The sequence below is a fragment of the Archocentrus centrarchus genome, chromosome 16 (genome assembly GCF_007364275.1).
Source record: "Archocentrus centrarchus isolate MPI-CPG fArcCen1 chromosome 16, fArcCen1, whole genome shotgun sequence".
In the NCBI taxonomy this organism is placed as follows: Eukaryota; Metazoa; Chordata; class Actinopteri; order Cichliformes; family Cichlidae; genus Archocentrus; species Archocentrus centrarchus.
Window position 1 is genome coordinate 6,993,454 of NC_044361.1, and position 235,053 is coordinate 7,228,506.

Consider the following 235,053-nt stretch of genomic DNA (forward strand, 5'->3'; position numbering starts at 1 on the left):
AAGTCACACAGAACAGCTCACTGATTAAGAGTTTCTGGACAAAAACAATAAAACTCTGTGACACAGAGAAACATGATATGCCGAGCATTGACACACACGCACACACACACACACACACACAGAAGAGTATACTTATTATTTACTGTATGCCACCATTAAATCTCCAATTAAACTCCTTTATCAAGGAAGAAAAGCAGAGTTAGGAACAGAAATAACTTTTAGAAATTAAAAAAAGCTGTTACAATTGTTTCAGTCGTTTGACTTTTAAATTATATTGCACAAACAAAGCAGCAGCATTATTCAAGTCCAGTAAAATGTTGACATCACTACATTTTTTTTTACATATTTCTGCTTGAAGTGCCATTTTTAGTACCAAGAATGGTTATTCTATTCTAGTTTTGTGATACAAATTAGAATTACATGTTATGCTGTGAAGATGCAGCAGCTGTGATGTAACACACTGTAGAAAGAAAAATAAAACAGAGGGAGCAGCTGAGGACATCTTATCAGTGTTATGATGTCAGAGTGGTACAGGTGTGTCCTTGTGTTTTGGGAATTTAAAACTCTATGCTACATTATTGTTCCTGTGTTCTGTGTGTGTGTGTGTGTGTGTGTGTGTGTGTGTGTGTGTGTGTGTGTGTGTGTGTGTGTGTGTGTGTGTGTGTGTGTGTGTGTGTGTTTTCACGTGGATGGTCCATGGGAATCTGTTCTGTTTGCTTGAATCATTCACATTTCTCCTGTGTGGATTGTGAGGGCTGTGGCAGAGTCTGCCCACCAGTAACACTGCCAAGGTCGGCGGATCTGGGCCAGTGAGTCAGGTTGAAGTGAGTGCTAACATTTGTTATTGAAAAGTAAATCATCTAGAGAGTTACAATTTGACTATAAAGAGTTCAAAACTCACACCATGCATCTTCACAGAAATTGCACAAAGATGCACAAAATGACCACATAGAGAGACACAGTTCCCAACAAGGAGCAAAACAACCTCAGTGACCCATAAACCACTGCCAAATGGCAAAAAAATAATGACAAAGACATGTAAAACGAGCACGAATGGGCATAAAACAGCCAATGGACTCACAAAGCCACACTAAAGATGCACGGAAATACAAAAAGATGGAAAACAGATGCAAAACAGTAATCCCAGGTACACAAACCAAGACAGGGAGAAACAAAGCATACCCAAAATAAATCCAAAGAGACTGAACAAAATGACAGTATAGTCACTTATCCCTTATATATTTGACAGGTTGAGTAAAATCTATCTTGTTTTTATAGAATTCTAAGTAACCAAATGTATTAAAGTTACTGAGTGCTATATTGGGCTCTGAAATGTAGTAAAAACATGTGAAGAACAACAGTCTAAAATTTCGTAAGCACTGAATAAATATACTCAGTAGCATTTCAAACCTGCAGTATTAAAAGTCATCCTACTCCTGCTGCTGTTTTGAAACTTGGAGATAAGAAAAAATACAGCAAGCAGTTGAAAAAACTACCTTAAGATATCATAAAAACCTCAAAAACAAGAGCAGGAACATCATGTGTAAATATTTAGGAATGGGTTTTAAAATATGGATGGAGGGAAAAGAGTAAAACCAAAAATTAAAAGAGACATTTCTTGGTTTCTACATATATAGTATCAGATACTCAGTACCTGCTCATACCAACTGTAAAAGGTGTGATTTTTTTTTCTTTTACAACTCATCCTTTTGGATTTTGCTGAGGCTTAAAGGTATGGATGTGGATTCTTACTTTGATTGACAGGTGTTCAGAGGCTGGGAGCTTAGCAGGTAGCTGCCCAAATTCAAATCGCTGAAGTGGACCTCTCAGTCTTATTTGTGTGTTGATGCTGTTTCAAGCATTTCTAATATAATTATCTGTTCATTATCTTACTCTGTGCTACAGCTTTGGTGGATGAAATTCCAATGTTTTATTAGTCTGTTACTTAATTACCTACTGCAAATGTGTATGTTGGTACATTTTTATAAATGTAGCTTATAGAGGTTTCTTGTGTGACATCATGTGCACGATGCTTGAGAGTTGTACATCATATTGGTCACGATATAACCACCGGTCTGTGTGTTGCCCATCTGGTTAGTTAGTGGTTGCTGGACTGACTATCACTAGCTGAAATCTGTTGCAAAGAAGTTGCTGCAAATGGTCTCCATTTCCAGTTTGTTTCACACATTTCACAGTTTCACTACAGCCTGGAGAGTAACTATTGAGTGAGAAAAGTCGGTGCATTTCATGCAAACCACAGGTGACCGCAGCAGCAGACTGCTGGTGACCAGCACAATCAAAAGGAGGTTTTTACCAACTAGCAGGGGAATACTCATTTTTCCTGATCATCACCAGTGGTTGTCAGATAGTTGCAGACTGGTCTCTAAGCCTGTGTGACTGGAGCCTTATTCCATGATTGTCCCATGTCCAAAATGGTGGACAAGTTAATGTTATGTGGTTAGTGGTCACGTGACTGCAAAACCTTAATAGGTATCATCCGGAGGGCTAAATCAATCTTTTATATGCAGCCTGTGGTTTATGCATGTCAAGTGGTCTTCTTCAACATATAAAACTCAAGTATTATGCACATTCAAAGGATCAACAATTTGTAATTATGAGCAAAACAGTTAAAATTTCCAGTCACTGTCAAACTGCCTGTAATCATTTCTGATAAAAGGGCACGTGTTTTGTTCAAATTCTATTAAACTTCAAAACTGCTCAAGCAAGTGAGTACTATACATAGCATACTTTGTGGAAGTGCACTAAAATAAATGTCACCTGCCATTAGGAGGTTAAAGGTCAACACACAACAATGGTCCTGCAGTTGTAACAAAGCTCTTTTAAAAGAAAGAATGGATAATTTATTTTAAGTTTAAAATTATTATTGCTAAAGGACTATGGAACATTTAATAACATGTTTAATTTGTTCTTTTTGCTTATTCTACAATGTTCTTTTGGCAGATTCCATCCATCCATCCATTCATCCATCCATCCATCTATCCATCCATCCATCCATCCATCCATCCATCCATTCATCCATCCATTCTCTTCTGCTTATCCTGTTCAGGGTCAGGGCTGGAGCCTATCCCAGCTGTCATAGGGCGAGGGGCAGGGTACACACTGTAAAGGTCACCAGCCTGTTGCAGGGCTAACACAGAGAGACAGACAACCATTCACACTCATCATTTTTTAAAGTTTTTTGCAATGCACTTTTTATCTCTGTATTGATGATTCTGTCCCCCTGTTTGGCATTTATGACCACTGTGATAATTTATTTCAACAATATCCTGTAGCACACTGAATCCATTAGCAGATAGGAGACAATGTTTAAATGCAGAGTATTTGTTTATGCTGCCACCTCCACTTAGTGGTGTCCACAGCAAAGAACATTAAATTACAGATACTTTAATAACCACTTATATCTTTACAGCTACATTATAGTGTGTTATAAAGCCTGCGTACATATTTATGTTCTGCTTATATGAGGGTGGAAAAAAAATTCGGACTTTGCGCACCATAACATCTTCATAAAACAACTTTATAGTTGGAGATAAAGAACAGAGAACATAATGGTGGTTTGAGATGCACAGGAGAATAACACAACACCCTGGAGGCCTTTTGTCTGGAGCTGATGGCCCTTCCTCCACACTGTGGGTCGTGTTTAGGGCAACGGGAGGATGAGATTCAAAAGAAGGGGAAGGGGTGAAGGCTGGGTTTCCTAATTCCACCCTTCCGAAAGTAGATCCTATTAAGCCCACTGCTGACCCCCCCCAAAAAAAAAAAAACTGATGTTATCGCCATCCTGTTAACATGATTTTGAAGTTGGGGCCCAGCATGCTAGTCAGCAGCTTATGAACGCTGAAAATGAAGAAGAGCTGCCGCATTTTATTTCTGTTTATTAGAAGTCATGTAAAACCTCAGCTGATTCTGATATTTTGAAGGTATGCTTTGGGAATTGTAATGGATACCTGTGACAGCTGTTCTGAAGGAGTGGCATTGATCCAGTATAAAAGATTAATATAGCATAAGTAAATTAGTTAAGAATTAACTATTAATAAAACCACTGCAACTAATGAACTAATGGCTATGAAGAGCATGTTATTAGAAAACTGATATTATGTTTATCAGGCTGCTGCTCTTTAAAAAAAAAAAAAAAAGTTAGCTTTAAAACAGAAAAATAATGCAGTGCAGGCTATTCTGAGGAAGACAAATCCAGCATATAATATGATCATTTTTTTTACACTGCAGTGTTTGTTTGCAGCTCTGTTATTAGCAAGCCTGCATTACCAGCATTACCAGTGAGCAGGCGCTCCCCTCTCCAAAGAGTCCTAAAAAGCGCTCACAGTTTGCTCTATTTATATCTAAATAATGTGACTAATGACAAATTTGTTAGAATTTTGGACATCTAAAGTAGATTATCAGTTATGAAAGATGTTCCATGTTAACTTGTATATGCCATTATAAAACATAGTGTGTTTGAACATCAGAAAGAATCTTGACATCCTCTAAGCAACTTTACAGCTGTAGAAAAAGATAAAGAGAAGTTGCCCAAGAGTATCTAGAGGCCTTTTATTTGGATAGCCCTTCCTCCACCTTGCTGGTCGGGTGCAGGGAGGGTGATGGGAGGATGAAGCGTGAAACAGGGGGGAGGGCTGCATTTTCTCATTTTGCATTTCTGAAGCCTGCTGAGCAGACCACTGACACCCCCTCCCCCAAATGATTTTATTGTCTTTGTGTGTGTTGGTAAAGTGCTGATGCAATGTTGGATCATCAAGCTTTTTTGGCTTTTGAACATTTAAATTGAGCTGTAGTTGTAGTAATTGTTTTGCTTTTTAAATTTTTAACATTTTTTTCTGCAATTTGAGGCAATGCCTTGTTATAGATACCCCTATTACTCAAATGATCACAAAAGCCCATATAGTATTCTCTATTTATGTATTAATGTTATCGCTAATGAGAAATCTGAATTTTTAACGCTAAAATGAATTTTTTTTTTTGTTCTAAAATATATTACAGTACAAATTAAATATTTGGAGCTATTTACTCAAAGTCAGTAAAGTCTCCTTTTGTGTTGCCAAATTTGATCAAACTGACAAAGAAAATTTATTTTATACATAATTTTCCTTCATTTAGTTTTTTTTTTTTAACTGATATTCAAAGTGCTGCCTGAAAGGGAGACAGCAGAAGGTGTTTTAAAAACGCCCACTTGTTTTGCTTTACTCTTTGTAAATTTAAACTTTAGTATGTGATTGTATTTTACTAAAATGTTAAACTTGTTGACTTTAACAGGGTGTGTGAACGGTTAGAAAACAGGAAACCTAGCGGCTGGACCCGGATACCAGTACGGTTATGTAACATTAGCCTGTTTTGGGGGAAAGAAGCTCACAGTTAGTCCTGCTCAGCTGAGCGCTTTGTCCAGTCATGTCCTCTTTTTTAAAAAAAATTTTCCTTCGGAGAGGGAGGAGGGAGTCACGTGGGTTAGTGACTGCAATTTTCGCGCATTTGATTGGCCCCTAGCAGCTCGTTGGCTCCTCCCCTGGAGGAGGCCGTCCTTAACGACGTCACGGCGATCAGCTGTTGAGCTCCACAACAACAACAAAAGAAGGCGCAGTCGGGGGCCCGAGGAGGAAACGGACTGAAAAACGCCGCACTGTGACTCCCGATGTGCAGTCCTTAAAGTAACGTTTTTTATATTTTATTTCTTCCGCGAAGAAACCTCAAGTTTTTCTATTTTTCGAAAAGTAACGCATCTACCTCATTTTTTAAGGATTTTAATCACGGTTTTGACCCGTTTACACCTCCTCCTCCTTCTGCCGCAGGTGAGCTCTTTGTTTTCGTCTCGGTGAAAATCACCAGCCCTGCTGCATCTTATTTTTATGTTATTTATCCGTTGCACCTACATAACAGCAGAGACATTTGATGCTTTATTAAATATACAACCATTACGAAGCTAAGCTGTGTTATTAAGCCTTAACAATGCGCTTTATTCGGTGTTCTCTGGTGGTAGCTTTAGCTGATGTAGCTCTGCAAAGTTTTCCTGCCTTTGCTCGACTTGGACTGGAGTAAGTTTATTTTTGGAAAATATTTGATAGCATATCATATGGAGATAAAAGTTTTAAGTAACTGAGCGGTCCAGCCCTGCGCGGGTAGAATTACAGCCTCCTCCTCCTCCTCCTCCTTCCCTTGTATAACCATCAGAACCGTTCAGATCACAGGCTGCTGCAGCTCCACATTATTACCGAACCATTTCAGCTTTTATCCCCCACAGACTGGATGGCAAATCACATTAGCGGTTCGATTAGCCCATTGAGAACAAACTAAATTTGGCAATTGGTCTTGAGTAAAGGTGTCAAATATTCCCTGTTTCCAGGTCTTCGGTAATGGCTTTTTGCTGCTTTTGTCCTGTAAAGTCAATAGGAGTTTTCATCATTTTTTTTTTTTTTTTTTTTGGTCTGCGAAATAGGATGTTGGCCCGAGTTTTGGAGAATTTAACATTAACAGTTTTAGCTATTTTCTTTTCACCTTTTTAGTTTAACTGTGTATCAACTCGTGTTTGCCAACTAAAACGTGCGTAATCTGTATTTCATCCCCCCTGAATCCCAGTTTATGGGTTTATTCCTAATCCTTAAACCTGCATACTATATAGACGTCCGACTTAAGGATTTAAAGCGTCCATAGCTCACTTTTCTTCCAGCCCATTTCACACCCCAACAATAAACAAATAATGCGCAACCTGATGTAATAGATGCATAAGTTGCGTTGACGTTCAGTGACCCGTTTAACAGCATTACTCAAGCATTAACCAAGCCTCGGCGAGCCTTTCTTTGTGTTTGGTGATTATTATAACAGGAATACACTCATGTAAAGAATTTATCCTGAAATGGCCTGCCGTAGGTGGAGGAGGGTGAGCAGTGGATGAGAAACAGGTGCTGCAGATTATCAGCCTGCTGTTGTCGGTGTGAGTCAGTCAGTCAGTCAGAACCGTTTTCCTGTTTTCTGTCTGTCACAGCTGTTCGATGTTTACAGAGGCGGGGTTAGATTGTTCTTGAAAAGAGGAGCTCTTTCTATTTGCGATGATGAGGAAAATGCGAGCGGCCATTAAACGCATCACAGCCAGAGGCGTTCGATTCGAAGCCTTCAAGTGTAGGGTGAAAAAACGGACATTTGGACTTGTTCGCCTGATGAGGGTTTGTTTCCGCCTCCTACCGGTGATTATAGTTATTGTAGCAACCTGTTTAAGTGTTGAAGGATAAACAGTGATTTAATGCACATTTAATTTTAGACAAAGGCTAAAAATAATTTTTTTGTCTGTTTTGAAATTTTTACATGTTTCGTAAAATGGGTCATTTTGTGTAAACAGAAACAGGTGTAAACAGATGTCACAGAAATTTCACTTATCCATTAAGGACTTGTTACTCATGATGAGGTTGTGAATGATGTAATGTTTGTTTAATATTACAACAGTTCAGCTACTAGAGCTGATAATGTCGTTTTTGTTATTGTGCAGTATTCATGTGCTGCATAACACACATATACATAAACTGATGAAATTGCTTTTCATGTTTTCCACTTTTTCTTCAGTTTACATGTACTTCCAGTAATGGAAATCTTACAGATGATGGTAAATTTGCATCTTGTACTATAGTTTATTTATTTAGCCATAATTGTGTCTATGGGGATGACCTTTGTCTCTTTATGGTTTAAACCACCCCCGCTGCTCACAATCAGAATTTGAGTGTAGCCTCAGAGACTGCATGCCCCGCGTTTACATTCTTCCCATGGGGTTTCCATTTTTAATTATTTTTTAACCCTGATCTGCACTTTGTCAACTCGACAGCCAGAGGACTTCATTTGGAGAGATTACAGGAAACTCAAGTTGTAAAATGAAGGGGGCATTGCACACTTAGCTGTAATCTACTCGTATCATGCCAATGGATTCCATTTATACAGCAGCTGTAGGGTGACAGTGACACTTGTGACTTCATTTCTGTCTAGTTTCCTCATGTGAAAGGCTGTAGTTAGTCCAACAAACAGGCTGCCAGCCAGCTGTGTCTGTATGTCCTCTCAGCACAGCAGATCCTTTATTTGTACGTGAATGAAACACAGACAGGACAGCTTTTCTTTGCTCGTTCCTTTCAGATCAATAACTGAAGAAACTGCAGCTGCTGCTCATAGCCATCAAGGCTGACAGGAAATTAATCCAACCCGGAAATTTTTGCAGCTAGAGGCGAATACTAACAGAACAGGCAGGAAAGTCGTTATTTCGTGTGTGTGTGTGTGTGTGTGTGTGTGTGTGTAGACCATGTCTCTGGGAGGTGCTGGTGTGTTTTTCAGGCTCTGTCTTAACATCTTTTATGAGGAGTGAGGATGTGATGTTTTGTGTGTAAAACAGCACCTGTAAATTTTTACAACCAGACATCAGAATTGCTTCAGTAACAGGCAGCAACAAGTAGAAACAAGTTTTTCACATTGTATTTTTAATCATTTCAGCAGACTCCTGGAAATAGAAAGGCAGCTTGATGTGTCCAGGGAGGGGGGCTCTACTGACTGAATCCTTATCTTTCTCTCCTCTCAGGGCTGTTTTTTTGTATTTTTGCACTCACTGAAGCGATCCCGACGTTGAGCGATGTCCAGCCTGTGCCTGCTGGCCCTCAGATGATCTATGACCACACCTTATTGATGCACTTTAGCACCTTTACGGAGCCTTCCCCCTGCTGTGAACCCCGCAGCTGATGACCAAAGTGACCGCAACGCCTCCCCGCCGTCGCCCCGAGCCACGCGCCTCCCTCGACCCCTCCCTCATCCTCACGCCCCTGCAGGACATCTCGGGATGTTCCAGAGGTTCTCCAGTGCTCTTTTTGGGGACAATGTGGAGGAGGTGAGTCGAGGCAGCAGACCTGGGGACGGCAAAGTGGAGGAGATAGAGGAGGAGGAAGAAGAATGGATCTTGGTCAACTACCTGAGTAAGTCTGACCCTCAGATGAACCAGTTAATGGTTGGATGATATAGTCAGAATTTCTAATCAGCCATAACCTGTCCAACAGACCTCAAATTATTTCCAACCAAAACACGGCAAGCATGCTGTAGTAACATAAAGAAGAAAGTAAATATACATTTTACCTCACAGCTGTTTTTTAGAACAACTTTGAGACTGGCCTAACTGGTTCAGCTGTCAGATAATACATTTTTTGTTCCTAAAACACTAAACCAAACTTAGAAATGAAAGTTCATTTTAGCAGGCGTGACACTGAGGAACCAAGGACTCACACAGAAATGTTTTATCCAGCATTACCTGATATGACAGCGAATAATGGATATTGTCACTCAGTTCTGAAGTTATTTTCCAAGGAGGGTATATATATTTAAGTATGCCAAAAGTATGCAATTTAATTTGTCCAGATAACAGTAACACAGCTCTTTTAGGGTATATGACAAACATGTTTGTACGTGGGGTTAAAAAAAATAAAGGGTAAATAAATGAGAAACACACACCCTTCAAATATATACATGACTTATGCTTGTAAAAAAAAAGTCAATCAGTTTAAAGAAGATTATCCACCCCCTGATGAAGATGGTGAGTTCAGAAAAGACTACTGAGCTAAGCCAACATGGAGCAACAGGCTGGAAAGACAGTGTATAACTTTTGTATGAGTTTTGTAATGGCAGGTAAAAGTCATGCCAAGTTTCCAGAGCAGTCTGAGACCAAAAAAAGATTCCAGTCAAAACAGATATGACCGAGAGAGAAGTTCAACAAGTCACCCATAAACACACTGTATGCAGAAACATGACACACTACAGTGACTCCCAAATGGCTCTGGTTGATTCTTGGCACAGCTTTGGCGCACTGTTAACCTGCCATTGGTCTTGACTTGAATTGAGCCCTCTCTCATTCCACAGCCCTATGAATATTTCTGGCAGGGGTGCAGGTGAGAAAGAGAGGCCGTCTGGCCCACTTCAGGCTGGAAGGGGGAGAGGTTGGATGCCAGGCAGTTTATGGGCAAGTCAACCTGTAAACAGGTCAAACAAAAGTGCCTGGTGCTTCCAGGAGGTAAACATGTATCGGAGGAAAGCCGCCTCAAACGTCCCTCTGCTAAAAACACCATTTTGTTTCTCCTTCATAAAGCTGCACCATGCTGTGCTCTGTTGATTTAGAGTGGATTATTCTTTTCCTTATTTTCTGTCAGATATACACTATTACAGTTATATCTGCTCTTAGATCTGTATGTCTGAAAGAACTCTCCTGTTCCAACGTCATTTAGCAAGTTTTATTATAAATAAATTATAAATAAAATTTAAATGGTCAGTCATCACTCATGCATATAATTTGTACATGCAGATGCCACACATAGGCCCAGAAGTGAGTAAGAAGAAATAATGTTATTGCAAAGTAGCAGCTTAAGGTGCCGTTTACACGAAGCCGTTTTCACTGGAAACGGTGTCGTTTTGATGCGTTTCAGCCTTTCGTTTACACGATGGCGTTTCAGAAACGATCCGCGTTTACACGAGGACATGTGAAACGATGAAAACGATGTAGTTCCCATGCCAGGCCACAAGTTGGCGTTGGTTTTCTCTTTGCAGTTTGTTTACGCAAGACGCGCATGCGTGGAGTGACACAGTAGGTAGTGCGGCAAATTGTTCATTACTTACAAAACGGCCAATGTGAGAGGTTTTGTGTGGACCGATGATGAGGTTGGATCGCTGCTGCACACAACGCTGAATTACAAAACGGTAAAAACACAGGAAAAGCATAAGAAGCACTCGTGAATCCGCGAGTACTGTTTATCAGTTTGCGCGTGCGCGAAAAACTGGCCGTCGCAACCATAGTGCGCATGTGCGAGTCGAGCGTTTTAAAATCACCCCGGTTTCAAGTGTTTACACGAAAACGCAAGCCGGTGCGTTTCTGAAACGCTCCACTCTGGACCCCGTTTCTGAAACACATCGTTTTCACTCTGTTGTCGTGTAAACAGAAGGGCGAAACGCATCAAAACGACACCGTTGTCGTGTAAACGCAAGGCCGAAACGCATCAAAACGACACCGTTTCAAAATGAAAACGGTCTCGTTGCAAATGTGACTGGATGAGGTCGGGGGCGTTGAAGAAGTCTGCTTAAAGGTGTTGCTATCTGTTTGCTCTGCTGAAATCGCATGCTCTGAACCTTTGTGGTTCATAGACAAGAGAGAGGTATGCGGAGGGTCAGCCGGTGCTTTCATAATCCGGACTGACCTCATTAACCCAATGTACAGTGAGCCAGAGTGTACAAAACACTGCTGGCACCCCACTCTAGATCTGGAGACCTGTTGTTTAGTTGACACTGCACACCTTAAGCTGCTGTGTTTGCAAATGTCTGCAGCCTCTGCAGGAGGAGATCAGCAGCTGATGGGGCTCGGACAGTGGGGGCTGTCTTGCCCCCGCTGAGAGGATAAAGTGTGAAGATCAGCTGCTGGGAACCGAGTCAGCACCCCGCAACCTCCCCGGCCTGTTGTGGATAAACAAGGACTCCCCTGTGAGCTCCTGAGAGTCAGAGCCACTGGGTGGTGTTAATGTCACGTGTGGAAAGTGAACTCTAAGCACTCCTTCACGTGCATGGAAAATAAGTTGCAGTTATACAGTAAACAGTGAGAGCACTGAGGTCAGGGGAAGTGGCTGGTGAAGATGTTGAGGTCATAAACCTCAAGTCTGGCTTCATATGTGTCTGATGAACACTAAAATATTGGATAATCTGATGATTGTGCTATTTACAAGCTCTGTTTGACCACAGGAGAAAATGCCCGTCCTTAAACAAAACTGAACTCAAGCAGACAAGTCTGTTTTGTCGGCACAAAGTTATTTTTAACATCCAGCCTGCTAGCTTGCGATCATGTTGGCCTTCCACCTTCTAACTTCCTGTTTCTCTGTGAATCATTAGAAGCTGTGGCTGGATCAAAACAAGAGCCCGACCCGCAGCTTTTGACAAGCCTCCAGTTTTGCATGCGATAGCTCGCAGTGCAGGATGTATGCATGCTCACTGCACATAATGATTTATGTGCAAAAGTCAGCAGCGGCTGTTTCTGCTGCTTCTTGTAGAGAGAGCTTAAGCTGCTCTTGTCTGTGTTTAATAGCGGAGAGAAATTCAAACAGAAACATGCGTGCAAGCTGTGGTTCGTTGGGCATGCAATGCTGAGCCGTCAGGCTGTCAGCCTGCACGCAGCTGTTTGGCTGATCGGTTTCCAGAAAATGATTGTTTACATCTGGCAGGCTCCCTTCCGCTGCACAGACGAGCCACAGCGCCGACTGCTGGCGCACAGAAGACATTACATTAGCGTTTCGCTTGAAGTCAAAACAGTAGATGGAAGAAGCAGCGTTTTCAATCTCAAAATTGTGATTTATTCAGTCAGACCTCTGAGATAATAACTCAAAATTGAGAATATAATTTGATATTTTAAGTTATTAAATTGAAATTTTGAGATAACCCAATTTTTTTCCTCCAGTGGCAGAAACAAGGTTTCATAAATTTATGATTTTCTCCATCACCATCTTAGTTTTAGAGCCAGAGGGTGGAGAGCTAAGTCATAAACTAAAACTACCTACCTTGTTTAGGGTGCATCTTTATACTGTACTGGAGCACAGACTTCTTGGAAGGCCTATTAGTACAAAACAGGCAAGCTTATTTGACAAAAAGGCACCTGGACCTCAAACACTGTCATGAGCTATAATTCGGTGAGTCAAAAATGCAGCCACCTAGCTGCTATGGCTGCTTGTGTCCTCACACACCTTTCAGTCAAAGTGGCCATGCCCTTAATAATGACTAGGTTTAAGCCTTAAAAGCTTGCAGAGGTTACTTCTTTTGTAAGACACAAAATCCAATGCCTCTCTGATGAGTTTCCCGTCAATGTTTCATTTTTCAGTCAGTGACAGAGTGATGAACCAGATTTAATTTCATTTCATTAATTTGACTTTATTCTCACTCATCAGCTGAAGCTGGCTCCAGCCAGTGTAATGATGACCACTCAGGATCCACCATCATCCAAAAGGACAAGGAAGAGGATGAGGATGAGGATGAGGATGAGGATGAGGATGATGACCTGGTGATGATCCCCTCACCCTTGGGCACCCCCCCCGTCCGCTACGCCTCCTGCACCTCCCTCAACTCCACAGCTGACACCGACCCAGATGGTGGCGCAGATGAAGATGAGGAAGATGAAGAGAGCGGGTTCCTGCGTGTGGACGCCCGCTCTCTGCAGGAGAGCTGGTTTCTTACCCCCCCACCCTGCTTCACTGCCCGCAGCATCTTTCCAATTGTCCTGGAGCCCAGCCCTCTGGAGAACCTGCTAATTGAACACCCCAGCATGTCTGTCTACACCCACCACAGCATCCCGCGACTGAACCTCAAACCCCTGCCACCAAGCTCAGATGAACCGGAACTGGGCTTTTCGTCCGATGAGATACCTGCAAGCCTGACAGCCTCAAGCGGAAAAGAGAAGGCCAGACGCACGCCAGAAGGCCCTCGTCACAGGTATAATCCAGACACCTGATAGCATTCATGATATCTGATCTTTTTTAAAAACTCTGACTAATTTTAGTGTGGAAAAGGAAATATAAAAAATATTTAGATGCAAACAAAATGAACAGACCAGGGTTGGATTATAGAGTTATTTCCAGAGGTGGGAAGTAACGAAATACAAATACTTTGTTACTGTACTTAAGTAGATTTTTCAGGTATCTGTAGTTTACTTGAGTATTTATTTTTCTGACTACTTTTTACTTTTACTCCCTACATTTTTACATGAGTATACATTTTCAAAACAGACTCGTTACTTTTTAACATGTAAGAGAGAAGTTTGCATTTCCGGTCACTGCGCCATCAAACATCAAACGATCTGAACCTAAACGGAGGAATAATAACATATAAGAGACAATCGTAGTGGCGTATCCTCCATCACTGGGGCTTATCGGGTACATAGGGATTAAATATGCAAACACATATAAATGTCTCATTTATAGTGCTATAATTAGGGGTTACAGCGGCTGGACCAAGCCCGTAAGTTGTGCTCGCAGGACATAAACAGCTTAGCTACCGCTACTGAAGACGAGGGGGACTAACTTGTGGCAGATAATTTTAAATGCAATGTTTCTGAATGCTCAACAAATATCAGCAAACACACAAAGTGTCTGCAGTTTGTCACACAGTGTGTCTGCTAGCTAAAAGCAGAGCTGCTGTATTTCCAGGGAGAGAAAAAAAGAGAGAGAAGTTCACTCAGAGAAGGAGAAAGATGTAAGAAAGAGGAGAGGAGAGGAAGAAGAGAGGTTAGATTTAAAGGTAAGGACTACAAAACAAACTGAAGTATGCTGACTTTATGTTATTCAAATATTGTATGAAAATGCTGCAGTTTAGCGTGTAATAAACAGGTCAGCTTGTTGTACTGTATTTTCAGTAAAGCTCTGTGTTGGTGCACAGAGGCTGTGTTCATGGTCAGAGTCACAGGTTACATCAGTGCAGCAGAGATGAGTTTGAATCAAAGCTGCTGATGCTGAGATTCATTCACTGAATCCAACATTTATGCAGCCTGTATGCTGTCAGTGTAGGGGATGGAGATCAGCTCAGATAGCTGTGAATTACTGGGTTACATCCACACAGAGCAGTAAACCTCAGAGCAGCAGCAGCAGGTCAGCTGATCACAGTCTGCACACCAACATCATTTACTGCAGCTCACAATAGAAAGCTGTGATTCTTCTCCCCATGCAGAGCCACTACAGCTGATCTTAGGGTTCCTCCACCTTCTGAATCAGCAGTATAGTGTTGAGCTATCTGGTTACACTTTGAGACTTAAAAAAAATAATACATAATCTACTAACTAAAACAATGCACACTGTGGCCAAAACTTCCAAAAAACCCCCCAAAAAGGTTCAGATCGTGTGTCTTTATGATCTGTATTAGGAATATTAGGTCTCTAAAGCCCCAGCTGCCATAGGGCGAGAAGCAGGCTACACCCTGAACAGGGTGTAGCCTGTGATTTATGATGGCATTAGAGGAAACCGAGGTTGTGCTATCCTGTGAAACAACATCACTAAGCATTGTTCCATTTTCTGCCCATCAGCTAATTTGCTCTTGCTTCTGCCTCCTGCAGGCCAGAGGCGGCAGTTTCCCAGCGGCGCTCCAGCCTTCACTCCTCCTGCTACGCTGCAGCCCTCTCCGCTCAGGCCGGCCTCGTGCAGCAGAGGCCGGGAAACCCTACCCAACGCACCCAGCCTGTGTCCCGCAAGGCCCTGCGACGCCTGAACCTGCTGCGCCCCCCAAAGGCCAACACCATGCACCTGCACCAGCCCAGCCAGAGGCATCTCAACTTCTGAGATGTCCTGACGCCATCTTCATCCTCATCACCATTCTTATCATCATCATCATCATCATCATCATCATCATCATCAACCTCAATACATTAAGTAGTATGGGAATGTAACACTGGCCACCCACAAGCATCCATCTCTGTTTTCTTTCTTCTCTTCAACAAACAAACACCAGCAGCAAGTTAACTATGTCATCAGCCACCACTTACACCAAATCTGTTCTGAAAGCTGATTGGATGGTGAAATTGGGAAGGTGGTTGGTGACTTTTTTATTTATATCAGTAATGTAGCCAGTGAAGACTTTCTCTCCCTCCCCCACTTCACTCCCCACGTCCTCCTCCTCTTCTTCATCCATCCATCCATCCATCCATCCTCCTTTATATTGATACTGAGAAGAAGGGATATGAAAAGGTCATAATGTCCGCCTTTTCCCTTTTTACCCAACCATTTATTCTTCTATTTTTTTTTTGGATCAGTGCATCCAATCACAGAGAGAAAGAGAGGTCACGACAACTTCCCTTTCTTTTCTTTCTTCTCCTTGTTGTTCTTTATGGTCACCTTAATGTGTAGAATCAATACTGTAGGTCACTTTACTAAGTGGCAGGTTCACGGTGTGGCAGGATGGTCCGGTAGTGCCACTTCAGGGTCTCACGGTGTGACTGCTGGTTGTCTGGCAACCTTTTGGGCTACTTGAGGAGACTAGGCGACATTTCAGATCCTAAATGACTTGAACATAAACAGTGCAGAGGGACAATGTTTCCATTTAATCATTGCGGGAATGTTTTGATGTAGTGTTGCCCAAAACTTTGCCAGTGGAGGGCTGTTCACGCTAGTGGTTGGTGTTTAGGTGGGTTTAAAGGAAAAATCTCCTGATATAATCTGATGTGGTGGTAGTCAGTGGTCTGTACCAAATGCTCTGTTTGTGTCTTGAGTGACATCCTGCATCTTAGAGGAGAACAGGGTATGCTCATAACAACTGTAGGAACAGAAGCTCGGCTTTATTAGAGCTGACTGTAATGTAATCACACCTTTCCGACAGTTTAAAGCTTTATAACAACTTTATTACAGAAGAAAAGTGCAACATTTTGAGCCTCTTTATAAGTGCAATACAAATCATCTTCCCTTTTAAAACAAAATTCTTGCTGTTATGTTTAATAATACATGTTTCACGTAGACTTAAACACGTGCATTCAAAGGTTGTCCTGTGAAACTGGAGGGTGTGTTAACTGAAAACAGAGAGTTTCAGCACAATTAGAACCACGTTGGACTCAAACCTAACTATGTACTGTAGCTGCTTTGCCTAATAGTCCATTTTCTGTTCTGTACTTTCAGGCTTAGATTTCTAGTTTCTGTGTGTTTCTCTTTGTGACTGACTTGGTTGCAGAAGGAACCCCTTCAGTTTACTCAGTCTTATACTGTGTGTGTTTGACTGATTATTAACCACAGTTGATGCCAGTAATGCAAAACACAACTGTATTAAAGCCTTTTGAGGGAATTTTTCCTTTATATCCCTTCCTTTTGAACTCTATAGCACCACCGATTTGTGAAATGCGACACTTCTGTGTTGCTCGTCCTGCAGCTCCAGCTGAACCTGCCTCTGACTTTATAATTCAGTACTTTTCACAATATTTCTTTAAAGAAAAAAAAAAAGAAAAAACATTGAAAAATTACTGGGTTAAATATCACTAAACGCCTTGTTTTAACGGTAGCTTTGAGATGAATAGAAATGTAAAAAAAAAAAAAAAAAAAAAAAAAAAAAAAAAAGTATGATTAAAAAAATCTTCCAAAATATTTTTTGAAAAGAAAAAAACAAATTACATATCAGTATGAAGTTGGTATATATACGTCTATGGTTTTTTGCTTAGGTGTGTTTGGTTATGATAGTGTGCAATCTGTTGCATGGTTGTAGAGTTTTGTTAGTGTCATAATGGTGGAAAAAAAGAAAATGGAAAATCATTCTTTTCTTTTTTGTGTGTGTATTTTGTTGTTTTGTTTTTTTTTCTTAAATGAATCTGCAGTCCACTTCTCAGGGTCACAACCAATCACCTTTACTCTTTAGGAAAATGCAGATTTACTTGACGGCTGATGATTCTTGTGTGCACTCGGACTTTTTCCAGCTCTGTCCCTGCGTGCTTTCCCTCCGCGAAAACGTTTGTGAGAAGTAATCGACTTCTAGTTTAGTGTCACAGAAAACTTCGTTTGGTCCCAGGACTGTGAAATGAACTGTGACACTGTCGGTTGACTGTTGGGAATCCATCAGGATGGAGAGAAAAGCTGTTGGTCTTTTTCAGCAGTGTTTATATATTTTGCTCAACTGTACCTAACATGGTTCTAGAAATGTACTTCATGCTATTTTTAACTGTTCTCTTTTCCATGTTAACATAGTTACATTTTGTTAAATATTTAAACCAAAAAAGTCGCAGTGATTTTTTTTTTTTAGCCTTTCACTAGTTTTATTATACCGATGTTCCTTTTTTCAAATCGTTTAAGTGTTTGATAACAGTTCTTGGCTTCGATGCTCTGAAATGGTAGACTGTTTAATGTTTTTAATGTGTCTGCTGTAGGGAGAAGTGGAGCTCGGACCGAGTCACCACACTGCAAAAGGAAAGAAATAACCGATCTTATAGAGTGACTGAAAGCTATGGAAGACCATTTCTGCCAGAAAAAGAGCTTATTAAATATAAGGAAAACAGATTTAGAGTCAAAAGTCTGGAATGTGTAGTATATTAAATTTAGTAAAAAGAAGTGAACTTGCTCACTCACTTCTTCACTTATGTCAGGATTTTGAGTCAGAATCTCAATATTTTAACTGCAGGTAAAATTTGTTCTAATTTAGCATCAATTTTTAAATTGTTTTTTTAATTCCTAATTTTTTTTTTTAATCTGTTTGTCTTTTTCTGGCACAAAATGGCAAACATTTTTGTGTTCTTAAATAATTTTAGAACAGGTGAAGGGCTCTACAATTAAAGTCACATTTTGCTTATTTTATAACTTTTTTTTTTCATTTCATTTCCTTAAATACATCAACCGAAAATTATTAAAATGAGTGAGTTTACTTATAGGTGATGTTTAGGGAATTTATCCTGTTTTGAAGATAAGCTGATGCAAAATATGAGTCTTTGCAGTATGAACACATATTATGGTTCAGAAAATATTCAGTCGCTTTTAATGGAAAGTGTGCAGTGTGGTCCTTTTAATTGCCGTGTAAACCTGACCTGAGTGTGCCTCTGGTCGGGTTTATGAGAAGGTAGCGTTATTTACAAAGCCCTAACGAGCATTCGTTAGGCATCTTTGTGGTTTGCTGTAAATAATCGTAAATGGTAGTGGGGTGGATCTCTAGTGTTTTCAAGCTTTTCTTTTTTTTTTTCTCAAATGTGTTTCTCTGTCTGTTATTGAGCTTTGCAATCATGAGCGATGTTATTTTTGTGTTATTTCTTTTTTTTTTTTAAAGACGAACTTAAAGACAGAAGGGATCGGAGGCGATGCTAAAGGCTCCTCCTGCTGTCGGGAGCCTTAAACAATTTATTTGTTTGTTTATTTTTGGGTTTGAATTTTAGTATCTGTTCTCAGCTCATCTCTCCATCATTAAACTAACAGGGATTTGTAATGCTTTTGTTCAATGCCTTGAAATTTGTGGATCACGTGCCTTCCAGGTTGAAATGTTGTAATGACAATGCATCAATGAAGAACTTGAATTCTGTTGTTTTTTGTTTTTTTTTGTTTTTTTTTCTGAGTGGACGTAATAATAAATTAAAACACACAGACATCAGAAACCAACTATGCATCACTCGGAGGAAGCTCGTATGCTCTCGTCACCACCATCCGCCCAGCCCTTGTACAGTTTTTATAAGGACTCAACAAACCAGACAGAATGATGTAGCAAAACCTTTTCTTCTCCTGTTGTTTTATTTGTAAGTGTGAAGAATATTTTGTGGCATTTTTTTTTCACTAAGTGTTAGACTTTTTTTTTCTTTTCATTTTTTGGTGTAGTTTACTGGAATAATACTGCACTTTGCCAAAAAGAAAAAAGGTGTAGGTTACCTTTTTATTTATCAACATAACTGCTTTCCTTTGTATTTGGATGTATGACAGATCAATTCACTCTGTTCTGATGTCAGAAACAAAAAAAGCTAATTAAACTTGGGGTCATCTGTTTTCAAACTGTAATAGTTAATACATGTGATCTCTTATTAGCCTATAATAAATGTTTTCATACACCATTGTCTTTGTCTGCTGCTTTAGCCTCTGTTAAAGTTGTGGTTCTTGTTGTTTTAATTTTTTTTCCATTTATTAAAACAAATGACACCTGATAGTGCAGCAGATAACTTGATATTATAGGCAGCACTAGCACTGTTGCCTCAGAGCAAGATGATTCTAGACAAATGGCTAATGACACTAGATGGACAAAATGCACAGATTTTGGTGCTTGTATACACATTTGAAAGATTGTTACAGTTATCTGCTGCACTACTATATTAGCTTCAGGTTTATTTCATCTTCACTGATGCATAGTTACTAATTCTGACTATTATAATGATCACAATCACAGGTATACATATTATAATGCAATATTCATTCTAGATTTTGAAAAACTTTCTAATAAATAAAATAATGATACATTGTTAGACCATGTATTAGGACACCCAACAGTGTGACAAAGTAACAGGTGAAGGACCAGTCAGCTTCAACATTACAAAGCTTCTTACATATTATGCTAACTTTTATTTCAAGCGTGCAGAGATTTCCTATCATGCTAGCAACATTTTTATTTCAGTAAACTGATTGGTGTAAGACCTATGCAGTAGTCATGCATATATAAACATACATACCTGGAAATGAGAGTCTTCACAGGAATCCCTGTTGTCCTATGAGGAACTAAATTCTGCCTTACTGTTTCCATAGGAATTAAGAGGGTGATTAGCATCCAGGTGCTACTAATGCAGCTGGTTAATTGATCATCAGCAAATATGACCACGTCTTTAAAAGCAGAAGTTTTGGGAGTTTACCACTCTGAAGCATTCAGGTAAACACAGATTAAACAACATTATGATCACTGATGAGTGAAGTGAATAACACTGATTATCTCCTCTTCATGTGTCAGAATACACAGTGCTTTCACAAAGTGTGCTTTCACACTTTGTGAAAGCACTGTGACCAGTCAGGGTGCCCATGCTGACCCCTGTCACCCACTAAGAGCACCAGGAATGGGCATCACACCTGGACTGTGGAGCAAAGGGAGAAGGTGAGTTGGTTTGATGAATCAAGTTTTCTTTTACATCACGTGGATGGCCGGGTGCAGGTGCGTCACTTACTGGGGGAACACTTGGCACCAGGATGCACTGTGGGAAGAAGGCAAGCCGACGGAGGCAGTGTGACGCTTTGGGCAATGTTCTGCTGGGAAATCTTGGGTCCTGCCATCCATGTGGATGTTACACTGTAACCTACCTACCTAAGCATTGTTGCAGACCATGTGCAGCCTTTCATGGAAACGGTATTCCCTGACAGCTGTGGCCTCTTTCAGCAGGATCATGCGCCCTGACAAAAAGCAAAAATGGTTCAGGAATGGTTTGCGGAGCACAGCAACGAGTTTGAGGTGTTGACTTGGTCTCCAAATTCCCCAGAACTCAGTCCAATCAAGCATCTGTGGGATTTGCTGGACAAACAAAACAAATTCATGGAGGGCCCACCTCACAACTTGAAGGACTTAAAGGGTCTGTTACTAACATCTTGTTGCAGATACTACAGCACACCTTCAGGTGCCTAGTGGAGTCCCTGCCTCGATGGGTCAGGGCTGTGTTGATTAGACAAGTGGCCATAATGCTATGCTTGATCAATATATACTAACACAAAGCCAAAATCTTTCTGAGAGAGAATGTTGTAGGAAATTCACTTCGTGCAATGCTCAGAGAAACTGCAAAAAACCCAAAGGCTACATCTCTGTTACTCTGCTACTGTTTACTGTGTTTATAATATTTGTTATACTATTAAAAAGATGTATATGAGATCAGGAAGAGACTTACCATGTGACTCTTTATACCAGTCATCTACTGCTTTACACTGTGTGCGCAATTATTAGGCAAGTGAGTATTTTGACCATATTATCATTTTTAGGCATATTTCCTAACTCCAAGCTGGATAAAATGGAATGGTTAATGGATTTAGGCATAGCAGGTGATGTGCATCTGTGTAATGAGGGAGGGTGGGGCCTAAGGAGGTCAACACCCTGTATCAAGGTGTGCATAATTATTAGGCAGCCTTTTTCCTTAGGCAAAATGGGCCAAAAAAGAGATTTAACTCACTCTGAAAAGTCAAAAATTACCAAAAGTCTCTCAGAGAGATTGAGCACTCTTGAAATTGCTAAGATATTGGGGCGTGATCACAGAACCATCAAAGGTTTTGTTGCAAATAGTCAACAGGGTCACAAGAAATGTGTTGAGAAAAAAAAAGACGCAAATTAACTGCCAAGGATTGGAGAAGAATCAAGCGTGAAGCTACCAGGAGCCCAGTATCTTCCAGTTCTGTTATATTCCAGAACTGCAACCTACCTGGAGTACCTAGAAATACAAGATGTTCAGTGCTCAGAGACATGGCCAAGGTAAGGAAGGCTGAAACCCATCCACCACTGAACAAGACACATAAGCTGAAGCGTCTAGACTGGGACAAGAAATGTCTGAAGACAGATTTTTCGAAGGATTTATGGACTGATGAAATGAGAGTGACTCTTGACGGACCAGATGGATGGGCCTGTGGCTGGATCAGTTACGGGCACAGAGCTCCACTTCAAGTCAGATGCCAGCAAGGTGGAGGTGGGGTACTGGTATGGGCTGGTATTATTAAAGATGAGCTGGTTGGACCTTTTCAGGTTGAAGATGGGCTCAAACTCAATTCCCAAGCCTACTGCCAGTTTTTAGAAGACACTTTCTTCAATCAGTGATACAGGAAGAATTCTGCATCTTTGAGAAAGACAATGATTTTCATGAAGGACAATGCTCGATCACATGCATTCAAGTACTCCTCTGCATTGCTAGCCAGTAAAGGTGTTAAAGCTGAAAAACCTATGACATGAACCCCTTCCTCACCGGACCTGAACCCAATTGAGAACTTGTGGGGAAATAAACGGGAGTTTTACAGTGAAGGAAAACAGTACTCCTCTTGGAACAGAGTCTGGGAGGCTGTGGTTGCTGCTGCACAAAAAGTTGATCGTCAACAGCTCAAGAAACTGACAGACTCCATGAATGGAAGGCATATCACTGTTATTGAGAAGAAGGGTGGCTATATTGATCACTGATTTATTCCATCCATCCGTTCACTTCTGCTTATCCGGTTCAGGGTCGCGGGGGGGCTGGAGCCTATCCCAGCTGCCATAGGGCAAGAGGCAGGGTACACCCTGTACAGGTCGCCAGCCTGTCGCTGGGCCAACACAGAGAGACACACAATATCCATTCATACCTATGGGCATTTTAGAGTTTCCAAGTAACCTAACCCCAGTAAGTACATGTCTTTGGACTGTGGGAGGAAACCAGAGTGCCTGGAGAAAACCCACACAGACACAGGGAAGAACATGCAAACTCCACACAAAGAGAGAGGGAGGGGCCTGGGCCAAGGTGGAATCCAACCCAGGCCTTCCAGATGGTATTCTAATTGTAAGGCAGCAGTGCTAACCACCACGCTGATTGATTGATGGATTTATTTTATATGTCAGAAATGTTTATTGGAAAGTTTTGAGTTTTATTTAATTTTTTTTTTTATTTTATAATTCTCACTCAAACAGATGAAAATAAAAAAGCGAGATGGGAAAATGTGTGTTTTTCATTTAGGTGTCCAAAAGTTGTGCACATATAGATATTCTCCTAAGAAAGCCAAAACCTCACTTTTACTTTCTTAACCATTTGTGTTTGAGGTTTATTAACATTTTGGATTAACCGAGAGCACTGTAGTTGGTGATTAATAAGGATAATCCTCAAGAATAGCACTTGCCTAATAATTGTGCACAGTGTATATAAATGACATGACCTCCATTTTGTTCTATGCTCTGATGAAGGTGACCAGGCTGAAACGTAGCAAGTTTGATCAGATGAAAAAAAACATTGGTAAAATTGTGGTTTGGCACCTTTTTCCCTCTTGCTGTTTTGTTGCACTGCTGTGGCTGTTAAAATGGTAGGCACAAAGTAACCACAACTTAAATCTGAGCCCATAAAATACAGTGTTATATCTGTGAGCCTTGCACTTCCCAAAGCTTACTGTGGCTCCTCCATATTGCACTAGGAACTGACTGTGCTCTGAATAACACATTTTTTTGTTGATGTTCATCTGCCTCACCATGGTTGCACTTAATAGTAACCTGTTGTGTACGTGTGATTATTGGGGCTCATGGGCCCAGAATTTGAAATATATATATATTTTTGTCTCAGTTTTATTTATATATATCCTTGTGAACAAAGTGTGCCTAAATCTCACCATTTCCCTTTTCAAACTGGTTTTTATATTTTTGCAGTCCTTTACATCACTTTATGATCTTTTATGTATATCTGCACTTCTTTGGAATCTGTTTTCAGTTATTTTCAGATATTTGTGATTCCTATATTTCTTTTTATACTAATTTGGCATCTCTCTGTAGTCATTTTTTCTAGTTAGTTCCTTCTCTTACACCTCTTTATGGTAATCTTCTAGTATTTATTTATTAATTTTCTGTGGCCTTTTTTGGAACTGTTTTTAGTATTTATGACCATTTTGAGTCTACTTATGGTTATTTTACATTTCTTCACCATTGGTGTCTCTCAGTAGTTCCTGTAAAATTGTTTTGAGTCTCTGTATTTGACTCAAATACAAGTCTCTGCAGTAGTTTGCTGTACTTTTGCAAGTGTTTTGAGGATCTCAGTGGTCTTTTTGCTTCACTTCAAGGTGATTTTACATATCAATCTCATCTTACCTCTTTGTCTCTGTGAGTTCTTTTATTTTTTAAAATAATTTAGCATCTCTATGTAGTCCTGTAGTCTCTGTAGTAGTTTGTAGTACTTTTCTAACAGTTTCTTTTCTCGTGGTTGTGTGGTGATCTTGGAAGTTATTTTATTTACTTTGTTATTAACTGCTTTAAGCAGAGACTCAGGAATTATTCTGTTGCAGTTAAAAGCTGAAACGAAGCCACACATTAGCAGCAGCTTTTCTGCTCCTCCGTTTGACAGCAGATCCACGTGCTCCTTCTGTTTACATTCTGAGGAGGAAGCACGCGGCTGACGCTGCTCGTCCTCTCATTGGCTCAACATCACGGAGCTCCCTCCCATAGGCGGGACTCGCGTGGGAAGCACTTTCGGTGCCGCGTAAAAATCCGAAAATAACTCTATGGATTTTAAAAATTACCACCAACAAGTAGTACTATAATATTTCACAGTGCCTACCGAATCGTTAAAGTTCAACCGGAATGTACAGAAAACGGTGTTTACTTCATAATTCCTTTCTGCAGCTCGGTGTCCGTTAGAAATGAACGGAGGCTCCAGATAAACTGGGCGAACATTATGTTTAACTCCGTCCCGAGGCTGTGAATAAGCTGTTTTTCCGCAGCGGATAGTATACGGACCCGGTCTGAGCGGTCCAGTTTTGCCGGTTTGTAGAAATCTCAGTTCGTATTTAAACATTTAGCGCGTTTCTATTAACCGGGAACCCGCATGCGCACTGGCAGACAGGCAGATGCGGATATAAGGATTGGCGCCGGCGCCACAGCTGATGCACTCATTCATTCTTCACTGAGGAGGTAAGACCCCGGAGCTACATTAATATTTCTAGCTTTATATCAGTGCTGCTTTGAAGCTGCTGAACTTTTTTGCCGTTTGCATCGCGAGTCTCGTCTTTAAATCCGCGTTATTGGAGCAAAAATGGATTCAAATGTGGACTAAAGGAGGGATTGCTTTCTTGCTTTCTTTCTTTCTTCTGTATTTTTAACTTATTGGACGTAGTTTCCACTTGTAATGCAGGCCGCTTTCACTCATTTTGCTCCTGCATGTTGTGCCAGATGCGTATTTAGTGAGAATCTTGGCTTTTGGTGGCGTTTCTGTTCAAATACTGAAGCACGCAGCTTTAAAAGTTGAACAATGTAACTTCCTCAGTCTGTCTTTGACTCTGCTGCCTGTTAACTATAATCAACAGTTTATTAGTGTGTTTGGACGCAGAAACTGCAGATCGCCCCCAGTTTAACTGCTGATCGGGGTTAGCTGGTTATTGTTGACCTCGTTAGGAGATATCGGGCTAAGTTTGCTAATTACAGTAGCTCCTCTCCGCAGCTTGGCCTGATGTTGGTCTCGGTTTATCCGACTTTGTAGCGCTTTAAAAAGGTTTGCGTTCAGATATGTGCTTCATAAAGGTTTATTTTAGCTGTTGCGATATGTTTAAAGTTTATATAGTTTATCTTTAGCGATCTTTTCCGCTAGTTTAACCCGGGAGACTTGGGGCAGTTTCGGGGAGGTAGGGCTCAAATCCTCCCGCTTCAACGCTGCGGAAATTGGCGCGTCTTTGAGTTTCAGTCCTCAATTAAAGTTGATATTTCGGCGATTTCACTCATTCTAAGTACACCAAAGGTGTTTTGAGATGTGTGCTCGGTTGTCGAAGAGGGTAAATTTGAGAAGAATTGTGGCATTTTTCCGCTTTTTTTGTTCAAAATCGAGGGAACAACCAGCCCCCCTCCTTTCTGGCTGCAGATACCGCACTAGCTTACAGGTTTTGCCTGGCAGTTTTAATTCTGAAATGATCATGTTTTTAATCAGTTTCATCTCTTTACTCTGAGATGAAGCGCTCCATATTCTTTACATGTAGTCTTACAGCATTGTTAATCCCCCCATTTTCGGTTTTTGTCGGAACCACTGGGACGCCTAAAATGGTGGCCATAAGCTAACACTGCGTTGCACTGCTGCGTTTTGTTATTATAAGCTAACAACATCTTAAAGCAGGTTAAAAGTGAACCTGAAATGGGATCCTCTATTATATTTGTGGACTTTGAGCCTATTAGGATCCAGCTGTGCTCATTTTGGGGTTTTTGACCCTATAGAGCATCACTAGGGTTGCATTGATTATTGGGGCCCATTTGCTCCAGAAAGAGTCCTGTTAAATTTGAAAAGTTTCCATGAAAATCTGAATTATTTGTCTCAAGTGAATTTTTCTGTCAGTGTGCAGTTTTAAAACTGTATTTCCATCTCATCTCTCTCTTTCTCCTTTACAGCTGAGCCATAAATACAGTTGGCACCATGTCCAGGCGCAGGTAAGAAGCTCTGATTGTTCTCAAACCAGTTTGGGGGGCCTTGAATTAAAGAGGAGCTGCCACCTTTGCATAGAGTTTTATCACTGGCTTTAAATGCTCTGTTAAGTATATAAGTATACAACAGACTAGTTCAAATTAATGAGCAGAAATGAGCAAGAGGAGGTGAAAACTAATAGACGTTTGTACAGTTAGATTAGATCACATTGTGTTTTAACAGCTGATTTTTAATCTTTCAATTATTGGAAAGGGTTCGTCTGTTTAAATTTAAAACCAATCAGGAATATTAGATTCCTAGAGCCCAAAGTGATGTAATATTCATTGTCAGCAGTTCAGTCATATAATGTAAGATAAAGACCATAGCCCGTTACTAAATCCATCAAGATGTAATCACTTCTTTCTTTAAAGGGCTGATAAAGATCCCTTGTTGATTGCTTTTGTCTTCAGTTGTTGCAGCTCTGGACACATGATTGGGTTAATGAACTGTTCATCAACTGTTTAATCCAATCATGTGAAACTATTTTTTTTTCTTTAAGTTGTAAATGGATTTTATTAACATGGCAGAAAGCAAGAGACTTATTTGACAATGCGCATTTATTTTTAATTTCAGTGGTCGCATCACGCTTCAAGCCAGAGATTCGAACGCACCCGAGCCAGCCATCAGAGTCCCCCTGAAGAAAAGGAAGACTGAGGTTTGTTTGGTTATTAAGTGCAGACCTATTTTCCAGATTATCAGTGTTTGTCTCAGCTTTGTTGTTCTATTTTTAGCTCAAACACACACTTAGAAGTTTTTGTTGTTCTTCTTCAGTTTTCTAAGAAGAAGCTACAACCTGCTGCCAAGAAGCAAAGCTATGAAATACAAGTTAGTACTGTCTGCATGATATTGACACTTTTTTAATGACTGTGTGTTTGTGACTGATAAGCGCTCAGCTCGGCGTGTCTGTGTTGTTTCTAGTTTATCTGTCTTTATCCATCTAACTACCCTCCTTGTGTGTCTGCCTTTTTTTTTTTTTTTTTTTTTTTTTTAATTTCTGTGGTCTTATTGTAATGTGCTTTTCATTAATTTTCACCATATACTGCATGGGTAAAGCTTTATGATCTGTGGTCTTTTCTGCATAGATAGGAACAAAATAGGTGCCCTTAACCTAGACTTTATTTGAATTTTATTTTTCTTCAAACTGTTTTCTCTCAACTTGGCTACATGGTCTTAAGTGATTTATTATGGTAATAATAAGACCATATTGGAGGGCAGGGGAAAGTTTTTCAGTAGTAAATTTCCAGTCGCAGCCATGCAGTACCTTCTGTTTAACAGAAGGTGGCACTGTTTAACTGGATTTGGAACTGAATATTACAGCTGAGGTGCTGTTTTCTTTATAAACCATATCAACAACATAGTTGGTGTGCAGTCCTGCCTTAAAGACTTATGATACAGGTCACTTGATGAAGGTGAAATCCAAAGATTCCACAGAAAATCATATACTTGAGAAAATTCGTCATTGTGTCTGGAAATGCTTAATTTTTTCAGATGTCAATTTTTTTTTTTTTTTTTTTTTTTTTTTAAACCAAAGCTATCATTTCATAATCTATAAAATTGAACAGCAGCAACATCTGGAACTAGAAGCCTGTTGAGTAACTCAGATTAACCAAATATGACGGATCAGTCCCTTTACTATGTTAATGCATCTGCTTGGGACTGTCTGTCCCAGTACTCAGCAGTCTGGCGGTTTCTGTCCTCTTCTTTTAAATTCATGTTTTGTTTGGTTTCGTTTTCCTTCCCAGACGTGTTGGTCGGAGGATGGAGCGTCTCCGTGTATTCTCATTGAAACTCCCCACAAAGAGCTGGAGCCGGCAGACCCGTCCAACTTCAAACAATACACATTCAAGAACCTCTTCATACAGGCTTCGCCCATTCCTCACCTCAAGTAAGTGTAGCTTTTACACCTCAATGGGGAGGTTGTAGTTTGACACGTCATACTCAACGGCTCTATTTTTATTGGAGCAATTGTTCCACCCCACCCCGTATTGAGGCCAGTTAAACCCCTTCTTTAATCACCAGTCTCACTTTGTAACGGGGTTAACCTAAAACTTGATTAACATACAGTTTGTCTGCAGGACTCATTTATTCCTCTCTGATTTTTCCTAGTCAGTACTCAGTTGTCCAGTATCAGTGCTGCATGCACATGAGACTGACTGACTAATCTGGAGAATTAAGAGTGCAGCATATGATTAGGATTATTATTATTAAACTTTTTAAAATTTGTACTGGCTACTCATGGAACATTAAACAAGTTTTGCTTTACTACATGTGCTACAGTTGATTGTTAAAACTTGCCTTTCGCTTCCAGCTGGGCTAATTCAGACGACGTGTGGATCAAAATGCTCAACAAGGAGCTGAAGTATGTTCATGACAAGGGGTACCTGCAGCGGCATCCTAAACTGCAGCCCAAGATGAGGGCCATTCTTCTGGACTGGGTGCTTGAGGTGAGCAGTAATACTACTTGTTTTAGAGAGATCTTTAATATGCAGAAACTCTGATTGTTCCCATTTTTGAATGAAGGCTCAGCCTTGAGGTCTAATTGTCTCTGCAGGTGAGTGAGGTGTACAGCCTCCACAGACAGACAGCATACCTTGCTCAGGACTTCTTTGACCGCTACATGCTCACTCAGGAGAACGTCAGCAAAGACTACCTGCAGCTCATCGGCATCACAGCACTCTTCATTGCCTCCAAGATAGAGGTGAGCGTCTTCATTTGTAGAGTTCAATCATTCTCATAGGTGAGCCTGTGTTTTTGCAGATCTCAATAACCAACTTTGCTCCTCACCAGGAAATCTACCCGCCTAAAATCTACGAGTTTGCCTACGTCACAGACGGCGCCTGCGACATGTGGGACATCCAGCGCACAGAGCTTCAAATACTAAAGGTGCAGCTGCAAAACTTAGTTGTAATAAACCTGATTAGGTTAATTTCCTTTCCAGTAACTGAAGCAATCTTGGTTTTCAGGACAGTGTTTAACTCCTGTGAAAATGCCCACAGTACACTTCTTCTTCTTTTTTTTTTTTTTTGTTTTTTTTTTTTTTTTGTTTTTTTTTTTATCTTTATTTTGTATTGAGTGGTAGAACTCAAAGCTCCTGTGTTGACCTCTGTGTTGTTGTCCCACAGGCACTGGACTGGAACCTGTGTCCAGAGACGCCCATCTCCTGGTTGAAGCTGTACGCTCAGGTTGAAGCCCGGAAAGATGAAGAGAACTTCCTGGAACCGCAGTTTTCCCAGGAAACCTACATCCAGATCACACAGGTACCTTCAACAGCTGTGCCACATTTATTTATGTTGGGGTGACTGTGGATCAGGAGGTAGAGCAGGTTGGCGGTTCGATCCCTGGCATGCTCCAGTGTGCATGCCAAATTATCTTTGGGCAAGATACTGAATCCCAAGTTGCCCCCAAGGCTTTCAGAGTGTGTGTGTGTGTGTGTGTGTGTGTGTGTGTGTGTGTGTGTAAGAGGATTTTTACTGACCTTTGACCTGTGTGTTGCAGCTATTGGACTTGTGTATGATGGACATCACTGTGCTCGACTATAACTACAGTGTTCTTGCTGCAGCTGCTTTCTGCCACTTTTCCACCTTTGACATTGTTCATAAAGTCTCAGGTAAGTTTACATCCTCACAGCATCTCATTTTAATTTATTTTTTCCCCCTCTACTTTTTTTTTTTTTTGGTTCTACTCTGAATTGTAAAACAGGTGTGTGTGTGTGTGTGTGTGTGTGTGTGTGTGTGTGTGTGTGTGTGTGTGTGTGTGTGTGTGTGTGTATGTCCATCAGGCCTCACTTGGGAAAGTGTATCTCACTGTTATCAGTGGATGACTCCCTTCATGGAAACGCTGCAGTCTGAACCCAAACCTCAACTCAAGAACTTCCCGAAAGTCAGAGCAGACGACAGACACAACATCCAGACACACGTGGCATACCTGGATATATTGGTGAGCAAAACCCACAGAAAATTGTTTAAGGGAAGGGGGGGGGATCTGGGCATATAGACAAAAAACTAGAGCTGAGTATTTAAAATTGTTTTAATACACAACTTGGACAAAAAGTGTAGAAAGCGTTGGTAAATAAGGTAATGGGTTTAAAAGCCTAGTCAACCATTCAGCATCTACTCTTAGCATAAATTGTCGAACAGGACTAATGGATTTGTGTTGTAGGGAATCACTTGATTCCGATTTTCACGCATTATTTACTGGTGTGAAAACTTTGAAGCTTAGTTGAACTGCTTCAAGATTTTTCTGACTGGACAGCTTTACTTCTGCTAATTGGGATTTTCATCATCACTAACGTGAAACCATCTCATCCTGCAGAGGAAAACTCAGGAGCGTCAGATGCCAGAAAGTAACACCGGTCAGCTGTCGCCTGTTGCCGCGGGAACGATTCTGACGCCGCCCAGCAGCACGGAGAAACCACCCACTCACTGAGCAGGACGAAACCAGCGAGACGTGCTACCTCTCCTCAGTCCGACAGCAGCTGCTCGCTGAATGATGCACAATTTGGGGCAAACAGACCTCCATGTAGCATTTTATTTTTTTTAAACACTAAAATCAGACTTTTAGTAGCCATTGTGATGAATTGACAAGCCCCAGTTGGGAAAGGTTGTGGGATTTGTTCCTGTTGAAAGGGTAAGACCGTCTTCTCTCTGTTACAGGCAGTAATGGTGCCGTTCACATTTCCATTCTGTCTGAAGTAATTCAGGTCCGACTCCTTTTGATATGCTGAGAAATTGCAGCTCTAGGCTACCAAACTTTTTTTTTTTTTGTTTTAGTATATTTTTAATCTATAGTGAATTTTGGTCTGAATCAGCAGCTATCATTTCATAACTGTTGAGCCCGCAGATGTGCAGTGCAGAAGCTGGCAGTGAAGCCAGCTGTCGTGGCTTTCTTTTTTTTTTTTTTTTTTTTTTTTTCCTTAAGACAGGTTTTGGTTTTTGTAAAAGAACCAATCATTTCATATCTGGGAGTCTCACTGGTGCTGTTCTGGAAAGTGAGAACTAAGTGTTTTTGAATGGTGCTTCAGTCAGATTCTCAGGAAAACCGAAAGACTTACTTCTAGTGGTGTTTTAATTTTTATAAATTGCATTGAAAGGAATCTCAGTCCGCTCTGAAGAGATGGATTTTTGACATTTAGTGTGATTTAAATTAATGTCCCCATTTCACTTCCAGTCTGAAATGTGGTGACATGCTGTAGATTGGAGCAGAGGAACAAACTGCTTGGTAATGAACTACAGTGAGTTTCAGAGCTACGTGAGCCAAAGGAACAACTTCCTGATTTGCTCTCACATCTGAAAGTGTTTGATGCACATTTGTGGCTTTTTATTCTCCACAATTGTTCCCGCGTGGTTGCAAATTCTTGTTACATTCCTGTGAAACTTGACGATTGTGCAAAAATTTTTTTTTTTTTTTTTTTTTTTTTTTTTAAATATAATTTTAAGTGCTTGTATTTATTGAGCCTTAATATGTAAAGGAAAAAAAATATGTTCATATGTAAAATCTTTCAGTGATTGAGCTCAGTTTGATCACAGCCAAAGGCAAAAGCTATTTATGATTTTTTTTTTTTTTCCTTGCTCTGATGCCTATTGAACTGTTGTACACTAGCCAGTCATTAGTGCCTTTTTAAGAAAATATTAACTATTGATACTGAATTTAGGCTGAAACAAGCCAGAAAAGGGTGAGATCGCGCAAACCTGTGACTGTAAATCTCTGCAGCGAACCATCAACCATGACAACTGTATGCAGAAGTAAAAGAATGTATGCTTTTTTTTCTTTTTTTTTGTAAATACAGCAATTCAAAAAAAAACTTTTTTTTCTTTATATTGGAATGATTTAAATAAAATGAGAAATGTGATGAGTAGTCTGTCTTGCATTAATTTAGACAAGATTCCAAGGCTTTGTTGTGAAAGCTGGAAAAAATGCCTTAAAGTCAGTTATTTAAAATCCAAGAATACTTTCTGCAGTGCTTCCCAACTGGGATTTAAGTTCCAAAACTGGCATATTGCAAGGAAGGAATAGGGGAGGAAATTTTCTTTATTTAATTTTTTTTTTTTTTTTTTTTTTTTTTTTGGCCAATCTGGGGGACATGTTTTCAAGACCAGTGTGTTAAATGCAGCCTGTGTCGAAGTGATTGTATTTCAGAGTTCTTGTATGATTACACTGTTCAGATCTTAAAACAATGTGACAAATACATCCATATAACTGAAACAAAAACTTAACATTTTAATCAATACAAACTAGCAAACCCACTCTAAATAAGAACAAAACTAATGGAAAAGACAACACGAGGGTACCATCTTTGCCTCAAAGAAGCCTTTCTAAGAATGAAGTATAATTCTACTGTAAAGTGCAGTGAAACTGCTCTCTTTCACACTGTAGTGATAAAGAAGTGTTTAAGGTGGGCAGCAGATCTCAGTTTAGTGTGACGTTTGTCCTCAAGGCAGCCTGAGAGAAAATAACGTCTGACTTTATAGCATTTAAGTGCTAATAAGAGAAAAACAAATGAGTGTTGAGTATCTTATACTTAAGGATTTCATCAGTCATACGATCAGCCTGAAAATATACTAACAAGTCACACAGATATAGTCTATGACTATATCACATCCTGGACAATTACTCCAAAATAAAGCTGCAGCAATTACACCAAAGAAAATCAACTTGCAGCTATTTTAATAATCAAATCCAATGATTAATCATGAAAATAGCAGTTTTAATGATAATTAAAATAAATGTAAACTGCAGCGCTTAACCCAAATTAAAACTAAATTTAAAGGGACGGTAAATAACTTTTTGAGGTTGTTTAATTTAAAAACTAGAATATTGTACTTATAAATATACATTGATTAGTGTGTAATTATGTCTTCCAAGGAATTGATGCATCCTCATAGACTTAGAATTAATCTATTAAAAATACACAGGAACTGGCGCCATGGTGCCTCGTCATCTTGAATCCAGCGGTCGAGATGGACATCTAATCGCATCTAATCAACTCGCATTTTATGTATGTGGCTACAAACTGGTAGTACACCTTACAAGTTACTTTTAATGTAAGGATCACAAATAGCTCTTTCAAACTATATATGACTATTTAACATTTGTACATGTATATTTTCATCCTTTTCTCATTTTGTTTTCATGGCTTTTTTCTCTACTTTAATGTTGGAAGTACGTGAAATTGTGCCAAAGCCCTGTGATAGTTAACCTAAACCGGACAACCTGCTAAACCTAAACTTAACCAGCCTAACATGACCTCAGTGTCTTCATCCTAAAATATAATGATCCCGGTGTTAATGGGACAACATTAATACACACACATCACCCCTGTACTGATGTGTGTGTGTGTGTTAGACAGAGACTATAGGGGCAGACAGAGGCCCCCCATATCTGTGCACCTCCCTTAGAGTGAGTGCATTGTTTGGGCCTGGGAAAGCGTGGCTTTAGCCTCCACACACCCGAAACCACCCCAACACACACACACACACACACGCTCGCTACGTAACATCACTGTGCTCAGCTCAACTTAAACATGAGGGGAAATTGTTATTTTCATTTCCACCATCACTTGAAACAAATAAAAAAGTCAGAGATACTAAGGAATAGACTAACACCTGATGTATAAATCTATGCTTATCTGTATAAAAGTTATAAAGATAAGCATCTAACCTGATGGGTTAGAGGTCCTTCTTTGTAAGGGAAATTATGACATTTGTTATTTTTTTTTATAATTTTATTCATGTTGAAAGTGATGAGTGCCCAGTTAAAAAAAAAAAAAAAATCTTACAAAAATGATCAATGCAAGTGTCTGCTTGCATAAAGAAACAGTGAGCACCTTCAGACAAAATGAGGTCTAAAATATCTTCACTCTCATTGGTCCTCACAGCAGCAGCTGCATCAGAGCATGATAACCTCCTTTTATTGTCTGCAACAATGCACATGCTTCATGTCACTCAATATCAGCTCTATATGTGTATCAGAGGGGGGCTGTGGAGCGAGGGGGGAGGGTCAGAGGCTATTTTCCTAACAAGACTTTATGTGTGTTTAAGGCACAAAGTAAAAGGACTAATTTCAGTAGTTTCATTAGTGCAGGAAGAAAGCAGAGCATTAAGAGCAGTCCCTCTGAAAATACACAAACTGAAACCTGAAACTGAGAAACTACAGATCTGATGTGGCGATGCAAACTAAAGAAAGCTGGATCATTTATGGTGGATGGAAACCACACAAAAACAATAATCATACAAGGGTCTATGACAGTTTAAACAGAATTACAAAAATTCTATAGTGAATTACAAAAATGTACTACATTTTTTTTCCCTCTCAATTCTTTTTCTATCAGGCCTTTTACTTTTGTGGAAGTAGAAGAGCACTTCTTTAAGATTAGTTTATTTGTTTTGCTGAGTTTATTTCAGTTTTGTTCCTCATTTCATGCTTTTATTGCAAAGTACTTTATATTTTACACTTACCAGACATGCTGTTAGGTACACCTTACTAGTACTGGGCTGAACCCCCTTTGCTTACAGAACTGCCTTAATTCGTCATGGCAAAGATTCAACGAGGTGCTGGAAATGTTCCTCAGAGATTTTGGTCCATATTGACATGATAACATCACACGGTTGCTGCAGGTTTGTGAGCTGCACATCCATAATGTGAATCTTCTATTCCACCACATCCCAAAGGTGCTCTATTGGACTCTGATCTGGTGACTGTGGAGGCCATTTGAGTACACTGAACTCATTGTCATGTTTAAGAAACCAGTTTGAGAGGATCTGATCTTTGTGACGTGACACACAATCCTGCTGGAAGCAACCATCACAAGATGGCCGCAGCGTGGTCATGAAGGGACGGACATGATTGGCAACAATACTCGGCAAAACTGTGGCGTTTAAACGATGCTTAGCTGGTACTAAAGGGTGCACAGTGTGCAAAGAAAATATTCTCCACACCACCAGCGGCAGCCTGAGCTGCTGATACAAGGCAGGCTGGAGCCATGTTTTCATGTCGTTTACGCCAAATTCTGACCACGTCTGCATGCCTAAATGCATTGAGGTGCTGCCATGTGATTGGCTGATTAGATATTTGTGCTAAACAGGTGTTCCTAATATAGTGGCCAATATGTGCTTATTCTTATTAACACACATGCTCAAATAAGACCACAATGTTCTGATCTGCTGTGGCATTTCAGAGATTTAGAATCATATTGTCCTTGTTTTAAATATTGCCTCTCCTGTCCTCATGCTTCGCTTTGTCTTAAAAGTAAATAAATGCATTATGGTGCCTTTTTGGATGTTTAAAAACCAAACAAACAAATAATAAAAAATAAAATAAAATAAACCTTGAGGTCTGCTTAAACTCTCGTCTGCTTTCAAACTTTAAAGACTTCTCTGCCTTTGGACTGTAAGTAAAAGCAGTGGAAGAATATTTAGGAATGAGGATTTTTAAAAGTGCTTTGAGTTGGTTTTTAAAGCTAAATCAAGTTAAAGAATAAAAAACAAAGCAATGACAAAATGGGGCAGCGCGGTGGTTAGCACCACTGCCTCACAGCAGGAAGGCCTGGGTTCAAATCCACCTCGGCCAGTGGAGTCTGCATGTCCTCCCTGCGTCTGCGTGACAGCCCAAAGACGTGCAGTTAGTGGGGTTAGGTTAACTGGTGATTCTAAATTACCCACAGGTGTGAATGGTTCTCTGTCTCCCTGTGACAGGCTGGTGATCTGCACAGGGTTTACCCTGTGATAGCTGGCATGTCCTGTGCAGGGTTATTTTTTTTTAATCACATGGTGGCAGTGTTGCACCATGTAAGTAAATATTAACTTTCACTGTGACCTTCCTTTCAGTTAGGCTCTTGAGCCAAGCTGGGAAAGGATAGTCTGTTAAGCCTTATAAGGAGAAAACATAAAATATGATTTCCTGCTATGTGTGTGCAAAGGTCTGGTCAACTCTTACAGACACACTTGATCTATGTAACTTATACTTGGATTACTTAAATGTGCGACTACGACTCATTAAATGAACTGAATCTCTGTGAGCCATTTCTGAAGTACTAACAACATAGTAAAAACAATGAGAATATCATTTGGAATGCATGTGTGTTTTTCTGTGATTAATTCCAAGAGTAAATGCAACAAACCACAACTTCCTAAAGCTGAATCCAGACCAAACTGGGTCACAAAGCTACAAGGACATCATCAAGGATTTTAAAAAATTTCCTATTCCTTTCATTTGTTATACTGGTTTTCTTATTTTATCCTTTTTCCTTGTATTTTTCAATATTCTTTTCACAGTAGCCATTTTATTTTGTTATTGTTTATCTTATATGTAGAGATAGTTTTATAGCAAAACCATCCTGTGCTCGACATCAACATCCAGCTCAAGTTCCCAGGAAGAAAAGCTTTTAATTAAAAGTCACATACAAAAGGAATATTCCACATTAGGTTGCTATAAAACGTCCATTTGTACATCATATTATACAGATCAAACACTGCTCTGTGCTACATGACACTTGAAACCTTCACTCTAATAAATGCATATGAATTCAATAAAAATGTTCACACGTCTGTGTTAAACAAAATTCAACAGATGTTGCACACATACAGGTCAAAAAATCAGACAACATCTGGAGCTTCACATCAGTTTATAAAAAGACACCTGTGTTATTCTATTTGGATGCATAGCTTTAAGTACAGTTCTTAAAAAGCTCTTTTTTTTTTTCTTTTAACATTTTATATTCATTTTTCCAAAAGAGAGAGGAAAAAAAAAAATAACAAAATGAAAATGTTTTATCATCTGTAGAATCTGTCTACATGGGAAAAATCCCAGAGCCTAGCAGGCAGATATATTGGCTTTTAAATTTAAAAAAAGAATTATTATTCTGATTATATCTGGGAGAAAACCATGACTTGAGTGCAAAAACTGTTAGAATGTCAGGAGATCTTTATCTATTTTGTTGGCTAAGATTGAGTTTCGCTGAGTTCTGTGATTGTACTTACTCGCTCAGACTTCCTCCACAGGTTTTGCCTCTCTCTATTTAAAAACTACATTCATCAGGCGGTGTAATGACAATATACTTAGCCGAGAGGTAGGCTGGAAAACAACCATCAGACACAACACTGATCTGAAGCCACCACCAATCAAAGTGTCTCTCTTTCTTTCTTTGTTACATTTTGGCTGCTTTAAAAGCTGCAGAAGAAAAAGCTGGTGTCCCGCTGTGCCCTCGAGAGACGTCTAAACTCCCCCTTTTTTTGGTCCTGATCTCACCATCAGTGAAATTGGGAAATTTGCTGTCAACAAAGATGGGAGCAAGAAATCCATCATTAAAGGAAGCAGAACAAAAAACTTGTGCTCGAAAACGAACAGCTCAGTTTACAGATGAAAAGACTGTTAAGTGACCACTAAATAAATACAAATCAGCGCTCATGATAAGAGATAAGAGAGCGTTTAGGTTTAGTTTGCAAGAACAGAAATAATCAGTATTGCTCACCATGAGCAGAGCTCACTGGCACAATTTTGGTCACTTTGCATTGGTTATATTCAAAGTGTTGATTTATTAGCTGCAGAGCTATCTGTCCACACACCCTTTATTTTCTGCTATAACATATATACATTTTTAATAAAAACAGGTAAAAGCTTGTTCTGTATTTACCTAAACTTTTGGATTATACTTGAATTTATTATGTCAGTAACTCCTGACATTGTCACTCATTTTCAGTCCAGCCCTTGTACCTGACCACTTTCAGAGGAAGCTTTCTTGTTTGTTAAGCCATTCAACACTGACACGTGAATCATTCAAGGATAAAAAATGCACCTAACTCAAGGGACGAAGCAGTGTTGTGTCTGTACATAACAGACAACTTAGCAAAGAAACAATTCTAAATTTTATCTTCAGACACACTTCTTAGCAAAAACATGTGATTTGTTCTCATTTCTTTAGCTGAATCTATGAGAAATGCCAAATATAACACAGTTTGACAGGGATAAACTTGCATTTCTGCACCAACAAGGTGACTCCCAAAGAGCTGTTAGCTGAAAACGTGGCATGTCTCAGCATGCTGTGCAGTATGTTCTTAAAAATTTGAAGACACTGGAGAAATGGAGGACAAAAGAATTAGTGGTCAGCCTAAAAAAAAACAAACTATCTACAGCTGATTATCGGTATTTGTAAGTCATATCCTTAAAAAATGAACCCCCCCCCCCCCCCCCCCCCCCCCCCCAGCAAAGATCTGAGAGGTGCATCTGGCCCTTCAGTTGATCCATCTACTTTTCACCAAAGTCTCATCAGAAATGGTCTCAGTGGAAGGATGGCTGTCAAGAAGCCATTGTTAAGGAAGGGAAACAGGGAAAAAAGGTTGAGGTATCCCAAATTACACAAGAACTGGACTGAAAATCAGTGGCAACAGGTCTGATGGAGTGATGTATCCAATTTTTACATTTTTTGGTTCAACTCATCATCATATGTATGAAGGAGGTCAGGAGAGAGGTACGACTGTGTGTCTACAGCCATCTGTGAAACCCAGTGGAGGCTCTGCCGTGGACTGCAGCTGCATTTCAGCCGGTGGTGTCAGTCAGATTTTGATACACTATGCAAGACCATCTGGAAAGCATCGGATTGGCAATGGCTTTATTTTTCAGCCACACTGCCAATGAAGTGAAAACATACCTAGAAAAACACACAATGGGACACTGTCAGTCATGGACTGGCCTCCCCAGAGCCCGGACCTCAACGTTATTAAAGCAGTGTGGGATCGTCTTAACAGAACAGAACAAAAGGCAGCAAACAGCCAAAGAGCTGTGAAATGTCCTTCAAGAAGCCTGGAGAACTATTTCTGAGGACTACTTAAAGAAATGACAAGAAAGCTGTCTGAGAGAGTTCAGGCTGTGTTGAAGAATCAAGGTGGTCACACCAAATATTCTCTTTCAAGCTCATTAGAATTGTACAAACTGTTTTCACTTATATGCTTCATTTCCATGTATGTTCAAACATGTTCCCATAAATCTCTGCACCTGTTTCCCCATCAAAATATAAAGAAATAAGGGGGGACTCAAGACTTTTGCACAGCACTGTACTTTAGTAGGTTTATTGTATAGCAGTTAAAAATGCATGTATTCAATGTCCTGCATTTTCAATGAAGTAAACAATGTCATACATTTTTGCTTATATCTTTACTGCCAATTTGTTAAAAGGGCTCTTCACATGAGAAATTATGTTGCATTAAAATCAAGCAGAAATTGGCCAAAATGGCTTCTTCGGGGAGGGGGTTAATTGTTTAAAAATGTCCAAATGAAGAAATGTCAACTTTCACTGATTTTCACAACAATGTCTGAGCTTGACTTAGTTTTAACTCTCCGGCTGCCACGTTTCTCTTCTCCACCTGGATTCAGTGTGTTTATACTTGACGGCAATTCAGACTTTGCAAACCCTGATCTAACTTAAGCCGACCCCAAAAAGCCGTTTCCAATGACGAGCTTTTTTTTTTTCTTTCTATAAAAAGGAAACAAACAAAAAAAAAATTAAGAGTGCACAACCAACTGCAAGTGAATAGGAGCTTCTGTGAAGTTTCTACAAGTGAGTACAAAAATAATCTCATCTGAAAACAAAGTAGCAAAGCTGATTTTAGGCTGTGGAAACGCTGTAGGGTACAAAGTATCTCACTTGGTGAACTCACAAAGCTTTAATTTCTCAACTTTTTATGTCTTTTGACTTGCAGATGGATTCATCGGCCCAGTGTGAGAATTATGAATCACATGTTAGCGCAACAAGAACAGCAAAAAGAAATTCCAAGCTGGTTATTGGAATTTTTTTTTCTGAGGTCTGTTTAATCTGCGGAAATGGAGAGCGCAGGGAAGCAAAAAAGATGTTTCTTAAGCAAATCAAAGTTTGACCTTGGGAGTGCTTCTTTATGAAGTCGAGTTTTTGTTTACGGGTTTTGAGTTGCGTGTGAGGGTCAAAACAAAAATTGTCAGGGCAGAGATAAAAAAGATTCAAATTCCACTTTAAAATGCCCTTAAAAATAACTTTGAGCTCTATTTGTTAGACTCCTACATCAAGGCCTTAATGCTGTCTGTGTTTTTAAGTGAACCAGAATATTTCTCCAAACGCTCATTCTGAACATTTCTGACATAATTTGATGGTTATATTCCTCCAGAAAACAGAAACTTTTGACCTAGAAAGTCTGCATTTTCCAAGAAACAGCGACCCACAAACTGCCCTGATAATTAAATAAACACAGCACACTGAACCGCTTTTAAAGAAAAAAAAAAAAAGGAAGCAAAATATATCAAAGCTGAGCGTCGGCTTTGTGTGTTAGGCCGGAAAACGAACCTCGTTTTTTTTTTCTGTGCTTTTTTGTTCCTTCAAGGTTCTGAAGCAAACCTCAGACCTCTAATGTCTCCATCTCGTTTTCTACATGAAGAAATGAAAGCTTTCCCAACATCACTGATCTACATGGGGGACAGAGCTGCTGCGCTCACACCCCATCTGATTTAAAGAGATTTTTACAGGTAAGATATGATAATATTCATGCCATTTGTGCCACAGGCACACTGAGAATCAATCTGGTGATAACACACTTCCTTTTAGCGGTGCATTTTATACTGCAAAAACCAAAATAGCAACATCTCAGTGGAGCTTGCACTGAAATAATTGAAAATAGAAAAAAAATGAGAACTCCAGAAGGTCAATGAGAATGAAGGAAATGCCTGCCAATTTGCCTTTTACTTAAATTGTCTCCTTTTTTTGTTCTTACAAAGTTCAAACATCAAAGTAATGTGACTACAGTGAAGTCTGCACTTACAGATGTGAATTATGACATTGGTGACATTTCTCAGTTTGATGTACTCACTTTAAAGTTTCTCTGCACAGATATCTTATTTGCTCCACATGACAGAGTGACCACAGCGTTACAGACGCACTCGATGGACCAGCCGCTGTCAGGGCAGCAGCCAATCGTGAGTGTCGGAAACAACCAATCAGATTTAATCCCATGGGCACAGCTGCACACTGGGGCTGGTTGGACATCCTTCTGGCTGTGAAATTTTTGCTTTGTGGCCCCTCAATCCGAGACAACCAAATTCTACTTAATATTGGAATGTCTTGCATATTTTTTTAATTAAACCAATCAATAGTTAAAGGAGGAAACATAACAAACCTGTTTTTTCATGCGCTGGTTGTGCTTATCTTCCTTGTTTATGCAACTTGGTGCATGTCTGAGGTACCACCTAATTTGTATTTTTAAACATAACAAATCAGAAAACTTGCAATACAAATAAATAATTGTGTTTGTGTAATTAATAAGTAGGAAAGTTTTATGTTGTTAACTATTTGTTAAAAATTGTAAGAGTAAATACTAGTTTCCAAAAAAGCAAAAACATCTCTTTGGTCAATTTCTCAGAGCTTTTTTTTCCTTCTTGTACTTACATGATCCAACCTGTCAGGTTTTACTCCTGTCTGTATTCTGAAGGTTTTATAGATGACCTTTTCATATTTTTCCTAAAAACATGTTTTGTTTTGGTTTTTTTGGCTGTTGACAGTAATTTCTGATTCATGGAGGGATAAATTCTCACATGTCAACAAAGAATTTTGAAACCAACTTTATCCATCATTCAGATTTCTGTAAAATGGCACAGAGATGCCTCATGTGCATATTGAAGCATGATGTTTGTAATGCAAATAATCATCTGGGTAAATTTCATTGGCAACCTATTAGTTTTTACCCTGTTTGCCTGGATGCATATCCACACGATGCATATCTGTCATTTATCACCTGTTTCTGTTGAATAAGTGCCGCTGAGGGCTCGTCTCTGTCAGACAACTCTAATGAGAATCCAGAGTTCTTCCAGCTTTTGCTTCTTCTGCCTCATTCATTGTTTTTCTGTTCTTAATTGCTTCTTTATGCCTCGTTATTTTTAATTAATGTGGCACACTCATCTTGCCTCACTAAACTCTGACATGAACCATAATCTGACATTTAATTAGCCAAAAGAACTGAAAATATCACTTGTTTGGACCAGTTTGTTTAGAGACCTTTTAAGAAACCACAAGCTGTAAAGGTTTGCAGCAAACAAGGCTGCAAATCAACGAAAAAGGCGATTCTGTTGACAAACAAATTCAAATTTTTATGTCTTTAGAACAATGAGTATCACTGCGGTTATTGTTCATACATATCAAGACCAGAAAATTAATATTACTATTTTAAACATATTCCCAGCCATCCTTGCTTTTTGTTTGCTTCCTGATTTGACAAGAACACAGCACTGAGTCTCTTTCCACCCTGCTATACGTTCTATGAGTGTGTAGTTTTATTTGGGTAGCGCCCCCAAATGATGATGTGGCAGGGGGTCATGGCTGTGGCTCCTCTGTATGTATGCCATTGCGTCCCTGTATGTGAGGGTCAGCTGTGGCCGGTCGTACATCTCACTCAGCGCCTGAAACTTTGGGCCCCACCGTGAGAGCCTGTCATAAACAAAACCTCCATCATCTTCCTCCTCCTCCTCCTGGTCCCCATCGCCCATGGCGATGTTTCTGCGGGATACCGCGGACCCCAGCGAGCTGAGGCTTCCTGCTGATGACCCAGAGCCCTCCACGCACCAGACATGGTAGGCGTCTGGCGGGAAAGCCTCGCTGTCATTGTCTGCCTCCCAAATGATTCGCTCCACATAGCTTCTAAAGTCCACGTGGGAGCGTGAGCCAGATGGGGCATCGGTGTAACTGCCTACATCGCTTGTCTCCACTTCTCTGTTTACATGAGCAGTGTAATTGGCATAGGTTGCATCGCTGGTGTAGTTGGCATTGGCGACATGCTGATGGTGGTGGTGATGTGGGATGCTGAGGTAGGGAGCACCTGAGCTGCACGAGGAACTGGACGGATGAACCTCCTCCTGGGAGCCCGGTGAGGATTTGATGAGTGGAGCGGTGGTGCAGGAGGACGACTGAGACAAACTGGAGCACAGCGGACGCTTCAGCTCTGTGATGTCATAACCGTTCTGAAAGGAAGCAGGAAAATATATGTGCTCTATAAATAAAATCTATTTTGGTTAATATACACCATAGAGCTCATCATTAAAACAAACTTTTAGATCATAATTTCTTCAAAGTGACATCTAGACCCTCTTCACATCTGATGCTTAATGACAAAAAGGGAACCATGTAGCGCCCCCAGTGGTCAAACAATATAATTACACATTTTGTTTCTACAACCTCAGGAAGGCCATCCACCAAGTCTGGTGACAATTTCCTAAGACCTCACTTTGTGTTTGGCAGTTTTACCAACAACACTGTCATTAAACTGATGTCATTGGGGTGCTTTGAACTTGGGTTGGTTCAAAGGTAGATCATTTTAGTGCACAAATACCTCCAGCTTTCACCCTCTGGTGGCCCTTGAATGCTTGAAGTGGAGGTTTTAAACTTGGTCAACTGTCATGTAAAAAGCAGAGCACAGTAGCCATAGCGTGTATGTGTAGGTGTTTGTGTGTACCTGGTCCTGTTCTCCTCCTCCTTCTTCATTGTAGTTGAGGATGTTTTCTCGGATGTCCTCCCAGCTCTCATGCTCAGCGGGGATGTGGTAAACTCCTCGCTTCCTGAACTTATTTCGACTGCCTTTCTGGTTCCACACCGTCACTGCCACCAGCACCGCTGCACGCACACACACACACACACAGACAGACAGAGGAGGATGATATGAATATGCATCTTTTCGTAAATGTGCTTCTGCACCACCGGGACAGACATTAGTTTCCTTCCTGTATATTTGAAGCACTGACTCATTAAAGCTGCTCTGTGGAGCCATTTAGCCTCAATAAATCAGTACCAAGTTCATTTAGAAACATTAGTATAATTACAGCAAACAGGTGAAAAATAAATGAGGCAGCCATTGGGAAGAGTATCAAATTCTAACAGCTACATTTTCACTGCAAACTACAAGGTCAAAAAACTGTTCAGGGGAAAGGGAAATGAAGTCTTCTGATTGAAAACCACACACACAGAAGGTGTGAAGCTGGGGGAAGTAACCATTCACGAGTTAGACTAAGTTCATATATCAAATGGCTAAAAAGGGCATATGGTTATTTTGTAACATTTATGTAACCAAACTCTCTTTGCGTCAACACAGCTTGTATTTTTAACGATCGTGCTAACAGAAAAAAAAAAAAATATTGATCTTCAAATGGTTCCACAAATTAGGAACAAAAGGTCTTCAGTGGAGATTTGACAGGATGTGTGTGGACACTTTTTTTTCTAGCTTCCATCTAGAGTTTAATTGAAGTTGATTCGGCTGTCAGTGTCAATCGACGATGACTCATCACATGACTCACATTCAAGTCAGACATGAGTCATACATTTGACGTACTGTGTTTCAGATTTCCTGATACCGCATGTGTCACGGTTCAGCTGTGTGGCAGGCAGGAGTAGGACGCCAATGCAGGACTTGGAAGAGAGCACTGAACTCAAAGATACTCAGCTTTATTTGCTGGTTACACACACAGACATAACTAGACACAGACAGGGCTGGACTGGAGCCAGAAGTACAAACTAAGAATCACTTAGAACTGGAGATCACATAGCAAGAGGGGACAACTTAGCAAAGAGTAAGGGGAAATAAACACAATATATGCACACCAGGTAAGAAGGGAAGAGTGGCGACGGCAGGGGAGAACAGGTGAACTGAATCTAACTAACAAGACAAGGGAAGCAAAACTGAAAAAGCACACCATACTAGGCACTGGCAAAGTAAAACGGGAAGTAAGTAAACGTGGAAATAGAAATACATACATCACAGGCAGACAGGCACACTGAGGAAATACAAAAACACAGTACACATGAATGAATATAACACAGGGAAAGCAGACACACTGAAGAGGGGAACGCAAAGGGAGAGCTAAACTCTAAAGCCACTGAAAACTAGGACAAAAACTAACACTAGAAATACACAAAGCAAATATAACTTTAAACTCAGGAATCATAAATCTCCAATCTCATTGTACATTCTGTATAACGACAATAAAGGCATTCTATTCTATCAAGAATAATTAAATAAACGAAACCACAAAGTCCAAAAACTCAAAACATGTCACATGTCATCCTTTGTATGAAGCAAGCCATTTTAGCTCCTCTCACTTTAAGGTGACTTTGTTCTGATTGGCTGCCCCTCATAAAGAGAGAGGCTTTAAAAGTGTATCTCATCTCACTCTCATTTAATTTCATTCTGACTCTTACCGAAAAAGACGAGCAGACACATGCTGATGGCCAGGATGGAGCTGGGACTCAGGGCAGGCAGCCGGTGACCTTTGACCTGCCCCAGCTCACAGTGCTGACCCCTGAAACCCTCCTGACATCGGCACCGGTAGCTATCGGGCGAAAGCGCCTGGCAGATTCCACCGTTACGGCAGGAAGAAGGTCCACAAGGTGATGGCACGCAACGCTGCCGACCTGAGTCGTCAGTCACGGTTACCTGACTGCCGGGACACCTGGGAGATGATAGAGATCAGAACGGATGACAAGATGAGTTAGATGATTCATCAAAATGGAAATAAATTCTTGGAAAACTTTATACGTGATTTCACAGGAAAGGCAACCCCCCAATTTTTTTTAAGGAACAAAATTGCTAAAAGAATAAATAAATGACCATTCAGTGGACGTTATGCATGTGTGCTGGTTTATGTTTGTGTGTCATTTACTTGCACTGGTGTTTCCTCCATAGGTCGACGCAGCGCAGTGGGCTGCGGCAGGGTTGGCTGCTGCAGGCGTTGCTAGAGCACCCTGAGGTGACACCACGCCTCTCCAGAACCGTCACCAGGTCTCGGCTCTGCCCGTCCAGAGGCAGGACCTGACCGTTAAATCGAACGTCCCGCAGACAACCTGTTTGACAAAAGGTCCAAATTAGCATTGCATCCAATACATGTTTACATAAGTTTTTTAAGATAAACTACTAAAACTAATGCACAAAACTTCATACAGAGACACGTGACATAATGAAGGACTCTTAAAGGGCTTCTACAGTGACTGAGTCAAGGGTCACGTGACTTTTGTGCTTAAAGCTGAAATGTTGTGTCCGAATAAGAACAAGATTGAAACATGGATCTGGCAAACTGGGCATTCTCCATCATTGATCGAATTTTTTCCACTATGAGATCCGGGACAGGGGAGCCTGGGTGTCCCAGTGGAACAGACCCGGTTGGATACGTCATCGACTCTTGGAGCTCGTGGAGACCTGTGTGCTTCTCGGCCCTTGGAGTGGAGGACGTGGAAGACGCCTACATATTCGGCTTTTTGGTAGCAGTATCTTCTCTGTTTGGGCTCGGTGGATACCTGCTTTACTGGCAAATTAAGAAAATCTGGACGGCGGTTCGACATCTGCAGAGGCTGCCGATCCAGGTGGAGGGGCTGAGCAGAGCCGTACAAACTGAGACTCAAAGCCTGGTGGACCTGAGCCGCAAGATTAGCGAGCTCGCAGGCGAGAGGGGTTAGATCGGGAGATGTGGTTCGGTTCTGCACGGTGAGGACGGCAATCAACTAATTTGGAATATTGGATTTTTGAATGGTTTCCCAGTAAGACTGAAGGCTGTTGGAAAAACAAGCAGCCTGTTCCAAAACAACTTCTGTTATCAGGAATTCGGCTCCCCTGCCGGCCTTGGGTTGGCAACCATATCTCTCTCCAGGGCACTGTGTGAGGCTGCTCTCCCCCCCACTCCGCGTTGTGATTTGTGAAGCTGGGTCTGGTGTATCACGGCCGCTGATGAAATTCCACCACTATCAGCAAACTGTTTTGGCTGGAACCTGGCATCTGGCTCCACAATGCCCCGACCTCTCGTCTCCTTCTGCATCCCCTCCCGCCCTGACCTCACCTACCGCTGCTGTCCTTGCTTTACATGTGCAAATGCTTTGCTAAGGTGGTTTTTTTGGACCCTGGTATAGTGCTCTTTTTGAGCTCTGTACCAGATGACTTTTTTTTTTAACCTAACTTCCCCATGATGTGTTGTTTTCTCCTCCTGCCAAAGGTAGCGCCGTAAGAAACGGCTGCATGACCCAAGGACACATATCCCCCTATGTGTGTTGTGTTTGTGTATTTGGATGGTGTTCTGTAACTGCAATTTCCAATGTGTGAACTTGTTCACCCACATGGCAATAAAACTTCATTCATTCATTCATTCATTCAATATGTGCAAAAAAAGACCAGCCAAAATGACCCATTGCAATGTTTTATCTTAAACCAACAAGACAAGAAAACTTAAGGAAAACAAAATTATGGCTACAAGAAAAAGTTTTCTTTTAAAAGAATTTAAATACCTCTTACCATGGCTGTCAGACACTTAAAAGTCAGTTTACGCCATTCAAAGCTCCCTCGTATAAACAAGAATGTTTTAAAGGATTCAGATCTCACCCTGAAAGTCGGCTTTGTCACCAGCCTTGTCTGGTCCATTACCGATCATCAGGCTGGATGGATGAACCACGATCTCCCTGCGGCTCCCCAGGCGGGCCTGCACCTCCCTTGAGCCCCCGCCGTGCTCTAGCCGCAGGGAAAACATGTTGTCATAGCGACTGAGGCTGACCAGGACCCACTGCCCGATATCCACTCGTTGGCCGGGAAGCCGCAGAGCATGAGCACCGTCACCCAGGTTGGCACGTACTGAGATGTGACCCTCTGAGATCTGAGAACGAGAAGAACATTAACCTTCCTCTTCCCCCCCACACAAGACTTTGTGTCTAGCTCCTTTTGGCTGCTGTGTCAGACTTTTAGTTAAGGTGTAAGTATCACAGTTTTGAAATACTTGTACTGATAATGTCATGCGGGGAGGTAAAAACTGCAATGCTGCCCACTGAAAGTGCATTTATTCTCTAAAAATTGTATTTAAGTGCAATTATTTGAATAAAGGTTAAAATTATATTTAAGGAAAAACAAGAGTGTCTTGATAAGTAATGCTGCTTAAAAAGTCATATAAGCCAGCTCATTACGTGATTAGATGTCATGTGAAATCAAAGGTTGGTTAGTATTGTTCATGTGGTGGACTGACCTCCAGGACGATGTACTCGTCGGCCTCCCGGGATGTCGCAGAGAGCAGGGTGCCTGAGGTGGCTCTGGTTCGGAGGAGCAGCTGAATGCTGGTGCGTCGGGAGCTGCCGCCTCCTCTGAGCTGAAAGCGCACCGCGCTTCTTGAGTCGAAGGAGAACTCTGGCATGACTGAGGAGGAGGAGGAGATATGTGTTTTGTTTCACACAAAAGGATAAACTTTTGGTGCTAGCTGTAAACTGACTCCATTAATCTTCTTTACAGACTGTGTGGAAAGCAAAACATTTGCTCAACAGGAGGCAGTTTTTTTTTTCACTGAATGTTTGGTCTGACTGTTCGTGGTCAAATATAACAGGTACAACCCTGTTAGCTTGCTGCAGATGTCACAATTATAAGGCCAACCACAGAACCCCTGAAAAGGAGCCAGACTCTCTGTGTGCGCTATTTCAGACTAACAGGCTTCGTGTGCTCCTGAGTTTCACAGCTTTTATGTCCTAAAGAAAGTTTAAAAATAAGAACCGAAACCCTCCGTCCCTCACCCCTGTCACACTTGTGTCCGGTGTATCCAGCATGGCACTCGCAGCTGAAAGAGCCCCAGTCGGCGAGGCAGGTGGCGTGAACCCCACAAGAAGGGCCCGCCGCTGTCACACACACCCCGTCTGTGAGCTTACATCCCGGGGTGCTATCCACACTCTCACCCGGAGATGCCAAATCATACACCTGAGGGACAAAGAGAAGAGAGAGAGATGATCATGTTGTTTTTTAAAAAAAAAATCTTAAAGCAAGTTTTGTTTTTGTATCCAGCATGATCACGGCAAACTCGCTTCACATGCTTCATAAAAGAGCCCAGTGCTGCCTCCGGTTATGCGATCCAGGCTGCGTTCACAGCCAAGAGAAGGGTTTTATTTTTTTTTTTTTTAATTCTACAGTTTTCCTCCTTTAAGTCTGAAATCCAAAAAGAGTGAATTTGACATGCACCAAATTTCTAAACGTGCCCATTGTTTTTGTTTGGCAGCAGTTTTTGTGGTGTGTCAGTCTACCTTAACGCATGAGCTGCAAAATCTGTTTTGAATTTTTCTGAAGGAATCAAGAAACCAGCTTTGATTACAGAACAAAGAAAAGCATGTAAGGCAGGGGCTCTGTTTCTGTCTCGTTTAAGGTTTTGAAAACCGCTTTCTACTGTCATAAAAATTTGGCTTTGAAAACTGAAACTGAAGGGGTTCCTCCTCAATGGAGCATGAATGTGCTCAGCAGACCTCACACGATTAGCCGCATAATATTCCTCCTGAATAAAAACAATTATTGCCTAATGGCAGAGCCAGAGAATCACTAAACATTGCAATTCATCACTTTTGAAAAGTAATTTCGAAATATTGGCCCTCCATCAAAGTTTAGGATGGACAGATTTTTTCATGTGGATATTGTTGCATCACACTGATGCACTGCTTTGAGGATTCAATTGTGCTAATCTTGTTTAAAGTGGACCTGCTATGGGTTTCTTATCGTCTGTCATATACAGTTGGATCCATAAGTATTTGGGCAATTATTAATTTTTTTGTAATTTTGACTCTACATACCACTGAACTGGATTTCAAGTCAACACTCAAGATGTGATCAACATATAGATGTTAAGCGTTAATCAAAGGGGGGTGGGGGGTGTGTGAGAAAAAAATATAATTAACTGATTTTTTGAGACTCAAAATTAATCAGGCAATCGACTGACAAGCAGTCTAATGAGCACTGCTCCCTGATCTTGATGATATCTGTGAGAGGGGATGTCTTTAATATGGTAATCTCAGGCACACAGCTCTGGGTGTGAACACACAACCCCCACCCACCTTATGTTCAAACCTACTGTTTGCAAGAGTAAACCAAATGGAAGAAAGTTGGCTTAAAAGAAGCACGAGGAGCTAAAATGGCTTGTTTCAGACAGAAATTCCCAGCATTAGATAAATAAAGATTCATTTGAGCTGTGAATCAAGCAAAACTAGTCTAGTCCAAGTCCAAGAATGAAAATATGTAACTCAAAATGAGCATAACAGGTCTCCATTAACATCAGAAATATTTGTGTGTATACATCTAAATGTGACTTTGACAAAGTTTTTCTCTTTTGGGTACCAAATAACAACAAGAGGACGAAAAATATGCTGATACCTTCGTGTTGGGTTGTCCCAACTTACCATATTTAGCAAGAATAAATGTAGCCAAAGCACTAATTATTCACAGGGGACTTCAGATGCGTGCTGAACGCAACAACAGGCAGGTCCTCTCACAAGCTCAGCTCTGCTTCTTCAGTCACTGCAGCAGCTCACAAGCTTGGGATCTTGTATGTATGTTTATTGATCACGAATGTATGAAAAGTTTAAATCAACCTTGGATGGTGGATAGAACATATGACCTCTATGCTCACAAGGTACGGCTCAATCAATCAGGCATTGCATACATAGTCAGGATAAAAGTAAAATCAAACCTTGGACCAGTTTGGTTAACTGACAATCCGAGTGTGGTTGTAATCAAACAAAATGCGAGAGTTTGTGAGCGTCCCTGTCATCAGTCACTGACCTATTTGGGGTGCTTCTTGACCTTTAGTGGAAGATCACTGATATTGCTCACTGAAAGAAGTCCAACGCCCCCTCTCACTCTTCAGATTCAGGATGAATTATATACTATAAGGTCAGAAAATGTAATCTTTGCTGGGAACCATATTTACCGTCCTATTTGGTACATGCAGAAAAATGCAGAAAAAACCCCTTTTATTATTATTACTATAAATCATTTTACGTGGCATTGTTTTACTAGAGCCATTATTTAAGTTTTTAGGAGCCAAAAAAATGATGTGAACTGCGCTTCAACTTTGCAGAAAAGGCGTATACGATACAAAGAAACTGGAACTGCTGTAGAGGGCCGCACCAATAAGCTAATAAGCAATCCCTTGGGAAAAATAATTGCCCACCGCTGCATTAGACCAAAAATAAATAACAGGTTCCCATATTAAGTGTGGGAGATATAAAGAGACAAGATTAGTAGATTGGAGCATTTTAGAATGCCACTTTAACACAAATGTGTACTACAATGCAAAAAACAAACAAAAACCAAAACCACTTTGCCATCCTGTGAAGGCAGAGTTCATCTCAGTCCTGTAAAATCATAGACTGCAGGAGGCAACCCCAAAACACAAGGGATTGTGGTTTGAATGAGGTACTGTAGTGACGGGCTCATGGTATCGTACTTCCAGATCTTCTTGTCAAAAAGCTGGTTGAAATCTTTCCAGGGGACTATTTTGGCATATTTAAGAGGTTACTGAGGTTTTGCAGCAGTAAACCTCAGTAACCTCTCAAAGGCTGAGATTCACAAGGATGAGGGAGGTTCTTTTCATTTATATTACATTTTGGACTGTGATGTTGGTATGTTGGCCTTGGCTGCAGAGCTGAGCCCAGATCACCATCTGTCTGACCGCCATCCCTGTGGTACTCGCAGGCACACAGATAAACACCAACACCTTCCACCAAGGACTAGTAGTGAATACATGAATGAACAAACACAAACAGGTGCAGGCCTGCAGACATTAAAGCTGCATTTAAGGGCACGAAAAAAAAAAAAACACAAAAAGCTAATGATCTCTGGGATTAAAACACACACGGAGGAGAAACCCATCACTTCAGAAGGCTTCACACTGACTCACAATCATTTCCAGGAAAATTAGCCTAAGGCTAACCACAACCCCTACCTTCCTAATCTGCATCCTTATCCTAAATCTAATGTCATCTAATCTTTAATCGAGTATGACTATTAAGATCTAATCATTTACATTAAGACTTGCTTTTTGCCCCAAATAGGGAGGAAGATTCTCACAGTGTAACAAATTTATGTTCTGCCCCCCCACCAAATAAATAAATAACTAAATAAATAAATAAGTAAACATGGTCATGTAGTAGTATTACCTGACTGTCGACCACCAGGTTGCGGATGCAGCCAGTGAAACTGCGGAAACGTCTGTGAGGGGACATTTCCTTCACCCCTCCCAGCTGAAGAGGCTGGAACACATTCAGATACCTGATGTGGAGGAGAAGAAAAGAGGAGGTCAGCAGAGGGAAGTGAAGAACAGTATCAGGAAAAAGTGGAACATGAGAGAAGAAGAAGAACAGAAGGATTTGAAACAAAATGAAAAAGAGTAGTAGCAGTCAGTGCATGGGGGGGGGATGAAAATAAAGGATGAATTTGAAGGAAAAAATAAAGGGAAGAAGAAAGCAAGAAGAAGACTAATTATATTTTTCAGATTAAAGTTTGAGTCTCTGTATTGAACTTGTAAGTATGCAGTGAAATACATCAGCAGCAGCTCTAGGCTTGTTCTTACTTCTGACTTCCAGGTGTCTCCCCTGCAGCTCTGCAGCTGGACTCATCTGTCTCTAACTCATTCGTAGCCACCCCTCCACACTGGTCCAGGATCAGCTGGACAGCCTGAACACAAACAGAATACACACCACCACCTCACATAACCTCATTTTACAAGGTTTTCTGATTTCCTGTCTTTGTTTTTTCATTATTTCCATCTATCCAGTCATCCACTCATGCATCTGCTACCTTTCCGTCACTGATGATGTCGAGGCGATGCCAGCGTCGGTCGGTGACAGTGGATTTGGGTGGAAGCTGCAGAGTGAGTGTTCCTGAACCGTGGTTGATACTCAGAGCTGGAACCCCGTTTCTCACCTCTGAATGGGGAGTTGAGAATATTATCTTTGTTTTCTATTTTCCATCTCACAGTAAAAACAAACAAACAACACACACACACACACACGCACGCATGCACGCACGCACGCACGCACGCACGCACACGCACACAAACACACACACAAAAGAGAGACCCAAATATAAAATCCCAACAGTTCTACATAAACAATAAAGTCAAGTCTGTAAATATCAACAGAACAAATGTGTAAAACAAGCTGGAAAATATGTTTTAAGCCTATAATGTGAATTTTGAATGCTTTCTTATTTAACTTTGATGACTGCGTGCAGTCCGTTAATCACCAAGTAAAATCGAACACAGCTGTGGATCAACTAAAACCCACTAAGACAAAATGTTCTTTTTTTGTGTCTTAAAAGTTGACGCATGCCTTGACATCACATCTCTTTATTGCTATGTAAGCTTCTGGATCCCATCAACAACTGCGGAAATCCACTTCATCAATTCACTCAGTGAATCCTCCAATGTGGGCTCATCTGTGTGTGACCTGATCAACCTCACAGTCACAGTATTGAACATGTAAGTGCAAAAATGCTTCAGAGAGCTCAATCCTGCAACTATCTTTGATTTTTCCCTCCCCAGAACAGCGCAGCAGCAGCCTGGGTTCAATAATTACATAACTTTAATGCCACAAGATTATGCAAGAAGTGTTTGAAAGGCCATCTGCAGGCTAATCCATCAACACCACATTAGGACCACTGGGAGCTGACATTAGAGTTTATGAAGCTCTTCGTCCACTGAGAAACTGTCTATACAGCAGTGGATTGATGAATGCTTTGTGTTTGTTGAAAGGAATGACCGGCAGCACGTTCCCATCAGCACTGTGAGATCAGTATGACTGTTATGGAGCCAGGATGTAAAAAAAAAGTTTGACATCTTTAAGCAAAAAGGTGCTGAATTTCAAGCAGAATTTTAGCATTTAGCAGAGGAGCCACTCTCAGAGCCTCTCGGAAGCATTACAGTCATCAGCTTTGCTCATCATTTTTGTAACTGTTTGTTATTCTTTTTTATTTGTCTAGATCTTTTAGACACATGAAAAACTAAAACATTTCAGCTCAGAGCCATCCAAAGGAAAAAAAAAAGAGTCTGCACACAAGAACAAGAAGAGCTATGGTTGAGTTTGACTCATGACCGCCTTTATGCTGGACTAACATTGTGATTGTTTGGTGCAAAAGTCATGGACCAAGACTTCCCACCTTGGTATGTTTATATATTTAGACAGTATAATCTAAAGATCTTTGCAATGCAAAGAGTTTGAGTTTTTGTTAAACACGCGTGCGTTTGTGTGAGACGCCATGGCCAATTTCGATTATTCATCCCCATTAAGTTCTTGCAACATAAATTAATATTGTCTAATCTACCCCCAAATCCTTTGATCTCATAAGAGTTCTGCTTTAATGCATCTACAGTACAATTCTGTTAGTTGCAGTGCCATCTAATGGCAACAGAAAGTTACAATTTTGCAAATACATGAGAAAATCCATTAGACCAAGTTGCTGCTTTATTGTGAAAATTGTGAGATCTAATCAAACAGCATCTAACGCCACCTAGTGGATACAGGAAGTGAAATAAGCCTCTTAGAAGAGTCCAGGCCTGAAGGGATTCTTGCTAAATGCTTCTATTAAAAAAACCCCTTCTAATACAGGGCTTTCAAATTGTTTTGGAGTAGCAAGGGGGATGCCAAAGTAGCAGGCACCTTGACCGAAGCCATGACGGCAGCAGACAATATGAATAGTCACATGGCAGTCGTGAACCAATCAAATGGCTCAGATTGAAAGAACGTAAATATTGCAACGTGCATCCACGTGGCGCTGAAAATGGAGACTGCGAACAGCGCAAAAAATTTTTTTTAGGTAAATTAAAAAGTAGACGGCGCAGAGTGGTGGAGTAGGTGGAAAATGCGCCTGCCGCTGGCATAATTTGAAAGCCCTGTAATGTTGCTTACCCCGGTACAATGGCTTGCTAAATAATGTTTGCAGCTTTATTTATTCTTAATGGGCTGGGAAAGTTGCTGTTCTACTGCTGCATGTAATCAGTGGTGCATTTCCTTGCAGCAGCTCATTCTTCATTGGTTTTGTCACTGGGTAAGTCTTTATCTTTCTTTCATCAGACTCAAAACTGGCTCTATTTAGAGGTACCTTTTCTGGACAGTCTTATTCGGGCTAAAATTTCTACTTCCACCCAAGTGGAAACACTTGTTCAGTGGCTAAATGTCAACTGAAATTACTACATATAGTTTTATTGTATTATTTAAAACAACACTGACTGTTTGGTATGCACACATCTTGTAAGTAGAACTCTTTGGGCTTTTAATTTAATTTGACTCCAGAACAAATTTCCAGTGATTTACTATTGATCTTACAAGTGTAATTATACAGAATCCAGCTAAATGTCTCATTAGTTGCCATCAACAAGCAAAGTCTTAAGATGTTACTTCTTTCTTAATATCTAGCACATTAAGCTTTACACACAAGTGCCTCAGCACAAGACTCACCAATGGCAATGAAGTCTTCCTGCTGTCCAGAGTGAACATTACCAAGTGGCCCATTGTAGAGGAGCAGCCCATTGGCTGACTCAGCCAAAAACTCCAAGGCGATGTGGCTCTGATAGCAAGGCTTGATGGGGGGGAACCAGGCATAACCGTGGCCGCCAAAGCTGTGTTTGGTCTGTTGGCACTCGGGGCCATCAAACATAGGAGGACACTTACATCTGAGACACAGAAAGAGTTCATCTACTTTATTATCTAATAATATTTCTAGCATCTCCTGTCCATTAGTGTGGCATTAGCAGATTTCTTTCCTGACAGGTTAAAATGAACTGAGACCAACAGACAGAAAGATAATCAGAGACATAATCCATATATAAGAAACCTTAACAGAAAAGCTTTAAAAAAATAATCTATATTTGCCAGTGTTTTCCAATTGCGACAGAAAGAAAGAGCAGAATGGAGAGTGAGCCATCTGTCAAATTTAACAGCTGGAATGTTTCATCCAGTATCTAAACCATTAAAATCATGTGACAGCTTAAAGAAAGCTAGTGTACTTTCAGGTGAAAATGAGGCTTTGCTGTTATTAATCTAAGAGAAATCTTGCACCTCTCTTTCAAATGTTTGACAGTTTTACCTAAAGTTAATCACTGAACAAATACAAAATTTCTGTGAGCTTCACAAGGTGACTTTAACAGACGACCGGCAGACTTCTAATCAGTGCTGTCAGGTGAAAACTATGTAAACACAGAGCTGTCACTGAGGGAAAAGTAAGAAAAAGGTTTCACAGTATCTCATTATAAAGAAAAACTTTTCCTTCTGTAACAAGTTTCAAAGAGAACCGCACTTTAGAGAATACTTGCTGAAATTTGATTAAAAAAAGGTAAGAGAAGTTGACGGCGCAACACTTCATCCTACAGGCAATATACTGTTTTTGGCAATACTGTCCATACACTGGAATGACATATTCATATTTAAGGTCATCCTGGATGTATTTTGATGTTAGAATTATATGGAACATGCGAAGACCCCTGTTTGACTTGCTCCTACCGGTATCCCAGTGGTCCATCCTGGCAGGTACCCCCATTGAGGCATGGATTGATGGGGTAAGCGGAGCAGGACAGGTGGACCGCCTCTCGGCCCCTGCAGCCACACTGTGCAGTTGAAGAGGCCGCCAGTGACACCAGAGAGATGTTACCAGAGTTGAGAGACACCGGGGCCTGGCTGAATGAAACCTCATTACTGCAACCTCCGGACTGACTGCAGTCTGTGTATGGGCAGTCATCTACACCCACCTGAGAGATGGACACACCCAATATGGCCTCCAACTGAAGGTGATTAAAAAAGAGAAGAGAAACATTAAAAATATGATAACCTAAAAAAAAGAGAGATAAACTGTGCAATAAAGAGAGACAAAGTAAAACAAGCATGAACCAAAGGAAAAACAGCATCAAGCAAACGGCACCTCAGCTTAATCAAAGGTAGATAACCAAATCTAAACCAAGATTGAATGTAGCTGACTGGAACTACTTTATTTAAGAAGACCTGAGAGGAGAAAAATTATTAATAAATACGTGAAAGTAAAACTGGGATAAAGGTATTAGGGACTGGGTATTTAGAGTCATGTGAAAATGTTTTCACAGGTTTACATGCTGTCCTGTGAAAAACTAAATACCACCTGTCTCAGCAATAAATTTAAATAATCGTTTTCTGTATACTTTATCAGTCTGTCACATTGTTGTGGAGGAATTTCGGCCCACTTTTCTTTACAACATTGCTTTAGTTCAGGGGTGGCCAACTCCAGGCCTCGAGAGCCCCTGTCCTGCAGGTTTTAGATGTGTCCCTGATCCAACACACCTGAGTCAAATGGTTGAATTACCTCCTCAGTATGCAGTCAAGTTCTCCAGAGTCCTGCTAATGACTTCTATATGTGATTCAGGTGTGTTGGATCAGGAACACATCTAAAACCTGCAGGACACTGGCTCTTGAGGCCTGGAGTTGGCCACCCCTGCTTTAGTCAATTGAGGTTTTTGTAGGCATTCATATTTGCACAGCTCTCTTGAGGTCTTACCTCAGCATTTCAATCATATTGAGGTCTGAACTTTGACTGGTCCATTGCAACACCTTGATTTGCTTCTTTTTCAGCCATTCTGTTGTAGATTTGCTGCAGTGTTTGGGATCATTGTCCAGTCCTGTCCTAATTTAAACCAAGCTTTAGCTGCTAGACAGATGTCCTCACTTTTCACTCCAGAATATTTTGGTATAGAGAGGAGTTCATGGTTGACTCAGACTGCAATGTGCCCAGGTCCTGTGGCTGCAGAACAAGCAAAACCCATCACCCCTCCACCACCATGCTTGACAGCTGGTATGAGGTGTTGACAGTTGGTCTCATTTGTCCAAAGGGCATTGCTCTTGTGGTCTTGTGGTTTGTTTAGATACAATTTCGCAAACCTAAGCTGTTCCACTATCTTCTTTATACTGAGAACCTGGCAACCCTTCTAAACAAGCCATACTTGTTCAGTCCTTTTTCTTTTCTTTTTCAGTCTTTTTTCTAATTACTGCCATAAACTTGAACATTTAACATGCTAACCAAGACCTTTAGAGCCTCTTGGAGTTTTTGCTGTTTCTCTGAGCATTGCACGGTCTGGCCTTGGAGTAAATTTGCTGGGATGTTGGCCCCTGGAAATGTTGTGGCATTGTGTTAACATATACCTGAATGGACTAGAAAAACATTAAGTTTCAACATTTTATAGAGGTGATCACACCTACTGTTGATCAATTAATCCAGTGAATTTGATTAGCAGCACCTGGTTGCTACTTTTCGTCTTAGTTCCTATAGAAGCAGTAAGGTGTACTTAGTTTTTCACAGGCCTACAGAGAGTAATAATAGTCATGCAAGTTCTTTTCCACATGGCTGTAGGTATCCTGATAGCTTAGCTAACCATAACTAAAACTAACATGAAACTAAAACTGAACCAAACTAGCATTTAAGCTGCAGTTTTTAGTCTTTTTGTTATGGATGAGCTGAAAAGTTTGCACCAAATGAGTTAGGCATAAAATTGACCTAAGATTAAACTTAGTGAAAGAAACTTGACTAATACTAAAATGAAGATGAAAAATTGTATGAAATTAGCATTAAGAGCTAACTGGAGATTGACACTGTTATTATACCTCAAATAAGACTAAGTACAGTGTGTGAAACAAGTGAAACTAAAACTAGCGTGGGGAAAAGCTAACTCAAACTAACAGCATTGAAGTCATGAGCTCTGTTTGAACATATTAGAGAATTTCAGAGAATGACAGGAGCCGTCTTTGATCTGATGTCTACCTGCATCAGTGAAATCTGAATTTACTCTATTTCCCTTAATGTTATTTATGCACTTTGGTGTTTCTCTGTCATTTTCCCTTCCTCTTAAAGTTTTGTTGTCATTTGCTTTCCGTTGCCAAAAATCACTTGCTTTCCAGCTTGTCATCTGTATTCTTTTCTCTTGTTTTTTTTTTTTTTTTTTTTTGGGGGGTGGGGGGGTGAGAGGTTTTCATCAGAGTCCCTCAGGGTTTCCTGTCTCTCTCCAACTGTGTGTATTTCTTTTTTTGGAGTTTAGCTATTCAGCTGACACTCTCATCCTCTGTGACTTACACTCCCCAGGCACGGCTTTAGATTTTGGCTCCAGAGCCAGTTTCAACATCATCTTTTTTTCGTGATGACTTTGTATTTCTCTGACATTTTTGTTCTAAATCAAATTTTTTTCTCTTAACCTGAGATAATTAAAGATGCACCTTTCATCTTCAGCATTTGATGCAAGTTATTTTTAATCATTCTATGTGATTTGTACTGTTATTTATATTTAACAAATTTCTATTGTTGTGGGTTTTTTGGGGGGGTGCTGGTTAGTCTTTTGAGCAAAGTTGCATTACAGCTTGAGATCTGCTAACTCTGTGTGTCTTGACACGTTGACAGGATGTATGTTAGTTTTATGATTCAAAGCAGAAGCAACGAGAAGGCTTCTCTAAACACATAATATTTAGTTTGCTTTGCAGAGTTAAGTACAAAAAATCTTTAACACTAAACACTGCTACTACTCTGCTTTATAAGGACATTATGGCTTTGATACAATCATCAGTAGTGTCACAAAAACAATAGGAACAATAAAACAGGGGTGGGATTCACAGCAGAACTCATGATATGCACTATATTGTAAGAGTATTCACTCAGCCATCCAAATCACCGAATTCAGGTGTTCCAATCACTTCCACAGCCACAGGTGTATAAAATCAAGCACCTAGGCATGCAGACTGCTTCTACAAACATTTGTGAAAGACTGGGTCGCTCTCAGAAGCTCAGTGATTTCCAGCGTGGTACCATAATAGGATGCCACCTGTGCAAGTCCAGTTGTGAAATTTCATCACTACTAAATATTCCACAATCAACTGTTAGTGGCATTATAACAAAGTGGAAGTGATTGGAAAGACAGCAACTCAGCCACAAAGTAGTAGGCCACATAAAATCACAGAGTGGGGTCAGCAGATGCTGATGGTGCACAGAGGTCACCAACTTTTTGCAGAGTCAATCACTACAGACCTCCAAACCTCATGTGACCTTCAGATTAGCTCAAGAACAGTGCGTAGAGAGCTTCATGGAATGGGTTTTCATAGCTGAGCAGCTGCATCTGAGCCTTACATCGCCAAGTGCAATGCAAAGTGTTGGCTGCAGTGGTGTAAAGCACGCTGCCACTGGACTCTACAGCAGTGGAGATGTGTTCCCTGGAGTAATGAATCACACTTTCCCATCTGGCAATGTGATGGACGAATCTGGGTTTGGTGATTGCCAGGAAAACGATACCTGTCTGACTGCATTGTGCCAAGTGTAAAGTTTGGTGGAGGGGGGATTATGGTGTGGGGGTGTTTTTCAGGGGTTCGGCTTGGTCCCTTAGTTCCAGTGAAAGGAACTCTTAATGCTTCAGCATACAAAGACATTTTGGACAATTTCATCCTCCCAACTTTGTGGAAACAGTTTGGGGATGGCCCCTTCCTGTTCCAACATGATGGCATATCAGTGCACAAAGCAGCTCCATAAAAACATGGAAGAGGGAGTTTGGTGTGGAAGAACTTGAGTGGCCTGCACAGAGTCCTGACCTCAACCTGATAGAACAGCTTTGGGATGAATTAGAGTGGCGACTGTGAGCCAGGCTTTCTCATCCAACATCAGTGTCTGACCTCACAAATACACTTCTGGAAGAATGGTCAAAAATTCCCATTAGCACACTTCTAAACATTGTGGAAAGCCTTCCCAGAATAGTTGAAGCTGTTATAGCTGCAAAGGCTGGGCCGACATCATATTAAACCCTATGGATTAAGAATGGGATGTCACTTCATATATGTGTGAATGCAGACAAGCAAATACTTTTGGTAATATAGTATAGTACTATTACAAATCCTTGCCCACAGTAACAACCGTATGGAAACTTTGCATCACACTGTAAGAAAATCATCAAGAAGACATCATGGTATCTGTGTAACCAAAGATGGAAGGAATCATTTATTTATGTATTATCAAAGCCATCTTGGTAATACCACCAGAAAGTTTTTTAAGCCCTGATCAAAATAAATTTTAATTTCAGTGGAATATAAAATGTGCATGTACTGAATAAACAGTTAAATTTTGATAAAAAAACAAAACAAAAACACCTGACTCTCAGGTTCCTTTGACTGCTGTGTTTTTATCTTATGATGGATTGTGGTGTTTCTGTGTATTTTATCAGGATTAATGTGTCTGTTCATTCAATGAATTAACGTCCTGGTTTGATTTCCTGTTTCCCTGATGTGAGTGTATGCAATAGTCATTCACTTTTCCCTAACTATTTGTCAAGAGTGGTAAGTCAGTGGAAAATCTGATTCAGGTGATTCACCTGAATATATTGATATTTGGTAATGTATTGAAAGCATATTACAATAGAAAGCAATACACATTGCTATAACCATGTTTTGTCCCACTGTAGTGTTTTAACATTAATTGGTTGTGTTTTAATAAAATAGTTTTTTTTTTGCTCATATTTTGGCCCTTGGAAGCAGATGTCAAACTAAGCGAATATGAAATTATGAATCAAAATGCCTCTGGCTTCACTGCAGCACCCCGTGATGGTACACACTGATTGTTTGCTTTTGTGCAGTTTTTGCTGGAATAATGATAATTAAACCCCTGCTGAGTACACTGAAAATGTCCGATTATATTCTACATTAACTGACTGGGGATGTTTTTTTTATACTTTAATTTGGTGCATACAGTATGTCAGTATGTAGATGTCAATGTGAATAGTTCCTGTAATTATAATATAGTATGTTACTAATATTATTTTCTCTGGATACATGTTTTCCCTGTTTCATTATTTCTTTGGCAGTTTTAAAATTTCCGCTGATGATCTGTCAACTCTTTTTACCAAAAACATCAACTGAGAGTTCAGATATTTGAATATGACCTGATCTATGACCTGAGTTATGCTCGTGTGTGTGTTTATTTAATATTCATATTTACATGATTCACAAACTGTCATCGCCCTCCTGCCTCTCACAGAACTGAGATCAGAAGCAGCTCCCATGCTTTAATGGTAAATTTTCACATGAAAGTATACAAGAGTGCATGTAAATCTCTGCATGCATATGTGGGAGTATCACAGAAGCAGCCACTTGCTGAAGCAACATGTCCACATATTAATGCATAACCCAGTTTTCACCTTTCCCAGTATGTGGGTGTGCAGAGTGTGAAATGCACATTAAATGTCTCTTCCTGTTGAACTGCACATAGGAATGTGTTAAGGTGATGTTTAATTGAGTGTAATTAATGCATTATTAACCTTGTGACTGACAATTTAAACATGATGGCTTTTTTTCCCTCTTAGTTATCCATGTTTTTACTTTCACACTTCACCTTGTTGCACTTTTCTTAGCTCTTGCACAATTCTCATGTGCTTGTTGGATTGGGACACTTCTCGAGATTTCTGGTAACAAAAGTCATGAATTAGCCTTTGAAGGTTTTGGATTAAATAACTGTTTTTAAATTGGGTACAAATGTAAAATAATGGTTCATTATTATACATCAAAAATGTGCAGAAGGGGCTTCAAGAACCTCTATAGAACTACACTGGAACTGATCTGAAACTGAAAAACTGTAATGAGTTGCCTCTTCTTGACTGAAACAATAGAGGGTGGGTAAAATGCCAAAAAGCAGAATCATTAATTAAAATATATTCCTACATTTAAATAATTTCAAGTGTATTTTTCAGGCTGTAACTGTATCCTCACCTTGGCTTTGTTTGCTGCCACGTAGCCGTGCAGTTTCTCAGCCTTGTAGTATGGCGAGCCGTGGGCAACGAACCAAACATTAAGTGCCTTCCTGCCCTGTTTGCTGGCATCGCCCACAGAGAAGATCTGGACGTTTTCCGGCAAAATCTGCAGGAGTTCAGCCAACATCCGACCCAGATGGGAAAACCGGCTCTCCTCACCTCCACTGCTACTACTGAAAAACTCCTCCACTGTCAGGTCTGGAAGAAGAAGAGGAGGAGAACAGATTTGTTTACTAGCTTCATAAACCACCATGGGAAATTAGAAGCAGCATAGAAAGCAGTGGACAGACTATATATACTGATACTACAAGTTGAACGAAAACGTGAACAAAAAGCAAGGAAGAAAGGAAGAGGCAAGAAAGTCTGAAGACATGGAACAGAAAATAAACAGAAGGGAAGACGAGATGACAGAAAAAGAAATGCGGGAAGTTATTTCCAATATTCCCTCTTTGTGTGTCGAAGCTGATGGAGCCTGATGGAGCTGACAGCCCTGAAACTGGGACCCTGAAGCACTTTAGAATATGCAACACAGTGCCTCATTGGCAGTCACAGGAGTGTGTGAATATCCAACTTATGTCAGCATGTTGAGATGTTGTTAAATCATTTTAAAGCACAACAACAGTTTTTGTTTTAGCATAACGAGCCTATTTTCATATTTTGCCAATCTGACATCATCATTTTGGGACCTACTGCTCAGGCGGATGGAGGCAGCACGCTGCAAGGCATCTTGGTGCAGCTCCGTGACGTCCACTCGAACGGTGGAGGTGACGTCTGGCCAGGTGTCATCAGACACACGAAACTGCAGGCGGTACGAGCCGGGAGGAGTTCCCTCCCTAATACTGAGCTGACCTGAGCTCTGGTCCAGACTGAACAACCTGAGAGAGAGAGAAAGATTAGGTTTACTTCTTTTCTGTTGTTGCTAAGCCTTTTTTTTTTTTTTTGTGGTTAAAATACTAGAAATTTGCTGCTTTCTTTCTTAAGATACCCGTCGTATTTTCAGTTGCAGCAAAAAGCGTCTGACCCCTTTGGAATTTTTTAGTTACGCATGTTATATAAATGCTTACGTACGGATTTCATGTGGTCTGCCAAAAATAAAATTTAGGAACATCTCAACTTTATGTAAGAAAAAGCAGAGCAGAAATAAACTTTATTAACCCCATCCACCCTGAAGGCCCCGGTGCCAGGACCAGACCACCCCAGTAGCTGCATTAAAAGTACTGTGATTAAGTTGGTTATAATTGTTGTGCTTAATTCCTGCTGCATCAAAGTCTGAAGTGTTTCATGTGGTAATTTTAGAACAGATTTAATTAATACCATTGACGTTCACTGTCTCATTGTTAGAGGGATACGTATAACAAGTACATTAACACCAAATCACAAATTGCTGGGTAGAAAATCAAACGTCAGTATCTGACAGGCAGCTGTTCCTCCTGCTTGGAAAACCAAAAACACTCATAGTTTCCAGCGAGATCTTAAATCCGAGTAAAATCTTGCTCTGATGGGATTTGTCAGATCAAACTCTGACCAGATGGAGGTCAGCTGTCGAACATGGATCCATGCGGGGAGGGGGGGGGTCTTGATCTGGAAAACTTTGGCACTCTCTCCTCTGCTGCGCTATAGAGTGGATCCCAAACCTGGTGGAGAACATGTGCTGCTGGCTCATGTTAATATTTAACCTCTTCACGCTGCAGTGACCTTCAGAGCTCAGACTGAACCGATTAATTAAGCGTTACTGAACTGAGGCCAAAATGAGCGCGCGGATTGAGCCTGCTCTGCTGCTACAAAACAAGCTTTTATGTACCATCTCCTGGAATAACGTCATGCTCGAAAGATTTCAAAACATGTCGCAGCACTTCACCGAGAGGAAACAAATGAAAACATAATGTGCTAATCAATTCCAAACAAACTGCTATCTGCTGAGGCAGGATGCTGATATCTTCTTGTTTTTGTGTATTTTGTGATTGGATCTCAGGGCAATGTCTCAAAAAAGCATTTTTTTTTTAATTTTTATAGCTTTAACATGTTATTAGCCCCCTGGGCTGCTTCACCTCACCAGAATACTTAATACTTCTCCTTATGTTCCCCTGGATTGTATCTTTTTTTATATGTAAATAACATTCAGCCTAAAGCTGATCTATACTGTGAACAAACTGCTATCTACTGCATGCACTGATGAGGGGCGGCAGTTCAGGAGTATCTATGGTAATTCTCTCTCTTGTGGTTCCTTTGTTCTCAGCCATTTCTTGTCGTCTCTTGTCGTCCCTCTTTACAGGTATCTCATTAGAAGAAAAGGTGGCAGGGAGCGCAATCAGGCTCTCCTTTCAATGCGTCCACGTGAAACCTTGCCTCATCAAACAAAATGAGTGCGCCCTCGCCGTGCTTCACTGGGAATTTTCAATACCGCTGGTTATGAAGTATTAATAGCACTGTTCCTGACAAGTCAGATCCCCTTTTCTATCTCTCTCTCCTTCCTGTCCTCTTCCCTTTCATTCTCTTTCACTCTTTCTTTGTTTCCCCCTTCAAACTGCCTGTTTCTCTGTCCCAATTTTCCTTTCTCCCCTTTGTCGCACGGCACCTTTGTACTGTCTCTCCCTCTTTATTTTATATTTGTCAGTTCCTGTGCAGCTCTTTTATTTTCTCTCTTTTTCTCGTGTGCATCTCTTGCTGCGTGTCACATGAGAGGGGACACTTTAGCAGGGAGTCTTTTCTGCATTAGTTCCAACACATCCTAAAACTGCTTTACATCTGCCATCACAATATGTTTAACAGGAGCGTGCAGATTGGTCCAAATCACATTGTGTCTTCTCTCCTCTGTACTCTTCATTCATGTTGGTCATTTCCCATTGGAGGGTGCATGCTGTACAGTTTTAGATTGTGGATATATATGTTTTTCTACTGTTATAAGAAGCTGTGTTTCACTGTTTGTTGACATCTACTTGTACAACTTCAAACAAAAAAAGAACATCAAGGTTTCATTATTTTTTAATAATGGGTGGTACATTAATTAGATGAATGTGTAAATGGATTTGAAATCCACTTCACTGCAGAACACAAAGGAATACACTGAAACGATTACCTTCTCACACTTAAATGTTTCAGATCAACAAACAAATTTTAATATTAGGCAAAGACAAATACAAAATGCAGTTTGTAAATGTTGATTTCATTTATTAAGGGGAAGTAACTATCCGAACCTACCTGACCCTGTGTGAAAAAGTAAATGCCCCCTAAACCTAAAAAGTGGTTGTGCCACCCTTGGCAGTAAAAAGTGCAATCATGCAACTGTGATAACTGCCAAAAAGAAGTGAAAGACTTTTTGGCAGTTATCACAGCTGCATGTGGAGGAATTTTGGCCCACTCTTCTTTGCAGAAAGTTTTAATTCAGGCCCCATTTACACGACGTTTCCAGTGGAAATGGTGTCATTTTGATGCATTCAGCCTCCCGTTTACATAGAGACATTTCAGAAACGTTTACACGGAAATGCTAGAAACAGTGAAAATCATGTAGTTCCCATTGCCAGACCACAAGTTGGCAGTGGTTTTTTTTTTTTTTTTGCAAATCTTGTTTACGCAACACACGCATGTGTGGAGGGACTCAGTGGGATGTGTGGCAAAGATCTGTTCATTATTTACAAAATGGCCAATGTGAGAACCTTTGTGTGGACTGATGATGAGGTTGGATTGCTGCTGCACACAACACTAAATCATAAAAACACAAAAACACAGGAAAATATTGACTGGGACTCGTGCCACTTGAAGTACACAGATAATTAAGTTTAAGTTAAGTTCAAATGACTGAGCAGCACAAGAAGCACTTGTGAATCCGCCATTGCGATTGTTGTTCATTTATTAGCGCATGCGCGGAATACTGTGGCAGTTGCAACCATAGTGCGCATGTGCGAGTGCCCCCGTTTCCAAAAAGCATTGTTTTTGTCCGTTTACACGGAGACAGAGGCCAGAGCGTTTCAGAAACGGTCCACTCTGGAGGCCGTTTCCAAAAAGTGTCGTTTTCACTCCGTTCTTGTATAAACGGGAGGCCGAAACGCATCAAAACGACACCGTTTCCACTGGAAATGTTGTCATGTAAACGGGGGCCTGAGCCACACGGTAGGGTTTCAAGCATGAACGGCCTGTTTAAGGTTATGTCAAAGCATCTTAATCAGAATTACCTTAATTTTTTTTTAGCCGTTCAGTATTGGAGGTAGAGAGCAGAATTCGTGGTTCCATCAATTACAGCAAGTTGTCCAACTTTTGTCTTGTCAGTCCACGGGATATTTTCCCAGAAATCTTGGGGATCATCAAGATGTTTTTTGGAAAATATGAGATGACCCTTTGTGTAAATTTTGGTCAGTGGTGGTTTTCACCTTGGAACTCCCCCATGACTGCCATTTTTGCAGAGTCTTTTTCTTATTGTTGAATCATGAACACTGACCTTAACCGAGACAAGGCCTGCAGATCTTTAGATGTTGTTCTGGGTTCTTTTGTGACTTCCTGAATGAACTGTTGATGCTTTGGAAATGCTTTGTAACCCTTCTCAGACTGATAGATGTCAACAACTTTGTTCCTGAGTTTCTTTAGATCGTGGCATGATGTGTTGTTTTTGGAGATCTTTTAGCCTAGTTCATTTTGTCAGACAGGTTCTATTTAAGTGATTTCATGATTCAACGGGTCTGGCCGTAATCAGGCCTGTGTATGGCTATTGAAAATGAATTCTGCTTTCAAATAATGTTGTTAATCACAGTTAATTAATGATTTAACAAAGGAGGGCAATTACTTTTTCACACAGCGCTAGCTAGTTGTTTACACCCACTATTCTCTGTGATTTAAGCCTTTTTCAAAGATGATCTCTAGACAAAGTGCAGAGAATCAAGTCAGGACATTGTCTGAATTTGAACTTCCTCACATTTAGAGCACTAAAGGAGATCATATCAGAGTTGTTTTCACTACTAGAAATTCTCAGCTTGGTTTAGGCAAGGGGCACAATGGGCATGAGGATGACCACATGAAGACTACCTGCTTACTCTGAATTTAATGGATAGTTACCTGCAAAGATGGTTGCAGTCAAACACATGGACTGTGTGATGGGGAGGTGAAGGGTTAAAAGCGGTTTAGTGTTGGATCTGACTGCTTGGGGGATTTGCAGTCCACATATGTCTCAGTCGGCAAAGCGCTAGAAACATTCAGGGTTGCAGTGCATGTGTGAAAATGCTTTTTCACATTTCCTCTAACTCTTTTATGTTTTATCTCATGTTTGTGATATTATTTTAAAAAAATCTTTCTCTACACCTTTACCTTTATCATATGTAAGACTTAATGTGCCCTTGTGCTCTATCTTTTATCTCTCTTTCTGTTGCATTGCTACCCTCCTTTCTAGCATTCCTTGTGGCCGTGTGCTGCTTCAAACCTCTTCTTCACCTTGCTTTATTTATAGTACGTGTCTAACTATAATTTATCCACCTCTGCTTTTATATCCATCACTTTCTTTTTTCAAGTCACCTTTCAGTCATCTCAGGATTTTCAGCTGATGAGATCAAAGTACCTGGTTGGTTTGCCTTGAAAACGGTACACTTTCTCACTCCAGTCATCAAGGTCAGGGGATTGAACTTGTCCGAGCACTGTCGTCGGGAGAATACCTGTCAGGAGGTGGAAAGTAAAAGACACAAAAAAGTCCAAAAATGTATTAGCTTTGAGAAGAATTAGTTTTGAGTACAAGGAATCCCTGTGGTACAACCCAAATATTCAGAGTGAAGGGAAGGAAGTTGAGGCTTCTTTAAGGAGATAAGGTGACAGGCGACGCCTCATTGGCACACATGGTCACGGTTTGACGGCACAGCAGTAATATGTGCACAAATTAGAATCGCTCACACAGTGTTTCCTCCTCTTCCAAAAAAAGCTGAACACAGAGCTGTAATCTCTTTAGCCGTGAAATCAGCTGCCTTTTAAAAATGCCTCCTGTTTAGGTGCTCGTCAAACCCGGGACTTAAGCTGATGTTAATTGTTTGCTTCATGGCATGTTGTTAAGGTACGTGATGGATTCGTATTAGCAGGTTAATGTACTTTCATGTGGAAAGGCCCGGAGAGGGACTCCACTAAAAATACATTACAGAAAACCTTGGTTTTTCCAGCAAATTACAGAAGGCCGACAGATGGTATGAAACGCTAAATAAGTGATGTGGGCTGGAGCAGGAGGCTGTGAGCAGTCGACTGTGACAAGTACAGTTTTAACAACATGAGCAGAGAGCGCTCAGAAGGTGGTGGGAGGGCAACCCGTTCTCACTCCCAACATGTTACATACTGATGCTTGGTCAGGACCTGTAGGTGTCACATGTTGGGTACTGGGTACCTCTTTAGTGTCTGATAGACTTCAAAAATTTCCTAAAGGTCAGAAATAGTCAGTCAATAATTAAAAGTGCTCTGCTGTTGGAGGATGCATCAATGTGATGACCAAAAAAATGGAGAACCTTGCTGCAAATTGGACAAGTTGCCTTGTTATGTGTGGTTAATGTTGTGAAAGATGTCAAACATTATCTGTTCCTAAACCTAACCAAACAGTGAAAGAAAACAAAAAGTCAAAAACAAAAGTTTAAAAAAGGCATCTCAGATGGTTGTAGTTCTGTGATTATGGCTTCCGCCGTTCCACCTGCCTCCTCATTTTTTTCTTCTCATCTGGCAAAATGGTATTGGATCATTACCCTAAACACTGGTAAATGATGCTAGAGGGATACTCACTACATTAAACACTTCATGTTATGAGATGAAAATTTTTGTGTTAGGGAGGGACATTAGAAGACCTTAAAAGTCAGCGAAGCCTCCCTGTGATTAGAAAGAAACCACCTTCAATCCCTCAGTCTGAACAGGGAACTTTAAACTGAGACAGTCAACATCTAGTGTAGGGGTATATTCAAGCAAGGGAGCCTATAAACACCTTTTCCAATGGAGTATAAAATACTAGACTGAATGGCTAGGCTATCGGGTATTAAATAAAAATAACCATATTACCAAGTAGGAATAAAAAGTAATAGTAAATGGACTGGTTCTTATATAGTACTTTTCTACTCTACACGAGTACTCAAAGCACTTTATACACTCAATCTAAAATTGCCCAAGGATACTTCACCATGCAGACTGGAGCAGCCAGGGATCAAACCACCAACCTTTCGATTAGTAGATGACCTGCACTAACCCCCTGAGCCACAGCCACCCCAGTAGCTGATAACGTAGCAGAAAACAATCCCAAATCAAAGTAACTCCTAAATTTTGTATCTGCAAACAGCACACATTTGTTTAAACAGTATATTTTCATCTGTTTTCAGTTTTCAGTGGTGTGCAGCTACTTTACTTTTAGTTTGCACTGGTTCACTAAATTAGAGAAAAGCTTGGGGCCAGTTTTGCAAAAGTGATTTGCAGGTACTGTTCACATCAAAAATGTTAGCAGCATTATGTTTCACAAATCATTGCAGCTCACAAATTACAGATAAATTTACAGACCCTACAGGGCTATTGCTTGCTTACTGTTTTCACAAATGAAACACATTTTCATAAACCTCAGCAAACTCCAAGAGCTTTGATAATGGACATTTGGAAACAAACAAAAAAAAATATTTAAGAGGCTAGAAAAACTTTTCTGTGGTGAAAATTTTAACTAATATCGGATTAACACTGGAGAAAAATGCAATTATATCACAAAATGCATAGGTTTTCATCGAACCAGTCTAATCTTTTGAAGTCCTCCTTAATTAAATTAGATATAAATAAACAAAAAAAACATACCTTCATAACTGTAGACAATAAAGCTGGTGTGTCCAGGTGAGTGGGGATGATCATTCCTGTCGCCGATGACAACTGTCAGCGTGCTAGTGGAGGTCATTGGAGGAGAACCACTGTCAATCATAAGAATTGGGAGGCGGTACTCCTTCTGCCTCTCACGATCAAAAACACGGAGGGCGGTGATGGCTGCGCTGCCATTCCGAAAATCAGTCAAGTTAAAATTGGTTGCATCTGAGGTAAGCATGAGAAGCCGTATGGAAAAGGGCCCGCCGTTGGTGGAGGTGTCACGATCTGTGGCGTGAAGGAGAAGGGAGGTTTCATTCATTCTTACTGCCTGGGGTGCAGCTGTGTTCTCCCAAACAACAGGCTTGTAGGGGACCTCAAACTCTGGCCCATTGTCGTTAACATCAAGTACAGTCACCACAACGATGGCAGTGCCAGTCAGGGGGGGACTCCCTGCATCTGTGGCCAGGACCATGATCCTATGCTGAGAGATTTTCTCCCTGTCCAAAGAATCAGCCACTACCACCCAACCAGACTGGTCCACCAGGAATTGACTGTAAGGGTCTGACTCTTTGGATATGCTATAAGAAAAATGTCCATTTTGGCCAGAATCTAGATCAGAAGCTGTCACTTGAGCAACAATCGTCCCCACTGGCACATCTTCAGACATAGCTGGTGACTCATAGAACTGTGGAAAGAAGATGGGAGCGTGATCATTGGAGTCTTCCACCTGAATGAAACAATAGGCCAAGCTGAAGAAATCAGCATCTTCGGCCTTTAGGGTCAGATTGAAAGTCCTTTCATTGGGCTTCTCAAAGTCAACCTTCTTCTTAAGTTTTATCACACCGCGTCGATTCACTTTGTCTGTTTCCACAAAGAATTTTCTGTCTTCATCACCACCTGCGATGCTGAAGGTTACTACAGCATTTTCACCCTCATCTCCATCTGTGGCAGAAACTACAAGAACCTCACTGTTCACTTTGAGGTCTTCCGTCACCTGATCAACAGATAGAAGTCAATGAATTATTTGCTTACTTACATCATTAATGTTTGAAAAAAGTTAATGTTTGAAAAAAGAGGAGAGGTTGACTCACCTGAGTGTTGTAGACCCTCTGAGTAAAGATAGGTGGGTGGTCATTGACATCTGAAACCATAATGGTGGCTGTCCCTGTCCCTGCCAAACCTCCTCCATCACGGGCCTCCACCACCACCAGATAGCGGTCCTCCATCTCCCTGTCCAGAGAGCGTAGGACTGTGTAGATTGTCCCTGTAGTGGCATTGATGGAGAACAGATTGAGGTTGATCTCGTTGCGAATATTCTGGATGATGCTGTACGTGAGCAAGGCATTCCGGCCCTCATTGGGGTCATCCAGGTCCATGGCACGCATCTCCATGACGGATGTGTCAGCGGGTGAATTTTCAGGCACTTGACCAACAAAACAACCATCTACTTCCAGTGCTGGGCAGGGGAAGAAGGGAGCATTGTCATTGATGTCCCTGACTTCTAATAGTACGTCAGCGAATCCTGTAAGACCTGCCCCTCCCTCATCTGTGGCAAGGACAAGGAATCTCCAGGCAGGGCGCTCCTCACGGTCCAGTCGACGTTGAGCATAGATTCTTCCAGTGTGTTCATCAATGGTAAACTCGCCACCAGCACCCTGGCCATGGAGGGAGTAGCGAAGTGCATTCTGGTCAGCTTCCTGATCCGGATCTGTGGCTGACACCTGCAAAAATTACACAGCAATGAAGTGATAAAATAAAAGCTGAAAATCTCAAAACAGTGTTTCTAGTTCAGACTAAAAATGGAAGACCAGGCTAACTGTTTACTTTACAATGTTATTGGAAATTTCTAGAAGCTATACAATACTGTGCAAAAGTCTTAGGCTACCCCTCATTTCTTCAAAGGAGCCAGGCTTTCTTGAGGAATAGTTCTCCAGGCTTTCTGAAGGTATTTCAAAGTTTTTCTTTGGAAATTGGTCGCTTTTTCACCCATTTTCAATCCCATCCTTGTACCTGATCATTTTTGGATTAATTTTTTTAAGCCTGTTAAAACTGACCTATAAATTGTTCAAGCTTAAAAAAGTAATCTAACTCAACAGATAACTTAGCAAAGAACCAATTTTAAATTGTATCTTTATGCACTTGGTTAATAGCAGCCTGTCTCAAAATCACATAATTTGTTGCAATTCTATAGTTAAAGCTATGAAAAATGCCAAGATGCCAGGTACACCAAATACAGAAAAATTGAACTGAAAATCAGAGGTAACAGTTCTTCTGATGATTAATCCGAATGAGAACTTTTTGGTTTAAAACATCATCAATATGTATGAGGAGACTGTGTACAACAGTGAGTGGTGAAGGGATCTTATCAAAATTGATTGAATTTTAAATGCAGAAAAGCACCTTCAGATTTTGATCTATGCAGTGTCTTCTATAAAGTGTCTGACTGGCAATGCTTCATTTTCAGCATGATGGAAAAACACACCGTGGAACACCAATCAGTCAATGGACTGGCCTCCCCAGAGCCCAGACCTCAACATTATTAGTGAAGCAGTGTGGGATCAACAAAAGGCAGCCAACATCCAAAGAAGATATTTGGATGTCCTTCAAGAAGCCTGGAGAACTGTTCCTGGAGACTACTTAAAAAAATTACAAGAAAGCTGAGTTCAAGAAAAAAGGTGGTCATACCAAATATTGACTTTCAAGCTTGTTACAGTTGTACAAACTCTACTTTTGCCTTGTAGATGGTGTGTTCATTTATGTTTTCATATTTCAATAAATCTCTGCACCCATTTCTCATTTTCCTAGCAAAATATAAAAAAATGAGGCATGTGCCTAAAGTCTTCTGAGTTCTTCAAGGATGCGTATTCACGTTTTGTTAAATAGTGTTAAGTGATAATAACAACACAAAAAAATCTCTATTCTCATTGTCAATCATATGCATTGTTAAATCTTCACTAAACTTTCCTATTTACTAGGATAAACACATAAATTATTATGCATGCGTATTTTTTGACAGGTGCTGTGGCATTATTATTCACTGCTATTATTTACCCTAAAAAACAGTTTTAAAAATTGATGTTTCATACAATCTTTGACAAACTGTTTCTGCGCCAGACGGCAAAATTTATGTCACACAGATTCTTCCGGACATACAGATGCATGAAGTGTATTCTGGGCTTTAAGCCAGATGCTACATTTTATAACATCAGGTCTTTATTCAAATATTTGAAGTGCTTTTGTGTATGAAATGCTGAGTAGTCTCCATTTTTAAATTGGAAAAGTGGAAAAAAACACTTAAAAAACATGTTCAAATTTACAGCACAGAACTCTTTGGAAATCGATTAATCAATGTTTCAGTGATGATGAAAATAATTTTACATCTGAAACCAACAAATATATGAAAAACAATCATCAAATAACACAAACTTAACGTCCTCTTTGGTTCATTACAGGAGGACTGCAGCAAAAGTTAATCGTGAGCTGTCACATTTGTTGTCACAAGTTGGTTCAATAACATTTTTCTTCTTTAAAGAACCTATTGCTTGTTGTTCTTTTATACATCAGGCAGTTTCCTAATAAAAAAGCTGAACTGCTTTTTCATTATGTACAAATGTCAAGCCCAACAAATAGGACATGAGGCAGGGAGCTGATTGCAGCAGCTGCCCCTGCACAGGGGGACTCGGCAACACAGGAATAAACATTTCTCTGTTGCTTTGTCCTGTTTGCTTAATTAACCAGCCTTCCTACTATCGCTCTGAATGAGGGGACAAGAGCAGCAAAAACAAGACGAGCTCTCACATCTGTCAAGGAGACACACAATGCAATTAAAAGTTAATAGACACAGACAAAAGCAAGAAAAAGTACACTTTTACCCTTCCATTTCCTCTTTTCTCACCAGAGGGTTTGTTTACAGAAGGCTTTGAAGTCACCCCCCCGCCCCTCTTCCCCAGCCACCTCCCCCATGTGGGTTCTTTGCATTTCTTGACAATGTGATGCAGGTACACAATATTGAAGATGAGCAGCCGTGGCACCGCAGAGCAGAGTGTTGTGCAGGTGAAGTAAAAAAAAAATATTCATTTCAAATTGGATTTTCCCCTCTGTTTGCTATCTGCTGAATTATATTAGAGGGCAAGGGCTGAAAGTGGCAGGCGTTGAGGGAGGCCCCAGTCGCAGTTGTACCAGAAAAAACTATCGAGAGCGTTAGAGAGGAACCAAATACGCATCAAATCAATTCCAGCAGGCGAGGGGAAGCGGGCCCAGGTTGAGGACTCAGTGACACATGCCTCTCTGACAGAGATTACTTCCCTGCCCTCCCAGTCGCGCTTCCACCTTTATAATCTGCTTTAGCTCGGCAGCACATGCATATTACTGTGAATTACCGGTGATAGGTGTGACGGAATGAAAGCCACAGGACGAGAAGGTTGACTGACTTTTCTGAAGCAACTTTTCAAATGGTAGGCGCTTCCTGTCAGGAGGTTTTGGTTGATGAAACACTGGTGCCTCTATCAGCTGACAATGTGTTAACCAATTTCATACATGTGCAATGTGTTAGTATGTGGAAACTAGATCTCTAGTAAATTGTTGCTCCAGGCTAATACACCTCAAAGTGTAACAAACACCACAAGGTTTGTTTGCAGTAAATCTGATACATTTTCACATATTGTTCATATAAACACTATCAGTTTCACAACAAGCTCCTTTATGCTGAAGGTGTGGTTGGGAGGTGATGCTTTTTCAAGTTTATATGTTAAATGGTTCAATCCGGACATCTGATCAGTGCTTAAGGCTAAAGGATATGGCTAACAGTTAAAAAGAATGAAAACATGCCATCAACCCAGCCATTCATGCGTTTTCTGTATCTGGCTATCCATCCTTGCATTGGGTTAAAAAAAGGCTGGCCACTTCAATAGTGGATAACAATACAGATTCAGCTTAGCCTGGCTGTGTTTTCGCTAACTTGCTACACTGGGCTGAGTACTGGTGATCATGGATAATGTTGTTTATGGGAGTTCCCAAACATAAGCCAATCACATTAATCTTGAACTGATCAAAAGTATTTAAAAATAAATATAAACAATAATTCCTGTGGGAGAGTGTAAATATATAATAATAGAAATATCTCATTAATCAGGCTTATTAAAGAAGCCTTAATTAGAAGCAGAGTCAGGTATGGAAAATATCAGGATTTTTATTAACATGTTGCTTTGAAATAGGTAAAAATGTGTCGTATCCAGCAAAACTAGGGAGACAAACACTGCTCAGTGCAGCTGGTGTGACTCTCTTTAGAACTTGTTGCTATGTCTCTTTTGAAAGCTCACATAAAGCATCACTAAAAAAGGAAACATCAAATCCTCAGGGGATATATTTGTTAAAAATGTGTAATATTTGCCACTTATTTTTATATGACTGGATTGCAACTTGAGAATATTGCTTCAGTGGAAAAACACATTATGTTAAATACTTGAATTGGAAACAGTGAAGAAAAGCCAATCCAAAACACCTCAAAAGAGTCCATTAAGTAGCGTTTAATACAACATAAACAGGTTCACTAACCTCCAGGATGAAAACAGGAAGCTGGGTGAGCTCCTCCATCACGGCAGCGTGATACTCGGTCTGGCTAAAAACTGGTGCCTCATCGTTGCGATTTACCACCTGAACCACCACCACCGTCTCGTTCTCCCACTTCCCGTCGGAGGCCACCAGCCGGAGCTCGTAGCGCTGCTCCATCTCATAGTCAAGAGGCTGAGCCACAAAGATGGTGCCCACCTCGGGTTCCACATCGAAAGTGCCCATGGTGTTTCCTGATGTGATCTGGTAGCGCAGCTTGGCATTGGCACCTGGATGGAGACAATCACGCACTGGTCAGTTGATTTGGTTCGGGGCGCTTTTTTTAATCTTGCTGATTTAACAGATCAGACTCTTTAGTTCTGGAGATGAAAGCAAAAGAGGAGGATGATCTTCCTGTCACTTTCAAAAAAGACTGTTTTTTCTTTTTATTAAAATAAGAAGGTTGTAGAATCCAGCACATACGACGAAGAGTTCTATTTGCTACTATGACTCAGATGAATGCAACATTGTTGTGCTGCATTTCTGAATTTGGTAGAGTAGCAGTTTAGCTTTCCAAAGCTAAGTTAGGCCTGGTAACGGGGACAGAAATAAAGACTTTTTCTGACATTTGATCAAATGTTTAGTTATCATAATTATGTATACGTGTATAGATTATCTCAATTTATAAATAACTGATACTAAAATTCCAACACCAATGACCACAGACTCATGTTATGCTAACCATTTTCCTGTGGTGCTAATCTGGTGAAAGCTGTAATGTTCAAAGATCAATCATGATCAAGTGATCATCACTGCGGTAAAAAAATCCCCCTATTTTCTTCTTATCCATAGCCCATTAAGAAAAAGCCATTAACAAAAACTGTGAATCAAAAACTGCGGTAAGACCCAAACTGTGAATTTCGAGAATCGTTATGCCTCTACTCACAAAATTATAATAAATGTGCAGTTTATTACATCCCTTTTAGCTGAATATAACTGAAATAAAACTGAGGCTTTTTAAGAAGCTACAGTACAAGATTTCTGATTGAACTGTTATTGGAGGAACACACACACACACACACACACGTACACACACACACACACACGCACACACACACACACACACACACACACACACACACACACACACACACACACACACGCACGCACACACACACACACGACCCCATGTGGACAGCAGGGAAAAGTATTGAATATTTGATAGGAAACTGGGCATTTCTCTTACCGTTGGGGTTATTAGATAGCTTGCCGTTCTCCTCACCCACGCACACACAGTCATTTTTCCATCACTTCATTAATTTTCTGGAGACCGACACTCACTATGACCTAAACTTAACCTTTCCTCAGCCTTAAACTAAGATGTGCTTTTATTCCAGTGGAAACTTGGATTATTCTGCTGTAACTATAAAAAGGATTTAGATCCACATGAATTGGAATGCACACACTTACTGGGTATTGACACCCTCATATCCTTTAATCTGCCCCGAGGGTCCAATGGAGGGTGTCCAGAATACATCCTGATCAGATGTCTGACCCACCGCTGCAGTTTTACTCAGAGACAGAGTAAGGACTTCAGATATCTGGTGGGAGCTCTGTGTACCCACATACCTAAGGAGGAAACTAATTTCACATATTTGAATATGTGACCTCATCCTATTGGTTGTACACTGACTATTTAGCCTGCAGCTTTTTTTTACTTACTGCAACAGTCTGTTATGATGTGTGGTGTACTGTAGTTATCCTCACTACTAAACAACACCCTGAGAACAGCAGCTCACCTGGGACATCCGCACACTTTCAACTCTGACAGTTGACACCATTACAAACTTTAATTTCTTCATTTCTCATCTTTTGTCTCCTTCCTGCCTTTTTTCTGCTCCTGGAGGACTGGTCACAACAGAAAGTGGCAAACTTCTGAGAACACTGTTCTTTAACTGTATCGAATGTTTTTCTTTGAGAAATTACCTGACAAGCATCACAGACACAAAAGGATTTTCCAAAAGGAAAATAACGAGAGCAAAGTAGAATACCTTTTGTGATGGGGTCACATCAGTCACAACTCCAATGACGTTCCAGATTAAACCTATGGTCTGTTTTTATTTCATTGTGTTTTAAATGCTAGTGAGCAAGCAAACAAAGTTCTTTTAAAAATGTTATAAAAGTATGTATTTAAACTGAAACTCTTGCTATATACTGCATACCCCAACCAAAAAGCTTAAGAAAGTGAAAGCAATATCACGTAATGCAAGTAAGCTCCAAAACAAAAATCTTGTATAGTATATCGAGGGTCAAGTGGATTAATCCTTGCTGCTACTCCAGCTTCCAAATGCTGAATTTTGATGTTATTCTAAGCTGGAAACACACCACTTACTAGTTATTCTGTTCAGCAGAGTGAAATGACCATCAGGTGATGGTAATAATAAAAATGTAGATTTCCATTTTCCTAATAAGTGAATTGTGGCAACTCAAATCTTTGCATTAAATGCTTTTGTGACCAGTGAAGATGAGTTTACATGAACAACAATGTTTAAATCCAACTTAACTCATTAACTCATTTTAACTCACTCCTTCTTCTCTTCTCACATTCACTTTCCTTTTGTTTCCTTTCTTTCCTGCTTTCTCTATGTGCCTCCATCCCTCTAGCCTACCGTTTCTTTCATCTTTGCTATGCAGTCCTATTTTCTTCCTTTGATTTTTTTTCTTGCCACAGTCTTTTCTTCCTTCCTTTACTCTCCTGCATGTATCTTCCTCCCAAATCTTTTATTCTCCTCCTATTTCCGTCCCCATTCTTGTTGTCAGCTTGTTTTGAAAATCTCCTTTCATTCCTCCTTCCCTCCTCTTCTTTAATTTTTTGGTCATTCGCAGTCTTTTGCTTTTCTTCCCTTCCTTGTCATTCTATGTTTTCCTTTCCATTTTCTTTCCTCTGTTGGCCTTCGCCCTTCTTTCCTTATGAACTGAAGACATGCCGGCACATACACACTCATGCATGGTAAACATGGCAAACACATATACACACACAGATGTATGTTCAGAGCCCAGAGGCAGGTCTGTCTTGGTCCAGCTAGCTCTGTGTTTACTGGCACCAAGGAGACTTTAGGAGACAAACACCATCTGTGGAGACATGGAGGACCTTCATTACGACACTGAAGAGTGTGTGTGTGTGTGTGTGAGGAAAAGCTTAAGTGCACTGGTCCGTCACAGCCTCAAAGCACGATCTGTTGTGACACTCGGTGAGCGAGTTAGTGTGTGTGTAAATGTGAGTGTGTATAAATGTGTGTAAGGGGAGTAGCTCCAGCGGTTTATGCCTCCGGCAGCCTCCCTAATGATCAGTCTGGCCATATGGTGTTGCCCTCTTAACACATACACACATACACATACGAACACACACACATGCAAACGCTAGGGGATAGGGCTGATTTAATTCACAGCCTAGCAGGAGGCCCAAAATTGAGATTAAGGTCAGATCTCTGCTCCTTGTGAGGTGGACCGGAGGGGAAAGTCGTCCCTGAGCAGTGACTGCAGGTTGACACTCTGAAGGACTAAACTCATATTTGGAGGAAGTTTCATTTCGTTTTACAACCGCATTAGAAAATATCACATGTTGTGGCCTCAGATGCCTGCAAGAGATATTGTGGGTATTTGAAATTCAGCTGGCTGCAGTAGCACTGCCATATATCTATTCCAAAGTGTCAGGAAACATTAAGCCTGATATGTTATAGGTGGTAGATTTTTGAAGTTATTTTTCCCCTATAAAATAACAAATTCTAACTCCTTTAAACACCGGATCAAACAGCTGAAAGCTAAATTGACAGTGCAAATATTTATTATTAAGGGAAGGCTGCTATATGACTATTGGAGGGTCCCAAACAGAGACACAGACATAGCTTCCGGGTCAGGAAAATGAAGTTGAGGTTGCAAAAAGACTTCCAGTCCAGTAGCAATTTTTATTTTAAATTTTTATGGGAAAACGGCTTTCTGTCTTGACCTACATAAACACTTTTATGAGTTTATGGGACTAGTCACTCATTTTGGGTCATAGTGAATAAAAAAATTATATTTTTTCTATAAAGTCTATTTTGGAAACCTTGGTCATGCCACATTTCAAAATTGAGGATTATTGGTGATATGAAACCACAAACTTACTGGCTAGCTGTCAATCACAAGTAATTAGTCAATCATGTGGTTTCACAGTTAGACCGTCGCTTCTCACATGATTTTTGTTTTGCAACCTAGATGGCAATGGCAAAAACGCAAATTTTGAGGCTTCAAAACAGGACTAGCCATGTGTTCGGCTCACAAATATTGGAATACCTTTCATTTCATAAAATGTAAACATGGGATTATGGGATTAGCCTGGAGAATATTCACTGAGAAAGAGTCACTGAACACTGTTTAATTATAGGTTGCTTGTGTGAACATGTGAATGAGGCATGTTGTATAAACTGTGTTGAGTGCTTAAGTTCAGCAGAAAAGTGCTATATAAGAACCAGTCCGTTTACCATGTATGAAAAACCCATTCAACATTAACTTTTATTCTCTGGGCTTTAAACTCATTGTCCGCCATCTCCCTGCTGAGCCAAGGTTAGGAAGCCAATATGGTTTCCTGTTGAGGAAGGGTGATACTAACTTACCACCTCAGGGGATTCAGAGCCTACATTAAAGGCAGCAAGCAGATACATTGTAGAAGAATAAGGAGGGCTTAAACACTGCCATGATTAAAGGTTTGTTGCGGCAAGAGAAGTGTGGAATCTGAATGCAGCAGCAGACTCAACTTAGCAAGCAGGCTAAGCTTCATTTAGCAGAATTGTTACACATTCTGATTGGCTTGACTTTGGACTGTAAATCAGCAACCTTTGTCTCCCAGATCCATGCATGCCTAACCATCATAATCACCGCAACAACATCACCTCCATTCAGTACAATGTAAAATTACATGACCAGTCATTCACATTTACACATACTTCATTAGTGCAACTTCACTGCAGTACTAGGTGTTTGTGCATGTGTACTAAACCCAGGGGCGACACGAGACTGAAACGCCAAACTCAGCAGAATTTTTAAAAAGCCTCTTGATCTCATTACCAGACGATCTTAGTTTGGCATTTTTTTTCACTAGGAGGGCCAAATTCACCCAGAAAACATGGCAGGTGACAAAAGCTGCTGCGCCTAATCAGCTTTATGTTGGGGAGGGGGTTAAAGAGTGGTAATCTAAACCTCCTCTTCCCCCCCGTCACCTTAAATCTGCCTTTGATTATATTCCAACAAACACCCATTCAAGCTGAAACAAATGCAGGAATTATTTAGCAAAGGAAAGAACTGTGTGAGTGTGTGTCTGTGCTTTTGTATGTGTATGTGTGTATACTTGCTTACTCCCTGGTAATTGTGTTTGCGTGACCTACAGTTTATGTCTGGACTGAAGGTCACTGGCGCTTCAACACCCGTCAGCTTCAACAACAAACTGTGGTCATAATGTACAACTCACACACACCCGCACAGCTGCAGCCAAGGTGACGGCTGCTTTTGCTGCAGTTTAGAGGATAAAACCTTCAGGTCTGTTTACAGCTCATCAAACTTCAGATTGGAGCTTTCAGGAGTTAGATTCTTTTCACCTTCAGTTACCATCACCCACACACACTTTTTAATCTGCCTAACGTGTACACACATGCTGCACACATGCATGTAAACAAATCATCTAGTCTCAAGATAACATGGTGGCTAAAACACAAAATGCATCACTGGTAAATCAGCCTGAAATGTGCAGAGCTTACAATAAGGTGACAATGAAAATGAGTACTGAGTTGCCATTTTGGAAACATGGACATGTTCACAGTAGAAGAAGGTACAGGAATGAGAGAGCAACCATTATGCACAATTTTGTATCAGGCAGCAGTGTGGACTGCAAATTAGTGCACATTAGTCACAGCATATTATTTTCCAACAAAAATAAATCAACAGTTTGGTGACAAATGAACAACAGATTTGTTACTTTGCCAGCTGCCATTTTTCAAAGGACCACTGACTGATAATTTGAACAGACCTGAAACGAAAGGTTTTGGACAGCGAGTACAAAATTGCAAAACTGGAATCAGATGAACAAAAAAAAATGTCAGAGTGTGGCAGGCCGTATGAAAATTTAATTGTTCATGAATAAATTTTTTGTATTTCACAGTAATGACTTTAGATTAGGGCTTTGAGTTCTTTGCTGTTTTTCTGTGAACATACGTGATTATTTAATCACAAACAAGCCTAATTCTTGTTTTCCAGATTTTCCATGAAATTAAAAATGAAGCACATTAAAAATATTGCAACATAACACTTTTAAAGATAACTTCGACAGCTGGTGGGAGGTAATGTTTATAGACCAATGTACTGCATTTTGCTACTGTCTCAGTAGGGGCAAAGCAATGAGAGATACTAACAGTATTCCTCGTGTTTCAGGAAACACTGGAACAAATGCCTGCGTGTCTTCTAATTACTGTAATTACTGAATTGTAACCATTGGAATTTGGTGTAACCACTGAACTGCAATGGTTACATTTCAAAACACTGAGATATCACATAAAAAAAAAAGCAAATAGCAAAACAGCAACAACAGAGCAAAGATCAAAGACAGTCTAATTAAGGTTTAATTATATCACAGCCAAATATGACTAGAACTTAACAGCTGGTTAGACTAGTTAGAGGAGTGGTTCCATGTAAGGTTGTAAAAAAAAAGATGCGCTTATTGTGGATATGTGATAAATATTTACAAACATCCCACCCTGATCTCACTCTTTTACACTCACAGCGCTGATTCAGCAAGGATCAGATCTGGGGGGTTAAGTTAATCTCACCCTCACCAACCTGCCCGTTAGGAAGGTTTAAGGGATATTTGAGCCAATGTGGCTGGTTTTCTTTATCTGAGCCTTTAGACCCCCAAGTGGAATGGGGTCGAAGGGGGTTGTGTTAATTACTACGGGAAGTCTCTAGCGAGACAAAAAAGTGGGGATAAAGCATCAGCAAGAAAAAAAGGTTTAAGATTTGTACAGCAGTTTGCTATCTTAGCATCTCTTAATCCCGTGTTCAGCGTCTTTCAGAACCTCACGGGATCAGTCTGAGGAGGGAATAAATACTAAATCTAGACATTTCCAGCAATAAGGCCACATTAGAAAAACAAAGAAAAAATAAAAAAAAATAAAAGCAAAGCAGATTTTCAGACACAAGCCTCAAAATATGGAGTGCTCCCAAAAATGAAAATTTTGAGGGTTTATGAAGTCTGCTAAAATGAAAACAAGCAGTAAATTAATCAACAAATCAAGGGACAGAAAATTAACTGAATAATGTTTTAACTATTTTCCATCCATCCATCCACCTTCTTATGCTTATCCACTTCAGAGCCGTGGGAGAGGCTGCAGTCTATCCCAGCTGCAATAGGGCAATGTTGGGAGTGCTTCCAGTCTGCTGCAGCAAAAAACTTTTGATTTTCATACTAAATATTTTTTAGTCATTAGCCTTATAATACTGTAACTTTTTGACTTCATCCAGATGTATCTTTGATTTCATTATATTGTGACAGTTCTAAGCTAAATGATAGCAAGTTTGCTAACAGACTGCTTTAACAGGCTTATTTGTGCTTTTTGTTCAATAACAAATGGAGTTTAATGGTGACTAATTAAAGTAAATATGATAATAGACATGTAGCACCTCATCTCTCTACACATTATCTAAAACCTGGTATCCCAGTGTTGACCAAACTAGGTAGGGGTGTTGGGTTTGACGTAAAGTGAACCCCACAAAGGGTCACTTGTCTACAGTGATCTGATATCAAGCTAACATTAAGCAGTTTAAATCACACACTGTTTTAAGAAAGTAATAAGTAATAAAATCAGTCTTTTAAAGCAAATTGTGACACAAATAAACCCAAACAAATCAGATGTACTCAAAACATGAGTCATACCCTTTGAAATCAGATTACATCAACAGAGGTCCCTCTGTCAGGACCTCTGTAAATACTGTGCTGCGCAATTTATGACTTCACAAACCAGCGTGCGACATTACAGCAGCGATGTCCATCTTTTGTGCTTTCTGTGCTCGTCAGACTTCTATTACCCAACAAAGTTTTCGGCAGGCTTTTGTACAGGAAACTGTAGTAATAAAAGAAGCTGATTTTGAGATGCTGAAGTTGATAGATTTCTAATTTTGTTTTCTCCTCCACATAATTTTGACCAACCTGCCTACCTGTCAGGCTGCTGAGAATTTTTGCTGAAGATCTCAACAGTCTGTGAGTATAACAATTAGTAGTTCAATAAATAATGGACAAAACCACAGAAATGAGAACCAAAACTTTGAACAATGGATGTGCATTCTGTAAATATGACACAACTGCTGGCATTTCTGCTGTCATTCTGGCTTTATGAGTCATGCAATGTGATATTTATAAACTCTCAATTACACATTTACTCTGCTGCTACCAGCCAACACGCAAAAAGTGAAGGAAAGACTTGGACTGAAATTCATCCAGATATTCTTTTAAGCACTATAGCTTGTTAGCGATGCCTTCAGTAAGTTTGGTCGAGAGCCGAGGTGTTCCTTATTTCTATTTTTAACAAATTCAGTAAATGGCTCAATTCGAAAGTCAGATGAAACTGTGGGAAAAAGTATGGAAAAAGGAGACAACGGGAGACAAGTGACTGTAAGTCTGGGGATCTCCTCAAGGAATAACAGTGAATGTAGAAGATGAATAAGAGGCAGACTGTGTCACACTGTATGAAAGGATATTGCAGTCAACAAGGAAAAAAAAGGTTAAAGATTAAAAAAGAAAAATAAATAATAAGGCATCACTCTTCTTTCCGTCACTCATGCTCTGAGTATAGAAAACCTCAGAGGCGTTGAGCTGACGCCAACAGCCGTCATTAAGAGAGAGCGAGAGACTAGAAGAGAGAGAGGCTTGTTTTTTTGTTGTTTTCTGATATTTTTTTCTTTTTTTGCCTCCTGGTGCTTATTGGTTTAGAGCGGAGGAGGAAGAGGAATGAGGGACAAACACAAACAAAGAGACAAACATCAAAACCGCCGACCTCAAGGGAGCAGCGGCACCCGCTAACGAGCTGTGACAGCAAGAGAAGAAGAGAGAAGGAGATAAAACAGAGGAGAGAAAATAAGGAGAGTGGAGAGGAGAGGAGAACGGGGGCTAATAAATTAAGAAAATTGAAGAGCATGAAAATTTTAAATCACTTTTTAAAACTACTTAAATGTACTACTGTTAGCACAAATGGATCTGCCTCACTCAGTGAAAGCAACACACAAAAATAAGCAACTACACCCCCCCCCCCCCCCCCAAAAAAAAAAAACAAGCAAACAAAAAGGAAAAAGGATAACTTGAACTTTCCATATTACCTTTATGTCAAACATGGATGGAGGCATTGTGATGTTAGGTAATTAGATAATTACCCAGTAATGACACATAGCTTAAGGTAATTTCACTCAAGGGCGTAGGAATGAGTTTACTATTGTGTGTGTGTGTGTGTGTGTGTGGGGGGGGGGGGGCACATATCAAAAACCTCACAGATCTGTAAATACTCTGAGCAAAGCATAAAAAAATGCTACTTGATCTTTTACTTTCTTCTTTTTCAAATGTTTCTTGGAAAAATAGTGTTGTGTACACCTATATTATTGCATGTATAATTTACATATCTATATGTTTTATAATTGTAAGACAGGTGTTGCCCTTGTGTTGTGTGACTGTTACTCACACTGATGTTACTCTTTTTAAAAAAAAACAAAGTGAGTCCTGCTGCTGTTCCAGCCTTTTCGTTGGTGGTGGCATTGTGCTGAAATTAGAGAACAAAACATTGTGGCTAGTGTAGCTAACTTCTAGACAAAGTTAGCAGTTAAATATTGGACGAGTGACCATCCCAGGATTAAGATGACTGAAAAAGATTTGGTTTCTATATATGAAAGTAAACTGACAACAAGACGTTATAAACAAGCCATATTCATTCATAAACAAGCCAACATTCCCAACAGACCGTTTTTTACCTCATTCAAAAGAGTTTCTAACTCCTGTCGTTGTCTCCCACCTCCCAAACACTCAGAGCGCAGTGACATGACGCTATTTTGCACCTTCACAATAAAAGCACGCGAGTTAAAGATTTCAAAATCAAGTATTTTTCTTCTCTGCAGTGTAATTTTTGGGTGAGACAAATGCTGGACAAACCCTGTCTCCAATTACTTGGGGGGGGGGGGGGGGCATTACGCCCCAGTTCCCACACCTGTGATTTCACCAACTACCACCCATGTATGTGAGATAGGTAAGCAGCGTTTCCTTAGCTAATATTATCAGTTTCATGGTATTATACTACGAAGTTGAACATATGGGCCTGACTATTGTTAAGCAAAACTTTCCATGCACAACACAATTCAGATTAAAAGAAAGGCAATGATTTGAAACATGTTTATCTCATAGATTTTAATTTATGACATCCATCTTCTGCTTATCGAATTCAGGGTCACAGGGGTGGCTGGAGCCTATCCCAGCTGCCATAGTGCAAGAGGGCAGGGTACACCCTGGACAGGTCACTAGTCTGTTGACAGGCTGACACAGGCCACACTCACACTCTATGGGCAATTTAAAATCATCAATTAACTTAACCCCACTAACTGTGGGAGGAAGCTGGAGTATCCAATAAGAACCCACTCAGACACGGGGAGAACTCTGCACAGAAAGGCCCTAACCAGAGAGTGGATATGAACCCAGTATCTTCTTGCTATGAGGCAGCAGTACTAACCACTGCACCAGCATGTGGAATGTGTTTTTCTGGAACTAAATTTGGGCCCAAACATCTCAAAAACTCTGTGTCTAAACAGATACTCTGGATGGCATTAATGTGGCCTCTAGTACCATTGCGAGGAACCTTAGTTGAGAACATGTCAATATGATAAGGATATGTCCTTCAACACACACATATATAGGAGTTGCATGTATGTATGTATGTATGTATGTTGTAGGGTCTTTACCTTACAATACAAAGCACCCTGAGGTGACTGTTTGTTGTGATTTGGTGCTATATAAATAAAACTGAATTGAATTGAATGTTTGTATGTTCCCTGTCTCCTCCTGGATGAGTGGACCAATCTTGATGAAACTTTGCATAAACATTACAAATCCCAAAATCGTTTGTATTTGTACATTTCACAGTTCAATTGAGCACTGAATGGAATGTTATAATACAGAATGGAATATAATATTATATGAAAATGTACAGTGCCTTGTTGACTTCCAGTATTTCTAATATTTGTCTAAACAATCAAGCCTCCCGCAACCAGAGGAGTCACCCATTCTTGGCAATTAGAAAAAATACAGGTTTAAGTAACTTTTGTTGCTTATATTTTTTAGACTAAATAAATGCACCATCTTTAATATACAGTCTGTGAACTTGACCAGAAACAGGAAACAGTAACAGCACTCCCACAGATCACTTACTGTCTCACATCTAAAGCCCAGTCAGCTGTCTGTAACACCACCTGTTACTCTCAGTTCATCAAAGCAGCTGATTTTCATTCATTTTGTGTATGTGAACCAAATCGTGTGTCCCACTTTCACACCAGCAACAAGAGCTGACTGAGCGATTTTCACATCTGAATGGGGTAGTACATTACACAAAATGGATAATCTCAGCCACCATATAAATCCTGTGTTACAATACTGAACAAGTTTTCATTTTTCATACCAGGTCTCATAACAACAAACTGAATAATTTCACTACTGGGAGTTTGAAACAAGTTGTAACTTGGATGACACCTGGTTTTGAATTTACACCCTTCACTTTTCAACACAGACCAAAAAAGATTTTTTTTTTTTAATTTGCCATGACTGGAGATGTGTTTGCCTGCTCTAATGTAAAATTTTACAATAAGACATGACGACCACCTACTGCAGGGACAGACTGCATCATCATTCTTCTTCTTTTTGACAGAATATTGCAATCCAAAAAAGTATGCAAAACAAATAAAAAAAAAAAGCACTGCAACCAAAACCTGTAACCTTATACAGCAAATTTTGTCTTAAAACAATCAAGACAGGAGAGTCTAAGAAAAATTTTAAAAGTAAGAATGCAGAAAATGAAAGGGTGGATTGAGACAGGAAAAGCAGAAATGGGAGAAGAAGGGGATGTAAATCAAGCAAACAGAGAAAAAGTCAAGAATAGAGAAGAAAGAGTATGAAGAAAAGGTTTGAAAAGGAAACAGAGGTGAATGGGAGAGGCGAGAATGAATAAAAAAATGAACTGAAGCGTAAAACTAAAGCAACATAACAGCCAAAAAAAACAGAAGTGAGAGACAGAGAGCGTGGAGGCAGCAGATCATTCAGTTCATGAGCCTAATTTCTTGTTCAGCACTCGTCTTTGTGACTAACTGCACACTCAGCCTGAGACTTTGATCAGTTTGACTGAAGTTCACAAAGAAACTGACTTCGCTCTGCCTCCACTGATGGCAACTACAACAGCTGCACCCCAGGCAGACAGAAAAGCTGCCAGATTCTGACTCACCTTCATCCTCGTCGTTGGCTGTGACGGTGATGAGGACGAAGCCAACCTCTTTGTCTTCCTCCACGCTCACCTCGTACACTGGCTGGGCAAACGCTGGGGCGTTGTCATTCACGTCTGTGACAAAGATTCTGACGTAGGCTGTGTCTGAGTGAAAGTGGAACAGAGACTTTCCTCAGGAACGTCGTTTCAACTTATCTAAACACAAGATTCTCTGGATTTTAGTTTAAAAAGGTCTACAAAATTATCTCTTTCATAATGATTGGGTTGGATGTCTTTAAAGCCCAGGAAAGTTTTGATGTCTGTGTGTGTGTGTGTGTGTTACCTGTGTTAGGCTGGCCCTGCTGGCCTTGTCGGGCTGACTCTGAGCCATCCTGCGACTGCACCTCTATCAGATATGAAGCTTTCTGCTCACGGTCAAAAGAGGCTCGAGTGAAGATGATCCCGCTGTGAGAGTCGATGCTGAAGAACTGCGAGTCCCCACTTTCATCCCTCAGGATCACATACTGAATCTGAAGAACACAGAGTGAGTAGCTGAAGCAGAAAAAAGAATAGGAAGAAGAATATCATTAATGATCAGTGCAGATGTCTCTCACCATCCCATGCAGACCAGAGTCCAGGTCAGTGGCTGACACCTGAGCCACAGACGTGCCCATCTGCGCTCCTTCGGGAACTGTGGCCTCATAGGTGGACGACAGAAAGAAAGGAACGTTGTCATTCACGTCTGAGGAGGAAAAAAAGAAAAAGAAACAGTAGAGCAGTAAAAAAACAATTTTTGTTGTTGAAGGTTCTGGCAGAAGAACACATACAGTCTGTCATGTCCATGAAAGCTGATTAAAGTGGATTAAAAACTGACAGAGAAAGAAAAGGCTAGAAGGAATGGAAAAGTGAGCACGAAATAAACAAAGACAGAAAGAAAGAAAAGGAAGACAGAAGGCAAAGAGACAGAAATAAGATTGGATTTTTAGAACACCAGTAAAGGAGATTAAAAAGTAAAGATGAATTACAGTGGAATAAAGCAGAAGCAGACAAGATGAAAATAAAAGATTGTGTAGTCTGAAGTCCATCAGGAAGTGAAGATGGACTTTGTCTACCCTCACTAATGAAAACTGAGTTATTAGTGAGGAATTATCCTCCAAACACCCTGAAGAGTCCACAAAGCAGCTTGTCAGCTCACTTTCAAGCTCCGCTAAGCCAATTACAGCGTCCGATGTGGGTTTGTTCAAAGCCAATCAAAGTCAGGAAGTGTTTTCTCCTCTTTCCTTCTCTCCACCCGCCTACAGATGCTGTTTGGGAAGTGAGTCACTGTTAAAGGGAGAAGGCATGGAGCTGACACCACCAGCCGCTAGTGTTTTCTTCTTTTGCTGCCAGAGACGACCAGGGATATGAACCGCGTTTCATTACTCTCTCTTTTCCCAGGCTTGTCACTCATTATACCCAAGTTTCTGCTGCTCATCAATGGCTTCTTTACCTTCAGTAGTCAGAGCTGAATGTTGACTTTCATGTGACTAACTACTACTTATTTTAAAGTCCTTCTAATGGCAATTTTAAACCACTAAAGCTGTTCATCAAAATAACATATTTAGAATTTATTATGAACAGACCTAAGAATATGCAAAAAAGTCAATATCTCGTCTGTGTGACTCATAAGTCACATGCACTTAAGGCTACAAGAACACTGTAAACCCGGATAAGTTGAATCTACTTTAAAAAACCAAGGTAACTCATTGCCTTGAATTTTTAAAGTAATGAAACAGTTTATTTAAATCAGCCTGTTAAGTAAGCACTACTCCATTTCCAGTTGAACTAAATTGCATGTTCTAATTGACCAAACTTATCTTTTATAGTTTATGAAAAAATAAAATGTCTTTTGATCAATCAATTCCTCTATCCTTTTCATGGTTGTGTGGGGGTGGTGGGGGCTGGAGCCTATCCCAGCTGACAAGGCAGTAAGATGCAGGATACACCCCATACAGGTCACCAGCCTGTTGCAGGGCTGACACAGACAACCATTCACACCTGTGGGCAATTTAGAGAGACTAATTAACCTAACCCCAGTAACTGCATGTCTTCAGATTGTGGGAGGAAATCCACACAGACACAGGGAGAACATACAAACTCCACACAGCGAGAGTCCCGGGCTAAGGTGGAATTGAACCCAGACTATCAGATAGCTATTCTAGCTGTGAACCAGCAGTGCTAACCACCACGACACCATGCTGCCCAGTAACACAAATATTTTTTACAGTGTTGAACTGTGTCTGTTTAAATTTGGTAAATAAACATGATAAAACTCAGCCCTGCTGAATGCTGGTACATTAACATTTACAAATAACATTTGTCCATGGAACAATAAAAAACTATACGAGAGAGCGTTGTGAACAAAAACACCAAATGTCTACTATTCCAAACAGCGAGAGGCCCGGGCCAAGCCAGAATTGAACCCAGACCTTCTAGATGGCATTCTACCTGTGAGGTAGCAGTGCTAACCATCATGCCACCATGCAGCTGCGCATTAATCCACTCTGTTTAACTGGTATAAACTAGATTTTTAGCAGGTGCAAAACTTGATGATATTAAGTTGTTTGAACTCAAACATATGATTACAATAAGACAGACCATCAAAAAGTACAGTCTACTCAGCATTAACAAGTAATGTTCACATTCTAGGCAATTTTAAGTAATATGAACTCAATATTTTTAAGTGGAATCAAAATCTGGGTTTACAGTGAAGGGAGACAGCGCTTGGGCACAATGAATTAGAGGAAGTATCAAACACGCTCACACTGAGCTGAAATTAAACAAGTGTATATAGACAACAGGGGCTTTGTACTATGTTATGAAATAGCTGCAAGTTGGCAGGACAGGTTTCATAGGTCGGTTACTTATATATCCCGACGGCCTGAATCCACGGTTGTGACTACAAGTTTAGCAAAAGCAGTTGAAAAGGTTCAACCAGCATACTTTTAACTCTGCTCTACTTCATTTACTTCCAGACTTACTGATCAGTAAAAAAAAAGGCACCCATACAAACTCACCTGTCACATTAACATAGACTGTGGTAAAGGAGGCGAGCGGCACAGCAGCAACATTCTGCACGCGCACTCTGAGCGTGAAGAAGCGTGTTGTCTCATAGTCGAGGTTCTCGGCTACCAGGATGGATGCTGAGCCGTCGGCCCGGTTTGGTTTGATGTAGAACCGCACTGGCATGTTGGTCTCCGGTACCTGACCCTCCTCCAGGTTGTAGGTCACCCGGGGATCACCGAGGGGAGATGTTGCCTTGATTGTCTGGTGACAGAGAGAGAAGAACAAAAGACGCGTGTTTCTGTATCCAAAAATGCAAAATCTTGAACCATCCAGCCTACTCACACATTATGACTGTGTGTGCCTGAGCTTTCTAATGTCACGGTTTCTCCTCATCACTTTGTATGTGTCTCTTTCCCACTGAGAAAGGGGCAGAGTGATTTGAAAAGCAGAAGAAAAACTTGACAGGAAATGACACTGTGAAATATACTGATGTCATGCACGCTGAGGGACAGCAAGTGTGAGGTGGCCATTGAGACTTCACAGACATGGTGGATTATACAGAACTTACCTTTGTAGTCAGGGAGAGACTGAAATTCAGATTTGAAATTCTCTCTTTTTCTCAACACGGAGCAAACATACTTCTCACATGAGAAAAGCCCTTAAAAAATATTTGATGGCACCAAAATCACTAGTAACTTGCTTTTCTACACAGCCATCTTTCCCAGGGTAAATATCTTTTGGTTTCTTATTTTTACTTGTTTTCATCTTCTGTAATGATCAACGTCAAGGGTGCAGGGCTTTTTTTTTTTTTTCAGTGCAAAGGCGCAACGTGGGAGACCACAGGGGCCTCGGGGACATCCTTTGAGGATTATGTGGTGGGTTTGAAAAATGACTGCTTCTCAGTTATTCCAGATATATTTATGAGTTAAACAGTGCTCCTGCTAATGCAAAGTATGCAGTTTGCTTTGATTATTAGAGAGGAAGATTGGTTGAAAATCACAGCTTCCAAGTTGAATTGTGTATCATTTATTAATTGCTTGTAAGTATATTTATGTTATTATTATTTTTTTAATGAGCACCACCAAAAACAAATACTAGTGAGACCAGGTGAACCACTTTCTTCTCAGGTACTTAGAAAATCTCATTCAAATTGCAAATTGCCAATTGTAACTCTACTAATATTTAAAAAAGAAAATGCATCTGTGGGTGGAAAAGTTCCAACTTATTCTCACCCCAGAGCATCAAATAATACTGTTCTGTTAGACGGAGCTGGCATCTCAGAAATATGCACAAGGTGTCCTTTATTAGTGCCCTGCAGCATAATAGGCAGTGAGTCTGCATTTGGAGCTTGGAGGGGTGACAAGTTTGTCATCCAGGAGACTGGGGTAAGTATAATTTTTTCTTTTTTTTACTTGATTGTATTTTCTCTTGCTTTTTACTATAGTTTTTTACTCACTGGTTAAGTTTAGGCACTAAAAACTACTTTTAGTTTGGGTTCAGAAAAGGATTGCACCTTCACAAAATTAATCCTGCAGTCTGCAAGAAATACTTTTACTCAGTTGGTTTAACTCTGTAACAAGTGTCAACGTGTTTCATGATTGCCATAAACGCAGTGCATCCCGACACTGATGCCAAAAGATACCTTTGGTGTTTCTGTGTGGCTTTTTCATAAACAGCAGTATTTGATGCTCTCAAGATGAGCACGTGATTGGTCAGACCTGTCTGTACAAACAGCAGTATATGGAGGACAAAATACTGTGGAAGTTGTTAGACATTTATGTTTGAGGTTTAAGGAGAACCAAACTCTGATGATTTTAGTACTCAAACAGCAGTTTTTATGTTCAGAAATCAGTGTTCAGTTTCTGATACAAGTCCTGTAGTATGGGGAAAAATATACAAATGCAAGATATATAAAATAATACTGCAAGATGGGAGATTGCAGAAGAAGAATGCAGGCTTGCTCAGATCTGATGTCATGCCTTTGGGTCTTAAAAATCTAGTTTGAAAATTTTAAAATGCTAAAAAATATGTGTATTTTTTAAACTACTATTAATATTAACTAGCACTGCAGTTTATGTAAAATTTAGCATTGTTATATGTAGTCTGGTATTTTGACTCCTTTGTACAAGTGCATCTTTTCAAAAGCAAGTGGAGTTGGTGGGTTTTGACTAGAACAGGAATAGAAATCATCACTCAGACAGATTACACGCAGTGCAGACAGAATAAAAGATATCCCATACACAGACACTGAAGGACTCATTTCCTCAAACCTCTGTTTACTCCTTTAAGGCTTCAAGTTTATAGAGACAGACTTATCTCCATTTCTGAGGCAGTTACTCCCACATTGCGTTATAATCCGTCAAAGCCAGAAGCCAAAAAAGGCTCTTTACTGGTTCATGATGACATCATGCTATCACACAGCTGCTCATGTCGACAACGAGGTCGTACATCTTTATAACAGCTCCAACGGCTTTCCAGATCTTTAAACTATAACACTCACCAGAAAAATGACACCCTAGAATACACAACTACATTTCAAAGAAAGCGACATTTTAACGGCCAGAGCTGTGTTTCAGTCCTTCTATGGAAACGAAGCACTCGTGGTGAAAACGTTCCAAAAATTCCCAAAAAGGATTCGGTTTCTGCTTTGTTGATATTTTTCCTTTGTGTGAATTTTTATAAAATATGTGTCTGGATCAGTGTGTGTGTTTTGTCCTGACCTGTTCATCTACCAGCAGCAGCAGAGCTTTTAAGACTTGTGTTATTCTCCTGGCAGTAGACTAAGCTGACCTTAGAGTGAGAGAGTGTGTGTAGGTGAATTTATCTCCCCAGGGCAGTGGGGACATAAATCTGTTTGCATGGTCACATTGTGGGGATCTATCTCCTTTTTTTGGCACAGAAATTAAATCATTAAACTTTCCTACAAACATCTTGTTTAAGTTTAAGATCAGTTCAGGTTTAGTTTAAGGTCATAGTTCGATTTAGTCACAAGGAAATGAACTAAAGTCACTACAACGTCCTCTGAAGTGATGGAAATACTGTGTGTGCCATTGTCCTTCCTGACCACACGCTCCCAACCTTGCCAAGGAAGGACTGTGTTTTCCATGGTTGAGTGATGCCACCTCATTTTACAGTAAGCTATGACCTGGATTGTTAGAGACACGCACACGTGTACACCCGCACATACACATGCGTTTCCAGTTAATTGACTCAATTTGTTTTTTTGCCACCACAGTTCTATTCGTAATTGTATTTTGTTCAATAAATTGTAAGGGGGCCTATTTATTTTGGCTCTAAATCGGCTCGCATTCCTGCGTCCACTCAGCTGTAAATAAAATATGTCAGATGGTCTAGGTAACCAGTTGTGAAAGAAGTAAACAGCAGTTAACTTGGAAGCATCTAAGACTGTTCTTCCTGTATGAGTAAAGCTGGCTTTTTGAACTGTTAGACAGTACTTGGGAAAAAAAAATGCAATATGGCTTGTCTAATTAGTAGTTTTTCTGGTATTAATGAACGCTGAAAATCAAATATGCTTTTACTGGAGGGGGTATGCATGATTTTTTTTTAATCTTCTTACAGAGAAATGACTGACAAACCAAGGAGAAAGCAAGGGCTGTCTATGCCTGCTAACACCCTGCAGGCAGATGAGTGGGAGAGAAAAGGTTGCTGATGACCACTTACAAAAAAATTTGTCTTTTCTTAATTTAACGTAACACTGCATCTGTCAGCCTGACTGCCACATCTATAAATGATTCTCCAAAATGGCCACTATAAATACTTGAAGTACAGCCAGTGCAAAATCATTTAACCCCTTTGGTTCAGGACATGTTATCCTTGCTTACAGCAAAGACTGAAAGCGAGGGAGAACCTAGCCCAGCTCCACTGTAAGAGAAATAAAATTCACTTCTGAACCACCGTCACTGTTGTCATCATTTCCACCAGAGGTAACATGTTTCCCCTGAGTGAGAAATGCTGTCTGCCACTTCAAACACCAAAACCCTTTCAGCCCTCTCATACCCAGTGACCACAGCAGCTCAAACAGCCACAATCTAATGTGTTTACCAGCCACTTAGTATGCAACACACTCACACACACAAAGAGGAAATCACTTTATTCTCACTTTTATTGCTCACTTATATATGTGCATGCATCCCTGTTCTTTAAATAATTTTCCCACTGTGCCACTCCTCCCCTACCTTCCAGACCATCTATCATGCAGTCTTCCTCCACTCTGTCTTCATCTCAAGCAGGCTGCAAAACATCTCAGCTGAAGTCTCTGCAAGCCATTAGCCAACTCTGTTTCACTACAGGGCTCAAAACTCTGGGGGAATCCACCTCTGTTTCCTACTTCCATCTCATCTGCTCAAATATGTGGATTTTCATGAGAGTTTAATATCCAAAAAAAACCTTTATTTTACGTGCCGTTTCTGTTATTAATTTTAGCTTTACTTCCAAACAATCTCTCCATATTGCATTGATTTTTAACTGATGAGTATAAAATTGACTTGGAACACATTTTGCTTTTTCCGTAGCAGTTTTAAAATGATCGTCTACACTGATTTTCTTGTTCCGTCTTAATTAGGAGTCTCTTAAAAGTGTCATACACGATGTTAATTCAAAATCTGACAAACAGCCTGAGAAGAAGCCGTCCGGTTTCAGGTGAAGAGCCGTGTGAGGACATGTTGGTGCAGCGCGGCTCAGCCTCGCAGCAGGGCGAGGCAGCAGAGTGTATGGAATCAGGACTAATGAGAAATCATCTCATTAGACATCAGTGCAGTGTGCTGAAGCTAAGCTGATCAGTGTCTGCCATCCTCTCCCACACAGATTAATGCCCGTGGAGATATCGCAGCAGAATGCTCTCAGCTGGTGCGGCTGGTGCTGAGAGTGATTCAGCAGCTGGAGTACAGATTGCCCTGTCAGCTTCAAATGCTAACAGTTAGCAGTCAGCTGAAAAGGGTAAGGTGGGGTCACTAGGGTTGGGGTAAGGGGTGGGGGGGGTCTGCTCCATTTTTTGATGCTTACATGTGATAATTACAGTTTATCTCACAAAGAACATAATTAGTATTTCTGCCTCGTGTGTTTCACGTCTTATTATCCCATTTATCTGCCCATCATGACTAATTAAACTGACATAGATCAAGAGAAAGCAGGAGATGGACAGTATAGTCCCCCCCCCCCCCCTGTTCTTTGTCATATTCTCTGTTTCTCTGGAGCTGAATTTTTAAATGTAGTTGTTCTCGTTTGCATATTTTTCTAATAAAATGAACCAAAATACCATGCTGTAATATTGCCTATGCTGACATTTAAAATGAGTGATCACAGAGAAAGTTTTCTGGGCCATCTGCCCAGCGGCGACTGGATTGTCTATCTGCAATCTTTCATAATGAAAATATGGTGATATGAAAAGGCAGACAACTGTCCATCCCTAGTGCACGCTATTTAGCCTTTACTGGAAAACGCTGTAATGCACACGGTCAGAAATTCTTCAATTTTGCATGATACTGCTACGCATCAGACATATTCTCTTTTATCAAAGGATGTAATGCCTTAATTGAACTACTTTTGAGTATCATTGGACAGCCAGAAGATATGTTTTAAGGTAATTTAAGGTCAGTCTAAAAGATTTATAGTGATTTCTTGCTATAAGAGAAAGTGTCTATATAACAAACCCTGAAAACATCAACAGGATGAGGAAGAAAACAGCTGATCAACTGATCATCAACTGATGAGGAGGCTATTATACCACAAAAGTCACACACTCACACATAAGCAGGAGATGACTTCAGCTTATTGATATGGAGATTTAATACACACATACACACACAAACACAGAGCAGCTTCTACCTCAGCAGCGTCTCCCTCCCTCTGCCTTGTTAACAATGTGATTAACAGACCTTATTAAGGCTGCTAAATTTAAAACAACAGTTCCTCCTCAGCGCAATTAACACCGCAGGGGAGATGAAGTAGGGAGGAGGACGAGGGGGAGGAGACATTTCAGCCTTGGATTATTGATTGTTTTGTATAGGTAGACAATTTTGTATAATTTTACATATTTGGCCATCAAATTTGTTGGTAACCAAACATTATGTAAATATGGTTTAAACATACAGACAGATGATTTTTAGTTGATAACAGGTTTTTTTTTTTGGTCAGCGTTTTGTCCAACAGTTGTGCATCAGGGCTTAGCCTTCAGGTAATACTTTTCGACAGGGAGAGTGTAGTGGAAAGATTCAGCCTTTTCTCATGCAATGAAAAATGAAAGAGATGAAACATTGATGAGGGGAGAAAAACCCGACTTCCAGAGTTAATTTGAACAAAACAAGACACATTTAACAAGGAACACATCCATATAAAGCGCATTCTTCCAGAGGCAAGTGGTATCACCTGCTCTTGTTATTTTATATTTGTCTTACTGTCAATATAAAAAGACCAAAACCAACAGTGTTTTTTTTTTCTATCTTTCAATACAGCAAAGCTTTCCTGTCCCTAATTTAGCTGCCCCTCCTCACTGCATCATACAGTCTCTGTCAGGTTAAAGACCGTAATCAAACGCCTGTTTTTCGGAGGTAATAAGAGTCCATTGTGATGCTCTGACAGCAGGTGTAATTTCCTTGTTCTCTCATCTCTCACAGATGGAGCTATTGGGTGGGAACCTCCAATCACCATCGCCGCCTTTTCAGCAAAAATACGGCGTCGAAAAGAAGCACAACACGCAAACATACACAGGATTACGCACACCTACCCTCCAACTATTTGAAAACTGAGTAAGTTCCATGAAATCGAGCAGCTGGAGGGTGAAAACTCCTCTGCCTCCTAAACCAGCGGCTTAGGAATGGGAAGCAAATTAGGATGGAGGGATCAAAAGAAGAAAAAAAAAATCACCAGAGGTATACAAGCAAACTGGGTGTGTGCTTGTGTGTGTGTAAGTGCGTGTGATTGTGTGCGTCGGTTGCGGTGAGTCAGGTGAGACAGACTTGGGGCGGGTTTGTTGTTTGCTCGGCAGAAAATGTTTAGAAGTGCTCGGCTAAACATGCTGACACAGAGAGAGGGGGATGGAGGAGCAGGAAAGTAAGGAGAGAGGGATGGTGAAGAAGAAAGAGTATCTCTAGCCTCCTCGGGGTGCTGTGCACAGACATGAAGCAGGATGTAAATGAAAGGGAACTCTTTTACTGCTGCAGGAGGATGACTGAGTTGAAATATTCCTCCCTTTTGACATGTCATCCACTTCTCGCACTCGTGTCACTTCCGAGCTCTTAGAGCTACTGATACTGATGAAAAGAGACATACGAGCTTAAGTTCCCAGATCAGCACCTTTTCAGTCATATAGACCTGCATTCACCAGCCACTTTGTTAGGTACACCTCATCAAATGCTCATTAAGGAACATATCTAATCAGACAATCACATGTCAGAAGAGATGGTCAAGAAGACCTGCTAAAACCAACCATCAGATAAAGGAGGGAAGGTGATTGTGAAGGTGAACATTGGTGCCAGAGTCTGATTATTTCAGAAACTGATTTTTCCCACACAATGCTTTGTTAATACCAACGGTCAGAAGAGAATGGCCAGACTGCTTTGAGCTGCTTGATAGGAAGGCAACAGTAACTCAAACAACCACTCATTACAACCACGGTATGCAGAAGAGCATCTCCGAACACACAACATGTTGAACTTTGAAACAGTTGGGGCTACAGCAGCAGAACACCATGCCAAATGCCACTCCTGTCAGCTAAGAACAGAAAAACGAAGCTACAATTACAGCTTCAAAGCAGTGCAAAGGCTCACCTACACTGGACAACAGAAGATTGGAAAAATGTTGCCTGGTTGCCTGGCAATTTCTGCTGCCAAATTCAGATAGTAGGCAATGGAAATGACTTTATTTATATAGCACATTTGCACAAGCACAACTGAATGTGCTTAACATAGATGATAAAAACCCTGTGTAGGTTTGCAATGCCTTAAGGCAGCAAAACAAAAATAAAAAGCAAATCAACAGAACCTATTAAGTGTACGCCTGGGTGAATAAAAAGGTTTGGAGTCTGTTTTTGAATATATGAAGAGTTGTAATTGGCAGCTTGAACAAGGACCACAATAACTGAAAGCACCCTCAGCACACTTGGAATTCTTGGAAGCAAATTCATCACACTTATTTGTTGAAAGAAATTCTGTTCGTATGGTTTTGGAGGGATTAAGTAGTTTGTCAATGGATGGAAACTGATCATTGTTATAATCAGTATAATAATTTGAGAAATTGCATCAGAGAAACTCTCCATCATTTCATCACATGACAATACTGGTAATGTGCACTTCAGTTCCCCAATGAACGTATCAGCAATGGCAGCTGGCATTGACATGATGCTTATTGATAAATTGGATTGCATTTGTTTTGGCAGATAAATAATACATTTCTGAAAATATGCAATAATGATCAAAGACAACAACATGTAGAACATTTGTGACTGTGACATCGAGGACTCTGGAAAAAAGTCAGATCAGGCCTGGGACCTTAAAATCAATAAACCGATGAACTGTTTGGTGTCGGAGTTGTTGCTGCTGTCAGTGTCAATCTTGAAATCACCTAAAATAACAACATGGCCAAATTTTGTTGTAATTTTGGAGAAAAGTTTGCCAATTTCTTCCAGGAAGCCATCTCTCAGTCTAGGAGGATGATATATAGTGAGGAGCAATAATACAGGAAGAGATATAGAATTAATTAGTAAATGTAAATATTCAAAACTCAGATAATTGTCAAATGACAAAAGATTTACAATTAAAAATGTTTTTATGCATAACAGCGATCCCACCACCTCTCCTGTTTGTATCGATGCAGTGTTCAAAATTATAGTTAATGGGTGATGTTTTGATCAGCTCTGTGTTACCAGTGTCATTAAGCCAGGGCCACAGTTTGGCATGAACAATGTAAGCATGGCTCCATCCTGCCTTGTATAAGCGGTTCAGGTTAGTGGTGGTAGTATAATGGTGTGCGGATATCTTCCTGGCGCGCTTTGCATCATTTAAGTGCCACAGCCTGTGTGAAAAATTAAGGTCATTCTGAAGGCAAAAGGGGCTCCAGCACATTACTAGAAAGGTGTACCTAATAAAGTTTACAGTGAGTGTAATGTTTACTTTTTGTGAAGGTTGCTTTATTGAGTGATGTCAGAACATCTGCATATCATGAAGTCTGGGAGAAATAAATGATTGGAGTACTACTTATATCATGTCGGACAGTGACTCAACTCCAGGCCTCGAGGGCCGGATGTCCTGCAGGTTTTAGATGTGTCTCTGCTTAAACACACCTGAGTCAAATATAGAAGTCATTAGCAGGACTCTGGAGAACTTGACTGCATACTGAGGAGGTAATTCAGCCATTTGATTCAGGTGTGTTGGATCAGGGACACATCTAAAAGCTGCAGGACAAGTCGAGTCCTGGATTTGAGGATCCCTGATGCAGGACATGTTTTAAGTTCCTGGAGTTTTCCGAAATACATGAAACTTGAATGTTTTCGGGGCTTACTGTTCTCATCAAAAACTCACCACTATCTTGGCATCTCGGACAGTATTTTCTGGCACAGTGACCCAGTATTCGGACTGCTCCCACTGTGGCGGCTGGTTGTGGACGTTTGTGATGATGACGGTCAGCTCCACAGAGCTGCTGCGGTTCCCTCCATCTGATGCCACAATCTGCTGGTTGATTCTGGATGTCTGTGAGAAGATGCACAGTGAAATAATCAAGATCAAGGAACTTGGGTGTTTCCTCTTTAGAAGCATTTGCCACTAAAACTTGGTCTTGTTATCTTCAAAATAAAATTTCAACGATCAAGCGGCTGTTTGACAGTTTAGAAAGGCTGTTGAACACTTGTAAAATTAGTAAATATTAGAGCAGAGAGAAAGAAAATATGGATTCTTTGGTTTGTTTGCAAAAAGTGAATCAAGAAAGTGGGTAGGGATAAATTTGCCTTTGCTAAATTATTGACTGAAGTGCTGTTAAAAAGAAAACGAGCAGCAGAAAAGAAGAACAGAGAGGGGATGGGAGTGACAGAAGAAGAACAGCAGGCATCATTCATCGCAGACTTTAGCTTAACAGACAGATTTGCTTCATTATGGATTTTCACTTTGACTTTGTAAGATTGCACTGGGAAGAAATCAGACACACACAATGATGACAGCCATTAAAGATTTAAAGCAACAGTCTGTTTGATGCAACTTTCATTCCTCACACGGTGGAAACAGCAAAGCAGCTGCTAATACTGAAAACAGCTTTGACCTGGTGACCTCATAATATCCCAGTTATGTTTTTATTTGCTTCACTTTGTTTACATGCTGATGATTTGATGTACATATCATCCAACTCATTACATGTATTTATTTATTATTAAAATAATATACTGCTTAATAATAACCTGTCTTACTGTACTTTTCTGCAGTTTGTTTTTTTGAAAGGGTGATCATAGCTGGACAGGGTATAAATAGATGAAGGGCAACATTTACTGGACTGAAGTGGCTGGGAGGCTGTTGGGGTGGACGGTGGGTGAGCAAAGTGTATAACAGCCAGTGTCTTTCCTCTGCTTAGAAACCCTCCCTCGACCCCACTGTTTCAGAGAATTACAGGCCCATTCATTTCCATTCCATTCATTTAAAAAAAATCCTCGAGAAAGCTGTTGCTTATCAGCTCCTTCAACTTGTTGATGGAAAAAACATCTTTGATAAATTCTAATCCAGTTACTGACAAAACCACAGCACTGAAACAGCATTATGGAAAATTACTAATGATATTCTTATGCACTTAGATAAAGGTGAATATTCAATTTTAGTCCTACCACACATATCTGCAGCCTTTGACACCACTGATCATGCCATTCTTATTAACAGATTACAGAACTGGGTTGGCAAACTGGCACAGCTCTCAAATGGTTTTCATCATACTTATCTGACAGACACTTAGAAAATTCATATTAACAACTGTATTTTCTCATCTGCTCTCTCATATGTGGAGTCCCCTAGGGCTCAATTCTTGAACCAATTCTGTTTTCTTTGTATATGTCACTCATCTACTGGATATATTCCTATTTCCTTCATCTCAGGGAAAACTGGCAAAACTGAATTCACTACATCGGCCCCCTCTCTTGCCTTGATTATTGTAACTTTCTTTCTTTGGCCTCTCCCAGCCTTCCCTTGCCCATCTTCCCAGCTGGGCTGCTAACAAGAACTAACCGGCATTTGCACCTCACCCCTATTCATGCTTTCCTTCATTGGCTTCAGTGAAATTTTGAATCCACTTATTCTATTATTAACATATAAAGCTCAACATGGCCAGGCTCCTGTTTATATAGCAGAGCTACTGGTACCTTATAACAGCAGTCAGCCTCTCAAATCGTCTGATCAGGGTCTCTTAAGTGCTCCACGCTCTTATTTTAAAACCAGAGGCGACCATGCTTTTGAGGTTGTATCTCCTAAACTTTGAAACAGCCCTCCGGAGCCTAGTAGGTCAGCTGAATCTGTAGTTTGTTTTAAATGACTGCTGAAAATGAATTTTTATAGGTTAGCTTTTCCTTAATCTTTTTCCCATTAATTTTGGCCATAGTTTACATCGAATGCATGTATGGGAGTGTGTATGTTGTGATGAATGTAAGCCTGTGTGGTTGACTGCGTCTCTGTATGCTGGAACATGTATATCATCAACATGTGGCTTTTATTTAAACTTTGAAGCACTTTGAAACTGTGTTTTAAAAAGTGATACACAAATTAAGTTATTATTATTATTATTATAAAACATTTCTCGTGAGGTTCCTTTTTGAAGATGATTCTCATTTTTATGATGTTTCTGATAATGAAACAAGACATTTTTGAAAAGAGAACTAACTTTTTTATCAAGTGTGGACACTTTCAGACGGTGTGTGATGCTGCTGTGTGAAGAGGCTGCTGGTGTACTGCTCACCTGTGAGATCGGGTGGTTGACATAAATCCAGCCAGTGTTCGGATTGATGTGCAGGTAAGCTGGTTTCTGTCTGGACAGTGAATAGGTGATTGCTGCGTTGCTCCCCTGGTCATCGTCATGGGCCGCTGCTCGCAGAAAACTAGTTCCAACTGGAGTGTCTTCTCTCAGAAAGTCTGAGAGGGAAAACATCAACTGTCAGAAGGGGAGTGAAGTACTGCTGGTACTAGTTACAAGAGTTACTACAACTGCTACTACTATTACAGGAATGGCTACGGTGAAACATAGTGTACGTCTAAAGCATGAATACCCAAATCATTAAATTTGACTGAAAACAGTATAACGTTATGTTCTGTGATGGTAAGCAGATATTATAATAATGGAAACACAGCATTGTGCCGCATCAGCAGCGCGTCACCTCATTTTGTCATTTCTGGGTCTCACTCTGCAAAGTCAACAGATGCATTTTTAAATTTATGAATATAACCTCCAATCCTGCTGACTGTGATGCGTGTCAGCGCTGATCAGACAACAAAAACAACGAGCAGCGACGAGATGCATTTCCCTCTGTAATACTGCATTTCAAGCATTATGTCAATAATAATGTCCTTTATTACAGTCGTGGCTCTCACTGGATACATTTCAACTGAATAATCACGTCAGATCCTGCTGAGTCTAATGTGTGTCACAGAGAAACAACGAAAGCCAGCAGGAGGAGCAAGCACAGGATTTGCCTCCCAGGGTTCACTTCTACAAACAAGGCAGCTTCCCTGAATGCTGCTCAACTATTTTTCCTTTTGTTAAAGAGATTATGTCAATTAACAGTAAGATCATTTTGCTGTGTTAGCTTCATTAAATGTGCAGGATTCTCGTTGTGTCCTGGACCTTTGACCCAGTGTTTTGATTTTATTAGTCCTGTAATTATATATATATTTTCAAGGTTTAAGTTTTTTGATAGATTATTTGACTTCTAGTTACCCTGCCTTCCCTGTGTCCGTCCATCCATTCATTCATTCTCTTCCGCTTATCCTGTTGGAGCCTATCCCAACTGACACACGACGATAGGCAGGGTGCACCCTGTACAGGTTGAGACAGGCAACCATTCACACCTGACCAATTAACCTAACCCCAGTAACTGCATGTCTTTGGGGGGAAACCCGCACAGACACAGGGAGAACATGCAAACTCCACACAGTGAGAGGTAGAACCGAACCCAGACCTTCTACGTGTCATTCTAGATATGAGGCAGTAGTGCTAACCACCACGCCACCGCGCTGCCTTCCCTGTGTCTTGTCAATTCTCTGTCTCTGTTTACTTACTTCCTGATTTATTTTGCTGGTCTCATGTCTGCATTATGTTCAGTTTTGCGTCACTTTGTCTCATTAGTTAGATTCTGTTCACCTGTGTCTTGTTTTCCCCAGCTGTGTCCTCTGCCCCTAATTACTGTACTTAAGCCTTCAGTTTTCCTCAGTTCTTTGTCATCTCCTCCCTCATATTGTGTACTCCATGGCTCCTGCTTTGTATCATTTTTGTATTCTGTTTTTGGCAAGTCTGCATTAAAGCTGCCTTCTTCTGTTCACATTTCTGTCTCACAAATCCTGCATTTGGGTCTGGAACCTGGCTGCCACACAGCAATATACACAATGATTTCATTTCATTTTTTCTTTTTCTTTATGGTACTTTAAATGAATTTAGGTGATTAATGGCTGCAGCATTGCTTTTGAAAGTCTTTTCACTTTACTCATCTAAAGCTTTTTGCACAATATTTTAATCTTCTAAATCTTTCTTCCTTACTGTCCATCTATGTCATATATATTAATCTAATATTCTTCTTGCCAGTCGTAGGATGCTAAAAGCTTCCTTGCTCAGTTACACTTAAAACTGACCAGAGCTAGAACATGTTGGGATCCAGGACCTTATTTGGTTCTCGGACCACAGAAGCAGAATTGGTGTTTTATTGTCATTTATTTAAGTTTTAGTTTGCATTTTTTTTTTGTACACAATTTGTCAAAAATTTGTGTATATCATCTTTAAGTACGGAAATATGATCTGTAAATAAGACAGCACTTAAAAGAAGAATGGTGTGAGTAGGAAATGCATTGTTTTCCTTTTGTTTGCATATTTTAACTAAAAAATAGCATCATTATAAAACAAGTTTTTAACATTCTCTAGATTTATATGAATTTCATGTTAATAGGCATATGAAAGCTGTTTGTGCTCCCAGAGGATACTGTTCACTTTCTGACAGACTGACTCTCAAATATGTTACAGCCTAAGACAAAGTAAAGCAAAAAGGAAAGAAAATACCCAAAGCTGCTGATTATGCTGTCTGCCTTTGCATCGTACCGCATGTTGGTAAAGACATATGGATAAACAAGAAGCAGTCTAAAAAAGATAAAGATTTCCAGCTCATTTCCTTAATTTGTAAAGGAACCCCCACCCATAACACACTCACTCACAAATGGTAAATATGTGCATGTCCCAGAAACATTTCAGTCTGCCTGTTAAATAGTTAATGAGACACTCTGTGTGTTTCTCTAATCGGACGAGGAGAACTTCTGACTCTACGCTTATCAAAACACATATTTGCACTGATAGTAAACAAACAGGGAGCTCTGGGAGCCGCCACCAAAGATTTCATCAGTCCTAAGGGCTTTCCAGGATTACCAGGATGCAGATTGATGCATGATGGTGACGACAAATACGCGGCTTCTACGCTTCATCCTCTCCCTCAAAACAGACAGCTACAGGAAGTCTTTGTGTTGAACATGAAGCCGACGGTCAAAGTCACTGGGAGGAGTTGTAATGATACTCACATTGGTAGCGGCTGTTTTCAAACTTGGGGTCGTTGTCGTTCTGATCTGAGATCTGCACTGTGATCTGACAGATTCCAATGAGCGGCTCTTCTGCCTGATCGGTGGCCGTCACAGACAGCGTATACTCCCTCTGACGCTCCCGGTCAAAACTCACCGCTGTGGCTATCACACCTAACACACAGTGATAACGTTATTACACTTAGAATTCTGATTTGTCATTGTTTGGATTGAATAATAAAGACTTCTTTTTATCCAACAGATACTATAAATGAGGATATGTGAAACACTGGATATATTTAATAAAGCAATAATTTAAGAAACCAACTCAAAGAAGTGTTTGTGAATGAAGATGGCAAGATTTTCGATGGGAGTAACCAGGAAGGGCAGAATTAAAAATGAACCTATCAGAGAGACAGCTCAGCTGAGCGGTTGGAAACAAAGTAAGAGAGAGAGGCCAGGCTGAGATGGTTTGGACAACATATAGAGAGGACGGATGGTGGACATGTTGAACATGGCACTGCCTGGCAGAAGGAGAAGAGGAAGAGCACAGAGAAGGTTCATGCATGTAGTGAAGAAGTGCAGGCGGTTTGTGTGACAGAAGAGGATACTAGGAATAAGGTGAGACGAAGGCAGATGATCCACTGTGGTGAACCCTAAAAGGAGCAGTTGAAAGAAGATGAGGAACTGTTTGTGAAGATGATACGAAGTGGTTCTGCAGAGCCTACCAGTATCGGGATCAATATCGAACCCAGATGCCACTCCATCTCTGTTCATGATCCCATATTTGACCTCTCCATTTACTCCCATATCAGCATCATGAGCCTGGACACGCAGGACAAATGTCCCCGGAGGCTGATTCTCCAGGACTGCTGCGTTCAGACTGTAGTTCTGACACTGACAACCAAACAGCAAAGTCAGGGGGCAGAATTTGTAATTGAATCTGTAATAATGTAATAATGCATAATAACTGCAGTCACCTCCTGGAACACTGGTTTGTTGTTGTTGATGTCATTTATTCCCACAATGACCTGTGTGGAGCTGCTGAGTGGGTATGGCCCACCAGATGCGTTGTCATCTGTAGCAGTGATGTTGAGGACATACTGCGGCCCCCTCAGGCGTGGAGGAGGGCTCCGCCGCAGCTTAATAATACCTAAACACAGGAGTATATAAGCAGTGGTACAAATCAACTAGGGCAGATTTATACACAAACTGAAATCAAGAAAATGTTTGTGGTGTTTGAACGTTTACTTCTACATTTCAATTTTCTGCTACTTAATATGTTCGCTATAGTTTAATAATTTTGACCGTTGCAGTTTCTGTGAAATAATTCTGTTTCTGTGTTCAAAGTAAAATAATGTAAACATCCAAAATAAAAAGTGTATGCTTTGAAAAGCTTTGGTTAAAAATTCTCTTTAATAGCAGTTGGGAAATGCTGAAAAAATTACATTTTCATAGGGGAGGGGGCTAATAATTCTGTCCTTATCTGTATTACAATATTTTGTCTTCATTACACATTCAAAAGGAATTTAAAACATCTTTAGATAGGACAGTACTTGACAGAGGTCTGGTGTTGGTTGACAGGGCTCATGATTTCCTTTTATTTTACAGATTTGTACCAAAAAAAAAAAAATCAACATTTTCTACAGGGAGAAATAGAAGTTGAAGCTTCTTTCATGTTTGATCCAAAAGTGGTGTCTAATGCCAGGGGACATTGTTCACTTTCCACTTTCCTCTGGAGGAGAACACAGAATGTAAGTGCTGCTGTTCATGCTTTCCCTCAAAGTCCTCATAAAAGTGAAAATGCAGGATGTTTGTGTCTCTGAAAACTACCTGAATTTCACCTCGAGTGTCTGACAATTTTACGTCAGCCTAACAAATCATCTACTTGCAAATTATAAACATTCACTGATTCTGCTATAAAGACACTGAATGGAAGTGTTTTCTGTTGGGTGTTCAGCCAAGACTGAATCTGTTCTAGGTGCCATTTACACTTAACCAGATATCAATGTCTCCATTGGTGAGATGACAAATCACTCAGATAAAAAGACTGGTGTACGCCACCCCAATGCCAAAAAAGCTGGGATACTGAGTAAAATTTAAATAAAAATAAAATACAACGATCAGCAAATCTAATAAACCCATATAAACATGGAAAACAAATCAGCTGTTTGAACTGGAAGAATATTTTGAAACTAATTAGATTAATTGGCAACAGGTCAGTAACATGATTGGCTACAAAAAAAAAGCATTTTAGAGAGTTTCTGCAAATCTACAAAGAACTGTATCCACAAATTGAGGAACAATTTCAAAATAATGTTCCTCAATGTAAAATTGCAAAGACTTTGAATATCTCATCATCTTTACATCATATCATCAAAAGATTCCAAGAATCTGGAGGAATCTCTGTGCGCAAGGGACAAGAATGAAAATCAAAATTAAATGACCATAAGCTTCGGGCCCGCAGGCACAACTGCATTGAAACCGGCATGATTTTATTATGAAAATCACTGCACGTGCTCAGGAACACTTCCAGAAATCACTGTCTGTGGACATAGTTCGCTGTGCCATCTACAAATGCAGATTAACGCTCCATCGTGCAAAGAAGAAGCCATATGTGAACATCATCCAGAACTGTTGCTGTCCTCTCTGAGCCAAGGCTACTTTAAAATAGACTGAAGTCTTTTTCAGGGAAGGCCTTGCATATCTCTGCAAGACAAAACCTCATACTGCATCTATTGCAACAGGATGTCTTCATAGTAGAAGAGTCTGGGTGCTGATCTGGCCTGCCTGCAGTCCAGATGTTTCACCAGCTGAAAACATCTGGCATATTGTGAAATGAAAAAAGATGACAAAGAAGACCTTTCGAGCAGCTAGAATCCTATATCAGAGAAGAATGGGAAAACATTCCTCTCCCAAAAATCCAGCAACTGATCCCCACAGTTTCCAGAAGTTAATGAACTGTTGTTGAAAGAAAAGGTGCTACACAGTGGTAAACATGGCTCTGTCTTAACTTTTTTGGTGTAGGAGACGCCATTTTTTTCTGCGTAGTTCACACTTTCACCTAACAGGAGAAAGATCCCTGGTTTGAGACTAGGAGGAGACACAAATCCCTTTTGGGTTTCATCACGAAGAGCATCTGGTATAAAAATCTGCCAAATCAAATATGTGACTCTACCCACTCTGGCAACCTCTTGTGAATAAGGGAGCAGCCAAAAGTAGCTTTTTTTTTTGCTGCCATTAAATTGAAAATGACCTTATTTCTTTTTTTTTCTTAAAAATTGTACATTTTCTCAGTTTAAACATTTGATATGTTTTCTATTTTCTATTGTGAATAAAATATAGATTTATATCTGCATATTATTGCATTCTGTTTTTATTTACATTTTTATTTTACACAGTGTCCCAAGTTTTCTGGAACAGTATCAATTTCCTGTCAGATTTGTTGCAGGCTATTTTCCTGATTATCCTGCTGTTGTTTGAGTTATACACATACAAGCTGACTGTGCTGATGGAGGCTCCCAGCCACTGTGTCCAAAATGGCAAAAGTGTAAGCTGGCATAAAGAAGAACTGACATGTTGAGCTTAAAAACAATGTAGATGAAACATTTTGCTGTGATGTTTTGTGCTCTGTGGGTCACCGGCAGCACAGATTGTTGGCACAAACTGCAGCCACTGAAAAACCCTGCATTAGTTTAACTCGGGCCTAAGACAAATGCCATATTTTTCTGCCCTAACAATTACTTGCACATTAACATAACAGAGGAGCAGAGCAAACAAACAAACAAATAAGCTTCTTTGGTAGAAACATGAATAGAGACACAGAGGCTGGGAGAGAGAGCGAACACATCTACATGAAAATACTTCAGAACTCTTTGAAGTGACAAAGCAGAACAGCCAAGCAAGCCAAAGGCCATCTGCTGCTGCTGCTGTGTGTGTGTGTGTGTGTGTGTGTGTGTGTGTGTGTGTGTGTGTGCGTGCGTGCGTGTGGGAATATGTGTGTGTAAGAGAGAGAGTCTTAATATATCATTTATGTGCAAATGTTCATGTTTATATCTCTTTGTGCATGGATGCATATGTGTGTGGGGCACAGAGCAGTGGAGCAGTGCATGCTGGGTGATAAGGTGACAGCGACTTAGAGAGAGCAAAAGACACACACACGCACACGCACACACACACACACACACACACACACACACACACACACACACACACACACAGATAAACATGCAAAATATGAGTGAACATCACACTGCTGCACATGAACTTTATCTTGAAAGAGTCTTTCTCTGACATACACACATATTTATACTTGTACTTTTGTGAGGACACTTATGGACATGATGCAACCCCTGGTGCCTCACTCTCAATGAATACAGATATTTTTTATTTGCACACATGCAATACTGTAAAATCCAGTTAATATGAATTAATCAGAAAAGGTAGGGGAGGTCAAGAAGCCATTATCTACATTCAATTTAAGCAAAATGGAAGTAATCAACACAACAGAAAAAGAAACATTCAAATGTGACATGATTAAAAAAAATATATAAGGATGATAAATGATGATAATAAAAAGGCTACAAGCTCGTCTTCTTCCACTTCATGACAAGTGGTCATGATCGGTAGGCGTGTGTGAAAGGTGTTCACCTTTACCTGAGCGCAGGTAATCCTCACATAACTCTGCCCCAAAATGAGGACCAATAAAAAGAACATTCTTAACTCAAACAGATCCTCACGAGGATCCACAGACAAATATGTAATTGAGTCAGTTATGCCAAATAGTTCATAGATTATATATCACTGTAGTGATTCTAAATGTGTGTGTGTTCATGTTCTTTTTATTTATGCATGTGTTTGTGTGTGTGTGTTTTCCAGGGGGTTCACTGGCCTTGTTAATGCTACCAAGCTTTATCCCAAATGCTCATCACCATGGCAACAACCACTTTATTCTGTGTGCGTGCGCGCACGTGTGTGTCTGTGTGTGTATACGTGTTGCCTGGTGGAGTGATCTGAATGCTGCTGCTGCATGTACATGTGTGTAAAGGTTATTGTCTGTGTTTGTGTGCGCGTTGCAGCTGCTTTGCTGGCTAACAAATGACATGCTCATAATCAGTTAATGAGTTTTTGTGCTATTAACAGCAGACATCAGTGCTGTTGGTCCATGGGTGAGTCCATAGCAACATATCACAACAATAACTGGTCAAATGAAGAGAAATTTTACTTCAGAACTTCCCCAAATTCATATGGTTTTAGAGATTCTTTTCAGTACCAAAGTAATATTGTGATAGCTGTTGGTACATTAACTACAGAAGCTGTCAATCAAGAGGCTGTGTGTCTCTATGTAGATATGACTGCAATGAAAGTGACCAGCCCACCCCTTGGTTTCTGTTCTAAAACTCTCAAAAGACAGATCAGTCGGTTTGAGCAGAATTCCATCTCGGAGGAAGAGCTACCTGCAAGAGCATGTATGCCCTCCAGGAATCACCACGCAGAAACTATTACCGTTTCAGATGCGTTGTTCTCTTGCTGCTTATTTCTGCACATGCTGTCAATTTGTCAATATGTGTGCAAGGGACTTAGACTGTGTGCATTCCTGCACCTGTGAAATCATTTTATTTTTGTATGAGCATGCTTTATCATGCTCCAGAAATTTGACGGCATATTTAATGCAGCTGACCTTTCCTTTAACGCTCCCTTCATGAAAAGTGTTTCAATCGCCAAATCCTTCCTCTCGTCTATTCAGACACATTAAGATAATTTGTGGGTTTTTCTTTGTGCGCTGAGAGACGCTCTAGTTGTAGGTATAAAGTAAATAAAATAACTGTTTATTATTTAGAGCATCATTGTTTTTAAAAAGTGTGATTGATGCCTTTCATTTACATTCATTTACTGACTCTCCCTTACCCTTCTGGTTATCCAACAGGAAGTTGCTGTCCTCATTGCCACCAGTGATGGCGTAGGAGACGCCATCTCCATCCGGATCGTTGGCATGAACGATGGCAACCAGCGTGTCAGGACCGGCATCCTCACTTAGGAAGGTCTTATAACTGACAGAGGGGAAGAGGGAAAGAGGTGCTTATCCTTTACTGTATATTACTGGCACTTTGCAGATGTAAAGAGTTAAAGGCAAAGGGAAAGGGAATTAATGCACAAAAAGAAAATATATAACATGAACTAGGCCAATGACAAAATATGGAAGAAGTTCAACAAAAGCAGTAGAAGAAATAAAAGTGTGAAGGAAACAGCGGAGCGAGGGGAGAGGTGAAGATGAAGTGAAAACAGATGGAAGAGAACAGCGGGATTAAAAATAGATTCTGATTTAAAAACAAACTTAATTAACAGATTGACTCTGTGGGCGAGGGACTCAGACAGCGACAGGGGTGAGGCAGAAAGAGAGAGAGAGAGCGAGAAGCTCACTGCTGATGTTCATTATTAAACAAAGTCATATTAACAATTCAAAAGGTGACAAAAAAATGAAAGGAAAAACTGCTGGAAAAAGTAGAAGAATGACAATAATTCCTACAGGCTCTGGGAAAAGATGGGTGCCTCGTCATTGCTGTTGGCGACTCGGATGCGGATTGAGGCAGTCCCGGTGCGTGGCGGTGTTCCCGCATCCACTGCGACCACCACAAACTCGTAGATGTGATTAGGCCGCTCGTAGTCCAAGCGACGGGCGGGGCTGACTACACCTCCGGATGTGATGCTGAAGTCACTGCTTGGAACGAAGTATGAGATCTCCGAATTTATGCCAGAGTCACAGTCGCGGGCAAGTACTGGGTGGGAGGGGGTGAGGTGAGGAGAAAGGTGAAAGAAGCAGAAAGAAAATTAATTGTAAAGTGGAGAAGCAGGAAGAGTGGTGATATGGTAAATAAGGAATAGAAAGAAGATGGGTGTAGAAATACAGGAGAAATAGTAGAGACAGAGGGGTAGGGAGACAGAGATGAACAGACCGGATGAGGAGGAAAAAGAGGCAGAGGGGTGAGATTTTATTAATAAATTAGTTTGTACACTGTTGTAATGTATGTATGAATGTGTGTGCTTTTATGACTATCTTTATGAGGACCAATCTGACTTTGTGGCTCAGTAACGCAGTATCTCAATGAGGGTCCTCACAAAGACAGAAGGAAAAATTTGTGTGTGTGTGTGTGTGTGTGTGTGTGTGTGTGAGAGAGAGAGAGAGAGAGAGAGAGAGAGAGAGAGGATGTGATGCTGGCTGTCCGCCTAATAAGAGCAAAGCCTCGCCGAAGTTGGAGTGTTTGATCTCCACCAGTCACCAGCAGCTATGACAGATGGCTCTGACTCACTCACTCACACACGCACACACACACACACACACACGCTTGTAAACACACACACACACACACACACGTTTGTAAACACACTCATATATATGAGCTGTACAGCCTAACCACAGGTGTAACGTCCTGGTGTTGTGTTCACATCGACCCTGCTTCACAGATCAGTGTGTGTGTTACCTTGCAGCAGTGAGGTTCCAGGTGTGATGCTCTCAGGTATGTTGTCTCTGGTGTAGATAGAGTGGAGGAACTCTGGTGTGCAGTCATTCTCATCAGTTATGTGTACAACCACCTGCAGGGAGCATCCCACTGTCATTATCTGGTACTTTGTATCAGTTTCATATTCATTTCAGTGTGAGCCAGTAGGAGTGAACAGGTGAATTATTTCATCACAGTAAGGAAAGCTTTGCAAAGTAAAAAAGGAAGAATTGGGTCACATATAATCACTGCTTCAACCACATTTTAATGACTGGTACACCAGATAAAGATGGAACAAGTTGTGACTAAACATTGAGTACATTATGCGGTGCTTTGGAAGTTTTTAACCCCTTCCTCATATCTTTCAATAAAATTTCAGAAAAAACAAAAGCAGCTCCAATAAATGGAAATTATCCCATGATCTTGTGGTGTTTCTTGGTCTCTCTCCTCTTTTAGAACTGCTTTAATGGAGCCACACTGGAGGCTTTACAAACATGACCTGATTTTTACAGGTCCCACAACAGCACATCAGTAGGACTCAGGTCTGAACGTTGACTAGCACACTCCAAAATCATGAATTAATTCCTTCTGAGGGATGCAAACACGGACCTGGCCTCACGCTTTGAATCACTGTGCTGCAAAGCCCCAACTGTGCTTGAGCTTGGTGTCTAACTGGATGGATACTCTGGATGGCATTACCTTGGCCTCCAGTAACACTGTAAGAAATCTTGGGGTCATTTTTGAGCAGGATATGTCCTTCAACGCACATATTAAACAAATATGTAGGACTGATTATTGAGCAATGTCTCTAAAATTAACAAACATCCTGTCTCAGAGTGATGCTGAAAAACTATTTAATGTATTTATTACTTCTAGGCTTCTAGGTAATTCATTATTATCAGGCTGTCCTAAAAGCTCCCTGAAAAGCCTTCAGCTGATTCAAAATAAATCTGAATTAAATTGAACTGAGTTGGATTAAACTCACAAACTGATGATCTGGCATTCAATTCAGTTCAGTTTTATGAAATCATGCCCCTCATTCTCCAAGATTTTATTTTGGAGTGCAGAATTCACGTTTCCCTCAAAGTGCAACCACCAGGCTTGACTATGTGCATTTCTTGTGAATCTCTGGTCCTCTAAACTGTTCAGTTTTTAACTCATTTGTTCAGCAAACATTCTCTTGTGGTTTGTGGGTCACCAATGTTTCACTCTTTTTTTTTTAAATGTATTTTAGCCAACTCCATGCTGCTTAAAACGGTTCTGTGATGGTTTGATCACAGCTGGTAGGAATGCAATCAGTTTTTTGATTACAAGAGTAGTATTTTGTATTTAATCAGACTGCCTTTATTTTATGCCTGAGCTTTTCTGAAGGTATCATGCAGTTTATTATGGGATGCACACAAAAAATAAGAAATCAGGGCAGATAAATTCTTTGTTGCAGCACTGCATTAAACTAATCCCAATCAAAAGGTCCAATCAACAGAAAAACACATTTTAACAGTATTTTCAGTTACCATGAAGACTTGTTGATATCTGAAAGTAGTTTTGTGGTGTTTTCAGATATTAAATTTCCCTTCTCAAGAAAAACTAGATACTCTTTTAACTAACTTAGCTTCAGTAAATTTATATACCTGTTTTCCAAAATAACTGAAGCTAACATTATGAAGGCAAATGTCCCCTGCTCGAGGACCCCCCCCCATCTTTAGCCTCTGCATCATAACCTCTTCCCCCATTCCTGTCCAGTTTCATCCACTATCCTGAGCTCCTGGAGCCCAACCAAAATGCTATTTTCCATTCTCATGAAGCCTGATTTAACTGGTAAGGCTGCAGACATGACCACTTGAGCACAGATTTTCTCTGCAGTCCTGAACCTTTGACATACCACCTGTTCAGTAATAACAGCAGGCAGAAGAGGGGTGAGCAGAGAGGATTAAGATGCATGGCTGCTTCAGCAGGAATGCTCTGAATATTTAGAAGCGTAAACAGTAACGTAATTCCTTATTATTTTCATTTCAGACTCAACAGGTAAATTTGTTTTTTTTTTATGTTGGAAGCTATTCAAAAGGCTCATACAAAAGAAAGAAGCACATAAACACCTTTTTAAATTGCAAAGACATAAAAAAGAAGCACAGACTGCAGTCAACACTGTGGTGTGAATAGTATTCACTTGATAACAGTAATTACTTGCAGGACAATTGGGTGATTTTAGCATCTGCTGGTCATGATTTGTGTGACTTCGTCTTACTGAGAGAAAACAAAGGCGGTTTTTCAATTTCTTACATGAATAAAGTCCAGAACTTAATAAAGCACATGTCACTATTAATAAGGCACCTGGAACAAGATTAGTGACCACAACCTACAGTTTAACTTGTACCAAAATTTTAATATCTGCTAAAAAAAGAAATGTAATAATGGAATGAAATAATATGCTGTTGAATCCCAACCAACACTCACATGGTTAATACCTAACTGTTTCATCATTAAATTTGAGTCACTGTTACTTGAAAGTGATAAATAAATGTTTGTTTTTTAAAAATAAAAGTACGTTTTATTTAGTAGTATGTTTTTATTTGCTTTTGTTTATGTGCAAACCCAGAAAAAAATGAAACACAAAACCAAAACAAAAACTGATTTCTTATACTCCCATGGTTTTCAACACTTCTTCTTCATGTGTATTAACCTTTTGGTTAATAAAGAGATTAAAGTTGGTAATAATTTCAAGACCTACAGTACTGTGCACAAGTCTTGAGCCACCCTTTATTTCCTTATATGTTGCTTCCAAGGAGCCAGACTTTCTTGTAATTTTTTTAAAGTGGTCTTGATCAGTAGTTCTCTAGGCTTTCTTAAGTTTTTCTTTGAACATGGGCTGCTTTTTCACCAATTTTCAGTCCAGTCCTTCTACCTGACCCTTTTCTGAGGAATTATTTTTTTGGTAAAGGTACTTAACGCTGATCTATGAATCATTCAAGCGTAAAAATCCATCTAACTCAAAGAATTAATGAGTGTTGTGTCTACACATAACAAACAACTTAGCAAAAAACCAAGAACCTGTCTCACAAAAATATAATTCCCATTTCTTGAGTTTAATCTATGAAAAATGCCAAAGATAACACAATGTGACAGGCAAAGAAGTATTTTTACACTAACGAGGTGATTCCCAAAGAGCTATTAGCTGAAAACGTGGCATATCTCAGTACGGTGTGCAGTGTGACCTTAAAAAAATCTGAGGAAACTGGACAAGTGGAGGCCTGAGCGACGCATCTGGTCCTTCAGGTGATCTATCTACTGTCTGCTGAAGCCTCACTAGAAATGGTCTCAACTGAAGGGTGGCTGTCAAGCTATTCTTAAGGAAGGGAAACAGGGAGAGAAGGCTGATGTACACCAAACTACACAAGAACTGGATTGAAAAACAGAGGCAACATCTCTTGTGGAGTGATGACTCCAAATTTGAAAAGTTTAGTTCAAATCATCATCAGTATGTAAAGAGAAGAGAGACAAAAGAGTGAGTGTCTATAGACATCTGTAAAACATGGTGGGGGCTCTTTCGTGGTTTGAGCTACATTTCAGCCGGTGGTGTTGAGGGTCGTGTCAGAATTGATGGAATTATGACTGCAGAGAAGTGCTGTCAAATTTTGATTCACTATGCAATAACAAGCAACTTGTGCGAAGGAACATGTCAAAAATATAACAATTGCCTCTGGTCTCTCCTACATAGACATACAAAGGAGTATGAATGCTACATATATAGTTACATTCTGGAGCAAAATTATGTTAGGGGGTTTCCACATATTTAATTCTATTAGACACCAATCACCCAGTTTCCATGTGCATGCTTTCTCCAGGTTAGGCAAACACAAGTGTACTTATCATCTTGTTATTATTATTTTTTGTAAAGTAAACCCATAGCCATCTTTTATACCTAAATTCACATCTCTGTTATAGAGTTACAGAAATTTTTCCTGGTAAAGATGTGCAATTTTAGGGTGTTATTGAAGATATCTCACACTCTTTGGGGTTCTTATACTGAGGAAATTGGGAAAACACATATAATCTAGTTACATATTATATTAGCTACCAGAAACAGACACCATATAATACTGTCGGACAGACTTCATCTTGATGGCTTTAAAATGTCTGATAAAGCCAGAGGCAATAAAAACTGCAAAAGCTACAGTAAGGTGCTGAAGCAGTGCTGAAGAGGCGGCTTTCTATACAACTCTCTTCTCTTCTCTCTCTCTAGCTCACACACACACACACACACACACACACACACACACACACACACACACACACACACACACACACACACACACACACACACACACACACACACACACACACACACACACACACAGGCAGGGCATTTATAGTGTATTAGCCAGCCAAGCTTATAGAGCAGCAGTGGCCTTTGGGGGACACTGGTAGTTTAGCAGCTATTCTTTCTCTGCCTCAACCATCAGCAGGTGATAATGGATTTCTCTGTGTGTGTGTATGTGTGAGTGTGTGTTAATGTGAACAGATGTGGATATCTGTTGTATTAAGCCTTTAAAGCTTACTCTGATGGTAAAAGTCAGTACTTAGCAGCCGGGCTTCTACACTTGGCACTCAGTATGTCTGTGTGTGGGTTTTACCCACATTTAATCTATTATGGTGCAAAGCCTGTAAAAAAATAAATAGAAGGCTCCTGCACCTTAAAACTGCTGATTCCAAAGTGATCAGATGTGAGCTCTGAGAATTCGGAGCTTTGAACTAGAGTTTCACTGAGTTTTCATCACAAGAGCTTCAGCAGTTTGTTTTTAGTAGAATCCTTGCAAAAATAAACACATAAACTTAATAAACAGTAAATGAAAGAGTTGCATCACAGCATCTGATTCAGCAGCAGCACTTTCTTTCTCATTTTAAATTAATGAGTTTTCATCAGAGAGTGGTATGCTGAACTGTCAAGGGTCAACACCCTTACATGTGCTCAAATATGTGTGATGATGAGCTGTGCAACTGGTGTGGATTTATTCCAGTGGAAGAGAGGCTGTGGTAACACTTACAACACTGTGTTGACCTTCCAATTCACACCATAATACTCCATGGCTGTCACGTGATCCTACTTTAAGAGTTTAATGTGCCATTGATGTGTGAACAACACTTACAGTGCCCAACATTCTCCACCAGTTGTCAGATATAATAAATTATTTGCAATCACCCTCTACAATATCTTTATTTTCAATTATCAGGATGTCTGAGTGCTATTTTTTACATTTTACAGTTATTATTTTAAGTGCTGTGCCGGGCGCCCTAACTTTGTCCCAAAGCATAACGTTAAAGCTGTTGACATGGATGTATTTAATTTTAGGGTGTTTGCATTCACATGCCACACTTGCAAAAGCATCGGTTGCTTCAGACAGACTTGTAGATACATGTAATGTGTTTGTGTGCTCGGTAGTGCAGGTGTACCTCTGCCACGCTGCTAAGGCCGGTGTCGGGTTCAGAAGCTCGGACCTGCAGGGTGTGGAGGTTGTGACCACTCTCATAGTCGACATTCCTGGTGAGGCTGAGTGCGCCGTTCTCCTGGTTGATGCTAAACAGATTCCCTGGATTGACCAGTAGCATGTATGACAGACTCTTCTTTTGGAAGGAGATCCCCTGAACAACTGCGACTCTGCATGGACACACACACACACACACACACACACACACACACACACACACACACACACACACACATACAGAAAGCCAGGAATTGAAACAACACCAGTAACAGCTTTCTAAGAAATGTTACCAGAAAGAGAAAATAAAAAAAATAAACAGTGCACTTGAGTGCTCCAAGATTTTGTGAAATCCTCCTTAGACATCCTCTCCTGAGTCAGATAAAATAATGTATCAGTTTTAATGTTTGCATCCAGCACACAGACAGATCCAAGTCGTGTTTGGCTTAGCAAAAAATACTGCAGGCTGTGGGGAACTGTTAGCTAAGCCCCATCAAATGTAGAAAATATTGAGAATTTCCATAACTTTTGTGGTTCTTTAAATGCCATTACTCATTGGTTGTGACCTTTGCTACCTATTTTAGTGCTGTTATGTTTATTGCTCATATTCCTGTTTTTATCTGTGTAAAGCCCTTTGAATTTCTCTGAATGAACGTGGCGTGCGTTGCCTAAAGTGTAAACATGACCACAGGTCTGTAGAAAGCTGCTCTGCGTTTCTGTCTCCAAACAGACTTAGAAAGTGAAGAGGAGCTATGATGTGCTGGTTGAGCTGCAGTGCTGCGTTTAAAGTCTGCAGCCTTCACAGATTATTCTAAACGCAGACACCGTCGCAACCCGATTAATCAACTTGACTTAAACTAACACACATTCACATTCAAACGCACACAGACACACATGGTCAGAGGACGTGTGTATGTGAGGACATAAAAACACATAAAAGGGACATAATGGAAGAAGAGACACACAGAAACCACATGCAGAGATATACCCACACACACACTGCTCACAGGGTGGCATGGATACTTGGATATTAATACAATGTGCTTTGCGCCAGCAGCCCTGAGGATTCACACACACACTCCCCTTCATGTTTATCCAGACCTCGCTTTTAATAAATATTTGAATTTGCCACACTTTCAAATTCTCAGCCTCAGGCCACAGTCATACATCTGGGTCCTCTTCATCCACCTCCACCCACCCCATCCTTCTCTGCATCATCCCTCTATCCTCTTCTTCATTTTCTTCTCTTCCCTCTCCTTCCTTCCTCTATCATCCCTTCATGCTCTCCTCATCCCTCCACCTCCACCTCCACCTCTCCCTCTTTCCTTTTGTCTCGCTCTACAGGGCTCATCTTTTCATGCATCACATGACATGCAGAACAAGGGAGCACACACACACACACACACACACACGCACACACACACACACACACACACACACACACACACACACACACACACACACACACACACACACACACACACACACACACGTGTGCACGAATGCCATTTTCACATTCAGCATCTGAGGCAGTGGAATGCAAATCATTTTTTTGTAAATATGGAGGCAGAATCATAAACAGACACTTGTGTTAATAAAAACTACTCACAACAACAGTACCAGATGTAAGATTAAAAGTACTACTGATATCTCTCTGTGTGCAACCCTTTTGGAGCACTTGTAATGCAGTTGCTTGATTAAAAAAACAGCATGACTTGCTGTGTTAACTGGTCAGTATATGTATCTGTACACATCTGTACATCCATACAAGGTATGGACCATTCATTGTATGGTTAGACCTCACTAAGAAAGCTTGATAGCATCAAATATGGTCACTTCTGGCTCCAAAAAATGAATTTGGTGGAGGCCAAAATGCTAAGAATGAGACTTTAGAAAAAAAGCGTTGAGTGAAGGAAGATCTGCTAGAAGTGAAAACAAGAAAAAGAAAAAGCTAACCCTGCTGCTGCGGTCATTTTTTGCTTATTGCAGTTTACATTTCAGAAGTCATAGAAGTAGCAAGAAGCTCCTCATAAGCTAGCATTGTATAAATAAATAACCCACCATATTCTTCATGAGTTTGAATGTGTCTCACACAGGGAGGAAGACAGATTCTGTAAAAAATAACAAGCTCTTCCTTGGTATATATTTTGACTGGAAAATTACTTTCTAACTGGTACACCTGTGAGGCCTCAGTACTTTGAGAGGGGCTAAAATGTATAGTCGAGGTCTGGGAGTTTGGGGGATGTGCAAGTTCTGAAACTTCTGAACCACCAGCTTCCATTTTACAGCATTTAAAAGATTTGCTACTAATATCTTGACGTGCTACTGAACTTCCAGATGTTTTAGAGTCTAAAATACTTTATGTTAATGACCAACAGCATGGGCAGGTGATTATAACATCTTTACAAATCAGCATAATTCACAGAGCATGCACACACACACGAGGGATGAGAGGCTGTCAGAGTTGATGTATGAACTCACGGTTGGCCAACAGGCATGTTCTCTGGTACATTCAGGCTGTAAGTGGAGTTGGTGAACTGCGGTGGTCGATAACCTGCGAGGATAGATACAGTGGCTGGTGGCCCCTTACGACCATATCCATCCACTGCCTGAACTCGCAGGAGGTACTCCTTACTGGGGGTCAGAGGTCGACCTGTTGTCCTAATCTCACCAGAGCGATGGTCCACCTCAAAGCACTCCTCACCACCTTTTCAGTCAGAGAGGAAAGAAAGAACGAAGGAAGCTCTTAGAAAAAAATGCCTTTAAATAACATCAGTCTAAATATAATTGTCAAATATTCCTATTAAACCAAACACAAAAAAATCCCTATTTCTCCTTATTTTCTGACAGATAGACAGATAGATAGATAGATAGATAGATAGATAGATAGATAGATAGATAGATAGATAGATAGATAGATAGATAGATAGATAGATAGATAGATAGATAGATAGATAGATAGATAGATAGATAGATAGATAGATAGATAGATAGATAGATAGATAGATAGATAGCAGCCACAGCTGTCCAATTATGAAAAACTAAATAAGGCAAATCGAGGCTGGAGGGATTCTGTGTGTGTGTGTGTGTGTGTGTGTGTGTGTGGGGTGATTAACACTCTCTGAAGAGTCCCCTCTGGGTGAGGAGACAGAAGGAGGGAAGAGAGCAGTAGAAATACGGGGGCAATTTTACAAAAGGGAAAACAGATATGGAAACTTTGGGAGGAGAAGGAGAAGAAGAAGAAGGAAAAATGTACCTGTGACCTTATTCAGAAATGTAAGCCATCCACCTGTCAATTAGACCCCCCCCTTCCTACTGTCTTGGTAAATGCCTGCTTAGCCTCTCTGCCCACCATAATAACTGACATCATGCATTTTTCCCTCACCTCTGGTATTGTTCACTCATCTCAGCCACTATAACTCCTGTACTTCCGAAACCTGGTGCAGATCCCAACAACTTCAATAACTTTTGTTCTATATTCAATCTCCCCTTTATATCTAAAATCCGACACCAAGTTTTACCTGTCTACCAAACCTACCAACACTTTCCCTTCCACCTTGCTCTGTGTTTGCCTCCAGGAAATCAAATCCTGATTCTCAAGCATCTTTCTCAAATGCTTACTGTAACTGTCTTCTCTTTGGTCTTCTTCAAGTCCATCCATAAACTTGAGCTGGTCCAGAACTCATCACCAGAGCCTGTCCTTCAGCAGCTACACTGGCTCCCAGTATAACTGTCATACTGATTTCAGGATTGTCCTCACCTTTAAGGTAATCCATGACCTCACTCTGCAGTACCTCTCAGTATGTCAACATTTGCATTCTCAGGTCTTCTTCTTCTATCCACCTCAATGCCCCTTCTCCCCTACAATGGGGTCTACAGACTTCAGTTGCTCTGCTCCTTGCTTCTGGAATTTCTTCCCACCAGACATCTGTAACAAGGACTCTTGCTCCACTTTCAATTCCCATCTCACATCAGATCTCTTTAAACTGGCATATTCACTCTAATTGCCTTCCACTTGTCATACAAACCATTTGTTATTAATAATTTTAAATATTGTAAACTTGTTTAATTGACTTGATTAATATTTTCTGGTTTATTTTTATACAGTTTTTAGCTCTTAACTCTTCTGTGAAAGGTGACCTTGAGTGTTTTGAAAGGTGTCTATAATTTCACCAAGCAACAGCCAGCAACACTCACCAATAGTGTTACTGGTTGTTGTAAATACATATTTTTCTCTAGTGACCAATGGTTGCCAACCATTCTCTAGGCCTGTGTACCTGGGGCCTAAGAGAGATGGAACATAAGGAAATGAAGACATGAATAGAGGATGGGAGGGAAGGACGTGGCATTGATAAGAGAAAGAAGAACAGATAAATCCTTATTTGGCTGGATGGATAAAAAAAGAATAGAAAAGAGGAAGAAGGGCACAGAAGAATCCCCAGCTGTTGACTGGAGGGTTTTGAACTAGCAGCTGCATCCAACCTGTCAATCATCTTCTCTTTCTTTAACTGCTAAGGGGAGAGTTTTCTGACACGTGTTTGTCAAAGTCTCACTAAATGAGTTCTGGTTTGCTTCTGGAGGAGGAATTTCAGAATTAAAGCTCCTACAGATCTCCTTTATAATTTCATATGAAATTAAAACCGACTTAAAGCAAATGTTCTTATGCTCTTTTTTTTAGGTTTGGATCAAAGATGGATATTGGTTTCTCATCCCTGATTAGCATAGCATAAAGACTATGCAGGAGAAAACAGCTGGCAGAACTGTCCAAAAACTAAATAACAGCACCTCTAAATGCTCACTGACTGACAGAATGCCTCATAACTACATCTTGTGAATATCCTATGACCTAAAATCCAAATGGCGTTTTATTTCCAACATGGACAGATATCTAATACAAGATCATTTTCGCTTCATTGGAAGTTATAATTTATTGTGGAATAACACTGCTCTGATTTTGTGAAAATAAAAATTTATATCTGATTTACAAAGGAACCATTAAAATTGAGCTGGAGTCTAATTTTTTTCATTGCATTGCAGGATTTGTGGTATTGTGTTTCTGTCTTACTGTTATTATCATCAGTTAAATTGTGTTTGATTATCATGTTTGAAAAACTTGCAGTAAATACTGCTGAACATCAACCAAAGTGAGTCTCCCATACACAGATGTGTAGATGCAGTTTGCATCTACATGTCTATAAAAACATGGCAGAAGTTAGTGCAGCGCTCCTGAGATTTATTTCAGCCTTCTATTTCCACTGTAATATACAAAAACAATGTTTTGAAACTTTTTTATAGCACAGTGAGCTCCATGGGTGCACAAGGTTTGCTTTTTTTTTGTTTTTGTTTTTTTAAAGCTGTAGAAACTGAGACTTTCCCTTCATTTTTAAGCTGCTAAAACAAAAACTGTAAATTTAGGATGCTGAAGCTGAGTAAAATAACATTAATGCCACTAATTGGCTTCACTCACTCTGTGTGAATATATTTTCACATTGGCATGATGTTAAAACCCATTTTTAATATAAATTATTGGATTATTCATTGGTACACATGTAGTCACATTACGGCAAGGGGAAGTAAGAAGCTTTTAATAAGAACGCATTAGAAATTAGCTCTCAAAATATCTCCCCTTCCCTTTCCTCCCCCCTTTTCTTCACTAAAAAAAAAAAAAAAAAATCCACAGCCACCGGCGCCCATCCGCCCACCCCATGACTCTCCCACTCGCTGCCTCTCCAGAGACTTTCCTATTATTCCTGAATCTGGGAGCTTTCTTTGCCCCAGGGAGCGATTAACAGCACAGCTCCATTCCGTTCTTGAGCATTTCTTTCTCCCTCTTCCACTTGATAGTAATTGAAATTCAACAAGTCAAATTTTATTTATAAATCACTCTTTTGAACAAAACAGGTTTGTCACACAGTGCCTGGCAGAGCTGCAGCGGACCTAATTACAGATACAAGTGGGAGATAAGAGCGGGAACAAACACATGACAGGTTTTTAGAAAAATTGACTGAAAAAAGAGGAAGGTTTGACTGTGGTAGGTAAAAGAAAAACATAAAGTAAACAATGAAATAAAAGACCTGTTCATGCATTTGAAATGTATTTTTCATCTTTGAAGGTTTCTTAACATTTTAATAGCTCTATTCCAGAGTATACAGTATGCTGCATAAAAATATTTATGTAGTCATTATGCATAATACAACAATTAAAACTAGAATTTAAACACTCACCCTCCAGTAGGAAGAACTGAGCTTGTCCAAGTGTCCCATCTCGTTGTCGTGCTGACAGCCGATACACTACGGAGCCAGGTGTGGCGTCAGGACCAATGGCACCCAGGTAAGGCGAAGGAAACATCGCCCACTGCAGGTCAGCCTGACTGGGCATGCTCAGAGTTAACCTGCACAGGTACCAGTCATCACCTGGATAATAGAAGTAAATGTGGTATTACAACCTGTAACTGACTTTGTTCTAAACTATAAACTATTACTCAAGAATTGTGTCCCACTTTCAGCTTATTTTGGATTTTATTCTTATTTTGACTAAGAAGAGCTCTGAACTGCTAACATACAGTCAGACTTGTGTGAACTCTCTGGTCACCTTTAGCCCTGTTCCTTTGGTGATCACATGCAGGTGTCTGAAATTAAGACTGTTATTAAATGAGTCAATGCTATCAACAACACATCTGAAACAAAACAGCCAAAACAACTTTTAGTTTCAGTTCAGACTGCTAGTTTAATTCTAACTGAAGGGCAGGCAATTTTGTGCACACAACACCTGTTTTCTAAACCAACATTTTAGTGTCGCACTGGTACAGCCATTATTTATCATTTTGCAAAGCTTCTGGAAAAGTTTCCTTTGGGGTGGAAAAAAGCTTTCAGAAATCCTCCTGTTCAGTTTTTGTGACACCATCCAGTTTGTGAATGCTGCTTCACAAAATCAAGAAGGAGTCTAGGGGTGCTAGAGTGGCTCAGCGGTTGAGCGGGCAACCACGCATGCCGCATGGCGGTGCGGACGGCGCAGGCTCGAGCCCCAACCTAGTCACCATTTACTGTGTCTTCCCCCATCTCGCCTCCTGCTTTCCTGTCTCTTTCCACTGCACTATCAAATAAGAATTATAATAAAAAATAATTAAAAAGAAGGAGACTAGAACTTACAGTATAGGAGACTGATCTGGCATTGAAATGTAGTATATTATATTATATATATATAAGTGAGCAAAGATGGCAAATCCAACACAATGGAATACATTAACTAAATATCTGGTTTTAAATGAGGCCTATGTTAAATGATAGAAATGCATTCACTTTTAGAATTAATGACATTTTATGTAAATACCAGTCAAAAGTTTTGATTGGCACTGTCTGCTGAGCAGGCAGTACACAGTGGGTTTAATGGATACTGTGTAGCAGCAGGCAGCTGTTAAAAATACTGATGCTGAACCAGTCATTAACTGTGACACAAAAACCAAAACATGGAAACAGAAAAAAGCTAAATTTTTCAAACTGTCGAGTTGGCAAGGAATCCGTGTTTGCTGATCAAACATCCAACTTTTATTTTGCACACAGAAACGAAATTATTTTACAAAAACTAAAAACTACCAGGCTCAAAATTATTAGCACTCCTGATGCTAACAGCCAATTGTGTGTACTTTTTGCTGGAAAACAGCCTACACTCACTTGTTGTAGTTTTCAACAAAGTTCACACACATCTCCTGAGCAATCCCAGCCCATTCTTCTTTGGTAAATATCTCAAGCTCCTCTAGATTAGACAGTCTACTGGCCTGGACCTTGGTATTCAGTTCACCTTACAGATTTTCAATGGGATTCAAGTCTGTGCAGGGCAGTCGATAACATTCACTTTGGTCTTCCGGAGGTAGTTCTTCACCAGGAACAGCGTATGTTTTGGGTCGTTGTTGTGTTGGAAGACATGGCGACAACCCACACTTAGTTTTGCTGCTAACTGTTTGAGGTTTTCTTTCGCAATCTTCACATATCCCTCTTTCATGATTCCTTCCAACTTGATGAGATTCCCTGTTCTTTTTCTCTGGGTTGTCATTAGCTTTACTTCAGAAAGGGCTGAAGGTGTTCCTTCTGCAGAAAAGGAAGTTTTCATGGTCTCCATCCTTGCTGGCCATTCCTGTGCAGGGTTCTAATGACCGTCTTCTTTCAGACTACAATTCTCAACTTGACTAAGTCACTCACTTGTGTCTTGGCAGTTGTTCTGGGATCTTTAGAAACATCCCTCACTAGTTTTCTTTCCAGAGTCTTTGAAATCTTTCACGTTACAACTCTGCCAGGCTTGTTCTGTACTGTGTGGCTCGCTTTGAATTTTTTGATGATTCTTCTCACTCCAGTTCTTTACATTTGGAAATGCTGTGATAACTTTGAATATCCATCTCCTGCTTTGCGAGCATTAACAATTCTCTTCCTCAGGTCTAAACTGATTTCTTTTGTTTTTGACAGGATGCTTTCTCAAGTGACAGCTCAAACCCTTGCTGAGGTTTTTATACTGTGTATATCGGATGCTAACCCACAGTTTTAACTTGATTTTACAAGCCTTAAGCATTACAAAGTTAAAGCACATCATTGCACAGCAGTGGTTTGTGCTATGGCTCAATAAAAAGGTCAGTTTTTCAAAGTTAATAATATTAATGAATTTTTTTCTGAAATAATTCTGTTTTTGTGTGCAAACAGAAATAATTTTTTCCTTCCTAAAGACAACTGTATGTTTAGAAATGCTATGTTGAAAATCTCTTGCTCTGTTAAAAAAGCACTTTAGAAAATTTTGACAAAAACTTTAAATTTCATAACGGGCTAATAATTTTGTCCCTCTCTGTACACATTCTGAAGTTTAACAGCAGTAATTTCATGCTTTAAATGATCATTTTGAGTCTATTTCTGTGCATCAGTGTTTTCATTATATTTATTTCAATGCGACTTAATAATCTTAAAAAAATAAGCATTTCAAACATGTATGTTGGTGTCTGTCTGAGTGCTGTAACTGCATGGGTGCTATTGTTGTCTCAGCTTTGACGTGATGATGCTTGTTAGTTAAACCAGCTGCATTTGTTCAGACTGTAGCTCAGCCAAAGGCGACGAGGTGACATTTCTCTACTTCTGTCATGTTTTCTTGTCTTTCATCACCACCTCGCTGCTCCAGAAGACAACAGTGAAGGAGTGACAGAGAGGAAGAGTGAAAAGGAAGCAGTTCCTCCAAAATAAAGCAACAAAACTTTCACAAGATCACAAAGACACACAGCAGGTGCTCCCACTCGCCCAGTCAAAAATACACGCACACACACAAACTCGTGTTTTTCCGCATCCATGAGTCAACTCCCTTTCTTTATATATTTTGTCATGTCGTCTTGTTCTGAGGAGGGATTTGTTTGGTTTGAAGGTGCTTTGGCGCTTGCTGTTGTTTTGGCTCTTGTGTCGTTTTGCAATAGCAAAGGAGACAACAGCCTGAACAAGAGAGGAAACTTCACTTCAGAGAGACCAAAGAAGGAAAACAAAAAGAGATGAGGAGGTGGCAGAAGAGGAGGTGGAGGAGGGAAGGAGGTGAAAACACAGTGGCGTCTACCTTTGTTTCTGCCTTCTCTGAAGGTCTGTCAACAAACTGAACATGAGAGGGAGAGAGAAGGAGAGAAGGACAGGAAAAAAGGAGGCAAGGTGAAGAGGAGATGAGCAAGAGGGCAAAAAGGGAGTCGGAGAAGAAATCACAGGAAAAGAGACTAAAGAAAAATGGGAGAGGAAGGAACAAGGGGGGTGGAGTCAAAATAAAGTAGGGGAAAAAATAAGGGAGAGGAGGGGAAATAAATAAAGGAAATAAAAGAAGGAGAAATAAAGGAGCATAAAAGAAGGAATGAGGGTAAAAGCAGAATCAAGAGAAAAAAACAATGTGGAAGAAGAAGGGATAGAGCATAGACTCCATGTACTCCATTTTAGAGTTATCATACGCAAACACATACTTTACACTCTGATTAGTTATCAGTACATGTAAAAATAACAATTAAAAAAAGCTGCACCTCATGCTTCTTATTGTGCTTTTGCGTATTATTATCAATACCATTTCTGAGAAGGTCAACTTAATCTGAAAATAACAATATATCCTATGCCAGGCCAACACATGCTCTGGCTATGCTAAACAGCCATAAATAACAAGAGAAAATGAGCAAAACAATAACTAGAAAAAAGTTAGGAAGACGAGGGTGAGGTGATAATGAGGATGAAATCTTCCAGCTTAGCGCTCCGCTGTCTTCTTCTGCGCAGCTGGCCTTGAGTCTTCAGTCAACGCATAAAATCCAGAATAATCACATCTATTTCTGTCTGTTGTTTTACATATGCTGTGCTGTGGGCCGTGCATGAAAGTGAAATGAAATCTGTCCCATTATCACGATAAGCATCAACACGTTCAGATGCGGTGCCAGCGGTCAGCACATGTGTCAGCCCAGGCAAAACCTATAAAACCAACCTCACTGTATGGAAATAGATCTAGGAGGGGGAGGGAAGCAGAAACAATGCCTCCTTTGTACCTTCAGGCTGATTAAAGGTCACTGACACTAGAATAATGACATTTAATTAAAACTGTGTTATGATATAATGTGTAGTCTCAGCAGGGTTACACTGCTGCTTGTTTATCTGCATCAGTAAGTGGAACACAAACAACAGACCCTCATACCTAAATGACAAAATACTGTCACAGCCCTGAATATAAGTAGTGTATTTTGCATATTATATCAGGACTCCACACTGATGTATTCACAAAAGTAGATAAGTAGATAAATGGACAGTACAAGCATTAGAGAATGTTCCTGCTAGATTAAAAGAGTGTTGCATTATGGGCATAGTGTAACATAGCTTGCTGGTAGCCTGATCAGTGAAAACAAAAGTAATAAAAGGGTCTCCAAACGTCTTTGCTGCAGACAAAGAACAGTGGACGAATCATCTGTCCAGCAGCCAAGACTATAACAGAATGTCACAACGACAAGCTCAATAAGAGCTGAAAAATACAGCTAGAGAAAGAGGCAGGAGATGAGAAAGTGGGACAAACAGAAAGAATTAGCTGCAGAGCATCTGAAGGAACACACATGCATGGAATATACTGCGTGCTTTCATAAAAACATTTGATGGTTTTGTAGACTGGACTCCAACAGTTGTGAAACAGAGATTTAATCTCAGCAGACATCCTAAAAATGTTAAGTATTAATGAAGTTGTTTTTCAAAAACACGAGTTAAAAATGCTGTTTTGCCTTATTATAAACAAGTTGGCTTGTGTGATGATTCACTGGCTGCAAACTGTGTTTATCGCAGTTCTGTTCCTCAGAGGATGGACCGTCCAAAAACTTTCTATAAAAATTAATTGCAACAACAAATGTTTTAGAGGTAAACACAGTTGTGACCACGTTATATTTTTCCTAGACAATGGGTTCTAGCTGGCATATCACATGCCACTTCTTACATATGTAAAGTATGTCTACTATTTTTCACTTGGAGGCACTACAGCATTATTACACTGATTTATGATCAGGTGCTCACAGCACTTGGTTAGGTTGGCCCACATTTTTGGTCTGTTTCAGTACAGAAGAAGTGCAAGTACACTACTTTGTCTTATTAATATTTACACAACAGTACAGACAGGAATCTGTGTGTGAAACCCAGTTCTTAGTATGTATCCACCTACACCAACTACCTCCTGCTGATTCTGACTCAGTTACATAATGGTTATGCTTGATTCATTCATTCATTGAAACATATACTATATGGATAAAAGTACTGGGTCACCTACATATCACACCTAAAGGAGTTACTTGGCCATGGAAATCCATGCTCTGAAGCTTCCGGCACAGAGTGTTTGTGCAGATGTTAATACTAGAGGACGTTTGGATCTCTGCAGTTATTGAGTCACCAGAGCATTGACAACTTTAATGCACTAAGCACCTCAGCATTCAGCAACCCCACTCTGTAACTTTACATGGTTTGCCACTTTGTGGCTGAGTTGTTGTGATTCCTCAACACTTCCACTTTGTAATAATGCCACGTACAGTTCATCGTGGAATATCTAGGAGGGGTTTCCTCCCACAGTCCAAAGACATGCAGTTAGTGGGGTTAGGTTAATTGGTCATTCTAAATTGCCCATAGGTGTAAATGTTAGTGTGAATGGTTGTCTGTCTCTTTGTGTTAGCCCTGCGACCGGCTGGCGACCTGTCCAGGGTCTACCCTGCCTCTCGCCCTATGACAGCTGGGATAGGCTAAAAACCTTAAATACAATACTTTTGTGCATAGTGAGCAATTACACTGCACCAAAATGTAATTGGGAAAATATCTAAATTCTGTAAAAAAAAAAAAAAACCTGTAAGAGAATTTTGCTGAAAGAATAGCAAAATCACTTTTGTGTTGTTTTATGCCACAGTAGCCATGAGCTACAACTGCAGCAATCAAACTTGTTTTTTTATACACTAAACTATGAAAGGAACACTTGCTGAGCATTACGGAAGTTTTGCAACAACTTGCTTTATCCTGCTGAACAGTCGGAATGAGTTTAGTAAAGTGCCGCTCTCCCTCGTATAGCTTTCCCCCTGCCTTGCCAGCACCTAAATGTGCTGAACAGTGTACTGATCCCTGATGCGAATCACTGAACTTGGGCCAGAACTCACTGAATACAAGCATGCATGCATGTAAATATGCAGAGGAATGGCCAGCTCAGGGCAGGAGTGGGCCTGGAGCAAGGAAGAGGAGTGGAAAATGAAGAAGGGCTAGGAACCTGAACACTGAGCAGCCATCTTCACACAGGAATGGATGTGTTATTTTTCTTAAAGATGACTTCCTTTTTGTAGGTTCATGGAAAGAGAGCAAAATTATGTCACTTTGTTTAAGTTTGCATTTTTGTTACTTCAGTTACTTTAGTTATGTGTTTTGCATTTAATGAGGTGATTCTGACAAGTTTAGATGTATTTGAATTTTCTTGACTGTCTAACCCGTTAAGAACACATCAAGAAATGTCTGAAAATGAGCTTCATTATGTTCTGCTGTTTCATCCATGACTTATTTCATCCCGTTGTTTCTGCCCATTACATTTTGTTTTGGGGTGATTCCCATCATTGGTAAAATTAAATTTTCATGCACAATGAACTGCACCACAGTTTTTGTGTTAATGGACTCAGTGAGTTACTTTACAGAGTCGTGCTCTGATGTGTTATATCTGTAAGAACACACTGAAGGCTTTCTTTGATGGACAGTGAAGTGAAGAAATGCAGAACAGTTTAACTAATCCTACCTTTAAAAAACAACTACAACTTCTTCATTTGAAGAACCTGCAGTTATTTAATCATTTGACACATTTGTATCTGTTGTTCAGTAGCTTGTGAGATTATTTCTTGTTCTACCTGATGGCTAAAAAGATTGGAAAACTGGAGGAGAATTCCCAAAAGCTCTTAATCCAACAGTGGACAATTTGAAAGATAGAATTATGTGATGATGTAGTACGGGATCTCAGAAAAATTATAATTTATTTCAAACAGCTGTGACCACTGGACACTGACCACTGAAATCAACCTATTACTGTAGGAGGTCAAACACGGTGGGGAATTGATGTAAACACCACTTTTCATTTGGTTTCATTTTGATTTCTGATCAGTTTTTATTTTAAAACTCCCCATTGTACTAAGTTAACTAGTTTTCTTACTTATTCATCTAGTGGCAATATCACCAAATCAATGCTGTCTGTGAACCCTCCCTACTGACTTTCACTTTCTTTGTTTACTCCAGCATTTCAGCTACCTGGGGAAAAGTTACCTATAGCTATTGCCGGGGCAAATGTTTCATTTGAGTCAGTGTGAATCTGGAGTGACAGAATACATTTTGCACCCAGTAGCTGACAGAATTGGATATTGAAAGCGAGGCTTGTCAGAAAGCAAACTAAATGCAGATGGTGTCATTATTCAATAGTGATTACAATGTGCAACCAATATTAAATTCATAAAGACAACTTAAAGCTAAAAACTTGTGTGACACTTTAATATTTTAAAGTGTTGGGGGATTGGAATCTGACAAATACAAAGAGGCATCAGCCATCATTTGCTTACAAAAACAATAACATCCCATGACACACACACACACACACACACACACACACACACACACACACACACACACACACACACACACACACACACACACACACACACACACACACAAAGGATGTTTTCCAACCAAGTGGGTAAAAAACAGTACAGTACAACAGTGCTGTCATGTCCTGGGTCCCAGCTGGACTCCACCGCTGAGAAAACAGTGAAAACTAATGTTCAGAGAGAAAAAAAAATGCTGCTTGTTTTTTTCATCCCTTTCTTTAACTCTTCTATCCTCATACTGCCAGCTCTGCTGTGTCTGTCATTTACATTTAGGTCCCTGCTGCACTTAACACAAACTGTTGTACGTTGGTGCTAGTTTTATGCAGCCTGGACATTTGCCAGAATACATCCCACCTCCAGCCCTACTTTGAAAGTCACACTTTCCAAAGAAAAGGTGACAAATCAAAGGAGCGTCGATTGCTTCAGTTGGGGGCTCCAATGGTTTTGTTATTCTGTTTTGGGGAATTCTGCAGGAATAGTTTAAATTTCTTAGAGGAAAGGGTCACTGCAAATCAATACAAGGGACCTTTATCCTTCAATTCAATTCAATTTTATTATATGTATATATATCTTGCCTTGAGGCAACAACAGTTGCCTTTAGGTGCTTAAAACATTTGAAACATGAATAAAAGATTTGATGAAACATTTCTATCCAGACAGGCGTGGTCTCTTCCTGGATGACAGTGCTCAGATCCATAGGGCACCAGGCGTAACTTAATGATCAGATGAAAATGTGTTTTTGCTCAGTCACCAGATTTCAGTTGAACACCTATGAGACATTTTGGATTAAATGGTGCTCTCCATCACCATTATCAAAACACCAAAATAAGTCAAATCTTTTGGAAGAACAGAAGATGTTTAGTTTGTCAAGTGCTGGAAGAGGTCTGAGCTCTTTGTTTCTGTTCTGTTTGTGTGTGTTGACTGTACTTGTCCTCTGCTTATCTGTTAAATCGGTTTGGCTGCAGTGATGGCCTAATTTCCTGGCAGAGATCAATAAAGTTTCATAAAGCTCTCAGCAGTTAAAAATCCCTCACCGTCTGTTGTGTTGAACACTGAATGTCCTAAACTAGTCAAACAGAAAGTGTTGAGAATGACATGTCTTTTATACAAGCGGATAAATAGTCCCAGTGAAGTGCAGCTCAGTCCATCTTAAGCTGCCACTTACTCATTTGAATCTCAATGCAGAGTGTGTCATGGCTTGTTATGCAAAAATGAGGCTAAAAAGAGAAAGGGAGCTGCGCTTTGTTTACACCAAACTCCATTCTGCTGTCTTTTAATTTAAATTCATTTATTTGTTTGGGGAGGGGATTTGTTTGTATGACACACAGCATACCGGGATCAGAACGGGAGGCAACCGAATCGGGAGGACAGAGGCACAATGAGAAGAGCTATTTTCTGTTTTTCCCTCTGAGTCTCTAACTTGAATGGCAGCTGATGCATTTAGCGTGAAGCTGAGCTGTGGCAGCCAACCAACGGCACCTCAGAAATAGCAAACCGCTTCTGTTGCTGGTGCTCGCAAGAGCTTCAATTAGAAAAAGGCTGGAAAACAAGATGCGGGGGGATTAAATTAAAACGTGGTCGCGCCCACAGGTTGTCACGCAGCCGATGATGAAAGGTGATTAAAGTGAAAGACGTGTTTATGTATAAAAAGCTTTTAACAAACCTGTTTGTTACAACCTGCTACACTGAGCAGCAGGAGAAAAAAAACTGAGATACAAAAACAGGCAAGAAACATTAAAGATGAGAAGAAAAGCGAAAAGATGTCAAATACAAGAAATACAAAACAAGCATAGACCGAGATTCAGGCAACTCACCGACCCCCAGATAACCTCCCATCACATTTAAGTTTGTTTGTGATGCTTCAAGAGAAGTTTGTAGAAAAACCAAAGACATTTGCTCTAAAGAAAATCCCCCAAAGAATCAGAAATACAGCAGAGTTTCAGAATCAACTGCACATAATGTATATGAAAGACTGTCGTGCTGTCACATCCTTTTAGTAAAGCTTTTTGGAGTAAAAAGTCAATCATAATGAGGAGAATAAACTGAATAAAAAATGAATTTGGCCTAATGTTAAAGATAAAAGGTGCACGGGATCAAAAGAGTCTGTAGAAAACAGTTATGTGATCATGTGTCTTTTTAGAAGAAAAAAAAAGCTGGTAAGCCCCAGAGTAAAACCCCTCTTGATCCCCTTTAACCCTGATGTGTGTGCAGCAGGTATGTTTAGGCACACAAACACGGCGGCTGTGTTGGGACTGCAGAAAGACTGGAGTGCTGTGCTACTTGAACAACACATATATGTACGTATGTCTTTCTATCTCTGTGAGGATTCTTGTTGACACGATGTCTTCCTGAGCCCCTTAGCATAACCTTCTCTATCATATCTAAGCATCCATCCCCAGCTCTTACACCCACAGTGTGACTTTGCAGACAAATTTATGCCCCTACACATAAGTACAATTCATGTGCACATGACTGCCATAATGCAGGTGTTTATGTGTTTGTGTGTGGGTACGTGGGTGTGACTGACAGAGTGAGATGCGTTTCCGTGGTGACTCGCTGGGTGCAGGTGTCCTCGTGGGACTGGTTGCTGGGACAACATGTTAAGTCACTGTGACATGTGAAAGCACTCCGGCTTTGTGTCACCACGTGTGTGTGTGTGTGTGTGTAGAATAGAATAGAATAGAATGCCTTTATTGTCATTATACAGGATGTACAATGAGATTGGAGGGCCACTCCTGTTCAGTGCCATGTAACAGAAAATCAAACTCTCTAAAATGAAAATAGAAGTATTATAAAAATATTATAATCTAGTATAATCAATATGATCAAGAGATATACAGAAAAAAAACAATGTGTAAAATATACAAAAAATAGAATGTATAAAAATATATACATACATACCTACATGTGTGTGTGTGTGTGTGTGTTTGTGTGTGTGTGTGAGAGAGAGAGAGTGTGTGTGTGTGTGTGTGTGTGTGTGTGAGAGAGAGAGAGAGAGAGTGTGTGTGTGTGTGTTAATGTTAATGCATGTAACGAATTTGAAGGGTTTGAGTGTATGTTGTATGCTGAGTAGTTACTGTTTGCATATTAATCAAACTCAGTATATGCATTATATTTTTGATTTATAGTTTTTACAGGAACTTAATTAATGGTGAAAATTAGAGTGAAAATGAAAAATCCATGCAATTGAATGTATAGCCATGAACTAATTTAATTATCTGTGCATACATAGGATATTGTGAATATAGTTTTTTTTTAAATAAATTTTAATATTTTGTATATTTTAAAACAATTTGGCATAAATTCTAAGTGAGAATTGCTTTTATTGCTATTATAGCAAAATAAAGTGCTAAAAATGTTTTTTAATCATAGCATAGCAACAAATTAATTAAACCTTGGGATACTGACCCGGTCAGTTAAGTAGCAGAGGGGGTTGTTAATCAGTTTCAGCAGCTTTGGTGTCAGTGAAATTAACCACAGGTGCAGCAGAGGGGCAACAATGAGTCAATCCCCAAACTGGAATGGTTTTACAGGTGGAGGCCACTGACATTTTTTTTTTCCCTCCTCATCTTTTCTGACTGTTTTTTAACTAGTTTTGGCATTTGACTAGGATCAATGTCACTACTGGTAGTATGAGGTAATACCTGGACTGCACAGCGGTTGCACAGGTAGTTCAGATCCTCCAGGATGGTATATTAATACATGCCATTTGCTCTGTCTGCCAGCACAGTCTCAAGAGCATGGAGGACATTCAGGGAGAGCTGGACAGTGCTGTAGAACGTCTTTAACCCATCAGCAGGACCAGTATCTACTCCTTTGTGTGAGGAGGAACAGGATGAGCACTGCCAGAGCCATAAAATGACTTCCAGCAGGCCCCTGGTATGAATGTCTCTGACTAAACAATCAGAAACAGACTTCATGAGGGTGGCCTGAGAACCTAACATCCTCTAGTGGGCCTTGTGCTCACTGCCTGGCACTGTGGAGCCCGATTGGCATTTGCCATAGAAGATCAGAATTGGCAGTTCCACCACTGGCGCCCTGTACTTTTCACAGATGGCACAGGTTCACCCTGAGCACATGTGACAGAAGTGAAAGGGTCTGGAGAAGCCGTGGGAAATGTTATGCTGCCTGTACATAACATCATTTAGCATAACTGGTTTGGTGACGGGTCAGTGATGGTCTGGAGAGGCATATCCATGGAGGGATGCACAGACCTCTACAGCCAGGCAATGACACCCTGATTGCCATTAGGTGTCAGGATGAAATCCTTGGACCCATGTGTGAGACCCTACGCTGGTGCAGCGGGTCCTGGGTTCCTCAGTGGGTCCTGTGAATGGCAATGACAGGCCTCATGTAGTGAGAGTATGCAGGCAGTTTCTGGAGGATGAAGGAACTGATACCATTGACTCACACTTGCGTGACCTAAATTCAATAGAAGACCTCTTGGACATTATGCTTTTGGTCAGTCTGACACTGCCAGGTTGCACCTCAGACTGTCCAGGAGCTCAGTGATACTCTGGTCCAGATCTGAGAGGAGATCCCCCAGGACACAGTCCATCATCCCATTAGAAGAATGCCCTGATGTTGTCAGGCAGGCATACAAGCATGTGGGGGCCACACAAACTACTGAGTACCATTTTGAGATGCTGCAAAAATGTGATTTTTGGGGTGTGTTTGAATTCAGCCCTCTGTAGGTTCATTTCCATCAAACAATGTGACATCCTGTCATTCCTAACACATTACCAAGCCCATTTCAGTATACACCGATCAAGCATAACATTATAACCACCAGCCTAATATTATGCTGGTCCCCCTTTTGCTGCCAAAATAGCCCTGACCCATTGAGGCATGGATTCCACGAGGCCCATGTTTTTTCTTTCAAAATAAAATATGGGCCTTAGTGCTGAAGCCAACATGTTTCAAAAGGTGAAACTTTTCCTCTGAAGATAAACAATTCCCATTTCCAGTTTGCATTGCTATTTGTCACAGTTTCACTACTACTTGGCGAGTAGTTTGCAGACAAGTCGGTGCCCTCCCTCAAAACTACTGGTGATCTCATAGTGATCTAGGCAATCACAAGGAGGGTTTCAGTGTATCATCGCACACCTCTTTGAAACCAGTTTCATGCTAGCAACCGGCAGCCACCTCCAGCAATCATTTATCAGCCAGTTGGGGAATAGATAGTTTTCTCTCACAACTGGTGGTTGTCAGATGGTTACCAACTGGTGTCTCAGCCTGTATAACTGAGGCCTTAGCCAGCAACAAAGCTCCAGTTAGCCAGCTTGCTGTAAGCTAGCAATGCTGCCCGAATGAAGTTAGAGCATTAGAAGATAAAGTAATTTAAAAAATGGGAAACTGAGTTTATATTAGTTAAGCGACTTTATCAAGACTTTTTTCTTTTTTTTTTTTTTGCTCAGTAAAATAGCCTGTAACATCAGGTAACAAGAAAGAAGGAGATAAGAAAGATAGGTCTGAACTGATCTGTAATACCAAATGAAGATAATTTAAAACCTTTGTTTGTTTGTTTCTCACTTTATTAAAAAAAAAAAAAAACATAGGCTATATCTATAAAGAATACAATACAATACAAAGATCTTTATTATCCCCTAAGGGCAATTGTTCCCACAGCCAGTAGTACAGTAATCTAAAAACAGTTATACCATGAAAACATACATAAAAACAAATATTGAATCACAACAGATCATTTAAAAACCTAATTGCTGTTGGAACAAAAGATTCCCTCAATCTATTTGTCCTACAACCTAGTACCCGGTATCTGCGTCCAGAAGGAAGCAACTTGAACTCCTGGTGCAGTGGATGGTCTAAATCTGCTAAGATAAATCTTGCCTTTTTCACTGACCTCACCTTTTGTAGGTCAGTGAGGTTGCTTAGGGCTGTGCCAGCAATTTTTCCGCACACCTTTACAACTCCTAGCAGTTTATTTCTATTCTTAACAGAAGGGCTAATTGATTGCCCTTCCACAACAGCGTTTTTTTTTTTTTTAAATCACAGCAAAGCAAAAGCCTGGACTCCAACAGATCCCAGTTTTAAGAAAAAACTTGAGCCAAATTGTTAACAGCAGTTGTTAGCGCACTCCGGCACTGTAATTCAACGAGCAGCTCTGTGATGATTTCCTGCAGCCTATTTGAGAATATTATGATTACAATTACAAATACTTTCCATTCTTTTCTACCAAAGAACATAAAAAAAATATAAGGAAAAAAAGAGTTCTAAAAAAACAAGAGGAAGAAAATTAGCAAACCCACTGCTGTGTGGAGGAGCCTCCAACACATCTGTAATCCCAGGGCCTAAAGTAATGTACAATAAAGGTGCCCTGCCAACACAATGCAAAAAGCCACCAGCTATGTTTCAAATAAGTGAAGTAGAAACGTAACCTGTGAAAAGCGGTGAATGAAGAAACTTGAGTCCGGCTTCTTGTCCTGCAATTGCGTCAAAATGAAAGTTGAAACATCATTGAACAAACCCTCTTCTGTTTGTGAACCCAGCTCTCCATCTGGTCCCTAGGAGGCAACGGACAGAGGCCTGCTGAATCCTAATTAACTACCTTATAGACTGGCCTACTTTACCTCTACACACACACACACACACACACACACACACACACACACACACACACACACACACACACACACACACACACACACACACACACACACACACACACACATATAAAGAGAAAGCTAAGGTCCTGCAGGCACACAGTTAATTAAGCCCCATTTTTCATTGCTGATGAAGAGAGGGATGAAAGAGAGAGAGAGAGGGAGAATGATGGAAAGAAGACAGAGAGAGAGTGTGTGTTTAGAGCTAAGATAGCAAGGCAGATAATGAGGAGAATAACAGATGACAAGAAAATGAAAAATCAATGCATAAATCTGCCTGTTTCATGGGCAGAATACAAACAAAATGAAGCAATGCAATAGTAAGCAAAGCTATTATAACTGGATTGACATTTGAGAAAAAAAATTTAGTGTAGCACATTAGGAGCAAAATTAGTAGGGTAAGAAAACAAATTTACAGCTATCACAAAGTCCTTCATGTAAGGTCAACTAGAACAGACATTTTTGAGTTGACCTTTCTCCGTTCCCTTTTCCATTTTTTTCCAAAACCAGTTCAGGTTTTGTGGGAATCTGGCTTATCTCACCAGCTGAAAGTGAAATGACCAAAGGCAGTTTTTATTAATTTGGTACTCAGTAGGAGGAGACACACAAATCAGAGCGAAGGAGAGACAGAAACTGAAGGCAAGATAAAACAACTTGATACAAACTGTTATCCTGTGGCTACAGTGAATGTAAAGTGTGGGCAGACCTGTGGCAGAATGCGTGTGCAGATGTGAAAATGCTGATGCAACAGTCATTTTCTACATACAGGTAACTTAATTCAAAGAACACGAACACTTCAGAAAGCATTTCTGTTTACAAAGACTGCTTTAAATAACAAAACACTTTAAATAACAACAAAAAAAAAACTGGACTTTTATTTTTACATTTGCTCTCACTCTCTGTGTATTCATTTTGACTGATTGTAGTGAAAGTGTAACATTGTAGCATCTGCCCTCCAAATGGTCTTCATGTGTTACACATTTAGTAATAAAAGTTGTGGTCTAAGATGTGGGTTTGAAAAACACGTAGCATCTTTAGTTTATTATGGTCAAGAAGTTCCTCTTCAGCTGTTTGAATATAGACTCGCATATGTTTAAGTGTTTTAGTAATAATGTGGTTGTGTACTTCTATTCACTAATAATGCAGCTATAAATGTTGCTAGACTTTTAATAAGCACTTTCCAATAAATATTTAGGTTTTGCCTTATAAATGTTTATTGTGATACTAATGATAACGATTTGTTCCTGGAGCTACTTTTCTGAGAATGAGAGGTCAGAGCTTCCAACAAGAGAGGTCTACCTAATAAATTAGATAATAATTAAGTAGTTATTGAGTAGTTATTATAAAAAATAAAATTCATGATTGTAGGTACAGTATGCAACACAAATTACCAGACTGTCTTCGAGGAAAGGAGGTGCATGCCTGTTTTATGGCTGGTTCTGCTCTTTCTGATCAATAATGTCCTTTGATGGAGACAATGGACTGTCAGCGGTTTGTAGGAGGAGCCAGAGCAACATGAAAACTCAATTAAGGTTTCATTCTGTGGTTAGGGCAGAAGGGCTGAAAGAAGGAAGGAGACAGAAGATAGAAACGATGGATGGAAGATGGGAAAATGGACACTGAAGAGAAGAAAGATATCCAAGATAGCATTTTCCTGTTGTGTTCAGCCTAAGTCCTGACTTAATATGATACAGAACATCCTGAAATGCGTCACTCTGAGTGAGAAAGATGATTCATAAGTGGAAAATATCCTGCCAAACTTCAAAAGAGTGGACATTCCAGCATAATGCACAGTGCCAAACACTGGATATCAGAATAAACACCTCATACCAACTGCCAAACACGGTGATAGAGGGTGATGATTTGGACTTGCTTTGAAATGGCAGGACCTGGGCACCTTGCAGTCTTATAATGGACCAGTCTAGTTTCAAATGTGAGGACATCTGTCCAACGCCCAAAGCACTGGTTGAAATTACTTCAAGCAACAGGACAATGATCCCAGGCACAGCAGCAAATCTACAACTGAATGACTGAAAAAGAAATGAATCAAGGTGTTGCAATGGACCATTTAAAGTTCAGACCTTAATATGTCTGAAATGCTGTGGTGAATAAATACCTGCAAACCTCAATGAACGAAAGCAATGCCGTAAAGAAGAGCCTCCACAACAATGTGAGAGACTGATTATATCACACAGAGAATTACTTTGAATTATTTCAAATTATTGCTGCTAAAAGTGGTTCTTTAAGCTACTGAATCATGGGGTTTACTTACTCTTTTCCACACACTTCTTCTGCATTTTTGCTTAATTAAAAAAAACTAGATATAGTGTTACATGTCATGTGTTGCTATTCATCTGAGGTTGTACTTACTTAATTTTAAGACCTGGTAAGGATTCAGTGATTTTTTCTTTTTTATTTACATATTTCCCAATAAGTAAAAGCTTAGAATTGAAAGAGGGTGTACATGACTATAGATGTGACTTTGGACTACTGCTGGGGGGGACAGCAGACCAAAGGAGGGTGGGAGAATGAAAGTTTCCCATCCTACTTTATGGATACTGCCAATACAGAGCCTCATGGTGCCCACATGGCACAGTCTGCTGTTAAGTTCAATATTAATGTGTTTAGCTACTTGATTTTAAAGTTATTTGGAATGTTTATTTACCTTTGTAAAGAATATATGGTGTCCACTATTATCTTTTCTGAGCCAGCAAGTATAATATTTCTTGGAAAAAAATTATACATGATACGTAAATGATACATTCTAATATGCTTAATGTGATGATGTGAGAATGTGTATACTAAAATCTAGCTGCTGCAATACCACAAACTAGAGAACTGGTGATAAATAAAAGGGATCAGATGAGACATAAATTAAATATGGCTGCTGTGTCCACAAAGCAAATGATGACATCATTGCATCAGCTGCTGTTGTTCAGTTCACAGCGAACTGAGGCAGAAACTAAGCGCTGCTTTGCTCTGGTTGGCAGCAAGGATCCTTTTTTCCCACGGAGGGAAATACATAGCCCTGGGGGGGGCCCCTGTGCTCAAGAGCCTCAGTGCCCACCCAACCCCAGGTTCAATCCAATAGAGACAAACAGTGGATCCATGGGCCTGATTTCTATTGACACAACTGCAGATAGGATCGATGATGCAGGAGGGGAAAAGGGGGGAAGAAGGAAGAAAAAAACTGGAGGAGACATACATCAAAGGAAAGACAGCAAAAGGGAGCATAGGAAAGAAAAACGACAAAAAAAGAAAAAAAATGAGGGAAAACAGGGCTGCCGGCTAAAATCAAACAGTGAAATATCTAACAGAAAATTCAGTCAACTTAATTCCTCTATCTGATCTTCCCTTGTGATTGGCCAGATGAAACAGTTATGGGAAGTGGGGCAACCGGACGGGTCAAACAGGATTTACCGATAACTCGGAGCGTTTGTTTTAATCTGCTTGGAGGAGCAGACAGGTGGAGCTCGGCTATATAGCCTCAAAAAATAACAAGAGGAGAGTTCCAGCAATCAGAGGAATGTATTTGATGTGTGTGTGTGAGAGAGAGAGTGACGGTCAGATTGGTTCTGCAAGAGTTACACCAGAAGATGAAAAGACGACAAGAGAGGCTGGAAACATGAAAGGATGGGTAAAAAGTGCTGAAAGGAAAAGAAAAAAAAATCTAGCATCTTAGTGTGTAAATCTGCTAAAATCAAGTAAAAACTGGGGGGAAAGGAAGGAGGGAGAAGAGAAAGAGAATGAAAGGGTAAAAAAAATGAGAAAAGACTGACAGCAGGCAAAAAAGAAAAAGGGGGAAAAACAAAAAAAAAAGATCAAATCACAGCTTGGACAATACTGTCCATCCATTTTATTAACCGCTCATCCAACCCTGCCAAGACATCAAATTAATTTCAATTCAATTCAAATCAATTTATATAGCACCAAATTACAAAACAAATAAAAGATCCCACAGTAGACTAAAAAATAAACAGTCCCAGATTAGGCTGAACAAGAACAAACTGGAGCAGGATAAGATATCAGTACCAAATCAGACTGGACCAATACCACATTAAGACCAGACCAAACCAGAATACGTTCGACCAGACAAGACCACTCTGGACAAGAATTTGTCTCTATATTATGTCTGTTTGTTTGAAGACACTGGAAAGGTTTGTAAAAAGCAGACTGGTGATTTTTCTGGAAGTTTGGGGGAGACGGTGTGGTTACGGCTTTGGCCGGATTTACAATAAGTCGACTTTGCACTCAGTCCGAAATACTAGATGGTCAGATAGCTTCCCTTTACCCCATTATGACACTGAAAAATTGGGATCTGTTTCCAATTATTTCTGCAACTTTCTGCAACCAACAAATATTTTATTTGTTATGCAACAATCTATGGCATAATTCATGTAAACAATTGAGTTTGAAACTGAAAATTTACACCTTTGTCACCTTATTTCAACATCATGTCATCATGCAATGATTGGGCAGCACATCAGAAAAACCAAATCTTAATTTAATAACTTTATTCTGACACCAGGAAACAAACTCCAGGCATTAAAACAGCAAAGACTTCCCCAAGAGCAACAACAGGAACAAGGTGTACTGTACTGTAAGTGGCTCTGCTTTAATTGTCTTTTTTTGAACAACAAATTCCAGCTAGACCAGCTTTCCAATCAATGTCAAAGGATACAGTACCTTTTATGAGTTCCACAACAAATTATTTGGTTTGAGGTTCAACAAAGGTCAAGGAAAGTTTTAAAAATTATTTAGAGGGGAGGTATTGATAATTCAGTTAATTTTAGCAGCCTTTATGAGTCATAGGATGTTGAAGTTCTGTCGAGGTCTTGGGCTAAGCTTTGTAAGGACTCTTGGGGCAAAGGGTAGCAGGTTGTGAGATATTTCATAGACTTAAGTCGTGTCTCTGGTAGATTTACTCAAGCTGTTCGGCATCTGTGCCGGAGCATTGTCACACTGAGTGATGAAGAAGAATCCAGTGTGATGCGAGAAACAGTGGTTGTTGTCTGAATTATGAATATCGGAGGACTTTTGTCAGCCATTAAAAAATAAAGTGGTGAACGTTTAATGCGGCACTTCATTGATTATTGATGAAGGAACTCCAACACTGACAACTGTGGCAATGTGAAGTATGTGGGTGTTCAGCTTTAAAACTATGTGAACATGCCTCTGACTCTTGCATCCACAATATTAGTGCGTAGAGGCAACATCTAAAAAAACATTATTTTTTAAATTATGTATTCCAAAAAATATGTCACTGGTAGAAGACATCTGCAGGTGGGCACAGTCTTTAAATAGCACCCACATAACCTTCAGGGACTGTAAGGAGTACAGCTGTGGAGCCACCGGCTGTACATCTGGGTAACGGTGTGTACTTTAGTGCATTTCTTTGTGCTTTTATCTGTTTTGTGTATGTGCGTCATCTCAACTCTCTCTGTGACAAACCCTCAGCAGTACTGACGAAGAGTGAGTGTGTGTGTCTGATGTTTGAGCTTTCAGCTCATGATGGGATTTCCTCACTGTGACTCAAATGTGTGTTTATGTGTGTGTGCATGTTTGCGCAAATCTGTTATCTCTCACCATCATATGGAGAGACTGAAAATAATCAACAATAGAAGAAAGCCGCAGTACGAGTATGTGTGTCGCTTGCCTAATCGACTGCACTTTTATGCTTTTGCATGCTTATGCATATGAGTGTGTGTGAAGTTGTTGGATTTTTATGCAGAGAGTCACTGTTTGATGTCTCTGATACATAACTAATTTGTATCTTACACAAACTATCTTGATATTATCAAGCTTTTTTTGTGGGGAAACCTTTACCAAATTTTGCAGCTGATCAGTGCAGACTGAATAAAGTTTAGTTAAGATTATAAGCGTTGAGTAAAAATGTAAGTTCATTGTGTGCTTTGTAAAGTTTTAGGCTGAGTGCTCCAGGAGTCTTGATTCATCATTAAGATGATGTGATATGCCAACAATTATTATTCAGACTTTTGTTAAACCTAGCTGATACATTTAAATGCAATTATACAACCAAGCAGGGGTTATGGTCCAGCAGTGGACATATGACATTGCTGGACATCTGTGTTTGATCTTTTTTGTAAATTGAGGCTTGATCTTTACCCCATTTGGAACCTTTGAGATGAATGCTAACTGTGTCAGATCTGCTAACCCAGTGCTAAGTTTCACTATTGTCCGTTATTGTTGTGCCTGAAAGGGCAAATAAATCCTAACATTTGGTGGAAAGACTGAGAACATGAAAAGTGGAGCTTATTTTATACACAATCATGCTGATACTGTATCTATGCAACTGTGGGGTCCACAAAGAGGTATAGAGGTACTAGACAAAACCCGACAGTTTACTTGTAATAAATCCCCAAACCAAGCTAAACCCCATTCTGTCAACAAGCATTGCTTAGCCACATGACTAAAAAAAAGGAGGTGGCAACCAGTGCAGTAGTCCTCTTTAGCTAACATCATATGGTAGTGTTGACTTCTCCTTTATTTCACCACAGCAGATCGAGCCATATGTTGATTTGACATAGAGCTTACACTGGATGCTCACCCTGAAACATTCCTGCCGTTTATCCAGGCTTGGGACCAGCGCTAAAGGTTCACTAGTCTCATATCGTCGTGATGCATGCTCAATCGTCCAGGTAAGGAAATCCCAGAATTTTGATTCTGTTCATCTGTTCGTCACTCTTCCAAGTGACTTAACATTTGTCCCACTGAAAACGTAAGATGAACAGAATTAACTTTCCAAGGGCGCCTGTCTCATAGTTTCTCAAAGGCAAAAGGCAAATACCAGTACACCAAAGAGCCACTAACACCACAAAATTTAAATCTCACCACCTGCTGATACAACAAATTATAAACTACAAGGGCATTTGAAGAGTGCTACCTCCACTGAGGCCAAGGCCTTATTTTGCAATTTTGCAATTAATCCCGATCAGCACCAAAATTATATTTATTCTTTCTTTACCAAGATTGCATCTGAACCAGTTTTCATCAAATTCAGCCTGGTACTTTATGAGTCACCTAGCTGATGCACAAAGAAAGCAAACTACACCAAAAATATACCTCCACATGGTGTCTTGGAGTGGTGGAGGAACAATGTGAATGATGTAACCATACTGATATGCCAGTGTGAAAGGAGCAGATTCAACATGTTACCATTAACAATACTCTTCTTGTAATCAGTTTTTTATTTCAATTAAAATGCAACTGTCCACCTACTACTGAGCTACACACACACACACACACACTGCTCACTGTTTCAAAACATAAAACCACACACAAACACACAGACACGTGTGCACATACACAACAAGAGTATTTTCGACTGAACAGAATTAATCCACTTTCATTCAGAGATAAACTTTAATGCACTTGTGATTATCTGCACACACACAAAGCTGAATTTTTATCTTTGTGAGGACCTTCACTCCCAGGCCCTTTACCCTGACTATCACAACTAAATGCATAACCACAACCCCTGAAACTAAACTAAACCTGACTCTGAACTTGAATCAGATCTTAACCCTCTAAACTCCTTTTGAAGATTAAAGACTGGCTGAAATTTCATCACTTTCCAAAAATGTCCTCACTCCCAGGGTATACAATTCTGGTCCTCACAAAGACAGACATACACGTATACACAGGCACACACTCTTCTCTGCAAATCTGGTGACTCGGCCGGGTGATCAAAGGCTTAGATTTGCTCCATTGTGTGGATAAACACCCAGCTTTTGAGACACTCAGGAACACACTCATCCAACACAACAACACAGAATAAAGGACACACATTCGGCCAATTTGGTCCAATCTTCCAAAGCTGCTACTTTGGCTAATTCGCACAGAGGAGGGCTGCTGAAATCTGTGAGACCAAAGCACTTTGTTATGGTGGTTGTGGACACCCGGCGGTGGTCCTCCTGAGCACTCTGCAACCCTCAGATCAATATAAATCCATTGCAGGCAACTGTGCAGTTCACTGCTAACCTAATTGTAACACAGCAAAGCTATTGTGAAGTCTAAAAGTGGTGAAATCTGTTGAAATACACAGTGCAAAATGAATGAGAAAAGCCTGTGTAATGCATCTAAGGGGGGCTAAAATATATTGCAAATGAAAATGGCACAATCTGCCCTTGATATGATGTTTCCTTAGAGAGTGAGTGTAGAAAGACAGAGCAACAATTTTGGCTCCAAATGCGGTTTTAATCTCTAAACTATGTGACTTTCTGTCCTTTTTGTCAACCCTGCTGAAACTATGGCTTCCTTTGCACCATCACTGATTCTGCCATTTATCCTCAGTAACTCTGAAATCTGCTATCTACTTCATCATCTGCTCCAGTGTGTGTATACCTGCCAGTTAACAGAGCTGGCAAAGGTTTAGTATTGCAGATAACAGTGAAGGTTCAAAGAGGAAAATTTTGAAAGAATTGCAAACAAGGCCTGATAATGTAAATCATGGGATTTTATAAAACTACTTTTACTATGCAGAAACACATATAGCCTACAAAGGGAATTAGAATTTGGTGAAATAATTTCATGTAAAAATGAAATGAAATTCTCCCCCAGTGTCAGCGAGGAGACACTCCAGCACCCCTGTTTCCCTAAACTGGATAAGAGGTTAGTAAAATGGAGGGATAATAATAATTTGACTATTTACCAATTTGTCACCCTTCACACAACAGTCAATTGTCATCAATGCAAACTGCAAAAATCAAACATGTTTTTAAAAAGAACAGCAAATGGCATCCTCCAAAGTTGTGCTAAAACTGCAGCACCCCTTCAAAAGTGAGTTAATCCCCTCAGACTTCCATGATTCTAAAACTGAACAACATTAAAAAGCATGTTCACAGTCTGGTTAAAAACATGTTTTTTTTTGCTTCTACTCAGTTCATTTTTTATCAGCCTCAGTTAATGCAATAACTCTGCACAGGACTGCAGATTGTAAATCCGGGTTATCAACTGTAACAAAAAGAACCATAAGGTAAGTAGATAACACACAAGTATGAGCTTGATTTCAATCCTCTCGTCTCAATCTAGGAAACAAAACACATAAGTGTAATATATTTCCAGCTGCTTATTGTAAGGAGTGGGTCATGTAAAAAAAAAAAAAAAAAAGGGTTAAGGCTTTCTTCCCAGCTGAGTTAAGAGAGACGGTGCAGGTCGGGTTAATTGTGTCGAAGTGTGCTGGTTGATGAGGCTCTCAGAGTGGAGGGCCTGTTTGACTAATGAGAGCATCTGTCGAGGCACAGCAGCCTGCAGCACACACACACACACACACACACACAAAGAGTGCCGGATGTCCCAGGAGGGAGGGAACTCTGTTCTCTCTTCACCCTCATCACAATTTCTGTCATCTTCAATCTGCCTCCAATCTCATCTCTATGACAACGCTTCCCCTTTTCCTCTACAACTGCTACAGTGGCCCACGTTAAGATCATCATCACCTGCCTCCAAGACTCTCATACACCACATTTCTTCAGGGGTCAAAGGTCAGTGGTTGGCCAGGAGGAGAAACTCCAAGTCAACAAGTTGTAATCTGTGGCGTTCAAAGTGCTGTTCAGGGACCTTTATGTTGATCCTTAACCTCCTGGACCCTGAATGTCCCTTCAGTATGCTCAAACCAGACTTTACATTTTTAAAAATCCCAGTTCTTAATTTTCACATATATTCTGTATTAGCTTGTTTCAACATTTTACAGCCACTATGTGGGACTCCTCTTAAAAGAGAACTCCACAATTAAATAAAAAAGAACACAATATGTTGTGAGCACGCAGAATACCTACATTAGAAAACATATACAAACACATTTTGCAGTCTGTATTAAAAATGCTTGTTTTCTTACAAAAACCAACTTAAGAGAATAACCTCAGTATAAAAAGGGATGCATCAATCTGATATTTCAGTCTGATACTAACTCAAATAGTTGAATTGAGTATCTATGGTAATGGGCTGATTTACAAGGCCAATTTATCCAACTGCATTTTATGTTTACAACTAAATAGCCACATGTAAACATCCATTATTGGGCAAGGTTATTTCAGCATAAACGTACCACACATTTGACTTCATACACTTCTTGGTTTACATGATTTCACATTGTTGTTGTTGAAGCATCTTTGTGATTAAACTGAAGTGATAACTTTGAAAATAACTAAAGCTGGAGTTATGAGGTTTTTCCACATGACAAATGGTGTTCTCATTATGTCTCACTTGATCTTTCTCTCTGCCCCTGTTGGACTGAACAGCAGAGTGAAGATGACTCACATCAAAGAGACAGTCAAGAAAATGTCATCTTCACTGATGGCACACGTCAGAGTTTGTGTGTGTGTGTGTGTGTTTGTAGGTAGTCTATTGCTTGCTTGCCCTGGTGCGGTCATATCTACTCACACTCATACAGAAACTTTGGATGGGTATAGTACAGGGAAAAGCTCAAAATATACCTCTTTTCTTTAAGAATGCTAATAACCAGTAGATAGTAAATAATCAAAAGAAGTACTTTATGTACACATTTATGCATGTGGCAAATTTCTAACATCGAATAAAATGCATAGCAAAACTCAACAACCACAAAAGCATGGTTCCAAGGTTGTTGGGTTCAGTGTGGGTGTGTCTTGGTCATATATAGGGGTGGGAGCACTTTTACATGTCTGTGTCCATTTTGCCTTCCCTTCCCTTGAAGAAGCTGACCGATTTATTATTTTCTTGTATCTTTTTTCATACTCTGTGCAGTATTTGTACTCTGATGTCTTTAAAGCTTCAGTAAAAATACCTCAAACTCTCACAAACAATCTAATGCATGCCATTTATATTTCAGCTTGTGCACAGAAGACCTTCTCTGTGGATTAAACTTGTGACTTAAAAACCTGCTTCTGAACTCGCTGCTCAACAGCAGTGGTGTAAAGTGACTCAGCGGCGGTGCCTCAAATGCCAGAGTTGACTGGAGACAGAAAATGCTAAAGTGACGTGATGATTTGAACACGTTTTTTTTATTTTGTCAGCAACTCCAGCGCAGCCTGTCAGTCTGTACCATGAAGCTGCATTTCATATAAGAACACAGGAAGCTGAGAGGACGGCAGGAAACCTGAATTGGTCGGCTGGGTGATGGACAGAAGCTGCTGATGTGTCTTTTAAATTCCCACCTAATGAAAAAGTTTTACCTGCTCTGACCAAACGAGCCGCATAAAAGAAAACTTAGTGTGAAAAATATACTGTTAGAATAAATATCTGATATAGACATTCACTAATAGGTATGATAACTTTTTAGTTGGTTTTTTTTTGTTTGTTTTTGTTGATTTTAAACTGATTTTTAATATAAATTGTTCAAATTAGATAAACTAGGAATGTTACAACACCAGAAATGCAGTAGTTTGTACAAATACCATTAGAAATGAGATGATTCCACAAACATAAATCAATACCAAAACCAAATGATTATTGCATGTACTCCTCAGTGACATAGTGGTAGCAGGCCATTTATCAAAAATGCTAACATTATATTTTGTTGACAGGACACAGACTGAAATGTTAATAGAGTTCCCGAATAGCCTACTAGCATTAATACAAAATATAAAGGGAGTTACATTAGCTTAAACATTTATATAACATTAGCCATTAAAAACATTTTAGCATATGGCACAAAACTGATTTCACAATAGAAATGTCAGCTGTCTCAAAAAAATTAGTACCATGCATTTCAAGATAACATAAGAAAAATAATACTTTGGATGAACTGAAACTCTAATTCTTGGATATGGATGCTGGTCTTTTTGGTGCTTCACTAAACTGGAAGTATTTCTTCCCTTGATCGGTTTGTAAATCAGTTATCACCCTTTGATCATCCACCTCAAATGAAAGTACTTCCATGCATGACCTTGCCTTTTTATTAATGAGTCAGGGTGGAGCAATCGCAGAAGCTGAACTCATCCCCATCTTCCACATGTAGTTTTTCCAGTGCTTGTGGGTATCCTTCTTCTTCTTCTTCAGCATGTAAGAATAGACTAAAACACCTGTAGGTGTATGCTGCCCCCTTCAGCTCCAAATGAATTGCATCCTTAGTACCTATGCTGCCTACAGTAGGATACTAAAAACATAAAAGTTTAAAAAATACAAGTACCGCTGCATTTTCAGAACTTTGGTATTGAAAGATGTATCTGTTCTGGTGAAGTTTTAAAATAAACAAAACTCAATTATGAGCCTTAATAAACAATGGATAGCAACTTTGTGTTCTCAGTCTTAAAAGATGTTTGGTAACCCAAAAGTATTAAGGTTTGATGCACAGCTATAATACTAGAAACTCAGACGTATCACATGTCATTGCCCAGAAACTGCTAAGTGGCCCAAGCTAATTAAAGAATGGTGTGTGAAAGAGAAAAGGAAAAAAATCTTTAGCTGCCATACTGCAAGAACGAAAAGATGAAGCACATGAGAGCAAGGAAAAGACAGAGACAGAAAGCCACTGCAGAGGAGGACAAATTGAGAAAGAGAGAAGCAGAGTGGGATCAGTCAGAGCGATAAAGATAACACCGGGATGTGACAGAGGGAGCCCAGAGGAAGAGACAGAGGGACTCAGCTGACACACAGAGCATCGTCTAATGGAGCTTGGCTCAGAGGAGAGACAGTGCTCCCGTCCATAATGAAGCCTGAAGGTCCAGAGGACTGTTGGTTAATGAGAAAACTGAAATCCCTCAGAAGAGAGCCAGTCTGTTAGAGATACCTTATCCACTGTGGCTGCAGATCTACAGTCAGCCCAGGAAACAGTCACATTACAGAAAGAAAAATCACAGATAAAAACTGAAAATATAACAGAAATTCACTTATTTGGAAAGAAACTGAACATGTTAAATATGAGCACTGATACAGAAAAGAGGAAAATATAAAGATGAGAAGACAATAGGTACACAATAGATACAGAGAAAGATGAAATGAGGAAGGGCTGGCAAAAAGTGAATGAAATGAATAATGAGAATAAGACAAGCAAAGGGGGGGGGGGGGGGGTGCAGAAATGAAGAGAAGCTGAAAGCAATAAAACGTCTAGTGGAAAAGAAAGTAAAGCAAAGAGAAATTTAGATGAGCAAGAACAGGATGATGATATGATAAGATGAAACAAGATAAAATCTGAAAAATGATAAAAGCAAAGATGACAGGATTATTAGAGAAGAAAGGGAACACAGGCAAAGATAAGTGAAAGAGGTGAGCTGAGGAAAAGAGATAATAGATGAAGGAAAAGGGGAGGAGAGGTGGGGTAGGAGAAATAGAGAAAGGATAGTGGAGGAGGAGAGGAAATGACAGAATGGTACAAACAAGAAAAAGAAAAAGAGAAGAGGTTGGAGATGGAGGTTTGGATCATGAGGATAGGAATGGAAGACAGAAAATGGGAGATGAAAAGTAGAGATGGCATATTGAGGAGAGGAATAAGGAAAAAATGGGAGTATGAGATGAGGAAAGGAGATGACAGAATGAGACCTAAAGAAGACCTAAAGAGAAAAGGGGAGAGAAAATGGGAGAGAAGGATGAAAGAAGATGGGGAAAAAAGGGGATGATGACAGGAAAAGGGGGGGTGGGGGGTGTCCAGAGGAGGAGAAGATGACAAGAAGACAAGGAGAGGAGGAGAAGAAAGGAGGAGTGGAAGTGAAGGATGTGAGAGGAGGAGGTGAAATGCTAAATGTTGTAAAACTTCCTCCGATCACAGAGGAGCAGAGAGGAGCGCCGGCAGGCGAACCACGCACACATGCACAGACACACACACACACACACAGCCCGCAGCCGCTTCCTGTGTGTGCGTGTGTGTGTGTCTGTGTGTGCGTGTGTGCACACACGTATGTGTGATGCAAGCCTGCTGGGCTCTGCTGTAATCGTGGCCGGATGGACATTGGGGCTAAAAGTTGCAGCAACCCTGCAGGCTGTGATGTAGAAAACACACACACACACACACACACACACACACACACACACACACACACACACACACACACACACACACACACACACACACACACACACACACACACCCATGGGGGACAGACAGTTGTGTTTCTCTTTTTTGTTCTGCTTCATTATATTCTCAATCTCGGTATTACTTTCTTTCCACAGATCTTTCACCATGTTGAGTCTTCGCTTTTTTCCTTCATCCTCATTTCAACTTTTCATCTCTCTACAGTTACATGCCCCTCTACCCGCTCATCCTGTCCTGCTTCTGCTCACCCCTTTCTTTAGGTCTTCTTCTATGCCCTCCCTTGAGGTCACATTTCATTAGGCGGTCATGTTTCTCTGCTAGCAGCAGAATAAAATGCTGTTTTAGTGTACTGACAAACTAAACTGAAGTCATTATCATTATTTCACAAATTAAGGTTGATGGCTTGATAATTTTTTTAAAAACAGTGTTTTAATTTTGCTTGGCTGACAGGGTGTTATTCAGGGAAAGCCCCATGCTCACAATGTCAAGTCCCTTAAGTGTGAGAATAATAAGCCTAACCCAAGCAAAAACAGACGCTACACATTTAAAGCCACTTGGGGCTGATGACAAGTCATTTGCATAGAGTTGCAGGATTTCTTTTAAAGAGGGCAGAAGCTGTGGCCACCATGAAGTATTTGTCCAAAGAAAAGCAATTGCATCCGTACTGTGGCCTGTTACCTATATCCCTGCAAATAAAATAGGTCATGCTCCTGTAGGTCAACACTGAAGTATTAAAAAGAAAAAAATGTTTATATATATATATATATATATATATATAAAGAGAGAGAGAGAGAGAGAGAGAGAGAGAGAGAGAGAGAGAGAGAGATTGATGAGGTACAACACAAATGCCACGACGTCTATTTCATGAGATGTCGTCATCCCCACACTCCGAGATTGGGTACCAAGCCCCAAGAACAACTGCTACGTTGATGCCAGAGCAGCTGACCTGAAAGAGAAGATCATGTCTAAGCTGGAAACCTGGACCCTCTGTGGCCAATTACCAAGACAACGTGAAGTACTCTCTGAAACATGTGAATGCAGCATTATGGACAATCCCTACTGTGACCATCACTGAAACCAACCAGCTGATCTATACCACAGCAACAATGATCCTTGAGATGCTTGGCTATAAGATGAACGACAGCCACAAGGAGCAGTACCCTCAAAGGAGAAGACTAGAAGCCAAGGTCAAAGCAACATGGAGGGAAGTTAGCCAGAACTACAGAATGGTGTGATAAAGAAAGGGGTGCCTAAGAAGTCCAACAAGCTGATCATACCTGAGGCCTTAGTAAAGATTCAGATAGGTATACCAAAGAGAACAAACCAGATGTTCTCCACTGAACCATCCAAGCTGTACTCTCAGTAGCAGGAGTACAATATGAGAACACTAAGGATACAAAGCAATACTTGAAGAGCATATGGGAGAAGGCTGCAACACATAACAATGCTCAGTGGCTAGTGGATCTAAGAGCAGACCACAGCAACCTCCCTGAACAGGATCCAGTAACAACAGCAGTGGTCCTTGTGGTAATTAGAATAATTGGGGCCGTGACCCCCAAACTGGGTGAGTGGCTCTTGCAGATTCCAGGAACGTCATCCGAGATTTCTGTCTAGAAGAGCACAGTCCTAACAGCTAAGCTACTGTGCAGGGCGAGTGGAGAAGCACCAGCCACCTTGGTTTAAAATGTCACAGAGTCTACTTTGGGGAGTAGAGAATCACCTATTACAAGCATCCGTTTCTTCTCGACCCAGCGGGCATGGACCTTTCACAGACCTCTTTTTACTCTTTATACTTGGAGAACTGGACATGTTTGTGAGGAACCTCTATTCCTCAACCCCTTCGTACAGAGCAGGATACTTAGCTTGGCTAGAGTCCATAGGATCCTCACAACTACTGGGTTAACGAAGCTGGCAGGTCTGAGATCAGCAAGACGGTGGAAAACTATTGCCAGACTGGGTCAGGAAACTGGGGTGAAGTTTCTGTGACTTCTGGAGAAATTGCAAGAAGAGTCCATGAGTGGGCTTCCTGATCGCTTTAGAAGGAATTACATTTGTGCTGCAGTGGAGGAGCAAGATGAGGAAGAAGGATCGCTGTTATCTTTTAAGATACCTAAACTGTTTGAATTCTCAAAAACAGGGGCTCTATATACAGTAGCTATGAAAGTCTTCAACAAAGCATCATTGGCCGATGTCCAGGAGTCGAGGTGGTTTGGTGTGTTGGCACTGGGGTCGTCCCCTAGGGGAAGCTGGAGGTCACTGTATAAACCCACCCAAGAAACGCAGTGCAGATCTCCAGTGGAGACTGGTGCATGGCGCTATGGCTACAAACAGACATGTGGCACATATGGATTCAAGGGCAGGAAGTCACTCTTTTCTGTAAGGCTGAGGAGACACTACAATACCTTTGGCTTAGCTGTCCCAGACTAGCTTTCCTTTTTTTTTTTCTTTGCTTCAGCAGTGGCTCACTGCTTTAGGGATCATTTTGGAGGGCATTTTTTTTTAAAAAACAATTTTCGGTCCAAAGTACACCACAATACAGTTTAGAAAGTTTGTAGAAAGTTTCTTTGTAGGTCAGGTTAAGATTAGCATCTGGCTCACTAGGAGGAATCAAATGAAGGAAACAGGATTGGTAAATGCTGAGATGATGTTCAGGGGTCTGGTGGTTGCACGTCTTAAAATAGAATTTGCATATTATATAATGGTATCTGACACTGAAGAATTTGTTTCTACTTGGGGAGACAGTTGTGGCCTGTGCAAGGTAACTGAAGAAAAGTCAGAAGAATAGAATAGTGCTCAGTTTCTGAGTGCAAAAATCAAACAACATGCCATTTATTTTTGTGTATTTCTGATTGGGTCGGTGGGCCAATTGTATATATGTTAAACTTACTTCTTAATTTTCTTGTTGTTCATAAATAATTGAACCAACAAAGGATCGGTAAAAGGTCAAAGGTCTCCTCTCCTCTCCTCTCCACATATGATATTCAAAAAGAACTGAAAGCAAAGCATTCATTTTTTTCTCTTGATGTCAGATGGTAGAAAATGAAAAGAAGGTAAACTCTTACATGATTATTCCCTTTGGGTCAGAAAAAGAGGGAACAGGTAACAACATAAATACTGTGAATTTTGTCTTACTCCATAGAAAAGTAGACACAAGTTGGTTTACCATTCTTAAAAAAATACTCATTCAATCTGTCTTTCTTTTAATTTAACTTTCTGGCAAGAAAATTCCCAGCATCCTTTGTTTCTCATTAATTTGCTCTCCCTGTTTCTCTCACCCCTCTGCTAATTATGCCACTGGAGCCTTTGATCTGTCCGTTAACCCCCCGTTAACTGAACAATTAGTCAGCAGCCATTCAGGTGAGGATTGATCCGAGCCACTCAGTGCCTACAAGGCTTTTAATGGATTTAATTAAACTGCCAGGGAAGCGTGTGTGTGTGTGTGTGTGTGTGTTAGCACCCAAAGGGGGATCAGAATAAAGTGAGACAAGCCTGAACACAAGGTTGTCAAGGAAACGCAATTAAAATGTGAACATACATGTCACACTTTGTTAAATCAGAGGCAGAAAGTGCACAAGGCAGACAAAGAGGCCCAAATATTTTTTTTCCATGTAAATTATGAAAAAATCAGTCATACAACAGGATGTCCAGCAGTGACTCAGCATTAAATTCATGTCATTGCTGTGAAAAAGGTTCAAGTGTACAAGTTACTGTGTCAATTTTCTACTATTTTGGGTCAGTACAACAAGAACACATTCCTGTGTTTACCCTGTAGTAAAGAGGTACCTGAAGTATAACCATTTTTTAATGTATATATAAATACTGGTTAAAAAATAGCTCCCACAAATATTATGAAGAGATGCTCTCATTAAACTGCATTCTTTTACTAAAGCTCACTTTTCTCAGGTACACAAAGGAAGACAAGGTTCACTGTCTACCAGACTGTGGTTTAATTTAGGTTCACATCAAATGTCGACCCAATTAGGGAAATTTTATTGTTATGGGAAGATCTCAGTCTTGTTTTGCTCATCTAAAAAAGGCCTAATGTGTTTTATGATACTGCATGGCCAGGATTCACTAAGAAAACCTCAGCCTTATTAATTCTTAAAACTCCCTTTTCTTATGCTTTTAGCGTTCTAACTTTTGATTTAAACTAAACTGAAGGGAATGCAATATATATTTTAAATTAGTCACTCAGGAACTACATAGAAAATTAAATTAAGTAAAAGTTTTAGGGAAACTCAATATCAGAAATCAACAGGACCAAAATGGCTAAACCTGCAGCACTGACAGCTGCCACTCATTCAGCCTGACACATGCTGAGCTCTTCTAAGGTCAGAGGACAGCTTAAGCCCCACCCACCACTATGTGTCAATCAAATAGTGAAGGAGAAGAAACCAAAAAAAATAATGCACAATGAGATTACATGGGGACCACTAAGAAGAGAGCTCAATTTCAAATTGCATTTTAGGTTAAAATAATGCAAAATTACTTATGTCAGAAGTAATAAATCATCATCAAATGCAATATTAAGCAGATGCATTTTCACTGGATGTTGGATTCAATTTGCAAACTTTTGTTCAGTGGTGGAATGTAACAAGAACTGTACTGAAGTACAAATTTGAGGTACTTTTTACTCAAAAGGGACCTTGTTTTGCTCATCTAAAAATTGTCTAATGTGTTTTATTATACCGCAAGACCAGAATTCACTAAGAAAACCTCAGCCTTATTAATTCTTAAAACTCCCTTTTCTTATGCTTTTAGCTTTTTAACTTTTGATTTAAACTAAACTGAAGGCAACTCAATAAATATTTTAAATTAGTAACTCAGGAACTACATAGAAAATTAAATTAAGTAAAAGTTTTAGGGAGACTCACTATCAGAGAACTGGACAAATTTGCCTCAACCTGCAGCTCTCACAGCTGCCATTCATTCAGCCTGACACATGCTGAGCTCTTCTAAGGTCAGAGGACAGCTTAAGCCCCACCCACTATGTGTCAATCAAATAGTGAAGGGCCAGAAACCAAATCATGCACAGAGATTACATGGGACCACTGAGAAGAGAGCTTTCGCATCATTTTAAGTTAAAATGTTGCAAAATTATTTTTGTCAAGAATTAATCATCATCAAATACCAAATCAAACAGATTCACTGCATGTTGGATTTAATTCTTGGACTTCTGTTCAGTGGTGGAATGTAACAAGAACTGTACTGAAGTACAAATTTGAGGTATTTTTACTTAAAGGGGCTTTGTCTAATGTTTTTCCTTATTTTTTATATGTACAGTAAACATTACCTAAGTCGGACTGAAATGGCCCATAGAATTTAATCTGACTTGTAAAAAAATCCGCCTTATGTGTAAGTCTGTTAAAATCTGATTCTTCAATATATCAGACAGTTTGGGGTCTAATATTGAATTTTGCACCAATGGCTTTCTGCTTCATCCCTGGATTGGCTTCCACAAATTTTATAATCTCGTATTTCTGCTCGCAACTGCGAATTTGTAGCTTACGCTTGCCTCCTGCACATGCCAAGAATGTGTCTGGTGAAATGAACTGATTCGCCCAGTGCAGCCAATCCAGACGTCACGCGACTGTCTAGCCATGCAAGCTATATCCAGGAGTTGTGTGTAGTTGTGCATGAACAAGCTGATGCATGGAGTTTGCGTAGATCGTACATATTGGAAGTGGGTGTGACAGGAGCTGAGGAGGGCTTTACCGCTAAACTCATCCGACTTATGTGATCACATTTAATTGGAAATGTATTACAATGGGACCGGATTTTTCATCCGAGGTAGGCAAAAATCCAACTTGTATGATCTGACTTGGAGATGATTCATATATATATATGGTCATCTCAGGTACCCCGGCCTCACCAACCAGCTGCTTAAACCTTCTATTTCCAAGTGGCAGCCGGTCCAAGGAGAGTTTGCACCACTGAGGGTAGGCTTAAATGGAGATGAGTTAAAATGGCTTGTTTTAGACAGAAGATACATTTTCCACATACCACAGTGACAGCTATAAATATCTTATTTTGTCTAATCAACACTGCAGAATGGCAAAGAAAAACACTTCATTCTCAAAGGTGAGATGCTGGGAACAGAAAAAAAAATAGGACAAATGATTGGATTATTAAAATAGTTGATCAAGAGCTGCTTAATTAATAGGCCAGTTGTAGGTGGCAGCTGTGGCTCAGGAGGTAGAGTGAGGCCCTGTTTTCATGAGAACGTTTTCACGTGTAAACAATAAACTACTATTGTGTTTGATCATTCGTTTACACAACAGCAGCGTTTTGAGTCCTTGGAAGTGGCACAATTTGAAAAGAGCGGGACATTTTTGAAATTATCTGGTCTCCATCTCTGTCTAATCAGGGAAAACATGAGGTCTCCATAATGGGAGATACTGGCACATGCGCACTACGGTTGTGACTATCATGTTCCCCAAGGCCTCCTGGCCACCCTGCTATTTTCTCTGTTGTCTCTCTGTTTCTCTTGCTCTCATGTCTCTCTGTCTTTTTGTATGTATATGTTGTGTGGGCGTGTCTTGTACAAATTGGTCCCTCCTGGTTGCTCCACCCGCTTCTCAGGAACTCACCTGTGGCAGGTTACTCATTAACTCACCTGTTCATCATGTGTTATCAGCAACACCAGCTATTTAAGGCTGAAGAAACCCCCTCAGTCATTGTTGTGTTGAAAGAGATATGAACTCTGGTTCCCCAGCCTGCTACAAGTCCTGGCTGTGTGGTGCCTTGTGGAATGAATTCTCCCTTCTGTGCAGACCATGAACTACTTGGACAACTTTCAGCAAATGGTTACAGAGTTTATGTGCCCACGGATAGAGCTGCAACCTTTGCCCCGCTTAGCAATTCATTCACATCAAAAGCTGTGTTTTCCTAAATTTGCGTTAACCTTATCCTGTGTCTGACAAGTGAGTCCTCCTTTTGGTAAAAGTGACATGACAGATGAGACTGTACTGTACTTTTTCTGCATATGCATGCAAATAAGAAATGTTATATAATCTGCAATAATTTGACAGTTTAATGCTATTCATAGATATATAAAATATATATAATTAATTAAAAACATCATCTGCCAAACAAGCAATTACTGTGAAAAAATGTTCTGTGTGTATTGAAGAGACTGTTAGAAAAGAGACAATAGGACACTGAGGGCATGACAAACATAGTGTTCATACCCTCTTTCATGTCAAAGATACATGCACCTCTCCATCAGAACAAACCCTGTCTGCTCTTAGTCCTCACCCATGGGGCTGCAGGGCCCCTCCTCCTCTGTCATCCCTTTTTCCCCAGCTCTGAGTCCCCGCCCCCCCATCAGATGTGACTGGCAGGCAGGGTTAAAGGACAGGACTGTTGGGTGGAAACAATGATGGAAGCAGCAAGAGGGTGAGAGGGGAGTAGCTAACAAGCAGAACTGACACACTTTGGATCTGAGTGTTTGTCAACAAGTAAAAAATTACAATAATATTAATAATGAGATCAAACTGAAAAATGGCATCACGGTCTCATGCTGTTGTGTCAAATTTGTCACGGCCCCTCTTCTGACCTCTGTCTTCTTTCCTCTCACCCCCAACCGGCCATGGCAGATGGCTGCCCCTCCCTGAGCCTGGTTCTGCACGAGGTTTCTTCCTGTTAACAGGGACTTTCTCCTTCCCACTGTCACCAAGTGCTTGCTTATAGGGGGTCATGTGATTGTTGGACTTTCTTTCTTTCTTTCCCTTACAGGCAGAGGTGGGCCTTGAGTATTTGGAGCCACCTGGGCTCAGTAATTTAAGCAGGGCTCTACTAACCATTCTCCGCTCTTTGCTTCTCCAGGTAAACTTGGTTTGTCTTTTGTTTTAATTTGGGTTTGGGTTGCAATATTCATCCAGATTCACACATACATGTCCACTCACCCATACACTGCACACACTAAACATACTGATATATCCACATCTCATATTTGTTATCTCTGTGTGGGTTTTGAGTAGATTTTACAATAAAACTACTTTGATTGGCCTATACCTTTGCCTCCCCTCATTTTTTTGTTATAGGCCATGAGCTGGCCTGTGACAAATTCAGTTCAGTTTTATTTATATAGGGACAATTCAGAACAACAGTTGCCTCAAGGTGCTTTATATTGTATGGGAAAGAAAGAAAGAAAGTCCAACAATCACATGACCCCCTATAAGCAAGCACTTGGTGACAGTGGGAAGGAGAAAGTCCCTGTTAACAGGAAGAAACCTCGTGCAGAACCAGGCTCAGGGAGGGGCAGCCATCTGCCATGGCCAGTTGGGGGTGAGAGGAAAGAAGAGAGAGGGGATGGTTCAGGGTCACCTGACCCAGCCCTAACTATCAGCTTTATCAAAAAGGAAAGTTTTAAGCCTAATCTTAAAATTAGAGAGGGGGCCTGAAGCCAAATGGGGGCTGGTTCTGTAGTAGAAGGGCCTGGTAGCTGAAGCCTCTGCCTCCCATTCTTTTGAAAACTCTAGGAACCACAAGAAAGCCTGCGGTCTGAAGTTCTGTTAGAATAATGAGGTACTTATGAGGTCTTTTAAGATATGACAGGGTCTGATTATTTTAATTTTTTTGCATGTGAGGAAAATGATTTTAAATTTAATTCTGAATTTAACACAGAGCCAATGAAGAGAAGCTAATATGGGAGAAATATGATTTATCTTTCTAGACCTGTACTCTCGCTCTCACTCGTTCTGGATCAACTGAAGATTTTTCAGGGAGCCTTTAGAGCCACCTTCCAGCCTAGAAGTAATACAAGCATGAATAAGCTTTTCAGCATCATTCTGAGATGGGATTTTTCTAAATTTAGTAATATTTTGCAAATGAATGAAGGCAATCCTACATATTTGTTTAATGTGCACACTGAAGGACGTATCCTGACCAAAAATAACTCCCAATTCTGCTGTTGTGTCAGTTGGCGCCTAGATCCTCTTGTTACTAGATCTTCCTTGAAGCATCAGGTTTGGCAGTCTTAGCTGCCGAATCCACACGAGGAGGTTGGCGGGGTGCTGGTGTCATAAGTCAAGAGTTTAACAGCCACATGACCACGGCTTGTGTCCTGTTTCGACTTTTTTGTTTTGGTTAGGTTTTGGGTACTAAAACTGCTTCGTTAGGTTTAGTAAAAGATTGGTGTTATGTTCAAAATACACTTCTTCACAACAGTAACCCTGTATGTTGAACAATGACTCATGCATGCATTCATTTGTCATTTACAAGCATCTATACATGAGTAGGGGTTAACTGATGTATCTCGCTATTACCATAACCTGGCACATCATGCAGCAGCGCTTTATGCTTAAATGTGATTTGTCAGCAGCTTGGGGAATGGGAATAATTTGGAAATGGGGTCACTTTTTTCCTGCTTGTTTACATATTTAAACAACCAATTTTAGGACATATCTGATTGTAATTTAAAAAAGAATTTAAAAATTCAAGGATAAAAAAGCTTTTAATTGTTTGGAAAGTTTGTCTGAGATCGGTATCCTTGAAACCTTACTTGCAAAACTGGGACATGCACCAGCAAAAACAAGATTAAATTATTGAATAATGAAACTGAGATTAAATGTGTAATATGAATTCCTTTTTCTAGAAGGAGTTAGTTAACCTCGTTATCTGTGACAACGATTCTTCACTCTGGTTTATTTCTGCAGTAATCACTCATGATTCAGTTAATTCCTTGGTGGCAGCAAAACACATCATAGGAGACTTCACAAACTGCTGCAGGTTAAATGATATAAAGTAACACTTTTAGGCCTGATTAAGAAAGACTACAGATATAAGAAAGAAAAACGTTCTTTCTTTGTAACAACAAACACAGATACTGTCCCAATTATATAAAAAAAAAATCTGATTTAAGGAGTTGACTCTTGCTTGAAAACAAGATAAGTAAAACCTTTTAAACTTTCAGCCTTTTAGAAGGAAAGTTAGCCTTAAATTTGGGCCAATATATTTTTTATAGCATATGTGCTATATATGCTGCTCAAAAAAATTAAAGGAACACTTTTTAATCAGAGTATAGCATCAAGTCAATTAAACTTCTGGGATATTGATCTGGTCAGTTATGTAGCAGAGGGGGTTGTTATTCAGTTTCAGCTGCTTTGATGTTAAATTAACAACAATAATGGGCAACAATGAGAAAACCACCCAAACAGGCATGGTTTTACACGTGGGGGCCACTGACATTTAGTTTTGTATTTGGCTAGGGTCAGTGTCACTGCTGGTAGCATGAGATGATGCCTGGATCCTACAGAGGTTGCACAGCTAGTCCAGCTCCTCCATGATGGCACATCAATATGTGTCATTGCCAGAAGGTTTGCTGTGTCTCCCAGCACAGTCTCAAAAGCATGGAGGAGATTCCAGGAGACAGGCAGTTACTCTAGGAGAGCTGGACAGGGCTGTAGAGGGTCCTTAACCCATCAGCAGGACTGGTATCTGCTCCTTTGTGCACGGAGGAACAAGATGAGCACTGCCAGAGCTACAAAATGACCTCCAACAGGCCACTGGTGCGAATGTCTCTGACCAAACAATCAGAAGCAGACTTCATGAGGGTTGCCGGAAGTCCTAACCTCCACTAGTGGGCCCTACACTCACTGCCAAGCACCGTGGAGCCCAATTGGCATTTGCCATAGAATACCAGGATTGGCAGGTCCACCAGTGGTGCCCTGTACTTTTCACAAATGAGAGCAGGTTCACACTGAGAACATTTAACAGATTAAAAGGGTCTGGAGAAGCCATGGAGAACGGTATGCTGCCTGTAGCATCGTTCAACATGATCAGTTTGGTGGTGGGTCAGTAATGGTCAGCATCCGTCGTCTTATAAGGAGCCTGGCCCAACATTGCATGCATACAAGCTTGTGGGGCCAAACAAACTACTGAGCACCATTTTTAGTTGCTGCAATGAATTTAGACTAACCTGCTGCATCGTTTTTTTTCCACTTTGAATTTTGGAGTGTCTTTGAAGTCAGCCTTCTGTAGGTTGATAATTTTCATTTCCATCAAATGATGTGGCATCGTTTCAGTCCTAACACATTACCCAGTCCATATCAGTGCAGACATCCAGCATGATTTTTTTTTCCCCCCTTTGCAAACTGTTCCATTAATTTTTTTTAAGCAGTGTATTTTCTAAATTACATCTGTTAACACCTCTAAAGATCACTCAGTAACACATTATATCTTGATTATTTCATCAATATTTCAGTGCATAGCATAAATGGAATATTAGAAATTAAAAGCCTGTGACTCATCCTAACCTATCACTCTCCACTATGAGATCATTTCCTCAGGAGTCTGAGCAGGAGACAGATGCAATGCTGTATTAACAAAATATGCAGATATTAGAAATGATTATTATTTGTGTTGATTTGGCTCTCCTGCCAGCTCACAGCTGCTGCTCACTTTAACAACAGTTGAACCAGAAATAATCCTGCACATATAATCCTGGTTATATGAACACCGAGAACATGTTTCCTCTTATTTTCTGGACTGAACACACAGATTTAACACCACCAGCCTGTTACACTCGTGACAGAGGACTCGTGTTCATGTCCATCTGCTGTGTGATAGCATCAGGCCTCTGAAACTTTGTGTATAAACTGAGACTGAATCTGCTCTCTTGGGCCCCCCCACCAGATTAACAACCCAGGCATCTGGTTTGATTTTCAAATCTGATTATAAAACTATCAGATTAAAATCATTAAATGAGGTGGATTCTCATATCGCTGCTATTAACACAAACATTAAGCTTGCAAAAAGATACATCTACTAATAATGAAACAATTGTTTATATTTTAAATAAATTATGAAGCAAAAAGTAACATTTTCTAGTTCCAGCAACTCTGAGATCTTCATTCATATTATCCACAGTTTCCCTCCAAACTCGCAGCCCTTTGACATCAACCTGTCATGTCTGTGTGCAGTAAACATGAACCCCTCCACCTCTCTCCTTCTTTGTCTTTGCCCTTTAAACGTTGTGACAGTTCTGAGGGGCCCTACGCTGCTGAAAGAGATCTCGATCTCGCAGCTGAAGGGGCTAATTAAGCCGACAACGAGGGCTAAAGAGCAGCACAATCGGTCTATTCAGCGGCTTAAAACTGGCACCTCTCACTCACAGTGTCACAGCTTTTGTCTCACTGAGGGCTGAGGTGTCGCGCCTCTGCCTGATCTGTGGGTGTGCTCTGCTATGTTCGGGTGTTGTGGGTACTCGGAGGCAAGCAGGAGTGAAGCCTTTGTGTTTGTTTGTGTGTTTGGAGGGTTTGATTGACAGCAATTATGGGAGAGTTCACAGGGGGGCATGATCCTATGTGTGTATGCAAGCTCCTTTACACACTCCAGAAATGCGCACACACACATAAGAAAAATGCAAATATAAATACATAAAGAACACACAGACAGACAAACATGCACATATTGCAGGTGTGCTGCAGACTAACACATCTTCTGTTCATCTGTTCTCAGCTTGCAGCATATTTCTGTCTGGAAAATAAAACTGAAGCAAGTGTGAAAAACTCCAGCAGGGTCTCACTCTGCTTTTTTTTTTTTCAGCACTGAATCTCATTGAGGGCTCTGTAATTAGAGAGAGCTTAATTTGCACATGAAATGATGCAGTGTCTTCAGCCCACACTGATGAGGAAGAAACATTTTTGTGTAACAGCTCTGTGTTCACGTTAGCAGTTTGATCCATTAAATAGTGAGACTGGGGAAATAACTGTCAGTGGTTGAAGGTGAATTAAATGTGACCGTGGTGTCCAAAGATCTCTGGCACATCTTATCCTTCTTTTAGCTAGATTTTATTCATTCTGATTTTAATGTCACTTATCAGTACTGGTTATTTCTTAAACTTGGCATACTGAGCAATGGTTCACCAAGGTTTTTTTCTGTTGGGCCCCTCTTATTTAAAAGATGCACCGCTCACCAGCTGACAGCAACTGTGTATTCAGTTGTGTAATCACGCACCCTCTTTCATTATATTTCTAACAAGCCACCGACTTTTCATTGTTTTTAATTTGCAAGAAACATCATGCTTATAATGAACTATCTAAAATAATATCAGAGCTTACAGGCTGATGCTTTGATGCTAGTTTTTAACATGGCTAAATAACCAGCCATCATAATCATCACCTCAACAAGGTGTCAAAAAAGTTGTACAGTATAGGTGTTGCACAATATATATCTAGACACTTGTTGTTAGATCACTTAAGTTTTGTGACTAGCTTTACTGATGGAAATAAACCAAAACTGAGTTATTATATACATGTCCCTTTTACTAAGAGTAGTTTGATAGTGGAGTCTAAAATGGGTTCTCAGTATACTAGCTGTCTTCAGATTGTGTCTTGGGTATTATTATACTGACTGTTGCAACAATTTGTATTGCCCCTAATTCTGCAAACAACACAAGATTCAAGTGATGTCTGTTTGTTCCTGTTGAAATGTATGAATGAACAGAGCAGATTAATCCTTTCTGGGGCCAGAGTACGATGGGTTTCCATTTTTTCTAATCATTAAAGAGTTAAGCTTGTTTTTTTTGTTTTTTTGTTTGTTTGTTTGTTTTTTTTCTCATGTAGATGTGACAGTGGACACTCAGACTGTCATAGCACAATGTTTTGTACTACAACACCACCACTATAAATCTGTTATTTTCCTTCTGATTTACAGTACAGGCAACCCATTAATGACATAAATAACATGAGTACCTGCTAAAAACATCTCCTCTCACTTCTTCCTATAGTTATTCAGTTTCCCTAAGATGACATGTTGTCTGCAGTGATGTAGAGGCTGCTAGAGAAAAAAGAATTTCAAATTGTTGATCAACTTGTAAAAAGAGTGCAACCATTCAAGGCCAGTGCATGAACAGAAAGCTTCATTTTCACACTGGTCTCAGCACTCTTCTTTGGCCTTCCAGGATGGCAACAGAGGACAGAGAGAGAGTGAGAGAGGGAGAAGAGAGACAGAGTAGGAAGACAGAAGCAGGACTTATGGCCTTGCTAATGAGGTGTGGAAATGTTATCAGAGAAAGGACTAATTATTTTCTCAGCATAGTTAAGATGCAGAACTAATCCTGTTAGCATGGAGGAGGAGGGTGGAGGAGAGAGGATGGAGAATGGAGTGAAAAAATAGAATGGGGAGTGCAAAGATGGATGAGAGAAAAGTGAAAGTGTGAATGAGGGATGTGAAACCACCTGGGATGGAAGGACAGGGATAGCTGGAGAAATAAAGGATAGAGATGAATGGGAATCAAAGAAAAATGCAAAAATAAACATTGATATAAGGATGAAGGAAAGAGAGAAAGACCATAGATTTAAAAAAAAAAGCATGAAGAAAGGTCGGTGATAAAAGAGAAAACATGGAGGGGTGAATGAAGCATTATTAAATTAGGGATGGACAGAATGACAGAAATATAGAAGCATATGGTGACTGAAAGTATGTAAGAAATGAGGGATGAAAAAAGATATGAATGAAGGAATATTGAGGATAAATGGAGTCAAAGCAGATGAAAGGATAGAAAAAGATAAGTGATAAAGTGGAACTGAGAGACAGAAGCAAATAACAATTAAAAGATGGATGGAGGAATGAAGAAGGAGGAAAAGATAAAGTTGACTGAGGAAATGAAAGAACGATGGAACAAGATCAAGACATGGAAAGATGAATGGAGCGACGAATGAACAGGCTGAGATGGAAAGGAATGAATATGGAAAAAAGAAAGGAATGCAGAAAAGGTAGAACACAGATGGATAGATCAAAGAAGAAAGATAGAAAAAGATGTAACAGTATCTTTTGATGCTGGACTAACAGAGTCTGTTCTTTGCTCATTTATTTTCCAATTAGTGAAGCAGGAAGTCGTTAGTGTAGCTACGGCAACGCTTCCTGTTCTCCTGATTAGTGCCAAATCTGCATTTTTTTTTCATGTTTTCTTTTTACATTTCGGCCCAGTTTCTTCTGATCTTTGAGCTTTATGGAGACAAATTGGGTGTTAGCAGAGTGTCGCTGTGCTGCTGCTGTGACACATTTAACACACACACACACACATTAAAGAGAAAGTGTTCTGATTTTTAAAAATAATTATAGTAGGTTAGAAGGAGGCATGATGTGTATATAGTATATAATGTATATGTGTACAGAGATTTTCTTAATCTTTGTTCTTTTAAAAAAAAGTGTTCTGTGACCAAAAGTAAGCCAAATAAATGTAACAATTATACATACATTATCTTTTGATGTTTCTAGTTTAGCTACATAAAAATTCAAAGTAATTTTAAAAGATGCTTTAATAATAAAAAAGAAACATTGAGGAAACATTCAGACTCCTTATAGGCTGAGTGATAGAAATGTGCAGACAGAACAGGAAACATATCATGTGGAACGTGTATACGCAGTGAATTTTAATGCTATTATGTTCATATTTCTTGAGTGCAAATGAAAATTATGACCCAAGGGTAGAGTGGTGGAAAGGTCACGGGGGCATTAAAATCTCAGGCAAATGTGGAAACATGAACATGCTTAATGAATTTCCTGGTGATCTGCCAGTTGCATTGTAAGATACCTTGTGGAAGAAACTGACATTTCTTCCTGAGGGTGGAGGTGATTAAAGGTCATATCGAGGACAAAATAATAATTTCAAAAGATCGCATGACCTGCCACCCACCAGGTTTTTTTACATTTCTCAGGCATATTTTGATCTACAGTTATGATGGAACTAGAGGAAATATCATGGTCAAAAATCATCAGGGTTCATTCTCTGGGAACATTTTACCATTAAAATAGCAGCCGTTGCCGTTCAGATGTTGTAACCATAATCAGTGCAATCTTATTTGATGCTTCTCATACTATTAAGCAGGCTGTTTCCCAACAATTCAGCCAGCACTTTGCTTCCTCCATAAGCAAATTAACAGCACTGTGTTATTAGATGGATCGGATGCTGAAGATGAGACTGACTTGTCTGAATTTCATGCCAACAATGATGAGATAAATCTAGTCTAACAGAATAAAGTGTCTGACTCAGCCCGGTCTCCTGTTGCTGTGAGTTACAAAATGTAACTCTGCACTCGCATTTAATGTTTATGCTTATGTTTATAATATTGCATAATTATTTCCTCACTCGCTGTTTTGTTCTGTCGTCTCCAAACCAATTTTAGCAGAGTTGCTTTTTAACAGTGTGTTTACTTAACGACTGACTGATCTGAGCTGATGTATGAGAGTGTGTGCCTCAGAGAGATCAGCTGTGTGTGTGCACACTTGGAACAGTCTCTGGCAGCATCTTCTGTTTGATGTTTGCATGCGTGTTTTATGTATTTTTGCTCCTGTCTTTGTGAGGACTAATTTTTGTTGGTTTTTTTTAACCTTGGGAGTGATGGCTTTTGGAAAGTGAGAGCATTTTCACCAGTCTTTGCTATGGGAGTGGTGCTCATAGGATTATTTGAAGGTTAAAATCAGTCAGAGGATGCCAAGTCTTAAAGCTTATGCCAGTATGGAAGTAACTTCTAGTGCAAAACAGCCAACAGCTGCTAAATGCTGCCTTCAGTTCAGCTTCATTTGCTGGTTCTGAGCCAAATTCATAAAGTTTCACCTTCTCTCAACAGAGAATTGTCATTATAGAGTCAATTGTTAAATTTTGGTTCTCTAAAAGTGTGACTGATGAAATGTTTGCTCCTCCTGAACTATAGTTGGACATTTGAGGCAGATGCTGAAAACATAGACAGTGGTATTTCTCAAGACACACTACTGTGTTTGTGGTTCACTAACAAGACTTCCAAAGGGCCCTGCTGCTAAAATTGTAGATGTAGATTGTAGATGTAATTATAAATTAATGTTTGTAATTGTGCAGCAACAATAGCTGATGTACACTAGTCGGTGCTTCCAGTAAGCTTGTGTTGGCTATGGGCAGCAAGGCATGTTTCATGCATTAAACAGCCTACACTCCTTATTCTGAAGGTCCTGACTTCAAATAGAAAATTTGTTGACAGCTACAAGCTGCTGGCTTCAAATTGGCTTCAACATAAACCTCTGTGTGATGTCACTACATCCATCTGTTGCTTATGGTTAAAAATGGGATTTATATTAAGACATTTATTGTTTAGGTGGTGGTTAAAGTTAGGTTCAGGGGCTGGGGACCTCACAGAGAAGTGTGTGTGTGTGTGTGTGTGTGTGTGTGTGTGTGTGTGTGTGTGTGTGTGTGTGTGTGTGTGTGTGTGTGTGTGTGTGTGTGTGTGTGTGTGTTCGGTGCCTTATCTCTCCCAGTCGCAGGCTGTGAAGCCCTCCAGAACATTCCACCAGCTCTGAACACACCGCCAGCTGGCACACACACACACACATCCACAGTAGCCTCACACAACCCTGCTTTTGGCCCTCACACGTCTGAGGATACATGCACCCCAGGCATCCGACGGCAGAGCAGGAGAAAGACAGAAAGAGAATGAGGGCAGAGAGAAGAAAGAAGAGGAAGGGAGATGCAGATGAGAAAGAATAAGAAAAGGGGAATCAGTTAAAATTAAAAAGAAGACAGAGAGAGCACAGTTACAGAAAAGAGCAGCAAACATATTTAATAATAAATTGTCAAATATTTAAAACAAGCTTCTCCATAGGGATGAGGACAAAAGAAGGAAAGGATGGAGGGAGGCTGGAAAAAACAATGAAAAGAACAGTGAGGAAGAAAAATGATCTTTCTTTACAAACACTGCTTGATCAAAGCCACCTTGCAGTTCTTTGAGGCATGACCTCGGACCTCAGTTACTGCGACCTCCAGACATTCTGTGTGTGTGTGTGTGTGTGTGTGTGTGTGTGTGTGTGTGTGTGTGTGTGTGTGTGTGTGTGTGTGTGTGTGTGTGTGAGAGAGAGAGAGAGAGAGAGAGAGAGTACTTGTATTACTTCTGTTGTGGGGACATAAATCTGTTTACACAGTCACATTGCAGGGGCTCTAGTTCCTTTTGAAGACAAAAAGCACGACCTCATAATGTAAATCAAATGTTGGGGGTAGTGGAACTGAAACAAACTTTGTTTGTTGTTGAAAGGGTAAGAAAGGAGTGATGGGCTGAAGAAGATGAATAAGAGGGTAAAGAGGTCAAAGAAGAAGATGATGGAACAAGGAAACAGGAGAGAGGAGAGAGGGGAGGAGTAGAAGGACAGGATGACTACAAGGTAAAAATGAGATGGGCTTAACCTAGAGGACAAAAGGTATAGGAAAGAGAGGAAGAAATAATCTGATGAATAATGTGAACAAAGAAAGAGAGAATGGAGGCAGGGACCACAGCAGAAAAAGAAATACTGGGAGAATGGGGAATAGAAGAATCAAGATGACAAGAAGGAAGGGATGGGAAGATGAAGATGAGAAGAAAGATGGGAAAAACAACTGAGGAGATAAGGCAAGCTGAAAGGGAGAAAGAGGAGGCTCCATAGAAGAAGAGAAAGGAATCAGGGCAATGAGGAGGGCAAGAGAGGTGAAAAGGAAGGGAAGAAGAAAAGAAGCAGAGATATGAGGAAAGAAAAAAAGAAGAGTGGTTGGAGGAGGAAATGCCCTGTAGGAGGTACTGGAGGTGAAGGAGGTCTGGCTCCAGGCTGTATGTTCAGCTTTACTTGATGAAGGCTGTTTTGGGCTCAGTGAGACACCATGCTGAGTCAGGTGTGCGTCTGCTTGTGTGTGTGCTTGTTTCAGTGATTCATGTGAAGTATTTAAACCAGGACACCATATTTTTTCCATTAGATGGGACAAATATTCACTGTTATCCTCTCGCTGGGACATGGATGTGTTTACAAGAAGTACTGAAGTGGATATATACTGGATACAGTCACCAATTGTTCAAATAGAAACTCAAAATATACACTTTTCAATAAAATGTAAAGGTGCTTAAACAGATGTTAGACATCTAATTAAAAATATCTCTGCAGCTAGTGTGAGTTTAAATGTGTTCATTTCTACTCCAGCTGTCAATTTCATGAACAGAGCCACACAGTCAGACAGGGGTCAGGTTAGCAAAAAACATTCAGCATTACCTCTTAATTCATGATTGCTACATAAAATGTAACATGTGTTTAGTGTTTTAACCATGAAAACAACCTAATGCTAAACAGTACATATATAAAACAGCAGTCTTTATCTGAAATTTAATTATTTTTCTGCCTAATTCTAACCAGACATTTATAATAGGATACAGTATCTCTCATAATAAAAGGGTGATTTTCAGTTTTTTGTCCATAGCACATGGGTATCAGAGGGTAGGGACAAACCAGCTATATGGGCAGCACAGATTGCACCTTTTAAGGTCTAAATCTTGGTAAGACTGATAAAGGCTCAGTTTCATTGGGCCTCCTTTACTACCAATGTGTATGCACAAATCGGCGTGTGCAGTACATCCTGTGTACAAACATTTAATTCAGAAATGCATGATTTAGCAATATTTTCATGGCTGAATTTGTTCAGACTTAATGAAAAAATTTTGATGTCCCTCTGACAATGCGTATAAACAAATAAAAGCCTGGTTGGAATTTAAACACAAATCTTTAAAACGAATACTACTAATGCTACAAATAATGCTACAAATAATAACAACAATTATTTTTATTATTGCCTTTTGGTGATTATGTACAGTTTTCCTGACCTCTATAAGCCACAAAATACTCAGAATCACAATAAAAATTCATATCAAGAAAACTAAACTGAAAGCTGAAGACTTTTTAAACATATTCCATTATCTCTTATCTTAACGGTTCTTATCTGTCATTAAAAATTATTTCCATCATCTCTGTATGTCTTAACTCACAGTATAATTTCCTGGCATTACCCCATGGATGCTGGAGAATCAGGATTTTTTTTTTTTTCATTGCAGTGAGTTTCTCATGTGGGGCTAACAGATCACATGGTGCTTGTCCTCCACCTGGTTTCTTCTTTTTCTTGCAGGCTGTTTTTCATATGGACTTTGATTCCAAACTTTTTCTTTACTGGAGCTACAAGTGAGTGTCTCAGGGACATGATATTCAGCACTCCCATTATTTGAACCCGAGTGTGGCTTTGATTTATTATTTTTTAAACAGTCGTCACTCCTGTGGAAACCCTTTGGAAAGCTATGCCTCCTCTGGCTTCCTCCTTGAACCTCAGATACTATTATTTAGTTTTCTACAATCAGACTTTCTCCTTATTCCTATTCTATTTCTTGCCTTGGGGCGGGGGGTGGGGGGGTGGGGGTGTTCTCTCTTACAACATCATCACCACTTTCTCTGCTTCACCTGGAGGTAAATGTGCTTCCTTATATAGAGAAATGGGGATGGGACAGTATGCAAATTGTATAGAGATTTCAAGCGGCTGTTGGTTCCGAGTGATTCTGATTTAGTAGCATACACACAACAAAATAGGCTGGTATGTGTGCTTCATAAATGCAATGGTAATTTTGCTTGCAAACTCACTTGTTGCACAGAGTAAACGAGTTAACAATATTAGTAAATGAGGCCCACTGATACTTCCACTATTACAATTTATGTTAGCAAAAGTGTTTATACCTGAGTTTGTGTTTTTAAATGTGGTTTTTGGAGACCTGGAATGAAAACACGTTTGCCTAAGAAACACTTTCGGTCAACTTTTGTTGTTTTAAATGCGCTTTATAAATAAAATGTATATATAATATGACCATGATGCCCTTATGGACATAAGAACACATCTTCTAGGTGAAGGAAAGGGGGGAAATTTTAAAGTAAAAGGAGTTGGATTTGTTTTGCAGACCTCACACTTGACGATGGACAATCTTTCAATTTTTTGGTTGAAGTCGTGCAATTGGCCAGTAGGAGAAATTGTTACTAAATCTATCTGATACTGTGTCAGTTCTGATACTTGTAGCACTTTGTTTTGTTTCCAAAGATTTATAATTGAAAAAACAAACCAAGATCAACAATAAAACCCCCAAACTTCAATACACAGTAAACTTTACTGCAGAGAAACTGATAATCAGGTTTAAGCATATGTTCATTCAAACTGAACCTGTGACCTTTTCTGTACAGGACAGCCTTTGTCACTGTGCCTCTATCACTCCATAAACCTGTCTTTACATGCCCACATGGCTGCTGTCAGCCCAGTGAACCGCTCCAGTCCATCATATCCTTTCCTCTGTCATCACATCTTAAACTCCTGACACTTACTATGTTATCTGAGAAGTCACTTCTGAGCAGTGTTTTGTGGGAAATGGAGTCTCCAGTGGGTGTGTTGACAGAGCTGTGTCATCCTGGTGCTACTGGGGAGAGACATTTACTGCAGCTGACACACAGGAATTCACTCACCTGCTTAACACACTTTTAGCAGACCTCAGGGAACAATGCAAGTACTAATTGTAAAAAAACAAAAAAACAAGTATATTTTTTTTGTATGTTTTATCTTTTACCGCAAAATGTATGTTGGCGTCCCCTTTTATGCCATTATTATTCACCTTTTTTCTTTTTTTCTGTTTTTAATTCTTTCTTGCTACTAGAACTATTACTATGTAGGTTGAGTTTAATGAAGCTTCTTACGGAATAATAAACAGTGGATGATGAGATGATATTTCAGCTGCAGGACCCCATCATGGCGTCTGTCATCAGAAGTGTTTGTGTTAAAATGTAAGACAACCCCCAACACATGAAGAAACACACTTTAATGCAGAGACCTAAGTTTCTTCACGTCTCATTAAACAAAGTGAAGCAGGTTCAGGGTTTCCAGCGCCGCAGTGATGACAGAGCCACCGGCTGTTTGTTTTAGAGCCTGAAACTCATCACCACACCTGCAGTCTGCTCATGCAGAACAAACTACACCTCCACTCCATGAACACTCAACTGTATGAGGCCGACTACACATTAAATTCAGTGAAATTCAATTCAGAGTGCCTTATTTATCCCTCGGGGAGCAATTTAAGGGAGCAAGTTTGCCAACAAAGTGTACAAGAGTAAGTCATCTACACACCTAAGAAAAACGATCCAAAAATACAAATTTTGAAAGCTCTTGTTTAAAGTTTCTGTTTGACAAACCAGAATTATGAATTATGTTGAAAAAGGATAAATAATTTTTTTGTCAATATTCCCTAATTTACTGAGTAATCTGCCATGAAGAACAGCTTCCGAGTATTTGTCTGGGATTTTCAGTGTTTGGACTGTTTGACTTCAACAAGTAGAGCTCTGCTCAGTGTTCTCCCCTTCCTAATTCAAGAGGTAGAAGTGAACTCTAATAATAAAGGAGCAATTACTGGATAAGAAACTAACCGTTAATGTAACAGATAGGATTAATGACTTCTTCCTTAGTCTTTTTTATGCCATGATTACAGAAAATATGGATCTTCTCAATCTGTCTCTTTGTCTAGTCTGTAAACATAAGTTGCTTTCTTTTCTGCGGCATCTCCAATAGTATAACTGATCAATGTGTCTTTTCAGTTTAAACTACGGGATCAGTAAATTGTTGTTATACAAATCCTGTTCATTTCTTGCAGACATAATGTTATTAATTGGCAGTCTTTTGATTGACATGAAACTTTCCTGGTTAAATAAAAGACCAGAAGGTTCAATTTCAATTTAAAAAATCCAGTTACGCAAGTTTAAATTCTGTTTTACCACCAATAATGAAATGTAACCACTGCAATTGTATTTTACTTTGAAAAATGAGGCACACTGAATTTGCTACAGCTCTGATTTAAGACTTTGACTTGATGTCTTAACATGGCCCCAGGGCCCGTGGTTATTATATAACTCTCATCAAACCAAAGTGATACTATGTTTACTTATAAACCAAAGTTACTTTTAGTGTAGTGATGGAAAATAGAAATTCTGAGTGACTAAAATGCTTCCAGACAAAGACGGGGTTTTTTCCAACTCTTCAGTTGAATTGAAGATACCAAGTCAGCCACAACTAAGATCTATATGTGGTATAAATTCAAGTCACATTATTCTCTGTCAGTCTTTTTGTTGTTTGTTTTTTTTTGTGTGTAATTTTATTCACATACTGTCAAATCAATAAAGAAAAAAAAATCTACAGACACATATACAACATGTTACAGCTCAAACTTCTTAAAACAAATGAGAAAAACATTATGCTAGCCCACCCTGTGCATCCTAATCAATATCAAAGCATAAAAAATACACATACTTTAAAATTTGAACTCTACTCATGAAACAGACTGTTCCTCGCTTGCACATACACGCTACAACCAGAGTGCGTGTGACGAACTGGTTAACCATCGCTGCCCCGAAGGGCTAAAAAAACTCAACAAAGAAGACAACAAAATGGCCGCCGCATATCTTCAGTAAAACACTCTCCAGCCTGGAAGCCACTTTGAAATCCACCTCCTCCTCTTCCTCCTCCTCATCTTCATCCTCCAACTCCCTGAACATCAGACAGAAAAACCAACAAGCTCCGGAGGGGAAAACTAACAGAGAAACATCCTCTCTTCTTCTGTTTTGTAAAATGTTTCTTCTTCTCTGTCTCCGTGTCTCTCCGCTGGATCACAGTGATGCATTTATATTTGACAAGTGGCATCAATAAGTCAGCAGGCGTGTAAATAGAAATGTCCTCACACTTTCAGTACATCAGTGTTCAGCGGGGAGTGTGTATCGAAATGGGAGTGCATGCATGTTTGTAGTTTTTCTACATTTGTGTTTCAGAAATGTTCTCCCTGTCTCTCAGTATATTTTATTCATATTCACTGTTTATCTCTATGCGTGGCTATTTATCTGCATGTAAACTGAAAGTACACACATTACTGTAATTTTATTTACATAAGAGAGAATGAACTTGGAGTGAATTCATTAATTAATGTAATTAAAGTGTTATTTTTATCCCACTTTTGTTTTACAAACAGTTTCCATGATAATTAGTGTAGCATTACAATAAACTGTGTTGATCAATAAGGGGTAATTAAGTCTAACAAGGTATCCATTTTCATTACTAATGCTAGAGTTTCCAAACATGTACTTCTTGTATAATGAAATTGCAGTTGAAGTTGTAGTATTATTAAGAACAGTATATCAGGATGTTCTGTGGAGTTTTAAAGGGTAAAACATCAGAAGAAATTATTACACTTCTCTGAAATATTTCATAAGGCTTACTATAAGATTAGGAAAACACACACACAACACATTAGTTTTATAATCAACAAGATACAAGTTTTACCTTAGTGGCAACATCTGGGGTTGAAAATCAAAACTAATGCAGAGGTGATAAAATGGCAGTTCCTTATGGCCACTAGCTGGCTTAATAAATTGACTCAGCAGAAATAAGCTGTTTTACAGTCAGAAATTGTATTGGTATCTATAGTTAATTGTGCCCTCCACTGCAACTGGACAGAGGGTGCTTTTAATGAAATTATGTGACAAACAAAATAGCTTTTTTCAGTTAATCTTAAAACAGATCATCCAGGTTTGCTGGTGAAATTATAGCATAACTTTATGAATATGTTACCACTGACACTGGTTTGGTTTTGTTTGGGGGCCCTATGATTCTCTGAGTCCAGGATGGGTTGAGCAGAGCTTTCTCCTCCCCTCAGGTGGAGCCCAGAAATCCCACATTTCAGCCAGATCACCCGCGCCTCATCAGCCTCATCGCCAGTCAAGTACTTAAGGACCAGCTCCAGCACTCTCCCACACTATCTGCCTCCTTCGTGTGGTAAATAGGCTCCTCTTAATTACGCCTGCGAACTTGCTGTCTCTCTGTGTTAACTCCTGTGTCTGCCTACTTCCAGTGAAATTCCTGCCTCAAGTGTGGATTCCTTGCCAGAAAACTCACCTGTTTCTGTTGAGCTGGTTTGCTGCACCTGCAAAGCCTCCCTCAAACACTTACCTCACCAACTCACCTGCCTGCTCACCCTGCAACCTGCCTCTAATCATAATAAACAACTGAATAACTAAACTGTCAAGCTAAACAGCTATTGATCACAAAATAAACATATTAAATAAACTAAACAAAATAGTAAATTATCCCCCAAAAATGAAGAAATAAATTATGTCCACGCATATATAAAAACAAATAAACATATAAATAAGACACAATAAAACCAAACAGGGTCACAAGAACAGGGTCACTGAGCACAGAAACGTGCATGAAAAGACAAAACACAAACACGGATCAGCTAGGTGTTACCAGACCGTGGTGGCTGCACTGGTTGGCACGGTCGCACACTCACATACACACAATGTGGCGGACCCCTCAGGGAGAGTGGGAGCGAGTGGCGGCCATTCTGTCAGAGCTGATTTGAGGCTGCGGTGTCGCAAACCCTAACCTGCTTCATATTGGATTACTAGCCCTGCTCTGAAGAGGTGTGTGTGTGTGTGTGTGTATGTGTGTGTGTGTGTGTGTGTGTGTGTCTGTCTGTCTGTCTGTTTGTATGTGTGTGGGGCGATGGACATCTAGCCTTGTGTTGTCATCCCTAAAGTGGCATGTGACAACCATATAAAGTTTAGCCTCTATTGTGTGTTTGCTAACTTTGAGAGTGTTTTCACTTGGTGGAGCTTCATCTGTCAGACTAGTAGGTCACACATGTATGTGTGTGCCTTCTACTTGTATCTGTGTGAGGACAACTTTGATGTTCAGACTGTGGACATAGGACGAGGGGAGGGTTACTGGAAAGTAATGACTTTAGTTAAAATGGGACAGTTTAGTATTGGGATTTTTTTTAACAACACTGGTATAATGAAGAGCTCCATTGAAGATGCTGATTCTTTTCTATACAATTAGTCTTTTTGTCTTAACAGTTTGCACCTTTGGTATTCCAAATAAATATAAGTTGATTTATCTAAAAGAGGCATGGAGTGGCTTTGACTTTCTTTTTAAATAAAATACAGTTATTTAATTGAATGTAATCTTTCTCTTTTTTTCTACACTCAGTTCTACATTTGTTCATCTTCTTACACCAACAATCACATGAATTGCAAAAGGAAAAACAAACACAAAACAATTAATAATACTGCGCTCTTGTTCCTTTTATGATAAATAACTGTTTATGGCATTTCTGTGTCAGCTTCCTATTTTTCACAGGCCAGGTTACAGCACATTAGTTAAACTGTCCATAAACACAAAAATAATTTTTAATAAAGATGGAAGAAATGCCACAATGCCCCAGCTCAGACAATCCCGTTTCACAGTGTAATACTGAACTGTGTTGTCCAGCTTTGTTGGGGTGATAATGAAGTCACATGCTCTGTCTGTGGGTTATGCAAAAAACACACTTTGATTAAGGTTGGGAAAAATTTTTTTTTAATATTTTTAATTTGTATTTAGTGTACTAGACTACAAATGGTCACAAATTTATGTGACCATTTGTCAGGGCCTAAATATAACCATTAAAAATGGTAAATAATGCTGTATAGTAAAGTGGATACCCTTCCACACAATCAGCTTAAGTGGAAAATATTAACATCTGTGAGTTCAGTGCATTAGTTAGATGTTGCAGCTCAGCAAACATTTAACTAAAGAAGGGTACAAAAAAGTGCTGCAACGTTCATGTGTATAAAGCTAAAGGACGTGAGGCATGGATGCCTTGAGTTTATGATCATTACACAAACTTCCTTCACTGCTCAGAGTGGGTGTGTTAATGCATGTGATTATTTTACATAAATTTGCAGCATGTGTATATGTTTATGTGTATAAATATGTGTCCATGTGGGTCAGGTGCCATGGGACTACCGTGTGACAGCTGGCTGTGTGTGTGTGTGTGTGTGTGTGTGTGTGTGTGTGTGTGTGTGTGTGTGTGTGTGTGTGTGTGTGTGTGTGTGTGTGTGTGTGTGTGTATGTGTGTGTGTGTGTGTGTGTGTGTGTGTGTGTCTGTGTAGCAGATGGACTGGTCAGACTGGAACATCAGAGGATATATGATATGAACACTGTGGAAAACACCTTCTGCTGCGAGCACTATGAAGGCTGCAATGTTATTGGGACTCCCCACGAAGTTCAAATGGTCATCTGGAGCTGAGCTGAATGGAGGTGTGTCATGATCACTATAAAATTCATCAGGATTAAAATTAAAGTGGCATTTTCCATCCTATCTATAAACAGATCAGCTGATCAATTACTTTGTGTCAACTTGCTTTATTTAAGATTTCTGGTACCACAAACACACTCGTGCATGATTTTCCATGGGAAGGGTTCATGTTAGTACAGTGACTAAAGCCAACCAAACAGTGAGTACAAACCCATTAGGTTGTTACAATATCCAAAGAAATATTTTTTTGCACTGCTAATCCAGTTAAGTTCCATTTAAACATTTTAACTCTTGGTCGTTAAAATAAAATCACTTTGCCTTTTTATGTCATTAAGCTGTCAAATATTACTAAAGTAAATTAATTGAGGTTATTAAAATGAAAAACAAAAAGCTTCTTATTAAAGCAGCGTTCAGATATGTATCATCAAAGCAAGAAACTAACAGTCATTTAAAGAAGAAATTCCACCATCTGTCAGTTCTAAGTTTTTGTGTATCAGGGTATAATAAAGAATAATCTGGTTCTTAGCAGGTTTTAAAATTAAATAAATACAACTTCAGGTGAACTACAACTCATTATATATTACAGCCAAAATGCAGAATTAGGATGTGAAAAATTAAGTACACCCTTACTGCTAATTAAATGCACTTGATCATTAGCAAGCGTGACCACCTGTATATAAACAGGTATTTTAGCCGTTTGCAGCTCTGGAGCATTCAGGTGGGTTAAAACAATGCCAAAGAGGAAAGACAACAGCAGTGATCGTGGGAAGGTTCTGTTGCTGCCCATCAGTCTGGGAAGGGTTATAAATCAATTTCGAAACAATCGAAAGTCCATCGTTCTACTGTGAGAAAAATTATTAAGTGCAGATCATTCAACAGTTGCCAATTTCCCAGGAGCAGAGAGCCAAAGACACCAAAGTGGAGATGCTTGGACATAATGCACAGCATATCAGCAGAAACACCTCATATCAACTGTCAAGCGCAGCGGTGGAGGGGTGTTGAACAGGGCTTGTTTTACAGTCACAGGCAACTTGCTGTCATTGAGTTGATGACAAACCCCTCTGTACACCAAAGTATTCTGGAGTCAAATGTGGGCATCTGCCTCACAGCTGAAGGCTGGCCCAAGCAACTCTACAAAAGAATGGCTGAAAAAGAAAAGACACAAGGTGCTATAATGCCCCAGTCAAAGTCCAGACAGGAACCCGATTGAAATGGTGTGGTGGCACCTTAAGAGATAAATGAATGCCCACAATCCTCAATGAAACAATGCTGTGAAGAAGAGCGAGCCAAACGTCCTCCACAACGATGTGTGAGTTGATAAAAATGATTATTCCAAGTTGTTGCTGCTAAAGGTGGTTCCATAGGCTAGTGAATCATGGGGTGTACTTATTTTTTTAATTCACTGCTTCTGCATTTTGGTTTATTCAATAAATAATGACAGTGTAATGCATAATGATTTGTAGTTCATCTAAGGTTGTATTTACCTCATTTTAAGACCAGATTATTTTTATTATGTCCTAATATGTAAAAAAATATGTTCTTCTGGACCATTTCTTTCTAGTCAGTGCTTATTTTATTCTTCTAGTTCATGTTTTCCTACTTATACTTTTGTTTATTTCTCTTAATGTAAATGTTATGATTAGGCTACTACTTCATACCCAAACTGCTTGAATAGGGAGGTTTAGTTGGATGCTGTAACTTGTTTTGCCTCCAGGTAAACAGTGTGAGCTAAATGCCTAAACTACACATGTAATAATACTTCCTATGTGTGTAAATCCATGACTGTATTTGCCAAACATTTTTATTGTCGGTATGATAATGAAGGGAGAAGCTTCTCAAACACTAGATGTGTAGCGTGAAGGGAGGGAGGATGGAGGGCTGGGGGGGGGGGACAGGAAGTTCACTGCAGTTCTTGCTTAGACCTGCAGAAAAATCCTGCTTTTACTGCTGGAAACGAAGCTGCCTCCTGAAAATATTGAATGTCCCCAATATCTTCTCTCCCATGGCTTAGCAAGAGGTGATAAGCAGCAAGTAAGCAAGACGTGTGTGTGTGTGTGTGTGTGTGTGTGTGTGTGTGTGTGTGTGTGTGTGTGTGTGTGTGTGTGTGTGTGTGTGCAGATGAAGCCATAATGAAAGCCCTTCTTCTTAAAGCACACTAGTTGAACTGCTGCGGCTGCTGCATCCTCCAGAGGAACTATTTGGTTGTTTGAAAGAATTAAGTCTTTTTCTATGGCAGTTTATTCAATTTTTTTCACAAGAGTCTGGTCTTTTCATTTGAGGGCATAATTTGTTGATTTCATGCATTTTCACATATTTAAAATTACTAACATGCACAAATTGCATATGCACCCACATATAAAATAAGTGTCATTAATTAGAGAGGCTACACAGAGAGCAACAAGCATCCCTCTTCAAAGATGGCTAGGCACGCACATCTATCTAGATACTACTATACTATATAAAGAGTACATTTCAGATTTAAGAACTCCAAGCACAGTGTAAAATTTTCTGTTGCCCGGGGAAATGATAGTGGTAGGGTTAGGCCTCACATTTCCTTTCTGTCTTCTGCCCCTGATCCCCCTGAAGAGACGAGTTCAGTGCTGATAAGGCGCAGAGTGGAGAATATACTTTTTAATCGGTGCAGCGACCTTGACTTGAAGCAGAGAAAGAGTGAGCCAAAAGCGGACAGAGAAACCATCTCCCCTGGGGTCAACCGTGCAGGGTGAGGGGAAAAAGAGCCCGAGGAAGATGAAGATGAGGAGGACAAAGCGAGGAGGAGGAGTGTCATGCTGAAGATTGATGGACAGACCAGGACTCTGGAGATGCTAAGGTTTTTAACGTGATTCTCCACGCTGCGGGGATCAGTGAAGGTCATAAACTGCTGCTGGATAAAACTGACACATCACTGAAGTCTACAGTTCATCATTCTTAAAAGTTTCCCTCACCACTTCCATACTGAGTGACTTCTCTCATCCCAGTGCTTTGTAGACCTCACTTTTAGTTTACTTATGCATCTAGAGGAGGAACCTGTACTTCTTTGACTTATGCCTGGAGGAAGGCAAGTTCTAACAAAAGAAAAATTGGTACAACCTTGGGTGCCACACATCATCATGTTTAAATCTGAAGTTAAACCCTGAAGCGCCCAATAAAATGAAGTATCTAAAGAGAATAAGTGGTATAATTTATGATTCTATTGTATTTTATACAGAAAAACTCTTTTAACAGTTACAGCTGTCCCTTAGTGGTTTTCTCTTCAATATTGTTTTAGAATAACAGATATTCTAAAATCTTCTCATGGCAATAATTATGCAAAAAGGGCTGAGATTATGGTTAGTCTCAAGGCTTCTGCTGCAATAAGTCTTATAACTCTAGGTTTGTTAGTCGTATTTCACTACAAAACATTTAGTGATTTGAAGTGAAATTGACAAAAAACGTATATTTAAAAAAAATGTTTATGATGTTATCAATATTGGGACATATAAATACACGTCTGGGGTCATAAATGACACCACTTCACCAATCACTTAAAGGTTAATGACCACAAAGCTTACAGCTCTGCCACAGATTCAATCGCTAACACAAAATGAGGAAATGCTCTGTTCTTAATAACTATTACACAGTTTTACTTACTAAGAATCCAAACAACAAATTGTGCTTTTTCATCACAGGTGATTCATCAGGCAACATGGCATCAAGATGCAACAGATACATCAGGAATTCAGACTGACTTTAAACGTGGTCAGTAGCTGTCTGGCTTTATTAGTTCATACCCTATGAATCTTCAGCCACACTTAGCAACTCCATCCATCTCTTCATCAATCCCTCCATCTGTTTCCCTCCTGAGCTGTAAGAGAACAGCATCAGCCGAAAGTGATGAGAGACAATTAGCAGGGACACATCAGCGCGCACACATGAGCAAACAGTGGTGTGTAACAACCCTGAGGTTGTGTGTGTGTGTGTGAAGGAGAGTTTGGGGAAGTGGGCTAGCATGCAGAAAACAGATGTGCAACACATGCATGCTAACAACATATACACACAGCTGAGGTCACTGTCCAGTTGTATGTTTGTGTGGTTTTGTTTGCATGTGTGCGTAGGCTTCACAGACAGGGTGTTGTTTTTTTTTAATGTTTTCTGAAGGAAACACTGATGTTCGTTTACTGAAGGAGAAGTCTGAGTCTGACTGCAGATTACTCGTCTCTATCCCTTCATTCATCCCTCCATCCCTCAGCAGAGCAAGAGACGGAGACAGAGGGGAGGAGGAAGTCAGTTTGTATTATCACTGTGTGTCGGTGCAGGACAGCGAGAAGAGCAGCTCGACTAAACCGGGGAGAAAAGACGTCTCTGTTCACTTCTGTTACATAATCCCTGTTCACACGCTGAAGCTTCATCTGAACAAGTCTTGTCATTATTACTGAGTGTTCTGGTCTTATTTTCTTAGGAGAAAGCATCTGTCGACCAATGCTTACAAATATCAAGCTTCCCTACCAGAAATATTCCCCTTTTCTCAAGATGCCCTACTTTGAACTGCAAATCTTAAACTCATGTTAACAGACCGATTTGTCTTTTGGGCTGCACAGGTAGGTTGTTTCAGGTACTGGATAGAAAATTTGTATCTTCTTTTTTGATGTGGAAAAATGGTTGTTTGTTTCTTACAATTTTAAGTGAGAAAATAACTGGACATTGCTGGATAAACAAAAATAAGAGGTCCTTTTTTCTGCTAGATAGATTCCCTCTGAGTCCGAGCCCCACTGTTTCAAAAAAGTGACCAAATGAGGTCATGTATCTGGGATCAGTGGTGGAAAAGTTAAAGGTCAGAGAAAGAGCTGTGGAACCGAAAAGGGGAGCTGAGTGGACAACAACTGTGTGTGTGTGTGCGTGCGTGTGTGTGTGTGTGTGTGTGGTCGTCAGTATGCCGTCCTCACACACAACTCCTGTGGTACACTGAGTAGAGCAAAGTGGTGATCAAGCCTGCAGTCTGTGTGTGTGTATGTGTGTGTGTGTGTGTGTGTGTGTGTGTGTGTGTGTGTGTGTGTGTGTGTGTGTGTGTGTGTGTGTGTCTGTCCTCTGAAGTATGTTATTAATTAACCCAGATGAAAGTTTTTCAAGATCTGATACTTGGCTCTGTGGGGTGTGTGTGTTTGTGTGTGTGTGAGAGAGAGAGCATAAGTTAGTGTGTACTACGCTTTGATATAGTGGATGTGCACTAAATCTAACACTAAATGTGTGCTGAGCACTGGAGTGATAAATCTATGTAAAGGCTGCTTTATATATGTAGTCGCACCACACTATTCACACCACGTCTAATAGAGCTGCAACCCATGTTTATTTTTACTACATATTTTCTGTCTGTAGAAAGTGGGACGAATATGAGAAAAGTTGTCCAGTTCAGTTTTGTATAAATAAAAAAGGTCATCAAATCCTCACATTTGAGAAGTTTAATAGTTGACAGTGTCAACTGATTTTTTTTTTTAAAAGCCATCTTGGTTATGAAGCAGCAGGCTGGCCATCTCAGGGTTGTTGATTTGAACTCTCATTTAGAAAGACCCTGTGACCGTGATTTGACATGATGCTAGATGGTAGATTGTGGCCTAATATCTACTTATTGACTGAATTGCTTTCCTGTGGCCACCAGGACACTGATGGGAAGGGGTCACTTTAGCTAATGACACCATGGAAAATATTTAGTATGCCATGAGGGAAGTCAACTCTTTTGGAGCCTGCTGGAGGCAGAGATGCTTCGAAGACTGAAAGCGTAGAAAATAGCTAACCTAACTAACTAACTCTGTCTTCAGGTTTCATGGTTTAACCTTTTAAGCTGAGACAGAGATCTTTAAAATGTATATTAACAGATGGCCTAAATTTGGTTTACTCTGAAATACGATATAAATGTTCCTGAAATGTCAAAACAATTCCAAGAACTGGTTGAAATAACATTACATAACAAAAAAAAAACCCTCTATACTGTATATGCATGTGTTACGTGTTGGTGCATTTATCGTAGCAGGCTAGATGAAATGACCTTGTCCTACTTGGTGATTGGTGAGCAGTCTTGCCTGAGGGTGCAGCTGATTGGCTATCAATAAGCTATTAGGATAACAGGGAGAAACAGAAACAATGGGGTGGAAGAGTGATGGAAAGGTGGAATGGGGACAGAGAGGAATGGAAAGAAAAAAAAAAAAACAGTCTATAGTTCCTCTAGTGACCCAGCTAGGCAGCAAGTTTTATTACAGCCATGATAAATTATGATGGATGGATGGATTTAGGTATTCTTATAGCCTTAAAGAAGCAGGTTCTATTCTGGTTTTCATATAGTTGGGAAGTTAGATGACAGGAGTGAAGCTAACGAATGCGAAAGATCAAGGAACTGCTTTAGCTTTGAGCTTTGCACATACTAAAACTGGCATTAGTGTGATGGCTGTGATGGCAAAATGCATCCCAACAGTAAAACTGGGTATAGCACTGTTTGAGCTTAAAACTGCCAGATTTTTGGAGTGGATAATTTATGCTCAAATATTCAGACGCACAAAGCTTCAGTATTTGTGCAATTACAAATGGTAAAAGTGTTAAATGTGATGAATACAGTCCATTATTTATGTTTGTTGCTGCTTTGTTGCCTTTTAAAAAGGTCATTCTGGGGAGCTTCAGCATGTGGTCACAGTAATTTATCCTGCAGCACTTTAGACACACACATACACTAATACACACACGTACACTAACACACACACAGACACTAAAATACCAAACAATACACAGGGATACCGAGACTACCGTGATCAATGTATGTGGCACTGACAAACACAGAATCACTCTGAAGCTCAGCAGCCTCGAGGACACACAGTCCCATAGTGTTTGGTGTCTTACAAAACACACATTCACACAAACATGTGGCACTGTGGCAGGTTGCTTCAGGCCTCGGGCTAAATCCAGAAATAAAGACAATAGCATAAACAGGAGGGGGAAAACTGTGTGTGTGTGTGTGTGTGTGTGTGTGTGTGTGTGTGTGTGTGTGTGTGTGTGTGTGTGTGTTTGTCACCTCAGGGCTGCCAAGCACCTAAAATCTGTAGCAAAGCCTGACAGACCAGGGCCATGTTAGAAAAATAACGCTTATGTGTGTGTGTGTGTTTTTGTCCACCACACAAATACACTTTGGCTAAAACAATTAATAACAGTTAACAACAGTAGAGCTGCAGTTTAATGAGGGAACAGGCCCGTCGGTCTGAAGGCAGCTGCATTAATTGCAGCCAGCAGGAAAGATTTTCTCATTTAAATATGCAAATAAACACATTTATTACAGTTAATGAGACAGTAAAAAAAATAAAGGCTGTGCACTCTGGGAAGTTTGTCTGAGTCATAGTCACTAATTTCCATTGGTTTTCTTGCTGTGTTCACATTTGATTTATTTCACGTGTGCAGTGTTTCGTGCTTAAGTCTGTTTGTTTATCCTCGATTTGACAGCATTTTATCAGGTCTGAATGCAGTACCAGTTCAGTTTCAGTATACTTAAAGACTGAGAAGCAGAAAAAATCTGAAATTAAGATTAAAAAAAAAAAAAAAACAGTGTCTATGAAAACTAGACAAAGGTTATAAGTAGTCACAGAAAGGTGACACATAAATAACAAAAAGTTATAACTGATATAATGGAAAAAGGACTTAAATAGCTAAAACTAATAATTGAATCCTTCAGCAAGTGCGACTATAAACTAATAATCTGGATTTTCAATCAAAAATATTATATGGGTTCTTTGAATAATGGCAAGCATTTCTATTTATATTAACTTTATGTGTTTAATAGCTTTATTAATTTTAAACATTAAGATCTTGCAATATATATATATATATATATATATATATATATATATATATATATATATATATATATATATATATATATATATATATATATATAAAATCACCACAAGAACCCTTAAGTAGAGCAGCTTGTTGCACATGGGAGAAGTTTACTGTCAAGGCTTTGTGTTCAAGTCTCACCTTAACTAAAAAAAATGACTGAAAACAATTTTTTTATTAAAAAAATGTAATTAAAAAACTAGTGTAAACAAATTCTAAAAATAATAGTCCCAGAGTTTAATGTTTGCTACTATCATCACTGTCTTCTTCTTCTTGTTAAATCTGCAAACACTCACGTACACTCATGCGAAGTGTCACGGTGGGAGTCACAGGCATTGGATCTGTTCTGTTATTTCGGCCTAAGTGTGGCTGTTTAAAAAACTGTTGGCTAAAAAATGCCAGATTTACCAGCTTTCCCTTCATCACAGAATTACTTTTTGTTCTTTCTCGCCTAAACAGAGGAAATTAGTTCAGTTACTAAAGCCTCCACACAAACAAACAAGGGTGTCTTCTTGTGTTTACTGTAAATTTATCAACAGTCAAGGATATAAGAGACTCAAAAGAGTCGCTGCTATCTGCAGTGATGGACAACTTGCCATCACCAGTGTGTGTGAGAGACCAATGTGTGTGCGAGTATGTCTGTGTGTACAATTTATTATATGCAGGCAGTGAAGAGGATGTGGGAGTCCAAGCATGGAGATTCACAACTTCTGTCTTTTTGTATCAAACCACAAATTTCAAAACTTTTCAAAAGTTTCTGACACTAAAACAAGTTCAAAATGTCCTCTTCATTATAAATCAGAAATCCTCATTGACTAAAAGTAATAGATCCATAAACATTTATGTTATATTATGTGTTTCAAGGTCATGTTTGTAAATGAGAACTAGTTCTCATTTTTACCTGGTAAAATAAAGGTTTAAAAAAAGAAAAAATTATACTGACTGATCATTCATTGATTGATATATATATATATATATATATATATATATATATATATATATATATATATATATATATATATATATATATATATATTAAATCCATATTAGTTGGGATATGATCTTGATGAGGACAGAGAAAAAAGGATGAATTTGCAGATCCAGATGTTGAACTGATGTTTCTTGATGACTTTGACCGAGATCAGTCAGGAACTTCCTACTGCACACTATTTAAACTACACAAACAGCATCTGCTTAGCGAGCTGACCAATCAGAGACCAGTGCACTGCCTTCATCAGACCTCAGCTGTTGCCCAGACCTCATTCCCACAGATCAAAATCACAACCACAGCCGATGAAAGGCAGCCCGCCTCAATCAGCTGGCCAGTTTACAGCACAGTCAATGCCGTGTCGACCAAATCACATACTCTTTCTCTGCAGTCACAAACCAGAGCCGACCTGAGCTCTGCGGGCTGCTTTAGCACAAACAGTGCTTCCTGTCTGAGGTTCTGGATCTGTTTTGACCTGTGTGTTCAGACCTGGGAGACCTCCAGGTGAGCAAACACAACTAATTTCTACAAATAAACATCTGAGATGCAGCTTGTATCAACTGATTAGCCAAATCTGACCAGGACACTGAGTTGCCAGTACAACCACCAACATCCAGATGTGAAGAGTTTAGGCCTTTGATTAAACATTGACTTTGCAGGGTAGGGCGAGCAAACTGGCATCTGGATGTCATTTCATCCTGTCAAACAGGTCAGAGCTGCAAGACTCTTAACACATTTCAGACTGGCAATATGTTGACCAGCAGGTTTAATACTATTTTCAAATATTTCTTTGGTTTGTTTAAGTGAGTGCAGCACCAGCTGGGTGAGGTCTACCACTTTTATGGTGTGCAGATTGTGACTGACAGATGAGTATTTTGAAACCTGTGATTGAGTGTGTGTTGTTAAGGGTTGTTTCATCCAGCTTTCACCTTAAACCCTAGTGGAATTTCTCAGGTCATACAGCTTTGCTTTTAGGTTTTAGGTTTTAACTTTGCTGGCTTGAGATTTTTCTTTAAATAAATATGTGTCTCTAAGCTCATAACTAACTGTTTTTTTTTTTTTAACCATGGCAGTACATGATTCAAAAGTGCCACACAGAGACCATGTGAGTATGGTAATGAAAAGCTATCCTTTAACCAGGTGGCTATTATTGAATATCTCAATCCAACCTTCACCGCAGACGTGGTGGATTGAATAAGTGTTTCAGAAGTCATGGATACATAAATATTTTGCTGTTTAGAATGTGTGACCCTTTTGAATCCAGAAAGCAAGTAAGCAAAGCAAAGCAAATTCTGTACTTTTGTCAAGTGCTTTTCACCATTTAAATAATCAACTGCAGTCAAGGCTGCATACATGGTTTTTAGAACTATCAACATGTGTGTGTGTGTGTGGGGGGGGGGGGGGGGGGGGGTGTATTTAGAAAGTAAAGGCTCTGTGTAAAGTGTGTTGCGTTGTATTCACTCTGGCTCACCTCACTCTCAATTCTGTTTGTCCTTTAACAAATTACTGGCAACACTGTATCTCACTCACACTTTCACACACACACGGACACACACACACACTTGACAGTGTTGTGTGGAGTGTTGTAAGGAATGCATGAAAGAGTGGAAAGTGACGGTTGAGGTCGATTTAAACTCTGATGGAAATAAGCCAACATACACAAAACCGCACACGCAAAATGCTAAATGAATGACCACCTTTCAGTTCTGAACGGAAAATTCTGCAATCATTTATAACTGTTATAAAAAGTCGTTTTTTTAAAGGGTCATGGGACTGTTTCTCCAGGTTGTGATTACTACTTTAGATTTGACCTGATATTGCTGACCCCGGACGCTACTTTATAAATGAAATCTGGCTAATCTGGCTGAAATCAGTTACACTTTTAAGTAAAACACGGATTACCACATTCATAAGTAGGGAGCAGCAGAACCAGACCCCCAATACCAGCATCGCAATCTACAGGTAAATCTGGCTGCCTCTGCGCTTTTACGCACGCAAAGAAAACGAGTATTTTCTTACCTCGGAGGTTCTGGATCTTCACCACCACCTCAGCGGGCTCATGCAGACTGCGCGCCAGGTACAAACGTCCAGAATCCCGCTCGATCTGGACAGGCGAGTCGGCTTCGGATATCACTTCAAACCATCGCTGATCGAACCTCTGGTCAGGAACTGTGAACACTAGGTCCCCAACTCTGACGTGGTCCGGGACGGTAACCGTGTAGGTCAGCTCCTCGGACAGAGCCCGCGGCATCCGTCGCGCTAAGGTGGGCCGGCGGACGTTGATGTGCAGGAACACCGGCTCACCTATCAGTGCTACATCTCCTCCGTCCTTCACGTAAAGGCGCAAAGTCACCTGGCTGACCCCGAGGAGGGACCCCACTAGGATCACCTGCCCAGTTTGTGGATCCACGTGGATCAGGTACAAGTCTGGTGATGCGTAAAAAGTGACTTGTCCGTTCCTCTCCGCGTCACCGTCCTTTGCGTCGAAGCGAGTCAGTTCGGTTCCGGGTGGCGTCAACTCGTCTACTTCAACCGTCCTGTTCCCGCTGGTAAACCGAGGGATGTTGTCATTCTTGTCCGACACCTCAATCTCCACGACGGCTCGTCTCCTCATGCACGGAGTTGGTAGCTCCACCATCAGTTCGTACATAGCTATAAACTCCCGGTCCAGTGCTTTTGCGGAGACTACACCTAATTGCCCCCGGTGGTCCCGGTGCCCGCGGTGGTGAATGAGTTTGAAATCTGACGCGTAATCTCCCTTCAGGCTGGTAGAGAGGTTTGCACCGAGGCAACTTGCAGCTGTGACAGGAATCACTACCCCCTCCACTGGAGTCCCAGCTGGAGAGTTCTCGGCTATCTGGCCGAAGTAGCGCGCTGAATGTCCGTGCAGTCCGGCCAGACACACCGGTGAAACATGAAGCAGCAGTAGCGGGAGCAGGCATAGAGTGTGCAGGATAACCGTTACGGTTACAGCTTTGGTCATGTTTCCATCAAACCCGTTTCACTTGCACAAGACAATAAAGTGTCCGCTAAAGGCTCTCTGTCTCTTAAAATTATCCAATTAATAAAGATTTTACGTGTAGAAATGAAGAGTTCTTTCCAGGAATGCGCAAAGTTCCCTGAGGCATAAAATCCAATAATCTGGCGAGTCCCACAAATTATGGCAATTTAATTGGTAAATCAGCTGTGATGCGTTAACAGCTCAAAGTCCATCTAAAACGCAAGGAAAACATCAACACTATCATTCAAGGTGCTCCTCTAAAGTTAATTATCAATTAAATGAAAAGGGACTTTTACGCACAAGTTAAATGTCTTTTCTTCCCTCCTGCTATCGAAAAAAATATGGATACATCAATAGAAGTAGCAGTAAAAATAACCAAGTGTTCAGAGTATATTCGTCTCAGCCCAGTTGCAATATTTCCAAGTTGGTCCAGAGTATCTGGAGCGTCGCCACCAGAGGATGGACTAGACTAACGGCTACAGAGACACCCAACTCGCTCCATGTGGATCCGACGGGACCGCCCACCACCGTGGAAGAGAGAAACTAATCACGAAGCAGGAGCCGCGCTGAGTGACAGGACGAAAGTCCCGCCTACTGACAGGCTGAGTCAGCGGATGGAGGGGAGAGAAAGGGACAGACAGAGAGGTGGGGTTTGTGGGTAACGTTAAACCTTTTCTCATCATGGCCCTGACAAATTTGACACCGTTTTCAATCAAACCCGAGGACCCGTGATAATCTCTACCAGATTCACACAACGCATGCAGATGCAGGTCAGGTAGACTATTGTAAAAATTGAATGTTTTTTTCTCCAAATCAATGAAACCAACTTTTTTTTTTTTTTTTTGCTTGTTTGTTTTTCATTTTATTTTTCGAAAATGAAACCTGGTAAAACAGTATTCAAAAAGCAGCAACGTTTTTATACATTTGCTACATCAAGTAGAACAGCAAGGACTTAGGAGTAACTGGGTGTATGTCACCAACATCAGTATCAGAACAATATCTTCTTCCTGCTATAAGACACAACAAATCCTCCAGTTTAATCTGTTATGACTCTTATGAACATACTACAGCAAGTAATACATAAGCCTCCGATAAACTGTTAAAAATCACTGTTGAAAAAATAATGAAACCTTTGATCATGTGCTAATACTATTGTTAAGCTTTGGTTTAAACATTAAAACCTTGTAATTTGGAAAAGATTGTGGTTTGGATTGAAATGAAAACTTTAAGCAACCGTATAGTCTTCAGTTATAGTTACAAAAAGGTCATGGTTAAAAGACACAAGTGATCATCAGTTTGAAAGGGCAACAAATGAGCCATATGAGCCATTCATTAACCCCACTCTCCTCTCTATGAGAAAATTGCAGCTATGCCACTTGATTTACTCATTTGCTAATGACAGTGGTGCAGCACCATCAGGTTCAAACATGCCTGCCAGCAGGGGCCTTTCTGTGTGGAGTATGCATGTTCTTCCTATGCTAGTCCAAAGACATGATTCTTTAGTTAACAGGTGATTCATAATTGGCCGCACATGTGAATATGAGCATGAATGATTTTGTCTTGTCTTGTGTTAGCCCTGCCATGGACTTGCAACCAGTAGAGTTTACACTGCCTCTTGACTAAAGTTAGCTGGGACAGGCTCCCCACCCCACGTCAGCCCGTGACCCAAATCTTGATGATTAAAAAAAAAAATGAGTAAACTCAGAATCATCACATCCACTAGAGAACGCTGTCACTTAACAACTAATTTCTCACGATTCCTACAAGTCAACTAAAAATCAGAAGTTAAAATGTAAAAATCTTTTTTTTTTTAAATGTTATGGGATTATTTATGATGGCTGTATTATTATAGCGTTGCTGTCCGGGTTTGTTCATTTCTAAAATTCATGACTTGAAAAACCAAACACTAACCTTAGCTGAAAAATGTTCGGTATGTAAACTGCAGGTCGGTCAGCCTGACTCTTTAGAATACACTGAAGATGCACTGCAGCTGTTCTACTGAACATGCATTACACTGCCTAACATCATGCTGAAATAAAATTTACAACACTTTTCAATCATAGACAGAGTTTTAAAGTGTTGACTCATTATGAACAAGCATCTTTGTTACCCTCCTTTTCTTCAGTTTGGCGAAAGTTAGCAAGTTATGGCCCAATCAGAGGACTCCTAAGTTTTCAGTTTCTCATCAAATCAACCGCTGCCCATACCTTGCTTCAAAATCCTCACTCTGTGTGACGTTTGTCGTTTCCTGTCTGCAGTAAAGGCTGCGGCCTGTAGCAGTGTAATTTATCAGCGCTTCAAGGATTTAAAGTGACAAACAATCTAGTTCTTCACACACATTTTTCCCTCTATTAAAGATTAAATCAGATATGTGTGTGTGTTTGCCTCATGTAGGAAATCCCTCTGAAGTTTTCAAAAAATGAGAGCTTGTGCACATGTGGTGTTTTTTTTTTATTATAATTCATAAAAGCAAAATGAAAACTTTCTCAAGCCTTTGATCACAGACTGGAGGAGGAGAGGAAGCAAGTGAAATATGTGAAGGGAAAATGACATGCAGAATGAATGAAATCAATTTAATATGTGAGCAAAAAAAAAAACCCTCCCATCTGTGTTCAAGAACAGAGCTCTGTGTGCTATGAAGTTATTCTGGACTGTGACATGGAAACTGAAGTGAAAGCAGAAGTTTCTGGTTCTGTTACAGTAAGAGAATCTCGATGAAAATAACACTGGCATTGCTAAAAACCGAACTTAAAACACAACCATAATAGTGTGTACTGTGGCTTGCTTCACTTCAATATATATGGAAGTATTATTTTAAAATATTGTCTAAAACTTTTATTACATTTTTATTCCTTCTGCAGACTTTGTTGAACACCATTTCTTATTAGTCCTAGAGGTTTGCAGGCTGAACACAGCATCTTAGAGGCAGCTTCATGATGAGACATCGCTGTGGTAACAACAATCAAAGAAGACTGCACACTGTAAAAGTACAAAAATACGATGTTAAACGTGAGTGTTGGTTCACATTGTGGTCAAAACCAAGCAATCATAAGTTGCTCAGGCAGTCGAGGGAGTCCTCCACTGATTAGAAGGTCGATGGTTTGATGCCTTGCTTCTCCAGTCTGACTCCTTAAGTTTACTTGCTGAACTCTAAAAACTGGCCCTGATGTGTCATTGCTGTATTAGCGTGTGTGTGTGTAATAGTTAAGCTTGTATCATTATACAGAATGTACAATGAGATTGGATGAATGTTGCCTTTGGTGTAGAGCTTTGAGAGATCAAAAAGACCAGAAATGTGCTACATAATTGCATTCCATTTCCAGGTCCTTCAGTCTTTTAAAAAGTGTCAAAGTTTCAGATTTTTATGGAAACTGTTATAATAGGGGGTGTAATGGGTCTCAGAATATAGGAAGTGCATCCCTAAAATTCAGCCTTGTGAACATTTTAGTTCCATTATTTTTTAGATCTTTTAGTAATAAAATGGCCTAAAGAAGGACAGATAACAAAGGTCCTGCAGAAAAGGAGGGCAAAAGGAGAGATCCAGCCTCATGTTTCAGACTGCACACTGAAGTGTACAGTCACTTCAGTGTGCATGCATTTCAGTCTGAAGCAGCAGTTTTTTTTCTTTTTAAGCGATCACATGCAGAGCTTTGTCTTTGACATCACAAAAATCAGCTTGACATTTATTAGCTTAAGTTCTCTGAAGCTCATGTAGCAGCGAGCCACTGCTTCAGGTCTCAGTTTGTTCCTGCTGATTCGCCTGTGCAGGCTCACATGCACTAAGGCGACACGTTGGCTGCACATTCAAGTCAATCGGTCATGCTCCTTCAAGTCTTCCATCAGGAAACAACCAAAGGAGGAACTCAGTTTGAGCTGGGAAAAAAAAAAAAGCTGTCACAGCCCGAGTGCACAAATCAGGTATGATGCTCACAGAGGACAAAAACATATTTTGTATAAGTGGCTCAATCCAGGAGGCTAAATGCTTAGAAATATGCATGCAGCTCCACTGTTCCTGGGCTGTGCCTTCAATTGGTGGATAAAATATCACAGCAGCATGTTGAGTTTATAAATGACTGATGGAATGTGGCTGAGGAGGTAAATCCTTCTTACACCTGTGTTAACATTAGTCATAGCTGATTGGATTGTAGGAGGTTGGTGCCAAATCCCCCTAAAATATTTCAGTCTTCCAAACCAGCCCAGTTTTAGAGGATGACAAGATATCCTGGCTTGCTTTTCGAAGAGACGTCTCTTGCAGTAAACCAGAAGAGGTGTAGCGTGTTAAGCTAATAATCTCAACAATAGTGGACAATCCCAAACTTTATCTTATTTAAAAGCTTAAATCAAGTTAGAGTTTTGATCATTAATATACCTACCAGAACAGGGAAAGGAGAAATGTACTCGAAAAACATCAAAGATCAAAACTACAGCCTGAAAAACAGAGACAGCGCTTTTAACACGGGCGGCAACAGCTACACTTAACTTTTGCTAACAACAACAATAGTTTATTAGCTAAAATGGGACAGAGTGATGTTGGAAATGTCGAATGAAACTGTGAAATCTAAACAAGTCACTTTAAAACTCATATCCACAGTTACTGTTTGACTCATAAGTGTTCATGACAAGTATGCCTGCTAGTTAGGCTGCAAGCTACTTTGCTAGCTAGCAGTAGTTGGCAGATAAAACTGAGGTCGCACACAGGGCCAGAAGTATATTTAATGTAAGAAAGCGTAATATTACAGACCTTGTTTTACAGAAGTTATCGCTGACCATCTGTGACTTGTTTATATTTTGACTCAGGCTACCTCACAGCAGACGAGAGAGTGTGTGTATCTGTGTTTTGTCACTCTGTTCAGGTTAACTGCAAACAGACGTGTATGTCATGTCATACCGCTGCTGCTGTCTGAGAGATGCGTGCACTTATGCCTGACCTGTGAAAATGGGGGGAAAAAAGTCAAATAAAAAAGCATCCATAGTCGCCATTCCCCTGTCACGTTAATCTCTATCCCTCTATTCCTTTTGCACATGTCTACAACTGTTGGGATTTTCAAAAGAAAAATTAAAATATCCTGAAGCTGGGTTTTGTGCACAGTTTTCTGAGTCTTCCAGCAGGAGGGCAGTGTCAGAAGCTGTGTAAAATACAGCAGGTTGTAAAAAAAAAAAAAGAACAAGCAGCACATGCTGGTGGGAGAAGGGGGCAAATTTACTGATTTCCTGTTCTTATATCTATAAGTGGAGAGCACCTTAGACAGCATGTTTGTTTTAATATTTATCCTCTGGTCTCAAAGACAGGACTCCGGCTGCATTCCTTCCTCATGGACCTTAATGACTGGTTTAGACTTCTGTGATGAATCTTTGTAGAGCCAACAATGTAAGCTGCGTAAGTGGCCGGCACCAGCATTCATGCTTTTGTGTGGTGTTTTCTGTGTTAATTACCTTGTGGTTATGTCCCAGTGTTTTATATGTATAAAGTCCCAGCATAATAAAATGCTGGGACTTTTTTTTTTTTAACTTCCTGGGTCTCCACTCCTTGTTGTGGTCAGGATTTTTTTTCAAAAGCAAATATATTTGTCCCTCATGTTTTTGCACTTCTTTGTACAGTCCCTCATGTCTATTCCAATAGTCTTGGCAATCTCCCTCCAGGAATTTGCTGACATCCACAAGTCCTTATTTTGAAACGATGATTGCTACTCTTCCACATAAAAAACTGTAGCAAAAAAGTAGCTGGAAATGCATAAAAGGAATCGACAGTACTGAACAGGCCAATCACAATAGTTGTGGACTGCGTCGACGTGACTTGTAGTTAGATTTTTGCGCGGCATAGGTTATGTCCGAGGGTTTCAGAAGGGTTTATGGTTAAGACGTATCTATGCACAGACTTAACATGAATGCATAAATCCCCTGTTAAGCCTCTGTTGTTCTCTACATATAATAATAATAGTAATGATAATAAAGTTTAACAAAAATAAGTATTGTGGTTATTCTTGTCCTAATTAAACCTTTGATCTTGTGGACTAGGACAGTGGTTCCCAAAGTGTGAGCCCCCCTGGTGGGCCACGAAGTTACTGCAGGGTGCCGGAGTAACAACAGAAATTCAGTTTGAAATTACTCACAAACATGAATAGTTATGTATATTTATATAAATGTATTTATTTATAAAAAAAAAGTGAATAGGAGATGGTTAGTTTGTGATATTGCTCATTACTCTGACCTAAATGTATTGCTCTTGTATTGAAGTGTGTGTCCTAGTGGCAAGTAGGTCACATACTGGCATTAGCACTTTACATATGACTGGGTAGGATTAGCAATTTATAGCCAACAGCCTGTTTAGTGCCCTCTTCCTGTTAGGTTCTTTGCTTACTTTGCAAAACTGTCCTCGTGTTCTATAAATATCTTGACTTTACAAAGGTTTACTCACGTTTTCTGAAAAGGTGTTTCTCTCAAAATTTGCAAACATTTCACACCACTAGGGCTCTGCCCATTATCAGGAGCCAGAACAGGCTGGGGTCTCTCCCCGTTTTCTATCTTTCTCTCTCTTTTGTGCTCAGGTGAAGTGGGCGGAGCTTCCTGTTCTCGGGCTTGCTCCTGCACATCTGTTACTCATCACCATCAGTACTGTGTACTGAAGGACCGGCTGTGGCGGTGTTTCTCCACCAGATTGTCATTTCCACTTTGGTAGTAAATTGGCCAACCTAGTAAGCTGTGATTTCTGCAAGTTCTGCCAAGTAACTCCTGCGTTTGTTCTGCTTCCCAGTCAGTAGCCTGGAATACCTGCTTCTCTAACTGTGAAACCTCTCTGTTGCCTCTACTGGAGTCTAAAAAACCACAACCAGACCAGTACCTCAGCCTCTTCCATGTTCTGTGACTCTCTTCAGAAAGAAGGACTAACCAGTATCTCACCTGTCTGCCCACTCTCCACCTCCATCTCGCTCTCATCATCTTCTAGCCTCACAACCTCCCTCCTAGCTCACCGTTCCCCCCAAACCGAATTTTCCTTGAGCGCCATTATTGCCGCCTGTCACCACCAGAATAGCACTAGAGACTATTCATCTTGAACTTGTTGTAAGTAAACTTTTAAATGCTTTGTCAGAGTCTTTCTGTTTCCAACTTGTGTTAAGATCATGACACCCATGTTCTACCCACATCAACTTAGGTTTATTATTTCAATTGTTATGGTGGCCCAGATTATGGATAAAACATGACATCTATGGAAGGAAGTCTGAAAGGGATTTAATGAAGCAAGGTATCTTTTATTCTGTTTAATTACCATCTCAGACATCATGGAAAACTGTACAGTATTTGCCCATAATGCACCGTAATAGGCCTCGGCTCAGTTACACTCACTGATGATGTATGTTTTTGCCCAGCGGCAGCTTTGCTAAATATACCCGTTGTACTACACACACCTTGACAACCTGCGATTACACTGGGCTCATTTCATTATGCCGCATGATGGGATTTCACCACATACAAACGGGTTTAATTAAGCTGAAAGTTATTAGTCAGTAGAGTGTGAGCGAATGGATATGTAAATGTGCAGCGATGCAGAGAAAAATCTGATCACATGTGTAATAGGATGCAAGATAAAGAGATTTAATAGCATGCTGGCGAGCTTACAGTGTGTTATTAACTGTTAGATAGTTGACGTGTAAATATGATTACCTACAAGTTTGTGTAGACAGGAGAGATGGGATTTTTGAAATCATTTTTGCAACAAAGTAACAAAGGCCAAAAGGTTGAAATAGAAGATCCTGACTTAATAAGAGATTTCATTTCAACAAGTTTTCTCTTAACCTGTACAAAAGTTCAGAATCACATTATCACGACTCTCCCCTGTTCTCTCCTGCAGTGGAGGGAGGGGGAAAAAACGAGTGAGCTGTGATGAAAGAGTGGGCTGAGTGGTTTTGACAGGACATTCGACACCGTCTTCTCCATCACACTGCTTCACTGTGGGCCTTGACTGCTATGATTTGGCTTCAGACATCTGTCAAGTACAGAGGAAGAGGAGGGCAGGCGAGGAGTAGGGCAGAAAGGTGATGGTTTAAATCCCCAGACTATAGAGGGGAGAGGTGGAAAAATTAAGATCTCTAAATTCAAACTCAAGCACACAAGTATATGTTACAGTCTAATTTGCTCATACAAACTCCTACAAACTTTCAGTTCTTGAAATGGCCAGTTTAAGTATATGACAGTGATGAAGAGTGAGGACACGCCACACTTCAGAGGGCAAAGACACCGTGGTTATGTACCTTGCATTTATTTATCCACTGCGACATGCCACTGGTGTTATGAAGGAAGTCTAAAATGACAGAGGATCCACATGTGGTGTTGACTGCTGACTGACAAACTGTCAGGCTGGACAAATCAATTCTTCTGACCAGCATAATAGTCAGATATTTCCCTGAACAAAGCATCGTACTGTGACGTCTGTTGCTGCCATCATTCAAATATCCAAAGGAAATTTTCAGATCATAAATGTGTGAATTACTGCATTACTGAGTAAAAGCTGTGTTAAACAGTATGTAGAACTACTCAAATTCTGACTCATTTTTCACCTGAAAATTATGACCCTAGATAACAGACATAATAAAGTATATTTAGTAAATTTGCATTGCCTCATTCCCTGTATGGAATTCTCCTGATCATCTTCTCAGACACTCAAACATGGTCATCTGTAGCATCAGTCCTGTATCATCTCAGGAGAGCTCATTGTTTATGTGTAAAATTCCCTTTTGTGCTAGGCTCTTCGGAGGACCTGGGAATTTTCAGTACCCTTTGGAAGGACTCTTGGAGGTAATATTCTCTGTGAATACAGCTTATGATATTCACACAGATGAGAACAAATTGCACACTTGATTTCAGCCAAATGGCAGAGAACGCCGGTCACACAGATGGACAGAGGAGACCACCAGCAGTTTTGTTGGAGGTAGCGAGGTTCAACACATGTACAGTGATATGGGCACCATGGCCGTTGCTTCCTGTGACCTACATAAGTAGAAACAAACATATGTCGGTATCCATGGGGCTTGAGAAATGCATCTCTGCTCTTTACAACTCTGGATATGTTTAAATGATATATTTTAATGAAAATGTATTGGTTAAAACACCCAAGTGTATTGCAGTATTTGAATTTTTTTTTTTTTTTTTTTTTACTTTTTAAAAATATCTATTTTTACATTTCTTTCTATATATAAAGATACGTGCATCTTCTTCTCCATCAGTTACACCTGTTCAACTGTTCATTAACCTAGATATCTAATCAGCCATTCAATTGGCAGCAACTCAATGCATTTAGGCATGCAGACATGCTCAAGGCGGCCTTCTGAAGTTCAAACCAAGCATCAGAACGGTGAAGAAAGGTGATTTTGATTGTGGCATGGCTGTTGGTGCAGACAGTCTGAGGTTAGTATTTCAGAAACCGCTGATCTACTGGGATTTTTCCACACAACCACCTCGTGGGTTTACAGAGAATGGTCTGAAAGAGAGAAAATATCAGGTGAGCAGCAGTTCTCTGGGTGAAAATGTCTTGTTGATGTCAGAGGTCAGAATGGCCAGATTCCATCAAGCTGATAGGAAGACAACAGTCCCTCAAATAACCACTTGTTAAAACCAAGGTAGGCAGAAGAGCATCTCTGAATGCACAACACGTCAAACCTCGAAGCAGACTGGCTGCAGCTGTTATGATTCAGCAGAACTGGATGGAATTCAGTTTTCTCAGGTGGAGTTGCTGGGCTGGCCCTATCTCCACCTGTGAGTCGAGTCTGTCGGTGTGGGTCAACCATAACCGCTTAAGCTCCATTAGTTTGTAACCCATTCAAAGTCCTGTTTCCCTGTGCTCTTCATAGCTGCTCACTTGAGAGCCCTGTTTGGAATCTGCCGGCTCAAGAATCAACTTACCTGCAATCTGGTAATAACTCAAGCTGTTTTGTTTCTCCTCCTTACCACCACCTGGACCTCCAGACATCTGCGACCCACACTCAGTCTGCATGCCCATTCTCCACCTGCTTTTCAAGGAAACCCACCTGCCGACCCAATGCTCCCTCCATAACCTTCCACTCCACAACCTCAAGATTCAATCTGGTTCAGTTTACCCATCAACCTGTAATATTCACTTCCTGAGCAGCCAATTAACTCTTACCCTCTCCTCTGGCAGAGCTCTTGTGATCCCTTCTGCACTGAAAGAGTACTCATTCCCCTGCCACAGTCTCTTCTCTACTCACTTTCTTTACAGTAAAATCCATTTAGTTAAAATCACTGCTTGTCAAGTCTGCTTTCTGGGTTCAGCCAGCCTCGCACTATGACAACAGCAGCAAGAGACCACTCAGGGTCTCAACATTGCTCAAAACAACTCTGAACCATTCTTTATTTAACAGTGTTTATAAGTTATATTGACAAAAGCATGAAGTCCAAAACTGTTTTGTTAACTTACTTCAAAACCTGTCACACTTGGAGATACGAGGACGGCAGCAAAGTTAGGTTAGTGCCAGATCAGATCGAGTGAACTGTTATCCTCATCCTCATTCCCTCTCAGTCAGGACAGATGGTTTAAATTAAGAAGAGGAGGAGGACTAGGAGGAAGGTGAGTGACAGTTATCCTCCACCCTCCATCTGTCCAAAATGTCACGCAGCAATCTGAGAACCATCAACCTGACAGACAAGTGAGGAACACGTGCGTGTCCATGTGTGTGTGTGTGTAGCAGATGAATTACAGGCTCCAAGTGACATTTTGAATTGAGTGGTATTTCCCTGTACGCGGTTGTAGCAGGTGAGTGACGAGTTTCTGACAGACACAAACTGTGTAATTTCTACCCTGTAACACACACACACACACACTTATGACCAGCAACAGTAATAATTAGGGCTGATGAATAAGAAAAAAAAATGAGAAAACTGGCAGAATAAAACACTTGCTGGCCATTTAACTCTTCAGTGTTGGAAGAGAGCCAACACACACACACACACACACACACACACACACACACACACACACACACACACACACACACACACCCAGAGTACTCTTTGAAGCTATTTCTTTCCACCCTGACTCTAATAATGGTGTTTTGAAAGTGCTGTCAATCAAGTGGTGCCTGCACTGCACACCAACAGAAAGATGGGTATAGGATGTAAGATTTCTGTTAGTTTTCCATACAAAAATAACTTTGGTGGTTTGTTTAGATGGACTGAATACAAATGCAAAAAAATGTAAAAATAATTTTCTGTGTCACAAAAAAGTTTTTGTGACAACTTCTATTTGAAACAATGTTGAGAATGTAAGAAAACTATTGAAACAATGCTTGACAATGATCGTGGTACATGGTTGCATTTCTGTGGGATGAAACTGGATAAGCAGCTGATGCACTCACAAAAGTTGCAGCACATTATCCAGAATGGGCAAATTCTCTAAAAGTTTGAGCAGATTTCATCATTTACAAGTGGAAAGAGATGACATGCATTTAGCTTTTTTTCAGATTTTTGTGATGCATATGTTTAATTTTAAATATTGAAGGGAAGAAATTTCTTTTTAGGGTTACATTAATCCTATCATCAATGGAAAGGTGCAGTGGGTAGAACAGGAATGACTACCAGGAAGAGAAAGAAATATCCTTTACAGTGTTTTTGGTTTTGTTTTTTTGGGATGAAAATCATGATGGACAGAATCTGTATGCTGCATCTGAGGAACATTTTTCAGTTATCTAATTCAACCCCTCCCATAGCCACGGACTTCAGTGGTTCCAACATTAAGACCAGCGGTTTTGTGATGCAGAGCTGGTCCCGGCTTTTTGGCGCAGATGTCAGTCGTCTGCCATCTGGAGAAGAGCTAAAAGAATGTATGTCCTCCTTCTCTGTCTTTACCTGTGGCTGTAAAGCACAGTGAAGCTCATCAGTCTCTCTACTATAAACAGCAAGGCCAAACACAAGAAGGAGACTTTGGTAAAGGAAATAAAAAACATCTGTTTAAAGTTGCAATCCACTGTGACACACATACTTATGGAACTTTAATATTCACTACTTTATTACACACTATATCAGATAGCCGTGCACTGTCAGCACCGTGAGTTTAACATCAGCCTAAACTCTGAGCATCTGTAACATCTGAAGAGCAGGAAGTACCCCTGCAATAAACAGTGAAGCGTGCAGAAATACAGAGCTGCAGGCTCTCTCTTCTTTTTATGGGAGAAAAGCGACAGAGTCAGTAGATTCTATATTAAGATCTTCTCCAGTCAGTGTTCCTACCCTGAGTCATCTCTCTCTCCTCTGCAGGCCATCCCGCTGCTGTCAACATGAGGCCAGGCTGAGATATCAGACTGATGGCTGTTTTTAAAAGTCTCACACCAGCCAATCAGTCAGCTCCGAACAAATTCTCACACACTTTTTTTCTTTATATATACATATCTTACGAAATCAGCATGATCCTGGTCCTGGTCACACTGATGTACCTTCCTTGAGCTTGGAGAGCTGCAGGCTCAAAATTTAAAGTTTGCTCAATGCATAAGTTTGGGCAAATCAGAAATACAATCCTCCTACCAGTGTAACAAAATTTCTGTGAACAGTCTTGTCTTAAAATCTTTTGATTACATCTCGTATTAGATGGCTCCAGCACTTGAAATCTGAAGATTAATTACCTTTCTTTCTCTCTTTTTTCATGTGTTTTCTAATCATTTTTAAGTTTGTAATTTTTGTGGGCCAAGCAGGCATTATCAAGGTGTTATAGAAACAACTAATGTTTTTCAAAGCAATCAATTAACTGAGAAAATAACAGATCCTTCTTTGCAAAGCTGTTAAAATGAGCAAAACTGACCTTTGTCTCTGCTTACACAGGAGTGATAACAATATATGTTGCAAGAGTGGCCACTTTTAAGTTAATTCCTATGATTATGGTTTTTCTGACAAGCAAATATTTTTTTGCAGTGCAGCTTTGCACTTACTGTAAGTAAAAGCTGTGAATACTTCACCTACCTCAGAGAGCACACCAGCTGAAAATGACTCAGTACAGTGTGGAGTGTTTTGATGGTAAACTCTGTCCATTTATGCTTGTACAGTTCCTCCTTCTGCTCTGCTGTTTCTCAGACTTCTCTCAATAATCAGCTTTTTTACCCTCAGACCCAGTTTTCAGCAGCGCTCAGCACCATGTGGAGCTGCAGAGCCCGCAGGAAGCTTAATGACCGTGGCCTCCTGCTCCTGGCGGCTGCTGTGACTGACGGTCTGACGGCTCTTGATGAATGATGTTCTCCGCCTCGACAGACTGAAACCAACGGCAGGCGGTGGGAGGTGATTCAGCTGCTAAACATCAACCCTCCATCCTCTGAGGCCCTGCCACTGTAATGAGCCTGCCGCTCGGTTCAGTGGAGGGCCAAGGGGGCCGAGGCCAAAAGATGAGGGCCGAGCGTGACAACGTGATGGAGCGCAAGCAGCAGAACTGGTGAGAAAATGAGGGAAAGGGGCATGTCACTGCTGTCAGGAGAAAAGCTAATTTCTCCAGGTTTCTCTTTCTAACCTTTGGCCACGGAAACTAGTGCAGCTCCATCTGTCTTCTCCTGCTTTGTATTCACACAGTTTCGCAGACTAGAGCTGCTTTTGGCGTTTCTGGTTTACAGACTGAATACGCGGAGTTTCTTCAAAAAACTTTACAATGAGAAGAATTCAGAAATGAACTAAAGCTCAACTCAACTTAACTGGTTTGTTGTGTTTTTCACCAATTGGGACACTTTTACAAAAACTATGTTTTACTGTATGTTTCATTTTTAAACATATCAATACAGTTGAAAAATTGAATTGTGTGTTTCAGGAGTTTAATTGTTGGGAAAAGTGTGAGCATCAGGGCAAACACAGCAAGCAGAGCACACAGAGATGGAAAACCTAAATCCCAGTGAATAGGCTTTAGCCAGTCCTGGTACAAAGATCCATCACAAATATGCCTTTAACACAGGCGGTGGTAGATATTTTATGGCTAGACCTGGACTTCCAAAATATTACCCCATTCACATTACAAGTCTTTAGAATTGACCCCATCCCTGTTTCCATATAAAGAGGTGACAGAAAAAAAAGACTTAATATTCTGGCTTATATGATTTTCATTAAATGTTTAACTGTAAACCTGCAGAGAACTGTCTCAGTTTCATTCTCACTGATGTAGTTACATCACTTAATGCACTTATGTATACAATACAATAATATTTCCTTTGAAGGAGTGCTAAGAACCAGCAGCCTGTGAGGTTTATTTTACACTGTGGTCAACTGCTTGAGGGAACAAATTTGCTAGAAATCTACTCAAGCTGAAAGTGTTGCATACATTCAAGACTGAACGTGCACTTCACACTTCTAGAACGTCATAAGTGTATCTGCTTGGTTGACTTTGTTATAATGTTGTGTATCTACAGCTAGTCCTGTTTTTCTTGATGTAAGGACAGCTGCAGACCTCAGCCATTAGCCACAGTAGTCCCACAGTCCTGGCATGAAATATTTTCATCCTTGAGGACTGCTGAGCTATAAAACATTTCTGTTGTCGACATATAGTGTCACTACTCACACCATCAATTCTTCACCATCTGCCCTTGATCAGCTCAGATGCAGAAGTCTGTGACCTCTGAGAAAGAAGTCAAACTATTAAAAGCCCACATGAGCAGATGCAAAACACAAACGTTTCTTCCTGTCTGTCTGCCTCCTCACCTAATCTCCTTCAGAGCTAACAGTCAGAGAGCAGATTCAGATTTATCGAGTCTATCTTGATACAGCACTCACTCACTCCGATGACTCTTCCTGTGAAAAAACTCTTGGTGGTGACTGCACTGTATTTGTTTACTAAGCCACAGAGGAGGGATACATCCTTGAAATCACACTGGCTGGACACGATCCAGACATTCTAGGTGTGAAGGTGTGAACATGAGTCTCCCTTATACATACAATAATGTGAGAAAGAAAGCACAGCCTCCTTAAATTATACGGTTTTATGTGTCGGGACCGTAAAAATCATCAGGTCCTTATCGGGTTCTAAATACAGCCTCGGACAAAGAATAACACACAACACATCGTACCATTTCATTATTTATTTAACAAAAACTGAAATAAAATGCAGAACCAGCATGTGAAAAACTAAGTGCATCTCCATGATTCAATAGCTTGTAGAATCCTTTTTGGCAGCAATAACTTGAAATAATAATTTTTTATCAGTCTCTCACTTTTTGTGGAGGAATTTTGACCCACTCTTCTTTACAAATTTGCTGCAGTTAACTGAGGTTAAGATACCAGGGCAGCATTTCAGGGTGAGGTCTGGACTTTAACTGGCCGTTGCAACACTTTGACTCTTTTCTTTTTCAGTCATTCTGTTGTAGATTTGTCGGTGTGCTTAGGATCATTGTTCTGTTGCATAACCACATTTTGGCCAAGCTTTAGCTGTCGAGCAAATGGCCTCACATTTGAAACACTGGACACAATGCTTTGGTACACAGAGGAGTTCATGGTCAACTCAAAGACTGCAAGGAGCCCGGGTCCTGTAGATGCAAAACAAGCAAAACTCATCGCCCCTCCACCACCATGCTTGATAGTTGGTAAGTATGAGGTGTTTGTGGTGCTTTGCATTCTAGTCAAGCATCTCCACTTTGGTCTCATCTTTGCTTTTTATTTATTTATTTTGTTTGCAGTTTCTCTGAGCTTTGCATGATCTGACCTTGAAGTGACCTCCCCTTGTGAATAATATGGACTTGCAGTTGCTTCTCTGAGATCATTGATGATGTGTTTTTGTTTTGTTTTGCTTTTTTCTGTTCAGCATTGTGTTAACACACACCTGAATGCTCCAGACCAGCAAACTGCCCAAACTTCTTGCTTGCTTTTATAGCGTTGGTGACACTTGCTGATGATCAGTTAATCAGCTGCATTTGATTAGGAGCACCTGGCTGCTACTTACCCATGTATTTCCTGTGGAAGCACAAGTGTGTAGTTAGTTTCTCACACACTGCTTCTGTATTTTGATTTAGTTTTGGTTAAATAAATAATATTTCATTCCATTTCAAATTTACTTTCCTCACAGATTTACTTTCATTTTAGCTCTGCTTTTGTGTTCTTGTTCTCAGATTAAAACGCACTGATGTCTTTGTGATGATTATTTCAAAGTACTGCATATTGTAGTACACTATGTTCATTTATGAGAATGGACCCTATGAAATTGCAGGGCTTCAGTGCTTCAATGATCTGCTCGTAACCCTGAGTGGTCTCGTCAAGTCTATTCTTCCTTTTTGCTCATCAGTGTACAGTTATTTGATCTACTGTTAATGTAAAAAATATTGATTAGTGAAGCTTTAAATATGTGCCAGCATGAACTCCACGCACAAATATGGGCCCACCCAGGAGATAATCCATCTGTGACACTCTACTGTTTGTCTTGGCTTCCCTCAGCTTACAGTTAAACATGGACTCCTGTATGACCAGCTTAAAAAAGCACACAGCTCCCACACTAACACTCACATACAGATCTGGATAGAATTACGTCCACTCTTAAGTTACAATTGATGGCTTTGTGTGCCATTAAGTCTTCTTTGCAACACTTTGGCAAATTAGTGTGGTCAAACAGAAAAATCTGCAAAAAAAAAGTGACATGCAGTGTGGGAAGGAATGTGGTTATTACAGCAGTTATTTTTGATGGGATACAAAATGGAGGTTTTAACACCTTTCTGGGACTCAGGGATCATTAAATTCTCAACGGGTTAAATGGCCGAATGAAAAAGAAAAATACAGAAATTGCAGCTTTACTCTTTCTCCTCTCTTGTAGCTTATTATGTTTCCACTCTGTCACTGAACAGTGCAGCTGCAGAGGGTTTTTATTATCCCCTGTAATAAAAATGATAGCCTGTTATGTCCGAAAGAACCTCAGACATTCACGTTAAAAGCCTGAACAATCAAACGCGAGCGCTTTTCCGTCAATAACTCCCAACAAACCGGAGAAGGATTAATGTTCCTGCTTTATGGCTGCTGTGTTTGGAGTGTTTAGTTTTGCCATTACAGATGGGTGGGTGGGTATTAGGGGCCTGAATTTAAAAGCACCTCGTGCGCCTGTGGACAATAAGAGTGATCACACAATTATGCTTTTGAGTTTAGTGGAAATTGGTTGTTGTGAGTTTAGCGATAAATGTGTTTGATGTTCTCGACCCAAGGCTGTTAAAATAGGAACTTCAATCACATAACATAAAGGGATTAAATGGAGAGCTGTTAGCTTCACACTTTCATAGCTTCATACATCTACAGTATATGCACCCAGTCTAGGATTAATGGTGTATGCTTATGTTATAAGAGACTTTACATATGTGTGTCTGTGTAGCTGTCCTCTGCAGCTCTTAATGTGATTGGAAGACTGTTGGGACTCATGCAAACCGGGGATTCGTCCCTTTCCACAGTTTTCTTGCTCTCAGAATTTAGTACCAGACTATCATCGAGTTCATGAAGCGTGAGCAGGTATGCAAAATCAGGGAAAGTATGCCTCTCTCAGTCATGTTTTCAGATGACTCAGAAGATATCGCGCAGTAATAGTCTCTACAATGGTGGTCTATTTTGTTAGGACACAAGCTATATTATAGATGGAGATTATCAAATGTATATATGAACTTCATTAAGAAGGTTTTCTTGAAGTGATTTTTTTGTCTGCACAGAGTAAATGGAAAATGGTAAACAGCAATACTCTCAGTATGCATGTGCCAAAAAGGAAACAAACGTTAAAGAGGCGTTAGCATTATTTTTACTTTAACGTTGTATTATGAAGTCTAATTTGTTTGTTCTTTCTAATGCCCACAGAAAAATGCCACCATCAGCATTTAGATTAATTGTCTATAAATAAATATTGCTGGATATTTGCACTGATGTGGACTGGGCAATGTGTTAAAAATGAAGGGATGCCACATCATTTGATGGAATTGAAAACTATCAACCTACAGAGACATCAAGTGAAAAGATGATTTGGCAGGTTAGTCTATTTTGCCAAAATTTCATTGCAGCAACTAAAAATGGTAGTCAAATGGCTACAAACTGGCAGTTAGCAGCCAGTGACAGAGATTTGTCTTTGGAGTCACCATGGATAGCATTAGTGAGCCAACATGGCGGACACATGAAGTCTTGTGGAAACACAACCATCCAAAAGAAAAAGATCTGCTTTCCCAGATAAGCATTTACACGATGGAGAGCTTCAGGATTTATGGTGCTTCAAAACGGACAGCCATTATTTCTACTCCATCAGTAACAACACCTGCCTGCCTGTTAACCAGCTTATGATTTTCATATGAGTGTGGCGTATTACTGAAATGTGTCAGAGTTTAAAATAGTATTCTTAGGTTTCCTTATTGCTTTGTTAAGTAGCAGTGCTGTAAGTGTTAGTCATGTTGCTAGCCAAATGATAAAAATAAACAAGAAACAACCACAAAGACACACTGACCTGTCAATCCTGTCTCGAGCATTTCCTCGTTAGAATCAGGCATGCTGATGAATATAAATTAGTGAATGCTTCAAGTTTCTTAAAGAAATGCAAATGGTTAATATTTACTCATTACGTATGAAAGTCGTCACCAAAACACCCCAAGAAGGGAATACACAATAAGCTGACATGTGAGTAAATGAGCTTGTGTGTGTATCCATAATGTGCATGCGTGTGAAACAGCAACACACTCTGTGTGTTTCAGTGTTTTGGGGTGAAGCTGTCAGCCTCTTAATCCCTTTGTCACTTTTTCCAACGGTCATATTGTGAAGCTATAAACTCCATCTATTGTCTGGCCCCCCAACACACACACACACACACACACACACACACACACACACACACACACACGTCGAGTTTAAGCCTGCCAGTCTGTTTCCCGCTGCCCTTCAGTGTGTGTTTTGTATGAAAGTGAATCACCAACATATGTGAGAGCAGAGCGACTGACAGGCTGTTAATCCTTCACCTCCTCCTTCTCGTCCCCTCTCACCCTCTCCTCCCTATCTTTCAATTTCCATACATTTATTTTCTTCTCTCATAGCCTTTCCCTTTCACCTCCTTCTTCCAGTCATCACCTCTTCTGTAATCTAACCTTCACAATCCATCTGGCCTGTCTTCCTTCCTCTTTCTTATTCTCTTCTCCTCCTTCATGTTCTCTTTTCATTCTGAAACTTTTCTTTCATTCTTCTGCCCTGCTTCCTATTACCTCACCTTTTCTTCCAGCTCACTGCCTCATTCCTCTGCTCCTTCTTCCCTTCCTTCTCTCTTCTCTCCTCCGCATCCTGTCTGAAAATAGATGCACCAAGTAGACAGAAAATAAAGTGTTTAATCTTGAGAACTAAATGTTTTAATAGCTAACTTCTTGTTCAGCATCCACAGCCCTTACATCAAACAGAAGACATAATTCGCACTCATTCGCCTATAAATATAAAATCACACCATCTGATCTTCCCTCACCGTCACAGTGGCTTATACCAGCGAATGCACCACATGTGTTAATATGTCGTAATATGTTGAACAAGACACGGCCTTGTTAAACTCAGCTTTGAAGATGATGCAACATGATGGACAACTGAGACACTGCTCAAATGGGTGAATTCAGATTTTCTTAAAAGTTCTCTGGCAGAAAATCAGTGCACACAGAAGAAGAAAGCAGAGAAGAATTTAACATGATATTAAGGTGTTTTTAAAGATACTTTTTTTTTGAAGAAGAAGAAGAAGAAGAAGAAGAACTTAAATATTTGTAGGAATGTATCAGTGCTACAGCGATTTATAAGGACAAGAGAAAAACTTTTGAATTTTGAATCATGGGCAAAGCAGAAGTTGCTTTTCAGCATAAGATTTTGGATTTGGTGCCAGATGTGAATCGATTGGCGTCAGACCTAGGGCTATCAGTGGACTCAAATGAAAGCTGAATTAACCCTTTTTCTGCCGCACTCCCTGCTGTGTGGACGCTAGCGTCAAATTTGTCCAAGTGTGCGACAGGGTGCTCATTAATCAAAACAGATGAATCGAGCTCCACATGAGCCGGTGTTAAAATATCTAAATTTACAACAGGCATAAGCACATCAGTATCCTGGAACAAAAACTGTTTGGGTCCTGTCCTGATAATCTCAAAGGGGTTTAATTGTTACCACTAGACAGCTAGCTGCCTGCTAATCAGCCACTTCAAGTGAAACTGAACCTCTTGAGCCCTGTTGGTGGTGTCAGTGCCTTTTAGAACATTTTTAGCACAATTTTCTGGCAAATAATTAGCTGTTAGTTGTACTAAGAGACCTCTTTTTTTTTTTTTTGGTGAATAAAGTTCTACTATTATTATTATTATTATTTTAAAACAACACTAGCTAGCAGGTCTACATATGTACACGATTTATCCATCCAGGCTATGGCTGCAACCTGCTATCTAAGATTTCAATCCTTTTGGCCAAATGTCATTTCTGGCTTTAAAGATGGCTCAGGTTTCACCAGTGGGAGGCTATGTCCAGGTTTTACATAGAAACTATGGGTTTTCTCACATACCAGCCTAAATTTTGGCAAACTTGAACTGGCAGTTTGGTAACCAGGGAAACAAAACATTTTGTTTTGTTTTAACATTTAATGCCATACATCTTTATATTTGTGTAAATGTCTTCTTACATTTTAGCTGATCATGGTACTGTGAAGTTTATATGAGATATTAACTGCAGAAAGAAGCTCTCTGCTTTTGTTCCTTTTTTCCACTGTATTTAACACTCAGTTTTAGCTTACAGCTTTAAGGTTTTCCAGTCTTTTTAATAAAAACATGCTTTTAGAAAATTTTAAAAAAAGCATACTACTTTGCAGATTGTTTTGTCGGCTGGTGTCTTTTTTTATATGAACCCATAAACCCACCCAGATGTCCTTGTCTGAGATTATGATGACTTTACTGCTTCATCACCATCATACAACCATAATCGCATTAAAAATTGCCCTCTCTGGTGTTATTTCCATAATGTGCATGACTTAAATGTGCCCTATTGTTCTGAGGCAGCCAGGTGGAAGAGCAGAGGCGTTTCTTTCACATTAATAAGACGCTGTGGGTGTTTGTGGGTGATGGAGCCACGTAGTACACCAACCCAGCTGACATGATGGGAGAGACAGGCAGGACACCAGCTCTGGGCCTAGTTACTCAAGCTCCATTAAGCTTCATGCTTAAATTATACCCTAATACCTGTTGTCACGGTGATGCACTGGACTGCAAACGTTTATCCGGGCCACAGGGGCTAAAAACCGCCCACGCGTACATCACTGTTGGCACAGAGTACACAAATACACTTGCAAATGTTTCAGGCTTGCTGCCTCAAACATTTGCCTGAAACATTTCATCTATGTTACACCCTGCAGGTCACACAAACACACAGGCTGCTCTGAAAGCATACACAAACTTAAATGCATTATCATTAACACATTATCCAAAACACCCTTTCAGACTTGCACCCCTTTCCATTAATTTGACAGCAATTTAACGTGTTTGCCTCATCTTCATACAGGATACCCTGCTCATTTTTCACTGAAAGTCACAACAGGTCAGAAAACAGTCATGTGAAAAATAAAGTTTTCAAAATACTATATGCAGTCTTATGAAAAACTAAGTACACTCTTATTGCTTCCATAGGAATTAAGAGTGTAATTGATCATCAGCAACTGTAACCAAATCTATTAAACCAGAAGTTCTGGGCAGTTTGCTGGTCTGGAGCATACACAATGCCACAATCTTCATAGGAGTGGACATCTCAGCAAATTCACCCCAAGGTCAGACCATGCAATGCACAGAGAATCTGCAAACAACCCAAGAGCTACACCTCAGACACTACAGGTCTCAGTTAACATGTTAAATGTTAAAGTTCATGACAGTCCAATTACAAAAAGGCAGAATAATTATGGCTTGTTTGGAGGAGTTGCCAGGATAGTCCCTCTTCTTTCTAAAAAGAAGCATGGATTAGGTTTACAAACCAACATGTGGACAAACCACAGGACTTCTGGAACAATATTCTTTGGACAGAGAAAACCAAAGTGGAGATGTTCGGCCATAATGCACTAAATGCATACAAAGAACCAAACACAGCATACCAGCACAAGCACCCCATACCAACTTCCAAGCATGGCACCGGCTTCGAATGTTATCAGTCCATTAAATGAACGTTATTAGCAGTTAACAAACCCATAGTTAAGGGCCAGGAGAGGCTGTCTCCACCTCCTAGCCAGTCAAAAAGGTTGTTATCATCGTTCTAATTGAGGATCACTGTTCCGGTGTGACGTGAACTGGAGTGGATGTCTGGAGTGGATCTGGATTCATCGTAGTCCTTCCTAAGCAGGGAGCTACCGCTCTAATTAGTGATAAGGGCCTACTGCAGGGACTTCGCAGGTGCAGGAGGGCCAGTCTGAACTACACTTATGGGACTGATAACTGTTAATAACGTGCATTCAATGGACTGATAATATTTGAATCGGCTGAGCACGGTGGTGGAGGGATGATGATTTGCGAAGTTTTGTAGCTGTTGGACCTGGACACCTTGCAGTCATTGAGTCGACCATGAACTCGTCTGTATTAGGGTTTAATATTTTTCCCGAAAATGACATGAATCAAATCCCGGGAAATGACGAGCCATTTCCCGGGAATCCCGGGAAAAAGTTTATTTATTTTTTTATTTTAATTAGGCCTTCTGTAGCCTGTGTCGGCCTTAACCTATTGTGATATTGTAGAGGTAGCTTTCCAGCTATGTCCTGTTATGCCCAGTAGGGGGCAACGTCGGCTTGATTAACGCAATAAAACCTACATCTCGACATTTGAGTGCTCGAGCTATGCGGTGTTGCATCGTTCCTCAACGCTCCCTTAACAAATATAATTCGAATATTCCTCCATTGTACATGGAATTATACCAAGATATTTTACAACTGCTGGTGCAAAACAATACGGTTCATCTCCACAGCATTGATAAAGGCTCAGCCACGCTGTCGTGGCGACATCTGTTGCGCTATATCTCCACGGAACGCTGTAATAGTCATTGAAAAGTTAACTACTGTACTACACTATAATATGACATAACACAGGGCCTTGAGTAATGCACTACGACTTGGTCATTGCCATTCTGGCAACAGCAAATTTATAACACCGTGTCTGAGGGTTAAAGTAGGTTCGCTGTGAATCGTCTATTGAAAAACTGGCCAATCATTATAGCCTAAAAAATATACATTTTACTCAACTCCATTTTAAAAGCGAAATATGTTAAAGCAATCTATTTCATGATCATTTCTTCACCCATTAGGCCCGTATCCTAATTCATGATTGTTAGTAAGCGGCTGCAAACGAGGAAAAGAAACACTCGAAGTTAAACAGATATTTCTTTATTGTTCAGGGCAGGCATATTTTATAGGCTATATAATGCAATATAACAATATATAATAATATGAAATTATATAATACAAAATACCTTAGGCTAAACACATTGCCTACGATTTCAACAAATTAAAGAGGAAAAAAGTACAACTGTGTAATACCTCTATTAAAACGCTTGAGATGAAGGCTGAAGCCTTAAACGGAGGCTGAACGTGCCTGAAATGTAGAGTATGCTTTTCGCATTAAACGAACCCTTCTCTCAATATTTCCTTAAATTTAACATTCTGAAGCTTTCTTTTCTTTCTGAAAGTCAAATCGACGCGCGCGACTTTTTTCCCGGTTTCCCGTCTAACGTTTCCCGGGAAACGGGAAATTGTTCTGATCGCATTTCCCGGGAATCCCGGATCCCGGGATTAAACCCTAGTCTGTATACCAAAGTATTCTAGAGTCATATGTGAGGCCTTTTGCCCGACAGCTAAAGCTGGGCCCAAATTTAGTCATGCTTTGCAAATGATCTGAAATGGTCCCGAGCACAGCAGCAAATCTGTAACACAATGGTTAAAAAAAGATTCAAGGTGTTGCAATGGCCCAGTCAACTGAAAACGATGTGGCAGAACTTTAAGAGAGCTTTGCATAAATGAATACCTGCAAAATGATGCAACGTTGTATGAGTGGGCCAAAATTCGTCCAAAATAATGTGAAATACTAATAAAGTTACACAGAAAAATATTACATTAAGTTAGAGCTGCACAATTATGGCCAAACTGATTATCTGGTTTATTTTAATCAATATTGAGATCGAGATTATTAAAAAATATTTTTATTGGACTGTCATATAAACTGAACACAGTTTTCCCATCTTCACATCTATATAAATCATTGTATCAAAATAAAATTGGTTCTCTTTAATAAACTAAATTAAAATTGCACCAAATTTAATACAAAATTAAATAAACAGAACACTGCTGTCACGTTTACATCATGCTGCATTTCTGTAACTTAATCTTTATAAATGAATCTTTGCAGACAAATAAGGTTTTTTATTCACTTGGCCTATGTGGATCTCCTACAAGCAAAATAGAAAGTCTTCCACTCCATTCACTGTAGCTGCCTAATGGATCAGAATAAAACTTCTAGGAATGTATTTGACAGCTCTGAGATCTCTCTACATTTCTCATTCAGTGTGATAAGAATATTATAATAGAAAAGTAAAATCAACAATAACAATAATGACAGTAACAAAGTCAAGTTCAGCTGCAATCCTGGAAGATCAGCTGATCTTGAATGCCACCTTACATCAGCTGATGTCTTTAGGCATCTAGCTGACAAATCTCAGCTATTTAGCCTGATGTAGCCCGCTTAGTGTGTATCTGCAAGCCACTTTGCAATCCATCTCAATCTCTAGTGCTTCTAGCAATCATGTCGATGTCACTGAATCTGGCTCACAGAGGTTTTCTGCTGATCTCCATGTATAACCCTTTCTATATATGTACATACCAACTGCAGGGAGATCCCAGAGCAGTATCTCCAAATATAAATTACTGCAGATGGACATAGCTATCTACTTTTGACTGTAGTGGTTCTGACTAAGATGATAAGAGATATTGTATGCCTACCAATCTCCCATGAAATGGTGCTTAATAATCTGCAAGCTAATCTCAAACATCATTTAAACGAGGAATGTTTTGGATTCCAAGAAAGAACTGCTTTTTGTTTTTTGGGATAACACCACAAGCTAAAATATTTAGCAAAAATGGCTCAAAATTAATCTTATGTTACACCTTTAAACTCAGGCCAAGATATCCAAGGAGCTTAATAATGTACACAGCTACCTGTGCTGTCTATTCTCACATGTTAAGCTCCATTAGGACAGGATTTATTTCTCTAATAGTGGTGGGGCGATTTTAAAATTACCTGCCCTAGTCAGTGATTTTAATTCAGTCCGGAGAGTTTATGTGAGTAATTTTTCACTCTCTCTCCATAAAAGATGACAGCTGAAATTACCTCCTGTTTTTCAGCTACCTTGCTGCTCCTCCTGTAATTTATTACAAACTTGATTTAATCAGGTAGTCTCATTACCAGCCATGACAGCACTGTTGGTATTGTTACACACACTTTGAGCGTGTGTACTTGTGTGTATGTGTGTTTTTCATCATGGCAGATGTGGTCCTTGAAACTCCTGCTGTAGTGAGAGCTAACCCAAAGGGGTTTCTATGTCTGTCTGTTTCTGTGGACAGATTTTGTCAGTGTAGTAACGTCATAATCATTTAAGATGCAGTCACAAAACTTGTTAAGTTAAAACGAAGGCAGAGTTTTGACAGTTCCCTGAGATCACTAGTTGTGTGGCATTTGAGATCTCTTTTGCCAAAGAGACCTGAAAGCGTGAGACATTCATAATCTGACAAGCAAACAATGCAGGCATAACAACTAAGGTCAGAAAATCGCAAGCAATAAATGAGCACTGACAAAAACTATAACAAAAACATGAACACAACAAATTTACAGAATGGAAAAGTGTGACTTAAGGGAAACTTGTATCCTAAGAAGTATAGTATTTAAATATCTGAATGTGTGTGTGTGTGTGTGTGTGTGTGTGTGTGTGTGTGTGTGTGTATTCTGACACTCAGCCAGTCTGTTTTATCAAAGCTCAGACTTTTATCTCTGCAGCAGGGCTGAATGCAGAAGACAGACTGGGTGACACTGACACCAAGGGGTCCCATCAACTCCTGTCCTCCACAATTCAGCCAGAATCCCCCTGAAATCTCTGGATACCAACATCACTGTCACAGACACACACAGAGACACACACATGAAAATGCACACTCACTTTCATTCGTACAGATGAGTCCATCGCAAATGTCATACCCGCTCACATCAGTTCAGGTTCAGTCATCATAAATTTCTGCAAAGCGATTTGATTTTTAATATATTTTTATGTGGCTGCCTAGTCTAACATGTCAGTAATAAAATTATATTCTTACCTCTGTAGCAATAACACTGGAGTACTGATGCTCAGAAAGCTCAATATACTTTGTTATTGTTCATGGTACTAATTACTTGTTGCCAATAAAACATTAAAAAAATCATTACTATAAAACTGGAATTTGAAGTAAGGAAATACAATAATGAACAAAATTTGACAAAATAAAACTCAACATGTAACAAAGTGTGACAACTGCTACTCAAGAAAGTATATAAAACTTGTGTGATCGGTATTGATTGCTAACTGCTGCGCTCAGCAGCAAAAACCTCCTCACTTCTTACAAGCACTCATGTTTAACTCATGAGCAATTTGTTGACTGAAGGAGGCAACATCACAGCCCTCATAGTTCAGTTTTTTAGAAATTTCAGTTGACATTCTCCAAGTTAAGACTCTGTGCTTCTCTATTAATGGAGCAGAAAAGCACTTCGGAGGAGAATAATTTGGGGGCCCGGCTTGGCAGTCCAGCACATGAAGCCACCTCACTGCTCCGTGGTCGGTTCGGCATCGGTCTAACAGAGGCGAAGCAGGAGCCTTCATAAAGTGGGTCGCAGAGGGTAAAACTGCCAGAGGGCAACTTGGCTGACACCCCACATCTAAATCAGCATGTTAAGCACCGGTGCACGACAAAGAATTACGGGGAAAAAATGCAAGAGTGGGGAAACTGCATGCATTATGTGTTTTAATATTCAGAGTTTGGAGAGTGGATGAGATCAGCGCGGTGGAGCAGAGCCATTTGGCTTCCCTTCAAAGCAACGGACGCATGAAGGGTGCCGACCTGCTCAGGTTCAAACAGAGCTGTTTTTCAGGTTCCAGATGAATCCTCACCTGAAGGTCGTTACTCGGTAATTGTTAAGCTGACGAAGAGTTTCAGGCTATTTGTTAAATTAACAGCTGAAGTTAAACTAACTCACTGAAGATGAGTTATTACTGAATTCAATGTTTCTTCACTTATTATAGATGAAGTTCTCATGTAACACATTAAGTTAGATTTTGTAAACGTAACCCACTGGAATATTATTTACTGCCAATTAACGAGCAAACGTTAATTGCCCTCCAGTGATACTTTTTAGTTTTTTGTGTGGATTAAAGCATCTGTAATACTAAAAGCTGATCACAGACTTCTGCTGCACCCATAAAAAATCTCCACCTCAACGCCGTGCTCTTGTGCACCTCTGCACTTTTCCTGGTGAACTGTGTTTTTAGGAACCTTCTGCCTAGGGTCAGTACTGGTGGCAATTGTTTGGGTCTGTGGCTACAGGGCAGAGACCAAAGAGGATCTTTTTTTAGTGGAAGACTGCATTTCTCACACAAAGCCTGTTTTATAACCTGTACTGCACACCAGCATAGAATGACAAAATGTTAGGCTGGGACTTAATGTTTTTCAAAATAATTTTAATTGATGCACATAAGACAAATGAAGAGATTCAATTATTGGTAATAATAAGAAAAACCAGATGCACCATTAACTCTCTATCTACCTCATGCTGAGCTGCTGCAGCCTTGACTTTAATCTGATGGCATTAATTTCAGATTTATTCCAAATGTAATAGTTGATCTGATAAGAAATCAGTTATCTGGAATTTTATTTGAAGAACAAACCAGCGTCTTAAACTGCTATCACATCTATACTGAAGGGGCCTTTTGGTATTTTTTTCCTGTTCTCGTAGGGCAGGGATCCTCAAATCCAGGCCTCAAGGTCCGGTGTCCTGCAGGTTTTAACTGTATCTCTGCTTCAACACACCTGAGTCAAATATAGAAGTAATTAGCAGGACTCTGAAGAACTTGACTGCATACTGAGGAGACAATTCAGCCATTTGATTCAGGTATGTTGGATCAGGAACACATCTAAAACCTGCAGGATACCAGACCTCGAGGCCTGGATTTGAGGATCCCTGTTGTAGGGAATGGTAAATGGACCGGTACACACGCTACTCTACTTAAAGCACTCAAAACACTTTTTACTACAAGCCACATGCACACACTCACATTAATACAGCACTTTATTATATGCCTTTAAGTGCTTTCTAACTGTCATGCACTCACTCACACTCTGATGGATGCAGCAAGGCCAAAAAATGCGGGTGCAGAATCTTTGTCATGCAGATTGGAGAAGCCAGGGATTGAACCAGCAACCTTCCAGTTGGTGGATGACCCACTCTACCACTTTAACACAGCTGCCCAAAACCAGTGTCTCTCTGGTTGTCTCTCCATTCTTTCCTACATCTACAGATGGACTGGATCCTATCCCTGGACAGTGTGCCAGTCAATTGCAGGACTGCATTCACTCTCACATTTATACCTACGGCCAATTCAGAATCATCTAACCCAAAATGCATGTCTTTGGACTGTGGAAGAAAGCCAGAGAACCTGGAGAGAACCCACAAAGGCACAAGGAGAACATGCAAACATACAACGGCCCAACCTAGCCTGCACCACCATGCTGCCCGGCTATCTCAGCAAATTTATACAATTACATATGCATAATAACAGTATAATATTATGTAACAATTTAAAAGTCTAATATTATGTAACAGTCATTTGCTCTATTTTTACCTCACCTTATCATATTTTTATTTTGTGCTGTAATATAAACCCAGATGAGTTTCAAGTGCAATAATAGTCATTTCACAGAATAACATCAACAAAATTTTTTGTTTTGTTGTTGTTTTTTGGGGTTTTTTTTGTGGCATGCAGACATACCTAAGCATCAAACACATCATCAAACTCTGTATTAAATTCTAGCAAACGAGGTGGGTGTTTTGAAAACGAGGTCAGCTGCAGCGGTTCCAACACACTCCTCTCTGTCTCTGTCTAACCTTTAGAGAATCCTGCCGACACTCAGATTAACTCTCACTGAGGGTAAATCCTGGACGACAGCTCACACACGCGCAAAAGCAATGTAATACCTTACACACACACACACACACACATGGGCGCTTGATTTCTTGCTCAATCTCTTGCAGACACACACGCACAGTGAATAAAGTAATATCTCAAACACACACACACACACAAGCTCTCAATCTGTCTTTAACTCTCTGGTGTGCACTCACACACATACTGCTGCTCTTGTACCATCACTTTGCAAATGTGCATACACAAGCTCTCTCTAGTTTCCCTACGCAGACACACACGTGCGCACACGTACACACACACACAGACCTGTCCTGAACTTTTGGGATCTGTGGGTAAAAAGCTGACTTGATGTGACGGGAGGTGTGCAGACTCGGCAGAACTGTGGTTTTGCAGATGGTTGATGTGAACCTGCAGCAGCTGTCAGATCTCTGTCAGAAACCGTCGCCGCACTTTTTATTCTACAAGCTCTGCCTCTCCCCACCATCCACCCTCCACCCTGCCTCTCTCCACAGGAGTTTGTCAGACCTCAACCAATCCTCCATATGGGCCACAATAACACACCAAATATCTGCTTTAATGCTGCAATACACCAAATAGCATTAAAGTCGTTGGCAGAATCAAGTGAGAGGAGTAACTAATGTTTTCAGATCAGTGTTTTTGACAGTTTGGTTAATTTACCAGTGGATCACAAGTACTTATGTGACAAGCGTTGCTCGTTGTCGTGATCTCATAGAGAATTGTCAATTATCACTCTGCAGACTCTGCCCCACAACTTTACTGCATTCTGTTTTAAGATTTATTAAAATTTAAAAACAGAGAAAACATCTTTTTTGGATGCTGTGAATTTTGTGGAACATGAAGACTCCACTTCTGGTTCCCTTCTGGCAAAATAATCAGATTCATTAAGATCAAACCCAAATTAAATGCTTATTGTTTTACCTCCCATTGTTATTTTTATTAGTACAGCTCAATGCTGAAAGCATGCAGTTCAGTTTCTCATTTTGGTTGCCACTGATTGGTGCTTTGTCTTGGTGGAAGTGTTGCTGAACAATCTCATAAATGGTTTTAAATGGAATTCAGCTTCAGAAACACGCTGTCAAACCGACATCCTGCAACACATTTATGAAACCACTGAGTGATCAGAATTTATAGGGGGGCTGGCACCAAAAAAGTTTTGGATTTAGTTTAGTTCAAAGTCAAACTCACTGCATTGCCTCCGTGTCCAGCCTTATATTCTTCTTTTCTATCAACCTGAGCTCTCAAGCTTCCATGTAATCAAACCCTGAGGCTTTAACGCAGAATGTCCAACAAAAATGATGCCAATCACTAAAAAGTCACATCGAAATGGCTGGATTTGAGAGATTTTCTTTCCTACAAAGTAATAACTTCAGGATGCCCCCATAGGATTGTCAGACACTGTCAAATCCTAACCACAAAAAATTTACTTTTAAGAAATGATGGAGCAATTGCTGTTATATACAAAACAAACAAACAAACAAAGATAAACTAACCAACAGAATTAGAAAGAACTGAAAATTCTAATAAACAATATTTTATACTGAGTATCTGATATGCCTAAAATCAGTCTACAAATGAAATAGTAATAATACAAGAACAAGCAATAATTGGAAAAACTCTCCAGTGCTACTCAGGAGCAAAAGCTCTTTTATTAATATTACTACAATCAGACCCCCAATATGTTTCGATTCCTCCTCCTCCTCCTCCTCCTCCTCCTCATCTCGATCTGATTATTCTAGTCAGTGGTGTGTCTGCTGCCTCTCGTCATTATAAAACTGGATTTCTGTGTCAGAGCACTGGGATTTTCTCGCTCAGATTCCCACCGAGGAAGACGTAGGATATGTTTATCAACTGCAAACATGCACACGATAAAGTGCCTTCATCACACACTATGTATGAAAATGTAAATGTGCGGATATTCACACACAGAGGGGTAATGATGATACCAGGGATTTTTTTCCCCTCAAAAACTGCCTGTAAGAGGGCTGCAGCCATCTTGCTACACACATGTATACTGTACATGCACATACACACAAACACAAGGATTATTATTATTATCATCACACACAGACAGACACACATGCATGAAGCTTAAAACCATTTTTTTTTTACTCACAGTCAGGTATGATGGTACACACACACACACGCACGCGCGTGTGCACACACACACAGTATCTCTTGCATTGTCTAATCTCAGGGAAAGGGAAGCAAGCTGAGAAGCTAAAGCAGCAACAGAAGCTAATATGGATTTACTGCAGCTTCTTCCTCAACTACCTTCCTCACAGCACACACACATGTGTCAGCAGACTGGGTTTATTCAGCAGTGAAATAAATATGGCTTCCATGTATGTATGAAATATGGTCCTTCAGCTCTAGAGAATGTCAGGCATGCTGGAGTGAATCAATTTAGGGTGTTTTCATATCTTAAAATTGTTTCTTTAAATTGAACTTCATTTTCCCCCCTTGGTGCAGTTTGTTTGTGCAGATGCGAACACAATAATTGTACTCAGGTGTGAGCCAGAACAACTGCACTGAGACCCTGGAGAAAGTGGCCTTGTGAAAACACGGGGAAAAGACACAAGTTTTTAAACTCATTTTTAAACTGATTGAGACCAGAGCAAATTAACTGTAGGTGTGAAGATGGCCTTAAACTCTTAAATGTCTCCTCAAAGCAAATACTTGAAATATTCTGTGGCTTCTGATTCCCCCAGCGTTAAATTAAAAAAAAAAAAAGATATAATTTGTGTGACCTTCAAAGCTGAAGTTAGTCTGGCTTGGCAGCAGCTGACAGTCCCGTCCTGGACAGCAAGAACCTTGAGACTGACATAGCCACTGCAAATTCAGGGCTGCTGATATGCAGCATGATCATTGCACCAAGTGGTAGGCAAAAAGCAGCAGCACTTACTGCTGATAAATCCATGATTTTTTTTTTTTTGTAGCTACTAGCCAAGATGTGTTACCAAGTGTGTTATTTACTTATTATTTTACCTAATGTCTGCTTTAAAATTTTAAAAGTTATCACTTGTGTAATTAAAGCATAGTGCTTATTTAAAAATTTTTGAAACATCTGACAGCATCCTGTTGCTGGGCTGTCTGACACATCGCGCCTGCCTTATTCCTGCTGTTAAGTTTTCAGTACACTGTCAACTCATTTTCAGTCATCACAAAGTGATTCAGTGGTAACAAAATAATACAGCAGCCATCACAAACTCCTGCAAGTAAAAGTGGGCTAACCAAATACCTTTAGAGCTGAATTACTCAGTCTAATTGGAATTAAGACATTTGCTCATTTAGCAGCATTGCGGTTAATCCTGCACCCTCTGTGCTCAGTCCCCTGCTTTTTACTTTGCTGACTCATGACTGCACCCACATGCGCAACACCAACCTCTTCGTCAAGTTTCCGGATGATACAACAGTTGTGGGTCTGATCATCAACAACAACGAGACCCATTACAGAAGTGACGCGAGCAGATTGGCCACATGGAAACAACAACCTCTCCCTAAATGTGAGGAAAATGAAGGAGATGATCATCGATTTTAGAAGATCACACACCCAGCACCCTCCTCTAACCAGTGGCAAGGGTGAATAGCACCAGATTTCTGGGTGTGCCACAACACACTCTGATACACTGGTCAAGAAAGCCCAACAACGTCTCTACTGAGGACAGTGAGAGCTCGAGCACCCATCATGGTCACAGCTGCATCACTGTGTGGTTCGGAGCCAGCATTATGGGCGACCCCACCCACCCCTCACACAGCCTCTTCAGTCTCCTTCCATCAGGTAGGAGGTTCGGGAACCTCTGGGTCTCCTCCACTAGACTGAGCAACAGCTTCTTCCACCAGGATGTCAGGAAGCTGAACTCTCAGCCCCCACTCCCCCACTCGTAATCTGCTACCCCCCCCCCCCCCCCCCCCCCCAACCCCAAATTTAATCTACTGTATGCAGTATATTGTGTACATTTTAAGTATATATTGTATATATTATATGGAACACACTCTTTGTACACCGTGGCTCGTGGGAAACATAATTTCAGCAACTGACAATAAAAGTTGAGTCGAGTAATCCGAAAAGTATGATCTCAGTCCAATACTAGAAGAGCTCCTACTGTCAGCTGTATGTAGCTTTGTCCAACAAACTTTTATTTCTAGAACAAGGGGTGCTCAAAATAGTTCCTCCCATTAAAATTTTGAAAACTCAACTCCTCTATAAAAACAGCATCGCATGCTGCTAAAATCTTAATTTTTTTCCATTTATTGTATTTTTATCTCTAGCCTCTCCTTTGCTGCTGCTACAATGACTCAAGATTAGATAAAACTTTAATGATCCCTGTGGGGAAATTGGGTCCTTGTGTTTTTTTCTGAAGTTATATAATACAAAGAGCTTTTACTAAAATAAAAAGGAGCCACTTCATTTATGCTGCCAGTGGAAAAAGAAAAGAAAAGAAAGTTTCAGTTATTTAATCTTATTTTACTTCATTTAAGTTGAATAACAAACCTTGTTTCTTTATACTCTTCAGATTTAACTGACAAAGTAATTTCTGTTTCATTGTACTACAGTGTCAGTTTTAATCCACTTTTCTTTGGATTTTAATTGTATTCGGCCACATGTTCCCACACACAGGCTCTTATCTCATTTTAACATGGATTTTAGCACAGTCTGTTGGTTTCACTGACTTTAACCAGCAGATCCCAGAGGGTCTAGGTTAATGTAACCACGTCCAGTAAGCTCTCATCTTCCACTCAGTTCCCTTGGGGCTGTGTGCTTTTACCATGATAATTCATTTATATACCAACCAGCGTCATAGTAATCATGTATCAAGTTTGTTCTTAAGTTTGCCAGTGGCTCTATAATTGTGAGATCTTCTGCAAGATGTGAAGCAAGGTCAAATTTGTTAACTGGTGTGACCAGTTTTTCTGACTGAGACCAAAGACTTGTTTATGGTTTTACAGAGGAGCCCATTTTCCGTGTTCCTGCATCTTGTCTTATTAAAGGTCAGCCAGTGGCAGCAGTACAGCACATATTTGGGGACTGTCCTAGGTGACCTTAATTCTAATGCAAATCTCTCTGAGCAACATTTCCATGTCTGGCCTTTATTTATATTGAAAATTATGTTAAACTGTGGTAACATATAGAACTACCTTATATGTTACCATATAGGGTAATTCATATATGATGACATGTGTGCTGTGGTAGAACTGAGTTGGACCCCCGTTTGCCTTCAGAACTGACTGAATTCTTTGTAGCATAGATTTAACAAGATGCTGGAAACATTCCTCAGAGATTTTGGTCCATTATTGACATGATAGCATCACAGCTGCTGCAGATTTGTCAGGTGCACATCTATGATGTGAATCTCTCAAAGGCGCTCTATTGGACTGCGATTTGGTGACTGTGGAGGTCATTTAAGTACAGTGAGCTCATTCAAATAACCAGTTTGAGATGATTTGAGTTTGTGACATGGCAGGAAGCAGCCATCAGAAGATGCGTACACTGTGGTCATAAAGGGATGGAGATTGTTAACAACAATACCCAGGTATGCTGTGGCATGTAAACGATGCTCAATTGGTTGCAAGAAAATATCCCTCACACCATTACACCACCAGCAGCCACCTGAACTGCTGATACAAGGCAGGACGGATCCACGCGTTCACGTTGTTTATGCCAAATTCTGACCCTACGATCCAAATGTCACAGTAGAAATCAAGACTCATGAAACCAGCTTTCTTTTTTCCAAAATTCTGTTGCCCAATTTTGGTGGGCTAATGTGAATTGTAGCTGTTGTAGCCCATCTAGTTTGAATTACTGTTGTATCAACTCTAAGCTGTCTGTCTGTCTCTGAGATGAAAAAGGCATTTTTGGCCAGGTTTGAGAGAGGAGGAAGTGCTGCTAGATTACTATTATAGTTTTTCTAAAACTTTGGATCCTAAAAACAAACAAATAAACAAAACAAATTACATCTATAATTCTTCAACAGCTATATATAACCTAAATAAATAAATACATGTACAACTAATAAAGTTGTACAGAACTATATGCAGTATCGGTGCTCACAGCCTCCTCAATGAAAGGACATCTTTAAGAGGCTGCAGGAATGATGTGAATGTAGCCTTTTGATAGGCTGGAAACCTGCAATGCCACCTATTGTAGGATAGGCTACCACTTCCTGTGACCCTGAACAAAATAAATGGGTACAGAGAACTCATGTCTGGACGAAGTGAAGTGAAGTGAACTGAATTTAATGATCACAGGAGCTGTCGACTGAGAACCAGAAAGACCAAACACACTCGCTCAGATATGCATGGCTGGACACCACAGAGAGAAACTCTTTTTGAAAAAATACCTGAGTCAGAAAGACGAGCTTCCTCTCCTCCCCCCTCTCTCTCTCTTCTGTCTATGATTTATAGCTCCATTTTGTTGCCTTAAAGATTCAAGGCCTGGTCCATCTAAACAGATGTGCAGTCTTTACCTTAATTTTAAAAAAAATCATCCAGGTTTTTTAAATTTAAGCTTGTGAAATGCACAGCTTGCCTGGCCAATTGCTAACTGCAGAGGTTCAACAAGCTGTGCTCTTTGGTTTTGCTTATGTGATATTTTTTGATTATCATCATTAACAACTTCATTATCCCTGAACCTGACATGAAACACGAAGTGATCTTTGTCAAATTTTGCAAATCAGTTTTGTCTTAACTTATTATACTTGTAACATGCACATATTTAAGTGAGTGGGAATTTGTGTGTGTATGTGTGTGTGTGTGTGTGTATACCACATGTGAAGGGGAGAATCAATCACATAACTGACCTCTGATCAGTCTGAGCTCAGACCCGTCAGTCATCTCATGTCGCCTTGGTAACAACAGCCACACTGACCTTCAGCTGCTATAATCACAAACAGACTGCTGTTGTCAAGCATCTGTGTGTGTGTGTGTGTGTGTGTGTGTGTGTGTGTGTGTGTGTGTGTGTGTGTGTGTGTGTGTGTGTGTGTGTGTGTGTGTGTGTGTGTGTGTGTGTGTGTGTGTGTTAGACCTTAGGAGTGAGGACATTTGTCAGGTTTTCACAACTTCAAAAGGCTGTTTGAAGGTTTAGACTTTTAGTGCCCAGCTTAAAAGCAAGTTTTTGGGTTAGAGTTGGAGACTAAAATATAATAACTGGCTTAATTTAAGTAATCATTACCTCAGTGAGGATCCTCACAAAGACAAATGCAAATGTTTGCGTGCTAACATTTCTTAGCAGCTTCTTCCAGGTTAAAAATTGTTGAGTTTTTATGCAGCAGTGTTGACATCAGCTTCAGTGATAGTGTGTGTGAGTCTGTATCCTGCATTTATTTCTCCATGATTTAGTATTATTGTTATGTATGCAGAAGGAGATAGGATAGAAGGAGACGGACTGACCGCAGGTATTAGAGCTCCCCCTAGAGACAAAAAGAGAGAAGTGATGATAGGTGGCTTCTACTTTTTAAAAGAGGACATCCATGTATTATTATAGCTGCAATATGAAGATAAACTGATGGGTGAAAGAAAGAAAATAAAAACATGCTCCTTCCAATGGCAATACGTTGCTTTCACCATGGGAGAAAGCATGTAAACAAGCTACTTTGACATTGAATGTAAATATTGTTTGTAAACATCTTTGTGGTGCAAACAGAATGTATTCTGTACTAATCAGCACTTATAATAATTAGTTCATTAGGTCTGTCATCACATGCAAAATAGTGCAGTCAGTTGTTAAAAGATGTCAAAATATATGCAATATATGTAACACATGGAGAATTCTTCTCAGATAAACAGAGACAGCAGCCTGCCCGAGAGGAAGAAGGGGATGAAGGATGTCTGGTGGTGCAGCAAGGGGAAAGCAGCTGAATATATGAAGTCGCAGAGAAGTGCAGGGGATCGCTGTAGCACACATGGTGGTTCTTATCACTGCAGGGAAGAGCGTTAGGCACGAGGTCAACAAGAATCTGTGGACAGAAGCAAAGAAGAGCAGCAGGGTGTCCATTTTGTTTTGAACAGTACTTTGCCAATCTTCTTTTGTGTGTGAGCATTGCATTTGTGTTTTCCTCACATGTTGCTTTTCTTTTGTTTTACATATAATTTTTTTTTTTTTTTTTTAAATCAGCATCTAAAATCTGTTCAGTTTGCCCAATACTATACTTCAGAGAAATAAGTCTGGTACAACAGGCATTCACTGTCATTTTAAACACATCCATTTTCATTCTGAAAGAATAGCTAAACATTTTGACCACAGACCCTGTCACAGAACTTTTGATTTTGGTAGCAATCACTGCTTCATTTACACTAAAACTTAATTTAGACAGAAATTTAGTGCTTTGGGAAAGTTGCTTTGAGTTGTTTTGTGGCGTGTATCCACAGCAGCGAGAACTTCAGAAATGTTTCCACAAATATGCAAAAGTGGTTAAGGAAAGCTGTCATTTTATTTGTTTACATGCATATTAAATCTTGTTTATGCTGTTTCTGAGTGAAGACTTTCATATCATTCACTTTTATCTGATAGCTGAGGTTGTTATGATGAGTCTATGGTAATGAATCAGTCTCATGATGCCAATAGACTGATACCGATTGAACTTGTTATTTCTGACAGCCATTTCAATAAAACTGATATAAATGTGATAGTTTGCAATCATAGCAAGTTATTGAAGTTATGTGCAAAACTCAACTTGAAAAAATAGGATTCCAGTAAAATATTGTCGGACTGACACTGCACCCTTACAAAAACTCCCATATTTCTGTCATGACACACTTCCACACAAAACATGAGTAGTTCCGCACAAACCCACTCACTCAGCTCATCCACACGAGCGTCACCTTAAGTCAGATGTTAGAAACGGACGGAAAAGAATCTAAGAGCAGAAACGGCATATCTGCACAATGAGAAGCGACAGACGGCTGGCGAGACACTCACAATGACACACACTGATGTGACGCAAACACACACGCGCATCATGCACCCCTAACTTACACACGTTTGTCACATCAGGTAAGTGAACTGTACGCATGATTGCTTAACTGTGCATAGATGTGAGTGCATGTTGGATGGACTCTGATGTGACACTTTCAAGCAGACGCAGCCAAATCAGAAAGAAATGTGTTAAATCAGCTGTGAACCTGACCCTGTGTGTGTGTGTGTGTGTGTGTGTGTGTGTGTGTGTGTGTGTGTGTGTGTGTGTGTGTGTGTGTGTGTGTGTGTGTCTGTGTGTGTGTGTGTGTGTTTATTCATTTATTTAGTTTTTAATTTGACTTTCTCATGAGTTTAAAGGCAAACTTAAAAACTTTTATTATTTTTTTAATCTTTGCTCTCTATGAACCTGGATATATTTGATTACTCACATAATTGTGACTTTTACAGTTGAAACAGAATAATTCCTTACTTGGAAAATCAAGCCCTCTATAGGGGAAAACATAAGGTTGAAATCCCTTTAAAAACATTAAGATTTCTGGTGCCAAATGATAATTTTGGCATCCTGTGTCTAGTTAGCTCTTAGCTCACTACTGTAGCAAAGGCATTTGCAAGCGTGGCGCAGAGTTACTGAGTTACCCACATTCCAGTTACTCAATTCTCAGACTCAGTTCTTCATTTTCCCCCTCCTGTCTTTTGCTGGTATCCACTTTTATCAGCTGAGGTTTTTTTTTGGTTGAGCAGCTTGTTCTGGGTTTGTTAGCCTGTTAGTCGTGCATCGCACCAGTTATTATGGTTTTGTCCATCCATATTTTCTCATTTATTAGAATAAACTACCAAAACAAAATTCAGTAACTATTATATTTTACATACTAGCTATATGACCATTGCTTGTACAGTGTCATCTGAAACAGCTCTTTTTCAGGTGATGAAAAACACAACAAGCAGAATGTGTACATTCAGTGTATCAATGAGTTTTTTGTGTGTTGTACTTATTTAATTTATGCATTTCAAATTTCTCCATTTATCTTAATATCAAATGATAAATGTAAACCCAAACATCCCCAGATGAAATAGAATTCAGTATGCATATCCAGTACAGAGGCCCTACACTTGCATGGAAGTCTGGTTATATTTTATTTTCATGCACTCACTGACTTGGAGCAATTTTAGCTGATAAACCATTTTTTTTCTTTCCATTTTCTCTGCACTTTCTTGTTGTCTGACGCCACCAGAGGAGTGTGTTCACTGTAAACTGTTTTGAGCTGTGGAAGAATGGGAACTTTTAAATGCGTGCTAACATGACATCCAAATGAAAAATCACTTTAAATTTTTATGTTTCATTTTTGTGAGAACTATTAAAACCCGAAAACAAGGAAAGTCAGTCATGGGTACTTGTTTGTGTATATGCGTGTTTGTGTGCTACATGTTATATTTAACAATGCGTGCATGTGCTGCATATGAGTGTAGGTAACTGGCTTTGTTACTATGTGCATGTGTGAAGTTTGTGTGTGTGTGTGTGTGTGTGTGTGTGTGAGTTCCCGTGGGGGAAATTTTGAAAATGCATGAATCCAAGCATAAAGGTATAAATCTGTCACACCAAGACCTATAATTCACCCCCTCGTTACCCATCAGCCCTATCACACAGCCGACCCGGCAATGGTTACACAGCTGACCGAGTGAGTGCCGCGGCCTTGTTGAGTCGTGCTTTTGAAGATGATGCAACACGATGGACAAGCAAGCTTTTGCTTTAAAAGAAATGAATCTGATGTTTTATTAAAGAGCTCACTGCTTGCCATGCAGCGTGAAAAAAATACAGTTGGGGGATGGAAGTCTGAGAACACGATAAAAGACAGGATAAAATCACCTGAACACGACCTCATTATAGTGGCAGTACAGCGGTTGATCCTGGTGTTTTAACACAAGAAGGAGACAAGTGTGAAGTGGAAATGAACACACATCACAACTTTCCTGAATGCTGATGTTCAGTTTTGCAGACAGGTAAACATGTAAACAACTTCGGGCTGACTAATCAAATCAATGTAAAACTTAAAAAAAAAAAAAAGGCTGCATGCAGAAAAAAGACAAAGAGGAGGAAGAAATAAATGATTTTAATCTGCAGCAGCACATTTACGACGCTTGTATAACTCAAATACCTGAAGGCCCACGTGACATAATTGCTGCAACCATGTGCCAAAAATGTAGAGTCCATTACTTTAAAGTATATGTTCAGCTTATAAAACTGTTTTATATCAAAGAAATGCACATCAAGAGCCTCTATAGTGTGGACTGGCACTGACTGCGACAAAGACTAACATGTGCTTGGTATAATTATTACAACCATCTGTCATTATCTTGCCACAATTATTAGATTAAAAACTTGAAATGTGGAAACCCCATACTCCATAAGACTAAATTATTTTGATTGCAACTGCATGTACACCAAAGGTGCTCTATTGCATCTGCTGACTGTAGAGGCTGTGACCCACTGCCATATTTAAGAAAACACTCTGAGATGATTTGTTTTTTGACATGGTGCATTATCCTGCTGGATATACTCAGGTATGCTGTGGTATTTAAATGATGCTGTTGGTACTTAGTGCCCCCACAGCATCACACCATGTTGCTTACCCTAAATTCTGACCGTATCATCCAAATATCACAGCAGGAATTTTCAGTCTTCTCCACCCATATGTTTCAAGGTTCAGCATGTTGTGCATTCAGAGATGCTCTGTTGGACACCTCTTTTGTGGCATGTGTTTTTTTTGAGTTACTTTCGCCTTTCTATCAGCCATTCTTCTCTGACCTTTGACATTAACGATTTTTTTGCCCAGAAAGTGCTGCTCACTGGCTATTTTCTCTTTTTCATACCATCTGCTGTAAACCCTAGAGATGTTGTGAGGGAAAATCCCAGCAGCTCAACGGTTTCAGAACTACTCAGACCAGCCCATCCGGCACCAGCAGCCACGCAGAGTCACTTAAATCACACTCTGATCCTTGGTTTGAGCTTCAGCAGGCTGTCTTAATCATGTCTACGTGTATAAATACACTGGTGAGTTTACATACATACATAGATATTGTACCTATGTACAATATCTATGTATGTATTTAAACTCACCAGTATAAATAGTTACTTCAGTCACAAAATACATACAATATTGTATGAACACCGGGTGCTGTAAATAGTCAAATTTAATAGATATGGCATCAAAAGCCGGTAATTAACTTAAATTTTGGATCATTCACAAGAGAGAATACAGGTTTTATCCTTGAATGAATTTTAAAAAACAAACATTATTGTGGAGATGAGGAGAGTTTAGAAGAATCATCTGAATGTTTTTTTTTTAATTAAATCCATTTAACTGGATGGTTGCAAAATTATAAAGAGCAGAATAAAAACAGATTAAGGCAGAAAGACAACAAAAACCTTCTTGAGCACATTGCAGGGCAACCACTAATTTGTTACAGAAACTTTATAATACTAAACTTCTTCCTGGCACATAATGAGCATACGAAGACAAAAATAGGGAACGTACAACTCTGAAAGGTATTGTGTCTCTAAAATAAATCCATTGCTGAACACTGCTTACCTGAACTAATGATAAGACTGGGAAAACCATCCTAAAATTATAGCTTATCTAAATTCATTTTCTTCTCTAAAATGAGCTCTTCTGCATTTAAACATATGTATTTCTAAATGGACTGTCTTTGCATCAGATTTATGACCTGTAATAATTTATATTCAGTAGTAGGCATCTTGAAAAACGTAATAATAATAAT

The 235,053-nt window shown here is 40.0% G+C and overlaps 3 protein-coding genes across 3 annotated transcripts; 2 read left to right on the top strand and 1 right to left on the bottom strand.

Annotated features, from left to right (window-relative positions):
• The first annotated feature begins 5,610 nt into the window (after positions 1 to 5,610).
• tp53inp1 (tumor protein p53 inducible nuclear protein 1) lies at positions 5,611 to 17,736 on the top strand. The gene is made up of 4 exons (XM_030750462.1): positions 5,611 to 5,819; positions 8,576 to 8,963; positions 12,951 to 13,491; positions 15,104 to 17,736. The coding sequence occupies exons 2-4, from the start codon at positions 8,831 to 8,833 to the stop codon at positions 15,324 to 15,326; spliced, it is 897 nt and encodes a 298-aa protein (XP_030606322.1). The 5' UTR covers positions 5,611 to 5,819; positions 8,576 to 8,830; the 3' UTR covers positions 15,327 to 17,736.
• A 7,265-nt stretch (positions 17,737 to 25,001) lies between these two features.
• ccne2 (cyclin E2) lies at positions 25,002 to 31,981 on the top strand. Its single transcript, XM_030750443.1, has 12 exons — positions 25,002 to 25,068; positions 26,527 to 26,565; positions 27,173 to 27,254; positions 27,371 to 27,424; positions 28,342 to 28,484; positions 28,908 to 29,043; positions 29,151 to 29,297; positions 29,387 to 29,482; positions 29,722 to 29,856; positions 30,095 to 30,206; positions 30,378 to 30,535; positions 30,911 to 31,981. The coding sequence occupies exons 2-12, from the start codon at positions 26,552 to 26,554 to the stop codon at positions 31,022 to 31,024; spliced, it is 1,191 nt and encodes a 396-aa protein (XP_030606303.1). The 5' UTR covers positions 25,002 to 25,068; positions 26,527 to 26,551; the 3' UTR covers positions 31,025 to 31,981.
• A 7,465-nt stretch (positions 31,982 to 39,446) lies between these two features.
• Positions 39,447 to 193,181, bottom strand: LOC115794867 (neural-cadherin). Its single transcript, XM_030750544.1, has 34 exons — positions 192,218 to 193,181; positions 125,976 to 126,164; positions 122,233 to 122,458; positions 119,720 to 119,924; positions 114,254 to 114,365; positions 113,302 to 113,551; positions 112,683 to 112,825; positions 107,756 to 107,928; positions 107,504 to 107,672; positions 106,779 to 106,949; positions 103,966 to 104,138; positions 101,565 to 101,732; positions 92,043 to 92,292; positions 89,601 to 89,728; positions 89,330 to 89,516; positions 89,008 to 89,151; positions 76,472 to 76,755; positions 72,010 to 72,639; positions 70,916 to 71,912; positions 68,685 to 68,778; positions 63,836 to 64,020; positions 63,105 to 63,343; positions 56,859 to 57,136; positions 55,818 to 56,032; positions 53,161 to 53,288; positions 52,934 to 53,037; positions 52,521 to 52,632; positions 49,119 to 49,299; positions 48,584 to 48,750; positions 47,953 to 48,220; positions 46,250 to 46,430; positions 45,789 to 46,039; positions 44,053 to 44,210; positions 39,447 to 43,561 (listed from the first exon to the last, which is right to left on the bottom strand). Exons 1-34 carry the CDS (start codon positions 193,179 to 193,181, stop codon positions 42,878 to 42,880), a joined length of 8,808 nt encoding a protein of 2,935 aa, XP_030606404.1. The 3' UTR covers positions 39,447 to 42,877.
• Positions 193,182 to 235,053: the final 41,872 nt, after the last annotated feature.

Coding starts and splice junctions, on each gene's coding strand:
- tp53inp1 (XM_030750462.1), top strand. CDS start 8,831: ATGTTCCAGAGGTTCTCCAGTGCTCTTTTTGGGGACAATGTGGAGGAG. Junction 8,964..12,950: donor GATCTTGGTCAACTACCTGA/GTAAGTCTGACC, acceptor CTCACTCATCAG/CTGAAGCTGGCTCCAGCCAG. Junction 13,492..15,103: donor CCAGAAGGCCCTCGTCACAG/GTATAATCCAGA, acceptor TGCCTCCTGCAG/GCCAGAGGCGGCAGTTTCCC.
- ccne2 (XM_030750443.1), top strand. Junction 29,044..29,150: donor TTCTGGACTGGGTGCTTGAG/GTGAGCAGTAAT, acceptor TTGTCTCTGCAG/GTGAGTGAGGTGTACAGCCT. Junction 30,536..30,910: donor TGGCATACCTGGATATATTG/GTGAGCAAAACC, acceptor CTCATCCTGCAG/AGGAAAACTCAGGAGCGTCA.
- LOC115794867 (XM_030750544.1), bottom strand. CDS start 193,181: ATGACCAAAGCTGTAACCGTAACGGTTATCCTGCACACTCTATGCCTG. Junction 64,021..68,684: donor TTTCAAGGCAAACCAACCAG/GTACTTTGATCT, acceptor TCTCTCTCTCAG/GTTGTTCAGTCTGGACCAGA. Junction 43,562..44,052: donor GAGGAGGAGAACAGGACCAG/GTACACACAAAC, acceptor GCTTCCTTTCAG/AACGGTTATGACATCACAGA.